At 39.5% G+C, this 288,358-nt stretch overlaps 9 protein-coding genes across 15 annotated transcripts in view; all 9 read left to right on the top strand.

The window, feature by feature from the left end:
- Positions 1–28,374: 28,374 nt before the first annotated feature.
- LOC100693293 (olfactory receptor 52D1-like) lies at positions 28,375–29,304 on the top strand. The gene has a single exon (XM_003456594.3). It carries the CDS (start codon positions 28,375–28,377, stop codon positions 29,302–29,304), a length of 930 nt encoding a protein of 309 aa, XP_003456642.1.
- A 2,777-nt stretch (positions 29,305–32,081) lies between these two features.
- Positions 32,082–48,210, top strand: LOC100693564 (MAGUK p55 subfamily member 4). Of its 3 annotated transcripts, XM_005475352.2 has the most exons (21): positions 32,082–32,167; positions 33,544–33,601; positions 35,821–35,942; positions 36,032–36,109; positions 36,801–36,884; positions 37,012–37,143; positions 40,966–41,047; positions 41,195–41,280; positions 41,582–41,653; positions 41,922–42,118; positions 42,424–42,482; positions 42,821–42,838; positions 43,694–43,735; positions 43,845–43,865; positions 44,462–44,500; positions 44,794–44,961; positions 45,368–45,448; positions 45,720–45,813; positions 45,991–46,099; positions 46,226–46,360; positions 46,511–48,210. In XM_005475352.2, exons 2-21 carry the CDS (start codon positions 33,580–33,582, stop codon positions 46,694–46,696), a joined length of 1,827 nt encoding a protein of 608 aa, XP_005475409.1. In that variant the 5' UTR covers positions 32,082–32,167; positions 33,544–33,579; the 3' UTR covers positions 46,697–48,210. The 3 variants fall into 3 exon arrangements, 2 of the variants coding, with proteins under 2 accessions (XP_005475409.1, XP_005475410.1); XM_005475353.2 differs by lacking the exons at positions 35,821–35,942; positions 36,032–36,109; XR_003216941.1 differs by lacking the exons at positions 41,195–41,280; positions 41,582–41,653; positions 41,922–42,118; ... (9 more) ...; positions 46,226–46,360; positions 46,511–48,210 and adding exons at positions 37,944–38,238; positions 38,685–39,940 and having other exon boundaries at positions 40,966–41,046.
- Positions 48,211–51,018: 2,808 nt separating this feature from the next.
- LOC102078188 (CD209 antigen-like protein A) lies at positions 51,019–56,225 on the top strand. Its single transcript, XM_005475351.3, has 4 exons — positions 51,019–51,117; positions 52,374–52,675; positions 53,755–53,864; positions 55,446–56,225. The coding sequence occupies exons 2-4, from the start codon at positions 52,448–52,450 to the stop codon at positions 55,600–55,602; spliced, it is 495 nt and encodes a 164-aa protein (XP_005475408.1). The 5' UTR covers positions 51,019–51,117; positions 52,374–52,447; the 3' UTR covers positions 55,603–56,225.
- An 8,608-nt stretch (positions 56,226–64,833) lies between these two features.
- On the top strand, positions 64,834–66,730 carry LOC109197693 (C-type lectin domain family 4 member A-like). The gene is made up of 5 exons (XM_025903923.1): positions 64,834–64,926; positions 65,044–65,142; positions 65,637–65,729; positions 66,134–66,276; positions 66,617–66,730. Exons 1-5 carry the CDS (start codon positions 64,857–64,859, stop codon positions 66,728–66,730), a joined length of 519 nt encoding a protein of 172 aa, XP_025759708.1. The 5' UTR covers positions 64,834–64,856.
- A 6,918-nt stretch (positions 66,731–73,648) lies between these two features.
- LOC109197544 (uncharacterized) lies at positions 73,649–74,767 on the top strand. The gene is made up of 2 exons (XM_019352740.2): positions 73,649–74,090; positions 74,396–74,767. Exons 1-2 carry the CDS (start codon positions 73,707–73,709, stop codon positions 74,735–74,737), a joined length of 726 nt encoding a protein of 241 aa, XP_019208285.1. The 5' UTR covers positions 73,649–73,706; the 3' UTR covers positions 74,738–74,767.
- A 12,677-nt stretch (positions 74,768–87,444) lies between these two features.
- vtcn1 (V-set domain containing T cell activation inhibitor 1) lies at positions 87,445–91,721 on the top strand. Its single transcript, XM_013264967.2, has 5 exons — positions 87,445–87,570; positions 88,129–88,193; positions 89,487–89,837; positions 90,085–90,336; positions 90,759–91,721. Exons 1-5 carry the CDS (start codon positions 87,539–87,541, stop codon positions 90,875–90,877), a joined length of 819 nt encoding a protein of 272 aa, XP_013120421.1. The 5' UTR covers positions 87,445–87,538; the 3' UTR covers positions 90,878–91,721.
- Positions 91,722–92,852: 1,131 nt separating this feature from the next.
- On the top strand, positions 92,853–109,632 carry trim45 (tripartite motif containing 45). 2 transcript variants are annotated; one of them, XM_005475350.4, is made up of 8 exons: positions 92,853–93,742; positions 95,731–96,019; positions 96,291–96,436; positions 97,435–97,751; positions 104,464–104,593; positions 105,418–105,505; positions 105,601–105,689; positions 106,691–106,818. In XM_005475350.4, exons 1-7 carry the CDS (start codon positions 93,255–93,257, stop codon positions 105,664–105,666), a joined length of 1,524 nt encoding a protein of 507 aa, XP_005475407.1. In that variant the 5' UTR covers positions 92,853–93,254; the 3' UTR covers positions 105,667–105,689; positions 106,691–106,818. The 2 variants fall into 2 exon arrangements, with proteins under 2 accessions (XP_005475407.1, XP_003456645.1); XM_003456597.5 differs by lacking the exon at positions 105,601–105,689 and adding an exon at positions 107,451–109,632 and having other exon boundaries at positions 92,855–93,742; positions 105,418–105,532; positions 106,691–106,817.
- Positions 109,633–134,237: 24,605 nt separating this feature from the next.
- man1a2 (mannosidase, alpha, class 1A, member 2) lies at positions 134,238–259,102 on the top strand. The gene is given in 15 exon segments (XM_003456598.5): positions 134,238–134,579; positions 136,048–136,560; positions 162,207–162,468; positions 179,600–179,696; positions 193,828–193,946; positions 206,567–206,647; positions 225,247–225,303; positions 225,305–225,342; positions 230,917–231,040; positions 231,260–231,353; positions 241,066–241,181; positions 241,801–242,020; positions 243,381–243,553; positions 251,546–251,661; positions 255,151–259,102. Coding segments are annotated over 14 exon segments (1,947 nt in total). The 5' UTR covers positions 134,238–134,579; positions 136,048–136,246; the 3' UTR covers positions 255,287–259,102.
- A 25,161-nt stretch (positions 259,103–284,263) lies between these two features.
- The window catches only part of tent5c (terminal nucleotidyltransferase 5C), a 6,627-nt gene continuing 2,532 nt past the window's right edge, over positions 284,264–288,358 (top strand). Inside the window, exons 1-3 of one of the 4 annotated variants that reach the window (XM_025903490.1) lie at positions 284,399–284,520; positions 284,615–284,701; positions 285,660–288,358. The exon at positions 285,660–288,358 is cut by the window's right edge and continues 2,532 nt beyond it. In XM_025903490.1, coding sequence (XP_025759275.1) covers positions 284,459–284,520; positions 284,615–284,701; positions 285,660–286,833 — 1,323 coding nt within the window. In that variant the 5' untranslated portion in view covers positions 284,399–284,458 and the 3' untranslated portion in view covers positions 286,834–288,358. Of the gene's footprint in view, positions 284,521–284,614; positions 284,702–285,659 lie in introns of all 4 variants that reach the window. The other 3 variants (XM_005475348.4, XM_005475349.4, XM_025903491.1) reach the window with 3 other exon arrangements.

Here is a 288,358-nt window from a genome sequence, read left to right as displayed (position 1 = left end):
TCATTTGTTAAGGTTTTTAACTAAGGTTTTTAACTCATCTATAAATAACGAGTTATGGAAAGTTCAAAATAATTTTTCATTTAAAAAAAAAAACAACTTTTTAAAGTATTGTAAGCTTCATGTACCTGATGGAGGTGCAATTGGTCATGTGGTCAGCCGTCGACCATCACAAGCCACAACGTGGGTGTGTGTCAGTGACTGTCTATCGTTCCTCTAAAAATACTATCACATTACATGAAGAGATACACCAAATGGATGGATGGACAAATTAAAGGCTTCAAAATGTTCTGATGATAGGATCAACAGAAAAATGTAAATCATTATATACAGCTTATTTAGCTGCATAAATATATATAACTGAGAAAACAGAAGACACTGTGATGAATATCCACATGCTTGTGCTCATGCTTGTAAGCATCAAAGAGAGACTTCTACTAATTGATTCATTTTACTAAATTATTTTTATGTGACTATACAATAGTAAAAAATAATCTATGACAATAAACAAGGGAAAATGTGAAATGCAGGCATATAAGCTGTTTAGAATGTAAACATTAGCAGAAACAGTTTAAGAACTTGTTTGTCTTTGTTTTATGACCATTATGTTGTCATCAATAGAAGAACAGAAATCAACATTTACATAAATGTCATGACATTTCTATAAATTTGATCTCTTTTCTCTATCTTGTATGTAAAATCAGAGATAAGGTACGCCATTATCTAGTTTGCATTACAATTGCAAATGATATGCCATACATTTGATAATGGTGCAGTAATACCAGTGTAAACTTGACACAACAATATCTTGAGATGTTTAGAAATTTCATTCATTTTGAGTCCATATATAATTGGATTTAAAAGAGGATGGAATAAAATTGACTGAAACGTCAATGTCAAACGAAGAGTTTTCGATAGATCAGAATCCAGTCTAACTATAATTATATCAAAGAAAATAAAACAAGAAAAGTTGACTAACACCAGCAAGTGGGGTAAACATGTCTTTAGAGCTTTTCTCCTTGTTTCTCTACAACAATGGTAAGATATTCTGAGAATCCTTATGTATGTAAAAAGTATGAAAAGCATTGGTAGAAGGACAAGATTTATCAACGTGACCACACCATATATAGATATTGTGACTGACGGCACACACTGAAGCTTGTAAATTGAATTGTTACAAAAAATTCCTGTCAGAGTAAAACTACAGAGTTTTACATTAGAATACAGCACACCCAGCACTGAGGTTTCAAAAGCAGGTATAATCCAAGCTAAAATCAGACAGACATATATAGTTATTCTATTCATAATAACTGGATATTGCAGGGGTTTGCATATAGACACATACCTGTCATATGCCATTGCTGCCAACAGTAAAAACTCTGACCCACCTGAGGTGTAATATGAGAATCCTTGAAAAACACAAAGTGGATACGATATAATTTGCTTTTCAGACAAAACATCAGATAAAAGCTTTGGATAGATAGTCATGCTGTAAAGAACAGAGTTGATTAACAAAGCTGCAATAAAAATGTACATTGGCTCGTGAAGGTTTTTGTGAGTCCAGATAAGGCACACTATAGTGGAATTACAGCAGAGAATCAGAATATATAATGTGAATATAACAACAAAATAAAGATACCTGTATTTGTGCAATTCTGCAAACCCACCAAAAGTTACCAATGTTACATTTAATTCAACATCCATTGACAAAAACAAAAACGTTACTGACTATGGAACTATATTACATAAACTGTATTCATGAATAACAAATGAAAAGGCAACTGTTACTGTATTGGAGTAATATATTTTCAGCTCTAAACTAAGAAGGTAAGTGACTGACTATATGGCTTTGTTTTATTAGAAATCTTTCATCCTCTATGGGACTCATTAGGATCTCAATTAACAGGTAAACAACTTCAGGAAAGCTGACCTATAAACATCTGATCTGATGTTTACATCACTGGGCAATTCAGTGTATTTGCCCATGCATTGTTTTTAAATCATTGAACTAGTATAGGCTTACTATACATGCAAAAAAATTAGAGTGAATGAAAAAGGCTAACGAAACATCTTGAAAAGGAAACATTTTCTTTTTCTGTTTTCCATATGTGAATGGACATATCTCTCTGGGTTTCTGGACAGAGATCTCGGATGTTGTATCGGTATCAGATCATTTCCCTGAGTGCCCCAATTAACATAGAAACCAATGTTGCCGTGACCCTCTACATTTTCTCAAGCTCCCCTCTTAGCCTTTGATACGTCTCAAGCTTATCGTGTTCCTTCATGTTCCCGATGTTGTTATCAGCTAATATAGCTACATCTGTCACTACGGTCAACTTCCTCTGCTTGTCCATCACTACAGTGTCTGGTTGTTTTGCTTGGTTGTCTATCTTTATTTGGAAGGCCCACAAGATCTTTGCTTGGTCATTCTCAGCTACCATGGGGGATGTATCCCATTTTGACTTCCAGAACGCACAAATGCTCATGTATACTATGCCGGCCACATGGTTATGGCGTTTTGTGTATGCCCTGCCAGCTAGCATCTTGCACTCTGCTGTTATGTGCTGGATTGTCTCATCTCATCACCAGTCTTGCCTGGTGTCGTAGACCCCAGCCTGTCCCACTCTAGTCTAAACAACAGTGTTACACAAGCATTCAGTAGTCACGTTGCATTCCTTACTCAGAGGTTATTGTCTATTAGCTCGAACACATGTCTTCTCAGCTCCGGCGAGGCTGCGACCTTGCCCTACTTCTCTGGGTGTTTCCCGCTATCTCTAGAGTGAGAATCTCCTGCAAACTTACTTATAAGAGAGTTACACGCTGTAAGAACCTTTATTATTCAGGGCCATGTCCACTTAATACTACACTATATGACTTTATAACACTTTAGTTAATATAAAGCATAGAATTGAGGCACTTCAGGCAACTTCTGAGTTTCTGCTGCCTGAGGTATTCACTAAGCACATGGTCTGTTGGGGCCATTTTCCTGATGTATTCGTGGATGTCTGTTGTCTCATCTTGGACTATGATAATGCATGGTCAGGAGCCTTCTTGTCTTAATGTCACTGGCTTCTATCTCCTCCTTTTGCCAGCCTTTTATGCCGGCAGGGTACCTGATCCCAGGCAGGGCGTAGGTGCTTATAGCCCAGATCTTGTTCTTACCATTCAGTGGACTTCTCAGGATTTGCCTGAACCTCTGCAGGTACTTAGTGGTTGCAGCTTTCCGAGTGGCCTCTTTATAGTTCCCATTGCCTCCCAGGTACTTGTGGCTGTCCTCGATGCTTGCAATGTTGCCTTCTGGTAGTTCGATCCCCTCAGTTCTGACTACCTTCCCTCTCTTCATACTCAGTCCAATCTGACTGAGTACTGACAGGGACTAGAAAGAGAGTGCATATTTCTCTTATGTTGCCTTCCCTCCATTGGCTTCCTGTTAGTTCCCATCGTATCTTCATGACTTTATAGTACTGTCAGGAGTTTTCCTGTAGTGCAACTCAGGTCAGAATAAATCACACTCAGACAGGTTTGCAAGTTAACGTGCACACGGGTGAGAGCTCAACGGAGACTCACACCCTGCAGCAGTTGTCAGCCTTTATTTGTACTCAAGACAAGACAAGACATCATAAAATAGTGGGTTTTGTGAGTATGTTATATCCAAATGTCTATCTCATTATCATCTTCTTCATTCTGTGACAGGGTGATGTAAGCATGAATTGAAGCAGTTACCATTTTTGATACCATGTTCTTCAAACAAGGTATGACACATGAAGTGAAAAGACACAATAACAGTAGTAGAACACCAACAAAAACAAGTCCTTTAATCAGCAGGGACCTCCAAGAGCCGCTTAAAAGCCACGTGAGCCAGTCTTCTGTGTTTGTGACATAGTCTTGTTGTTGTGCATCCCGAAGTTGAGTGTTTTCAGAGCATCAGTCATGTTGGATGAGTGCACATTATCTGGAATGTATGTGCAGCATGTGTTGTTAAAGAGGACACATAGTCCTCCTTTCTCGGCGAGAATCATGTCCAATGCTACCCTGTGTTGCATTACTGCAATGCGCAGAGCGTCAATTTCTTGATCCTGTTCGTGGTTGATTTTACATGAAGCATTCAGAAAAAGTCCAAAACGGTAGTTTAGAGTCTCTATTCTTAAAGCGTGTTTTCCTACCCCCACCCATGGGAAGAGTGCGTGAGCAACCTTTTGTCTTTCAGTCCAAAGTTTAAATTCCTCTGGGACATCGGAAGCCCACATGGAATCATGCTGCTTGAGGTCTGGGGTGCTTCGTCTTTTCCTTATTGTTGACGTGGCGTCCATGGTTATTTTGAAAGTGTGGTCAGATATGAAAATGGGAGCGCACTGACCTGTCCAATTCCTAGGAAGGATAAAATAGGCTCGTTGGCCGCAGAGCCAGGCCATTCCTTGCACCCAATAGGTGCCATTCGAGATGTTGCTGCTCTTCACTGGTCCTCCAGGAGCGTGTGTCTGTACTGCTTTGCAGTTGGTGGTGTTTCCATTGGCGTGGATCCGTTCTCTTGGCGGTAGCATAGGGTGTGGCTCAAATTCCCATTGTTTTCGAGAAAGACTGGGAATGATTTAGCCTTACTCCTGTGCTTCACTTTCAGGTCAACCCAGAACCATTCGTCACATGTGCCATTTCGTAGTCCTATCTGGAGAGGTTCCTCATGGTTGATCACAATTCCCTGGAATTGATACCCAAGGCTGGCGTAACTTGCGGCACACTTTGCCTGAATTATGTCCATTGCCTTCGCGTACAAGGTGGCGTATTGTGTCGTTGGGGGCATATAGGAGCAAACGTAGCAGTCTTTCCTGGGTGTGCTGTCATGTATATATTGATACCATGCGTTGTTCATCCATGGGTGAATGTGGTCTTGTGTCATGTCACGAAGATGTGAGTTGTCATGTGTCCATCTTGTCTGCAGGTGGTGTTGTTCATCTTCTTTCTTTCGGGTGAGTGTTAATAAACTCACCAGGAGTGCAACAGCAGCCACTAGGAGGACGAGCGTCTTCATGATGACCAGACACACCTGTGACTTCTGATGAGTAGACTACCGGCAAGAAGTAGAGGGCGGGGTGTACCCGATCAGCCCTCCCTTCACCAATAGATCACCAGGAGTTAGGGGTGTCGGTGTCTAAACGTTTAGGTTGTCACTCACTTTTTTGCAGTGGCTTTGATGAATCCAGGACGGTCTTTCTGCTATTTTGCAGGCAGTAGGTGTGGTGAGTAGCACCTGATAAGGACCTTCCCACCTTGGTGAGCTCCAATTTTTCCTTTGGAGTACTTTGATCAGGATCCAATCACCTGGTTTCAACCTGCAAGACACTGGAGAGATATCACTCGGCAGTTGGTTGTTTAGAACAATCTCTTTATGTTCAAGTAATTTAGTCATCCATTCGGCTAGTGTAGTTTCTCTTATTGACTTATCTATGGGCTCACTTGTGATTGGTAGTGGAAATGGTCTACCGTGAATGATTTCAAAAGGTGTGAGTTTCTGAGAACTTTGTGTCAGTCTCATCCACATTTTTACCAGGCCTATACACTCAGGCCATGGTCTCCCTGTTTCTTCCATGCATTTTCTCAGTCTCTGTTTTATTGTGCCGTTAGTTCTTTCCACTAGTCCGGCACTTTGTGGGTGGTAAGCACAGTGGTGTTTGATGCTAAATCCTAGTGCTTCAGAGACCTTACTGATTACTTCATTAACAAAATGTGTCCCATTGTCTGATCTTATCAGAGTGGGGATGCCATATGTTGGAATGAAATGGTTGCACAAACATTTTGCTACTGAGATGGCATCTGCTTTTTTTACTGGATAGATTTCTGGCCATTTTGAGAATACGTCTATGATCACTAGAGCGTATTTTGAGCCTTGGCATTCATTTAGCTCAATAAAATCCATGTGGATTGTATGAAAAGGATGAGGTGGTGTGGGAAAGTTACCTCTTCTCGGTCTGAGGTTTCCCTGTGCATTATGTTTTTGGCAAATCATGCATGTTCTGACAAATACTTTTGCTGAAGTTTCGAAATCTTGTAGCTTTAGCTGTTGTATACAGGGTTTGGCTCATTAGTTGTTAGTATAGGTTTGCTCTTCATCTTAACAAAGTCTCATCTAAGATGACAGGTTTACAAGCAGGTCAAGTGTCTCTATGCACTTGATTAGATTTGGTATTTTCTTTATTTTCTTCATCTCATATATCATTGTACTGTACTGAGTTTGAGGAAACCTTAAGCTTGATTTAGACTACTTTTAACAATTATCCACCTCATATCATAACTAAATAAGATGCTTCTTCTCATTTATATTGTATCATTATTAATATTGTTATCAATATTATTATCTCTTAATTATTTCCTCTTATTTCTATATAACATCAATAGTATATTACAATATACTACTATACTACAAATATACAATAGTCTATTTTAATATTTCATATATATTTTATTATGTATCCATCAAGGGCTGGGGGTGATCTGCAGTTTCACCCCCTACCCAAGCTGGAGACACACTTTCCTTGGCTGAACAATGACACAGCCTCAATATACCTTATGCATCTCTCTTTTTTATTTGATATATTTTCGTGTGAATTATCTGGTTTCATGCATTCTATTCATCCTAGGCACGGTCGTCATGCCAACTATGTTTCATTGTTAATACCAGTTTACAGGTTGTTATCCTTCCTATTATTAGTTTGAATACATTAGATAAGCTCTAATTTAATTTAACCTTTTGTTTATTCCATTTCACTCCTCTTTCCATGCTTTAAAATATTACAACTCTTGTGTACGCTTTGTTTTCTTTTTAGCATCCTTTTCAGTATTTATTTCTGCTTGGAGGGTTTCTTTTAATTTAGTCAATGCAGAGGGGCTACATTTTCCCTCCCACGTGGGACATATAGTTTTCTTTGGGCTCCCTCATCTGCATGTACTAATTTGTCCGGCGCTCAACGGAGACTCACACCCTGCAGCAGTTGTCAGCCTTTATTTATACTCAAGCATATTTGTGTAGCATGTTCTTCTCAGAGACGTACAGGAAGAGATAAAATAGAACTGTGCTGCGTGCAGGCTTCCTGTTGAGCTTGCACAGTTAGTCACATAACAGATAGCGTAACTTCTCTATTTGAGCTGAATACTAAAAGAGCAAACACATCTAGAAAATAAAATGTACTTTTAAGCATAAACATAATAAAATCTTTTGACAAGTACCATATCACCCCATTAGAGCACTTCGCTCTCGCACTGCAGGCTTACTTGTTTATAGTAAGCAGGCTTACTTTAAAATACTAGTATTTTAAAGTAGAATGGGAGGCAGAGCCTTCAGTTTTCATGCTCCTCTTCTATGGAACCAGCTTCCAGTTTGGATTTGGGGGACAGACATTATCTCAACTTTTAAGATTAGGCTTAAAGCTTTCCTTTATGCTAAAGCATATAGGTAGGGATGGATCTGGTGTCCCTGATCCCTTGGTTATGCTGCAATAGGTGTAGGCTGCTGGGGGATGATGCATTGAGTATTTCTTCTTGCAAAAAGATTTTTATTAAATGCATTGCTGTTTGTGATTCATATTGCTTGCCGGAAGCTCGTCCTTGGACGGCCTGCTGGGCGGGAGAGCACGCCTGTGTAACATGTCTTGATAAAAAGAGGAACGGAATGTTCCAGCAAGATAGCCACATACTGTTGTATAGTCATTTTTCTGAGAACAGCGAAAATACGCCTCCCTGTTGTGTGGGCACCAGTGACTATAAATGCACGAATAAAGAAGTACACTGCGTGACTCTCTTCTGAGACGCTCACCCATGTACATGTGATTCATTACGCTGTCTCATTGTGTTCTGTTTATATTTGCAGTTTGCCATTTGGGATTTTCCCTTAACACTTCTTCAGTCACTTTTTTCACTCACTGTGTGTTAATCGACCTCTCTGCATTGAATCATTACTTGTTATTAATCTCTGGCTCTCTTCCGCAGCATGGCTTTTGACCTGTCTTTCCTTCTCTCACCCCAACTGGTCGCAACAGATGGCCGCACCTCTCTGAGCCTAGTTTTGCTGGAGGTTGCGTCCTGTTAAATGGATTTTTTCCTTCCCACTGTCGCCAAAGTGCTCACTCACAGCGGGTCATATGATTGTTGGGTTTCTCTCTGCATACTGAGGCAACTGTTGTTGGGATTTGTTTAAATAAAATTGAATTGAAATCAATATGAACTGTTAAAACAAATCCCAGTTTCTGTTCATTCACCCTAGTTATCCAGTTCTTGTTCACCATATGTTTTACACACATATAAATGAACAAAAGATTACTATACATTGTACAATAACCTGTCATTTTATTAAATTTGAACTTTTTGACTGTATTTCTTATGACTCATTCAAACCCCAAATGTGGGCCTGCTATTACATTTTTCTTTTATATAAACCAGTAAATAATCTAATTATGAAATATGCCATAATTTCTGGAATTTAATCAGTTTTCTATCACTCAGATTTACATTAAATCAGAGAATGAACAATACCTGTTGTCTATCAAGGAAGTCACTTGCTTGATACACTCACACCTGACAGTCTGGTTTGCTGTCCTCGTGGAGACATCTCATTGACATAATGCTTTCCCTCGCGACTTACCCTAACCCAGTGATTCGCAAACTGTGGTAAGCGTACCACTGGTGGTACTTGGGCTCCCTTTAGTGGTACCTGGGAAGTCTCCAGATTAAATAATATGCCATGTTCTGGTTGAGGGACTTCTGGAAAAGGGAGGGCCAGAGGAAGAGGCAGGAGAGTATATGGATCTCCAGGCTTGGAACCAAGCATCTGATGTGTTGAATGTCGATTAAAATGACTTTCTTTGAATGAATCTCTCTAACTCTAAAGGGTGAACTTATGTGACATAAGAGGTGAGGGAGAGGCGACAGTGACCAGACGGCTGTTGGCCAGTGCACCTGACTCACAACTGTGACTATATAAGACCTAGCATGCCTCTAACCTGACCATAACCCAATATTAACCCTGACACTGAAAACACATTTTGAGTGTGAAAAATGCCTTTACCCTCATGGGGACCAAAATCCAGGTCCCCACCAGTGTAGTAAATTTCAGATTTTGGTCCCCACAAATATAATAAGAACCTGTACACACACACACACACACACACACACACACACACACACACACACACACACACACACACAAAAGGCCAGCGGAATTTGACTCTTTTTACTAAATCATTTTCATAACAGCGATTGATAATCTGTGATAAATGGAAAAGAAGGAAAAACATGAAATGCAGACATGTTTAGACTTTAAATATTACCAGCATCAGTCTAAAAAGTTAAATATCTTTGCTTTATGACCATTACATATGTCAACAATAACAGAATAGACATGAACACTTACATAAATGCCATAAATAATAGTGCAGTCATTTCAGTGTTATTTAACTAGACATAACAATATCTTGAGATGTTTAGAAATTTCATTCATTTTGAGTCCATATATAATTGGATTTAAAAGAGGATGGAATAAAATTGACTGAAACGTCAATGTCAAACGAAGAGTTTTTGATAAGTCAGTTTCCAGTCTAACTATAATTATATCAAAGAAAATAAAACAAGAAAAGTTAATTAAAACCAGCAAGTGGGGTAAACATGTCTTTACAGCTTTTCTCCTTGTTTCTCTACAACAATGGTAAGATATTCTGAGAATCCTTATGTATGTAAAAAGTATGAAAAGCATTGGTAGAAGGGCAATATTTATCAACATGACCACACCATATATAGATATTGCGACTGACGGCACACACTGAAGCTTGTAAATTGAATTGTTACAAAAAATTCCTGTCAGAGTAAAACTACAGAGTTTTACATTAGAATACAGCACAAATGACACTGCAATCTCAAAAGCAGGTATAAGCCAAGCTAAAATCAGACAGACATATATAGTTATTCTATTCATAATAACTGGATATTGCAGGGGTTTGCATATAGACACATACCTGTCATATGCCATTGCTGCCAACAGTAAAAACTCTGACCCAGCTGAGGTGTAATATAAAAATCCTTGAAAAAGACAAAGTGGATACGATATAATTTGCTTTTCAGACAAAACATCAGATAAAAGCTTTGGATAGATAGTCATGCTGTAAAGAACAGAGTTGATTAACAAAGCTGCAATAAAAATGTACATTGGCTCGTGAAGGTTTTTGTGAGTCCAGATAAGGCACACTATAGTGGAATTACAGCAGAGAATCAGAATATATAACGTGAATATAACAACAAAATAAAGATACCTGTATTTGTGCAATTCTGCAAACCCACCAAAAGTTACCAATGTTACATTTAATTCAACATCCATTGACAAAAACAAAAACGTTACTGACTATGGAACTATATTATATAAACTGTATTCATGAATAACAAATGAAAAGGCAACTGTTACTGTATTGGAGTAATATATTTTCAGCTCTAAACTAAGAAGGTAAGTGACTGACTATATGGCTTTGTTTTATGAGAAATCTTTCATCCTCTATGGGACTCATTAGGATCTCAATTAACAGGTAAACAACTTCAGGAAAGCTGACCTATAAACATCGGATCTGATGTTTACATCACTGGGCAATTCAGTGTATTTGCCCATGCATTGTTTTTAAATCATTGAACTAGTATAGGCTTACTATACATGCAAAAAAATTAGAGTGAATGAAAAAGGCTAACGAAACATCTTGAAAAGGAAACATTTTCTTTTTCTGTTTTCCATATGTGAATGGACATATCTCTCTGGGTTTCTGGACAGAGATCTCGGATGTTGTATCGGTATCAGATCATTTCCCTGAGTGCCCCAATTAACATAGAAACCAATGTTGCTGTGACCCTCTACATTTTCTCAAGGTCCCCTCTTAGCCTTTGATACGTCTCAAGCTTATCATGTTCCTTCATGTTCCCGATGTTGTTATCAGCTAATATAGCTACATCTGTCACTACGGTCAACTTCCTTTGCTTGTCCATCACTACAGTGTCTGGTTGTTTTGCTTGGTTGTCTATCTTTATTTGGAAGGCCCACAAGATCTTAGCTTGGTCATTCTCAACTACCTTGGGGGATGTATCCCATTTTGACCTCGGGACTTCCAGAACGCACAAATGCTCATGTAGACTATGCCGGCCACATGGTTATGGCGTTTTGTGTATGCCCTGCCAGCTAGCATCTTGCACTCTGCTGTTATGTGCTGGATTGTCTCATCTCATCACCAGTCTTGCCTGGTGTCGTAGACCCCAGCCTGTCCCACTCTAGTCTAAACAACAGTGTTACACAAGCATTCAGTAGTCACGTTGCATTCCTTACTCAGAGGTTATTGTCTATTAGCTCGAACACATGTCTTCTCAGCTCCGGCGAGGCTGCGACCTTGCCCTACTTCTCTGGGTGTTTCCCGCTATCTCTAGGGTGAGAATCTCCTGCAAACTTACTTCTAAGAGAGTTACACGCTGTAAGAACCTTTATTATTCAGGGCCATGTCCACTTAATACTACACTATATGACTTTATAACACTTTAGTTAATATAAAGCATAGAATTGAGGCACTTCAGGCAACTTCTGAGTTTCTGCTGCCTGAGGTATTCACTAAGCAGACGGTCTGTTGGGGCCATTTTCCTGATGTATTCGTGGATGTCTGTTGTCTCATCTTGGACTATGATAATGCATGGTCAGGAGCCTTCTTGTCTTAATGTCACTGGCTTCTATCTCCTCCTTTTGCCAGCCTTTTATGCCGGCAGGGTACCTGATCCCAGGCAGGGCGTAGGTGCTTATAGCCCAGATCTTGTTCTTACCATTCAGTGGACTTCTCAGGATTTGCCTGAACCTCTGCAGGTACTTAGTGGCTGCAGCTTTCCGAGTGGCCTCTTTATAGTTCCCATTGCCTCCCAGGTACTTGTGGCTGTCCTCGATGCTTGCAATGTTGCCTTCTGGTAGTTCGATCCCCTCAGTTCTGACTACCTTCCCTCTCTTCGTACTCAGTCCAATCTGACTGAGTACTGACAGGGACTAGAAAGAGAGTGCATATTTCTCTTATGTTGCCTTCCCTCCATTGGCTTCCTGTTAGTTCCCATCGTATCTTCATGACGTTATAGTACCATATCACCCCATTAGAGCACTTCGCTCTCGCACTGCAGGCTTACTTGTTTTTCCTAGAGTATTTTAAAGTAGAATGGGAGGCAGAGCCTTCAGTTTTCATGCTCCTCTTATATGGAACCAGCTTCCAGTTTGGATTTGGGGGACAGACATTATCTCAACTTTTAAGATTAGGCTTAAAGCTTTCCTTTATGCTAAAGCATATAGGTAGGGATGGATCTGGTGTCCCTGATCCCTTGGTTATGCTGCAATAGGTGTAGGCTGCTGGGCGATGATGCATTGAGTATTTCTTCTTCAGTCACTTTTTTCACTCACTGTGTGTTAATCGACCTCTCTGCATTGAATCATTACTTGTTATTAATCTCTGGCTCTCTTCCGCAGCATGGCTTTTGACCTGTCTTTCCTTCTCTCACCCCAACTGGTCGCAACAGATGGCCGCACCTCTCTGAGCCTAGTTTTGCTGGAGGTTGCGTCCTGTTAAATGGATTTTTTCCTTCCCACTGTCGCCAAAGTGCTCACTCACAGCGGGTCATATGATTGTTGGGTTTCTCTCTGCATACTGAGGCAACTGTTGTTGGGATTTGTTTAAATAAAATTGAATTGAAATCAATATGAACTGTTAAAACAAATCCCAGTTTCTGTTCATTCACCCTAGTTATCCAGTTCTTGTTCACCATATGTTTTACACACATATAAATGAACAAAAGATTACTATACATTGTACAATAACCTGTCATTTTATTAAATTTGAACTTTTTGACTGTATTTCTTATGACTCATTCAAACCCCAAATGTGGGCCTGCTATTACATTTTTCTTTTATATAAACCAGTAAATAATCTAATTATGAAATATGCCATAATTTCTGGAATTTAATCAGTTTTCTATCACTCAGATTTACATTAAATCAGAGAATGAACAATACCTGTTGTCTATCAAGGAAGTCACTTGCTTGATACACTCACACCTGACAGTCTGGTTTGCTGTCCTCGTGGAGACATCTCATTGACATAATGCTTTCCCTCGCGACTTACCCTAACCCAGTGATTCGCAAACTGTGGTAAGCGTACCACTGGTGGTACTTGGGCTCCCTCTAGTGGTACCTGGGAAGTCTCCAGATTAAATAATATACCATGTTCTGGTTGAGGGACTTCTGGAAAATGGAGGGCCAGAGGAAGAGGCAGGAGAGTATATGGATCTCCAGGCTTGGAACCAAGCATCTGATGTGTTGAATGTCGATTAAAATGACTTTCTTTGAATGAATCTCTCTAACTCTAAAGGGTGAACTTATGTGACATAAGAGGTGAGGGAGAGGCGACAGTGACCAGACGGCTGTTGGCCAGTGCACCTGACTCACAACTGTGACTATATAAGACCTAGCATGCCTCTAACCTGACCATAACCCAATATTAACCCTGACACTGAAAACACATTTTGAGTGTGAAAAATGCCTTTACCCTCGTGGGACCAAAATCCAGGTCCCCACCAGTGTAGTAAATTTCAGATTTTGGTCCCCACAAATATAATAAGAACCTGTACACGCACACACACACACACACACACACACACACACACACAAACAAAAGGCCAGTGGAATTTGACTCTTTTTACTAAATCATTTTCATAATGATAAATGGAAAAGAAGGAAAAACATGAAATGCAGACATGTTTAGACTTTAAATATTACCAGCATCAGTCTAAAAAGTTAAATATCTTTGCTTTATGACCATTACATATGTCAACAATAACAGAATAGACATGAACACTTACATAAATGCCATGTGTGAGTGTGTGCGTTAATGGGTGGATGACAGGATATGTAAAGCGCTTTGGGGTCCTTAGGGACCAGAAAAGCGCTATATAAATACAGGCCATTTACCATAAATAATAGTGCAGTCATTTCAGTGTTATTTAACTAGACATAACAATATTTTGAGATGTTTAGAAATTTCATTCATTTTGAGTCCATATATAATTGGATTTAAAAGAGGATGGAATAAAATTGACTGAAACGTCAATGTCAAACGAAGAGTTTTCGATAGATCAGAATCCAGTCGAACTATAATTACATCAAAGAAAATAAAACAAGAAAAATTGACTAACACCAGCAAGTGGGGTAAACATGTCTTTAGAGCTTTTCTCCTTGTTTCTCTACAACAATGGTAAGATATTCTGAGAATCCTTATGTATGTAAAAAGTATGAAAAGCATTGGTAGAATGGCAATATTTATAAACATGACCACACCATATATAGATATTGCGACTGACGGCACACACTGAAGCTTGTAAATTGAATTGTTACAAAAAATTCCTGTCAGAGTAAAACTACAGAGTTTTACATTAGAATACAACACACCCAGCACTGAGGTTTCAAAAGCAGGTATAAGCCAAGCTAAAATCAGACAGACATATATAGTTATTCTATTCATAATAACTGGATATTGCAGGGGTTTGCATATAGACACATACCTGTCATATGCCATTGCTGCCAACAGTAAAAACTCTGACCCACCTGAGGTGTAATATAAAAATCCTTGAAAAAGACAAAGTGGATACGATATAATTTGCTTTTCAGACAAAACATCAGATAAAAGCTTTGGATAGATAGTCATGCTGTAAAGAACAGAGTTGATTAACAAAGCTGCAATAAAAATGTACATTGGCTCATGAAGGTTTTTGTGAGTCCAGATAAGGCACACTATAGTGGAATTACAGCAGAGAATCAGAATATATAATGTGAATATAACAACAAAATAAAGATACCTGTATTTGTGCAATTCTGCAAACCCACCAAAAGTTACCAATGTTACATTTAATTCAACATCCATTGACAAAAACAAAAACGTTACTGACTATGGAACTATATTATATAAACTGTATTCATGAAAAACAAATGAAAAGGCAACTGTTACTGTATTGGAGTAATATATTTTCAGCTCTAAACTAAGAAGGTAAGTGACTGACTATATGGCTTTGTTTTATTAGAAATCTTTCATCCTCTATGGGACTCATTAGGTTCTCAATTAACAGGTAAACAACTTCAGGAAATCTGACCTATAAACATCGGATCTGATGTTTACATCACTGGGCAATTCAGTGTATTTGCCCATGCATTGTTTTTAAATCATTGAACTAGTATAGGCTTACTATACATGCCAAAAAAATTAGAGTGAATGAAAAAGGCTAACGAAACATCTTGAAAAGGAAACATTTTCTTTTTCTGTTTTCCATATGTGCATGGACATATCTCTCTGGGTTTCTGGACAGAGATCTCGGATGTTGTATCGGTATCAGATCATTTCCCTGAGTGCCCCAATTAACATAGAAACCAATGTTGCTGTGACCCTCTACATTTTCTCAAGGTCCCCTCTAGAGTTGGATGTCTCGAGACCGGTCTTGGTCTCGAGACCACTTTTACATGGTCTTGGTCTCGTCTTGGTCTCGACGGACTTTTGTCTTGGTCTCGTCTTGGTCTCGACGGACTTTTGTCTTGGTCTTGTCTTGGTCTCGACTGACTTTGGTCTCGGTCTTGGTCTCGGTCTTGCGTTCTCAAATCGACATAGTGTTCGGGAGATTTGGAGTCTGTAAGAACCCTTTTGGGTTATAGCACCACTAGGGGGGGTTGCCCTACTATTGTAGTAGTTGTGGGAGTCTCCTGGTGGGTGTGCTGTTGTTAGCGGCAGCCATTCCATGCTGCTCATGTTCTTTTCTCTGAAAGGAAACCTTACCGTTGTGACCAACTGGCGACGGCGACTACCGATCCCCACACATGTATGTACGGACAGAGTAGAGCCGTGGAGACCTGGCTTGTATGGTCTTATGTTGCTGTCAGTGAATAAAGGTCTGTTATTGGATTTAACTGACTGGCTTCGGGTATTTCAACTAACCTCCACACCACATGCCCGCTGGACCTGCTAGCCGCTCCCGCCTCGCCAGACTGCTGTTACAAGTCAACCATCAGCGGAGCGGGGGGTGGCTTACTGGGCTTAAGCCCGGGTCATTTTTTCAGAAGCATGGGGTCTTTTGGAGTGTAATTTGTTAGTTAGATGCCTGACTGACAACTGTATAAAACAAAAACAACACACGAAGCACAGAGCGCACCGTTGTAAATTCCCCCTAATTTTGGTATGATCCGAGCTCAGGCACTAGGCGACTGAGCACAGCACCCATGTGAGCGAGGGGGGAGAAGATGCTGCCTGCGAGTTTGCTGCAGACAGAGGAGAGCTTAAGTTTGACCAGGTACCAAAACAAATCATTTGTACTGTACAAATAATGTAAATATGACGGTGTATCACAAAAGATTGATATCAAACTGATCACTTGGTTGCGTTACTTGCTCTTCGAGTGAATCAACAAATGGATAAATAAAAAGCCGAACGACAATGCTGATTTTTTAGAAAGTCTTAACTTACATTTCATATTTTCAGTTCTTACCCTCCACGGCTAAATCGGTTTCAATTGTGTACTGATGTACACAACAATGGACATAAGGAGCTTCTTTTAAAGAAAAAACTCAGGTAGATGTTATTTTATATATTATGCTTTGTATGTTGTTCAGTATATCTATGCAAAACAAGAGGAATTTCAATACACAGCAGTATATTCACAGCTGAAACCAGATATTTACATACACTTTAGGGAGAAAACATAAACTTGTTTTTTTTACTGTTAAACATCAATTTAGAGTAAACTTGTTTTGTTTTAGATAAATAAATGTTGAAATATCTTTTGAATTAGTTAAATGTCAGAATAAAAAGAGGGAGCTGTCTATTTTAATCACTTTCATCAAATTTAGGAGTACATATACACTAAGTTTATTGTTAATTAATAAGAAAACTCCAGACGATTCCATTCTGAGCTGAAGAAGCTTCTGATAGGTTAGTAGAGTCCATGTGAGTAAATTGGTGGCACACCTGTGGATGCATATAAGGCAAAGCACAGAGCCTGTTTCTTTGACAAGAGCAGGTGAGACACACATGTTAGTCAAATGGTTGTTTACCAAAACTCATCAGAACATGTATTTAGTGCCTAGTGTAACTTTTTAGATACCATTTGTTACTTTTCAAATTCTATATTTATTAAGTTATGCAGGCTTATGAAGGCTAAATAATTATATAAACTTTTCTGAATCTAAATAGTGTACTTTGGTAGAATTAAAAAATAAGCGTAGTGCAGGTCTATGATGATTTTTAGTGCTAGTATCATGTAGTTTTGATTCTGGTTCTGTCTTGGTTAAGTCCTAAGTAGTCCTGATTTTGAACTGTTGTAGTCCTGTTTTAATTCTGGATCAGTTCTGGGTCTGGTTGAATTGGGGTTTAGTCCCTGTGTCTTGATACAGCCCCAACTTTGTTCTGCCTTGCTGCTTAATTAAAAACTAGTTTAAGGTGTCCTGCATATGTGATATTTATTTTCCTATATGAAGTCATTCTTTATTGAACAAAACTCAAAACAGAGCCTATCTTACAGTCATTTCTAACCTCACTTAATTTCCTTTTGCTGCTCAGCTCTCACACAGTGGCTCAGCTATGCTCCAATCCCTCCATATTGTGGCCAATCACATGCGAGGATATAGGATAATATCATTATGTGAGAAACAGAGAGGGTGAGAGACGCAACAGTCAAGTGGAGCATCCGTCTGTCCTCTCAGTAAGTGAGTGAGACAGTAGACAGCGGTGAGGAGGGCTGTGCGAAAGCAAAAACACATAAATATGCCTGACACCCGTAAACGAAGCAGCATCTGGGTGCAGTTTAAAGACTTTTTTTGTCTCGGTCTTGGTCTTGGTCTTGGTCTCGTCTCGACTCGGTCTCGGTCTTGGTCTCGTCTCAACTTGGTCTTGGTCTTGGTCTTGTCTTGGTCTCAGATTAGGCGGTCTTGACTACAAGTCTACTCCCCTCTTAGCCTTTGATACGTCTCAAGCTTATCATGTTCCTTCATGTTCCCGATGTTGTTATCAGCTAATATAGCTACATCTGTCACTACGGTCAACTTCCTCTGCTTGTCCATCACTACAGTGTCTGGTTGTTTTGCTTGGTTGTCTATCTTTATTTGGAAGGCCCACAAGATCTTAGCTTGGTCATTCTCAACTACCTTGGGGGATGTATCCCATTTTGACCTCGGGACTTCCAGAACGCACAAATGCTCATGTAGACTATGCCGGCCACATGGTTATGGCGTTTTGTGTATGCCCTGCCAGCTAGCATCTTGCACTCTGCTGTTATGTGCTGGATTGTCTCATCTCATCACCAGTCTTGCCTGGTGTCGTAGACCCCAGCCTGTCCCACTCTAGTCTAAACAACAGTGTTACACAAGCATTCAGTAGTCACGTTGCATTCCTTACTCAGAGGTTATTGTCTATTAGCTCGAACACATGTCTTCTCAGCTCCGGCGAGGCTGCGACCTTGCCCTACTTCTCTGGGTGTTTCCCGCTATCTCTAGGGTGAGAATCTCCTGCAAACTTACTTCTAAGAGAGTTACACGCTGTAAGAACCTTTATTATTCAGGGCCATGTCCACTTAATACTACACTATATGACTTTATAACACTTTAGTTAATATAAAGCATAGAATTGAGGCACTTCAGGCAACTTCTGACTTACCCTAACCCAGTGATTCGCAAACTGTGGTAAGCGTACCACTGGTGGTACTTGGGCTCCCTTTAGTGGTACCTGGGAAGTCTCCAGATTAAATAATATACCATGTTCTGGTTGAGGGACTTCTGGAAAATGGAGGGCCAGAGGAAGAGGCAGGAGAGTATATGGATCTCCAGGCTTGGAACCAAGCATCTGATGTGTTGAATGTCGATTAAAATGACTTTCTTTGAATGAATCTCTCTAACTCTAAAGGGTGAACTTATGTGACATAAGAGGTGAGGGAGAGGCGACAGTGACCAGACGGCTGTTGGCCAGTGCACCTGACTCACAACTGTGACTATATAAGACCTAGCATGCCTCTAACCTGACCATAACCCAATATTAACCCTGACACTGAAAACACATTTTGAGTGTGAAAAATGCCTTTACCCTCGTGGGGACCAAAATCCAGGTCCCCACCAGTGTAGTAAATTTCAGATTTTGGTCCCCACAAATATAATAAGAACCTGTACACACACACACACACACACACACACACACACACAACCACACACACACACACACACACACACACACACAAAAGGACAGCGGAATTTGACTCTTTTTACTAAATCATTCTCATAACAGCGATTGATAATCTGTGATAAATGGAAAAGAAGGAAAAACATGAAATGCAGACATGTTTAGACTTTAAATATTACCAGCATCAGTCTAAAAAGTTAAATATCTTTGCTTTATGACCATTACATATGTCAACAATAACAGAATAGACATGAACACTTACATAAATGCCATAAATAATAGTGCAGTCATTTCAGTGTTATTTAACTAGACATAACAATATCTTGAGATGTTTAGAAATTTCATTCATTTTGAGTCCATATATAATTGGATTTAAAAGAGGATGGAATAAAATCAACTCAAAGGTCAATATCAAACGAAGAGTTTTTGATATGTCAGTTTCCAGTCTAACTATAATTATATCAAAGAAAATAAAACAAGAAAAGTTAATTAAAACCAGCAAGTGGGGTAAACATGTCTTTAGAGCTTTTTTTCTCACATCTCTACACCTTTGGTAAGATAGTTTAAGAATCTTTATGTATGTAAAAAGTATGAAAAGCATTGGTAGAAGGGCGATATTTATCAACATGACCACACCATATATAGATATTGCGACTGACGGCACACACTGAAGCTTGTGAACTGAATTGTTACAAAAAATTCCTGTCAGAGTAAAACTACAGAGTTTTACATTAGAATACAACACACCTAACATCAAGGCTTCAAAAGCAGGTATAAGCCAAGCTAAAATCAGACAGACATATATAGTTATTCTATTCATAATAACTGGATATTGCAGGGGTTTGCATATAGACACATACCTGTCATATGCCATTGCTGCCAACAGTAAAAACTCTGAACCAACCGAGGTGTAATATGATAAACCTTGGAAAAGACAAAGTGGATACGATATCATCTGTTTTTGAGACAAAACATCAGATAAGAGCTTTGGATAGATAATCATGCTGTAAAGAACAGAGTTGATTAACAAAGCTGCAATAAAAATGTACATCGGCTCATGAAGGTTTTTGTGCGAGCAAATAAGGCACACTATAGTGGAATTACAGCAGAGTATCAGAATATAAAGTGTAAATATGACAACAAAATAAAGATATCTGTATTTGTGCAATTCTGCAAACCCACCAAGAGTTAACAATGTTACATTTAATTTGACATCCATTGAATGAACAAAATGTTACTTACTATACAACTAGATGACATAAATGGTATTTATTAAAAACAAATGAAAAGACAAGTCTTAATATATTGTAGTAATACTTTTCCAGCACCGAACTAAGAAGTAATTGGCTCTGTGGCTTTGTTTTATCATAAAATCTTCCATTCTCAATGGGACTCATTAGGTTCTTAAAGAACATGTAAACAACTTCACCAAACTTTATCAGTTGACATTTATGTCTGTATGATGTATCATCATACATCATACCTCATACAGAGGTGTGTAGACTTAGCAGTGTAGGTAAAATAATAATAAAGTTATAATAATAAATTATTATTATTATCATCATTATTATTATTATAACTTTCCAAAACCAAAGTGCTTGCTGGCTTCTAGTATATATTCTGAGCCCAGGCCATGAAAGACAGGTAATTAGTAAAAAATCAATTACCTTAAAATCAATTCTAAACATAATGCATTATGTTAAGTTTTTCTTAGTTTTTAGAAGATGTCTGGCTGCTGTATTTTGCACGATCTACAGTCAATTTAATCCTTTCTGAATGATACCTGTTACAAGACCATTACATTACTGTATTTTTCTGACTATAAAGGCGCATTTAAAATCCTCTAATTTTCTCAAAAATCAACAGTGCGCCTTATGTATGAATTCTGGCTGTGCATACTGACCTTAAACCGATTTTATGTGGTACATGGTGCCACGTACCCCGAGAGCACAGTACATAGACTAGAAAAATGAGTTATAGAAAAAGAATATAAATGAATAAATTGGTTTACTTTCGATTAACTGAGCAGTGTTTTGAGGTGTTTAGAAATTCCCTTCATCTTTAGTCCTTCATCTTTAGTCCTTATATCATCTGTTACAAACTGTAACATCATTACAAAAAGTGCAGTTTTTGGAAACTCTGATTCCAGTTTAACTATAACCATATAACTAGTAAGCAAACAAGAGTAGTTAAATAAAACTAGCACATGAGGCAAACAGGTTTGTGCAGCTTTTTGAAGCTACTATATTAACAACTTTAAGAGACTGTTAGAAAGGTGTAGGATTAAACTTACATGGGTGAACATTCTTTTAATCTTTCTTTGCACTTGAAAAAATAATGCAATGTGTATGAAAGATACAATAAACCCAGGGAACCTGTCACGGTTCTGGGTCGGTTCGACCCAGCATTCTGAGTTTATTATGTTTTGGTTTATTCTTGGATGATTGTTTTGTTACCTTTGTGATTTGTTGGTTATTATTTGAATTCTATGTTTTACCTCCCTCGTTAATTACTCCCAGCTGTGTCCCCCACCTGTGTCTAATCTCCCTGTGTTTCTCTGAGTGTATTTAAGTCGTGTCTTCTGTTGTAGTAGTCCCTGGTCTGTCTGTGTTTCTACCATGTTCCATTCTTGTGTTCTCCCTGCTGTCACCATCATATACCGTCGTTTATCCTCCTTCATGTTCAGGTTCGTGTTCTGGTTTGTGTTCAGTAGTTAGTTGTTCCCAGTATAGTTTAGTTCTTTCTCCGTTCGCAATTTGTCCATTTTTATTTTGTGTTTAATAAACCACCTTCACACCTTTACAAGTGCCTGCGTTTGGATCCTCCTTTATTACTTCCACACGGCTCATCTCACTCACCGTGACAGAACCATGCAGTTTTATCAACAATACTTTATAAAATGCTGCCTGTAATCCTGTAGTTTGTCATAAGTTTGTTTTTTATTGCACCTTAAAGTATACTAAGTATACTTAACCTCCTAAGACCCGAACTCTTTCATGGCATGCATTTTTAATTTTTCTTTGCGATATGGGTTGATTAGGACCTGATGAATGTAAAAACAAAAAATTACCAATTTTTTTTTTTTTACCTCATTTTTGTTTCTGAGAAAAATGAGATCCACATATGAGGACATTCGTTTTAAATTTTGATAGAACAGTGGCAGTATAACGTCCTCGTTAGTGGATATCAGGCCCTTGTAGAGAAAAATTAAGTATTTTGGTGTGGGCAACCCAAAATGTGATGTGGACGCCAGGTCCTAGGAGGTTAAAGTACTATGTATACTGCTGGGTGGGGTTAAATAACCCCAATTCTTTGATCTTCGGGCTGAAGGAAGAACAACACTAGGTGTTTAATGCTCAATCAACAATCACTTTAATCAATACAATTCTCTTTATTCCATACAAACACAAACGTCCGGACAGGAGATGTGCACGGGAGGGTGTCCGGCAAAATCTCGAAGTGTCTGACCGTTTCTCACATTCCTATAGCTTCGCCCCCCTCCAAACTAAGCAATGACATTCTTTCTCTCTCAGTGAGCCTAAGTTATGACCTTGGCTTCCTGTTCAATATGTTCTGTTCTCCCTAATCAGAGAAATAAGGCCATGATTATCTGCAAACAGTATTTCTTATAAATCGGCAGTATAATGCATCATAAAACAGTGTAATAACCCATTCCTGTTTTTTCTCAGAATAAACAATCAGTTAAAATCAAACAATCACTCTGCTGGTCCCTGTCTAGTCTAAACAACAGTGTTTCAGTAACTTTCCACTAGAAGATGGTCCCCTGTTACCTACTCTCTCCCAGGCAAGCATGAGCGAGCGTCTACAGCATTCTACCCCCCAAGGACACGTAGTCTAATGCCTTTATTTTCAGGGCCCTGTCCACTTAATACTACACTATATGGTTATATGGCATTTTAGTTAATATAAAGCATAGAACTGAGGGACTTCAAATAATTTAATCCCAACACTTTTAAAAAAATCTATGTCTATGTATACTGCTGGGTGGCCAGAAAGCTATGTTACACATGGCAAAAATGAATAAAAAACTTCAGGCAAACATATGTCAGATCCGTTTGAATTGGTCAGGCCAGGTTTTCTCTGTATGGTGAAACAAAAGGACTTCATTGCTGTAGTTTGGATCTGTATATTGGATCAACTAAAATAATATTCAGGACTGAATACACCATTGTTTGAGAAATTATCATTTAGATTTTTACTTTTTCAAATTATTTACTGACTATATTGTTTTTTCTTGTGGCTTTCAGTTTCAGTAGAAAATAGGGCACGTAAAAAAGCCCATTTTACTGTGAGGCTTAACTGAGATTATATGACATGATAACATTTCCCTTTAACAAATACAGCTTAGGTTATAAATGCTGTGGTGTGTGACATGCCTCTTGCTACGTACATAAATAGATCCACCAATTAATTCACCAAGTACTGTAAATTATAGATAAGATACATATACATGCATTACAGCTATTTTAGTGTGTACGGTGTATAGTGTGTACCAAATACGCGTTTGAAAATTTAAAAAAAATGTTTTAACTCTCTATTGAACTATTTAAGACAGATTAGCAGATCATGAAAAGTAGTAATCAGATTTTACATATTGATCCTATAAAAAAGCAGAGGCTTAACATTTCTAACCCTTTAGTTTATCCATCCATGCATTTGCAATAATGAGGCATGTAATGCAGTAGTATTTGTATAGGAGTTATGTCAGGCATAAAAATATGATGCAACTACTATGTTGCCTCCATGGATTGGACTTATTTGACTAGCACATTTCACAGATGCTAAACTGAATTGAGATCCATTGTCATCCATGTAGAGGCTGATGACTGCTCCAGTCTTGTCAATGATCTCACTGACGGGGTTCAGGCCTATGCAGTACAGTGCTGCATAGGCCTGAAAAAGAACAGCAGTGGGGACAGATCATCTCCTTGATAAATTATCCTTGATAAATTTCAAGGAGTTGAAATTTATCAAGGATAATTTATCGAGGAGATGATAAGGAGATGATAAATTTTGCACTTTATTGCAACTTGTGCAATTGGCTTGAAGTTGACCTTTAGTGCCACATCCCCACTGAATTGATGATGAAGGCTCTTAGATTTCTATGCATTCCAGGATCAATGAGTGGGTCAGTGAGTCAACAGCTTTCATTTTCATTTTCCTCCTTGTTTGACTAAGTCTTACCTGTAGGCCATTCTGTGGATACAGTGATGTTAAGGATCGCTGCCTGTAAAAGCTATTCAAACATATATCCATAACAAAGTAGAATATTACCAAGCTCTCAGAGCTTCCCGATTAATAAACAATACTCTTTTGATGTATTTGTTTTGCAACTACTTTCTTCTCCTTTCCCCGTTTGCCACTGATGAACTGATAAGACTATCAGAGTTATTACTGTACAACTGTGACATTTAGGAAATCAAAATATTCATATTTTCATTCATTCTTTTGTGTGTGTGTGTGTGTGTGTGTGTGTGTGTGTGTGTGTGTGTGTGTGTGTGTGAACGCGCACCCACATATGCCTTGGAAGAATGAGAAAAGTTATTTCAAACTGTATGATGTAATTTACTTCATAATATCAACATGGCCCCTAGGGCAAATTCATGACTTTAACATTTGGCTACACAAAGCTGCCCCCCGGCGATGTAAGCATACTTTAATGAGTCATTAATGACCTATACTGTGCCTTTGCATCTGTCTCATTTGCACTGTGTAAAACAGCAGGCCAGGCCTCAGAGGAGTGGCCTGACTACAGCCAGTCTCTAAACCTCTAATTATGACCCAGTGGCAACAATGAGCTCATGGGATGTTCTCCCATTTACCTCTGTAATTAGAAGGATCAGTGGTATTGATCTAATGTGCTATTTCATAACAACAACTCGGTATACCTTTGGGTTTATATAACAGAGAATTTGTGGTGGTCAACAGGTCATTATGTCTTTTGCCTCTAGAGAACAATTAAAATGCAGCTTGGTATTAACTCTCACAACAACAACAATAAACGTACTGTTTATAATAGTGGTTTTCTGTTTTATAAAACAAGTAATGATGCAAACGCACCAAAAGTTTAAGGAGTCAAGTAAATGTTTCTGGTTTCTGGTGTCAGAAAAGAATAAAACTTTTATTTTAAATATAGACTTTCCACAAGTCTACAGCCAATATTTGTATCAGAATTAATAAATCATTCTTCTTACAGGTTGTGAATAAATTACATTCAGTGTTTCATGTTTTTTATGACTTTCAGTCTCATGAACTTTGCAGTTCCTTTCTAGAGGGCTGGTGCTGGTAGGGTAACCTTGTAGTAAAGATCAGTAAAACTGAAAGATAATATGTTAACTTCAGTAGAAAGTATAAGTGGAGAAGATGGGAGTTTTGTCTCACCATTACAGTAGTCAAAAAAGTCTGAATGAGTCTTGACCACTTCATGTATTCCCCAAGAGACTTTAAAATCTGAGTCAGGATCCAGTATTCCCAGGAAATTGCAGTAGTTTGACTGTAAAAAACACACAGGGTTTATAGTAAAATTTGTATAGTAAAATTCTTATTTTGCAGGACTTCCTTCACACAACAGCCATGTGTTATGGTGAGCTGTGTGACAGGCAGGGGTTGGACCCAAACGCAGGACTCGGAGACCAAAACTTAACAGAAAGCAGCAGCTTTATTGTTGGAAAAACAAACTAAAACAAAAAAGAGTGAACACTAAAGAAACAAACAAAAGATAAACTAGAACTAACAACTGGACTAGAGCTGACATGGCATGAGGGAAGAACACGCAACTAACACAAGAACACACAGCTAGCATGGAGGACACAACAATGAACAGAGCGAGACTGAAGACTAAATACACACACAGGATAACAAGGGGATGGGAGACAGGCGGGAACACAGTTGGGACTAATCAGACCTGGCGACACAGTGAGAAAGCAAAACTAAATACAATGAACACAGGACAAAGGACTATGAAAATAAAACAGGAACCAAGAGACGTGGAATGACTAAATACAAAGAACAGGGGGAAGCGACGGACATGACAGGGAAACAGATCAATCAACACAGAAAAAGAAATTAACATGCATGAGAGAGATGACAGACTACACAAGCAACAGGGACACAGTGGAGGCACAGCACACAACCATGACTAAAACTAAACACAAGGATATGAATAAAACTAGGAAACACCGATACTGGGTGAACGTCCCGGGACCACGACAAATACTAAACAAAACAAGAGCACAACCATAGGAACCAAAGCCAGGGAGATGAACTACATTTTAGAATATTGTTCAAACCATAATCTCAAAAAGAAGAAAACGTAAATGACACCATGGAAGAATTCTAATATAATAAATAATATAAAATATTAATTCCTCCTGTAGGCCCATCAATCTACAGGAGGAATTAACAGATTCTGTTCAGAATTGTTATGGACAGAATTTCTAGGCGTAACCAAATGGTGAAAGGCAATTTGGTTGGTCTCAGAACCTCATCAGAAACCGTCCAGAAAAATGATGGACTGCTTACTCCGGTCAGGACCGAGTTGCTGCCCCAAGTGGAGGAGTTTAAGTATCTCGGGGTCTTGTTCATGAGTGAGGTGAGAAGGGACCGGGAGATCGAAATATGGTTTACTGCTGCGACTGCAGTGATGCGGACACTACCAGTCCATCGTGATAAAGAGAGAGCTGAACATAGAAGCGAAGCGGATATAAACGATGGGAATGAGCTTTCTCTGAAGGGTGGCTGGCCTCTCCCTTAGAGATAGATCCTGGACAAGCCGTAGGAGGTGGCTAGGGAGAGGGAGCTCTGGGCTTCTGTGTTTAGGCTGCTGCCTCTGCAACCCGGCCCTGGATAAGTGGAAGAAAATGGATAGATGGATGGATATTAATTCCAATAAGATAGAAATAAATAAAATGAATAAATAGGTCAAGAGTTGTCTGAGACTGTCTTCACTGAGCCACTGGACTCCTTTGTTCCAGAGCTTACTGAGCCAGTGGATCCAAAGCTCAACTTATTCTATCACTCCTCGATTCAGGCACCTCTCCATTGGTGGCTTAGCTTAGCTTTGAGCCACCCACTTAAAGTGTTATTAAAGTGTTATTACTCAAGCCATCTGGACCCTAAACCAACACCCCCCCCCCCCCCCCCCCCCACACACACACACACACACAGCCGCCATCTCACATCATCTATAATTGACTGAGACTCTCCTCCAGACACTCAATTCCTTTAACTTTAAATATGTTTATAGTGTCCATTCTGTAAAATAGTCAGATGTCTATTCATATTAATGTACAGAATTCACCTGCTTGCTGCTTCTACTGCACATTCACCCAATGTATATACTATATATATATATATATCTATATTTATAATGTTATTCCTCTACCCCCCCCCCCCCCCCCCCCATGTTTTTGCACATGTCGAGGAGCATGTCAGGATACATTTCACTGTGTGTTATACTTGTATAACTATGCATGTGACAAATAAAGAACCTTGAACCTTGAACCTTGAACCTTATGTTCAGACTTTTTCTAATAGTTTTTAATGTTATGCTTATATATCAATGATTAAAGCTCATCTTTGGTCCATTTATACTGCCTCTTGTTGCGTCTTACATTTGGGTCTGTACTTTGATGTACAGTAGTACTAACTACACAGTGAAGGCCAAGTAAAAGGTAGCGAAAGCACACTTACCCCACTAGTTCTCTGTAAAATACTGCATCAAGCCACCAAAAGGGCAATGTTAATATACACACATACAATTACTTTAAATGATAATTTCAATATAAAAAATGACTGCTTAAAAAAAGCCTTTAAATAATTTCTCGTTCCACAGGAAGACTCACCTGCAATTTAATGTATTATTAAAAAGTATCAGAAATCAAAAAATAGATTTTATGTGCTTCTGGGGTAAAAATACAATCTTTGCAAACACGTCTACAAACAAGCATATGATCAGAATCCCCAGTGTGTCAGCTAAGATATTAATATGTGGTGCTGAAAGAGGACATAGTTTCAGGAATGCAGCAGCAGCACAAGACAAATGATCCACTTTAACTTTTTAGGTGGTAGCTCAGAATAGTATTACGTTATGGCAAGTTAAGAAGCTGAGTTTTTAATTCACACAATGGATAATGTTTCTACAGTGAGCATTTTTAATCTGTTAGCATTCAATGATACAGTTAATCACAGAGCTGCTCTCTTTTCTGTCACTCTAGTGTGTTACTTTGCAATTTTATTTCTTAATGTCACAGTCATCTTGATTATTGTCTTAGATGAAAGCTTACATGAACCTATGTATATTTTAGTATGTGTGTGTTGCATCAATGGGCTTTATGGAAGCACAGGTTTCTACCCCAAGTTCCTCATTGACCTCCTTTCATCTTCCCAGGTCATCTCTTATACTGGATGTCTTTGTCAGGCATTTGTAATGTACTCTTTTGTTTGCAGTGACACATCTATTCTCGCAGTCATGGCTTATGACAGGTATTTGGCCATATGCCAGCCACTTCAATACCACTCTGTCATGACGAAGAAGAAGCTTTCCAAACTAGTATGCTACTCTTGGTTAACACCTTTCTGCATTTTCTCCATTAACATTGTGCTGACAGACAGACTGATATTCTGTGGTACAGACATTCAGAGACTCTTCTGTGTTAACTGGCTGATTGTTAAAGTTGCCTGCCCTGGCATGGACACTCTTGTCAATAGTGCCTATGCATATACTACGCTTTCAATATACATATTTCACTGGATTTTTATTGTTTGGACTTACATCTATCTTGTTAAATCATGCGTGCAATCAAAAAAGGACAAGGCAAAGTTTATGCAGACATGTGTGCCCCATTTGATCTCTTTGGTTACTTTTTTTGTAATTGTGATTTCTGATTTGATGCACATGCGATTTGCATCAAATGATGTACCTCAAAGTTTTCTAAACTTTGTTGCCATAGCTGTTCTCTTTATTCCTCCAGTTATGAATCCTTTACTTTATGGATTCAAACTAACAAAGATCCGTAACAGAATTCTTGTTGCACTTCATATCAAAAGATGTTGACTTTTTCTTTTAATCCTTATTAGTTACTTGTGATAAGCAGAAGCTATGGAGGCTTTATTAAAACATATTCTTAAATTGTAAATAGACCACTGTTTAGTGTTACATGACTCTGGTAACAGCCTTAGTAAGTCCATTGTTTATGGCTTAGTTTAAGATTATGACTTGACTTAAATTACATGAAAAAAAAAAGGTTCAGAGTAAGTGTGTGTGATTTGAGAAAACTTATGCAAAAAACAAAGTAATACCCTGCGTGTACCACCCTTTATCATTGACTTATCTTAAGATAGAGGTCACGTTTAATCTTTATGCCATAATGTACCTTACATATCATATTTATTTTCATAATTTGTGAACAATTGCTTTTACATTTAAATTTAATTTTGCAAAAATAGCCCACTTTAACTTTTTTCCTTGTTGTCCTTTGCATACAAAATCAGCAGAGTGATACACGAAAGTGAGAAAATGATAAATACATGTTCATCTTACTTATTATTGTTTGGTCATTTCCATTTCATTGATTAAAGTTAATTACAAAGAGTTTGTACTTCTATTAAACCAGAAGAGCTGAAAATCTTAAGACAGAAACCAAACTGTTAGCAGAATAAACAATTTGGTCTTAGTGTTTAGAAAATGTGTTTATGGGTCTTTTATAGTGCCCTGTGTTTTGATTTTCTTTTCCCTTTTTCATTTATTTTGTCTAATTTTATTGTCTTGAATGTTTCTAGCTAATAATGACTTTTTAAAAAAAACATAAGCAATAAATTTTCAGGAAATAACACAAATTATTTTAAAAAGTTACATTTTTGTCCACTATAAAAATATTGTGGAGATTCACAAGCATTCATGCTGAATGAAAATAATTATAAGGCAATGTGAATAAAACAGAACGCAATGATTTGCACGTCTAATAACCTCATATTTTATTCACAATAAAATATGAGGTTATTGTGTCTTTGTGTTATCACTGCATCTCGCCCTAAGACAGCTGGGATAGCCCCCCTCCATTAACCCTATATTTTTATTGGGGGTGGGTGGGGTGGGGCTATCCCAACGGTCTTAGGGCGAGATGCAGTGCTAACACATAGACACAGACAACCATTCACACTCACACCTAATTTTGAGTTTCCAATTAACCTAACCCCACTAACTGCATGTCTTGGGACTGTGGAAGGAAGCCGGACTACCCGGAGAGGACCCTCATAAACACGGGGAGAACATGCAAACTCCACACAGAAAGACCCCGGCCTGATGTTGGAATTGAAGTCAGGACCTTCTAGCTGTGAGGCAACAGTGCTAACCACATTTCATGAAAAATATTAGCTCATTTTGAATTTGATGGCAGCAACAAGTCTCAAGAAATTTGGGTCAGGGCCATATTTACTACCATGTAGCATTCCCTTTCTATAAACATCTGAAAACAGATTTTTAAAAAGTTACTTGTAACTTCAAAACCATCAAATGCAAGAAAACACAGAAGTAGCCAACTAAACAATGGAGTAAGTTAAGAAGGTTAAATCATCAAACTTTGCACAGAGCAAGCGTAAACAGGCACACATCCACCTAACAGTATGCAAAGCAAAAAGTTCCTCTGGCACTAGAACATGTCGCTCCTTGGACTTAAGTACTCCGGCCTAATTGCTAAATAGAATCAGCTGTAAAGAAGGGCAGCGTCTAAGACTGGAAAGACAGCAAGGCCACACCCACTGGGTCAAAACCACAGAGGCCCTTATATGGCCCTAATAATCTCCCTTTATCCTAGTCATGACACAAAATCTATATTCCTAATTTATCACTTCATTTAATACTTGATCACTTAATGTGGGTATTGTTATGTGAATTTTGCAAAGAACTGTAGCTGGTGAGATATTGAGAAAGAGTTGCTGGAAAAACATGCTACTACTTTTCTATGTTTTCTTGCATCTGTCCTCTCTCTCTTTCTTTGTGTTTTTGTCTCCCACTGATCCTTCAGAAAGCAGAATAATCCTGGAGGAGGTGACCCAGTGACCATTACCCTCCAATAACCCCCAACACACACATACACAAACAGATACAGGCTGGCCTCACCCAGATGTTGCAGTGGGATTTAATGCACCAGAAGTACTGTTATTCTGTGCTGCCACTCTGACTCCGGTTGGCTTGCTGACCTGCTGTTTGTATGTGCCAACAGACAAACAGACCAATGTTCCGCTTATGGGGACATTAAAGATAAAGGATCATTTTGTTGATCTTCACATCGTGACTAACCTGCTGCTTGTCACGGCTATTTGAGGCTTTGGACTCTGTCTTAGGCTTTGATTTGGAATTAAGGGAAGATTAAGATAAAGAGCAGGGTAATGCATTATGCCACAAAGGGTTCTCACAAAGACAGCTATACAAACATGTGTGATTATACGGTGTGTGTGTGTGTGTGTGTGTGTGGGGGGGGGGGGCTTAAAGCAGTGAAGAGTTAAGAAGCTTTGTGATTTGATGACTTACTTAAAGTGAATGAGAGAGTGAGGAGATGAGGATGGCTGAAGAATACAACGAGAAAGCAGGAACTTGAATAAAAGTGGACATGGGAACACTGACAGGGTTAGCGATAAAGACCTCAGGCTGATAACGAAATGTTTTTTAAAAAATTGCAGAAATCAGCAAACAGGGAAGAGAGAAGGGGGAGCAGGAGACAGAAAAGGGAGTGAGAGAGGGAGATTGGTGGTTGGTGGATTAAGTCGGGTCAGAGAGGATTAGTGTCAGTTCAGATTTGGTAGTAAACTCACATTCATGTCGTTGGCGTTGACTGCTTCTGACACACTCGCCCTACTGATTCACTTCAACTGAGAAATCAACAATCACTGCAGCAGAAATTGGACCACAGGAAGGGGATGTAAGTTTACCTTTTTTGACATTTCTGAGTCTTCTGGTGCAATTGATAAAAAAAGAAATCGGACTAAGCATATACAGCCTTCCTAGTTGCTCTATGGGGCTTTACTTACAGTTGTCCTTTGAGCTAAATGCTTATTTGCTCACTGTATTTTTTATGTGCTTTTTTGTGTTTGCTTAGTAGCACAGCATTTGAAATAACAAGAACTTGAATGGATGAGGGATGAAGGAATTACGAACATACAGAATAATTACAAAGAAATACTAATAAATGCTGCCATCTACTATGGGGCCCTCCTGGCGATAATGTAGACAAAAGAAAACACTGCGTGTTTTATATACAGTAGCATAGCAACCAAATTCTCCCTGGTGTATATAGATCTGGATTCAATTAATTTTTTAATGATAATATGTATCTTACATGATTGATAAGAGACACCAACAGAAACAGTCCAAAAGAAGTTCTGTGAAACTGTGTAACGAATTTCACAGAACAGGTTTCATGACTAATGGAAGCTCTTCCCAGACAGTGTAAGTGGAAACGGAAGCTGAGCCAAGATAAGCAGCTGAAGAATAGCCGTAACCTGAAATTAGTCCACATTTAGTAACCTGCTGCTGTAACAGGAAGTTCTAAAGTAGCATAAGCTGCATTTAAAACGTTCACTTCATTCATTGTTTTTTCCCTCTCGGCTGTTCAAAGGAACATGATTTTTAAAAATTACTCTGCAATTTTGATCATTTGTTGTTCATTTAAAAAAAAAAAAAAAATTAACATTAACATTTTATTTGTAATATAACTGTATTTATTAAAAGTAACCCCTAATAATGACCAAAACTACACAATAAAAGTCAACAATAAAAACAATCACAGCATGATTTAAGTTAATTATTTGGACCCCATTTGAGGCAGAATGTGTATTACAACATGGTATAAAGATACACCTATTTTCTACAGCCATAACATTTAATAATAATAGTAAGACTTTGCTATGATCTCTCAAAAGTTATAGGCTCTGAACTTTGAAGTACAATGTCCAGGGAATCAAGGTCTGTTGTTGTTGAACTAAAATCATGGTTATTGGGCATAACTTCCAAACGCTGAAGATTATATCCATACCAAGTAGTAAATACAAAGATCAACTTGATATTCTGCCTAAGGTGAAATGCTTTTGAAATGAAAACGCAAATGTGTCATCTTGTTTTGTCTGTTGTAAAGAAGCAAAATGATAGTCACACACAACATGAATTGTATTCAGTTTAGTTTAATAATGATACGGGTACTAACGAAAGATTGTTAAATGATTTGTTTTATTTTTAATATGTAAAACATGAGGTAGTTACATTAATCTGTTTTTTATTTCTTTCTCCATATCTTTTCAGTGGAATAACCCTTTCATTCTCTTCTGAACAATTACCATGAAACAAGCTATGGAGGATGGTGAGAAGCACGTACACGTATACAGACAAATTCAGTAGACTTAGTCTCTCTCTGTGAGATCAGCAGATCTCTATAATTTATATGTTTTGCTGCTGATGGGATAACTCGAACACAACCACCTAAACTGGAAGAAAGCAAGTGTCAAACTGCACACGACACAAGAAACATTGTTAAACATTTTCAGATTGAATTTGTTTACAATTCTCACTCCAACAGCACCGGTTAATTTCCTAATTGTGTTGAATTCACCTGTCTCAATCATTAATAAGAGATGCTTAATTGAAATTAGGTGCTTACTTGAAAAGACTTATTCTAAAAGAAAGGTCAGGGCTTCTCTGTCATGTTAATCCTGTCTGGTCCTGCCTGCTTTTTACCTTTTATTGACCTCAAACATCTGCTGTGCTATTAAAGGCAACATTCATTCTCCTGTATGTTGGAGTCTGTCAGTCACAGTGTAATTCAGTGGTTCCCAAACTTTTTTTGCCAGGCCCCCCTTTTTCACAAGAAAAATGTTCAGCCACCAACAGCTCTCCAATCAGGAAGAACCTGTAGATTCTTAAAGACAAAAGAAATATCCAACCGGCCAAGACCGTAACAAGCATCTGTACTGGATAGCAGTGTCTCCAGTTTGTTAAAGCAAATATTTGATTTATACTGTTATTTATGAAACATTTGATACACACATTACAATGCGAACCAGGCAGACTGTAGAACAGTTGCAAATGCACTCCAGAAAGCTACCTTGTCTCACACGTTCCAAAACATTATCTAAGGACAGAGTCACAAAAGGTGAAAAGTACATGTACGTTTTTAACCACTTGTCAGACATAACTTGCCTCAATCACTGCCAAAACTCTGTTTTGTTTCCTTTTTATTTTTTTAAATGTTACTATGTACATTATTCAGGTTTGGGTAGTCTGCTTGTGGGTGTCTCTTCCGATGTGAAAAGCTTGGACAGGGCCACTCCCCCAAGCTTACAATTGACTCGTTACAATTGACTACATTTTTTAGTCAGCCTAACAAACAAATTCCAATAATGTTTACTCAAACATGATTATTATGTCCTCAGCAGCGCTATTAAAGTGTAGCACCCAATTTGTATTGATACAGAACTTGAGAAGAAACCAATCCAGAGCTTCAAATGTATGGCTGTACGATGCAGACAATATGGTATCTGCAGTTCTGTTTTAACATGTAAATAATTAAAGTTGTAAGAACTTTTACAAAGGTGTCATTCTGTTCCTCCTATGAAATGGCAGCATCCTAAAAAAAACCCTGCATCATACATAACCTTTCAGCAATTTTATTTCAGAATGTTAAATATTATGCTCACAAGCTGAAGAGAACAAGATATTTTTGGAGTCATTCTCTCAGGACTGTGAATGTTACAGATTGAGCCATCTTCCACCACTGATCAAGGCTTAACTAAAGCCAAAATGATGAATACATATATACAAATGAATATTATTTAGAAAAAAAGAAAAGAAAATACATAATGTACAAATATAGAAATCTGGAAAAAAAAATAGAAATATGTAAATAAATAGTGTTATGTATTTACAGTTTGGGTTACTGCACGTAAAATTGTTATATTGCACAGCAGTGGTTTATAGTGGTTTATAGTGGTTTATAGAGGGAAGTCCTTGGAATGGGTGGAACTGTGTTATCAGTGCATGTGTGAGTTCAGGGTGGTTATGGCTTTTGGGAAGAAACTTTTCTTGAGTCTGTTGGTCTTTGTGCTGATGCACCTGTAGCTCTTCTCTAAGGCAAGCAGGTTGAACAGGTAAAAACCAGGGTGGGAGCTGTCCTTGATGATTCCTCTGCTGAGGCAGTGCAAGGAATAAATGTCCATCACGGAGGGGAGAGGGCAGCCGATGATCTTCTGTGCTGCCTTGACTACTCTTTGAAGCCTCACTGTATCCGCCTTAGTGCAGCTGCTGTACCATACTGTGATGCAGTGTGTCAGCAGGCTCTCAATGGACGAGTGGTAGAAGGTGACTAGCAGGTTGGAGTCCAGTTTGTACTTCCTGAGGACCCTCAGGAAGTGCAACTGCTGCATAGGCATAAGTGCTATATGACTGTGTGTGTAATTTGATGAATTAGTTGCAAGTGCTTTGAGTTCTCAGCTGTGTAGAAAGGTGGTGCATAAATACCAGTCCATTTACCAAGAATTCACATCATTTGTTTTTCTCTTTTTAAAATTACGCACATGTGTTCAGGTGTCAGTGAGGTGCTGTCCAGTGTGGTGAAGGATGTTGACCAAGCTGTTAGCAGGAACATTAATGGTGCTCAGCTTCTGCATGAACTACTGAGCGCACCGTGGCTTTGTGCCCTGCTGAAGGTACATGATTCGAAGGTCCTGCAGTAAAAGACACACACCTACCATCTGTCTGCAAACTAAAAGTCATCATTTGGTGTTTGTGTCTCCAGATTTATGAGTGCCTGTTAAAGTTCCAGAGACTGACACCGAGCCCCGTTTTGCCCTATGCTGCAGGACTCTCACACGAGGTGTGTATATATATATACATATATATATACATACAACACAACAAACAAGCAGCCATGGATGAAATATTTAGATCCCTAACAGTATCAGTCATTAGTGTTCTGTAAAATATCACTTGGAGTGTTAATCCTGCATCTTGCAAAAGGTAACACAATTAAAACTAAGTAAGCCTGATAATGTAATCCATAAAGAAACCAACCACAACATGTCTGCTTTCTGCAAATAATACAAAGCACAACAGGAGACACCCTCTCTACATTTAAATTTAGATTTAAACCTTTTCATTTTGAAAAAGCTTATAGATCATGTGGATCAGGTGACCAGATGACTGTGATAAGTCATTTTAAAGTCATTAAAATTATGTCTTCGATATCCCAAAGAATGTCTTTACTTCTATCTACATTTGCTCTTCTTTTTCTTTTCTCTCTCCCCTTCATCTCCCAATTGGTCACACAGATGGTAGCTCCTCAATGAACCTGGTTCTGCTGGAGATTTCTCCCTGTTAAAATAGAGTTTGCTCTTCCCTTTGTTACTCATAGTCAGCTGTCTAATTGTTGTGTTTTTGCTCTAAAACTTTAAGGTCTTGGAGTATCAACCGGTTCTTCTGATTTGGTTTTGGGGGTCTGGTATTCTGTCTTGCCAGTATAACGTAATTCAACATCTAATTTGGGAATCTTCTTAATTTTTCATTAGGTCATGACTGCAATACTGAAGGCTCAAAATCCTTCAGCTCCTGCTAGAGAGTTATGCAGCCTCCTGAGCTCACCTCATATCCAGGTACATATATATATATATACATATATGTTCACTTTCGAATCCATGTTCATCATGTCACGCCTTTCTGTAACTTATATTTGAAGTTTCTTGTTACCTGTTACTGATTATCCATCTCTCTGTCTATCAGGCTCTCTTGTCATCTCATGACAGTGTTGCACAGTCAGACTATGAGCCTGTCTTACCCCCTCTGCCTGATGAAATACCAGAGGATGAGGAGGCAATGAGGATTGTGTGTCTTGTAAAGAACAACCAGCCTCTGGTAAGACATAAGCATTTTCCTCATAAATGTAAACTTTTGCTCAGAAATACAGTTTGGTTTGCAGTTCTTGTGTTTACATGAAGGACCTTATGTATAGATTTCCTATGAGTTTATATTGCTTTTTAAATTGTAAAAGGAGTTAAAAATCCTGGTACTTTTAGTGCGATTAGTGCATTTACCCATATCAGGAATCCGTAGCAGAGGTGTACATTCGTCTATTCTCTTTTCAATTATAACTACTCAGAATAATTTGACCGAAAGGTCCTTTGAGAGTATGTGAATGAGTTGATGAATGAATCATTCGAGACCAGTGTTTCATCCAACAATAATTTTTTGATGACCTATTACTAGTAGGTTTTTTAAACTGTCAGCTATAGAAACCTATAAATATACATCAATGTGTTTTTGTCCTTTTTTGTCCTTGTTTTTTGTTTTAGATAAGCTAAGGTAGCTTAGCTTTCTATTTACATGCCGTTATTAGTCTCAATATCTATGTCGTCCAAAACTCTCTGAAAGAAAAATGACAAAAAACATTGCTTATAAGCACAATCCAGAGAGTGATTACATTTTCAAACAAACCAAACAAATTAGTAATATATTCCTGGAAGACATGGATGCAGAAATGATCAGTTATTAAACAGAATCTATGACAAATCTGAAGGTAGCCTTGCAGGGTGCCCTCAGATTAGTCATACAGTAGTTAAGTCTTACCTTGCTTAACTATAAATTAGGTTATGTTAACTTCAAAATGTTCTATCAAACCCTAAAAACTCAAAGTTTCTCGTCTTTCATTCATTAAGAGTGGAGAAGAGTGTAGAAGGAGTGTAGGAGAAATTCACAGCCGCTGGAGCAGCCTGCGCCGCTTTACATTGGAGCGCCTCATCCCTGCAAGAAGAGCTCAGTCAGGGGAGGAGCTCAGAGTGCCCGAAAGTGAAGCAAAGCTTCCCCTTGTTAATAAGGACGGCAGGTCCCATCCCTTTCTCCCTCGCTATGAGTCCACAGGAAGTTGCTATTTGTATTCGCCAACTGTAAAACTTGGGAACAAAGGACTCAATCAGTCAGCTCCCTCTGTTTTGAACCCTGCTACCTGCACCGGTAAGAGGATGATGAACAGATGATGACGGTCCATGCAATCACCAATCATCTGACCATTTTCATTTGCTCATTCTTTGTCTGTATCCAAGCCAATGAATATAAAAAACAATGGCAACATATCATAGAAACGCAGGCCATCCATCAGTACCTTCACTGATAATAATCAAGGATTCATTCCTTCTTGTATCTAATCATTCTAGTATTTGCTACTTTCTGGGCAAATATTTTCATATGTCTAGCAATGGCAATGAAAGGCAACAACCACTTCATCTATCTTGGTGTCATTCCTCAGTCCAACCAAGTGTTCATTTCTTCATGAACTTGCCATCATCTGGCAGTCTGTAAGTCTTTTGTGCTTTCCTGCCATTACATTTCTTTTCAGACATAGTTTACTAATGTCTTTCTGTTCTCTTGAACTGCAAATTTATTTGGTGGTTCATTTTCAGAGGAACTCAAACCCAATGGGAAAGATGGTGCTTCAACCAGAGAGAGCAGTGATGACTACTCATACCCACCTCCTCCAGTCCCAGCTTACAGTTTTAGTCTTCCCAACTCTCCTGTGTTGTACAAAAAAAATTCTACAGGAGGAAAGTCAAGAAATATTCCTACACCTGGAAGGACCTCCTCTTGTCCTGGCATGAACCCTCTTAGACCTCGAACTGCTCCTTCTAGTCCTGCAACTAAAAGGAGTACTCGGGAACAAGGGGTCAGCACTCTCTCCAGAAGAGATGGATGTCAAACCACTCAAACCAGACCTCATAACACACACCAGGAAGAGTCTTTAAATCATCCATTAATGTTCCACTACTCTACAGCTCCTCGTCACAGTGGATACCAGAACATATCAAAACGTAAAGAAAATGCGCAGCAGCACCAGTCAAGACACCATAACCAGCCTGCTGAACTCAACAAACAGTGCAATGTGGAAGAGCTTAGGTCCACTGTTCAGATGGTGGCCAGCAGTATTGAACACAATAGTCAGGACGTACGCCAGCTTGGTGAGAGGATGGTGGCAGCATCAGAGATGATCACAGACAGCGTGGAAGAGAACGCCCAGGCACTTAACCTGCTCGCCGAGGTGGTGGACAAGCTTCAGGGGCTAATCGTAACCAAAAAACACCTCGAGTCATCTCCTCCACAGAGAAAGACACAACAATATCCACCCTCACCTCCTCCAAGGGTCTCCTCATTATCTCCAAAGCTGGTCCGCAAATCTCCAACACCATACCCAGGCCCACTCTCACCATCCTCTTCCATCACTTTCTCCTCCTCTTCTTCATCCACAAGTTCTTGTGCAGATGACTTTACAACATCTAAGAGTCCAACACAAATTAATGGTGGATCCAAAAGGATGGTGGCAGCCCCTCAGAGGGCAGGTAGGGGTGGTAATAATGGACAAGTGAAGTTCAACACTGGAACCATTTCAAGAGCTCCTCTGGAGGACCAACAATACTATAACAGCACAGGCTGCTTAAAAACAAAGAAGAAGAAAAAGAAAGAGTAACCAGACTAAAAACAAACTTTTTCATCTCTTTCCTGCATTTGTACTGGAAAAACCGTGACAGTGACAAAAATACCTAATATTTTAGTCTACAAAGAAATATCAGCTACAACAACATATGGACTTTATTTTTTTTAAATTTGAGGACTTTTTCAATTTTTAAAACGATCACTCAAAAGAACAAAAGCAAACAATATAAAGGTACAAAGAAATTTCTTTCTGTCTTCATCTAGTCCAACTATTCTTAGGATCATCAGCTCTGATTTATTATTTTGGGTTCTTGACTATGATGGTCTGAATATACATTCAGCAACAAACAGGAAAATAATAAGTGTTTAGGGTTAAATTTATTTTTAATAATATTTACTATGTACTATTGTACATGTTGAACTGCATTCATCTTGACTTATTATTTGTACATTTATGTGGTATCTATTGCACAGCAATAAAAACCCTGTGTAAACACCTAAGAAGTTTAACATTATTCCATGTATAGAAACATCAACATGAATCTTCGTGAGCACTGTTTTGGCATCTTGTTGAAACTTATGCAATTTGCATTTTTTAAATAATTTAGCATTTTCTTTTCCCCAAAACTATGGTAGCAAATTTGCAGGACTACTAAAGTTACCCTTAATTTCCATACCACCCTATGAGCCCTTAGCCATGCTACCAGTTTGCTTCTAGCAATGGCCTGTAGTGGACATGGTATTGTGTTGATAGTGTTTATGATATTTTGATGTAATGCAAAATGCTGCAACAGCAATGTAATGAGTTAATATCAAATGCCCAAGCATTAAAATATATATTTTTTTAAAAACCCTTTTGTTATCTATTTAAGTTTGATCTCCCACCAGCACTAAACTGTGTGGTTTTGAGTTGAATGTATGTTCAGCTGCTGGGTGTATTATGTTAGTGTGTATATTAATGTTCCTCACAAAATGGCACAAAAATCAAGGCCTTATAAAAAAATTTTTAACTGGTGTGCAAGTAGAGCTTTTACTTAATTTGCTGATTTTTTTATGAGGATCTCATGAAGAGAAAATGTGTGTAAACAAAGTATTTATTATTTACTTTTAAAATTGTGTACTTTTAAAAATGAATTTAGTCAAAATGTTGCATTTACTAATGTTAGAAGACATTTTGCTTTTGCCTTAAGGGCTCTTGTCACTATTTTTGCTTGCTTTTCACTTTGTTGTTAAATTTTGAAAAACTCTATCTGTTAGGGTGCAACTATAAGGAAGGATGAGGCGACGGGAGATATCTATATTGCCCGGGTGATTCATGGAGGATTGGCTGACCGCAGTGGTATACCAGTATTTTAAGTGTGTGTGTGTGTGTGTATGTGTGTGTGTGTGTGCACGTGCGTGTGCATTTTTGTTTATGTCTTTGTGTGAGAGATGTAAACATCAAGCCTAGCAATAATATGTCTTTATGGGTTTTTGTCTATATCAGCACTTCTACATCCTGGAGATCTATTAGTGGAGGTAAATGGAAACCCAGTGGTGGGCCTGGAACCAGAACAGGTCATCCATATACTGGTATGTCATCAGCATCTGCTAAAAATAAGCAGAACATTTTAAAAAGAAAATACTATTATCAATGCTATTGTATAAATTTTAGAAATATTAAAGGCAGTTTTTACCACCTCATTCAAAAGCCATTCAAAGTAAAAAAAAAATAATAAAAAAAAAAAAAGTTAAACACAAGCTTTACAGCTTTATAGTATTAATAAAATGTATAAATGATAGTGTGACAACATGTATGATGAAGGTGTGTACATTTGATTATTATAAATAATTCTCAACATATTTACTTCTTGTGTATGACTTTCCCTGTCAGGCCAATTCCCAGGGCACTATCCTGTTTAAAGTCATTCCAAATCCATCTCAGGCCAGCAACAGCCAGACACTGGTAAGAAACACGCACTTTATCACTTCACCTCCAGTATCACTTTAGTAAAAGTACATTTTGTTGACATTAAACTTACTTATAAGCAGGAAAATCCCTGTACAATTACTGACATGAGTCACTGATTGAGGTCATTTCAGACTGGTGTTTCCAGGCTGGTGTTCCAGGTTTAAAAATATGATTTCCCTCAGTACATCTGTGAATGTTTCACTTTTTGATTAATTTATTTTTTAATCTGCAAAGACACAAAGTTTATCTCTCTTTCTTCCAGGTATGTATGAGGGCAATGGTAGATTACTGCCCTCTGCAGGATTCTTCCATCCCATGTCCAGATGCAGGAATGGCATTCAGCAGAGGAGACCTTCTTCAGGTGGTTGACCAGTCAGATGGACAGTGGTGGCAGGCCAGGAAACTGCCCTGCGCTACATCCTGCGCTGGTCTGATTCCCTCTGCCAGCATGCTGAAGAGGTGAGACGCACTCACATACTGTGAAGGTGTGACGAACTCACAGGCTGCAGCCAGAGGAAGCGGTTAGTTTACAGATCTGACATTATGAGAGTAAGAAAACATTTATTATATCATTCTAAATAACTTTAAAGGGCTACATCACTTTTATTCTGCACATTTAACTGATGGCAAAGTCTTTACACTATTAGGTAAAGTTAGCTTATAATAATGTCAGAAAGAATATATGTTTGCAGTTTGGCTCCATGATTTCAGCTTAAGACTCTAATACATTGGTTGCATTTAACAATTTCTTTCTCTTTCTACAGTAAACAGAGGGAACAATGGTGGTGTCAGCCTTTACAGGTTCATACCTGCATCCGACCACGTGAGGAATCATGATTGTTATTATTAAACGTGTGCTTATTTAATGGTTTATATATTATATGTACAATCATCGCAGAGTTGTTTGTAACCTGGATATTTCTCAGTAAGGCCTAAAGTTTTGCAAACCAATGTGATTACATGAAGCACTTTTAATGTATTTTTTAGTCTTTTAGTCTTAGATTTGAAAGACTACAAAAACAATATGTTGTTTTATGTCAGTGTGTGCATAAAAGGTTCATCCTTTTTCCCACTTGTGTGTAAATCTCTACCTGCTGTGGAAATGTGACATAACATGAGCAGTGCTTTTAACAGCTGTTTATTTTTTCTGTTAACCCTCAGTGACCCTGACTGCTAACGGTGGGTGTGGCATGTGAAACATCATCCATAATAGTCATTTAATGTCGTAGTTTAGTTCATTTTAGTGTTCCGAGTGTGCTTGTTTGTTTGCTTGTTTTGATGACACGTTTTTTAATTATTATTCAGCACTAATTACTGTCATCTGCACTAACCTCTCTGTGTTCATTCCTAACGCAGAGAGGTGTCGCTTTGGCTAATAATAAACCACCAATAACAAAAACAAGAAACTACAGAAGACTTTTTCAAAAACTCATTGAATAAAACTATAATAATTGAGGTCTCTGAGACTATTAACAGAAACAATATTCTATGCTATACAATATCTCCCAAACATCTCTTCAAAAGCATTGTTCATCATATTAGGAAATATCTTGTAGCAAAATGTTACATACCCAGTTAAAGGAGTCAAAACCAGCCACCAATGCATGCATACTTATCCAGAGTCTGTCGCAGCTTTCATAGGATGAAAATCCTATGAGAAACCCATCCACAGGTCACCAATCTACCACAGAGGGAAAGACAACCATTCGCACACATGCTCACACTCACAGCTGATTTTGAGTCACCAATTAAACTACAATGTTAATTTAATCAGGCTGCTTCTGCAGCTGCTTCTTTCATCTTCTCAGAGATCTCAAAGGTAGAAACAAGAGCTTAGATCATGCCAGGCTGCTCCTTTCACAGTAACTGAAGTGTGTTATGTTGTGTTACAGTCTGTCACATGAACACTTTCAAACAAACATAGTCTTTCGTGCCTTTCAGCCATACAGTATGTTGTCTTTGTTGGCATATTTAAACCCAGCTACATGTATGTGGAAATAAGCTTTAACTAACTTTCATGTTAATCTGTTCCAGAGGACAATCCTGCAAATTCTGATGAGAAACATGCAATAACAGGTGAACATAATAAATACATATTCATATATATTTTAAATATTTACTTTTTATATACGAAAGCTATGCATTATTCAACAACCCATTGAAAGTCACAATTTTTTTTTTTCAGATCTGGAGGAAATAAATTTTGGTAGGTAAGTCTGTCCAGTGATTAATGTGTAAAAAGTGCAACCTTTTGATTGTATGACACTCATTGCTGTTCCTTTCTAATTCTTAGTGCTTTTTTCTCATATTTGTGACTACTGAGATTCTCATCAATACTTTAGAGTGACAGAGAACCAAACAACACATGCTTTACACATGAATAAAAAAACTAACCACAAATTATAATAAAAACAATGATGCAGAAAACTGTTGTGCCTCATGTGAACAGTGCTAGTTTATAAAATAAATTATTTAAAACAAACAAAAAATATATATGTATTATATTTATATATATCTGTTGTTTTTGTATATGTTCTTCAGTCATAATTTGATTCAATTATTTTAATGAAAATGTTAAATGGCAACAATTTATATTTTCTATGATGATTCACTGAATTACCAGTGAGGTAGAATCAGGTGCATTTTTAATATGACCATGAAAATTAAGGTCAGGCTTATAAACACAATATAAAAAGTAGTAAATATATGACAAGAAATGCTTACTTTTTTCTGTGCTTAATGAAAAGAAGAAATGTACTGCCTGGTGATAAATTTAGGAGGTTGAATGTTTCTTTCCTTCAGATGAAGCTGAATCAGATGTTACTGATGGAATCTACCTGGGTAAGCCATATATGTTATTCAGATAATTAGGTAGCATTTAAGTAGTCATTAAGTGGACAGCACTGATAATAAAATCTATACTGAAGGATGGATTTAATAAGACAAATTATTATTTAATAATAAATTGCTACAATCTAATGAAATCATATCTATAGAAAATATATATTATCAATAATAAATCCTTTAACTGCTGTCTCTAAACTTTGGTAACTTTCACCTTATAAGGAGAAGTGTGTGTGAAAAGTGTGTCAAGTTTATTCCCTGAAACTAAAAGTGCTCTTTAACCTCACCAGCTGGTTTCCGTCGAAGTTTCCGTGTCTGGAAGAGGACTTCCTACAGGAAGCGGCGACAGTCGTGCACCACCTGCTCCCCCAACACCAATGCTTTGTCCACCCCCTACGAGGAAGTGGTTTTGTACCAGCGCCCTCCTCAGGAGAACCACCGCCTCATCATCCTCGTTGGTGAGACGAATAGCTGCATTATTTACACATGAATGCTTCCATGAGAAATCAGTCAGTGCCTCCCAGCTGACCCTGAAATTATGGGATGTCAGTAAAGTGTTCCAAACAGACCTGCCACCTCACGTCAAAAGACAACTGCAGCACAAAATTGCTGAACAGAATAAAGATTAACAAAATCTGAGATTATCAATTGATCTTGAGACCCTCTGTAATCGAAGCCTCTCTGTATGCTTAGATTTTTCACTGGTTTCTTGAACACTGAATTTCTGGCAGAAGTACAGTAGTCCTTTGAATTATTAGCTGGAGTACTTATCTAATTATAATACATACAATAAATAATGCTTTACTTTATGTAAAGGAGCCTGAAGGAGATTCCTACCAGTCGATTATTTGTTCTTCTGCACAGGTGCTTCAGGAGTTGGAGTAAATGAACTGAGGAAGAGACTCATCAAACTGAATCCTTCGACATTCCAGGGACCTGTGCCTCGTATGTGCCTTTTACTTAACACGTGTGAGGTTTTCCTACAGAAATCAAATGAACCTGTTCTTCTCATTTTAAATGACAATAAAAAGACGGCTCTACATTTAAAGAAAAAAGAAATATATGCTATAGTTTTGTTTGTTTTTAAACATCTGGAATGGTAGTAGTAGTAGTAGTAAAATCATGAAAGTGATTTTACCTGCTTTACGTGATTACACTACTGTTTTCAATGTGACTAATTATTAATACAAACATTCTGATTGGTCTGTTCGTCTAGACACCACTCGCTCAATCAGAGCAGGAGAGCAGAACGATAGAGAGTACCACTTTGTTACCAAAGAACTGTTTGAGTACATGGTCTGCAACCACAGGCAAGATTTTATTCCTTTACTATATATTTTGCTAATGTTCTTGGTGTTGATTGGCATGATTTTTTGTGCTTTTTGCTCTAATTTTTGGGAATTATATACGTTTATTATTTATTTATTTATAATTTTATGCTGTTTTTGTATGTGTGGATGTACGAATGTGTGTGTACATGTGTTCAGGTTTGTGGAATATGGGGAGAGTAAAGGTCAGCTGTATGGAATTAGCACTGATGCCATTGATGAGGTGCTAAAACGAGGGCGGATGTGTATCATTGACGCCGAGCCCCATGTGAGTTTCATTTAACACAGATTCACTTATTTCATGTATTCTGAACAGTCCTTAATTTTTCTGTGAAGCTTTTTGTTTGCATATGATTGAAAAAGGTTTGGTGTTAATATAGTATTTTATTTCCAGAGCATCCAGCTGTTGCGAACAAAGAAATTTAAACCCTATGTGATTTTCATCAAACCACCCAGCCCAGACAGACTCAGGCAAACTCGGAGAGATGCTCGAATCATCACCAATTATGCCATCAACAGAGTTTTCTCAGTAAGAGCATAAAAAATGCTGTGTGTGTGTGTGTGTGTGTGTGCATGTGTGTGTGTGTAAGAAAGAGAGAGAGAGAGAGAGAGAGAGAGAGAGACAAAGCAAAAGAATGAATGTTATTTAAAACTGACAGTAATATTAATGTCGTTTTAGGAGGAAGACTTTGTGGAGCTTGAAGAGACATCAAAGCTGATTGAAGCGAAGTACAAGCAGTTTTTTGACAGCGTCCTGGTGAACGATGACCTACAGGACGCTTGCATAGAGCTCTGTTCCATCATTCAACAGGCACAGGATGAACCACAGTGGATACCTGTAAGCTGGGGCAGAGCAGAGGATTAGCACAGGGGAAGAATAAAATATGAAATGACAATGTGAAAGTGAAATAAGAAGAAACAGGCAGAAATGAATATTTAAAGACACGGTGAAATCCTCAGAGCAGAACATGAGGATAATACATTTATAAGGGATGAACAGATAATCAGTCATGTGATTATGATGTGACACTATCCATGATGTCATATCTTTGCAATTGGAAACAAAACTCGTATTTATATCCAGTGGTTGGTAACCCTAGCAACAGTTTGTTGTTTCATGTTACATGCTGTTGTATGGTGTTGAACACTGCACTTTAATTATATTTCATATAATCACTCCCAGTTTTGCTGCTGTTTTTTTTTTTCAGTGACAGCTGTTCAATGTGTTTACTTTCAGTCTTTCAGTCTTCAGCCTCTCTGTGCTGTAGTGATATCTTATTGGTATGTTGTGGTTTAGAGGCTAAGTAGGCTGCATTTTTAATTTGAAATGTATGTCATATGGAATGTAATTAAGTACACTTACTGTCATATAAAGGTACTTGCACTTTACTTGAGCATTTCCAAATTGGTCACCTTTGTGCTTTTGCTTCACAACATTTCAAAGTTTGTACACCACAACATTCACTTAAAGTCTTTGGTATTTGTGTTAATATTATATTCAGATTTTACATATCAAACAAGTCCGTTAAAAGTTTAAAGTGTTACTAGCAGGAACAGCTACAGCAATTCAATGATATTTAATTCAGCAGTAGTTACATATTCTCGCTATCCTGTAGGCAAATTCAGTAACTTGTTGGCTTTTTGTAATAATAATGGTGACCACCAGTGTTACCGCTCAGCCTCTTGGTAGACACAACTATGGGGTCAATTTCAAAATCCTATGTCGCCTTGTTCTCAAATTATCGCATTCACAAACTTAGGTGTCCATGCTGCCTGCTTGCCCAGCGGCATCACTGAGAATGCCGAAAAGACAAAATTGCCACTTCTTCAGCTCAATAATAAGAAATAAAGAACAATATCTAAGACGACAAAAGGAATACACAATGAGAATATCTTACAAATACATTCATGTGAAGACACGTGACATACATTACACATTACACAGTACCCAGTACGTGCTGGTAGTATCTCCACTAACTCAGCAGTCTGTCATGTTTCACTGACTGGTACAAAAACATCATAGCAGAACAATTACACTCTTATGTGTAACAGTTGCCAAGGAATCTTTTTCATTAAATTCTGATGATTTAAAGGTGAAATGCAGTTAGTATAATGGCATTCATTTGTGATTAGCCTTTTCCTTTTTGAATAAATATAAAACAAGACCTTGAGAGAAATATTTTGCTTGACTGATTTTATTTGTAGCTCTTTGATCAAGAAAATAATTTGCTTTTGCTATGAATGTAGAACGTCTCATTAACACTGTACAAATGTTTCATCACAGTAATTGTATTTTAATGGCATAGCATTTGCATGTATATGATACAATAAAGTAATTAAAACCAAAATGTTACAAATAATAATAATAGTGAAAAAAAATTGTTGTACTGTCATGTAAATTGCACACTGCTGTTACATTAACATCAAACTGGTCCTGTTCCTTCACCTAAAAGTTACCAAAACTTAAAATTAAATCAACAGGGAACTGCTTTTGACCTTTACATTGTGTTCCATTGTGTTAAAACGTCTTTGCAGACAATTAAGATGTTTAATTACCTGACCTTCTTAGAAGCAAAATATAAAGTATTCACTGTACCTGTATGATGGACATGACTGAAACTGGCAGCTTACATTTCTCCTGTGATGTTTTGTATAACGTCCAGCTTTTTCCACTTTGGAAAATTTGCTGCACAAGGGGATAACACATCTTTTTGTCCAGTGTGTTTACTTTTTTCCAGAAGCTTTTATTATTTGCCGTGTTTAAACAACAGAACAACTCAGGTTGTTCTGTTGTTTTAATCCTTTTAGATTTGACTGCCACCTTGACACAGTTGATCATAACATTCTTTTATGGAGACTTGAACACATTGTTGGTCTTAAAGGCACAGTTTTATCATTGTTTAAATATCTATCTATCAGAGAGGTCTTTTTCTGTTACTATTGGGCAATACTCCTCTTCCTCTGCCCCAATTTGTTGTGGTGTGTCTCAGGGGTCTGTTTTGGGTCCAACTCTGTTCTCCTTATACATGCTGACTTTGGGATTTATTTTTAGGTATTACAACATCCCCTTTCACTGTTATGCTGATGACATCCAAATTTACTTCCCCTTGAAACTGGGTGTTTCTGTTCCACTGTATTCTTCGTTTAACTTTCTACATGATGTCAAAGACTGGTTAACACAGAATTTTCTCACCCTAAATGTAAATAAGACTGAAGTTATGGTTTTTGGAAGTCATTCTCCTTTGGATAAGTTAATTGTTACCCTCGGTTCACTTGTTTGTCATCATTCTCACACTGTAAGAAATCTCGGAGTGTTTTTAGATAGCTCTTTTTAAATTACAGAAGCAAGTGTCCACAGTTAAAACCAGTTTTTATCAGTTATGTGAAGCCTCGAAAAGACCTAGAAACACTTGTTCATGCCTTCATCACTTCCAGACTGGACTACTGCAATTCTCTCTATTTTGGTCTTCAACACTCATCGCTTGCGGTTAGTCTAAAATGCTGCTGCAGCAAGTTTAACAGGTGTTAGAATGTATGAACGCATCACTCCAGATTCAGCACATTTACACTGGCTCCCTTTCAAATACTGTATTAATTTTAAGATTCTTTTACTTACTTTTAAAGTTTTAAATAATATGGCACCCAGTTATTTAAGCAAACTCCTCAACATTTATAACCCCAAAAGAGCACTGACATTGTCTAACCAGATGCTCTTAGTATAACCGAGGTCTCGATTGAAGCATAGAGGAGATGTGGCCCAGAATAACCTCAGACCTGTTTTTTAATGTTAATACATTGTCTTCTCATTTATCTGTATTTGTTTCTCATTCATCTGCATTTGTTTCTCTATTGTTTTCTCTTGTTCTTAACTGATTGTGAAGCACTTTGGTCAACTCTGTTGCTTTTAAATATGCTATAAAAATACATTTTGAATTGAATTGAAGTTCATTGGACACAAGGCCAAGTGGAATGTGATTGATTGGTGATTTCAGTGCATCTTTATGAGATTAATGTATATGCAGATTGACTGCTCACTTTCATTATACCTTTATGATCCACACAGTGGGTAATGAGCAGCTTCAAGGGACAAGATCTAGACCTTCTGCTGAGTTTTGAATTTTGTTGTATATCTGTCTTTTCATGTAACATTAGTCATTCAGACTATTCCAGGAGACTTCAGCCTTCAAACTTAAACTGAGTTATAGAAGTGTTATTAGAAGTGACACTTCTGGGTTCAACACATACAGTATGACTTCTGATAAAACTTCTGTAAAAGACAAGAAGGAACTAAGCTAAAAACTTCCTCATTTATGCTTCAAGTAACGTGTACTGCAGAGCTGACTCTCTAAAAGAAAGCTGACTATCTCAGGAGAGATGGAGGAAATCTATGTCAATGTTCAACATGGCAAGTCAGTCAAGAAAAGCTCTTCATCCATTTAGGACTTCTAGTAATGTGATGAATAGGAACTAAGCGGGGTAACCATGTACATAGTTAAAAAAAAATTGTAAGTATTGTGAAACTGGAGTCTCTGGAGCGGTCTCAGCAATATAATATTTCAGAGTGTTCCAGACGGTTAATTATGGCCAAACAACTGTGATCTAAAAATTGGAGCCACAAGTCTTTTCTTTGCTGCTAATTTTTTGCGATGTTGAATTATGGACTTTGGAGGAACTATGAGACCATAGCGGTATTTAGTGGCAGTTATCCCATTTCATCTATTATGATTAGTCTTGGTGATTTATAAAGTGATTTATAGAAATTGGCTTTTGTGACTTAAATAAATATCTTACCTGCATTTAGTCTGAATTGTGTTGTTAAACGGTGAAGGTTAAAATATGTGTATGGCTATTACAGCTTTTATTGCTTCTAAGAGGTTGCTCTAGCCCACAAGCTGACCGTCACTTAGGGTGTTTATTTCTTGGCCTGCTACTTTAGGGAAACAAGGGGAGTGACTGACTGTACTTGACTAACAGAGTTGCTTAATCAGAGTATGTTATCAGAGACAGTGGTATCATTATCTAGGTGTAGGCAGTTAGGATGTCTCCTTTAATTAGTTTCTAGTAATTCTAACTCAGAGCCTTAAGAAGGAGAACCAGTCCAGACTTACTGTACCGCAGTAACTGAGTATATGTTGCATATGTTGCATTATGTGAAAGACATCTCTGACTTTTTTTTCTTGTCAGGTCCAAAGAGCTCTGATGGGAAGTTTCACAAAGCTGTTATTCTTACTTTGGGGCTGCTGAGTGTTTCCCTGTTGGTTGGGCTCATTGGCCTTGGTCTTCACTGTGAGTTTTGTTCACATTTAGCTTTATTCAGTTTTTAATCAATTTTATATTCTGTATTCCGTATTCATACGGGCAGTTTATGCCAAGCCTTCAGTGCTCGTTTAGTTCACTCATCTATGAGAACACAGTCATGTGTTAATTTATCATATAATTATTTATAACTTCATTACATCACTGTATATAATTAGAAAATAATAAGAAAAAATGACTGTTCATGAATACCAAACAAATAAAAATAACAACAGATATTTATTGTTCTTCTCCACTAGCTTCATTGTCATTGTATGAGAGAAAGTAACAAATTATAGGCACTATTAGAATAGCTGTTTTTATTTACAGATACGGAAGACAATGGATTCCAGTGACTCCAAAGTGCCACTGCATTAAACATTGTTTGGCCAAATGTATTTCTAAACAGTGTACATGTAATGTACACATGAACACATGTACACATCAAATAATTTCAGTCGCTGAAAGGACCAAGCTGCAGGCACCCCATTATTCCAATATTAACTGACATCTTCTTTCTTAGGTGGCAACTATGGCGTTATTTTTGTGCATCTATTCCAACTGCACGTAAAAAAAAATTTGCAAGCGCAAATGTTGCATTTTGTGGAGAAAATTATTTTTGAGCGAAGAAAAGTGTAGCTTAAACTAGATTAAAACCAACAGTGGCCTTAAAAAATTATATATTTTAAAATGAAATAATTAAACATACTAACCGAAAATGGATTTGGCTACATTCTGGACGTGTTTCCTGGAATGCAGTAGCTAGCAAGCTGATTGGAGACCCCAACAGCCAATCAGAATTTTCGCATCCAAGTCTGTGATTGGTTGGTTTTGTGGCACACCTATAATGGTGTACAGAGAGTTGAGCGTGCATGGAGCAGAGATGTTGTGAGCACGAGCGTCACACTGAGAACAGCCAGCAACTGAGCAAGAGGGGCTGTTATTGTGTGTGTATATGCATAATAGCAAACACTGAAATACATTTCTTGCACGCAGCAATGAATTTTGTTTGCTCCAATTAAACTTTTCTTCACTCAAAATACTTTTCTCCTCAAAATGCAACATTTGCACTCGCAATTTTTTTAATTTTTTTTTTAACCTGCACTCATAGAATAGAGGCACAATAATAATGCCATAGGTAACATATGTTGTAACAAAGCCTGTCAGTATTGACCAACTCTGTTGTTAGTTTTGTCCTTAACATAATAAACATAAATATGTCATTTTTTAAATGTTTTTATTTCCAGATCACAGTGAAGCTGCACATTTCTCTTTTCTCAAAAACAACCTGACCGAGCATCTCCAGGCCTCTATTAATGCGATGTCATTCATGACCAGAGAGAGAGACCTGCTGAATTCAAGCATCACTGAGCTAAAGAAAGAACTCATTTTAACCAGACAGAGAGAGAAGACTTGTCCAGCAGGATGGAGGATATTTAGTAGTTCTTGTTATTTCCTCTCCAATGACTCTGGTTCATGGACGAGAGCCAGACAGGACTGCAAAGACAAAGGAGCAGATCTAGTTGTCATTGACTGCAACAAGGAGCAGGTACTTCCCTAACAGTTGACTAGACTGCTTAGTTAATGATATGACCATAATCATAATAATGTGTAAGTAAATAAACGCAGTAACTACAGATCGAATTGCGTCCAATGATCTTTAAGAATGACATTCTTAAAGTTGTTTTAGCTGAATGGAAAGCTGTGTGTGGGTTTGTTTGTTTGTTTTTAACTGGAAAGTTTCTGGTGTTTTTAGTGTTTATTGAGTCATACTCAGCATGTATCTTCTTCCATCATGGTGGGGTGAGTTGATGCCAAATAGTAGGATTTTGGAGAGAGAGAAGGAAGTTAGTCAGAACTGAAGAGACTGCACTGCCAGAAGGCTACATCGCAGACACTGAGGACAGCTAGAAGTACCTTGGAATTATACAAATGGCAACCATGAAGAGGCCGCTAGAAAAGCCACAACCAAATACCAGCAGAGTGTCAAGTCCTAAGGTGTCAATTGAATGGCAAGAACAAGATCTGCTGAATCACCACGTACAACCTGCCAGTCATCATATACTTTACTGGGATAACCAGCTCGCCAAAGGAGAAGACAGAAGTCCCTGACATCAAGACAAGAAAGCTCTTTACCATGTATGGAGGGTTTCACCCCACGTCCTGCACCCTGACATTTTATGTGAAGCTGAAGGAAGGAGGATAAGGACTAGTGATTGTCAGAACCATCATCCAGAATGAAACAACAAAAATGGGTATATCAGGAAGATGGCCACAATTAATTTGTGCTTGGCGAATACCTCAGGGATTAGAAACCTGAGAAAAAAAGATGAGCAAGAACATCATGGAAGGACAGTATGTACTACGGGCAGATAGAAGAAGTGGCTGATATCAAAAAATCCTACCAGAAAGACAGCACGGAGGCTCTAATCATGGTAGCACATGAACAAGCCCTGAGCATAAGACTGAAGGCGGGGGTCTATGGTGGTCTAAGTCTCAAGGTCAAAATGGGGTACAATACCCCTAATATAATTTAATGTATAATAGCTTCATTTTCTGTTTAATGATTTTATAATAATGATTCAATTTTTAAAATATCATTTGTATCTTTTTTATCATTAAAAACAGACATTTCTCTCCAAGTTAACAAAGTCAGAAACATGGAGCTGGATTGGTTTGATGGATGGGAGCAATGAGGGAACCTGGACATGGGTTGATGGATCTTCTCTCACTCTAAGGTTACAGGCCCTTCTTTATTTTATTCCTTTTTTTCCCCTTTCTTAAATATAATTTTTTACACGTATTAAATGAGAAAGAAATCAAATTTTAAAAATAATTTGTGTAGAAATTTACTGATGTAAAAAAATATTATAATAAGATTTTTAAGCCCCACCCACATTTTATCGCGCATGTATTCTAAGTATTAACTTTACACTTTGAAACTACCGCTGTACATCAGCTGCCCGCCAAAGATATGGTTCTGAGTTGGTTGCTTTTACAGTTTGCTCATTTAGTTTTTATTTGCTACACTAATCTGTGCATGTGCATAATCACCTACAGATCATAAACATCACAGTTCTGCTTGGCTTCTACTCTGGTCTTCCATCAGTCTCGCATCAAAGAACATGGATTTATCCATGGTGTGCGTTTGCAAATAACCACAAAATTCTGCTGGGCTCTAAAGTGATCCAGGTCCAGCCTTTTATAATGGGACGTTGAAATGCACATGACAACAGAAAGTATAGATAGATTCTCATTGCTCCGTTAACACAGACAATACTTAACTGTTGCCACAAAGTGGCAGTAATTTACATGATAAAGGCAAATAGCATGATCTTCTATCCCTTTATGGGAGAGACTTGATATAATTTAATGGCGCACCATTCAAGCAGGCCAAGAACTGCCTCTGAGTTAAAACATACCAATGAAAAAATGTACCATGGCATACGCCGATGAATCACAACACACAAGCGATTGACAGGAATTCCAAAATATTTATTATATTTATTATAAATATTTATTTAAAAATTTGATCCTGGAATTCTTGACAGTATTTTGACACATACCAGCAATCATACATCGTTAACAGGCCAGTGTTTTTGCCACTCTGCAGAGTGAGGAGCCTCTTAACAGTTCTAGACTAAACCTTAGAATCACTGGCAAAAAGAAATGTAATAATAACTTTAAAAAGTATACACTTGTCGAACTCCAGGCCTCGAGGGCTGGTGTCCTGCCGGTTTTAGATCTCACCCTGGGTCAACACACCTGAATCAAATGATTAGTTCATTACCAGGCCTCTGGAGAGCTTCAAGACATGTTGAGGAGATAATTTAGCCATTTAAATCAGCTGTGATGGATCAAGGACACATCTAAAACCTGCAGGACACCGGCCCTCGAGGCCTGAAGTTCGACACCTCTGCACTAGAACAAAAATGACATTAACCAAACTAAACCACCATACTACACGTGGGCATATTACTACCACTTATGCGACTTAAAACCTTTATTGTATCATACACCATACATACTACTTTGAGGTTAAGTAATGACTTGCGATGTCTCTGTTCATTAAGACTAAATCATTTAGATTTGCTAAACCCATAAAGTGGGGGGGTGGGGGGGCTTACACACAAAAAAACCACCACAAGCGATCCAAAGATTTATTTTGCGCAGTACAAATATCAGTGTTACTGGAGTTATCATTTTTAGGCTCAGTACAGAATAAAATATGAATGTGTACAAAAATGTGAATCATGGAAAGACTTTTTTAATATTAGAGATTAACAGTGTCACCATTGTCTTGTTCTGAAACCTGTTAGGTACTGGGAGGCTGAGCAACCTGATAACGGTGGTGGTGATCCAAAGTGGGGTGAAGAAGACTGTGCACATATTAGAACTGGCAAGGATACAGAAGAAAACTGGAACGACCGCTCATGTGATGCTACTCTGAGGTGGATCTGTGAGAAACTGGCTTAGCACTGAGCTATATGTTTACATGCTTTTGAAAGTCATAGTGCCAGTCCCATCTCATCAAGAATATTTATTAAAAAGGTTTATTAAAAAGGTTAAAAAGGTTTATTTGAAAGGTTCAGAGTAACTCGCCTCTGTCAGTGCGCCCCAGGGTGGCTGTGGCTACAATGTAGCTTGCCATCACCAGTGTGTGAATGTGTGTGTGAATGGGTGGATGACTGGATATGTAAAGCGCTTTGGGGTCCTTAGGAACCAGAAAGCGCTATATAAATACAGGCCATTTACCATTTACCATAACTCCAGAGGTAGAGGTAGAGAGTCACTGTAATTTCAAGAGATAAAATCTTTACTCCAAGTAGAAAAGCCATAGTTCATGAAAAGCTATGACTGTTTAAGGGTCTGAGTTAGTAAAAAAAAAAAAGGTTAAATTCCAAACATAAAAACAGATAGACTGTATATAAAAGATAGTTGCACCATGCAGGTTAAAAATGAAGCCAGGTTGGAAATGTCATATACCTGTCTTTTTGAACTACTGACCAGCAGAGGGCAACCTTGTACCTGTGTAGAACTCTATTTCTCGCTTGATTTAAAACATCAGTAAATATTTTTCTAATGTATGAGGGGCCGTACAAGCCAAAATTCATTCTTTCACTCTCACACACATACATTCTTCTTTCACACACATACATTTTCACTCTCACACACATACATTTTCACTCTCACATACATACATTTTCACTCTCACATACATATATTTTCATTTATGCATTCCTACATTTTGCTCTCATTTACATGCATTCAGTATGCATTTAATCTAACAAATAATATATGTATGTAAGCAGAGAATGCATACATGTCAGAAGAAAATATATGTATGCAAGAGAATAATGTATGTGAATGAAAGAGTATAGTGGAAACGGAAGGAGTTTAATGGAAACGGAAGGCTGGGTGTCTGTACCGCTGTGATTGGCTGAGAAGCACGCGCGGGTCACTTTCAAGTGTCTGACAGCATGGAGGGGGGAGAAGAAACTCGAGTTCTTCAGCAAGCTATCGGGGTGTTAAGAAATATTTTATCGTCTCCTGAAACGGTCACATCGTTGTCCTCGTCACTTGATCGAGATGGGACGGGCTCAACTTTTTTTTTTACGTGCGCTCAGAACAGTGGGACAAAAATAAGGCCATAGGTAACAGGCATCTCCGAAAATGTTAGAGCACTTATGGTATATGTGATGTCTTGATGAATCAAGCAGATATTTGAAGTTTACACAGCACCATTCTCGCATGAAAATATCTTAAAAGTTTATTTTGTGACCTATGGCGTTATTTTTGTGCCACAAAACCAGCCAATCACAGACTTGGATGCAAAAATATCTGATTGGCTGTTCTGGTCTCCAATCGGCTCGAAATGACGAAATCCAATATCCCAGAATCCATTTCGTCCAAAACTCAAACGAGGCAGTGGCAGAGAAGCACAGAGTGGCGGAGTTTGAAATATTACTCTTTCTGGGTTACTGTGGCCTTATTTTTGTCCCACTATTCTGAGCGCACGTAAAAAAAAAGTTGAGCCCGTCCCATCTCAATCAAGTGACGAGGACAACGATGTGACCGTTTCAGGAGACGATAAAATATTTCTTAACACCCCGATAGCTTGCTGAAGAACTCGAGTTTCTTCTCCCCCCTCCATGCTGTCAGACACTTGAAAGTGACCCGCGCGTGCTTCTCAGCCAATCACAGCGGTACAGACACCCAGCCTTCCGTTTCCATTAAACTCCTTCCGTTTCCACTATACTCTTTCATTCACATACATATATTTTCTTCTGACATGTATGCATTCTCTGCTTACATACATATATTATTTGTTAGATTAAATGCATACTGAATGCATGTAAATGAGAGCAAAATGTAGGAATGCATAAATGAAAATGTATGTATGTGAGAGTGAAAATATATGTGTGTGAAAGAAGAATGTATGTGTGTGAGAGTGAAAGAATGAATTTTGGCTTGTACGGCCCCTCATACTAATGACTTTATAGTCTCATTCAGTAGTATTATGACTTTATCATGTTTAGTTTGGAAAGTGCCATTTAAAAAATACCATGCCATATAAATAAAAACATGCTTATGAATGAAACTGTATCAAATGGTATACAAGAATACCATAATAAACCTGCACCCGTCAAGCATACATAAACACAAGCTGTGTTGTTATCCACATGGATTAACCGTATTTACATTAAATTAAAATAAATTGTATGATAATGTGCAAACATTAGATATAATCGAACAATTTTCCATTGCTTTGATTAACAGATGAATGAAAATACATCAACACCTCACATGCACACACAAATTTTTTGATAAATTACAATGTAAAATCCTGGCTCGATGCCGCAGAGGGCTCTACTGAGTGTGAGCTTTGACACCTACATACCTATCAGTCACATCTGGAAATGAAATGACTTCACAGGAAGGTCTTTCACATAATTTAAGCTTGATTTTCATTTTAACTTTTAAAACAGCTTTTAAAGCATGACCGACAGTTTTCTAGTCCATGGTTGGTGAATGAGGAACGACATGGTAGTCCTGTATTACAAAAAAATGGATGTGTTTGTACACACACACACACAAACACAAACACCAAAAGCCACACACACACACACACAAACACCAAAAGCCACACACACACACACACACACAAACACCAAAAGCCACACACAAGCACACCACTGAGCAAGGTAATAAAACCCATATATTAATCTAAGATAAACTGCAGCCTCAGTGTTTTAAAAGAAAATACATGCTAGCCTAGAAGGACCTCTTGTGGCCATGTGAAGTGCAATATTGATATGTCACCTTTGAAATGTGTGACTTCTGTTTTCTATTTTGTTTTGATATAAAGCATATACTACAAAATTAAAGATAATATAATAAGAGTAAATATGCACATTTAGCAGAAAAGGCAGCAGATGTTTTTAGGCTGGATTTAAAAAGGTTTCAGGTTAGTGCTAGAAGAGAGCAAGATGTCAGTATATTTGTTAAGTAATCATGAGGCCCCCATTAACAAAAATAAACAAAAAGTTGTCTTAATTTTTTAGAAAACTATCATAAGACTATTATAAGCTGTTATATTCTCACATTTCTACTAAGTTAAAGTAATCCTATTTTCTATGTTTCCCTGTCATTTTACTGTAAGTATGTTTTGATAGTGTATCTATGTAGGAATACATAGGTACATTGTTCCTAATTCACATTTAGCACATTCGAAGGCTAACTTATTATGTTAGGTTTCCAATCATTGTCATGTCACAGCTGAACACTTGTGCTGATTATAGAAGCAACAGATTTGGCAAGTGTCTGGTTTGTGGCTTTAATTATATTTTCCAAATAACCCTTATCAGATCTTCTAACGTGTCACAGAGTTCTAAGAAAATACAGCAAGGTCTGACTCATAGGTGCCATTTAGTGAAGCTGGTAACTGAGCAAGTGTGAGGCATATATTCGTTAATCTCTGCACTCTACTGTACTTATGTACTCGGTTTTTTAAAGAGAGTAGTACACATACTCGTCAGACTTTGATCCATATTATGTTATGCCCTTTTGTTATGCTATTTAAAGGTGACAGCTTCATAATTAAACAACAAAGAATTTGGTAAGTGATGAAGAACTGATGAATGACCACGTTAAAACAAAAGTAACAGTTTTAACCTGCTATTTCTGTTGTGTCTCTTTTTTTCTGTAACCATGTTGTAGTTCTTTCCCCTTATGTAAAGGGGATGAGTGTGTGCTCTGCTTACTTGAATCTGTAGATACTTAGCCTTGATTGGTGTGCCAATAGCTTGCAAGTGATTGACTCCAGCCTAATGATGACCTTGCTAAGACAGGAGCTTGGCTACATACTGCTTGGGCCCTGTATTATGAAATGAGTTCGCTCAACCGGTGGACTGCAAAAAAAAAAAATGTTCCATAGGTGATGATTGCTGAAAACTTTGTTCTTGACCTGTTGTAATAAAAAGGAAAAAAAGAAAAATCTTGTGTTTGGTGTCCCAGTTATCTTGTCAGTCTAATAAATGTTGTGATAATCAAAAGTTGAGTGAGGTAGACTGTGCATATATCAGCTCTGTCTTTATCCTTAACTCAGGAGCTGTACAGATGATTACATCACTTAATAATGACCATTTAAATTCATATTCATCCGTATTATCCTTGGGCAAATAAGGCAGAAAGTATAATCAGTCCTTAGTCATGCTGTTATCTGTTGAAGTAGTGTAACATTCTGGTCACAGTTAGACATCTTAGTGGAGGGAATGCAAATGTTTGAATGAGGCTGATTGAATACAGTCATTAAATCTAAATGTAACCATTTCGAGCAAAAGTCACAAAAATGACTGTTACGAGTTGATTCATCTGGACCTAGAGGTTTCAGGAGAGTAACATTTTCAATCATCCACTGACTTTTTCAGTCTCAGTTGACTGCAGATTTCCCCAACCTAAAAAACAGTAACGAAGCACCACTGATTAACACTGGGCCATGGGGTCAGTTTCATGATCATTAGTGTGCAAATTGTCATGACCACTGATTAAAGGCTATTGTTTCAAAGATGGCAACACATACGGACATATCCCGCAGCACAGCACTCCTGTGCACTTTTTTGGGTTTTTTTATGCTTTTTATTGTATCTTTCTGCAACACACTGTTCGCTTTCAGTTGTCAGCAAGTGATAGACATTACCCTCAGCCTGAACCCAGACTTTACTTCGGCTTGGACCTGCAGTACCCCACCCAAGATTGTGAGACTGCCAGGCGCTCTGTGGGTTATTGTCAGGAACTACAAGTGGCATAGATGGCAGAGGGAGAGGAAATAAAAGCGAGGTTGCAGAGCTGGCTATCTTGTCTAGCTGCAAAAACAACAACACAAACACCCACATCCATCCATCTTCCTCACCAGTGTGAGATCCCTCGCAAACGAAAGAGAGGAGCTATAATCAGAGATTTACTACAACTGCTGCAATCATGTTTTCTACTGATTGTAACTGAATCCTGGCACCATTTGCAAATCCCCGATGCTTCATAGAGCTAGGCCGGATCCTACACTGCCAGGACTGCAACATAGAGGTAAGGGAAGGGGCAGTGGGCTCTGTGCTTATGTACTGTAGGACTGCTGCCATAGCGCCACACATATAGACAGTCACTCCTCACCGGACTTAGAGGCCATGTCCATTCACTGCAGGCCCTTGTAACTGCTAACGATAGCCTTAGTTGACATTGTTTACATCCCCCCTCATGCTACCATAACCTCAGCTCTCAACCACTTCCAACGCATTGTCAGCAAACAGCAGAGACAGCACCAAGAGCCCAACCATGTTGTTGCTGGGGACTTTATTAAGGCATGTTTGAAATCTGTACTACCCAAATTCCTCCAACATGTTAAGTGTCCTACGAGGGGGGACAGGACATCGGACCATGTGCACAATAACATCAAGCTGGCCTACTAAATGACACCCTCCCCCACCTAGGACAATGTGACCACCTCTTTCTGCTCCCTTCCTACACCCCCCTCAGGAAACAAACCCCTCCAAGAACCCAGTTCATTAAAACATGGCCAGAGGATGCTCTCCTCCAGCTACAGAACTGTTTTAATCTGATCTGATCTGATCGGACTGGTCCACCTTGGAACAGCAGTGCCTGGAGACCTTCACTCAGTCTGCTGTTTTCTACACTAAGTGCTGTGTAGAGAATGTAACAGTAAGCAAATCCATCCAGGTTTTTCCAAAATGGAAGCCTTGGATGATGAGTGAAGTACAGGCTCTGATCAAAACTCATAATTCAGCCTTCAGGCTGAGAGACAGTTCTCTGCACAGTATTGCCTGAGTAAACCTGAAGAGCAGCATCAAACAGGCCACGGAGGCCTACAGAAAGAGGCAACAAGCCCCACCAGGTGTGGAGAGACATACAAGCCTTCACCAACTTCAAAGACCAGAGTTCCCCAACCCCCCACAGCAGCCTCACACATGCCAGCAAGCTTAACAACATCTTTGCTCAGTTTGAGAAGTGATATAAAACTCATCACGGGAAACCCACAACACAAGCAATGCGGCGAGTCTGTCAACCCCAGGAGAACGGTAAAGCCTGTGCAGACCAACTGGCAGGGATCCTCACCAAGCTGTTCAGCCTCTCCCTGACTAATGCCACCATTCCAACCTGTCTGAGGGCCTCCACTGTCATTCCCATCCCCAAAAAGCCTGGAACAGAAAGCTTCAGTGACTACAGACCTAAAGCCCTCACGCCTGTATTCATTAAGTCTTTCGTGCGGATAGTGTCTGGCACATCACATCATACCTCAACGTCTCAACACATACCAGTTTGTTTACAGAGCAAATCAGTCCATGGAAGCTGCCATTACAATCTCCCTTCACAGATCTTTGACCCTTTTGGAAAACAGAAGAGCTACGTGGATTACAGCTCAGCATTCAACGCCATAATCCCAGACATCCTTAGCACCAAGCTGTTAAACTGATTGTCCTGTCACAGAGCCATCACAGGTGACCCTTTGCACCACCTGTATGACCTCCTGCCCGCTGGTACGTGCCAGGTAAGTCAATCAGGTCCCAAACCTCCAGCTTTTCCCACTCAGAAGCATTCAGACTGTTGACAACCATTCTGTATTTGCAAATAGACTGCAGAGTCCTGGCTCGATGAGTTGTGTTGTGTCATCCACTTAACCAGAGGTTGTTTGGTTTCTCTGATGTACTAATCATGGCAATCGTCCTGGCACTTAACTGCATATACTATATTACTGTGTTTGTGGCTGGGGACCCAATCCTTTGGGGTGGACCAGTTTTTGGGGCAGTGTGTTTTGGGGTTTGAAAGTTACATAGAGAAGGTGTTTGGAGAAAGAGCATTTTTCTGTCAGGGTACCTGGGTCATTGGCCCAGTGTTTTTGGTTTTATGGATTATTTGAGTTCTTGTTTATTGATTAGTGTTATTCTCTGTGTGACTTATGTTTGCTAGTTTAGTTTTCTTCGGCTCTTGAGTTTATCTGCATTTCTAGTTTAGGCTGTCTTATTTCTTATTTGGTCCCTTTCATGCCTTTCTCTCATCTGTGTCCTTCCCTCAGCGTCTCCCTGTTTAGTCAATCTTGTCTCCATGTTTATTTGCCAGTCTCTCCCTTGCCCCCTTGCTGTCTGTCCCTCGGTTCCCCGCTCTTGCTCTCTGTCTTATGGATCTGTCTGTCGTGTGTGTTATTGTCTTCCCATGTCAAATTGTGTGTCCTAGTCAACATCTCAGTGTTTGTTCATCATATTTCCTGTTTTACTTTGACAGTCTCCAGTCTTGTGTGCAGCATGTTCAGTTTTGCCCCCTGTTTTATTAGTTAAATTATATTCAGCTGTGTTCCCACCTGTTGTTTGTTCCCTTATTTGCCCTTATGTGTGTATTTATGTCTGCATCGCTCCTGTGTTCCTTGTGATGATCTCCCTCATTCCCTAGCCGTGTGTTCTGCCTGTCAGCTGAAGTCCTAGTTTCTTCCAGTTTTTTTTCATGTACCTTGTAATCCAACAATAAAGCTGCATTTTGAGGTAGTCCTGTCTCTGCAACAGAGCCTTTTTTGTCACTTCTTTCATGTACAAGTTGGCCACAGTGGGTGACACCGGGGAACCCATGGCACACCCATGTTTCTGCCTGTAGTACTGAGCCTTGTATGTCAAATATGTGGATTGAAGACACAGTTCTAAGAGCAAACACACAATCTGTTCCCCATCATCATCACAGGTTGGCACTGGGTTACTTATTCAGTTCAGGCTGTGTGGGAAAATCCCAGTAGCTCAGCTGTTTCTGAAATACTCAGACCAGCCTGCCTGGCACACTTCACAAGTCACCTAAAGTTTTCTTCCCCTTTCTGGTACTTGGTTCAGTAGGTTATTTTGGCCATGTCTGTATACCTGAAAGGCATTTTAGATATTTACATTAATTAGAAATTGAACATGTACCTAACAAATTGGCCGGTGATTGCGTATTGTTCAGCACAACTGAAATGTTATCAAGTATATTTTTTCTATATAGTTTATATATTCAATACAATTTTGTGATACTTCACCATATTGTATTTTCATGCTTTGGCAATATTGCTCTTAGAAACTGAATCTGAATATAGTAAAAAAAGTATTTTATCGTTGTTTGTTACTCATATTGACTCACATGCTACCCTTGTAGCAACAACTGCAATCAAGGGTTTGGATAACTGGCAATAAATCGTTCACAGCACTGTGGGGGAATTTTGTCTCTCTCATCTTTGCAGAATTGTTGTAATTCAGCCACATTGGAGGGTTTTCATTTTTAAGCTCAGCATCTTAATCAGACTCAGGTCAGGACTTTGACTAGGCCTCTGCAAAGTTTTCATTTTGTTTTTCCTCAAGCCAGTCAGAGGTGGATCTGCTGGTGTGTTTTGGATCATTGTCTTGCTGTAGAGCCCAAGTCCACTTCAGCTTGAGGTCACAAACAAATGGCCGGAAATTCTCCTCCAGGTCCTGAGGCAGCAAAACAGCCCCAGAACATCACACTTCCACAACCATATTTTACTGTTAGTATGATGTTATTTTTCTGAAATCCCGTGTTACTTTCACAACAGATGTAATAAATGCAAACTACAGCTTTTGTCTCGTCAGTCCACAGAGTATCTTCCCAAAGGTTTTGCAGGTCATCAACATGTTTTCTGGGGAAACTGAGATGAGCCTTTATGTTTCTTTTTGCTCAGCAGTTGTTTTCATCTTGAAACTCTGCCATGAAGGCCATTTTTGCCCAGTCTCTTTCCTATATTGAATTCATGAACACTGACCTTAACTGAGGCAAGTGAAGTTTGCAGTCTTTTGTAACTTCTTGGATGAGTCATTGCTGCAATCTTGGGGTAATTTTTGGTTGCCTGGCTGACCAATAATCACTTTTCACACAGGTCTATTTAGGTTTGGATTTTTTCCCCTTAATAATGTTTGATGATCTGAAACACAGGAATAGGAAATCAGGAAGAGGACAAATACTTTTTCACATCACTGTACTTAGATGCACTTGTAGGCACAGCATCAGTGGATATATAAATGGCTTCTGTTATGTCATTTTAACATAGTGTGTCTGATAACATTCCTTTAGAAAAAGCAGCTGAAGGACCTTAGCACTTCAGCAACATGCAACTTCCTTTCATGTCACACTTTAGCAGTGAGAAATTGAACCCGTGGTCTAAATAGCACACTCTGCGCCACCGTTCATGAACAATGGAGGAAATCTATATCAATCTTAAGCCTGTCAAAACTATTCAGTCAAGATCTGCTTTAAATGAGAGAGGTAAAAATATTTTTAGTGTAAATACATCTCATTTGTTCTCAGTTATTATAATTGGTTTGTTTGGGTGTGTGTGTGTGTTTGTTTGTTTGTTTGTTTGTCATATTTTTCTCTGCTTAGGTCCAAGGAGCTCACAGAGATTTCCTGCAGGTTTAATTCTCTGCCTGGGCCTACTGAGTTTTTTCTTGCTGGCAGGGCTCATCATTGTCAGCACCCTTTGTGAGTCCGATGCATTTAAGAGCATCATTTTTGTCTATAAACTATTCTAATTCAGATATTGAATAGATTTTAATGAAAATGATTAATAGTTTGATCAAATTTTTAAAACACATGTAGAATACATATAGTCAGAGGTTAAAAATCACAAATGACATGATTGGTTTATATATAATATTTCTTATAAAAAGAATACAAAAGGAATTAGTGCTATCTTTTTATGACCATTTTGACTATAACATAACAAAGACTGATTCTTCAAACACTCATATAGACAAATGTATTGCTTCTGTAGTCATCAAAAATGACTGCAGGTCTGTTGGCATCACTGAAAAAGCCTTTTAACATCCTAAACTGACTAAATGAAGGATGTATTTTGTGATGTATATATTCTACAAATTATTTATTAATTAATTATTCTATTATTATTTGGTGTTAAACTTATCTGCTTTTGAGACCCTGAACTAAATACAACAATTGTCTCTGAAATATTTCAGATTTTTACTCCACACAGTGTTCAGCTGCTAGTCAAAATGTTTCTTCCCTGATCAACAAAGAAGACATGCTGAACGCCAGTCTCACTGAAAGAGGTAAAGTAAGTTAACACTTAAGCTAAGTAGGTGTTAGCGGCCCAATTAAATACTGTTTTGGCATTGCTACATTATTGCCATGCAAAATATCTTTAGAATCCATAGGGGTTTATTTTGTTTGTTTGTTTGTTTGTTTGTTTGTTTGTTGTTGTTTTTCGGGGGGGGCGGGGGGGTATTGAGACATAATACTTTATGGGCAGATGCTTTTTTTCCCCTTTCTTTGGGTTTTTTCCATTTCTCCTCTGTCATGGTCTAGTTGCAAGCAGGTAGGGCTTGTCAATCACAGAGGACACTTTAAAAGGAAGGATGTATAACTTACAGTTAATCTTAAATGTAATGTCCACATGCATCTTATATTCTACAAGGTGATTTGTTTTCACTTAAAAGCTCCTTGTTTCTTCCAGAGAGAACATGCCCTCCAGGATGGATGATGTCCAATCATACCTGTTATTTTTTCTCTTATGGGACTGGTTCCTGGGAAAAGGGCAGACAGGACTGCACAAACAGAGAGGCTGATCTTGCCATAATAAACAGTGTTAATGAACAGGTGCTGTGCTGGAATCTTAATGTTTCATCTAGATCTTTCATCTCACATTTATTACCAAATAGTTTAATGTCTGGAGTTTCTGTACGTGGGTGCCTGTTCTTAAGCCAAAATGTAGCATGTTAGAATGGTGTTTCTGTAGTATAATGTTTTGCTGTGTTTACTATGTTTATTCTATTATATTTGAATGGAATCACACGAGGTATCTCATCAAGAAATTCATTAAAAAACCGTTTTTATATATTACTTCTACAATTTTGAAGAAAATTACAGACAGCTTTGGGGGTGTCATATGATTAAAATTTAAACACATACGTTTTTGCTCCCCTTCTTTATTAAACAGATGCTCCTCTCTGACTTCATTGAGGAAGATACCCACATTTGGATTGGTGTGACTGACAGAGAAGAAGAAGGCAAATGGAAATGGATCGACGGAGCTCAACTGTCTGAAAGGTAAAGCAAAGTTAATTTTTAACTAATCATCAGAATTGGAAAGATCAGAACTTCCAGTATCAATAATAAAGTGTAGTCAAGATAAATACAACTGGTGCAAGTAAACCTAAAATCTATTTAATTAACTCAGAATATACAGTATAGCATTTGAGATAAACTACACGCAACTGCCATTTTTTTTTTAAAGAAGAAAAAAATACCCATGATTGCTAGCAGATGGTGATGTGGTGCTTTTGATCAGACCGCAGGTGTAAAAGATTAATTTTTTTTTTAAAAAGTGCAAGATCCTGCATTCAGAATTAGACCTTAGTAAAAATGCTTTATATTTCCATTGTTTTAGTAAATAAACTGGTTTTGAATTAAATTCGAATTTATGTAACTTCCAAGAGGAAAATGTCTATTTATAAGACCTTTTAAAAAACCCACAAAAACTAAATGGTGTTAAAAATAAAAATAACTAATACCTAGAGGCATTGGTTATTAAAACAGGTAAAAACAAAAAAACATAAAATAGCTACATAAAATCTTTTACGTTACTTTTATAATATCAAGGTTCTGTCTTGAAACTCTCCACCTTTTTGGAAAATTCTAGACATTAACATAAAAAACACCCAAACATCTCATGCTCAAATGATCAATCTTATTTGGGCGCTATGAAAAAAAGAACACATGTAGCTTTTGCAGTTTCTTTCTGCAAACCAAAATGTTTGCAATAAAGCTTTGTTACACACACTTAGGAACAAATTGTGTAAAATATGAAATTCCAAATTTAACAAACTTCCAGTAATAAAGGATAAATTTACAGAGATAACCCAAACTCTCGTGGCAAGCTTTCATTCTATAATGAAACAGGAAAAAAAGAGTGATCTTTTATGCAAACACCACAGGAACTGGCTTGTTGGGTAAAAGGGACTGGCTGAAATAAACCTCTGAAGTAATCTCTATAACAACCGTACCTGTAAAAAAGAAGAAAAAAAGACCCATGAAAAAATGTCTGACAAATGTCTAAGATTTTCTCCGTTTATCTCATAAGACATTTGAGGCAACATCTGTATTCATGTCAATGCTGCACTGACACAGACACTCCCCACAGGAGTGTCACCTGGTGGAACTAGAACTTATGTGAAACCACACTGCTGGTCTTTGCTCTCAAACATGAGTCACAAAAGTATAGCTCTCAATAAGTCTCTCAATCCTCTTTCGGTTGCTGTGGTTTGTGTTAAAATCGTGTGAACATCAGAAATAAAACTATAGTACAACTGAAAATGTCCTTGTTCTTCAACCCAGCATCACGGGAAAACATGTATAGACATGCGTGCAGAAGTTGCATTACCAGCAGGTTGCAATCATATATGTAAAACCAAGAAGTTGGTAGTGAGCATAAAACATATACACTAAAAACTGCTGGGTTAAAAACAACCCAATTTGTAGCCCAGTGCTGGGTCAAATTTGGACCGAGGCAACCCTGGGTTGTTTCAACTTAACAGGGTTGGGTTGTTGGTTTGACCCAGTGCGCTGGGTTAATTATCCTTAAATTGACCAATGTTTAAAGTTGATGTTACCAGAAATTGGGTTGAAACTCATAAGCCATCACAAGGGTTATATTACCATTAACATTTAGGTCAAAATTCTTACTCACTGGATGCCGATTTAGCTCAGTTGGATGACCAAGTGACCATGTGCCATATGCTGAGAGCGGTCAGGTTCGCGTCCGACCTGTGGCCCTTTGCCACATGTCTCCCCCTCTCTCTTTTTCCCTCCACTTTCCTGTCAGTCTTGAGCATATCTGTCTAATAAGGCCAAAAGATTCCGATTCCAACTTATTATAAAATTCAGCACATAAAAAGTAGATTCAAAACAGATCGTCTCAAAACTACTTTTATTGCCATATGATACATAGAATATAGATAGCAAACTTCATAAAAATATAACAATAAAAGTAAAGTGCAAGTAAAAAAAATGGACCAAAAAAAAGTACCGTATTTTTCGGACTATAAGCCACACTTAAAATCCTTCAATTTTTTCAAAAATCAACAGTGCGCCTTATGTATGAATTCTGGTTGCACTTACTGACCTTGAACCAATTTTATGTGCTCAAAACTTAAAAAAAAAAAAAGAGTTTTAGTACGACTTTGGTAAGCTACGAAGCCACACCGCTTGATGGATTGTCGGGGCATTACAGCTGCCAAAGTCAGGAGCCTCGCAGAGTAATCTGGCTTCAAAACTCTGTCCATTTCAGGTCCCAAAGTCAAACAAACACTGCGGGATCACTGAGAGTTAAAAACTGTCTAAATTCTCTCGTATTTATTAAAATGACCAGCGTTGCTGCCTTACCAGGTGTAACAATAAAGTTTAACATCCAGGCATCCATGAAAATAGAATTTATTAAATTTAACAGAGTTAAAAGTTAGCAGGAAGTTAGCTCGCGAGTTTCCACCTAAACATGATATAGCATGTTCTGACTGAGGGATTTCTGAAAAAAATCCAAACGTACAGCTCTGCTGTCACTTCCAACATAAATGAAGACAGGAAACTAAACAGCAGTGACGTTTGTAGGGTTACTGAAGTTTGGCTAGCTGATATATAATGATGTGCTACGTGATCTTTAGCGATACAGCTATGTTAGCATAACATAAACACAGTGAAGCTGGAGGATGAATGCCATCTTTTTTCCACTCAATAAAAGTTAACGTGAGAGTACCCTATGATTAGGGACAAATGCAATCGCATGGTAGGTTGCTATAAACAGACCAAACTTTAGTCAGGAGAACAACTGAGATAATCCATCCACAATACGAGATTAGTCGTTAATATACTGCAACAACATGGGAATAGAGCAGTTGTGAGAGAATTCAACATTAATGAATCAATGATACGGAAGTGGAGGAAGCAAGAAGAATGAGTTGAGTAAAGTTTGACTTATTTGACTGTTTTGTTTATCTTATCTGAATTTTAATTATCTGAATCTTACGACCAAAGTTTTTATCTGATGTAAAATGTATAGAAATCATACATATACCAACAAGACAGTGTACATCACTGTCACAACAGCATCTGTTTTCATTCAAAGGCTTTATGGCTTTACCTATAATACCTGGTGGGCCGGTCTGTAGTGAAAATGCCCTGGTCAATTTTTTGTCCCAGTCCAGCCCTGGGCACGGCATGCAGTGAATTAATCTGAGAAGGTGCATTAAAAAAATAAATGGCCGGGCCAGCGGTGCACATTGCAAATTAGCTCGCGTACACACATTAGTTGTGCCGCTTCTTAATGACGGTATCTTAGCTAACAACCCCAACTACCAGATTCAACTTGTATTTGGCTAAAAATAACTTAGCCTACCAGTGAGAGGGACGTTGCTAGCTGGCAGTTTTTTCAAGCGATGTTGAAATTTCCACATTCCAACACTTCAAAAGCTTCAGGAGCTGTCCGCTCAGCGCAGCATTAGCACCGCGGAAATACACGGATACATCCGTAGACTCGAGACAGAATTACCAATGCGTTTTTGGGACTTTCAGGTGTATGGACCAATGTTTTCTTTTCTAATCAAACCAGAAAGCTTTAATGAGCAGCTAGATTTGTCTCGCATTAATTGCCTGGACACAGAGGACATCGAAATGCAGCTGATTGAACTGAAAAGCTCGACTCTGTGGGGGTCAAAGTTTGCAGAACTACAGACGCAGCTGGAATCTACAGCTGTGCATGTTCATGGAGCTTGCATTTTCACCTGCTGGACATCACTACCTGACAAGTTTAACTGTCTTCAGAACATTGCAGAGGCCTTATTGACAGTATTTGGCTCTACATATCTGTGTGAGCAGATTTTCTCTCACATGAGTGTCCTCAGGTAGCTGTCTGAATGTTGGACACTCGGAGACCTGTGTCTCTGAGTGGGAGACCAGAGATCACATTAACATGTGTGTCTCTGTATTAACAAACATACCATATTGGCCCAGTTTATTTTTCTTATCATTGTTGTGAGGAGACCATAAATAGCATTTGTATTTTCTGTTGTACAGTTCATTTGCCGTTATGGAGTTCTTGTTATGAATAAAAAGTGTCTTTCTTTTGTTTCAAAATAGCTGATAACTATTCGCTGATAGCTGCCAACATTTGCAAACAAATATACTTCTATAAAGTGGTTCTATATAATGTGTAACTGTTAATATAGAGCGTTATTAAATTTATTGCTAATGCAATCATATGGCACACTGACTTCTGAGGAAATTTTAGATGGCACCCCCTACCCTTGGGGTAACGGGGAGATTGCACCATTCAGGTTGCAGTGAGAGTGGCAGTGAGGTTTGCAGTGATACTACACGGGTGAGTAATTGGTGGCACCCTTGGACACTCTGTAGGTTTCCTCCTCAAGTGGCCGGTCTCCACCATTTTTTTTAGTTATTTTACCGAGCTGCTATTTTACTAGGTTAGCACTGTAGCGGCGAGCATGGTCTTTTTAATCATTGTTTGTTAATAAAGTGTTTTAATTAACGGTCTTGCATTGTAAGCCCTGCTACCTTAAGAAGTTCTGATTTTACAGCTCTATGCTTTTTAGTAGTTTTTAATAATAAATAAAATAAATTTTAATAAATTTTGATTTGGAGAAAATTCTGACCCAGATGAAGGCCTGGGCATGAAAGCATGAATAGTGGTCAGAAAAAAGCAAAAAATGTATACTGGGGACAAACCGAACCAATTCTGCTATGCCTGGTGCGTGGGAAACATTATCAATATGCTTTTTGTGACATTTTTGTGTGGTGGTGTGCCATCTGTGGTTTTTTCTTTCTTTTTTTTCTCTCTAATGTGGTTGGGGAAACACTGGTTTACGGAACCTCCTGACTGCCTCAGCAGACAGGGTGGCATTTGAGAATGTGAAAGTGGGTGCTGAAAAAGCTGAGACAAAAGTGGGAAGTAAAATTCATGAATTCATGCTGCAGTCAAAAGTGAAACTTCACTCAACAGTCACATTGGTCATAGCAATTTCTTGGCTGAAGTTACCCAAAATAAAATTATTTGATTGCTGAAAAAAAGGTGTTATAGAAAAGAGAAGTTATATGTCTGTGTCTAGCCATTAAAAATGTACAAGATGTACCATTGTCTGTAAACAATGACTGTACACAATGTATTTTTGACCTGTAATTGATGCACGTGGGGGTGTGATCCTCAGTGCTATAAAACCAGCATCCAGTGTATTTTTGTGAGGAGACTCATGCTGAAATTTCTTCTCCTGTGTTAATAAACTCACCATTTGATTGCACATTTCTGTGGCCTCCGTGGTTTGTTTCACTGCTCTACATTGATCGATTTCGCGACAGAGCGTAGGCCACGGATTATACTAAAACTGATATTTTATGCTGATCTCAGCATTGGTAATATGGAAATCTATTGTAGTATATGTATCTTTTTGTCAGTGTGAAGTCATATAATGGCATCTTCAATGCCCTGTACCAACACAGAACAGAGCAGCTATCTGAATATTACTCCAGCTGAGATCAGTTATCTTGTTAATAATTTTACTTCCTCACTACGCATGACTCTGGATACTGTAGCTCCTGTGAAAAAGAGAACCTCACATCAGAAGTACCTGACTCCCTGGTATAATTCTCAAACACGTAGCTTAAAGCAGATAACTCGTTAGCTGGAAATGGCGTGTCACAAATGTAGAGGATCATCATTTAGCCTGGAGAAATAGTTTGCTGCTTTATAAGAAAGCCCTCCGCAAAGCCAGAACATCTTACTATTCATCACTGATTGAAGAAAATAAGAACAACCCCAGGTTTCTCTTCAGCACTGTAGCCAGGCTGACAAACAGTCAGAGCTCTGTTGAGCCAACCATCCCTTTGACTAGTAATGACTTCATGAACTTCTTCACAAATATATTTTTAACCATTAGAGAAAAAATTACTCATAATCATCTCACAGATGTTACATAATCTACAGCTACTTTCAGTATTATTGATATTCACTTAGTCTTTTTCTCCAGTTGAGTTAACTTCAGTAATTCCTCCAAATTAAATTACTAAACAGTAAAATCTCAGTGCGCAAAGAGAAGTGAGACAGTTGTAATTCATAGTGAGAAAAAATAAAAAAGGAACTACCCAAATTCTGCATGTGATACTGTATACTGTTCATAAACACACTGACATCATATAATTTCACAGTGTGATATATGAAGCAGTTTTTATTTCATTTCCATCAGACTATATTTTTTTCTAAATTACTAGCATATCTAAGAATAACACCAAACACTAAACTAATGGTAATGCTGTCATGCTCTATCCACTGTACAAAATATTAACATGTGCAAGACATGTTTTAAATAATTACATATCATGCATATTGACCTTCACATGATATACCTTCACATACGTTACCTCATGAAAATTAGGTAATTTAATAAATAAATGAGATTTATGCTTATCTTTCTGTGGCTTATTGATTGAGGTTGATACTAAATATTTCCAGGACTTAATATATAATTTGATACTTAATATTAATATTAAAACAGTTATCAAGATTGTAAATCACACATATTTGATCTCTTTTAAAAGCAATTTTCTGTCCAAATTGAAAAAAGAAACAAACAAAAAACTAAACTGAAAATATCAGAATGAGGATGTTCCTCTCTGTGAATCTGTCTGGAAAATCCTAATTAGGGTTTTTGAGAAGTGAAAGTAGAGAGCAAAGCATTTAAAGGCTGGCACACTGACATTAAGATGCAGAATTATGCAGAGGAGGAATCCATCATTTTTTCCTTAAATATTTTTTTATTCACTAGTCACTTAGGAAAAAATGCTGCTAAAATCTTAGAATAGGACAGAGAAGATAAGCAGCCTTACAACAACTTAAACTTTACCTATTAGTCTTCCATCTGATACTCATTTCAGTCAGCATGCCTCTCGGTTTTGATTTTACTCTAAGAATGTTTGAAATACTAAGAAATGCTGTGAGTTTTTTCTTGGTGATAGTCATTTTTTACATCATGCAGTACATTTTTGACATGCATTTCTTATGCTCTTGCATACCAGGACTACATGTAAATGGTGTACTGTACCTGGTCCTCCCACCTTTCATCCTCATGTTTGTTGTCAACATTCTTGAGCCTTTTCAGCTAAGAAAGGTTTTTTATAGCATGCATTGTTTAACTTGTGAGGGCTACACCAGAAGTTTCGGAGGCTGTGTTGCTACGTCAATTTTTAAGTATGTCAGTCTGGCTGCTATATGGATAGCCTCTGTTCTGTTTGATGGAGACTGGTACTTTTGCCTGATGACAAATCTCAACCTGAATCAGACTGGAATCCCATGCAAAGCAAATTTTACCTATGAGGAGCAACGCATTCAACACAAATACATGAAGGATTCAAATGTGAGTAACAATCCATTAATGAACTGGGTTATCTAAATTAAAATAACTATAAAATAAAACTAAAATAAAGTTGTATATTTATTTCTTACACGTTATTATGGCTTAATGGAATAAAAATAAAATCCTTTACCACATAAAGAATTATAAAGATGTATTTAATGTAAATAAATCAACTTTGATAGCCATGCTGCTTATATCCTGGATATACTGGTGATATCAATACTCCAATGGTAAAAGTGATAAAAAGAATTAGAGTTTTTATACGAGTATTTTATGTATAAAAAGGATCTCATTTTTCTTTCTAGGACTATGCCCTTTATGTCATCTTTGGTTTTGTGTTTGTTTGGAGCATCTATGAAATGCGAAGAGCTTTTTGTAGATCAAGACACCAGTGTTGTCCTCCTTACTACAGCGTGGTTTATGAAGATCTTCTGGCAGAGGAAGTCAGCAGCCTTATGAATCAAAAGCTGAAAAACATAGCAGCACAAAAGGCTAAAATAATCTGTAAGCTCTACCTTCAGAATATAAGGAGACATGAACTGATGGAACAAAATGAAGAAGATGTTGACATTTCTGATACTTGGAAGATCATTTCTGCCTCAGATTTCTACTTGATGGAAAATGAAAAATGTGAATCAGCAGTGTAATGGAAGGGATCAAGTTGGACAGGACACATGACAGCGCAAATCAATATTTTTTTTAATTATTTTTTTTGTAATATATCTCCTTTGTTCGGATACCATCTGTTAATTTACAATAACTCTCCAAATGTAGTATATATGGTTGTTTGTCTTTTTATATTTAAGCTGCTTTACCATTTTGTTCTTACTATCTCAGATTAATTGGTCTTTTCATTAACATTATTGTACATTTCTGACAGCAAATATGACAATAAAAATCATTTTATTTTACATTTTATTTATTTTATTTTCTATTTATCTTTTAAAGTTTGATTTTACACTATTTCACACAGTTATTGTACAAAATGCTGTGTTGTGTAGATAAATATTGCTAAACTGAAAGGCCTGACGAAAAAATATGGCACTATGAAAACCATATATGAAATACCAGATTCTTTGTAGTGGAGTTCAAAGGCAAAGAAGCCTTTAACCTTATAAAAACTGCATTTCAGACAACTAAAAAATGTACTAGAACTGGAGGTGCCCTAATAAGGCTGAATATAGACCCAGTGAAATGACCCGAAAAGCAGCAGACAGCTTTGGAAAGTTTATTAACAAAACAAGATGAGAGCTAGAAGGGAAGGGGCCCAAGGAAACACATTGCCCCATGCAAACTCATTGAGTCTATCAATGAGGACACAGGGAGTTAACAAGCTATCAGAGGGAAACGGCCAAAATGTGGTCAGTTTAATGAGTCCTGCATTACTTGAGGGAAAGGTGGACTGAGGCATGGGGGTAAGGTGTGGGCGGCTGGTGGTAATTACAATCTAGCAGGGCACCACTGCAACCTCCAGCTTTTGAATAGAGGGTGCTCAACTGAGGAACAAGAAACAGCAGCAGGAAAGGTATTACCCCAGGAAAGATCCTCCCAGTGGCAGACATAGCAAAGGTAAACAAAGTCCACAGATTTATGACTGCAAAATAGAAAGAAATCCTATTCATATTCCAAGCTAAGGAAGATGTAAAAGTGACCTTTGTCTCACTATCATAACAGCACATTTAACAGCTTTCCTTTCCCTCTTCTACACAAAATCCTCAGATGCTTTGGAGATGTACTAAAATCCAATGTTTTGCTAGGGTTCCAGCCATTTGTCAAGCCAACTAGCACTGTAGTTAAAGATATAATTTTATTAAAATCTTATAATCTTATATATAATCTTATTAATCATTTGATTCTCAAAGAAAGTCCCGATCAGGAAGTTTATCAACTGGTATCACTTTAGTTCATAACAGACAATGTCCACTTCGTTAAGTACACATTGCTAGTAGTGAGTTGGACTGGTTTTCAATCAGAACTGACTTTTGTCATGACATTTGTTGTCATGACAGCATCACACAGTTGCTGCAAATTCAGCAAGCTGCACATCTCTAATCCGAAGGTATTGGACTGAGATCTGGTGACTGTGGAGACCATTTAAGCACGAATAGCCTCTTTTTGTCATCCTCAAGAGAATAGAGTTTTAAGATGTTTTGTGACATGACACATTATCCTGTTGGAAATAGCTATCAGTAGATGTTACACTAGGGTCAGAGCCACACAGGTTGGTGGTAACAAATAATAATTAGAGTTATTTTTGCCTAATTGACATTCTCCTCTGACCTCTGGCACTTAGTATAAAGAAGCAATGGAGAGGAATGTCCACTGGAAAGGATTTTGTGAATTCTGTCTTCCAGCATTCTCCACCTAAACTCATTTGCAAAGATACAACATGTTTGGAGTTAAATCGAAAGAGAGGCAGATGTGAAATGTAAAAGTGACGTCAGAGGCCATATACACTCCAGATCAAAAGTTTAAGACCACTTGAAAAATGGACCAAAATCATATTTTGCATGGTTGGATCTTAACAAGGTTCCAAGTAGAGCTTCAACATGCAACAAAAGAAATGGGAGCGAGACATATTCCAGGTCTCCAAAAAAACAGTTTCAAAACACATGAAAAGCTGAAAGGTGTTTTATGTTGTGTTAACTAAATATTGTGATGTGGAGGTATTGTAAAGACGACACAGTTCAATTCAATTTTATTTATATAGCGCCAAATCACAACAACAGTCGCCTCAAGGCGCTTTATACTGTACAGTAGATCGTACAATAATAGATACAGAGAAAAACCCAACAATCATATGACCCCCTATGAGCAAGCACTTTGGCGACAGTGGGAAGGAAAAACTCCCTTTTAACAGGAAGAAACCTCCAGCAGAACCAGGCTCAGGGAGGGGCAGGGCCATCTGCTGCGACCGGTTGGGGTGAGAGAAGGAAAACAGGATAAAGACATGCTGTGGAAGAGAGACAGAGATTAATAACAGGTATGATTCAATACAGAGAGGTCTATTAACACAGAGGTTCCCAAAGTGTGGGGCCCGCCCCCTAGGGGGGGCGCAGAGCCATTGCAGGGGGGGCACGGTATGAAAAGAAAAAAAAAAAAAGAGTGCTTGGACACTGTGGACAGGTTTTTGACGGGGCTCCCACATAAACGCAAAGCAGGAGATGAAGCATCGCCAAATATGTTTCCAAACCAACTTCCTTCCAAGCCAAAGACAGGAAAATATGGTGAAGCATATCTTCCCTTTGGCTTCACCTGCACAAGTGCCGAGGTAGGTCTCCCCTGCAAAATTAGTTTCCCTGCGTCGGGAGCACCGCTGGGCTCTCCAAATCACGGACAAACAGTAAATGCAGTAAAGTTACAGTGGGATACAAATAATATCAGGCTGATCCTGCCGTAATTTGTTCCCCCTGTTCAAATCACGGACAAACAGTATCCCACAGCTGTTTATGTGTTTAAACCCATTTTGCACAGAGAGGCATTTTTTGAAAAATGTATTGACAGCAATGTTGAATATTATTACACAGGAAAAAAAACAACTACATGTAAAATAATCACACTGTGACGCCTCTGCCTTTCTAAATGGAGGGACAGTAACTGCGTGTGTATGTAAGCGTGTAAAACCTGAAGTCAGATTAACAGTAACAGTATTTTGTCTATCTGCCATTCTGCAATTCATCTCATGTAAACAATAACGTGGCGCACAGCGTGACGTGAAAAGAGGCACATACCTTTGACGTTGCGTGACGAACTTTGTAATCTTCGTCCACACGTAAACGCAAAAAAGGAGTTTTAAATAATCTCCGTTTTCGGTGAATCGCAACGCCGTTTACGTGTTGACGAAAGGCCCAAACGCATAGAAACAGCTGCGTTTTCAAAAAATACCCGTGTAGGTGTGGACGTAGCGTAAAAGAGTTAGTAGTATATTTTATTACTACCTGTAATTTATTGCCGTTTACTTGTATTTGCTTAATTGTTTACTAAATGTTTGAGGTGTGAAATAAACAGCAATGGAGTTTGTAAACAAAATATGGGTGTGTGTTTGGAGGATGTGTTTGTGCAGGGGGTGGTGGTGGGGGGCGCGAACATTTTTCTTGTAAAAAAAGGGGGGCCTGGCAAAAAAAGTTTGGGAACCACTGTAGCTGTGTCCCAAAACGTCGGCTGCATCCTCCAGAGGATCCGGCCTTCGCGGTCTACGTGGGCCGGGTCCTTCGAAGACCAAGAAGGCCGGAAGTGCGAGGCTGTGAAATGGGACGGTCTAGCCTTCAGATTTGCGTCACCGCTGTCTCGGTGGAGTTTAATAAATTCGGCTGTTTGCTCCTTGCTATCTAAAATATAACAGGACACTGGCGTAAATTCTCGACCGTCTCACACTTCGGTTTAATCAGTTTTCTGTTTGACGTTTATTCAGCTGTGTGAAAATCCCGGAGAAACCCACCCGATGGATTAATAAAGTTTTATGTAATCTAATAATCTAATAACTTTGATCTCAGCCAACCCGATTTACTCCAGAACAAATAAAACACTGAAAAAAGCCAAACAATTACATTTTTAAGTTATCCGAGTGACTTGTATATCATGTTTAACCTGACTAGCAAAAGAGCGGGGGTCTGAAAACGATGAAGCCGGGAGTCCGCTGCTCTCGCCGGCTGGAGTGACCATTGAACCCCCCGGCTTGCTATCGAGCAGGTGGGTAACAGACGTCTCCGAAAACGTCGGCGCACTTTTGCAAATATGCGATGTCTTGATAAACCAAGCAGATATTTGTAATTTACACACCTACTTTCTCGCTTGAAAATATGTTAAAAGTTTATTTTGTGACCCAGAAAGATTAATAAGACTAATTTTAAAACTTAGTAGCGGCCGCCATTGTTGGCAGCTGAAATTTGGCTGGGCCGCGCTATGAATTCTGGGATATGGTGGGCCACGAAGGACACACCCGACCCATCCTTCAAATTCGGGGAAATGAAGGACGCATTTGTCGGCCGCATTTGAAGGAGTCGACGAATTGGGACAGCCTTCGTCGCCTGGCTGTGACGTAATCGGCCTTCAAATGCGGCCTCCGGAGGATGCAGCCGACGTTTTGGGACACAGCTATACGTGAGTGAGAAAGGTGACTGGAAAGGAAAAACTCAATGCATCATGGGAATCCCCGGCAGCCTACGTCTATTGCAGCATAACTAAGGGAGGATTCAGGGTCACCTGCTCCAGCCCTAACTATATGCTTTAGCAAAAAGGAAAGTTTGAAGCCTAATCTTGAAAGTAGAGATAGTGTCTGTCTCCTGAATCCAAACTGGAAGCTGGTTCCACAGAAGAGGGGCCTGAAAACTGAAGGCTCTGCCTCCCATTCTACTTTTAAATACTCTAGGAACAACAAGTAGGCCTGCAGAGCGAGAGCGAAGTGCTCTAATAGGGTGATATGGTACTACAAGGTCATTAAGATAAGATGGGGCCTGATTATTTAAGACCTTGTATGTGAGGAGCAGGATTTTGAATTCAATTCTGGATTTAACAGGAAGCCAATGAAGGGAAGCCAAAACAGGAGAAATCTGCTCTCTCTTTCTAGTCCCTGTCAGGACTCTTGCTGCAGCATTTTGAATTAACTGAAGACTTTTCAGGGAGGTTTTAGGACTTCCTGATAATAATGAATTACAGTAGTCCAGCCTGGAAGTAATAAATGCATGAACTAGTTTTTCAGCGTCACTCTGAGACAGGATATTTTTCATTTTAGAGATGTTGCACAAACGGAAGAAAGCAGTCTTACATATTTGTTTAATATGTGCACTGAAGGGCATATCTTGGTCAAAAATGACTCCAAGGTTCTTCACAGTGCTACTGGAGGCCAAGGTAATGCCATCCAGAGTAAGAATCTGCTTAGATACCATATTTCTAAGATTTTCAGGGCCGAGTACAATAACCTCAGTTTTATCTGAATTAAGAAGCAGAAAGTTAGCGGCCATCCAGGTCTTTATGTCTTTAAGACATTCCTGCAGTTTAACTAATTGGTGTGTGTTACCTGGCTTCATGGATAGATAGAGCTGCGTGTCATCTGCATAGCAGTGAAAATGTATACTATGTCTTCTAATGATGCTGCCTAAGGGAAGCATGTATAATGTAAACAGAATTGGTCCTAGCACTGAACCCTGTGGAACACCATAATAGACCTTAATGTGTGAAGAGGACTCTCCATTTACATGTACAAACTGGACTCTATTAGATAGATATGATACAAACCACTGCAGCACAGTACCTGTAATACCTACAGCATGTTCTAATCGCTCTAATAGGATATTATGATCAACAGTATCGAACGCTGCACTGAGGTCTAGCAGGACAAGCACAGAGATGAGTCCACTGTCAGAGGCCATAAGAAGATCATTTGTAACCTTCACTAAAGCTGTTTCTGTGCTGTGCTGAGCTCTGAAACCTGACTGAAACTCTTCAAATAAACCATTCCTCTGCAGATGATCTGTTAGCTGTTTGACAACTACTCTTTCAAGGATGTTTGATATGAAAGGAAGGTTGGAGATTGGCCTATAATTAGCTAAGACAGTTGGGTCTAGAGATGGCTTTTTAAGTAAAGGTTTAACTACAGCCACCTTGAAGGCCTGTGGTACATAGCCGATTATTAGAGATAGGTTGATCATATTTAAGATCGAAGAATTAATTAATGGCAGGACTTCTTTGAGCAGTTTTGTAGGAATGGGGTCTAAAAGACAAGTTGATGGTTTGGAGGAAGTAATTATTGAAGTTAACTCAATTGAAGAAAAAGACTCTAAGTGAATATCAATAGTAAAAAAAAAATATATATAAAAATATATATATTTGTGAAGAAGTTCATGAAGTCATTACTAGTTAACGTTAAAGGGATGGTTGGCTCAACAGAGCTCTGACTGTTTGTCAGCCTGGCTACAGTGCTGAAGAGAAACCTGGGGTTGTTCTTATTTTCTTCAATAAGTGATGAATAGTAAGATGTTCTGGCTTTGCGGAGGGCTTTCTTATAAAGCAGCAAACTATTTCTCCAGGCTAAATGATGATCCTCTAAATTTGTGACACACCATTTCCTCTCCAGCTTACGAGTTATCTGCTTTAAGCTACGTGTTTGAGAATTATACCAGGGAGTCAGGTACTTCTGATGTGAGGTTCTCTTTTTCACAGGAGCTACAGTATCCAGAGTCATGCGTAGTGAGGAAGTAAAATTATTAACAAGATAACTGATCTCAGCTGGAGTAATATTCAGATAGCTGCTCTGCTCTATGTTGGTACAGGGCATTGAAGATGCTAACTTAGTTCCAACGTTAGTTATCCTTAAACTTAGTTACAGCACTTTCAGAAAAACAACTTCTGTGATGAAATCTATTCTTCACTGCAGCATACTTATACTATAAAGCCATTTTCTATATTATGCTCCCCTCCCAAAAAACAGAATATGTAATTGGTTCCATTTGCTTGTCTGTGAGTTTGTCACTACAGTTTTCAAGATAGCATTTTTATATTTTGTGTGATGATAGATACCAGTAACAGCTCAAACTGATTTAATTTTGGTGAACATCGGGTTAAGGTCTAGGTCACACCAAATGTGAAAATATGTAAAAACTTTGCATTACCCCAAATTTTATATGGAATTTATTCAATTCACAACAACTTACTAGGCATTGGGGGGCATGAATACCTAGGCTGGCTAAGCATTTGACCTTTAGCCCCCAATGTCAAAGTTGACCTTAAAAAATAATTTCAAGAAAACAAAGAGTAATATATGGTACGAGGGCATGGAGAGAGGTGTACAACGCACTTTTCATTTTGTCAGTGTCATGTTCCACAACCTCACAAACATGACAAAATTTTACAAACTAACACACTCTCTCATTTTTTTTTTTAAACACAGCTTATAGAGGCCAAAGTTGTTTTTTGGGGGTTTTTTTTTTTACCAATTTTCTTCCAATCATATGGGTAAAGATAATAAATTACACCATTTTAGTATGTAATGCTTCATGGTAAGAGGTAAAAGGTCAGGGTCCCAAGAAAAAAAAACAACTTTTGTTTCCATTGGATCGTCTCCAAATTTTAAAGCAATATATTAGTCACTGGAGGACATAAGTACTTTCTTTGTTTGAGCTCTAAAACATTCTTTCCTATATTAATTGAAACGTCATTATAAGACTTCACACTGACAAAAAGATACATATACTACAATAGATTTCCATATTACCAATGCTGAGATCAGCATAAAATATCAGTTTTAGTATAATCCGTGGCCTACGCTCTGAGTGCTCTTGTTGCAACTGTGTTTAACTATTTTGTATTTTATTTTCTGTTTATAATCACCTATAACAACAGTTTTTGTGGCATTTAATAAAAACTTTTCAGCAATCAAATTTTTTTTTTTTGGTAACTTCATCCAAAAGAAATTGCTATGACCAACGTGACTATTGAGTGAAGTTTTACGTTTGACTGCAGCATGAATTCATGAATTTTACTTCCCACATTTGTCTCAGCTTTTTCAGCTGAGACAAATGCCACCCTGTCTGCTGAGGCAGTCAGGTGGTTCCCTAAACCAGGTTTTCCCAACCTTTTGGAGCTATGGCACATATTTCACACGGCACACCACCAAACCTACGGAGCGATCGTGGCTGAGTTGGGAGTTCGCCTTGTAATCGGAAGGTTGCCGGTTCGAGCCCCGGCTTGGACAGTCTCGGTTGTTGTGTCCTTGGGCAAGACACTTCACCCGTTGCCTACTGGTGGTGGTCAGAGGGCCAGTGGCGCCAGTGTCCGGCAGCCTCGCCTCTGTCAGTGCGCCCCAGGGTGGCTGTGGCTACATGTAGCTTGCCATCACCAGTGTGTGAATGGGTTGGATGACAGGTTGTGTAAAGCGCTTTGGGGTCCTTAGGGACTAGAAAGCACTATACAAATACAGGCCATTTACTATTTTACCATAATTTTTCTGCGCACCAGGCATAGCAGAATTGGTTCGGTTTTTCTCCGGTATACCTTTTTTGTTTTTTTCCTGACCACTACTCATGCTATGGCCTTCATCTGGGTCAGAATTTTCTCCAGAACCCAGATTGACTACTTTTTCTTTTTAAATATTTATCTATTGCTATTACACACTGGGCAGTGAATACTGTTGGCTCTTTATACTTTATTTTGCAGTAGGAAATTCCTGTATCCCATCATTGATCATAAATTAAAATTCTGGTTTATTAGGGTAAGTGATGGGTGGATGTGATGGAAGTTTGTCTGAAGAATTCTAAACCAAAATGGTGAAAGGAGTAACATTCACCACTCTACAGCAGGAAAAAACAGTTCTTCCAGGGTTCTGCTTGATGGAAAACAGCAAAAATTATGTACTTTGTTTTATTTTCTGGCTTCACAGTTGTAAATTCTAAATTTCACAATCAAGATTTTCTGTTTTCTAGATGCTCACATCTTTTGGGAAATCAAATACAAACTGAAAAAAAAAATATCGCTTGTTTCATAATATCATGTCATATGACATACATGTGATTAGGTTCAGGTTGTATTCACACATTTAAGGTTGGCAGACTTTTTTAGTGGTCAAAAGGAATTGGTAGCTTCTTCAATTTTCCCACACAAGTGTTGCTTGGCAAATTTCTTTCAAAATGCTGAGCTAAAGCTAAACAATTGTCACTGTCCAATCTAATGGCATAAAACAGCAGGAATAAGACTGAAGTATCAGAAAATCACCAAGAACATCATCAGCGTCTTCTTTTTTTTTTCTTTTTTTTTTACTTTTTCTTTCTTTTTAAATTTTATTTTACAATGTTTGGTCATTTGCATGGATAATCAAGTGTTACATACAGGGGTGTTAAAATGTTTTTGCCCCTTTCCTGATTTCCTATTTTTTGTGTTTGTCACACTTAAATTTTACATTTTTCAGTTCATCAAATCATATTAGACAAGGATAACACAATACAAATGCAGTTTCTAAATTAAGGTGTTTATTATTAGGTTAAAAACAAAATCTAAACCTACATGGCCTTGTGTGAAAAAGTGATTGCCCCTAAACCTAAAAACAAGTTGGAGCACCCTCAGCTGCAACAACTGCCATCAAGCATTTGCGATAACTGGTAATGAGTCTTTTACAGCACCTTGGAGTAATTTTGGCTCACTGATCTTTACAGAAATTTATTTGGAGGGCTTTCGAGCATTAATCACCTTTTTAAGGTCGTGCCATAGAATCTCAGTCGGTTTCAGGTCAGGACACAGACTAGGCCATTCCAAAGTTGTCTTTTTGTTTTTCTTAAGGTGGACTTTCTGGTGTGTTTTGGATCATTGTCCTGCTGCACAACCCAAGTATGCTTCAACTTGAGGTCACGAATATTCTCATGTACGTTTGGTTTGGGTGCTATTCTGTTGCTTTTTATATACATTATGTATTTATTGTAACAAAATAACCAGCAGCAGCCAGTACTGTGTAGCAAAAAATATATTGTATGTCATAACTGTGGTAAAAATGCTTCTCCTAATGTAATCCTTTCACTTTGTAAAAGCTTAACTAACATCACTAAATTAGCCTCTTTCTCTTGTAAATCAGTCACATGAACTTTTATTTTGAAAAAATAAAAGTGCTAGATGATGACATGTCAACCAAAATGAAGAAACCCCTTAAAAGTATGTATTTGTCACGGACCTGGGTATGAGGGACCCAGGGTCCTTGAGCAGTGTGGACTCAATTATTATTATGTGTTTTTGCTGCACTGTGCTGCTATGTCCACGTTTGTATGTATAGGCAGGCATGTGCGTGTGTGTGCGGTGGTATTCTGACAGGTGGGTGTGGCCCTCCTCGGGGGCCTGGCCACTGAAGACCATGCCACCCACCTGCTGCTGATGAAGCTCATCGGGGGAGCTATTTAAGAGCATGAGGAAGCTCCCACTGGTGTGTGGTTGTTGAGTTAGACTCCATCTTAGTGTTTCTAGTGTTGTTAAGTATATGCCTGCTGGACAGTTTTGTGCAGCAGTTTGGAGAAAAGGTAGATGTAGAGTAAAGAGAGAGAATGGTTCTTGGACAAAATCATTTTCTACATGTTCAACCACGGGTTTTGAATATTTGGTGTGGTCATTCAACTTTGAAAATATTTAGGTGTCTCCACTGGTAACCAAATCTGCAAAAATGCACAGGAAAGAAGGTCAGACACCATCTAGGGAGAAACAGAATGACAAATGGAAGAACACAAGTGTGTGTTTCTCATGTTTGCTGTTTTCCCCCTTCCTCTTCACCCTCTACACCACAGACTCTGGCCACTGCACAGAGACCTGCCATCTTCAGAGGTTTTCTGGTGACTCAAAATTATTTAGCAATTGCAATATTGTAATGAATACATGGGAAAAACTAATCAAAATCTATAACACGTGTTTTATGCAGTTTTAAGTTATCAGAACATTAAGACAATGCGTGTATTTAGGTTTGTAAAACGTCTTCTATATTAACAGATAAATATATAACTCACTAAATAAAATGTGCACATGAAATGCAAATACGAACTACACATTTTTATAGATGAAAAAGCTATAACAAATGATAGTTTAAACTAAGGGAGGATTCAGGGTCACTTAATCCAGCTTTAATTCTATGCTTTAGCAAAAAGGAACGCTTTAATCCTAATGTTAAACCTACAGAGAGTGTCTGTCTCCTGAATTTGACCTGAACCTTTTTCCACAAGAAAGGAGCCTGGAAGCTGAAGGTTGTGCCTCCCATTTTACTTTTAGAAACTCTAGAAACCACAGGTAAGCTGACAGTCTGAGAGCAAAATTCTTGGAATGATACATTACTGTGTGGTCTTTAAGGTATGATGGGTCCTGGTTATTTAAGACCTTGCATGTAAACCCAGTTCTGGAATGAAGAGAGAGCCAATGAAGAGAAGGGAGAATTATGCTCTTTGTTTCTAGTCCCCGTCAGTACTTACGCTGCAGCAGTCTTGATCAACTGAATGCTTTTCAAAGAACTTTTAGATAATGATGAATTACAGTAGTCCAGCCTAATAAATACACCAAGTAACACCGTGCATAACAATACAATAATATCTGGAAAGCAGATAGAAAAATTCACAATGGAGCACTATCAGTCATGGATTGGCCTCCCAAGGGCCTCCAAACAAGAGGTTTGTCTATCTTTCCAGAATCATGGAGGACTAGTCCTGAAGACAAGAATGCTAAGGTAAGACAGTTGAGGCTTTGTTGAAGAATAAAGGTGGACATGCTAACTGTTAGCTTTCAAGCTTGTTAGAACTGAAGAAATAAATAAAGAGAATTGCATTAAGGGTTTTTGGGTTGCGTTCTATATTTTCATTTATGTTTGTGTAATTTAATCATTTTGAGCATTCATTTTTATAGCAAAATAACATTAAGCGTCTTACATAATGTGCACCTTTCTAACACTAATCTTTAACAAAGATTGTCAACAAAGCAGGGTTTGGTTGCAGTTATCTACTGTGAAATGCTTGCACCAAGAATATGTGTTTTTGCTGCAAAGCAAAAACTGAGTGCTTCATTTTGTTTTATGGCTTAACAGTTTAAAAACTCTACATTTCACAGTTGCATGCTCACATCTTTTGAAAAACTAAAATAAAAACTGAAAAAGAAAATATTTATTTTTTCATAAGATCATATGATATGACATACATGTGCTTAAGTTTCAGTTTGATGTACACATTTGAGGTTGGCAGAATTTTCCAGTGGTCAAGAGGACTCGGGAGTCTCTTCCTTTGTCACACAAGTGTTGCATGCCACATTTCTTTCGATCTGAGCTGAGCTAAAGCTACTGTAGTTCAATCCAAGCAGATATTAGTATGAATAAGGCTAATCGTCTGTTTTGAAATACCGAAAAAATCACCAGTGATTATCATCATCTCTTTTTTCTGTTGTTATTTTAGTGAACAATGTTTGGTCCTTTCCATAAATAAACAAGTGTTACGTATGTTCTCTTTCTCCTCGACAGATCAAATTTAGCCCACCTTGAGTAAATTGCCAAGCCCAGGGTGCTACTCTTTTTCCTTGTATGCATATTATGCATTTACTGTAATAAAATGTTAACCAGCAGCAGCCGGTACTGCATGCTATACATATATACATGAAAAACAAATTGTATGTCATAAAATGCTTTTCTGAATGTAATCCCTTCACTTTGTAAAAGCTTAACTAACATCACAAAAATAATCTCTTTCTCTTGTAAATCAGTCACATGAACTTTTATTTTGATAAGATAAACAAGCTCAATGATGACCTGTCAACCAAAATGAAGAACACACCTTAAAAGTAATATTTACTTATGGTGTTGTATTGTATTTTCTAAGTGCTCTGAGAGAGGCTGAGCAGACAGTTCTGTGCAGGCTGCTGACAGACAGCAGCAGAAATATATTACTTGGATAAAAAGTGGATAAAGAATAAATAATTGCCTTTTTTGTTCGTCTCAAGAGATTTCATCAGGAGCCATGGCCACCCTCGGACAAATCATCTTCTACAGGTGCGACCGTGATGTTTGAATATTTGTTGTTGTCATTCAACTTTGAAAATATTTAGGTGTCTCCAGTGGTAACCGGGTATGTTTGCTTTTACTGAACCAGTAGAGAAAGAAAACACTTTTGATGTTATTTGACAACTGTAGTTGCTGATTACTTTTAAAGGTTCAGATTATAATAAAACAACATGTTATTAAAGATTAAACGTATGCTTCACAACTAGTTTGATATGTGATCCCTTACAGAATAAAAGTTGCTGACACTCTGTCAGAGATATTTCTCCTTTAAATATCTGTAAGGACAAAATATTAAAATTTTTGAACCACAAAGAAAACATTTACAGAAGAACTGAAAACAATCTCCAGCTTCCAGCTTTCTTAGTACGATGTTTTTTTTGTCCTGATCATCACGATCATCACCCGAAAGACACAATGCCATGCCCCAACCATACAGTTATAGAAACAGTAATAGAAGCTATTTAAAGAACTGCTATGAAACTAATCTTCAAAAACTAATATTATGTGTTTCATTACAATTGCACTTGTGTTTTTCTTTTTGTGCAGCATGCTCGTCATCATCGTCATACTTAGCTTCTTCATCATCCTCTTCTTCTCCCTGGCCTTCTCCAGTAAGACCCACAGATCTGTTTGGATCATCTTGTCATTAGTGATGGCTCTGTGAGGCCTGGGGTGATACATGGGTGTGCTCACCACGTGCTGTGTTTGTCTTAACTAAAATACAGTTAGTCCATGTGGACAGCAACACGGCACGGCATCCAGTGTTTAACTGTGAATATTCATTTGTATCGGCATGTGTGATGATCTGTAAATATTTGTAAGTGAGGCTGACTTTCCACTTGAGATACATAACGTTGGTAGCCAAGTAACACATATACTCTATATTCATGTTTCATTTCCTTGAGAAAATGTTTATGTGTGTTTAGGTATGCTTGACTGGTGCAGGTTTAACATGGTATTAAGTGAATACTGACTTTAAATATCATTTGATAGTTTCATTCATAAACATGGTGCGCCTGAGTTTTTACTGTGGAATCCTGTCCTATATGAACCTGTGAAATTGGTATTTTGGCCATCACCTTGTTGATGTCTTGAAAGTGGGCGTGGCTATATTTTAGAAGAACGTGTGAAGCTGATAGCTAGCTAGCATTCAAGCTAGATTAATTGGCATGTTAGTTTTATTAAGTTACAAATCTATTAAATATGCGCAATGTTGTTACCTGAAAAAAGGACTTGTTTTTTTTAGTTTAACTGATTGCCAAAAAAGATCTGATTGTGAACCAAAGGACACGCCATGCTCATACAGTAGTGAGTCATCAGTCACAGAGTAGAAAACATACCGCACTTTGAGTGAGTTATTTTTATAAATGGCACCATAATTTCCAAGCTAAACACGATAAAGTCATAAAACCACTGACTGAAACCATAAAGGCATTAGGAAAATATTTACTGAGGTTATAAATCAAGTGAGTAGATTTCTTTTCTAGACAGCTACAATGGTTGCCCTCTGCTGGTCAGTAGAAAGAAGACAGGTATAGGACATTTCCACCCTGGCTTTGTTTTTTAGACCTGTATGCTAGAACCATCTTTTATATACAGTCTATCTATCTGTATCTTTAGAATTTAATCACTTTTACTAACTCAGACCCCTAAATAGTCATAGCTTTGCCTGAACTATCTCTTGAAATCACAGTCTCTCCCTCTCTCAGAATATGTGAATGAGAAAAATGTGAACCTGTCTTTAAAATCATCCTGCTAAAAGTTTTATAACTGCCAAAAGCAAACAACACTTTCACTAAATATCATTTAAATCGGTTGTTAAGTTGTCAACAAATTGGAACTAGAATACTGCAATTCAAATGTGCTAGTCTATAATATGTGTATAAAATGTCCACATCCCACAGAGCCCCAGTCCAATGTGATAAGCAGCAGTACAAAGCCTGTCGCCAACCTTGGTGAGGATCAGCTGCTCAGCTGCTATCTTAACACACAAACTTCCCAAGACAAAGTGACAGTGACCTGGAAGAAGACGGACCTGACCGGCCTGGTTTACTTTTATCAGAACGGAGCTCCGGATCTGACGAATCAGGCGTCACAGTTCAGTGGGAGAACTCAGCTCTTCCCTGAGGCTGTAGTCACAGGCAATGTGTCTCTGCTGCTGAGGAATGTGAGACGCAGCGATGAGGGGAAGTACACATGCAGCATCAGCTCCTCTAAAGGTGGAGGAGAGGTCAGCATTCAACTCAGAACAGCAGGTAGGATGACCCACTCTTCAAGATTAATTGTGTGTTTATCTAATCATTCTTTATTGGCATTAATTAACAGTATAGCAGTATTTAATGGATGGTTTGCAACACATTGGAATAAGATGGTATAAGGGTATTCCTAGTTTTTATAATGTTGGGAATTTTAACCAACGTGCTGTTCTGAGTAATGTGAGTACTGAGTGAAGCTTCACTCTTGATTGCAATATTAATTCACAATTTTTTGTTCCCTCATTAGCTTTTTCAGCGCCCACTTTCACCTTCTCAAATGGCACCCTGTCTGCCGAGGCAGTCAGGTGGTTCCCAAAACCAAGCATTTCATGGTTAAACCAAACTGAGAACATCCTGAATGGAAGCTCCACTTTCACAGGAAACTCTGAGGGGATATTCAGCATCTTCAGCACACTGCTGTCGGTCCAAGTCAGTGACACCTACAGCGTCAGGATCGAAAACAGCTTGGTGATGGCTCTTTCTGAGGCAACTATATCAGGTAGTCTATATACTTTTACATGGACCTGATACCAAACACTTACAAAGATTCTGCTAACCCAACAAAATGATTATGATTCAACATCTTAATGTTTCTAAAAACCTTTCTAAAGTCTTAACAGCTCACACTCTTTACATAAAGTTGGGATAAAGACATGAGTGTTACAAGCTGGGCTAAAACAAATAAGATATTAAGCTGAATTAAAGAAACTGTAAGATTTAAAATAAAGGCCTAAAATTCATCCTTTGGCCTTTGGCCCGTATCTTTTATTTATGGAAGTGTAACACTAAGTCAGAGGAATATTTCTTCAATTTTAATCAAATCTACCAGAAAATAAAAGCAAATATATGTATTAATATATATATAGCTAGACAAATAATATTATAGGTTAAAAAAACTCATTATTTTTCATATGTTTTCAGGCTCGGATGTTTCATGGAGGACTTATTTCACCTTCAGTGCTGCTTCATTCCGTCCAGTTGGATCACTTTATGTCATTATTATGACCAGTTTCCTCTGGATCTATTATGTGACCTTGTGACACACTAATGTACACAAAAACACACAATACATATAGAAATACTGTTAATTACTTCCCCTGGCTGCATATGTGTGTGCATGTGTTGCATTTAACCTCAGGATATGTCCAAAGTAAAGACTGACATTCACAAAAGCGGTCCTCTTTGAAGATTGTGTAGCTTTACTTTAATGTAATTTATTACTGCATGTGTTGCAGTTGTGTAATGCCATTTAACTCTGTGTTGGATGTTTTTAATAATTTATCTATTAACTTTTAATATTATTTTTTACATCCTCTAATGCATTTACTGTGTGTGAACTGAGGGTTCCATTCAAATTATGCCAGTAAAATTCAGCTATCTTGACTTTGAAATTTTACTTTAATGCAGACATGTAACATAATGAAATACAGAAATATAGAAACAAAACAAGTAAAACATTGACATTTTAGCACATTTTCTGTGACAGTTTTACTGTCTAATTGTAGAAGCACTCACTTTATTTATTCAGAAAGCTCTACCTCTGGAGTTACCTTACACCTTTCATTTAAATCTAAAAACTACAGACAGTGTCCAGTAACCATGGCAGAACTGGTTTCAGGTACTCTGAACCTTTCAAATAAACCTTAAACACCTCAGTCTACAGAAATCTGTAGATTCCTCCTGGATTTTGTGAGGGTGATGTTTGCAGCTGTTTATTCATACTCACTTTATTCCATTGTTCTATTTCCATCATCTGATAATGTTTTTATAAATGCTTATTGTTCTAATTCCTCTCAACAAATATATTTTCACCCCAATGAGACTCTCTGATTAATGACGGAATTTTAAAAAAATTAATAATTAAAGTTTTATTTTTGAAAAATGCTTTTTGTGACTCAAGGGTGATAGTGTTGCTTTAAAATTTTATTTTTTAACTTAAAACCTTTGTAAGTAAATCCTGGGGAATTGATGATTATGTCCTCCTGTCTGCAGTGACACTAAGTTTGCCTGATTAGAAGTCTGCATTTGGGTCCTTTCCACATCCACAGCACAAAAGGTTTATCCCTGGTGGTAGGTGTCAGTTTAATTTCTCTGGTCTGCAGAGGTCCTCCATCAAACGTGTTTTCTGCATCAATTCATGATGAAAAACCTTTTACATAAAGGAAAACACAAAGCTAAAAAATCAACCAATAGTTCAACATAATGCAGTGAGCCACATCCTGTATTGCTTTTCAAGTATTTGGTATTATCAGCTTTTTTCTTTTAGTATTATCTTATTATTATAGTATCATCTATGCATCTGTCTGGTGTCCGGCTGGTTTTGTGCCTTTTGTTACCTGCTTATGTCTTATGTACCTGCTCTTCTCCCTTTTCCTCCTTTGCGATAAATGTGGTTTCTTCTTCTTCTTTTCTAAGTAATTATGCTTCTTTAATGTTTTTCTTCAGGGGAAGTGAAACAGTTGTTAGAAATGCTGGAGCGATGCTGTAAACACAGCCCGCTCTTTTTGTGTTGATGCCATTGTCCCAAAAGGTGATTTCGTATGTTTCACAGATTATAGGACAACGGGTCATTTACAACTGTTTAAACCAGCGGTCCCCAAACTTTTTGCGCCACGGACCGGTTTAATGTCCGACAATATTTCCACGGACCGGCCATTAAAGTGTCGCGGATAAATACAACAACAAAAAAAAAATGATACAACCAAGACAAAAACTGTGGTATATAGTAAATAATAAACGCGAATTCACAGTGTAATTGTGTAACTGTTTTAGCAGCGTCCTCCTGAAATGCGCCAACAACATTAAGAGTAACATTCTCCTCTCCGCCCCTTAGTGCTCTCTGGTCGCTATGGTAACGCGTAAATATTTCTTTCCAAATAAGACACAACTACAACACGGGAAAAGACCCGGGGAAACCGAGGTAACGATAAAAACCCTGAAAACCATAAATTTCACACCCGAGCATCAACTCTCGCGGCCCGGTACCAAACGACTCGCGGACCGGTACCGGTCCGTGGCCCGGGGGACCGCTAAATGCAGGCATTGAGTGGATATATCTTCCACCGTCCTGCCGGTAGATGGGGCAGTCAGAGTCCCACACTGTGCTGAAGACTTCTGTAAAGTTTTGGACCACCCCGGATAGCCCGGGAGAGGTTTCCTATTGGTCTGCCAATGAGAGGTGTCATATGTCCCATGGAGCAGTAAACTTCTCATAATCAAAAGTGGGGCTTTCGAGTGGCGTTTTAATTAATCAATGGGGTGGACGAAGATACTTTCTTGCCGCAGTGCAGAAAACATGTGGTTTATTATGCAGAAAGGGCATTATACACAAGTTTCCCTTCAGCTCTGACAAGTTTTTCGAACTCGCTGGGTTTTTTTTCCCTTTATTCTTGCTCCAGAAGTCACCCAAACGGGACAATGTCGCAGTCTGAGCAGAAAGAAACGTCGGAGCAGGGAGCACAGAGCTCTGGACGCGAGCAGAGCGACGTGTTGGTAAATCCCAGAGCGGTATGTAAGGTGTGTAAGCGCCTGTACCGGGACCCTAAAATCCTGCCGTGTCTGCACACGTTCTGCTCTGACTGCATCGCTCAGCTGGAGCCGTTTGCGGTGTCTTCACGTATCCACCGGAATGTTCCGGAGGGCGGTAAGCGGGATGAAGCGCCGGAGGCAGACCGACCCGCCGTCACTATCACGGTGCTCTGCCCTGACTGTGACTCAGAGGTAAACCTCCCTCCGTCCGGGCCCGTCGGGCTGAGCACCGACCACTTAGCGCTGGACGAAGTATTCGCGGAGACCCTGGAGACGGACGGCCCGCTGGGATGCGACCTGTGCGGAGAAGGAGGTGCTGGGAGTCGCTGCGAGGTGTGCTCCGTCAACCTGTGCGAGTTCTGCTGCCAAGCGCATAGGTACAGTTAGCTCCGAGGCTAGTTTTTAATTCTGTGCTGCTATTATGCCTTAGCTCAGTTTTCTTTATCCCTTTGTACATCCCTCATACTGTTTTGTTTTTTTGTTTGTTTGTTCTTTGCTGTCTAATGTATTAAATTAGGTTTTTACCGTGTTTAAAAATTGTAATCTATTATTTCTGCTGCTTGATATTCTTTTTGCATTTGGTTTGAATCTGTTCCACAGACTGTAAATGGAAGATGGCTATTGCAACAACGTCATCCATTCCTTTGAGATCTCCTTTTAAAAATGTCAGGCTGTGCATCTTAAGCTACGGTGGCCCTGAGAGGTCAAAAAGCACACTGCTGTTTGGTGACAAAAATTTCCAAATTAAGCAGCATGTTTAAGACCTGGGCCCTCTCTCAATTCGTTCTCGGCGAGTCCGGACTTGCCGAGAACGCAAGCACGGACTCGCGATTTGTACAATTGGGACACCAGCGTACTTGACGATGTCACAGCTCCGGAGTTTTTACTGGCGTCCCCTCTTAATTTAACTGTGATTAATATGTTATGAAGCTTAACTTAAATCTCAGCCAAACCGATTTACCCAGGAACAAATAAAACACTGAAATAAACCAAACATTAACATTTAGAAGTGATCTAAGTGACTTATATATCATGTTTAACGTCAGTAGCAAAATCTCTATTAATAAAAATCGTGTACATGTATGCCTTAATAAAAACAAACAGGTGAGATGTTAGAAGGCTTTTATTTTTATTTTAGTGGACACTCAAAAATTACAATAGACAGCTGCTGGGGTTTGGATAAGAACTGAACAAATATTTAAAATATAATCTCATCATTTTGAAGCAGCCTTCAGAATCTCCACGTATTAACATGCTGTTTTTGTTCCCGGTGAAAATGTTTCTTCCTGAATTGAAATATATCTCAGCCAAACCGATTTACTCAGGAACAAATAAAATGCTGAAATAAACCAAACATTAACATTTCGAAGTTATTTAAGAGACTTATACATCATGTTTAACCTGAGTAGCGAAAGACCGCAAGGGGGTTGAAAACAATGTGCCGGGAGTCCACTGTTCTCACCAGCTCTTGTGATCCTCAACCTCCCGCTCTGCTATGGAGCTGGTGGGTAACAGACATCTCAGAAAACGTCGGATCACGTTTGGAAATATTTGATATCTTGATAAATCAAGCAGATATTTGAAGCTTACACAGCTACATTCTCGCTTGAAAATAACTTAAAAGTTTATTTTGTGACCCAGAAAGAGTAATATTTAAAAGTTTTTAGCTGCGCTCCTCCGCCATTGCCGTGTTTGTGTTTTGGACAAAATGCATTCTGGGATATTTAGCTTTACCAAGTACACACAAGTCACCACTGATGCATGCTCGATAAAACAGGCAGAGCGAGAACACATCCGGGTATTTTTCGCATTCTCGGCTTGATGTGTACTTTGATTAGGAACAGTACTTGGTCTCCGACTGATGACGTATCACGAGTTAACAAGAACGCAAGTAGACATATTGAGACAGGCCCCTGGAGTTAATGGCTGAGACCATAAACTTTGTATATATTAGGAACTGATGATGGTTTTCTCAGATACTTTTATTCAACTGGATATTTTGTTTATTTGTTTGTTTGTCTTTTGTGTTTGTCCTAACAGTGGCACAATGCTAATGGTTAGGCGTGACTTATTAAAGGCTGTTTTGTGCTACTCTAGTGCTACTACAGTCAATTACAGTGGAAATTTGAGGGTTGTTTTTTTAAATATATGAAGAGGCTTTGAAGAGACTGAGGTTTAAATTGTATTTTACTCTGTTCTTCTTCATCACTAACTGATCTTGTTTACGTATGTCTTCAAGTTGGATTCTGAGCCATTCTCTGCACTAACACACTAACACTGTCTGCACAGACAGTAGCAGACATCCTGGGAAATCCAGATCTGTGTTCTGACTCAAAGATGTGCTCATATGTCTGTGTGTCCTCAGACGGCAGAAGCGAACAGCATCTCACTCCATTCAGGCTCTGGAGGAGCTGAAGGCTTGTGGTCGTCTGGTCCGACCCGTCCTCTGCACCTTGCATCCAGGACAGGAGCTCCGGCTTTTCTGTCAGCCCTGCGACCTGCCCGTCTGCCTGGAGTGTGCCGCCACGCTGCACCGCGACCACCGCTGCTGCCCCACACGCGATGTCATCGATCGCCATGGGGACCGCATCAGAGAGCTGGTTAACGTGCACCTTCGGCCCCGACTCGAGCGACTGGAGGAGTCACTGCAGAAGGTGAAGACTGCCATTTTATTGGGAAGATATTCAGACTTTTGAGCCAGTGTCCCAATACCTTCTGTCGTTACCTGCGCTTCATGTTTACAACAAGTTGCATGAAATTTGGGTAGCTCACAGTTAAACAAAGGGCACCCCTGCTGTCGTCTCAGAGGAGAAAAAAAGCCACATACTCGTTCTGAAAACCTGTTCTGGCACAGTTTGTCAAGCTTATTATTTTAAATGCCCAGTATCTGCTTTTATACTATAATATGCCTTTCCACTGGCACAGGTGGAAGCATCTCAGGAGACTTTGCAGGCACGAGTTGAGGCCACAGCCAACGAGGTGAGGGCATTTGCACGAGGTTACGCCAGCGCAGTGGAGGCCCACTGCCTGTCTCTGCTGCAGCGTCTGGAGGAGCTCCGAGTCCAACGGAGGTATGAAAACATGCATACTGACCAGCTTAAAATCACAGGAAAAGAACTTACCGGGGATTTGACGATTCTCTAGATCATGGGTTTACCACATTAGATTAGATTATGAATAAAACATGAAATTTTGATGTTTTTCCAATGGCATTATTTACCTCATAGTTTTTGGAAAATACAGTTCTCATCAGAATACTGTGCTTTAACCACCGTAGCGCCACATGGCTAGTTGAGAAAGCAAAATGCATAGATGGCTAATTAGCATATCATTACCTTTCCAAAGCTATTTCTCAAGAGGAGACAGGAGCTTATTGCCACAGCAGGACACAGTGCTGTTCATGAATCAATTTCCTTGCACTGCCTGAAGATGAATGAACCACCCCAGGACTGAATAGTTTACCGAGTAGTTACTGATTATGATATAGAGTCGCCAAAGTTGTGGTTAAGATTAACAGGTTATTACAGTTTTGTTTTGTTTTGTTTTTAAAATTACAACATCATCAGCGTTTAGATTATAAAGTCAGACCCAGAAAATAAAACCCTGGAAATCTTCTGCTAAGTGTTCGTGGATCCATTTCAGCACATTTTTGTGCCAGTATATATAAAAAGTCAATAAGCTGAGCGGCTGCAGTTTCACTGGCAGTGTGTTTGCTATCGATGCTGTTGTCTTATTGTCTAATGTCCAAATGCTCTTTTTAGCTGATTCTAAGTGGATGTTGTCTTCACTGGACTTAAAAGTGTTTCTCATTTTTTGAAGTTGTTGACTTACTGCCACCCCAGCGCGTTTGAAATCTCCTGAAACAGAGCTTATTCTGTGTGTTATGTTTTAATCACGCAAAAATGAACCAGAATTAAACAAGCATACGCAATCCATTCATTTCTTGAATATTGTAATACAGTAATTATTCACTGCCATACCACAGATACCAAAACCCACCGAGGGTCTACAAAGAATATAGTGAGGAAATGCTTTCAACTTCTGCTTGTCCAACTTCTCTGTTCATCAGGAACCACCTCCACCTGCAGGGGGTGCAGCTTCAGCAGGCTCTGCTGGACATTCGAGGTGGTGTGGAGTTCACAGAGCGGCTCCTGAGTTGCGGGTCTGACGCTGAGATCCTCAGTGCCAAAGGAGTGACCTTGAGAAGACTCACCAGCCTGACAGAGAGGGGTTATGACCCCCACCCAGCAACCATTGCCCCTGACGATGGCAGCAGTATATCCTTCATGCCCAGGGAACCTGCAGGGGAGGTGGAGGGCTACCCTGTGGTCGGGGTAATCAACTCTAAGACGGTGGATGTCAGCAGGTGCAGCATTGAAGGGGAAGGTAAAAGACAGTTTCAACCATGTGTACAGAAGGTTACTCAATCCACACTTAGTACAATAACACTCTTAAATAACTTATGGCAAACTATTTTCAGGATCATGTGTACATATTGGGTTTTTTTTAAGTGTTTTTACCGGCGATAAAACCAATTGTTGGTCTGTGCTATGGACAAGTTTGAAACATTTTCTCCTCCACAAATTTAAGCAGGTATCACTTTAGCCCCTCCTAATTTGATAAATTCTGCACTGAGCTTTGAAGTCTCCGATATCACTGAAATGCGCTCATTTCTTCACTTTTTTCGACACTCTGTGTACCCGGCCTGTACCACTACCACTTGGTGTGTTCAGAACATCTGCCCCGCTTTGTTATTTCACATAATGGTATGATCCCTGTCTGTCTGCATATTATTGGCCGCATGATGCCCCATCAAAATGAAGTATGACCCCTGCCTCAGTAGGGCTAAATATTCGGCTCCCACATACAGACGGGCCATTAATATACATATGAGTCAGAATCTTGCAGGCCGGATGTAATTGTATCATGGGCCGGATGTTTGACACCCCTGCCCTAAAGCATATCAGCAACTTTCAAGACTCAAAGATGCAGCATACACAAAGTGCCAGAAAAGTGCAGTTCCTCAAATCGCCACTTGAGGCTGGCTCCAAAAATGAGTCACTTTCCATAGACCTCCATGTTAAATTGCCCTATCTTTAGAGCAGAAGTAAACATGTTGACAGCCTTTTTTGGTCTCTGTGGCAAATTTTTATACTTCATGACAATTACGCAGGTGAATTTTTATGTAAGTCACCCATTTTAATTGTGTTAAATCTAAAATTTGTGCCTTATTAGGCTGCTTTGAGTCATAGTTGGGTGACATTTCGTGTCATTCCAGATTCAGTTTTTTTTTAAAGACAGTAAATATGTTTAAAGCATGTTTTAGGTGGACAGATCTGGCATAATGTCTCAGTAAATTACAAACACCATGCTAACCAGACTGTCTCCTGGCCTGCCCTCTTATCCAAATACATTCATACCAAGTTTAAAGAAACAGACAAAATGTCAAACTGAAGGTTTTAAAACGTTCAGTTTGACATACCAGTCATCACAGTGACTGTGTCCATCTTTTATATACAGTCTTTGCCTAAAATGCCTGATTGCATCATCATTATGACCACTGTTTTTTTTTGTAAGTCTATTATGTACAGGTCTTGGGTCATCCTACATTTAGATTTTGCTAGGAAAATAGGAAATGAGTACAGGGATTTATTGAAACATACAAATACCCCTGAAAATACAGCATGTGAGGCAAAAATAGAGTTTGTACAATTCTCATAAGCTTGAAATTCAGTAATGTTGAGGTTCGGGTTCTGGGGAGCCCCATCCATAACTGATAGTGATGCTTTGTATGTTTTTCTATGTAGGTATGCTTTTACAACATTTGCACTGTTTGTGATCATTGCTAAACAATGACGCCCTTCCCAATCAGACGTTTTCCCGATTGTACTGCATGGGGGATCAGAAATCTGATGATACTTTTCTGTGTTCATAATTCCATTCATTTTTCACAAGTTTCCAAAAACCACTGGCTGAAATGCAGTCATGAACGTTTAAAGTCTAAATAGATGCTGGTTAATTCACTGAGTAATATTTTAAAAGAGTGTCTAACAGTGACAAAAGCAATTTCATTTAATCTCAGAACTCTTGTTTTTCTAGCCACATCAGTTTGTTTAGAGGGCGAAGGTTAGTGTGAGGCAGAGACGACAGTACCGACCCATGAAGCACATAAAGACTGTTGTTTTGTCTCTGGGGGCTTTGGCTTGAAGGCAGAAATTCCTTCAGGAGTGAAGGAATGTTTAGGTGACTGAAGAGGCCTGCAGGCAGTGCACAAACATAACAGGGACACATGCAGTGTTGGAGGAACGGGGATCAGCAAGAGTACAGGACAGCTTTTGAGCGACAGAATATTTACGACTTTCCTTTTGTGCTAAAATGTTTTATAACAGAGGAGAAACATGCACACGGGGAAGGTTTGCCTGCTTTTCCTTTTGTTTAAATGATTGCTTCTACTGCTGTCCTTAGTAAGTTAACAGTTAAATCAGAAAACTAATGTGAGGAGTTAGACAGAAATACGCCCCAACGTTCTCTTTGTGACAGTCTGTGTGATCTAAATCACCTCGTTTGTTATTGTAGAAATAATCATTCGCACATCACTTGATTATGCAAACTGCAGCCCTTATTCATTACTCAAAAAAGCATCCAGGTACTGCCACAGTTCCCATCCTTCCACCACACACATGCAGACGCAGCAAGCAGGAGATTTGTAGCAGCGTTTCTCTCTCTGTCCCAGAGCTCGGATTAAAGCAGTGTTTACTTGTGATAAATGGGAAACCAAAGCAAATTTGGACTTCTTTGTTGAATCTCGTTGGTATCCAAGAGCTGTGCTAATGTTTGCCAAAGAGTCAGTCTGCCATGTGATGTCAGGCAGGCCGTTTGTGTGGGGGCTTGCTTGAGTCCATATTAAAGTCATGTGCACTGCATTAGATTTAGAGCCGTACACAGCTCTCTGGGCCCTGCAGTGACCTCTTCATTTATCCAGCTTTACTTTGGGCTGACTTCAGTTGCTAAGGCTTCTACTTTTTTTCTCCAGATTGAGGATCACTGCATCAGATAAACCAGCTTTTTCCAGCTTTAAGTTGTTTATTGACTGCAAATTGACTGCAATCACTTTAACACAGTGTGACAGTCTCAATTTAGGGGTTCAGATTTCAGTCTTGAGTATAGGAAAGTGGACATCACGGAGGCTTACCAAAGATTATCCCCTCTTTGTGTAAAAAGAAGGTTTGAAGTGTTGAAATGGACCGCAAGACTGAGCAGCACAGGTGAATTGTGGGTGAGGAGAGCTGTGTCTTTAGCGGTGACAGCTGCTAGTACTCAGCAAGAAGACGAACAGAGATTCACAGATAATGAAACCGTATGTTCAATCAATTTACTGTCAAGACGCACTTAACTTACCCCTCTGTCCGCTCAGCGCCAATGCTACTTTGTATGTGCTGAAAGGTTAAAAACAACCCTCTCAGCACTCCCTATTTATTTTATATGCATTATAATTTGTAATATTGGTGCACATCAGACAAATTATATGTTGATAATGATAAAAATCTGTAATAGGCCAGCTCATATTAGCTTAGCATATGTAACTTAGGCTCCACTGAAATGCAGTGTTTAGGTTAAAATGGGAAGATGTTATTTTTTTTAAAAAATAACTGTAAAAATCGGACGTAAAGACATTTAAATATATTGCATGTGGATATTTTCATGCAGATAAAAACTCTGGCACCCAAGAAGAGGTTTTCGCCTTTCACCAAGGAATCAGTTCAAAGTCATTTTGCAGTGAGAAACATTGTTGACAAGTGGAAAACATTCAAGACAGTTCCCAGTTTTCCCAGGATGTTCGTGCATTGCTTGGAGAAATTGGGGAAAAAAAACCTGAGCGCTACATCTCAGGCCTCAGCTAACGTGTCAGATTTCATAAAAGTACAATTAGAAAAAGACGAAACAAGTATGACTTTATTGGAAGGTTTGCAAAGTTTCATCAGAAAAGACCACAACTTCTGGAACTTTGAACAGACAGACAGATGCTTGACAGACGAGCACAATGGTGGAGGGGTGATGGTCTGAGCTTCCTTGACCTTGCAGTCAGTCAGAAGCTAATGAATCATGCAGTGTTCTTACTTTTTGCATAGAGTCTTATGAAAACTGTATATTCCCTGTATATGCAGACCAGTCATGCTCCCATTGTGTATTCAGCCCCAAAGGCCCAGTTTGAGCCAGGAAAAACCCTGACAGTGTGTATTCATGAATTCTCTTTCTCATTTTCGTTAGTTAAAACAATTTAAAAGGTGTCCATTGAAGTCTTTAAGTAATTGGGTTTTCCTGACCAACATAATAACACAAATGTTTAAAATGTGGAAAAGCAGCACATCATTATATGAGAAATGGAGTCTGCTGAATGCCTGTCCAATTTGCTTAAAGCGTCTCAAATGAAAAATCTTGTTAATAAATTTACTTTTGGTCGTCAACTTCAGCCCCGCTGCTGCACACGCTGGGCGTACGGGCCCAAGTGCCAGAGGGGGCACGTAAACACGCGTGTGATCATCCAAATGATGAATAATTCCAGTTTGAGATTAGGCATAATTGCAAAAGTCATCTGTACACAATACAATACGTACACAATTGTCTGAAACATGAAAAGTAATCATGAGATCACGCACACACAACCCTGTCATGTTAGTCAGACTCACCTTGGGTCCACCTCGAGCAGCTTTCTACGAGTAAAATTAGAAGAAGATAAATGTTGTGTCAGAGCATCAAGTTCAGAGAGCACACGTGTCTTGTTGCTATGGCTCATATATAGCAGAAATTTAAAATCAGTGCCTTTCAACTTCAGCAGGAGTCCCGTAACACAATAGAGCTGCACCGTTATTAACGACAGTTCATCCCCTTAACCAGTACTCCCATTCATCATCACTGAAGGAGCCGCTGGAGTTAGTTTCATTAGCATCCAAACAGCTCTCCCTGCAGCTGCTGGAAAACACTGAATAATAACAAATGAAAACACAGCGTGGGATCATTTGTTATCAAACTGCTAATGGACTCTGACGAGCAGACGCAAAGCGGCATTAATCATTGGAGTGAACACAGGTGATGCGCGCTGTAACACGACAGAAACAGCTGATGAATATCTTGAATGAGACAGCGGAACAAGTTAATGAAATGCTAAATAATGACGCAGAGGTGTTTGAGTAACTCGACAAAGTCCGGCTGCACCTGAATCCCCCTCCATGTGCAGTTCGCTCATCTGGACACTGACCTGCGTAAGCGCTCAGCAGAGGGCTGTATTGAGATTGTGATCAGAGACGTAGCCCATTAGCGTGCATCTGTGTGACTGAAACCTGTAGAGGCACAAGACAAATGTCCAAGTGTCTCAATGTCGCAGTGTGTCTGAATGATAAAGTGCCTCGTTTATTCTTTGTAGGTTTTTCTGTCCTTCTTTGTACTGTTACCAACTTTTCTCTACCTTGAAACATCTTTTCTGGGTGTTTGTGTGTCTGTGTGTTTTTGCCATTTGTGAAATCTCTGCATATGAAGAGGTTGTGTCCATGTATTTGAACTTTACATATCATAAATAAACCGATAAACACCATGCCTCCAAACTCCCAGGTTAAAATGCTCCAACGTGCCAGCATGAAAAAGCATGTTTACAGACTGATAGGTTGTTTAAACCATCATAGAAATTGTATGGTTGGCATTCATTTGGATACCGGGATAGTTTGGGCCGTTGACAGGTGTGCTGACACAAGCGCTGTAGCTCGAATATTGCCTCCTAGGCTTCATGCTACAGTCACACTAGGGAAAACAGTAGTTGGAGACTAAAGCACAGCTAAATTTATTGCTTTGCACTTCAAAGCAACCATTTCAAAGGCAGCTCACTATCAGCTGCCGTCTTCAAAGCAGCACTGGTGCATCAAGACAGCAATAAAATGGCAAGAAGACAGAGTCAGTCTACTCTCTGTCAGGTTTTGATTGAATGGGGTCTATTTGTCAATTACATGCAATCAACTGTGATAAATCTACAAAAATCACAAATCTTTGCCACCTGTTGCAAACCTGTTCCTGTGATAAACAGAAATTTGCATTAAACAGAATTCACATTAACTTAGATTTAGAGTCCACTCAGAAGCTCATAGATTTGAAGTGTGAAATTTAAAAGCTCCTTGACAAATAGTGACGTAATTGCTTCAGGACAGCATTTCAGTGGCAAAATGATAAATGTGACTATGGTGCTCGGCGTCGTTGCTTTTATACAGGACTGAAACCAGAATCGAACCAGTTGAGTCCGCTAGTGTAAAGAGATGCAGACAAGTTGTGCTGATCAGCCCAGACTGACTGTGATTGATCACAGAGTGGTGTCAGTCTACATTCGCCTTTCTACATTCGACAGCAGTTATTGCAGAGCTTTGTTGCCTCCCATCAGGCAACCAGCTTGTGATCACAAGTCATCTGCTTTATCAACTTGCAGTTGGTCACTGAATTTAAAAAAGCAATTAAATGACATCACCATTAACCACCAACCTTTCCTAGTCACAACCAGACTGCCGTTGTGTTTTTATTCTAGTGCGACTGAGCCAGCAGTGAGCCCCTAAACCTGACCTCTGCACTGTGCTTGTAGTGATTCTTAGTAGAAATCTATAAAAATATGGCCGCTGTGACGTACAGCCTTAGCTGATAACTTAGCGCACCATTCCTTCCTCTAAATACAATAACTTTTAGGTGTAAAAATATAGAAATAGTCCAGCGGTAACAACAGTGAACAGGCTTCAGAATGCTGAGTCCAAAACCAGTGTGTTATGTTACAGTGGTAATCTTTTATATACAGTTTATGGAAGACCCCTACATCAACTTATGACTGCGTACTTTTGTCCTGGTGCTCTCTTCGCTAATGGGCTACATCTCTGAGCTGTAATTAAGGTAAATGATGATGACACAGGCAACTTTGTGGCAGTTTGGGACGGACATGCTTTTTCAGCAACATCAGGACTCAGCCTTGTGTTGAACCGTGGTACACTTTTAGTCAAGCAGTTTTTTTGTTGTTTTTTTTTGTTACTCAGCGCAGTCTTCGGGATTCTAACCTTTAACCCCGTGTTGGTCACAGGCCTGCAGGAAGGCACGGAGGGCCAGCTGGGCCACTTCACCCTGGTGTGCCGAGACTCAGCTGGAGAACAGTTGGCGCGAGGTGGAGAGCACGTCCTCGTGAGCGTCGTTCACACAGAGAAGAAGAACTGGTGAGTGGGGGGGGACAGCGTGTGGCGTGCCTGGTCAGCATTTTAACTCTCCTGAGCATTTCTGACTCAGCAAATCATACAGAAAACACATTTAATTTTAAAAAAGAAGGTTTTTGAAACTTAACTGCTGAATTGTCCGGGAGCAAGGAGCTGATTTTAAAAAAAAACAAAAAACTGATCATGTGACCGAGGTGCTGTGAGGTTTTAAAACTCTCAGTACGGAGATGCAGCTGCCAGCAGCACACAGCAGCTTCAGTGTCCAGACTGTTGAAGATTTTTTTCTTTTTTTTTGGCCATGTGACACCCCCAGCTGCTCAGAACAGGTCAACAGAGTACTCTAGGCCTGTGTGCTGTGCTATTTTTGTCACTTGGGTTGAAAGAGGCGCACTCTTATTGACCTCCGTAACATCACATGAATCATTTTTATTCACATTCGCAATCAAACAGTGTGTAACTTTAAAAACAAGGGCAGCAATATCAGGAAGGCTAGTATCTGTTTAGTATCTGCCAGCACAGCCGCCTGCACGCATGAAGGTCTTTGAGTTATTACCTAAAGTCAGCACGTGTGTGTGATCACCGGTGTTTTGGATGTCTGAAATAAGTTAACCTTCAGACTGAGAGGCTGATATACATTAGAGTATGACTCAAATCTCGGGCAGGTCATCCATGCTCTCAGAATGAGCAGATTCAGAATCCAGCACTGATGTTTTGAACAGGAAAACAGATGCATCAGGTGGAAGAACAGGTTACAAATATGTGCTATCAGTTGCAGTTGTAAAGTGATATTTTATATTATTAATAAAATGTTTTTTCTTTTCCATCAGTAAAGTGGAGACGGCTGTGACTGACAACAGTGACGGGTCCTACAGTGTGTCATACACACCACAAGAGCCAGGAGCCTACTCTGTGTGGGTTTGTGTCAAAGCCCAACATGTCAAGGTATTTTAAACTAAAGTGTCGAGACTATAAGTTTGAATTTGGTTTGTTTCTCTTACGTTCCGTCTAAGGGGCCGGGACACAAAACTTACCCAAGACTCAAGCAGCCACAGTTTTCTTCACAGTTTCAGAATTAAGGCCATCTTCACTTGACACACAGGTACACACTTTCACTTCCTGGGCTTTGCCTACAAGTTTACACTATAACAAAAGAGGCTAAAACTGCTTTAGCCAACTTAGCGGTTGCTGTGCACTTGAAAACATTGAAATGACAATCAACTTCAGTTTCATGAAATGGCGTGATCGGTTTTAGATATTTAGAGATGTCCAAACCTGGCAGGTCTATCTCCAACTCAAAAGCTCTGATGCAGAGATGCAGGCCATCACCTCCTTTATATAAAGGGATTACCCAAAGATCTTCATTAGATATACCTGACACAGGTTCCACACTGACACCAGCAGCAAGGATGCCAGCAATCTCCACGACCTTCGAATCCACCCCTGGTTCGGCCTCGTGGACAACCCTTATTCCGCTGCCTCAGTCTGCCTTGCAGCTTCCTTCTGTGAAGGTCGGACGCCTTTGTCCACCAACTCTGCACACAGAGGGGCCTTCAGCTCTGCTTTACAAGCACTATAGAGCATTTGAATGTCACAAAAATTAGCCACAGTAAGTAAATCTGCCCCCAGAATATCTAAAGAAAACAAAACACACACACACAGAATAACCGCAAACCAAGAAAAACAGAGGACATGCCTCCGTTTCGTCTAGGAAACCATGACCGGGACAAGGCGACGTCCTAAGGCTGGAGTCAGTCACCTATACGCCACACCAGTCGCAGAAAAGCACCTGCAGAGTCTAATTAGTTTCCTCCTTATATAATATTTACATGTCGAAACAAAAATATAACCGCCGTCGAAACAGTTTGAAAACAGTAGCTGCGTTTCACAGCTGAGATATGAATTGTTGAAATAATAAGCTGACTGCTAGACGGAGCCGTGGCCTTGCTAGCAGTGCACAGCTCGTCACTTCAGGGCTCTCTACATCCTCCTGACAAATCAAGTTATTATGCACAACGTTGTCCTTAAGCAAGAAGAATCCCTGTAACAGCTCTTGTGCCAGCCGACACTGGTTGACTGCCTCTGTGCCGTCTGTCTCTGCAGGGTTCTCCATTTGTTCTGAATGTGAAGAGGAAGTTCAGGCGTCACAGAGGGACGTTTCACTGCTGCTCCTTCTGCTCCAGCGGAGGAGCCAAAGAGGCTCGCTGTGGCTGCCCAGGAACCATGCCAGGTACACAGGAGATGACTTTCATATGTCCTGTCTGAAGGAGCGGGTTTACTTTGGGGTACACTGTACTGTTGACTAGAACGCACAGAAGAACAAGATGAAGTTGAGATTTTCACAGGATCTCGGCACTATCATCTGTGCACTTTGTTTTTAAGCTAAACCAGCTTTTCTTACACTCTCCGTGTTCGGTTTTATTTCAGGTTATTTGATTCATAAAAGTGGCAGATGTTTGAAAGATAGTTCCTTAGCATCACACGTCTTTTGTATCTAATTTGAGTTAAACAGGGACTTAAAGTGTTTCCCGTCATTATGGAAAACATTGTTTCTCTCTGCATTTACTTACACTCTGAAAGATGTTCAAAGCCACTGTGGTAAATGTAGGTAAACGTAGATCTATTACAGACTGATAAACTGGAAAAACAAATTTTCATATGGGCTGGCGATAATTAAGGTACAGATGTAATCATTCTATCCACACCTGCTGTAATTCAGCTGCAAAGTCTCTGTCTAAAGGAGCTTGTAAGCAACGAATGAGGAAAAATGTTGGCTGAGCTTAAATCAGTCTTTTGTATTTTGTCTCTCATCATTTCTTCTGCCATCGAATGTCTGTCTTCCTACATGTCCGTCTGACTGCAGGAGGATTTAAAGGCTGCGGTCATGGTCATAAAGGACATCCCGGGAAGCCTCATTGGTCTTGCTGTGGCAGCACCACGGAGCAGTCGGAGTGTTTGCCCCAGAGTGTGCTGGCTGCCGTTTCCCCTCGCAGCCACCTGCGAACTGTGGAGCTCTGAGGCGACGCAGAGCCGAGACCTGTCAGGACGATGCGGTTTCATAAAAAGATGGCAGAAACCGAAAGGTTAGAGCTGCGGGGAAGTAACCTTGAGGTCGTCGGCGTAAACCTTGGAACAACTTGAAAAGGTCAGACAAGGGAAGTGAAAGTAACCGAGTGAGGCAGGACATCAGAGTCACTGCATGTCGGGCTTAATGTGATGCAGTATCCAGCCAGCTGTTAGAGACTAACAAGGGAGACAGACACCAAAGAGGGACCGTATAGTCCTCATTGTAAAAGTGCCTTTATGTGTCAGCTAATCATGCTTATGACAAGCCGGAGGAGAAAGGAGGAAGAAGAAGCACCGATCACAGCAGCACAGAAATGTGTTTAAAGCCTCGCTGAAAGGAAGCGGCGCAACAGCTGACAGTTTACAAGTTTTTAACCTTTTAAGCAGCTCAGAAGTTTTAAGGTGCAAAAAAAACCAGCCAGAATCAACAGATTGTGGAATATTTTAATGTCTTTTTATATCAAACAGTCAGAGGAAGTAATCCTAAATATAGTTTCTTAAATATAGCCATGGTACACCACCACTCCCTACATGGCACCTTGGCCTGTGTAGAAAAAATGACTGTAATGCTATTTTTACAAAACATAAAATTTTGATGGATTTTTCTTTATTGTTCCTTTGTTCTTTCAGTTCTGAAATAATGTAACTATTATTGTAACTGTTATGAGGTATGAGGTAGTGGAACAACTGTCTATGTGTCAAGAAATGCTTTTATGCATCTCCTTACAGTGCTGTTACAAATATGGACACTTATGTTAATTAATGAGATCAATGTTTGAACGACTGATCTTGTGAGCCAAAGCTCAAGCTTCAGGTTTTTTTTTATTACTCTTGTTTCTGCATGATGTCAGTGAGAGCAGATGCTCCTATGGATGTGGCTCTGGCTGCGAGCACAGCAGCCCCACCCACCTGCTTTTCAAACCTGCTGTTTACGAGGGGTAGCCAATAAGAAGAAACGCTAGCGTGAAGGGCGAGGGAAAGGAGCTAAAACAGCTCATTTCAGACAGGGATCAATTTTGAATAACGGGAATATTTGTCATATAAATATTGAGTAATTACTTGAGTTCTGCTTCAGGTAGTTTTATAACAATAACTACTGTGTCTTCATTAGTAACAACTTATACATAATTGTGCCTTTTACTTGAATATTTGTATGTAATAGTCACAAAACAAGTAATTACACATAGCGTTACTAATAATTCATAACTATCTCCTACAAATTTACATATTACAGCCTACTCAATAATAAAACATTATGTGTAGCTACAAGGAAATCTTTATATATATAATGTAGTGCCAAGTACTGCAAAAATATGTTTGCTCAACAACATTTGATTGATTAATTTGTGAGCTAATCCATAAGGTCAGGAAAGGCTGTTGCATGGAAACCATCCAAAGTGTAAATTCATTCGCTGTTCCAAATGCAAACATCTGTCCTGTCCTGTGTGCATGTGAACAATTTTACATCCAATGGCTGTTAGTGCTACCGGAACAACGAAGAAACTCATTAAAATGTTCACACAAAAGGTTTTTTTCCTTGAGTGTCTTTAGGAATTCAACTCCTGCAAGCTTCACGCCTTTATCTGGAAAACACTGTGACCATGAAGGTGCAGACAGCCACTGCTTAGAATACAGACTTGTTTTTCTTCTAAGCCTTATAATGAGCCACTTTTTCTGTATTCAGAATGCAACATGCATGTTCCAGTTGAGTGGAAGGAACATGATGATTTTTACGTAGCATTGGCTCAATATGAAGTTGTAAAAATGAAATTTACAACTATTTTTTCTACTTGTGGGCCAAAATCTGCAGAGTGACAGAGAAGCTGTCACACACTGAGATCTGGAAGTGTTTCCATCAGACACTGACTTACACATTCATCTGGATGTATTAGCAGGTAACTTGTCCTGTTGCTGTATTATTATTACTATTTATTTTTTTTACTTGTTTACATCTAATAAAGAGTTTGTCACTTCTCAAATCCTGCTTCATTCATTTTTTGAAAATTACATATAGAATCATTCAGGAATGAATATGTTGTTTTGCAGATAATCCATCTGCATTATTTAATTTAGAGGGCTACTGCTTCTTAGGTCACTTTTTTGTGTTGTGGTCAGTGCAGCAGATTGTAAAGGCAAAGGCTGATAACAGGGGTGGGTGGCAGTGGATGGCAATGATTCAGCAACAACCTTCTGGTCTGGACAGAATGCATGAGAGCTCCAAGCAGCAATGGGCTGTTTTTGGCAAAAATGTGGTGCTTTTGGGATTGTGTGGTCTGGTTGTGCCCTAAAGTGGTCCATGTGGTAAACGGTTCATATGGACCTGGTGCAACAGATGAATATACGCCACGTCAAAGAGTGTCTATATTTAATTTATTAAAGGTAGACAGTTTATCATAAAACATATGTGGCCACTTTTAGAAAAGCTGTGGCTCAGTAAGATTTGAGTAAGTGGCCCTAGTCTAACACAGCAAAGGTAGCCCACTACTGTGCACTGGTTAATTAGGTTGTGAGTCTAATGTGGCCCACATTTGACAAAGTATGGCCCAAATATTGCTGTAAAGGATTGTGGCACTTTCCAGATGAAAACTGTCTAAAATGTGGCCTGAAAACATAATACTTGGTAATCAGTGTGAACCTTAATGTTCATAGTGAGGGCCTGGTCTGCCCCACCTTTCTTCATTATTAACATCTAATCTTTGTAAGTCATTGCAGAAAACATTAAGCTAAGTTTATGCCAAATTCTTTGTCTTAATCTGTTAGCTGGTGTCCTGTTTACGTATAGGGGTATGGTAAGGATCACATCCACCTCCTTTTTTTAATCCAATTTTTTGTCTTATTCTTTTTTTAAGGGTATTTCCTTTTTTTGGAATAAAATAAAGCTACAGATTATAATTCCAAAGGTACTGGAGGTTGATTAGCTTATGATCCCCTGAGGTTGGATTTATGTTTCCCCTTGGTCTCAAACTCGAGCTGTTCTCATTCAAGGTGAATGTGTTAACCACTACACTGTGGAATATGATTTATTCCTATAAGAATAGAGATAAAGCTTAGTTTGCACAAAGCCTCTTAGAAACTTTAACCTTGCCCTCACTGACTTTGTAAATACTTCATAGAAATACCTCTTCCCACCACTAGGTCGCAGCAGAGAGTTATTTTTTTCCTCTGGTCTTCCAGAACTAATTCTCCTGTCCCTCTGCGTCTGACATCAAGTTTTCCACACTTTATTCCTACAAATCATTCATAATCAGCATTTTCACAAGCCGTCTTTACCGCAGCCCTGCAGAGCTGATGAATACTGCATTATCGTTGGAAAATGTCTAAAGCGCTTTTAGACTGACTCTCTCACTATGAAAGTTTGATGAATGGGGATCTGTTCCACTAAAGGCCACTTCACAGGAAGTTACATCAGCGATGTCAGCAGTGACACTGCTTAATTAAACACAGTGATCAGTCGGTTAACAGCAACTTGGAAACGAACGATCCCCTGATGTTCATCCTAACGCTCAGGAAGAGAGGTCATGGCCGGAAATTGGAGGACACTGCAGGTAAGGGCACACACACACACACACACACACACACTAGATGAGGGCAGCTTTGGGTTAAGGATGATAAAGTGCTTCAAAACCTGTCGTCATTATTGATTCCTCTCCTTCTCAGCCTCTGTACTTTCAGTGGACCCAATCTAAAAGAACTTGAGCGTACTCACACCAAATTAGAACAATGACAGTAAAAGGCAGGATACTCACCAGTCCTCTGAAGCACATTGAGAAGGACTTGTGCCAGACCTCATAAACCTCCTTCACCCATCATTGAGCTGTCAAGTAATGTACCTTGTAATTGAGAGACTCAGTGACCACGGTACAATATTGTCTCACAGCTGAGAGACATCTTTTCTCATATTTAATCTCTTACCTTTTGTGCCTTTTATGTTCTCACGCTTTGCCAGTTAATCTAACCCTGAGAGATAGAGAGACTCAGAGTTCAGAACCTGAATCAGGTTTTCAGCATCCAAGTCATTGAAAAGGAGTGATTGCAATTTTAAAGAACAGAATAAGTTAACATATTATGTATTTTACATAACATCAGATGCCAATATGTAGGATTTTTGTGGCCATATGCTACATATCATTTCATGGTATCACTGAAATCATTTTACATGATAAACGATGATACAATGAGCTTGATAATTCAGAAGGGGCTCAGAGTACAACAACTCCTCCTCCATATTGAAAGGAGCCAGCTGAGGTGGTTAGGAGTGATTAGGATGCCTTCAAGATGTGGTGTTCATTATGCTTTACCAGGAGAGAGCCCCGGGACAGACACAGGACACGCTGGAGTTTCTTGGTTTGCTTGGAAACACTTTGGTATTCCCCCAGATGAGTTGGAGGAGGTGGTTGGGCATCCTACTGCTGCTCCCACCACCTGAACTTGAATAAGAAACAGGAAATTTTCCATGACTGTTAAAATAAAGATTCAATTATTTGTAATATAATTGCAACAGAGGCGTGGTCCCTGGCTCAGCTGCAGGGGAGGGGTAGTGCAGTGAGCCCAAGGTATGTTGTTCATGTGGTTTTTTTAGAGACCACATGAACAACATACCAGTCCCTGATATATAGCGAAGCCGGAGCCCAGAGAGGAGTGTGTGCTGGAGATCAGCTGGAAAGCTGGTGGACTGGGTGCCGAACCATACAAACGACACATGTGTGATATTTCAATAAACACTCCTCAAACATGAACAACATACCAGTGTGTCGGGTCAATCTTTACAGTAATAAACTTGTATTTCCCTGAGTCAAAGAGAAACATGCAGAAAATCTGACCTCCAGCTGGTCGAGGGATATAGTCACTCTTCTTATTACAAAGAAACAATTTGCATCTGTCCTGTTCAAGTACAGGACATGCAATTTGTTGTATCACCCAACCTCTAAGCTTCAGATCATGGACTGATGCTCTAACATTTTGGTTTGCAGTTCTCATCTAAACATTGCACGTGCATGTTTGCCAAAAAAAAAAAAAAAGCCTTCTCTCTCATCGATTACCCCACAAATGTAGGCCTAGCTAAAGATTGAAAGTATCTCCTCAACCTCCCTGGACAGGACATTGAGTTTCTGTGCAAATGCAAATAATGCAATAAAGAAATAGGTCAGATATACTTGGGATCAGTTTATTATGTTCCTTTTGCAGATTGCCGTATGGTGTCAACTGTTTATTTACCTTTGTAGCTGAATCCTTTGTAAAAGTTTTTTTTTAGAGACCAGAATTGGTGTCAGTGGTGCAGTCATCCTCTCATTTCACAATCTGGGAAAATTACACAGTGTTTGAAGACAAGAAGAAAAAGAGAGAAACTCGGGTTCAGGATAGAAATGCTCATAACCTCCCACAGCATCAAGTCACCTTAAATCCAGTGTTGTGACAGCACCTGACATCCTCTCTTAGAGACACTTTATCTGTGGGCTGCATGAGAGCAGCACTAGCTTCCATCATTGTCAGAACATGCACACACTCATGCACACACTGTATACTGAAGGTCACCTGAAACAAAGTCTGGGAGCACTTTTTTTAAGAATACATACTGTTGGAGGATCCTTGTGTGTCAAGATGTGAATAATACATCTTGTTATGTTAAAGCGAGTGTGGTGTCAATAATTCAGTGGCAACACCGAATCTTATCTCAAGAGTAAGTTACGACGGAAGAAAAGTCCTCCAGTCTGAACAACCTCAAAGCACAGATGTATTCCTTCTGCATTTATTGAACCTGCGAGCTACGGTTTCGCTCTCTTTTTAAATTTCAGAAAAATGCACACACTTTACTTCAGTTTGCATGTGTGAGTGTATGTTTGCAAGCACACCAGTGTGTAATCCATTGAGACTGCAGGTCTTTCAAGTTGAACACTGTGTAACCTGATTATAGACAAGGAGGTTAGGCCACAGTCATGACAGTAATATACTTACAGGGTTCTAAATGGAGCCTAACCGGCTCCCAGTGAAAAGAAGTGGAGTTGGTAAAAGCCATTAAAGCCTGTTTTCTACTGAGCCACTGAAGGCTAAGTTCACAAACACAGTGCTGATGGAGCAATATGAGAACCATATGGCTTTCAAATTGACAGCAATTGTCATATAAAGAGGTTGCAGCAACATGAGATCAGACAAAGTGTTATGTGACCGGCAACAGGGACACTGTAAAGAGCCCGGCTTTTGTTACTCTAACATGTACTTGAATGCTGAGTGAGAAAATATTTAAGAAAACGCTGGCCTAACCCAAGATAATTTTTAATAGTAGAGTAAAATAACTTGAGTAGATAAGACATGATCATTTAATTTATTAAAGGGAAAAGTTATCCAATCCTATCTGGCCCTGTGTGAAAAATTATATGCCCAACCCTAAACTTAATAACTTGTTGTGTAACCTTGGCAGCAAGAAGTGGAGTCAAGTTTTTGCAATAGCTGGCAATGAGTCTTTCACATCACTGTGAAATATGATGTAGGCCGACTCTTCTTTGCAGAATAATTTTATTTCTTACACACTGGAGGGTTTTTGAATGGCTTGATAATTAAGGTCATGTCAAATCATCTCAATCAGATCTCTAAGTACTGACTTTGACCAGGCCGGTCCAAAACCATAATTTTCTTTTTCTTTTTCGACCCATTCAGAAGTGGACTTAATGGTGTGATCATTGTCCTGCTGCATAACCCAAGTGGGTTTGAACTTCAGTGCACAAACTAGCTGGATATTTTTATTCAGGATTTTCTGGTAGAGAGCAGAATTCATGGTTCCTTATTTATGGCAAGTCATTCAGTTCCTGAAGCAGTAAAGCAGAGCCAGACCATTACACTACTATCACCAAGTTTTACTGTTGGTATGATGTTAGTTTTATGCCAGATGTAGCTCGACTTAAACATTCCAAAAATAAAACTTTTCCCCAGTCCACAGAATATTTTCCCTAAAGTCTTGGGGATTATCAGGTTGTGCTTCTGGCAAATGTGAGGGGAGCCTTTGTGTTCTTTTTGGTCAGAGGTGGTTTTTGCCTTAGAAATTTTCCATTTTTGCCCAGTCTTTTTATACCTAAAGAGTCAATACTGGTTTGTGGGGGGGGGGGGTTCCAGTAAACTTCAGTGTTGAGGTTTCCATCTTCCTCAGTGTGCACAGCACAGTCCAGGAACTGTAGCCTATTTTACTTGGTATCCTCCTTGAAATTTACCAGAAACCCACACATACAGAGACCAGTACCTACTCCTTGACTCCCACTGCCCTCTGGAACACAAACTTGGGATGATCAGGACTCTACAACACCAGACAGAGAATGTTCCCTTTAAGAAAAAATGGAAAGTAAAGGAACACACAAGTAAAGCAATCTCTTTAACATGTGCTTATCCCAACTGGGCCTTCGTCAAATCACTAAAGGTGCACTGGAAAGAAGGTCAGACAGCACCCAGGGAGAAACAGAATGACAAAGGGAACAACACTGCCATCCCTTACGTAGCAGGTTTATCAAAGAAACTCAGGTGAATGATATCCCAGTTCAACCACACCCTCAAAAAATAAGTGGTTCATCCCAAGAACAAAATTTTCAAACACAAGCTAAGCAGCATAGTGTATGCTGTGCAGTGCAGTGAGGAATGCTCATACCTTTACACTGGAGAAACCAAACTCCACTCCACTCCATAAACACTCCAACAACGTCCAACTTCAACAAACATGCTGTACATCTGCACCTAAAGGACAAAGTTCACTGATTTAAGGATGCCAATATTCACATTTTGGAGCAAAAACACAGGTGGTTTAATAAAAGGGAAGTATAAAAGAGCCCAATCCATGTCCACTGTGAATGACCATCAATGAACAGAGGTGGTGGCTTAACTATACAAACTATTAGCCACCTACAGTGCAGTCTTGAGGTCCCTTCCCAAGTGCTTCAACCTCCCCTCTCAAACCTTTCCCTCAACCACCACCAGCCACCTTGAATCCCTGGTGATGCTAACGACCCATGCCTTTTATCACACCTTGTCCAAAGCCCCGCTAGGGTTTAAATATCTGGGCCTCTCTACTATTTGTTTTTGGAACTGAACGAGCCTCTTGGGTGTAATCTGAAACATCTTTGCAAAGCTAAAGTAGTTTTATTTTTTCAGCTTCTAGAGACTGCCACAACCTGGATGACTGAGAACCTACACAGTCACTCTGATACACTCATTTCTGATCCTGCTTATCCTGATCATCCCTACTGTTTACTGTCTGTATTGAAGCAAGCCAATCCTAAATAAGTAAAATGATTTCTTGGTCATGGTTGTAAATTCTGATCAACTAGTCCATTTGACATTTGAATGCTGTAATACGTGTATGAAGAAAATCTGTATGCTAAAGATGGATAACCAGTGAAAATCATTTTACATCTCTTTTGGACTTTGCATCTTACAAAACTCACTAATTGACTTTAACTGCAAAAGCAAACTTTAAGAGCACCTATCAAGACCATGTAGCTCCAAGGTGCTGTGCAAGGACACATGAAAATGCTGTATCATAAACTCCAGTAAAATGATCGTTCAGAAATGTCAAAAACTAGAAACCGAAATGAAAAAGTTACAGAAAAAAAGCAAAAGAGTAAAAAGGTACTCCAGTAAGTATAGATAGGTTTTAAAAAGCTTTTTCCCACCTCTGTGGCACTGACCTAGTTTCAGCTGTTGGAAATAAAACAGTCACCATCCACCTTTCTCTTGAGCCTCGGCTGTGAAACTATTAACAGCATTTGGTTGCCTGACCACAGCAGCCTTGGTGAAGAACATGAGGTGAAAAGATCAGAAATATATATAGGAGATAAAACACGAAGGCTCTGAACAGTAACAAAAAGAATCCTCAGCACAACTATAAAATAAAGTGTCTCCAGTGTTGCAAAGCAACAAAAGGCTACGACACACAAACCAGTGCTACTGCAGCTGCGTGGATGGCTCTTAGCTTGGAGCTACAAATAGTGGCAGATCTAGAAAATTATAGGTGGGGGGGCAAAGGAAGGGCAAGAGATCTAGGTAGGGTGGCACACACACCTCTTCAGTGAAGTATGTGTAAATAGAGTCAACAAAATATCCACAAAAACACAAAACTATTTATTGTATCATTGTCTCTTCTAAGAAAACACAGAAAAATTTTAGGTATGAATGAGACAAAAAAACGTTCCCCAAAATAAATACAGAAATACAGAGAAAGAGCTTAAATTACTGCACAGGACTGATTTCAGCCATCACGTTTAGGCTTAAGGTGACGATTGATGTGCTGGGCAGCATAACGTCTCACAAAGACAATAAAATCTATTGCTTTTGCACGCTGCTTTTTTAATGCTAAAGATAGTTGGATTGCTCAGACGATCATCTCGCCATGGTTAAGCGGAGGTGATTTATTACAAGCTTTAAAGTACAAAAACAGCAAGCAATTAGTTTCTACAAGTATTTTAAGGACATAAAAGATGGGGGGTAGGTACGGGGGCAAGGCTCTACAGCAGGGGGGCAGTTGTCCCCCCGCCCCTCTGTAGATCCACCCCTGGTACAAGCTGAAAAACAGTGTACATCTTCTTACAGGAAAAGAAGCTTTCCACTCTACAGTTTTATGTAAATGAATTAAAATTTACAGCTGGCAAGAATATTGTAATCTTATAGGGTTAATTGAACTGAATACAAGACAAACTTGCTGGCTTAAAAACTCCAGAAAGTGCAAGTAAACACAAAAGGTACTCAGTCTAATGAAATCAAACGTAATTTGTCATTCTAACTTTGCTGGCCTGTAAAGCCGTATGTCACTGACAAGACAGCAACCTTATCTCAAATAAGGTCCCCTGTTTTAAAGATACTGAGAGGTGATATTATAGAAGAGGATGTGTGTCCAAATGGATACGTATTGTTTTCCAATAGAACTCCGGAGCAACAGAAATGATTGATCACGCCCACTCGGAATAGTAGAAAAGGATTTAGAGTCAAAGATAAACAACCGAACGGAATGAGATTAATAGGACTGAAAATCGAAACCCATAGTGATGTGTTTTGGTGTGTTGGGGAGCAGATGTATATTAATTTGGATTCATCAATACACTGCAGATAAATAGAAAATAGGTTTGAATAAAACAGGAAAAAGAGGATTTTGGCATTGCTAAATCTAAGAAGGATAAATAGGCTTTCCATACCAGTGTGACAAAACAGTGTCATGGATTATTGTTTGCTTCTTTAGGAATAATTTAAAAAGAGATTAAGGGACAAAATACTTCAACATGCAAAAAAATCAAAAATCAAATGAACAAAATTGCCCTCGCTGAACTGGTGACGTCATACAGTCTGCTACTTAATATACAGTATGTGAACTCTGTTGTCGGCCAGACTGAAGCCTGTTTGGCAGCAGTGAATATGAGGATACAGTCCTGTCACTGTTTCTGAGCTCCCTGAATTCTGCCATTCCTGCTTTTCACATACAAAATACATTGAATATTTTCTACGCTGCATCTCCATCTTCTGGTTTTCATTCTCACCTCCACACTCACCTGAGTTTCTGTGCAAGTATTGTAAAACATGGCTGCTATCAACAGCAAAATGAAAACCTCCTTCAAATATTCAAATAATAATGTCTGTTATGAAGTTTTGGTGAAGATTAAGTATTATAGTACTGATTTTAAGCACGACACACAAGCGTGTTAAAGTGAGCGTAAAACTTCCTGCTAAACTGTTGACAGTGTTTTCCATCTTTATGCATCAATCTGCTGTGCTCTGAGGTTACAATTAAAAAGATTAACTACTTAAAGCAATCCACATGCTCTATCGGTTTTTAATTAGCCTACATCTTGCTAATTGTCTGATATGCATCACTGCATAGGTCCCTGATGAAACACGCTGTATTACGTGATACATATGGAATCAAGACAGAATGATTTACGCTCATCAAAATAGCATTTACCGATAGAGTGCAAAAATGTGTAAATGACTCAACATATTAGCATTCACACATGTTAATTATGAACAAACACTTGGTCATTTTCATGAATTACCATATATTTTATATGGATGAACTCAAATGATGGTCTGTGTAGCATCAGATGTCATCTGTGGGCCAGATTGGACTGAGCAATGCTGAAGACTTATTGGCTAGTGACTCACATGAGTCACTCACATGAAAGGAATACCCTGCTTTATCTCCCTTTTCCACTCTAATGAGCCCTGTCACTGTTTGTTTAAACTGGTGCTTAAGAGTATGCTGGACTCGCTGCAGTCTTCTCCTGAATGATAGGTTTAGCCAGTCAGAAACAAGCCCTCCATATTATTGCTGCTGGAGGAGTCAAAGAAGAAATCATTGAGCTGTTTTATTTTCCACTTTTCTCCAAAGTTTTCTCCCTAAAGTCTCACTTTTTCAACGTATTACAATATCGCCTTCTTTTTACGGATCATGTACGGATATGTGATGGAAATGGCCTGCATGACAGGTTATTCAAAAAAAATTACATTTTTATTTGCTTTTGATTTTTTATATTGTGTGTTTCTTGTACCAGGGAAGATGGTTCACTTCTTACCAGGGTACACTGCCATCGTAACCGTTGTGAAATCATCAGTTATGAAATCACTGCTCAGTGACAAATCAGAGCTCCTGAAAATAGCCTCGCCATCCCTGGACTGCTTGGAATGCATTTTGTTGATTCCACTACCGCTTTAACCACTTGAATCTACTCTTCCCAACCATCGGTTCAATGTCAAGCTTTGTATCATACGCACATCGAGCCCTGCATTATGCCAGCTGTCAATACTCATCAAATGACTCCAACGCCAGACACCTTCGACATCCCCACGCCATCTACCCTTTAGTTCGGGATCTGTTCTCCTGCTCTATTTTTACACTCCATTACAATGCTTTTGACAACCTGGCGCACTCGAGGTCCAAGTCCATGTTTTTTCTTCGGATTCCTACACTGCTCAGAGTTTAACTCTTCGACAATCAAATTCAGAATAAATCTTCATCTCTGCAACAGGAACCTTCACTCAGTCTCCAAATGCCTTACCTTCTCTTTAAAATGAAGTAAAACCAACCAATCAAGCAGCCCCCCTTTTGTTATTTTATTTTAAACTATCCTCATCCCTAAGCCCCTATGAATTATTAGCCCATTACCTCAATCTTACAAAATCCCAGCACCCCTCATCTTCAGACCCTCTGCTTATCACAAAGTCCGGCTATCTTGCTACCAGGTCCTCACAGGTCCTTCAAATTCCCTCATTGTCAAGGTCATGGGCCGCTGGTCATTGCAAGCCTACCAGTTATATATAACAGTCTTCAAAACCTTTATAACGCTCAATCATCACTGCTTCTACAGGATGCCTTCCTTTGGGATCTCCATGGTCCAGCAGACAATGCCAGCTAAGGCTTTCCCTTAATCCACAACCTCAATTCATGCTTTTTCCACCTGCCAATGTGGTCCCAGTGAGTGAAAACCTTTTAAAACTTGATTTTGGGGTAAAGTCAGCAAATTTTTAAACATTTTTAAAGAAAGATTTGCATACAATTCTGAACATAAAAGCTATGACCACTATGTACAGAGAAGTTGCTTTTAAAGGGAGTGTAACATTTTTGTTTGGAGAATTATCCCACTTTTATTTGGTAGATATTTAAGTATCCATACAGCACTACACAAAGAAGATGTGCTCTACAGAGTCACGTGGACAGAGCTCTGTCTATGCCAAACTCCCTCCAGTGTCTCAGCATCATTTCTGTTAGCAGTGTGGGAAGGCACTGCGTTGCACCATTAACTGGAATGTCAAATATCATATGTGAAGTGGAGTCTCTTCTCAGCAATATATGCAGCTGTCACCACTGGAGCATGGGATTAGCACTTCAGACACACAATTCCTCTACAGACATGCACGCACATGCCACTGTCCACCAGAGCCAGTGGTTGTTGCTGACCTTGCCTGAGCACTGACAGGCAGGTTCTGTGGTGCGGCACATTATTCACAGGGGTGAAACTGTCATAATTCACCCTTTCAGCTTGTCAAGCGAGGAGCTGAAGGGCAGGAAGCTTTGGTGCATATTTACAAGCTGGAATACAACATCTCATGCTTTGCCAAGACCTCCTGTAAACATTTGTGTCCCCTTTGTGTTGTTTTGCTACTTATTCCGCCTCCTTTCCACAAAGGGGATAGAATGAGCATTTCGCCTTTGCAGCATTGTTCTTTGTGGGTGTGAAATGTGTGATAAATCCTCCCCAGTCCAGCAATCCATCCCCATGACAATGATAATCAAAGATGCATTGAAGCAAAGGACACCATACCTTCTCTACACACCCTCCATCTCTGGAACTTGGCAGTGATTTGGAAACTATCAGCCTTTTTGTGTCTGCTCAGCTCTTTTTTTTTTGTGAGCGTGTCTTTGTGCTCTCACACCAGCCCTGGCATCAAATTTAACCAGGAAAAAAGGGTGACTCATAGGGATGCCTCTCTCCTACGGGAGGCCTTCGTAGCGATTACAGCACTGCACACCACACCATTGCCACTAATTCACTCACTGAGGGGTGTCCTGTAAATCAGAGTTGCCCCTGTTGTTGCTGCTGTGGGGAGTGAGGCCACTGGTGGCAGCTCAAGGACCAGCTGACGGACTCGGCTGCTTGCTGTCTCCACACTCAGCAAAACACTGTGACTGTCTTTACGGCTGGACTCTATACGTGGATAGATTGCCTGTCACAGAGGATCTCACTGTGGCATGTAAGCTGGTGCTGCCAAAGCTCAGACTAACTGCCCGCTAAGCTCTAATGCAGCAGGGAGTGGCCTCAGGGTGACACATAAGAAATACAGTCCTTCTTTTCAAACAAAGCCTTGGTGAAGACAATGGCTGTGGAGTATTTGAAGTGTGTGTCTACTGATGAGATCGATACTGCATTGTAAATCAGAAGTATTATTATATTATCTTAACACCTAAAAGTTCAATTTACTCAAGTTTAAAAGGACAAATTGTTCTGCCATCACAAGCAAATCTGAGGAAATCAGATAGGTCTGTACCTGGATTCAAGGTATCATCTTTCTGCTAATCAATAACCTGTGTTTACATATAATAAGACACCTGAGCAAGGACACCTAAAAAAAAAGCCATGGCAAGCCATACTAGGGTGAACAATTTCATTTCAAAACAAAATTCAGTCAGGACCACATATTGATCAAAAGATCAATATTTCCATCTGCGGACATTCACTGGCATGGCTCTGGCACATCTCTATCCTTTCACAACAATGCATGGAATCATATGGAGGAAAGAACAGAGCTCCACATCCGTTGTGTCCTTACATGGACAGCTTCGAGCGATGGGGAGATCAGCAGCGAGACCCGAGCACAGAATGGAGCGGGCATTAGCAAGAAAAGAAAGAAACTGATAAAGTCCAAAAAGGCACAGGAAGGAGATGCTGGGGTGGATGTGGGTTACAAAGATGCTTGCAGATGCACAACAATTGTTTTTAGGCCCAAGCAACCTAAAGAGCATGCCCGATATGAGATAGCGAGCTGGTTGTATAATATTGCCAGAAGTATTTGCTCATCTGCCTTTACACACATATGAACTTGAGTGATATATATGGAACAGCAATATCACATTCAACTCTTCTGGTCAGGCTTTCCACAAAGTTTAGGAGTGTGTTTATGGGAATTTTGGGACCATTCTTCCAGCGTATTTGTGAGGACAGACAGAGAAATCTGATTCAAGCACGTCTCAACTGCTCTAGAGTCCAGTGGCAGCATGTTTTACATCCAACACCTTGCATTGCGCTTGGTGTTTTAAGGCTTGGATGCATCTGCTCAGCCATGGAAACCCATTCCATGAAGCTCTCTATGCACTGTTCTTGAGCTAATCTGAAGGCCACATAAAGTTTGGAGGTCTGTAGCAATAGACTCTGTTCAATATGCATCTCAGAATCCACCCTGCTCTGTGATTTTATGTGGTCTGCCACTTCTGAGTCACCGCTGCTTCCATTCACTTCCACTTTGTTATAAAAGCACTAACAGTGGAATATTTAGTTGTGAGGAAATTTCATAACTGGACTTGTTGCACAGCTTGCATCCTGTCACGGTACCACGCTGGAATTCACTGATCTCCTGGGAGCGACTCATTCTTTCACAAATGTTCGTAGAAGCAGCCTGCATGCAACATCAGAATTCAAAGATTTAGACAGTTGAGTAAATGCTTTTGCCAATATGGTGTATAAAAAGGATATGAGCTGATGTGGGTTGGATGTCATCTGCTCATTTGCAGCTGAGCTGACTCTGAGGCCTGGTTGAACTAATGCCACGCTCAGTTTCTGTCAAGTTCACAGGGAAGCAAAAGGAAAAGTAAGGGGATTTTTATCCGTGAGTGTGTGCACAAGATTAATGCCTTCTTTGAGATATTTTGGTCTGAATGAAGCGGTAGTCTTACTGAAACACAAAAATCTCTTTCTAGAAACAATGCCTCAGGCACTGTAGATAATCCACAGACCTCACTGTGAACTGTTTTCACTCTAGACGTAGTTGTACAAAAGAAACAGTCCCCTTGAAATCTTTACAGAGATGATCACACTCGTGCTACAGTACTGCACAGCCACTGTTCAAGCTCAGCAGACCTACTTATTGCTTTCCATCATCCAATTCTGGGTAATATGCACTTATGTTGAAATGGTGGGTTGTATATTTATGTGGTCACCTTGTACTTTACTCTTGTTCCACCAGAGCGAGAGACCAGAGTTTGGTGACCCAATGCATGCCACACTAGAACAAATCATGGTCACCTTTAGCCGGTGGCTCGTCTTGTGAGAGTTTGCAGTTCAGCCAGGTTTATGGCCCTCGCCCAAGTCACACCACAGGAAAGCCAGCTATTGAGCAGCAGGAGAAGTGTCATCGCTGAGGTTCCCTAACAAATTACACCCTTCACTTGTGGAGAAAGCTCAGCGAGCTCTTGGCGGGGAGCATGCTCTTGGCCGGGGTGAGGGGAAAACTGCTCCGAGAGTGCAAGAAACGCTCCTGAAAGCAAAGTGACACCTGTCTCATATTCAGTGGTGTCTCTCCTTTGAAAAAGAAGACAGATCACTCATTGTTGGTGGCCAAAATAGGAAAGACGTTCCGAACACACCGGAGGGACTAATATGGATAAACTGTGTCGTTCCAGGCAACACAGACATTGCTGCATTTTTATTCAGATTGTTCAGTTTTGTGCACTGGCCATATGTAAATATACACACTGAAAAAAAGGCCATGTTGGATTTACTTGATTCAATAGTGGACATCGGTTGCACACAAATGTTTTGCTTTGGCAGAAACTTAAACAATTGAGTTCAATCAACACAACTTTTTCATATTCAATAAACCTGTGCATTTTGTGTTCATAAAACGCGATTGAAACATGTTTAGATGAAGTAAGTTGAGCTCTTGGAATATTTTAATCCTTCACAATTTTGTCATTTTATTTCAACACTATTCAATAACTTTTACCCCAATACTACTTGGTCACTTAAATACTACATGTTCTCCTCATATTATGTAATGTTCAACAAAGTCTAGATCCTGGTTACCATAAAAATCGAATGGATGTACAACAACTACCATCCTCCTATCTTTATCCTGGTTGCAGGGGGGCTGGGAAATAACCCTGAAGTGATAGGTTACAAGGCAGGGTACACCCTGGACAACTCATAAGTCTATCACAAACAACCATTTGCACTTACATTGACAGGTAATTTAGAATCACCAATTAACCTAACTCTAACAACTGCATGACTTTTAACTGTGGGAAGAAACCAGAATACCCAGAGAGAAACCAGTGCAAACTAGCCAGACTGTGGATTTGAACCCAGGATCTTCTTACTGTGAAGCAACAGCACTAACCACCATGCCACCAAACCAGACTTAACAAAAGTAGGAAAGCTATGATTTCAAGGCTTGATGCAGAATTTTTTTGTACGTTTTTGTCCTTGACAGGTTAAACCACAATAAATAGCAATAGCATACACGTGGTGTGTGTGTAATTGTCTGCCTCTTATAACTCCAGTGATTTTCCTGCAGTTTGACATCTCGTGCGATCTTGTGAATTTCATGAGTTCAGCAACTAACCACTCTGACTAGACTGTATCATGTCATCTCAACAAGAACAAATTAAGTTGTTGAATTTCATACAGATCCTTCATGATTTAATTACGTTTATAGAAACATGATATTATTGTGTTTAAATTACAAGTTAGACTTTTTTAATGTAACAACCACCCAATTTGCTCGATTTGACTGAGATGGATGCCTTCCTGAAACCACGATCCAAAAGCGTACGGGACTGAAAATTATTGACTTACTTCACTCGAACATGATATGAACAATTTAATCTAGCCTCTCTGCATATCATGTAGTTTCTACACTATATAGTTACACTTAACTTTAAAGCATGAGGCACTTATGTTAAATACACGCAAGATGTTTACGTAAATCCAAGAGTTGGCCAATCCCTTTTTTTCAGTGCAGTTTCAGGAAGGGCAGTGAATAGAGCTGCTGCTGCATCTTTCTTTTTCTTCTTTTTATTGCATATTTATGCCAAGAAACTGTATGGTTCAAATTTCTGTCACTACTGATGTTGGATACAGTTTATGCATGTGTTCCCCTAAATGTAATTTCCTTAATCACTGTCTTCAAAGGAAGCGGATGTATGCAGAGACCACAGAAGGCCAGTGATATCCAGTTATTTTGGGGTTGTTGAGTCCTGTACTGCCTGACAGGATAAAATAACCATTAAAAACAACAATTTGTGACGTAAGGTGTCAAACTAATCTCAACTTGGTGGCATCCTTTCATTGGAGTCTCTCTGACGTCTTCAAACAGGTTTTATGTTTTAAACCCCCTGAGCTAAAATGACCCACACTGAAAAAAAGAACATGTCGGATTTACTTAATTCGATAGTGGACATGAGTTGCACACAAATATTCAATAAACCTGTGCATTTTGTGTTGATAAAACATAATTGAAACATGTTTAGATGAAGTAAATTGAGCTCTTGGAATATTTTAATCCTTCACAATTTTCTCACTTTATTCCAAGACTATTCAATAACTTTTACCACAATACTACTCGGTCACTTAAATACTTCATGTTGTCTTCATGTTACATAATGTTCAACAAAATCTACAGTCTGGTTAACATAAAAACAACTTCCACACCATCCATCATCTTATCTTTATCAGGGTTGCAGGGGCCTATCCCAGAGGTGATAGGGTAAGAGCGGACACCATGGACAGGTCACCAGTCTATCACAGGGACAAACAACCATTTGCACTCACATGTATGGGCAATTTAGAATCACCAATTAATCTAGCCTCAATAACTGCATAACTTTTAACTGTGGGAAGAAACCAGAGTACCCAGAGAGAATCCACTGCGGATTTGAACCCAGGACCTCCGTGCTGTGAGGTAACAGTCCTGCCACCACTGTGGCACCAAGCTGTCAGTACTTACATCACAAAAGTAGAAAAGCTATATTACAAAGCTTGATGCAGAATTTTCTTTACGTTTTTGTCCTTGACAGGTTAAACCACAATAAACAGCAATAGCATTCATGTGGTGTGTGCACGGTTCTCTGCCTCTTATAGCTCCAGTGATTTTCCTGTGGTTTGGAACAGGGGCGGATCAAGAAGGGTGCCATGGGGCCACCCTAAAATGATCTCTTACCACCCCAAGTGCACTTTTTGCATATGACAGTGTTGTTTATTAAAATAAGATAGGATTAACATTTTGAGCCTAATTACAGTTAACAGTGAATATAAATTCTTAAAATGAATATATTGCATAGTGTTACCCCCCTCCACCATTAACAAATGGTTCAGCCCATAGCGCACAACGGCTTTATTTTTGTTTCCAGTAGCAACCGATGCCTATGATTGTGCCAGAGCACATTTTGAACAACACCGTGGGAATTTCAGATTTCACACAGGTGGTTGGTCTCTGGAAACGGAATGAAGGTGAGTGTTATTAACCCTCTGGGGTCCACAGACATGCTGCACCTCCAAACCACATGACTGATTTAAGCTGACATAGCAACAAGGTGCAGCCACGCTGAGTCTTTCAGCCTGTGTTGAAAATTCGGTCTTCAAAGTACACCAGTTTTTAAATTTTACAGGCCACTAAATCCAGTTATGATAATATATCCATCTATATAGATAGATAGATAGATATAGATAGATATTCTAAATACTATTGTCATGGGTTTTTGTTTTGTTTTGTTGTTTTGTTTTGTTTTTTAAAAAAAAGCATTTTCAAAGGACAGCGTGAAAACAGTAAAGAAAAAAAAAGCCACCTCTTTCCTATTGGTTGAGAAATGTACCATGTCAAAAGTCAACACATGGGATTTGGTTGTTTAGGAAGAGGGGAAAGTTTTGGGAGTGACGGTAGAGGAGTGAGAGAGAGAGAGAGTTTTAAGATGTGGGAGATTTGTGACGTTTAGCGTGTGTAGTTAGTCTGTTGTGTAGTCGTTGTTTTGTGTGTCAGTGAGGGTACTAATGAATGTCACAAAGGCAGATGTAAACATGTAAATACTGTCTCTAGGTAGAAAAGAGGAGTGATGCACCTCCTGCAGGGTTTATCCCTGTGGTGTTCTCCTCTGTCTTGTGGCGGACAAACAATTGTTTTTTACTGGCACAAATAATTTGTGGGGCATCTTATTGCGACACCTGATTGTTCTCTCATTTTAGTCATAGTAATATTTTTAAACGGTTGTACAAAATGTAAAAAACGCCAGGTGTATTAGCTGCATTTTTTTTAGATAACTAGTTGTATATGTTTACAAAATGCGTGCATAAGTTTTCAAAATGTACAATTTATATTTGCATTTCAAGTTATAAAACTAATTTACTCAATATGTCTGTGATTTTTACAGTTAAAAAATACTACTAGGATTTTATGTTTTTGTGTGATTTCAGGTCAGTTGTGTTAATACAGTATGTCAATGAAAAAAAACATCTAAATTCAGACACGTGAGGTTGAGCTGAAAAGAATGACGACAACAAGCAAGGCAGGAAAAAATATAAAATAAAACAATTTGAAGGTGAAATACAAATGTAAAATCAAAAGGAGTCAAAAATGTCCAGCGACCTCAGTGGGTTAACCCAACAAATCATGAATAATTAGGTTTAAATTTTTGTTCATGACAGTGCAGATTTCTGACATTTTTTGTAAATTTAAGCATGTAACAATTAGATTTTTTTCTAACAAAGAAAGTGTGAAATGTAAGTTGTGTTTGTAAAGCAACCACCCCATGTTGTATAGCTTTCTAGGTTTTTATACTTTTTGGGCTACATACTTATTTATTATACAGGCTTAGCCCACTATGCAAGATAGCCCACATAAAATCAAAATCCGCATGTTTTATGTAACTAACTTGTTTAATTATGTGGGCTACAGAAAATAATTAAGTTATGGATATGAAAAACATGTTTACTTACTCCATTTGAATCATTTTAACCATAGGTAACCACCTGCATATGTGTTTGGGGGGAAAAAGAAGCTTTGATTTCCTTGCTACCCTCATGCTACCCTAAGAAAATTTCTCTAGATCTGCACCTGGTTTGGAATCTCATGTGAGCTTGTGAATTTCATGAGTCCAAGTATCTAACCACTCTTACTAGATTGTATCATGTCATCTCAGTAAGAACAAATTAAGTTGTTGAATTATCCTACATGATTTAATGATGTTCACCATAGAAACAAGAAATTATTTTGTCCAAATTACAAGTTAGACTTTTGTAAATGCAACAACTATCCAATTTCCTTTTTTGGTGCAGATGACACCACAATAGTGTGATCCTTCACAGCAACAGAAGACAAAAGAAGACGAAACTGACCTCCACATGTAAACACTTGTAGCAGTGATGATGATCAGAGCCTGATATTGCTCAGTCACCAGGATCACCAGAATCACAGCCAGCAGACCCCAATCGGGCCCACTGGAAGGCTTGGAAAATGTGAAGGTAGAGATGAATTTTGAAGTTTTAATTGTACTTTCACATGTTATATATTTTTTCCTGTTGATAAAGACCTCCCCCATGATTGAAACATGTTTAGATGAAGTAATAGATAAACATTTAAATGACAAAATGTTCCTGTTTTCCACTATCCTTTTTTATAAATACAGGATAGTCTGGGCAATGAGCTACCAAACCTTTTCTGCCTTTGTAATATATAAAAACTGAGATGTAGTGTTGGAATTTCCCTTCTTTTTCTTATATTAAGACATCTCGGGGATTAAATGTGTTGTTAAACATCTTTAAACTGACAGAAAAGGAGAGTTTCACTGGTCTGGTCCAGGTAAGATCAAAGTGGGCTGTATGTAGCCCATGATGTAAAATGAGTTTGATATCCCTGTCCTATTTGCACTGATATATTTTTTTTAAAGGATATATTGCAGCAAAAAAAAAGAAAGGAAAAAAAACTATGAGTGTTTTTAATGTTGGGTCTTTCTTTCTCAGCCTCTTTTTTCCTCTATGTAAATTTCTGTTGAGAAACAATGGTCTCAGATAATGTTTCTCCCTTGCCGAAGCAAACATTGGCTATACGTTCCCTTGCTTAACTGCTTTACAAATATAGTCTGCGCTTGTCTTAAATAAATGTTCGTATTAAGGTCTCTTTCCATTATGTTCAGCATAATGAAGTTGTTCATCTTTGGAGCTCTGGGGATTGAGGATGGCACCAGAGGACATCCTGCGCCCTGTTGTTTCATAAAAATCTCTTTAAGAGGCCAGCACTGAGAAACGCTTATTAGTCTAATGAGAGTTAGAAATACCTCTCTATTTTATTCTGTCCCATTTCACTCAAGCGGTCTGCAATTCACAGAATAACCATAGAAAGAAAATGTTGCAGTATTTTCATGGTTGCTCCTAAATGTGAGCCTTATTTGTGAGATATGACACAGCCTCCGCTCCCCACACACCCCGCCTTCATCTGTGGCCTTCCAGGATAAATGGTTAAGACTATGAATTCTTTGTCTCTCTATATTTGCTCAACTGTGTGTCCCATACAATATTTAAAACATAATAAGATTTCCCAAGTAGGGGTCTGCATTAGGACTCAGGATGAATGATAGTGCCTTTCTTTTGGAAACTCTCTGAACAAGACATGCTCTTCTCATGAAACGGGCCATTCCCATTTTTCCATTTAATTTCCAGTTGATTAACGTCAGCAACATGACTTGTTGTGCACAGCGTAATTGTGAGGAATCCAGGCAGGCATTATGTCGTGAATAACACGCTTTAATATTTAGATAACTTAAGAAAACCAAACTATGTGTCAGCATGGTGCTGTGATAGTTCATCATCTAGCCATTGTTTTTAAATATGACGTGCTTAAACAATGTATTGTTGCTAAATACTTTATAGTGATACAGAATTTTCACAGCCACTTTAAATTAGTGTAGAGTAACTAAGTCTACATTATACTCTCGGCTTAAGTGCTGAGGTTTTACTTGCTACCTTACTTGATTTCTTCCACCTTGACCAACATTATTATAAAATACTTGAGCCATAATTCTCCAGGGTTTCTGAATGTCTTTCAAAGTTTTTCTTTGGACATTGGCTGCATTTGAACTAACTCCAGTCCCTGGACCTGTATCTGTATCATTTTAAGAGGAGGTCTTTTTTTTTTTTTGTTAAGACACTCAACAAAACAGTGACCTATGAATTATTCAAACATAAAAAGATGCCTAACACAAGACATAAAGCAACGTGTCTACACATAGCAGACAACTTAGCAGAAAACACTATGCTAATTTTATGTTTAGGCCCTCTGTTGCTCTCACAAAATATAGAATTTGTTCCCATTTCTGTAGTTAAATCTACAAAAAATGCCAAAGACAACAGTTTTACAGGCATAAAGTAGCATTTTTTGTATTTTTGTACCAACAAGGTGATTCCTAAAGAGTATTAGCTAAAAACTTGGCATATCTTGATATGGTGTGTAGTTTGACTTTTAAAAAATTTGAGGACACCAGACAGGTTGTGGACAAAAGAAATATCAGGCCTTGCAAACTATATACAAATTGGATATACTTGTATATAGGTGAACTATAGTTCACTAATAAAGTGAACTTAGTGAAGTTGGGTGCAGCAGGTGGTGGTGTTGCAGGTCCTGCTTGTAAATGCTCTCAATAAAAACTAAGAGATAAAAGAATGACTGATGGCAGAGTAATTGTGGAGGATGAACTACTTAATTTCCTTGTGATAAAAATTAAAACTTCAAGTCGGGATGAAATTGTGTTCTTGGCTATGAACACATTTGACTCTGAGGGTACTAAAGCCTTCAAAAACGTTTTGTTTGGGCTCTGTCCTGCTACTTCACGGTGGTGCATTGGATATAAAGACTGCCAACAATATTAAACCCTGCCTTAAGGTGCTGAATGTATGTGGGGAGAATATCCCTAGATTTGTGTCTTATCACCTGGATGATCTGCCACCTGTTACGTACTCCGGTTTGGATGTTGTTTACTATGGTGAATGGACCAGCTGTGTACCGAGGTGGGTGCGTTGAAACATGTAGTCAAGGTGGATGTTTGAGAGCAAGTTGAGGCTGGCGCTGTGGAAGTCAACCCAAGTGTGACTGCTCTTAAGTGTCGGTCTGACTTCCTCTTCACGTGTTTCCCACAATGGATCAAAATTGTGAAGAAGGGCAGGCCTCACCTGAAGCTGGAGAAGGTTGTTTCAAGTTTATGTTGCGAACACTGGATGCAACAAGAGGCCTGGAATTGTATCTATCATTGGCACTGGAGCTATGAGTATCATAAAAAGCTGTAAAAACTAAACTAGTAAGTGTGTTCGCGACTAAATTTGCCCCAGATGTAGATGCAGAAACACTTTATCTGTATCTTAAAGAGAAACTTAACAGAGATGCCACCTCTCAGAAAATTGAGCTCTTTCAAGGTTACCGCTGAATCTAATGAATCAAAAATTAATGCTGTGATAAAGCCAGTTAGACTGGATGTAGAATGGTGTATACAATATAAACAGAATAAATAAAAAAATAAATAGATTTGTTATCCTTACATACTTTATACTCCCTGTTGAACTCCTGAAAATTAGGAGGAATATCTTAGTAGGGTGGCTCGTATTAATGCATTTATTTAAGATAAATGTACTTATAATATACTGTATATGTTGTGGGTGACTTTAATGCTGATCTTTCACACAGCAATTCTCGGTCTTTCGTGAACATAATAATCTTATTCGGTCAAGCACAGAGTTACCGCTCAAAGACAGCTACATATATATAAGTGAAGCTTTGCAAACTACATCATGGGTGGATCATTCCAGATGTTGGGCAGCTTTAGGAAACATGACTATGATGTATGGGGTAGCTGTGTCAGATAATATGCCTTTTACTTTTAACTGTAAATGTGTAGCAATTGCCAGCAACAATTGGAAATATTCATATAACTAATAATGCTACCAGTGTAAAATGGTCAGAATTTAGTGAAGATGACTTCTTGGGCTATTATAATAATACAGATAAATATTTAAACATCTATTTGCCTAAAGAAGTGATTTTGTGCAAAGGTGTCAAATGTAAGAATCTTGAGCATAAACATAAACTTTGTTCCATGTATGATATAGTGACTGCTCTGTATGAAAGTGGTAACCATTTGATGTACAATGTAATAGAAACCTAATATCAGGCCTGGTTGGGAAGAACATGTAGCTACGTATCCGGATACCCAGGATACCCATGTAGTTTATAAACTTTGGGGCTTCAAACCTAAGAAAGGCCCAGAGTTGAATGGAAAAGGCTTGCAAATGCCACATATAAGTATGCTCTTTGTTTTACATCTAAAAATGAGCAAGTTATGAGGGCAGATTCGATGGCCGGGAAAATGCAGAGTAATAATGTCACAGATTTTTGGAAAGTGGTAAAAATTCTTAATAATTGTTAAATAACTCTGCTGTGCACAGTTGAAGGTGTTAGTTTTTCAAGTTTTTTACTCCATCAGCTTTTCCTGGTATACTTGGGGTAGTTTTTTGATAATACGAACTTGTGCTCAAGTAAGCTGACACTACTTAAAATGCTTTCCCTCACTTTAACACACATTGGGAGACTTTTATTGCATTATTAGGATAACATAACCTGTTATGTTGAACTCATGTTAACTCATTAATTCATTTTGCTTTTCTCTGTGAGGTCTACTCCACGTGCACACACACAGCCAGAGCAAGGAAAGGAGAAACTAGCATTACTGTAAATGATATTAGTGTTCAGCAAAGACTCTCACACAGCTGAAATGAAACTAAAGCAAAGAAGGTGAATAAGTGTGAATACCTTCTTTCTCTCATTTTGATTTCATTTATGTTGGTCCTGTTGTCAGGTGTTATTTTACTACGACATACCAGTTCAGTACCTTTATATCCTATAGCTTGAGAGATATATCAGCCAGCCAATATTATTGAGCAATATTTTCTATTTTCCACAAGACGTGTTGGTAAATAATTTTCATCTGTTGGCCAATTTTAAAGTGAAAAGTAAAGAAGAGACGGGAACAGAACTGGGTGTAATATGTTCCAAAGTAATTTGTTACTTTTTAATGTTACATTTTTCAGTAATGCCGGAATGCAGTGTGTCAGTGTACTAAATTCAGTAATTACATTACACTTACAATTCTCTTAATAATTGCATTACAGAGTTTCTTCAGTTAATTGCATAATGGAGAGATAAAAGGAAAAAAACATTTTTTTGTTCATACGTAGAAACCAAAAGAAATATCTTATGTCTTTCCTCACTGTGGAACTGTAACCTCAGGGTTATGTTGTTAATTGGTAATTATGTGACACTGCAATTCAGGTCATTGTATGGAATAATTCGAAAGTAATGATGAATAGTAATTAAGTAACACACTTCGATTTTTTTAAAAAAAACGGTAATGAATAATGTGTAATGCATAATTTTTTTGCATCTCCCAACACTGGCAGAAACACCCCTCAACCGTGCTACAAGTCATGACATTGCATAGTTTGTCCATCAGAGGGCACATACTGCACAAATACAACAACCAGACCATTAATGAGTAATTGATGATGCAATGATACAAAAAAGGTTGCATTGGTAAGGACTTGTAAATAACTACACATAACGAATGCTACGGAAATCTGTTTATTTTGTGTGCCTAAAAGAAAAAAAAAGGTTAATATATTGGATCTTTAAATCATATTGGCACCAATATCAGTCTTAAAAATCCTATATAAGCTGGGCTCTAAATATATTATTATATATACTTATTTGTTGTATTTTATTTGCTTAACTCAAGAAAGCAGTGTTTAAATCAACCTTGATTTTGCCTTAATACATAAGTAAATGATTCCCGGTCTCTTCCCAAGAGTGACGAATACAGCATATTTATCTAACACTGCAATAGGATCGACACATCAGTGCTGGAAAAGGGTGCATCCCCAATTCAAGTAACATATAACAAACAAATGCTAACAAATAATTGAGGTGAAGGATTGGACCATAATTTGCACAAATGTAGTATTATGCACGCTGCAGCTGTATTCCAGTTTTACAGGTGAATCATAGGAAGAAGAATCTCGCCCTCGAGCAGGCTGGGGGTGTGCCATTGTTGATGTACCTTGTTGTACATACAGAACAGTAATTCTGCCCAGCGAAATTGTCAGACGGTCCCTAACTCGGGTAGGCAGAGTAGTTGATGCTGAATCGCCGAGCAGCAGCAGCTCGCACTCAGTCCGTCGCTGCAGTCCAACAGAGCGACCAGTTATCAACATCCTCTCCGCGGAGCTGTAACGCTATGTGGGTCTGAGCTGACGGTCAGCGGTTCAGCCACGGCACGACACCACGGTGTTTCATTTGTGGACATGAGGACACCTGCTACAGCGACTCCTTTCAAAACGTGGACCGGGAATCCCGACAGGCATCGATTTTCGACGAGCATATGAGAAAGGTGGTGATGCAGCAGAGTGGCTTCCACACAAGAGACCGCCTCTGTCAGTTCGCAGCCAGTCAGCCAGCTAGCTAGTGCTAGCCTTGTAGCCAAATAGCTAGCACCTGGGCAGGCTGAGGGTTTTAAAGCTCTGTCTTTACCACCTCCGGGATAGCTCAAATGTCAACGGGCCGAAACGCGTATGTCGGGCTATTTTTATTTATTGTGTGGGTTTCCCCCTGAGCGTTGACAGGAACTTTATTTTCCTCTTTTCTTTCCATTGCTAGCCAGTATTAGCCGAGTAAGTTAGCGCATTTGCTTGTTAGCTAGCGTTTTGTATTGGCTAATCACCTCACACAGGCTGGCACTGTCACAGAATGAACTTGGTATTCTGCGTGGAGACGCAGCTCCATACCAACATGATGGAAAAGTACAGGAAAAACAGGGCTCTGTTAACACTGTCTAGCTCCAACCCCGCAGGCTTTAGTACGAATAGCAATGTTTGTCTTTAAAGGGGTACTTGCTTCATTTACATCCATCCTTTACATTCGCACTTGGAGCAGCTGCTGAGCCGAATCAGACATTTGCCCCACGTCTTCTTTCCACATCTGCCGGCACGAGGGAATAAAACCTTTATCTTTTCCAGTATAGCGCACGGGTGTTTAATAGGTGGATGATATTCAGATGTAATACAGCACAGAAAACAGGCATGCAATGTACTTAGCAAGCGCGGCTTACTCCCTTTTTTTGGCCAGGGTTTGGAACACAACTGTGCATTGTGGGTTACTTTTGTGCTTTTTATCATGATACATGTGTGGTAGCAAGAAATACACCACTGCAATAAGAGAAAACTGTAGAAAGAAAGCTGTGTTCACTCTGCAGTGGCACTAAAGCCAGTATGCATAAAGGACAGTTGATCAAACAGATACTGCACAAACTCTTGATACCTTAAGCCTCTTGGAAAATCTATCATTTTTCTCATGGCCAAAGGATTAAGTCTTTTGTGTGAGTGTTTGTGGAAAGAGAAAGAGAGTGAGAGAAATCCTGAGGTATTTATTTTCCAGATGACATGTTGTTAAAATCACCATAGCAAGCCAAGAGGATTGTTTATTACTCTAATATATCAGCTCTTGCTTGATATATGACATGCCATTTTCTTGAGCTGTCACTTTGCTTTTGATTGTAATTCAGAGCTGTTTGGCTCAGTAGAAGCCTGTCAGGGAGAGTGCATGGTGAGAGGATACTAGTGGTTACAAAAGACATGCTGCCAAGGTGGAGAAATGACAACTGAAGGAAAGACTATAAAGGACATCAACTCTTCTATCCTGACAGTGCATAGAGAGCATTGACTATCTAAAAAAATGGTAAAAAATGAAGAAAGGAAAAGGCAAGGTTTTTCTACAATGGTGTTTAGTCTGTTAAATACACTCTCATTTGATTTTTTGGGGGGGTTTTTTCTAACTGAATGCCTCTGTGTACTTTTTTTCAGAACCATCATGGCCATGTTCCTGCTGACAAGTCACCCCGTTACTGAGGGATCTCTGCCTTTTTTGGTTTCTGGACCTACCAAAGCGGGGATGAGATAATAAAGTCAACCAGCCGGTGCATGCCGCTACAGCAACACCCGTGGCACCTGTGAAACCCACCTTACCCCATCCCTAGTAAAGTTCATTTCAAACGGTCAAAAGATGACGACGCCGGCTCTACTACCGCTGTCGGGCCGCAGGATACCCACTCTGTCGCCGGGTGCCTCCTCTTTCCCGCACCATAGGGCCACGTTGAGGCTCTCCGAGAAGTTCATCCTCCTCCTCATCCTCAGTGCCTTCATCACCTTATGCTTCGGGGCCTTCTTTTTCCTCCCAGACAATTCCAAGCACAAGCGCTTTGACCTGGGCTTGGAGGATGTGCTTATCCCTCATATTGACACACCCAAAGAGGGCAAGCACGCCTCAGGACAGGTGATCATACATGGACAGGGAGGACACGATGAGCACAGACACAGGTAAGGACCCACAGAAGTGTAGAAAAGAAAGAGCTAGCGTGTCTTAATTTAAAAAAAAAAAAAAAAAAAAAAATTCTGTATGTATTTGACAGTAAGTATTAGTATTAGTACTTACATATTAGTAAGTACTTAGTTTATCTTTTGTTCTTTACATAGCTTATGTCATTCAACCAGGTGTCTTGACACGTTTTTTTTCAAACAATTTGTGACGCCTGTGGGTGTGTGTTACTGTTTGCCAAGTGATACACGTCAGCACAAATGCTCCTTTCGTTTTGTTCCTTATTCCTTTGCACAGCTGAGTGTGCTCTGTGCTCTCTCACCCTTTGTTTCTCCACTAGGTCTAATGGTTTTAGTTCTTTAACAGCAGGCATTTTATCACCTTGGCCTGAGTTTTGCTGTTTTGTCCCGCAGGCAGACATTGTTGAACTTGATGATCTAGAACACACAGGCTGTTTGAAAAGCCTTAGTAACTGCTTAAACAGGCTTGGAAATTAGTGTCAGCAGTGAGCTACATACTGGTCACTTTGGGCTTCAGTGTTGACATTTATCATTTGTTCTGTCCAGCTATCGTTCTGAGGCGCTTTCTCCCTCCTAAATCAGGGTCAGTGTTTGGCATCTCTAATAGTATTGTGCTTTTTGGAATGCAGTGCTCTGCACAAGGTTCATGTGCACCTATCAAATGATATCTCAACTGACTCGGGAACACTGACATAGAAAAATTTCCTTTTTTAAAATCAGTATTTAAATGATAGAAAAGAAACTAAACCTTGTATTTACATAATTTGTACTGCTGTGTTCATTTCAGAGCAGTGTGAGTGCCTCTGCTGCATTCATTTCTAGTCACGCCAGGTTCTCTCATAATTTCTCTCTGTCACCAGGCTGCAATCTGTGGCTTTCAGTGTGTACGTGTACATATGAGGTGGGAAGGGTGGAGTAGAACACGTAGTGCAGCACCAGAAGTGAAGATGGAGTTAGTCAGGTTAATGACAAGTGGTTTTCCAAGTGTTTCCCAACAAGTGTTGATCCAACTAAGATGGAAAGACACCAACATCTATTTAGCAATCACAAAATCAGACCAGTCTGAGGAATTGACTTCAAAATCCAGTTAACAGCCAGTAGATAGTGACAGTTTCACAGTGCTGTGCTGTGTTCAAAAGCTGAAAACACAACAGAACCCATGAAATAAATCCTCAAGTCTCGTTTTCCTGTTAACTAACATAATCTTAAGTAGAATGTGCTCTGCAGGTGTATCCACTAAAAAGATCGGCTACACATTTGTTGCACAAACGTTGCTGTGCATTCAGTGTAGCCAAAAAACTAATAGTAGTTATTTTCCTTCTACTGGAGTAGTTTTTCGCTGGCATAACTCATTCATGTATGAATCATGTAGCACATGCATATTATTTTGAAGCCACAAAATATTTATGACATGCATGAGTTCCAAAGGGCAGGTGAGAAGAACAGTTTCATAGAAAAGGTCATCTGCACGCCGGTAACGGACGTCATTAGTTTATCTGAAATCTTGGCAGGGTGTTACAAGCAGTTTCTCCCACAGTTTCAACGTTGCATTTTGCCTCCTTATTCCCTGTGGTGCCTGTTCATATTTTCATTCTGAAAGCCTTTTAAGCTTTGGGATGCTGCCTGCTTGAAATAATGTAATTGCTGTTGTCCAACGACTCAGACAAACAGAACAGGCAGTGCTGAGCTCAAGTGGTGCTGCGTATTATCAAGTTTTTTTGTTTGTTTTTTTTTAAATGTAAAGGTGGGAAGCTTGGAGTTATTCTTGCTTCGCCACAGGTGGCAGTCTTGTTTTGCTTCAAATACTTCTACTCTACTCGTCACGGAGTTCTTCTTGACTCTACTCCTATGTTTCATTTCTGGGCACTTTTTGTGTTGTGAAGTGTTTACTTACGTAAACACTTCACAACACAAAAGGGTCCTCAGGATGTTCCTGGCGACTAATTTACTAGTCATTTGAACGAGAGAGGGACAAAATCAGACTAGTTAACTAGTGTAAAAGGCAGAAGACGCCGGGCACAATCTAACAGACAAGGATAAACACTGACCTTAGAATAACTGTGTATGAATTTAGGAGCCATTTGAGACCATTAACAGATTCCTCAACATTCAAATCTTGTTATGAATACTTGTGAAATGTGTAGTACTTTGTGCCGTGTATAGCGTTGGGGCCACACAGTGTCAGATTAGTTTGATAAATGTTTGCTAGCAGCAGTAGCCCCTTTTCTGGCAGGCTAGCATCCACACGTCTGTGCATAATGTGGTTACAAATTACTTGGATCACTTCGGTGTGGTTATATGCCAGTTTGCTCTCACACAGCCAACATACAAAAGTTCATTTTCTTCATCAATGTACTGCAGAGCTGTGGTCTTTCACGCAGCTGTCATCTGCTTACTTTCAATCTGTTTCATTTCAAATTCCCTCACAGAGAGCGAGGGGGTCTGAGGCATTTGTCAGGGCTGCGGCGCTAGTTGGTCTCAGGTGGCGTTATAACATCTTTGAACCTGCAGGTAACTTAGTAAAACAACAATAATAGATTTAACCGACTAGTATTTCTGGTGCTTACTAGCAAGAGTAGCAATGTTTAAATGTCTTGTTGACCGTGCACATGCCTAGTGTGAACGCAGTTAATCTTGTGATCCGTGTCACTGTAAAGCTGGAACATGGGAGTTTTACATATAATTAAACATGTGTTACATTTAGGCCTTTCCTGTAGTAGTTTGGATAGTTCAGATCTCATCACCTTGGAGTATGTTATATATATCAGTATGTTTCAGTATGTTTTAGTAAATCAGACTTTGAAATCTGATGTCTGCTTCAACACTTCCTCACTGGTGTGTCGGTCTGGATGAATTTTAAATCAGCTGCGAGCGATTGGTTTTCCAGAGCTACAGAGGAACGTGACGTAGCATCAGACACACACAGCAGTATACTAACTGAGGTTATCGTCATGGGGGATAAACTTAGACCGCTTCTGAGAAAGTCAGATAGAAAAAGAAACTTGACATTCGCAGGAAGAATTATAGCCTCCAAAAAATGGGTTGATATGCATTACAAGGGCTTGGCAACATTGCTTTAAACTTCCACGCTGCAGGCTTGAAATAAATCCCATTCAACGTACTCTTCATGTTTTGTGCAAGCTGTTTAAGTGAGATTCCAATAGGTTCAGTGTGCAGTCACAGATGGCAGAAGGCATTTCTTCTTCTTAATGAACTGAATACTTTTTTAAAATATATTTCTTTATTTTTTTATAGCCTTTTTCAGCTTTGTATTCAGATTCATGGATTTTTAATTGCTTAGTGAGCAACTCCTTGGAATTAATAACATGTCTGTGAGAGGGGGGAAAAAAGCTACACAGTTATGAGCATCTTCACTGCCGTCCATTTTCAAGGATATACCAAGGACAGAAAAAATATAAATACGTAGCTTCACATTTGATGGAAATTAAGAGGAGTATATGAAATGTGATTAAAAAGCAGCCACTGAGATGTCACTGTGTTTTACAGAGGAAGAGTAATCCTAACCTTTGAGATGTCTGGAAATTAGTTTTATGCAAATTCAAAGTCAGGAATATGTGCTCCATGTATTTTAACCTTACACAAGCATTCATGTGAGGTGTTTTTTTCCTCTCCACCCCTTCTTATAACAGCTTATTGAAATCTGTTCAGTTTGCTTGTTGGTATAGCTGCCTCAGCTGTTCTTAAAGTGGTTATTGTGTGCTCCAGAGGACTCGGGGTTCAAACAGCCTCAGGAAAATGAGGTGTGCTAGCATTTAAAGAGACCCGCAGGAACCCAAACACGCTCATAATAATTTCACCTTTGCTTTATTCGGCTGCAGAAACCCCCACAGAACCAGTTCTTTGTTCACGAGCTCAACCTGTTAATAGTCCTGTAAAGCTTATGAGGGAGAAAAGGTTATTAATCTATGCCAGTATCCAGCCATTGAACTTTTGGACAAGTGAAATGTAATGGGGAACAGGTATGTGTAGCCTTGCTCACACCGTGCCGGACTGAACATCTTTTTGAGTTTTGAGTGTTAATTTTTGTAAACAACCAGGAGGAGTTGTGCTGCTTCCAGGGTTTCCCTTGGTTTCTGTGTGCTTATTCAAAAACAAGTTAACTTTTAGTTTACTTGATGTTTTTTTCTGTTTGGTAGTTACATAGCATGAGCAGTAGGTGGGTTTGCAGGTTAAATTGGTTTAACTGGATCTCTGTGCGACTGATGAACTCTGGCATGACTGAGATTATTTCAGACATATAAGAAAAACTTGTTGAGCTTTTAACAATTTGAAAATGTAAACAGCCCATAATAAAATAATCCAGGCTTTGCTGTTTGAATGCTCGGATATAAAGCTCAGTTGAGCTCAACATACTGTGAGGCCAGTAATGATCCTGCCTTGGGTTTGTTCTGTTCTGGCTCAAACAACATAGGACTAGCCAGGTGCAGCACTGTAATCTGTAAAAGGGGCAAGAGGGCATGTTGGCAGAAGCAGTGACATTTTATCAGCTACAGTAGAAATGTAGAAGTCAGAGAAAAATGATCCTTATTCTAACCTTTTATGATGGCATATACAAACACCCTGGTTGGTATTTAGTGTTGACTGGATGGATAGTGGTTTTAGGTATTATAAGACAAATTTAAAATGTGTTTAGACTTTAAAAAGGTGGTTGAATAACAAAGCAGACTGCAAATGTTACAGAAGGCATGGAGAATCTGTGATGACATTTTAGATTAAACAATTTATAATGAAAAATAATGATCAGTTTGCACCTTATTGTTTTGTTGTTGTTGTTTCATAATATTAATAATAATAGTAATACTTATTAATATTAATTATTATTATCCAAAGCCCAATCCAAAGTTAAACAGTTTCTTCCATTCTGACTGAAACAACAGATTTATTCATTTAGATTTGGGACGAGTAATAATATGATTGTGTTGTCCTGGTTTGGACATGAACATTCATACTGGATACTTTCCAGGGTGTCCAGTGGGGTTTGACAGAAATGCCATCTGCCACCAATTTTAACCTCTATTTGGCTGTGGTCTTCTCCTTTTTAGTGACTCTACAGTTAACATTTATGAGGAAAAATGTTTATAATGTGTATCTATATTTTCTTAGAGCAACACATTTTCTTTCACCAGGACAAAAAGGCATCATTTTTATATTATAATGAAGATTTGAATCCTTCCTGGTCCATCCAGGCCTCCTGTAGTTTGGGAATTGCCGAAGTCAATACAGCAATATCCTGTCCTCTGAATGATTATTTGCTTTTATGGTCCAGTAAATATCAGATCATCTATCAGTAGCTCCTTCTGTGGTTCAGTGAACCTGCCTCGGCATCCACATGCATTTTGGCACCTTCCTGTCTTTTTCCATAAAGTGTTATATAAAAACTAATAAAAAGGGCTTGTGTCTGGAGGTATTAGGTGCACCATCTGTGTGGACTATTTCCATCTCCCTCTCCTGCAGTGGAAGATGTGTCATTTCTTTACTAATCTCACATCATGAGTGTCATATCCCCATGTCACCAAACACTAACAAACAGTTGCAAAAAAAAGTTTCAGTACACTTTGGAATTATTGGGTTTTAAGATTTGATTCCTCTTAAATTGTGATGTAATCTTCACCTTCAAGTCTCAAATATAGACAGATGCAGTCAGACTGAATTCATAACACAACAAAAGGGCACACTTCAAAACACTGGTAAAATTATGTGACCTTGTTATGTGAATTTAGTAACTCACAGAATCTTCTGCAACAGTGAGAACACTCCTTACAAAACTTGCAAAACTTTATTATTAATAATACTGATTGAACAGCATTTCATTTGGGTTAATTGGTTTATCCAAAACTTGAATTTTTGTCTTTTGTCCAACCATACCATTATTGTTGTCATTTTGTGCTTTGGATCATTGTACATTGCACCAAACCTCTCCAGTTTACCAAAATTAGGACTGCTGCTTTGACATTCTGCTTTAAAATGTCTTCATACAGTCATGACCTGTTCATTTCTTTTTCTCAATGATTTTAAAATGTACTGGCCATGAGATGGCAAATCACCCACAAACCGTGATGCTCCCTTCACCATGCTTTGATCAAATTCAGTCCAGAAAAGGCTGTAGCTTGTTTAATTTAGTTTATCTGAAAAGATAGGTTTAATAAATAATTTTTATCTCATAATCTGTAAATAATAAGGCTAAATGATGCTAAGAGGTGGGATACCCATATTAACAAAAGGTATTGCGATTACGTTTTTTGCTATAGTTGGCAGCCCTATTGGCCAGGATAGAAAAACAAAACAAAAACAAAACAAAAATTATTTACAAAATGCAGAAGAGTCTTTGTAAATGTGAGATGTATTGCCTTAAATCTTTAATATAAAGTATTTTTTTTTCCATAGAGGACAGACAACCAGTGGTTACAGCGGCTGTAGAGATTCCTGCAGGTGTTTGGCTCTTCTTCACCTCATTTAAGAGGTCAAATTGTTCTCTTCCTGTGATCTTTGCAGGACTCCGACCCCTGAGGAGAGCAGTGTGCCTGCTGATTTTCCTTTGTTTCCACAGTTTGTCTTATTATGGCTTTATAAACTCCTCATTGGTCAACTGTCGTTCATTCCCTGTCAGCTTCATCCTCTTTTATTTTTTTTTAAATGTTTTTGTTTTGGACTACAATTTACATTGTTCCTTTTTTTCAGTTGACCTGAAGCTAGTGAATAAGCCCTTAAGGACATCAGGAAAGAGTTTATTAAAGTCACAGAGCAAAGGGAGCTGGTGGTCATTTTCCCATAAACTTCTATACTGGAAGTCTCTTTTGCAGCCAGCAGAAGTAAAATGTAAGGAATTTTCTCATTAGATTCTGGAGCTGGAAGCATTGTCTATTCTTGTGCACTGTCTGAAGTGATCAGGCTTTGTCAATAACCAAACCAAACAGGAGTACATGCCTTCAACCTCAGAATCCCCACTTGTATCACTGAAGTTAACTTTCAGTGAAGCTGTACTTTCTGGAGTCTGGATTGTTTATTGATTTGAGTAAATACATTTATTATACAACTTCTTGGGTATCATTAGCCTAGTATAATTATTAGTATATTATAGGTACATAGACCTTCTCTTGTAAGTGAAGCTAAAAGCAAAGTTCAAAATGTTTTGTATTAGATGACTAAGTTTATTAAATTGTCTTTCAGTTTGGTGGTGAATGTTTTATTTAATATGTCATTACTTTTACAGTTAAAGTTGATGTGAAACCTTTGTTATGGACACTTCCTGATGTTCTATTAGTGTTATGCATCAGTTTCTGTTTCAATTCTTCAAATGAAATAGTCCAACAATACAAATACAACACAAGTAGTTTAATTGTGAACAGTGTGATGAGACAAGTGAGCTTATGGTTCAGGCACACCTGTAAGTAGCAGAAAATCTACAGGTACAACCTTTTTCTACTGCATCCCTCCCATAATGGATTTTAGTCATGTGACCACTAGTACCTTGGTTTTGCTGCTTATTTTGTTGCCAGTTATTGTTAGCATTGCAGGGCCGTAGCTTTGCTTTTGCACTATGATAGGGCCATAAATCAGCATAGCAGTGCAGCAGATCATATTTAAGGCCTGAGCCAACATGGGAGCACCTTTATTTATCATATTTAGTGTGATATCATTCCTGTGTCTTCATGCTTCATTTCCCTGTCAGCTGCAATGTAAATCTAGGTAGTTTTATTTATTTATTTTTCTTTTGTGTGTGTATGTGTGCACGTGTTTATGCCTGGTGATAATCAAGGCGTACTTGTTTGTATTTGCAGGCCCACCTATCACATACTTGAGCACATACACTGTTAAAACTAGGGGCTGCAGTTTTGCAGAAGCTCGTGAAACCATCCGTACTGTTGGATATAGTGGATTTAACAGGGGTGAAGCTATTTAATAGTGGCTTCTGTTGTTCAGAGCTAAAAGGAAAGCAAAGTACCTTGCCAAGACAAAATGGGTTTTTTACGCATCAGCAAACAATGTAGAACAGTTTTAAAAGTTAGATCTAAAGCAAGTCGATGGGGCTTCAAGTTTTGAAGCTAAAAATGGACCTATAACGGCCTTAAGCCCTTAACATCAGCGTAATTTTCCAGTATTTTGATTGCTTTAAGAAGTCCAACAACCGTAGCTGAACGATAGTCAGAAATTCAGCTGCAAACGGCCCTGCTTGTTTTGCAAATAGATGAAAGAATTGTGTTATTGTGTTGGCCTATCAGTTATGTTAGAAACTGTTATATATGGTTCGAGCAACTGCAAATTCTGTCTAAAATTATAGTTGTAAAAATGTTTCTCAGATACTATGTAAGCTGATAATAGCCACTTAATCATTAGAAATTACCTGATAGTCACAACCCCAGCCTTAAGGGGTCACAGGCTAGTGTACTCCTAGTGCTATCTCAAGTCCAGATAATTGGAAGGTTTCTGTCAGGAAGTGCATGCAGCATAAAATCTGTGCCACGTTAAACATGTTGATCCATCTGCTTTTTGCCACCCCTGTGGAAATAAGAGAGCAACCAAAAGCAAATTTTTCCAATATCTTCATTAGCTGTCTGTTAAGTTATCATAAAGGTAGTGTGTATGGATTATACTCAGTTGTTGGCCTCATGGTGTTTTTTTTGTCTTTTTTCCCCATGTGTTGGTATTAAGCTTTAACCCGAGTATTATTTAGTATACTCTAAACCAGTATATTAGGGCGTGAGTACCCTCTTGCCACTGGCTAGCACATTTTTCAACAAGGGTTTGGCAAGACTGTTTTTCTTGTGGGGCGATCGTGGCTCAAGAGTTGGCAGTTCGTCTTGTAATTGGAAGGTTGCCTGATCGAGCCCCGGCTCGGGCAGTCTCGGTCGTTGTGTCCTTGGGCAAGACACTTCACCCGTTGCCTACTGGTGGTGGCGCCCGGTGGCGCCAGTGTCCGGCAGCCTCGCCTCTGGCAGTGTGCCCCAGGGCAGCTGTGGCTACAATGTAGCTTGCCATCACCAGTGTGTGAATGTGTGTGTGAATGTAGTGTAAAGCGCTTTGGGGTCCTTAGGGACTAAGTAAAGCGCTATACAAATACAGGCCATTTACCATTTACCATTTGTTTTCTCAGTCTAAGTGTGGTTGTGGTGTGTACAGCCTTTTTTTAAAAGTAATGATCACTGCAGTAGCAGCTGCCTTGCAGCCAGTATATTTGATTTCCAGTAACTCCAACTAGGGCTGTTCGATATAACGATATATATCGGATGACGATATAAAAACGTCTATCGTTTCATTTTACACTATTGTTGGTTTCGTGGTGTCGCAAAATAAACTGTTTACGGCAATATTTTTTCATTATTTTGATGGTCACTGTAGTGGCTATATTAATTTCCTAAAGTTCTCTCTTTCTCTTATATTTAATATAACCACACTACAGACGGACAAGCGCTTGTTTTTATGCGTTGTCGTTAGCAACAACGACGGTAAAACCACCTCATGTCCCCTTGTTTATTTTCCACATAAACCTTTCACAATAAAGCTCAAGATCCTGTTGAGACTTTTCAAAATAAACTGAATCATGTGAAAGATGCAGAGTATTTACGGATGAGAAGCAAAAAAGAGCCGTCAGGTGCTAAAAAATAAACCTTAGACTCAAACATTAGAACAGGCTTTTCCCCGCAGCACGCTGTGTAATAAATACTCACAAAGAAAACGGCAGCCGTTACAACCTATGTCTAAAAATGTATCGTTTCATGCATCAGTTAAAACACTCGACTCCAGGTACACGACGCCCAGCTGGAAACACTTCACGCAAGTCGAGCTGCCCGACATTCACAGAATTTACAGAAAATGTTACATTTTTGTGATTTATATCGTTATCGGACGATAGATGTCTTAATGTCGGGATATGAGATTTTGGTCATATCGCACAGCCCTAACTCCAACATGCTCTCAAATTCCAGCTTGCTAGATTCAACATTTTTGAATGCATTGAAAATGTTTAATTTTCCTTATATAAAAAAAACTGTTGGTGCATATAAGATGAAATTAAAAATTAAAGTTACAATTAAATAACTGAATGTCTGAATTGTTTTACAGTATCAAATGCGCCTTCCAGAAAGTCAAGAAAATACTTTAAACCCATACACCCTTCTGCTTACAGGTTCTTGTTACTATTCCCCTTTAATGTCTTCACCCTGTTGCTTTCAGAATAGATTTTAAAACATGCAGAATACCCTATCAAATGTAAGTCCATCCTTGAGATCCATGTTGATGATAGATTTCATCTGCTAGTTGTATTAAGAAGTTACTAGACTGCAGAAATACAATGGACTTCCATCAAGCATGACACTGTTGCTTTGGAAAAGGAAAACAGTCAGACCTGCTTAGTGTAAATTACATTTTCTGTCTTGGTGGTTTTTTTGTTTTGTTTTTTCTTTCCATTTTTCATATCATCATAATGATATTTTGTTTGTGGACCACAGCTGCAGCCCTTCAAATTGACTGAAGAGCAAAGTCTGTGCGTTTGAAACAGAGATTTCAGGCCTTGTTTCTATATTGTTTGTTAAACCAGTTTTTCCATATAAACTTTTTTGCAATACATGCCAAAAACATGGCGTGTGCTTTCTTTGTGTAGTATCCCTTAAGTTAACAGGAGGAGCAAGTCAGTGAATATATGCAGTTACTCACTGGCATAGGTTGAGTATTAAGAAATATCAAATAAATGCTTAGTCATATTAAAATGATTCCATCACTCGTCACTCAATTGCAGTAACAAATGAGATGATTTTGCACTGTATTATTTTATTTTATCTGGTGTTCAAAATGACTGAATCCAGACAACTTTGAACCTTTTATGTATTTTGTAATATTTAATAGTAATTTCTGAATGGAAACAACAAGGCATTTTTCTTGCTAAAGTGAGCTGTCGTTTTATATTTTGATTTAAGCCTCATATTGGCATGAGTAAGTCATACAAGGTGCATTTTCAAAAAAAGTGGCTTTTAATAAATCAAAGCAGAGGAATTTATCAGGCAGAGTTTAAGAGAAGTAAGAAGTGTGTTTTAAGTCAGTGCTGAATAATGTCTCTTAGCTAACGGTAGACTGTTATACACCCCGCATCGATGTTTATATGATTATTCTGTAATAACATCACGGCATTAGCCTTTACGCGTGTGTGTGCGTGTGTCTCTTCTCTGAATCACACACCAGGTAAGATTGATTTATAGTCTGACTGATACAGTCTAGTTGACTCACAAATGACAATTCTCTCTTCACCACCTCTGTAGTGGCATTTTCAGCATTTCTTTAAGTGATACAGATAGTGTATGGGCTAGATTTTTTTTTTTTTCTTCTATTTTTTTCTCGACCAGTTTCTACATTTCTTGGTGGCTCTCATGTAGCTGATGCTGCACAAAGTCAACATGTTAACATCAACATTTGACCACTAACAGGCAGTTCAACTGTTGATGGCTCTGTTCTAGATTTTTCCTGGAATAACTCCCAGACTGAATCTGGGAAATCACTGGAAATTAGCAGCAAGCCATCATCTTTGATAAGTGTGTGCATTCAGTGTAACTGCATGGCTCCCCATGTTAAGAACCGGGCTGCGTTACAAAGGGTGGATTAAGTGTCCTCTGTGTGTAATCACAGTGGGGCAGTGGTTAGTAGAGATGGGAATTGATAAGAATTTATTTGGATTCGAATATCGATATCACTTATCAATTCAATTTGGTATCGATTCTCGCTGGCTCCGCTTTGAGAGTCATCGCTGAGCAGCGTATCAAAGACATTACATACTTCTAATTGATTGCATGATGTGTGGTGAAATGTTTGTGAGTGTTGGAGGTATTTCCAAATATTTCTTCGATGTTATCAGTGTTAATTGCTCAAAATAATTCAAGAGCTGCATTACTTCTTGGGTCAGTTCCCCATCAATGGATATCAATTCAAGTTTGTTCTTAAATGACATTATTTGTGTGTCTTTTAATGATGTATTATAATGATGCACAAGTCTTCCCACCCCTCCCTTTAAAAAAAAAAACAAAAAAAACATCAATAAAAGGTTTTATAGTGGCAGTCAGACATCATGTTATATTCCAGTGCTTGAAAGCCATCCCAAAGGTACAGCTTCTATAAAAACATGTCTTTGACTTTGATCAGCAAGATCTTTAATGCAGTATTTATCACTGGGCAAGTATCACTGGTTCCAATAGCATCTTAATAATGCAGACACACTTTTCATTCCCCAACTTCTTAGCTGCACTGACGTGTTTGTGGCCAGTGGACCTACATTTATGTCCTAACAGGGGAACTCTGCTACAGGTGCCGTCTTTCTTTTTGAATTAAAGGAGAGTAAGCAGTGATGAGTCAGATCGCTTCTAGGTTATCTGTTGCTGTGACATGAAAAGTTCTGCCTTCCTCCAGTATATGTGGTACAAAAGCCTAAAATTTCCAGGCATCTGGGCAAAAGCTGGAGTGGCCATTTTAATGTTGTGGAAATTATGTTGTAGTGATATAACTTAAACCTGTGTAGATTAAATTGTAATCTGACATATAGACTTAACATGGTTGGGCCTCATGAGTACAAGAATGGCCTATCAAGTACATTTGTGGACTTATTTTAGCCTTTAAAAAAGAGAGAGAAGGAGAAGAGCGGCATCTGTTAATTTAATTATGAATGTTTCTTGTCACCTTTATTATGAAAGTTCAGTCAGTGCTGAATAACCAGCCCTGCCCTTCTCATGTTAATTTTCCTGCCAGTTAATTTTCCTTTTGGCCAAGTTGCTGTTGTAGCTGTCCATTCAGCTGCTTTCTCGGTTTCTCTTCACACTCTCACATATTCCCCCATTTTGGACTTAAACTGCTGACGGTAGTCCTCATTCCTCTCTGGAGATCTGTTGGGAGGAGCAGGATGGCCAGTCTTAAGGAGCGCCCACATAGGAAGAGAATAGCAGCAGTGTAACGATACGATGCCACAGAGTGTCAGTGAAATTTAGTTACCTGTAGTGATGACGCAAGCGATAACGGAGTGGGTGGGTGCTGACGTAACTTTGAGGCTTTTTAATAATTCACTAAAGAAATGCTCCTGTTGTGAACACACACTAGTATACTTCCTTTTCCCAAACACAGATGGAATCCAAGACGTTGGGAAAGCTATAGTTAGTAGCTATTTGAGGTTGGTGTTTGTTTCTGGTTGTCAGTCTGTTGTGAATACCCCCCCCCCCCAATAATATTGTGTACCCACAAGATAAAGTCTTCATTGCTTACTGTATATTATGAGTCTAGACAGACCATAATATAAACTACAACTTGACTAATGGGCAGGAGTATGCAACTGCAGGGAAGCATTTCTAGTTTACCCCTAATCTATACAGAAGTCATCGTTTTTGCACTGTCATTTCCCGAGACTCATCAATCATGCATGCATACCTTCCTGAAAAGAAATTAGGAGTTTAGTAATTTATTATTTATTTTTCCTCCTGTAACATATCTCTGTTAATTAAAAAATGAAATTAATTGCTGTTTTTTTTAGTACAAAAAACAGCTTGAGTTTTTCTTTATTAAAGAGTATGTTAAAAGTGTTGGTTTTCACTGCTGTGACGCAACAAACTGTAATGTGAACTCCTGACTTATAATTTCACCGTGTGTGTGAAAGAGATGTAGAAATGTCTTCTTGCAGTATCATTTACTCTTTGAAGCCACTCTGTGATCACTCAGAGGCAATGCAACCGAGGGAGACCTTTTCAGATTTCTGAAAGTAATTGCGGATGTTGAAAGGCGTAACGGGACAAAGCAAGCTGTAATGAATCACTGCTCTGAGTAAAATTACTTTTCAGGATGAGCTACCTCTACTATAAATACCAACCTGCATGGATAGCAGCTTGGTATTTGTCTAAAGTGACGACTTTTACACATTGTTATTGATGTGTAGCATGAATAATATAATTTAAGAACAAACTTGAATTGATATCCACTGATGGGGAACAGACCCAAGAAGTAATGCAGCTCTTGAGATTCATTGGTGTGCTGGTTTCTGTAGTTGCATGGTAACTTGTAAGTGAATGGAGGAAGTACTGTGGAATGAAAGGGGGACAAAATGTTAAAGTAGTGCTGAAAATAGGTAATTAAAATAAGAAAAAGTTAGATGAAGTGTTGTCTTTGTTGCCAAGGAATGCCAGTGGGGTGTGCCTAACTCTGTCTCACATTTATTGTCACTTTGGAGTGTGGCAGTGGTGACGAGCCCTCTTGAAAGACAAAAGAAAGACACTTGCTTGAATTGATTTTCATGAGTGCAGCACAGCAGGTTAGTGAAGAGAGAGAGGGGGGGACCAAAAATACGAAAGTACGTAAAGTGGGAGAATGAGGCCTTGTAGTCCTTGTAGTTGTGGCCATGTTTACTACAAAGCTTCACACCAAGTCCCATTCCTGCCAAACACTGGAGTGGCAGCCCTGTTCCACAATCCCTGTCAGTTTCAGCAATGCGATCAAAGTGGGATCACTTGATGCCAAATTAAGATTTGGCACTCAGGTTTTCAGAGGCTTGAATTTCAAAAAGGCCTTTCTGAATTAAAATGTGATTTCAGGCCCTTTTTGTTTTTTTCCAAAACCTGCAAAACTCAGCTCGCTGTATCAAAGCCGTACCAGCTTGATAATAATGTGCTGTGCCCTGTAACAGAGCTCCCGGATTTATGATCTGCCTCGGGATGGGGAATGTAATCTCTGCTCTAAAGGTGATTTCTGAGTCAGTGCAGATTTGCTGGAATACCTTGATGTTGTCCTAAATTTGGAAAGAATCAGGAGCAATAAGGGAGCTTGGACCCCTCCTTTTTTTTTTTTTTTTTTAATTTCTATTTATTTATTTTTTTTAACTAGCACAGCATCTTATAAGGGTTTGAAGTTGCATGGAAATTAGAAACATCCTTTTGTTTGTGCAGAGTGTATTTTTGCAGCACGAAGAAGACCAAGGGAAAAAATGGAGGCTCCATAGCAGACCAATAACAAAATAAATTTAACTCCCATTTTCTCTTACTGTAATGCTACTTTCAGATTGTCCTGATTTCATTTTATTATCATCTCTACCTTTTAGTGCACTGTAAACAGGATGACAGTAATGCAACACCATTTATCTGTTATAGTTGACAAAATTGCTGTTGTGCATTAGTGTTTACAGGACAAAAAGAGTCCATATTTTGAAAGGCTTGGTGATTGAACTTTGTATCACTTGCATCATCACACTTTTTCACACCAAAGAACTCTGTCTCACAGGCTCATGCAACCATTTGTAGTGTTTGCTTCGCGTGCAGCTGAGATGGAGACGGGCACCTGTGTTTCATATAGCGATATGAGTCAGACAGACATGATGCAGGTCATCATAGGTAGAGCTAGAGTGCTCAGGTGCTCACCTGATGAAGTTACTATCAAGAATACATCATAACTGCGCAGACATTTATGAAGGAGTTATGCAGAAATAAGATGACGAGAGAAAGGAGAACAAGGACATGCATTCAGGCAGATAAACTGCTATAGGACAAACGTAACTGAACACTAATTGATACAACACTTGACACGGGGGAGGAAAATGAGAAAGGAGGATGATGGAAAAAAAGGCTAGGATAGTCGAAGATGGCTGATATGAGTAAGAGCAAGAGCAGCAGAAAGAGAATATGAATATATTTAAGGAAATAAAGGCTGTGTGCGTGTGTGTGTGTGCTCACATGTTTGCAGCTGAGGGATTGTAGCTATTGTTATATGGTTGTTAGGGCAGAGAGAGAATTTGAAGAGTAAGAGAGGGAGAGGATGCTATTACAAACCCACAGTTAAGCTTAGGATAGCAGTTACATATACAGCCTCCATTTGAGCCAAGTGGGTCATGGGAAAAACCAGGACAAGTAAAGTGTGTATGTATGTTTATGTTGAAGGGAAAACTGGGGAGAAACAAAAATTGCGCTGCCGTACCACAAGCTCCCAACAGCTGTCTCTCAGGTAGAAGTATTATTTGAAGCTCACAGGCACTGTTCCCATGAGGACTCTGGTGTAGTAATACTTGAAAAGAAGTGTGTACTCTCTACTCTTGTGTCCAAGATGGACAAATGCTTCACTGGAGAAATGAAGAGATTCTTGACTTGAATTGCCCACACAAAGTGTTAACTTTGATCTAAGCCCACTGTTACTGTTTGTCCTGTGTAGGATGTGTTCAGTGGCAGTGATTCTGTCAAGCCTTTCCCTTGGATGGAGTAAAGCTTAGAAAACTACTTGCAGATTTATAAAAATGCAGGGTTAAGGAAGCTGAAGTAACTATTTGAAATTCCTTCGGTGCTGACTTCTCTTAATGCTGCTAATTGGATGCACTTTTCTATTCAGGGTGCATATCATGTGAAATGACTGCATATTATAAGATATGTGTTCTGAGTCAGTGTGTCGCTTTAAGACTTTTAAGAAGTTTCTGTCTGTGCACACAGTAGACTGATGCAAATGAGTGACTACCTTAGCTACTATTGTGGAATCTCTGATCTCTAGCAGCCAGCAGTTGATTTAGATTTTCGTTGGTTTGTCAGGTAGCTAACACCTATGTGACAGGAAGGGGGGCTTGTTGGGTTGAATTATTCAACAGAGACCTTGGCTCTGGTGTCTTTGTGGTCCTCTGGGAGCACATTAGTGCATGTATCTCAGTAAGGCCAACATTTTGACAGGACTGTATTAACTGTAGATGCATGAAAATACTTTTGGTAAACCAGGTTAACTTTTTGCAAAAAGGCCAGGAAGAATGGTCACTTATTGACTTTGTAAAGACTATTTCAGAAGTATTTCTTTTATGCTTATAATGATGGGTGACAAATTGAAAGGAAAAAACTGAACCATTGGTTTGGGTCAGCTTGACCCTTTAGAGGCATGTAGGTCCCTACAAATCAAAATAAGGTTGTTCTGAGTGATTACTTTTTATGATTTGAAACATTTCTATCCTGATGGGTGTGGTCTATTCCAGAACGACAGTATAGGGCTTTGGACTTCTGGACAATCGAGACCGAATGCGCCCGGGCGCCAAGAGACGGTACTTGGAAAAAATAGCATGTATTGATAATGTGGACCCGTATGAAATACGGCAGTGGAGTAGAAACCCTGAAGACCTACAGCCATTGTCCTACCCTGATACCTTCTCGTACCTTGTCTGTGGAGTCAGCGCATACATGGCGAATCATTTTTGGAATTCTAAATCCCTGGAGGCGCACATCTAATTCACAAACGATTGGGTACAAGATTTGGCCGTTTTTAAGCCTCCACGTTGTGAGTACGTTGACCATATGACCAAGATACAGCCAGAGGTTGCACATAACATTGACTTCTCAGCAGCTGCCCCAAAAATTGCTCTAAATGAAAACATAAACACACCGTCTGCAGAGAAAGGCAAAAGGAGCCGTCCGCAAAAAAGACAAATTCCACTTGCTACTCTGGAGGAGTTGTCACCGATAAGCTACTCCATAAACAGAACATAGTTCTGCTGCACCACACATTAGGATGTTTGTTCTAATTTTCTATGACCTCAGCGCATTGAAAATAAAACTAAAAGCCTATAAAGAGCACGGCGCTAACGCGTTAACGAGCTAACTGCTCTAATGCGTTAACTCGCTAATGGAGATTTGCCGCGTTAATGCGGTTATGGCGTTAACGTCATTTTGACGAGATTAGCGCTGACTGCACTTGTTTAAATAGCTTAAACTCTCCACCATTTGGTTTCAGAACTTAAGAATGAGATACTGAGGATTAAAGGTGAAACATCTTTAAAAAAATAAAGATGTCTAGTGGCCTCCTTTCCCAGGCTCCTTAGGCTACCATGACCTGGATGACTGAGAACCTACACAAACACCTTGCCTAAAAGAGATCAGGCAAGGTTTTACAACAAGGAATAACAGTGATCGTACCAAATGTTGAATTTCAAGAATGTTAGAATTCTAAAAACTCAGATTTGCACAATACTGTACAGTCTCATTTAATTTCATTCATTTGATTATCTGATTAACACAGGTAAAATATGTCAGGTTTCCATAGACCAGTCAGGGAGCCCTAAGTGGAATCATGTATTAGTAGTGCAGTTGTGCACACTCAATGCTTTTCTTTGGTTTTTCTCTAGCAATACAGAACTAGGCTTTCCAGGCAGTTGAACTTTATTTGATATCTAATGCAGTGCAATATTTTTATCAGTGATGTGTGTGGCACTAAGCTGGAGCCTTCAGTTTCTGCACAGTAATTACTGAAGAGTTATCTGTGCTGCAGTCTCACATGAAAGGGATGAACTGTAGGATGAACACGAGCTGACAATAGAGCAGGTCACGCTCGGGTCTTAATGTGAAAGAGGTCAAACTGCCTTCTCATAGACAGTTTGACCTCCTTCACAATGTCACTTTCTGGCTCCAGTGACAGAGATTCATTTAATGGTGTTAAATGAATCTCTGTCACTGCAGCCAGCTAAGAGGATTTCAGTCTTGCTTGTAGCGTTCTTGTTTTTCAGCAAGTGGCACACATACTGTTTGCATATTTTGCAGCTGCTGCTTTTTTTGAGGGGGGGGGTTAATTACTTGAATACATATGATTTAACTAATTAACATTATCAATATACACTGCTAGGTGTGAGAGGGAAAGGTGTCTGGGACTGTAAAGTCTAGTGTTGTGTGTGCGTGTGCTTTGCATTTTACAAAGGTGGCATAACTTCAGATGATAAAATGATTGTTTTCTGGCTTTCCTAACCAGGAAAAGAGATTTCATTATAATTATTGTTATTGTTTTATTGCCCAGCCATATCAATACATAATCTATTGCTCTGATAAGGTAAAATCTGACTTGATTATAATCCCCTGTATGTTAACTCTTAGTTGTTATTTGTTATTTTAAAAGCATTCTTCATATTTATTTCTCCCCCTGCAGCTGCACAGGCACTGTGCAGTCACTAATAGCCCAGCAGTCTTAGTCCCATGAATAAATGAGTCAATTAAGTAATTAAGTGTTGACTTGCTGTCTGTGGGGTGTGTGGGTGTGTGTGTGTGTGTGTGTGTGTGTGTTACTATGGAAACATGGCTTGTAGCCTGTACTGCTTTCCCCAGAACCTTGTCTTTCCTCAGTTTAAAAAAACAAAAACAAAAAAAAACTTGTCCTAGATACCCCACCAGGCAGTTGGACAACTGCTGCTTCTCTTCAGTTGCCATGGAAAAGGATGCGGAGCAGCAGATTTCATGAAGCCACTGAAGATTAACTTTCAGTGACAGCAAGGAAGGTTGATGATATATGGGAGTGATTAGGCTGACATGAGCGCAACAGCTGATCAGGGAGGTGGGGCCTGCCTTCATTCATTCATATTTTAAGGCATCGGGGTGAGAAACATGAGCAGATAAGTAAAACTATAGGCGAGGCACAGCACGGTCACTTGGGTACACAGTATCTTCAGTCTGTGCTTGTCTTTCTCAAGGTAATTGAGGTTATTGAGTCAGGCAGTTGTTGATTTGATCTTAATTGCATGTTTGACATTATATGAGACTCAAAGGGATTCACCAGTGATGCTAGAGTGAGTCTTGATAATGGCTCAGGAAGAGGAAAGAGTGGCGTGAGATGAAATTTGGAGGAGGAGGAGGGGCATGCACAGGGAGGGAGAAGAGTTCGCAGGAGGCTTATGTCTGTGTTGGAGCAATTCAGCAGAAGTGGTGGTGTGCACTGGTCTGTAATTTTTGGTGTTTGTGCCTCAGGGACAGCATTCTGACTGTCTGTGTTTGCAAACGCATGGAGCAGAATCTTACTCCAACAGAGGTGGTGCCAGTTTAAACAGAGACATATAGGAGGGAGATGTCTCATCAAAGAATACTAAATAAAAATGTATGGGTAATGGCAAAGATGATGGTTGTCCTGCCTCAGGTTCACATTGAGCCCTTGGCCTCTGATGCATGTGTACATCTGAGGTTCACAACAGATTCTTCTGTGAGGTAATTTCTTACCTACTAGTTATAGTGAAGAAGTAGGTAGGTGTGCTTAATTTTTTCTGGGCTTACTGTGTCGATAACATGAGTTAGCATCTAGTGCTCTGGTTGGAGTCGGAGACTGATTATGCTGCACTGAAATCATAATGTTATGCAATTTCACATATGCGTAGTTGTGTAACTGTTAATGAACAGATTTATTTTTGTCTTAAACTTTTGGACAAATACATTTTAGCTGTCTTACGTACTTGTAGCAGGATTTTCCTCCCTCACAATGCTTGCAGTTGGTACGTTTGAGAAGTCCCAAAATGACTCCTTACTAGGGCTGCACGATTTTGCATAAAATGAGAATCACGATTTTTTTGCCTAGAATTGAGATCACGATTCTCTCACGATTTTCTTTTCCAATATAAATATTTATTGCACTTATTAACTGCACATCAACTTCGTAACAGTTGAAACTGAACATAAAAACAATAAATAAAAATAAAAACAATAAATGCCTCACATTTTGTGGTTGCCGCAAAATGTTGTACTGCTTGAAATTCTGTCTCCACCGTTGCTCGACACTGCGTGTATAGAGCAGGTAGTGCAACAATAGAAAAATAGTTGCAGGACGGCACTGTGTAGCGTTTGTCTAGGGTGTTGATCATTTTCCTAAATCCCTCGTTTTGCACAGTGTTGATATATCTTTGGTCAGGTGATAAGTAATAGCCTCCGTAATTTCTTTGAGCCTGCGGGAGTTCGACGTGTATAGGGAAGCGCTGTATAAGGTTCCCGTTATTGATGTTTGGGTGGTTGACCGGCACAAATTTTCTCCTGTTACTTTCTCGTCATCCCTGACGTGTTCTCCGTTGTTTTTTCCCTGCCAATTTGAGCATCACACGGCACAGCTTCTGTATCACGTGGTATAAGGCCCCGCCCTTGTCATTTGTTGAGCAGGAAGAGTGAGCGCTTGTTTTCATGCACATTACGTCCTGGATCAAAATGCGGTACAATCGTCGTTGTCTTTTTTTTTTTTTTTTAAATCGTTGTCATTTGGAAATGAGATCGCACATAAGTATGAATCGAGATCGCGATTTTCTAACGATTAATCGTGCAGCCCTACTCCTTACCCTAAAAACTTTTCTTTGACTTTGATGGAAAACGTCATGAGATCAAGGAAAAAGAAAATTGATGAGGACTTAGGAAATGACAAATCTGATTCACAGAGAATCCAACTGTACTTACAGAAAACTCCTTAACGCCATGCTGGATGTCTGGCTTGTTGAAACTACAATGTGCAACTTACTTTACCCTAGCTTTATTTGACCTTGTTTTATGCAGAACAGAACAAGTTGTTTAAAAAAATAACATCTCATTGCAAAAGTTGGAATTTTAAAGGAGGAGGAACATATTAGGTCTGTCCTCATTTTGAGTGTTTAGAGCTGAGATCTACATAATTCTGCTCCTCGATGATACTGGTGATGAAATAGGGCTGAGCTGAACTCTTTTCTCAGCAATATGTATGGACTGAATGAGTTTTCACCTGTTTCTGGTATCAGATCTGTTATGAACCAAATTGAAATGCCTCTCAAACCTCAGTAAGGACCACACAGTCTGCGGCAATTTCTTTATTATAGCAGCATGATGTTCATAGTTAGCCTGTGTGTTTAATGGGTTTACAGTAGTAGTAGTTTAGTAGTAGTAGATGTGTAATTTATTGCATGAAGTGGAAAATGCAAGTGCAAGTAGCATTTGCATGTCCTCAACTAGTTTGTTATGTTGATCGTTTTCATGCATGTTCGGATAGTGCTTTGCTGTGACTTGAGGGATGGCCTTATCTTGACTCCTTTCATAAAGGATGGCACACTATATCTTCAGCTAAAGAACGCAATAAAGGAGCCACTGAAGCACTTTTCCTTATTATTTGGAGAATTTCTGGCCACTTGATACAAAAACTTCATTCCTGAAAAGTGAAAACCCACATAAAAAATGCTTGAATATTTTACTACAATCCTGAGATAGGCAAACCTTTCTTTGTATGCAGGAAAAACCTTGTACTGTTGACTATACTGTCATCCATTTGGCTGTACGTGCACTCAAAATCCAAATCCAAGAGTGCAGGCTCTGTAACACTGAGACCTAATCAAAGAGCCCAAAATAGAGGAAGCAGATGTGCACGCATACACCCACACAAATCACAGATAATATAGTGACACACAGGCAGGATTATAGTCTGTACAATACATACATGAAATCCCTACAAAGCAAATGCAGGATGTTTGAAACATTGCTAACAATGTGTGCATTCACCTGCATTCACAGTAAATACCATGCTGTTTTTTTTTTTTTAATGTGTTTTCTATCAATTAAAGTCAAGACACGCTGAGTTGCAATAATGAATATTTATGAGTTGTTTCCAGGGCGATGTTGCATAACTTGGAGCTGTTTATTTTGGTCTCTGCTGGCCACACATCCAGCATCATGACAGACTTAGAAAATGGATGCACACTGTGCCGTTTGAAGGATAATTAGTATAAAACATTTTATTTTCTGTCACAGTCTCTTATCTCGCTGCTTTCCTTCACACTTTGTTTGCTCGTTATTGTTCTACATATCTTTTGCACCTTTTTTCCCTCCTACCCACACAGTGGGATATACTGAACTGGCCAGGGTTTAACCAGTCTGTTGCTAAGTTCAGCTTGGGAAAGGTTGCACTTCCAGTCGAACATAAACAGGTTAGTGTAACGGGAAACATGGGCTGTGATCAAACACAGCCTCTATCCAGCCTTGTCTTATAGCCCTATTCTTTTTCCCATGTAATTTTTCGCCTGCATATTTCCTTAACTGTTTGTCCAATTAAACTCACCTGTCACAGAGGGAGGGGAGACTCCCTGGACAGGTCAGCAGTCCATCACAGGGTTAATACATTTGTTCTTTTTTTCTTAGCTCTTTACTGCCTTTATTCCATGTCCATCTGATCTGTCAGCTTTGCCTCTTTGTCCATAGATGTATGCAATCTGACTCATGCGTGCAGTGAGGCATGCAACTCGTATGCGCGCATAGGTTCATCCATATTTGACACTTTGGAGTAGCAATTTATTTGCACCTGGTAGCAGAGTGAAAAATTTGTTTAACATCTGGTTTAACAACCTGTGTATGCACTGCTCTTGTTCATGTTTGTGCTGTTTTGGTCCTTTAGCTTAGCCCCAGAAACAGGGACGACAGGGGGATCCCTTTGTAGTGGAGTGAAACCTAACGTTGAAAACAATTAAAACTGTCAGCCATTGTCTGCACTTCTCATTAGGCATGGCATTCTGCACAGGAGGAGGAAAGAAGGCTGCTGGTGCTAGCATTGCTGACATTTGCCTCCTTAGCAGACTAATGTGACGTGTGTGTGTGTGTGTGTGTGTGTGTGTGTGTGTGTGTGTGTGTGTGAGTGATTAATGCTTAGAAATAACCTAAGCACATCCATGAAGCAACCGCACCACTTCTCAGTAGTTTTTTCTTTTCTTTTTTTTCTATTCTTTTTAAATCTTTGGTATGGATGTAAAACAAGGAGCATAAGTCTGGCTTCATGCAGTATGGCGCCTCTCATACAGGAGCAACACCTAAACATTCTCTTTCCTTATAGTGCTCTTATGGGTCTGGACAGGCTTCCTCTCTTTGTGAAGTTAGCTCACGTTATATCGTCACCTTTTATCAACGAGGTGTACAATAAAGACATCCGCTCTAATGCAGGCTGTCTCACACCTCACTCTGCTTCCCATTTCTTTCTCTTCCTGTTTAGCAGTAATTTTAGTCTCGGGCTGAGAATGGATGTACACGCCTGCATGTAAACGTGCAAGAAAAACACCTGAACAGAAGGAAAATACCCAAGTCATGACTGGAAATTGATAACGAATAAGAAACAACACGGGCTGAAAACTGGACGCTGAAACATTACAAGTTAATAAATAAGTAAATTAACGAGCACACGCAGGTCTACAAACAACAAAGCCACATATAGAACATTTAGGTTTTTGTTTTTCTGTTGTTCGTGACCTATTTGTATTCATGGCCTAACTGCTGATATAGAAAACACTAAAAAGCATTCTACAAACACGGGAAAATGTTTTGGCATAATTTGTGCTAAACGCTGTTCACCAGACTTTAAAGTAAAGTAACGTTGTTATTGTAGAATAGCTGCAGCACTTTACAGGATTATTGATTTTATTTGAAATCAAACTAATACATAGTGTAGTGTTGAAGGCTCAAGTTTTTCATTTTTTAATATGCACACACGCACACACGCACACACGCACACACACCCAGTGAGTTGTTTTTCTCATCTTCTTAGAGATGTTGAACTGTTACTCTGGGGAGACTTGCAGCTGAGTCCACATGGAGCTCAGCAGGTTATCGGTTCCTCCCACATTTCCTGTGTTTGTCACACTGAAGGTCATTAATAAACAGTCGCACGTGTTTGCAGTCAGATGAAGTGCAAGCAAGTTGTTTGAAGATTCCTCATTTATTGTGTTTTTTTTGTTTTGTTTTGTTTTTTTAAAGCATTTAGGCCACTGACAACTAAAGCAGTGCATCAAGGTTAATGAAAATTTAGAGTCAAGTGTCAAGGCAATGAGTCTGTAGTGTGTGTCCTGTGTGCGGATATATTCTTTTTTTAGTTTTGATTTCAAGATGGGTCATATCTCTTTCATATTTGATAACCAGCTTGTAATTTGGTAAAACAAAAATCAAATAATGTAGCATATAAAGGGAACAAAAAGCTGGTTTTAAGCTAGAATTTACTATAATGAAATTTGTAATTTCAAATGTAAGAAATATACATTTTTATACATAAATGTAATGGTGGTTATTTACTTCCAGTATCTCCAGCTGAACCGATCATTCATTTTGTGTCTTGATTTGTCAGCAACTCAAAGAGCTAACCTCTGCTGCGTATCAGCTGACATGTGGCTGAAATTATATTTGTGTAAACCCGATGAGGGCAGGGAGAGATTCAAAGAGAGTCTTTCAGTTTTTCCTTACTTCAGTGACCACAGAAGAACAGCAGAGTGTCATCGGCCTCCTGTCACCTTTGCTTCAGCTCCCCGCTATGTTTGTTTTTCATTACTGAAGCACATCCTCGCGGGGTAGAGCCTTGTCAACACCCCTAGGGCTTGTACCGTCATGTGGAACCACAGATGATGTTTGTCATTCTGCCATTGCTGGTCTCCTTATTTTGTTCCTCCACACCTGTCCCATTTCCTGGAGCTGATGTAACTGCAGATTAATGGGGTTGGGGTTAGGTTTCTCCTGGGAAACTGATGTTTGTTTGTGCTTTCATTATCATCTGGATAAAATGGTTTCCTGCAGATGTTTGTTGCAGTGATCCTCAACCTGCTGACCTTAAGAAATCAAATAGTTTATTAAATATCAATGTAAAAAAATGTAAACATAAATATTTTAGTTTTATTTTCCAAAAATAGTGAAATATCAACTTCCTAGAGGGTCAGAGTTTGTTTGTAATGCCCATCTTTAATTAATTTCAAGCACAAGTCCCTCTGCACACCTTTCTTTCCCAAATGTTTTTTTTTGTGTGTGTTAGCTATGGTTACAGTAACCCTTCTAATTCACCATGGGGATGAGCAACCGACTTGTGAGGTCTAATGGGAATCAAAGCAGAGCATAAAGAATTAAAGCTTATCTTTTTCCTTCCTCCTGTAGGGAAGAGGAGGAGAGCCTGCGGGATAAGATCCGTGCAGACCACGAGCGAGCACTGCAGGAGGCAAAGGAGAAGCTGCGAAAGTCACGTGAGGAGCTCAAGGCCGAGATTCAGACGGAGAAGAACAAAGTGATGGAGGACCTGAAAAAGAAGGACGTAGGGCCCAAACCGTTGCCGCCGGTACCCATGCCTAAGGTGGTGGGCGTGAGTGACGGCGAGCCCCCAGAACCCGACGTCAAAGAGAAACGAGACAAGATAAGAGAGGTAACGTGATCGGTCTTTTCTTTCTTTTCTTGATTTGATTTGATTTTAAATAAGAACTCAATCTCTGTTTCTCAACCCCCCCACTGAGAGCAAAAACAAAAATGGCCCTCCAACGCAGGAAAAAAAAAATGTAAAGTGCACATCAGTGATCTAGAAATTCAGATGAAAACGATTTCAAGCCCTTTTGCTTTGATATGGTTATGTTAATGCAGCAAGAAGAAAGAACTCGTTTTCATATTCATAGCTTATTAGACTCAGCTGTTACATACAGTTAGTGTTTGTTTTCAGTTCTTTGACAGCAGCGCTGCAAAACATTTGCACTTTTAATCACATATTTCCATTTTAAGCAAATGCATCTTGTCTTAGTTTTTGCTAGAGATTTTATTTGCAGGAAATGGAGATTTGTTGGTGTGTTGAGAAACGCAGGTGCCATTGTATGCGTTTTCCAGCATGGGACCTACAGTATAATACCACTTACGATATTATGTCTCCTTTCACTGTGGCAGCTTTGGTTAACATAGTTAAATCAATGCCATTAAATCCCATGAAGCCCAGTCTTGCAGTAAAGTACAGGATTGGTGTGTGGTGTATGTGCGGCCTAGTGAGTCCTCCTCTGTACTGTATATTTGAATACTTTTTCTGTTGCCTGTCTGCCTGAGCGCCAGCTTTTATTGAAAGCAACAGCGAGCCAGACGGACAGTGCATGTGCAGAATGCAGATGGTGCTATCTGGTCCCGCTCTCTATGCCAGGCCCAGCATATCTCCCTCTCCGTGCTCCTCTTCCTTTCTCGCCCCCTGCAAGTTCTCCTGCATAATTGCCTCATATCGTCTCCCATGAAACAGCACTTGGAGTCAGAACACTCGTGGCGTATGGGAGCAGGGCCCATTCACTCCAAACCCGCCTTTGTCTCTAAAGGCCCCTTTTTGTTCCTTTCATAATTACCATTCAGAGAGAATGCCGAACACTCCCAAATGAGCAAGAAAGTAGCAGCTGTATGGGCTACGGCACAGTACACTCCCCTTTTCCTGATTGCCTTGTGATTCCAAGGAGAAAGTCTAATCACACTCTGCAAAACAATTGTGACTGTGGAGCTGGAGCTTTTTCTTTTTTCCTCTTTTAAATCCCGGCTAGAGGCAGCCATTTGGCCTGCATTTTGCTGCCATGAAGTCAAGTCCAAAGAGATGTTTCAGCTTCCATCTTCTTGTCATTGTTCATGTTGTATGTAGACAGTCAGCAGGCTGTTACCACCCAGATTACATGGCGTTATTTCAACCGCCTGACTTTTTTTCTGACAGTGTTTCTCCTGCATCAGTTTCGAAGTTATTTTGATTTGCTTCAAATTGACATCTGCGCTCAGTCCGTGGCTCCGAAGGATCACTGATTGCAAATTATTGTTTCCGGTTGTATAATCAGTTTGGATTGTTTGCTGGGTAAGAAGTTGTCTGTTGGTCTCAAAACTCAAGCAACCACTTGTAAGAAAATAAAAGTTTCTTGTTTTGTGGTTTAAATATATATTTGTTGAAAACCAGCCAACACAAAATAGAACTTTGACATAAAACACTCGTCAATAAAAGCAACATACAATGTTTTTTCCTACTGTTTCAGTGTTTACACATTTAAACGACTTGGAAACACTACAGGACACTGATAAAAGCATTAAAGAATGAGACAAAAGTTATAACTTAATAGTGTTTTACCTATTCACCGGTTATCTGTCCACTTATAAAAGTAAACTAAATCATTTGCTGTATTCAAATGTACTTGAAGGTTTCAGTGCTCTCCCTCTGCTCTATATCGACAGGCGACAGCTTTCCTAGATGGAAAATGCTCATTTTCAGTTTTTTGGTTTTTTTGGCTCTCCATAGCTGTTGCCACACTTATAATTCATGAGCAGGCGCTGTATTATGGATTTGTGTTCTGTTAATTGCTGGTCTTGACAAAAATGTGAAGATTTAAAACAGGCTAAAGCTGAAGGTATTAATATTATTTGGTGCTTCATTGAACAGGAATACCAGATTATTAAAATCAAATCTAATAGACGAGAATGGGTACTTTTTTTAAAAATGCAAATAAAGCATCTTTTTAATTTCCATAAGCACTGCAATTTGGAAATAACATGGTGTTTACTGGTTAACGCTAAAGACTACAATTTTGAGCTTTTGCAGTCCAGCTCAGGGTTTGGCAGTCACAGAAATCGGTCCGATCCAACGTCGTGATTTTTCTGCTTTTTTGACCAGTCATGCTGCTCAGGCTCTTTGTTGCTGCAGAAATAGAAAAGAACTTGCTTTTATGACTTCCAAATGCGTATTTCATTGACACCACCCCCCCATCTCCCTACCCCAACATCCAGTAGCTCAGAGCTCTGTGCTCTTTAGCTATTCAGCTAATTATGTGACCCAGACATCAGCGGCCATTAAACCTGTGTCTGGAGATGGAAAGAAAAAAGAAGTGAATGAATTTGACTGTTGACTGTTGCCGTCTATTCCTGTCACATCATGAGGTATTGTTGGCCCAGAGCTGTTGAAATAAGGTGGCTGGAGTTAATAGACTGTGGTTCAAAGGCATTATTCACTTAAAGGAGTACTAAAATTTGTACATTAATAATATTAAAAAACACTACTGCCTCTAGACAGTTTATAGAATAGGATGTCATGAACACTTTAAAGCAAAAGGGTGAAAAACACGATTTGCTTCTTAATCTATAGTACTGTAGCTCCTAGAGATGAGAGACGGGCACAGATGTGAGTTCCAGTTGTTAAGTGATATTAACATGTTGTCACAGTGTCTATGTGCTGAGATGTTACTGTTAAAGAGTTGCTAACACAATGCTCAACATACAAAGGCTTACAGTATCTTACATTTAGGCCTGTAAGTATTTGGACAGTGGATTTGATATCAAAAAATTAAAATGTGATTGAAGCGCAGACTTCCAGGCTTGAAGTCCAGTCCAAAGCGTTTAGCAATTCTGCCCATTTTAATACAGGTTCTATTTTCAGAAGCTCTAATCTAAGTGGACAATAGATTAAACATGAAAATGTTCAGTCAACAATGCAGTATTTTTGGATCATCAGCAGACAATGTACTGTCTGAGGGGCGTAGAAGCGACTGGCGACTTGGCTCAACAGTCGGTCAAATGTGACTGCAGAGCAAAAGCAAACGATTACAGATTTGTGGCTGATATTGGAGGTAGCACCTGTGTGTGTGTTTCCCTACAGAGCTATGGACTGTGGCTGTAAAGCCCAGATAAATCAATGACCAAAGCAGCCCTCTTTAAGTGCTGTCTAAAAGGTGCAGCTATCCAGGTGCATCGGCCCATAAAGACACAGAAAAGGTTTCCGATGGAGACGTGAAAAATCTGCAATTGAACCCATGAGTGTCCTCTCCTCCATCTCTTGTGTCAAATCTCCGTCTTTCTCACAGGTGTCCTCCCCCAGTCGTGTTTTCAAAGCCTTAATAGTGTTTGGCAGATGGCCTCATATGTTGTCTGCACACTGGGTCTATACTGCAAGTGTGTGTGTTTGTAGCACAGTTGCCTCCGGGGTAGGGCACAGCTTAGCTTTCATCATTCTGTTTCACACTCTCTGGCTCTCCAAGTCTTCCCCTCCTCTTGCTCTTAGCCCTCATTCTCTCTTTCTATTTTGATCTTATCATTCTTTTCAATTATTTTTGTTTCCACCTCAGCCTCTTTCTTACTATTAAATCCTTCCCCTTAACACTCAGCTCCTTTATTCAGCATTATTTAAAAGTCTCCTCGAAGGATTCTCCCTCACTGGTAGCTACAAGTCTTAATAAAATCATAAGGATTTCCATATTGATTTGCTGAACAACGGGCACTTCTCATCTTCAGACAACACTGTGTATTATTTGTGTCTAACAGAACAAGTAGGCTAGAGGGAAAGACAGAATCTACACAATATAAACAGGCTTTGTGTTATCTGTGTTTTACTTCCTTTAGACCATGTATTGTGGCTGAGCTACAAGCAGTTTTTTTTGTTGTTTTTTTTTTCTGTTGAGGCAATCATGTTTGGTTGTGTAAGGCTTAATGCTTTCTTGTAACCAGCCTTTTGCAGCAAGAAGTTAAGTGGTGACATTTGACAATCCATCCCTCCAGGAGAAGGCAATATCCACACGATATGTGCGAGCAAATAATAAGGGCAGAAGAAAGGTTTTGAAAAACAGAACACTAATCCAGAGGGGAGAGTGTTGATCATTAAAGCCATTTGTCTTCTATAAATGAAACATAGTAAAACATAAAATCTAAATTCCCCAGTCGCAGAATCATCTCCTGTCAGGACAATGGAAGCAAGCGTCTGGAAAGCTGAGCTCATTAGCAAGAAACATAATTTATATTATAATTCACAGCATAGATTATTTCAACAGCACAATGTTAGCACTGGAGGTAACCATCTTGGAATAAAACACGAGTGCTCCCAGGCTGGAATAATTAGAGCTTTTTCCCTGCTTCGTTATCTGGATGTTACTGCAATGAACCGTATTGGCAGTAAGCACAAGTCTTAGAGGTCCAGGGCCATAGCTGGAGGCAACTCTAAACACACAGGTGGACATGCCTTTGAGAAATAGAAATGGAGGAAAGGTTCTGCCTATTTTGATTTTTTTTTTTTTTTTTAAGGCCAAAGGTTCTGTCAAACTAACCCAGGGACATAGACATTTTGCATCTTTTCCTCTTTTGTTCCTGTGTGTCTTCCTTTCGGTGAATATTGTGCGTACTGCCTTGATTGTCATGTGCCTTTTCCTGATTTGCACCTGTAAGTAACATTACTGTGCTGTTGCTGCTGTCATTTGTTTAGGTTTTGTACAGAAATCATTCATTCATTTCATCTTTTTGGCTTACCTATTTCTGATGTTTTATCCTGGAAAAAAGGATATTCCTCACCAATGGGACCCTCTCCTAGTTTGAGGATCAGAGATCTGATGAGACAGCAGTATTTTGTCACAGCTTTTGTCAGATGTGTTGAGGTCCAGTCACTCATATCACAGTGCAACAATACAAGTAAAGGTTTAGTTTAAATATTAATACTGGCTGAACTGCTTTTCCGCTCCATTAGTAAGGAGAATACTTTGTTTGCTCACAGTCTACAGTAATGTTCTTACATACTAATAAATACTAACCACAATAGGAGAGCTGTAATGGCGTATCAGTGTTAGATTACCCAGAAAGCATTTGAATATCATTACAAGTCACCATTGAAGTTTGGAAAAAGACGACTCTCTTTAATAGAGGTAGAAATCAGAGTAACTCGATGATGATCACTACACAGTGATTTTGTCATACTCAGTACATTGCAGAATGGTCATCTATCATACATTAGAGTGTCTATAAATTGGAATTGATTTATCTATTACATTTAAAACCCTTCATGACTTGGCTCCAGGTTGCCTATAGGAATTGCTATGTTGTCATGCCCAGATCATCAAGTTACAAACCCCTGACCACAAACCTTTGTTGGGTCCTAGCCAACCTTTGTTTTTCATAGTTAGGCTTTTCTTTCTTCAGTAATTAATCATATCATACAGGTATGTGTACATACTGTGCATGTACACAGAATAGTTTAGAGTACTGTACCTTACTGAAAAAATGAAGAGTAACCATGACGATCCCTGACCTTGTTTTCTTCCTTCCAGCTCCACTTGTCAGTATTGCTTTGCTCTAACTCGTACTTGTTCACTGTCCTGCTACCAGATGAGTGTGAAAAGAATAATTTAAAGTAGTAAGATAAAGCTCGGAGAGTTTTTCTTAAGACAGGGTACTTTTGAGATTTGTTCACATATAGAAAAGGAAAAAAAATCTACTGCTGTATCACATCTATGTTGCTACTTCATAACTAAAGTTTCCACTCACCAGTAATAGTCGTTTATCGCAAAGCAGTTGTAGCCTTAACCAACAGATTGAACTATCAGAACATTCAGATTCTGCTGAACGTTGCCTCAACAATTTTAAAGTTATTGGCCATGTTGTCATGTGCCCTGTTATCCTGAACTGGTTGAATGAAAAATTAAGTGTGTGTTTTCTCCTCTGTCATTTGTTAATCTCACTTGTACTTGTTTCCGGTAAGTTCTGGGAAATTGTTTGTTCCCTCCTACCCCCTCCACTTGCCTATTGGATGGAGACCCAACAGTGGGTCCCAGTGCATTGCCTGAGCTCCTCGGACAGGAACCTGATAACTGTTTCCACCTTACGCTTAAAATCTAAACACAACCAGGCTTTTGCAGTGTGGGCTACTCGGTTTTGGAGGTATGTTATTTACCTTACACAGAGTTTTTTTCTGTCTTTCTTTTGGGTTCCTAATCTGCTATAAACAGTTTTGCTGAAGAAGGTTAAATGGAAGTGTAGGAGTAGCCAATGCTGGTAGTATATGTTCCGCGTTGCTGATTCATTAGCTGATACCTCTGGAAATATCTGATGGTAGAGCATGTCTGTCAGCCAAAACTAAGAGCTTAACTGCACTTTGCTGGAGAGCTGGTGTTGAATACCTTTTATCGGGTGAAAGGCAGAGAGCATCCTGATTGTTTTAAGTACAGGACAGGCATAATGAGCCTCACCAATTAGACCTCAGGTGATGGAGAGAGAGAGACATTGAAAGTGGCAGAGGACAGGCTCGACTTACAATGGTCATCTGTCCCTTTGGGCTGCTGCCACAGTACAACTGCTCTATCTCTAGTATTTTTTCCTATCATTTAAACAATAGAAAAGTCTAAATGACAGCAGTTTAATCTTTTCATCTCTTCCCTTCCAGTAAAACCACAGGGCTGACAGTGAAATCTGTTTTTCGCTGTCAGTCATGTGATTCCCCCCCCTCCTTATCTTGTCTGTTTACAAAATATCTGCCTGCCTTTATGTATGTGTGTAACTCGGTTTGATCACTTGTCTTTGTGTGGATATCTTGTGCTTTTACGGATGAGCATCATACATCAAACTGGATTTTTCCCCCCCTAAGAGTGAGCAAGAATGGCAAAAAAACTTTTTTGTACTTTCAGGAAACTGTCTGACATTTCAGAACTGGCTCAATTGACGAACGAGAGGGGTAGAAAGCTGCAATTGGACTGTACTTTCTGTCTCAAAGTGCTTTCTCATGGGGGAATTGTGTGGTTCTCCTCTATGTAAAAGATTGAATTAGGTTGTGATTCTTCAGTCCTTCTCCAAGCTTAGCAATCAGAGAAACATGAATGGAAAAATCAGAGTGTTTTCCTTCAAGCTCCGGTGTCAGCTGTAATCAAGCGTGCACCTGAATCCAGGGCAAACTACCACATCTATGTTGCTACTTCATAATTAAAGTTTCCACTCACCAGTAATTGTCTTTTATCGCAAAGCAATTGTAGCCTTATCTTGGCTTTGTTCACAATAATATTGACTTCATACTCTCTTGAGGATAGAAATAGCACTACAAGGGTGCTAGTACACATCAAACCTATAACGTAAATTTACAGCAAGTGACATTTTATGGATTTTCCCCCCCAAGAAGTATTAGATCTTTCATACTGCTCAAGCGAAGGAAAGTATTTTTTTCCAAAACAACCTTTCTGCAGTGGATGCTTTATTTGATATATATTTTATATAAACGTTGCACAAAAAGTAAGAAAATTTGTGTTTGGATAACTTCTGTGTTACTTCTGTAACAATGCTTCGTCTCCTTAATTGGTGCCACATTTGTAAGAAAAATGCATTTGTGGGGTAATTAACAGATTATTCTGTCATTGACTCTTGTTTTGATTTTCTACATCCCAGGTGCTGACTATTAGGTGCCTGATTAGCGCCTGATTAGCAGCACCTGTGAGCATGAACCCTGCAACGTTTGACTGATCTTAATATGGCCCATAGGGCAACTTCAGCCTGGAGATTTTGCAAAACCAAGACACGCAGCATTATTTGGAGTGAGAGCTAGTATCATCTACAAATTGAAAGCCAAGTTCCATATAACGAAGGATGTACAAGAAGTTGACAAAAAAACAGTTTCCTCACTCTGTCTGCACTTAAGAAGTGTAGGTAGTCGTCTACAGAACTACTATCAAGGTTTGCAGGATGATATGGCTGATGGCTCTCTACCCAGTCAATCCAGAACAGACTGCACACAGCCAATCCCCAGTCTCATCGGGCTACCAGGAGGCCTGGCATGACTTCCTGTTCACCGTCAGACCCAATTGCGCTTGTGTCAGCAACATGTGCGCTGGAATCTGAACATGTGGAGGAACATTATGTTCAGTGATTTGTCCAAATTCTGCCTACAGCAGTTTGCTTGTAAGAGTGGCTTAAACACAAGTGTGGAGACGACACAGAGAACGCCATGCTGTTTGCTGCACCATTAGGGTAACGGCTTGGTGGAGGCAGCATGATGGTGTGGGGCAGCATCTCAGTCATGGGAAAAATGAGGCCTGTCATCATTGGAGACAATCTCAATGCTGAGAGAGATCAGAATGAGATTCTACAAAGAGTGGCAGTCCCATATCTCCACAGTCTGGGGCCAAACTCTGTCCTTCAAGATGAAAACGCTTGCTTACACACAACAGGGTTTATCGGAGACTACCTCCAGAATTTTGGAGTGGAGAGAATGGAATGGACTGCCTGCAGTCCTGACCTCAACTCCGTTGAACTCTTGTGGGATCAGCCTGGGCGTTCTGTTTGTGCCAGAGTTACCAGAACAATCACACTGGCAGACTTGTGACAAATGCCAGGCTGTTGTGGCTGTGGAGGATTCTGGTTATCAAATAAATAAACTGTTAAATTGCCAGTTGTTTTTTCAATCTTGAATCATTCAGTCCAGTAAATGGCACCAAACAAGCCAATAGCAGAATAAGCTGTTTGGCATCGAAAGAGAAGATTTGGCAAGTTTTTCTTGGGCACAACTCGCATACTCAACTCTGCTGCTCAACCCACAAATGCAAATGTGACACCATTTAAGGGGAAATGACAGGCTTTCCAGCCCTACAACATTTATTGCCAAGAAGCATTGTTAGAGCAAAGAAATAGTCAATAAAACACACATTTCCTTACTGTTTTTCCTTTCCTTAGTTTAGTAGTTGCACTTATCACAGCAGCTACAAATCACTCAGTAGACAGTTAAAATACAGATTGAAAGCCATTATCCAAGTCATTGTTACAATACACTATGCAGATCATTATGCATTCAAGGGCCTCGCTGCATTGGGTGTGCAGACATCTGCTTACATGGACAAAGCTCCAGAGTGCAAGTGATTACCTGAACTTTCATATTTATTCAGCAGTTCTGCTCTTTAAGAACACTTTGTAAGCACTGCATTTAAATGTGGACAGGATGATGATTCAACATTTCCAGTGCAAAGTGCATTATTGCCCATAAAACTAAACCAAAACAGAGCCCACTTTAAAAGACTTTCAGCCACCTGCTCCCAAAACCATCAAGAGAAATGAATCACCAGGTTTCGTGTCGCAAGGAAATGAAATTCTAAGTCAATACAAAAACACAAAGCAGAGATATTAAAATGTTGTGAACTGGTATTGAATCATGAGCAACAACTCCATGACTGACCTCTTCTGTGTGATGTACATTCAATTTGATTAGTCTTGTTCTTGCTAAAGACACGCTTACATAAACAGTATGTTTTTTCACTGTATTTTCATACATTTCTTCAGAGACTGAAGGCTACAGCTCGATTTCATGTATCCACCTGGAAAACACTTTATGTCAGCAGTATGTAGTAAATATTTTGGATGTGAAAATGAGCTGCATGTTCAAATAGTGGAAAATGTTTGCCTCCAAGTTTATCATACATGGTCACAGTGTCAAATTCACTCACAGTTCTTTTCCAGGTTTGATGTGGTGAAGCTTAGGCTTGTTTAGCTTGTGTACTTGGTTGATTTAAAAAAATGCAAAAATGGTTAGATAATGTAAAAAGTCCTGATTTATTTGTCCAATATTTACTCTATTCTACACTTAATACTTATGGTGAGTCATCCTCTCCCCTTTAAAATATCTCACTGGAAAATATAATCTTCTTGGTTCTCACCTGTAATCATAGTCATTTCTTCTAGTTCAGCTTTGATAAAAATTATCAGTATAAAATCCATAAACATCGCAGCTTCTTTATGACTTGAAAATGTTAATATGATGCGTTACCTTTGAAACTGTGAGTTATTTCATATGTTTAGTTATTCATAGGCCATTACTCATTGGTAGTTCCATATGCAAGTGTTAGTCACAACATTAAAACTAGCTGCCTAATAATTTGTACTTTGTTATTATGTCTTTAAACTACAACTCGTGGACAAAGAACTTCTGTGGTTAACCTGGGGTGCCAGGCCTCTGGACTTTTCTAGTGTATTTTTTGGATGTTTGCTTAGATCGAGATGTTTGGAGTTTGGCAAGATCAGCACCTTGAGCTGTTCAGGAAAAGCTTTTGGATTGTTGCTCGTTGTCCTGTTGAGGAAGGCTGCTGCTGTGAGAGGGTGCCATTGTCTTCCCCGTGGACCTGGAAGCCTTACTCTCACTGATAGTCATTTAATTCACTATAATAGAGATAAGGCAAGAGTTTACTAATCTCTACTTGTTGATAAATGCCTTTAATAACTTGCAATCACCACTTGGATTAAAATATGGCTTCTGAGACATGCTCATTGTCTCCTGGAAACATGGCCCCTGTTGATTTTTGTCCAGAGATTGATAGGATTGTCGTCATGATGGGGGAAATTGTTTGATTTGGATGGAGGTTCCATACATAACACAGAGGTAACCATATTATGAGCCACCATCTCTTGAACTCTTGGCTTCAGAGCTGTTTGAAAATAGCCTATCTTGACTTTTTTACTGCCTCAATTTCATGGGGAATTTATTGCCACCCTCTGCTTAAGTGCCACGAATGTATTTACTGCAAGAGGCAATTCAGATGTCACACTCTTACCACCCTAATGCGTCTTCTGAAAGGACTTCCGTTAAGCCAGATAGGAGGCCTCCATGGGGTGAGTTGGAAGGAGATGAGAAAGATGAGGGCAGGCAGATGGGTGCTTTAAATCAGTCAGACTGACTCTGGAGGTCACTCTAAGCAGCACATAACTCTCCAGCTCCCCAAACCACCAAAAGCTTGTCATTGTATCCTGTTTCTGTGTGAGCTGAGATGATTTTTTTTTTTTTTTTTTTTTTTATTATTTTTTTTAACATACATTATTTTTCCCCCAAATAATTGCAAAAGTAATGGCCTTGGTTGCAGCTGCTGGCTTGAAAGAGATTTATGAATATTCCATTGCCCTGTGGTTGTCCATGACTGTACATTGTAATTGTGTTTGTGTGTATGAGACTGCGGCACGTGAGCCATAAAGGGTGTCTGAATGATGGCTGTTGGTACTTTGGGTAAGAAATGGCCACAGGCACATTGTGCTTCTTGTGTAGGGCAGGCACAAACAGCCTACCAGGTTGCCATTGTGAAGGTCATATCTTTTAACACATTGTGTAGCCCCATGAAGATGGAGCCAAACCTGCCTTTCTGACTAAGACGGCTAATTTTCTGATTTGGGGATTTGGATTCTGTGAATAAAGAACATTTAAGAAGACATCGTGTCTTTGGGATAAATTTACAATTTTATGTCTATATATACAATACAGATTGAAATATGTGAACAGTCAGCAGCCAGTCTTAATAATGCCTATTTATCATGAGATCAGGGTTTTATTTTGCATTCTTGACTCTGGAGAAGAATTAAATGCATTACATATTGAGAGATTCCTACAAAGCTGCAGTAATTAATTACATACACTACCAGTCAAAAGTTTGGACACACCTTGTCATTTAATGGTTTTTCTTTATTTTCATGACTATTTACATTGTAGATTCTCACTGAAGGCATCACAACTATGAATGAACACATACAGAATTATGTAGTAAACAAAAAAGTGGGAAATTACTCCAAACATGTTTTATATTTTAGATTCTTCACCCTTTGCTTTGATCACTGCTTTGCACACTCTTGGCATATATGAGGTCGTCCCTGAAATAGTTTTCAACACTCTTGAAGGAGTTCCCAGAGATGCTGAGCACTTGTTGGCCCTTTTGCCTTCACTCTGCGGTCCATCTCATCCCAAACCATCTCGACTGGGTTTAGGTCAGGTGCAGAAATCCATCACTCTCCTTCTTGGTCAAATAGCCCTTTCATAGCCTGGAGGTGTGTTTGGTGTCATTGTCATGTTGAAAAATAAATGATGGTCCAACTAAACACAAACTGGATGGGATGGCATGTCGCTGCAGGATGCTGCTGTAGCCATGCTGTGGCAGTGTGCCTTCAATTTGTATAAATCCTCAACAGTGTCACTAGCAAAGCACCCCCACACCATCACACGTCCTCCTCCATGCTTCACGGTGGGAACCATGCGTGTAGAGACTATCCGTTCACCTTTTCTGCGTCCCACAAAGGCGGCTGGAACCAAAGATCTCAAATTTGGACTCATCAGACCAAAGCACAGATTTCCATCAGGTTTTCATCAGATGTCCATTCCTTATGTTTCTTGGTCCAAACAAATCTCTTCTGCTTGTTGCTTTTCCTTAGTAGTGGTTTATTAGCAGCTATTTGAACATTAAGGCCTGATTCACACACTCTCCTCTGAACAGTTTATCTAGTTCCTAAAGTAATGATGGACTGTCGTTTCTCTTTACTTAGCTGATTGGTTCTTGCCATAATATGAAATCTAACATTTGTCAAAAAGGGCTGTCAACCTAACTTCTGCACAACACAGCTGATGTTCCCAAACCCATTAAGAAGGCACGAAATAAGCTCTGACAAGGCACACCTGTGAAGTGAAACCATTTCAGGTGGCTACATCATGAAGGTCACTGAGAGAAGGCCAAGGGTTTGCAGCGTAGTCAACAAAGCCAAGGGTGGCGACTTTCAGGAATCTAAAATATAAGACATATTGATTAATGTTTTCTTTGCTACATAATCGCATATATCTTTCTTCTTATATTTGATGTCTTCAGTATGTATCTACAATGTAGAAAGTAGTAAAAATAAAGAAAAACCATTAAATTAGAAGGTTTTGACTGGTAGTGTATCTCACAGTGGAACATTTTCTCACCATTTGCTTTAACCTTTTAAATCCTTTTACGCTTCGGACTGCTTTTTACATTTTTTTTGTCCTCAACCAAAATGGAAAGACAAATCTTTTTTGTGGGCTGGCCAAATAAATTCCTCAAATGAGAAATACCACTGCCTTTTCCATCGAACCCTGCACCGTGTGTGAGACTTCACTTTTTACTTTCGAGCTCATCAGTTGATAGGGTGTGGGAGGGAAAGAGAGGTTTTTAATCTCTCTCTGGCTCTGACCTTAATAACACAGGGCCACTCCTGGGCTGCCAGTTCATTCCAAAGTGAGCTGGAGTGTATAATGTTGCATGATTAATACTTTTGCAGTTGCAGTATAGAAACTGGGAAGCATGAAAATAAGCAAAACACTGTAGAGGGCGATAATAAAAACCTTCAGTCACAGGCTTCCCGATCCTTAGGCATAGAACACAACAAGACACGATTTTAATAAGTTGGTCTTCAGACACTGAAACCATGTGTGAATGTGTGTTTCCACATGCAGTTGAAATGGGGACAAGCTGCCTTACTGAGATGAGTGTGCTGATTGATGATGATCCAGTTTATGACTAATGACTTTTTAATTTTTTTAAAAAATGGCCTGGATTTGGAAAAATAAGGAGAAATTGTCAGTAGATTGTTTCTAAAAATTCTCTATACTACAAGTGAGCGCTTCGATCACTGGCTAATGTAGTCATTCAGATATAATAAGTGCAAAACAAAAGATGCCTATTCATATTCCTTGACAGTGCTACTGTCTTCCTATATTGGTATTCTGGATTGACGTGCCATATCTTGATACATGTCAAGGGATGCTGATATACCAAATATCAGTATTTTAATAAATACATTTAAATAGTTGAATGAATACTATGAACAAGAGGGCTCATCCCATGCACAGCCATCCTGAGATGATGTTAGTTGAGCAGACTTGCATGAAATCTGCTCGACTCAAAGAGCATCCAAGACTGGGCACACTTAGCTTTCAGCAAGTTATCAGTTAATTGCTGCATTATCAGAAACAGATTGCACATAATTGCCAACTTGACCTCATTAGTTGCAGACTGTGCCAAACATTTATGGCAGGTTTTGGTTGCAGTATTGGTGTACTTTATAATGCCATTTTGTAGCAAAAACAATAACCAAGTAAGATAACATTATCTGTTTATTTTATTGGATAAAATAAATATTGACAGTCTAACTTTGAGGACATAATTTACATGTTAAGCTGATAAATTGCAATGTACCGGTATGTTGTTGCAATACTCAGCATATCGCAAAAATCGCAATAATAATTGATCGTGAGACATTTTCTGATGAGCTGTTTTCGAGTGACAAACGCAAAACATTTTCCTCCTCGTTTCTAAACTCTGCTGCGCTCTCATTCCACTCTTGGAAAAAGAGATTTTTAATCTGTGAGATGTTTACTTGGACAGATAACGTATATAAATAAATAAAACACTTGTGTCCTACCCCTTGCATCATCTTGCAGGTTTCAGTTTTCTGCCTTCAGCAGAAAAAAGAAAAAACAATGCAACAACAAACACATCAGGCTGTTATACCTGGATAAATGCTATATTTTTCTGCATTTTCTGAAGTAGTTTGTTCTTCAGACCTGGCAGAACAAAAAAGCAGTAGGATGTTTACCAAGTCATGACAAGTACTAATGAGGCAGGATCTGGGAGACTTGCAGATAGTAAGATTCAGCCTAGACTCCAAATGAGAAAGCTACAAATTTATACTTTTTATAGGGGGAAAAATCCTCTTATCTTGTAAGTAATGGTTTAAGCAAAACGCCGTTGTCCAATAAAAAAAACTTATGAAAACATTAGCTTGTCCATTCGTTACAGCTCAAATTGAGGAGTTGGAGGGGGGAAAAAGCAAAATAGCATAGAAATGGGTTTTTAAAACTAAAAGTATATTCAAGATAATAATGAGTATTAGCAGCTGCCACAGAAAAGATGTTGAATCATGTGAAAAAACAGCGTTGTGTTTCTACTGGGTTCTACTGGGCCTGAGTTGAACAGGCTCCCTTTATCCTACACCACAAGCTGTTGGATGTCTCCACACTCCCAGATGTAGTAATTCACAGTGCGTACTAACTGAAAAGAGAAGTAATCACCAGCAGCACTGACTAGAGGTAAAGACGTGTGTCACAGCACATTTTGTGGAGGAATCTTTGGTGCAGTGTGGGTGTGAACACAGTGTATTTACCCAAACATACCCTTTGTTGCACAGTTTATCACGGTGTCAGATGCTTTGTGTTCAGTTTGGCTTAAACACTGAACTTTTTCATGTTTTCTGGTATGAAATTGGTATTTGTGATACTTGTAAGTTCTTAAAAAAGTGTCCGTGAACAGATTAATTCCAGCAACACTTGAAGTGTGGAAAGAACATGGATAATTTAACAGAATTTCCTACTCCCTACTCTGAACTACATAGTACAACATAAAGCCAAATAATAATAATAATGATGTCTTTGGTGCTAATAGCCACCTTCTAGCATCTTGCAGTGCCCTTTCATAGGGATATTGATGAATACAGGTCACAGGAGTGTTCATTTTGGCTGCTAATTCCTCTCTGCAGCAAATTACTGGGGAGCTTTACTTCTGATTGTAGAGTGCATCAGCCACTGGGTCAGTGCAAGCCAATCCACCCCCTTCCCCCCAATCCTTTGCATGTATCTCCCAAGATACTGTGATGGCAAGCGGTAGCTGTCAGAATCAATCACTGAATTTTGTAGCCTAATGTCCAATTAGTATTCCAAGGTCCTTTAAATAAGCAGTTTGTCAACATTGTCAAGCTCCCCGCACTGCAGCGCTTGTCCTTGGCATATGGGCCAATCAGAATTTGATGAAGCGTCCAATCAACACATATCAGAGGGAGTCAGCCAACGTTTAAGTGTCCATGTCCTGGTGCGTATTAATTTGATTTATAATCCTCGGTGCGTGAACGGAGTGCGTCATGGAAAGCCACGAAGCCAAGAACACAATGAAACTCCTGGCCCTTGTCTTTATTAGCTTGGCTGCATGCCTGCTCCAAGGAGAGAGAAAGTTGGAAGAGGATTTGGATGCTCATCTGCACATGGTGGCATAAAGAGGCAGGCTGTTGGACAGAGAGGGAAACTGGCGTAGCTTGGTGGCCGTAAAATGACAGGTCTATGTTTTATGGGCCAGGGATGCACTTTGTCATTTTTGTAAATTTTGTAGCTTGTAGTTGGGGAAACCCAAGCTTTGAGTTAGTATTGGGAAGAGCTCTACATCTTAGTCACTTTGTCAAAACCGAGATTGTCATTAACCAGAATAAGGTAACAGTCATGTAGACAGACTGCAACAGAGGGGAAGAAATCAGCAGATATCCATAAAAATGAGACGGTGATATACAATACACGGTCACATGGACAGGAAAAGTGCCTTTTTTCTTTTTTCTTTTAGGTTGTTGATGCCACAATGTAAGAGTTGCGAAGGGGGGGGGGGGATGTTTTGAAATGGATAGAGAGCAGCACTGCTTCAGTAAAAGCTGGCACTCTTTCCTCCCTTGGCTGTGTCATCTTCTCTGTTTGCCCTGGAGCGCCTCTTCACAGCATCAGCCTCCATGTCAGGGCTCATCTCCCAATCTCTTGCTCTTTTTATCCTCCTTCCCCTCCCTGAGTCTCCTCTTTTCCAGCCTCTTTTCAAAGCTCATATGAAAAGTAGAGTCTTATTCTGCTCTGTCCAGTAGACCGATGTCTGTATGATTGGCTGAAAGGAAGTAATGCAATATAATGATATATAGAGAGAAGACGAGGCTTTGCCATTGGGCCTGTGTGTAGAAAAACATTATTGTTTTGCATTGAATTGATTGGTGGATTTCACGTTCCTATGACAACTAACCCAGGCTACAACAGCTGCTGTAAATAAACAATGTAATTCTCAAATGCAAATTATATTAGTGCAACTTGAAATCATACCACCATGATGACTGTATGATTGTGTCCCTTTTGTTTTTTTGTGACAGTGATGTCACACATGTCAGAGGACTTTGCTTCTTCTAACATACTGTTGTTTTTTTTTTGTTTTTGTTTTTTTTTTAAGATGATGAAACATGCCTGGGACAGCTACAGACAGTACGGCTGGGGTCACAACGAGCTGAAGCCCATCGCCAAGAAAGGACATTCCACAAATATCTTTGGTAAGCCAGATACTGCCGCCTTTACCCATCGGCAGTTTGCTCACACAGTCATAAGTCGCACTTGGATGCATGCGTGATGTGCACACACACACCATCTTCCTAACACTCAGACAAACACACACAGCTCGTTCTCTTGTGGACAAGGTCATGCGATAGTGCCTCCAGCAGGATGCATATCACATTAGGGGAAAAAAATATTTGCAAACATGAGCATAAGATCGCTGAGGCTGCAACAAGAGGATGCACGTGACGAACAGGAGAAATCTAAATGTATTTGAGATACTGCAGATATTTAACAAGTCGTTATTTAGTGCATAAATCTGCACTTTGTTAGTGAGCAATAAACTCAAATAATCTCACTGTTGGGCTAACACTCTAATGTGTCAGCCTTATCACAGTAAAGTTGTAGTGTTAGGTTTAAAATTAGACGGTGTAGCTGATAATGCTTGGTGAGAAATTCTTTTTTGTACAAGGAGAGACATTTGCGGTTTGTTTATTGGTATGCACCTCTTTATCTGCCATCTATGATGATCACAATGATCCAGCAACTTCAGCTGCACTCGTTGTAGTTGAACATTTCTCACATTTTCAAAACATTAACAACATTACCTGCTGTTCAAGAAATTCTGCTCAAATTAAATATGTTTTACAGATTCATATAAAATGTTAAAATGACTGAATTATGGCTTAAACTATCTATCTCTATATATCTATATGTTTGGAAGTCTGTGAAGTCTTTCTTTTTTGGTCTCTGCCAGCACTTGTACAAAAATATCTGGCTCCTCAGCAGTTAATGCTCCACTCTCTGCCTGTCTGCTGCTTGCTGTGTAGTCTGGAGTGTACTGAGGCTTTTTAGAACTTCTTGACTGAGAAGGGCCGCTCACTAAGAGCTGCGACAATTAACCAAAACACTAAAGTTGCAGGCTAGACAGGCTATGCAGGGGGCTGAAACTCACTGTAAAGCTCCTTCGGGCAGATGGGAGCTGATAAATTTTGGCTGTGAATAATCTGCAAGTTCATAACTATGCAAACTTTAAGTGCTCGTATTATGCTCAGTTGGAGATTTATCATTTTATTTTGGGGTCTGTTTGGATGCTTGTTCAGAAAATGTTTTTTTTTTTTTTTACTCCTGTTGTCTGTTGCAATGGCTCTTCATATCCTCTACCAGAAATGCTCAGTTTTAGCTTCTGTCTCTTAAAAACCTCCTCCCTAAAAGCACAGATTGCTTTGATTGGCCTGGCTAATTTGACCTGTTGGTTATACACTGTAAATCTATTAGTGCGAGTGCAGCCCAGCTAACTGAGTCCTCAGTTCCCCGAGAGCTCAGAGAGCACAAAGGTTCTTGAGTTCATTCTTGTAACAAATACAATATTTATACTGACTTAGCTCGTGGCTGAGGCATTTTAAAAAACAGAAGCTGCTGAAATGAAGAAATAATAACAGTTTTAAATAACCAGTGCACAGTTAAGATGGAATTTTTGTCAGCAAGGTTGTCCAAATTTGTGATATAGAAAATGTTACTGGTATCTTTATGAACCAAAAGTTCTGAAAATAGTTCTCTTAATTGATAAATGGGCAAAATAATTGCGCTAGCAAAGCTGTTTTTCATACGTGCTCATATTTGATGTTGCTGTACGGCATTTGTACATTTGTGAATCCTTTGGAGCTATGAAGATCTCTCATTTTAATATGTATAAAAATGGTCAGATCCTTATGTGAGTCAGTTTTAACTTGTAACAACAACAGTTTGGTGCTCAAGGTGGAGGCTGGAAAAGTAGTGTATTTGTGTACTATGGGTGCCCCTGAGCTTTTTTGATACAGTGTGTAATTCAGTCTTCTCTTCAGTGCTGAAGGCCACCCAAGCTCAGAGTCAGCAAATCAAACCCAAGCCTCTACCATGCTTTAGAAATGAAATATGTTTCTGTTGCAGCCAGAATGTTAGAAATATATGTGTAGCATTTTCAGGCTTCTTGCATTTCTACAGTTTTGCTATGGCCACTTCAAACTGCCTGTGTGCTATTAGTTTTTTCAGATAGAGCATGTCCACAGTTATCTTAGGTGGCCACATTCTGCCAGTAATCAATGGAGAAATCCAGGTTATTCCAAAGGGTTCCCAAGCTTTTTCTTGTACCTCCTTGTGTTGTTAGTCAGTTGCATGTCTTTGTCTGTGGTCTATGGCTTTCAGAGTCGATGAAGTAGGCACACAGCTACCCAGAGCTATACAGCCCTCTGTCACAGCTTTGTAAAGAAGAGGCAATTAGCACATAACCTGCTAAATAATAGCTGGATGGAATGACTGTGTAGGCTGCAGCCTTTGCCTTGGTGTCGTCTCATTTCTCCTGTTTGATTCATTTGAATTATGAAAGTAAATGGTGAAAAGATGAGGAGAGCTATGGTTAATATTGATAGATGTGTTAGTAATAATCACTGCCAATAGTCATACGCAAAATCTCATTTAGGTCGTTGGATACTGTGAGCTTATACCTGTGAAAATGTGGCTTTATGCTTGTTTATCTGTTTGAGTTGCCAGCTTGACTTGTGTGTTGGTGCTAATGTTGCTGGATGTGTGCGTTTATGTGCGTGTGTGTGGTGTGAGGGCGCATGCTTATGAGGCGTTTGTGTCAAATTGGAACGTTCCGTCTGGCAAATTGGCCGGAGGCGCCTCTGTTATTTTATGAGCTGCTGCTAAATGGTAGATAGATGCTGTTTGTGTGTGTGCGCACTTCCATTTGTTAGTATTCATGTGTGTCTGACTGTTCATCTGCAGCATGTCCTTTTGTGTTTTATCATTGTGTCTGTCTGGGTGGTTTTCCCCTGCCGCCTTGTAATAGCTGACTCTGGATAGATGCAGGTTATTATTCACTGGGTGGCCAATAAAATACAAGCAAGACACAAGGCAAAATCAAGCATTGCGCTCCTCACAAAACACACTTCCATTATTGATGAGGCGTATCCTGTCTTCTTACAGGCGGTATTGATTGTGTTTTGGTGTGGTTTGAAAAGAGTGCAGAATGCAAAAAGAAAAAGCAGTATTTGAGAGATGCAGTGGACCTCCTGCTGTGTTAGCTGTTACTAACATTGACTGCTTTTAACACGGGGGACTCAGACATCCAAAAAGTCTGGCTGACTGGATGAAAATAGTGTGAGTTATGGATTTAAACCACGTTCATATTTTGCTAGACCCTGATGCACTGCACGTTGGGATAAAAAGTACCCCTTTGCATTTCTTTAAACTTGAATTCTGAACCTGACTTTCTGACTGGAGGGCAATGTGGAAAGATTTCTCATCTCCGACCAAGCGAGCGCAGCGTCGTCTTGTGTCAGGCTAGAAATGAGAAGCCTTCTGTTCCCGACAAAAGCATTACATACACAACAGTTTGTATACAGCTTGCTTCTATTTAACATGCCCTCCATGCAGCTGTTAAAAAAGAAAATGCGTAAAGCTCTTTGTGCTCACTGCATGCCTTCCAGCTCAGCCTTAATCTGTCCTGAGAGAAGAGGGCTGGCCAGAATGGTAACAAGTGGACCAGGGCTCCCATTGTGCCTTAGATAACCTTGTCTCCTCTGCCTCGCGCTGATGCTGATGTGTTTATTTTTCCACCCTATTCTGTTGAGATGAGCTGAGTTGATTTTTGAGTTCAGATCCAAACACAGTTCAAGCCACTATAACTCATGACCTTTCTGTAAGACAAAAGTAGCAAATACACTGGATTTTTTTTAGTCTACTACTACTATATGCCTGTGCTTAATACTAGTAAAACAGAACAAAACTGAATTAGAAATTTAAAATATATATATGCTAATATTAATGTTTTCTGTGAAATTTTTAACATTTTTTTTAAAATCACTGTTTCTATTTTCTTCTGCCCAACTGCTTTGTGTGGCAGACTATACAGGTGATACTGCCCCCATAGCTTCCTCTAGTGTATTGCAGTTACAAACATGCATTTGCATGGTATTAGTATACGACACATTGACAGTGTAAATGTCGATTATTTGTTGTAGTCGACGTCATCGATGATGCCAACGAATTGTTGTAGCCCTACTTGCAGTAGAAGTTTAGGAGTGTTGTTTCTTAGGGTTGCTACTTTCTGTAGATTTAATTTGTGGCTTTTTGAAGTAATTTCAGCGGCTTTAGTTGCGTCTTGCGACACGCAAGGGAGTTCAGTGGTGAGCCTGAGGCCTGCCATCCATACTCTGTCCTAGTGGCTGTTATTGCTTTATTGGTTTTGCAGTCCAGCGATTTTCATCTAAACCTGCAAGTGGAGATTTGCTCACATCTCATCCCCATGGCTTTTTCCCAGCGGCAGTTTGACACGCTCACAGTAAATGATATTACAGACAGCCTCAGGCATGTTGTTGCTAGAGGCCTGTTAGGTTGGAGGCGATGGGGATGATGCAAAGCGGGGATGATTCTTGGACACCTGGCTCCACTGTCAGCTCAGTACTGGAGAGAGCTGCCTCATTATTCATGGCATGCTTTTTCCATTACAAGATTACTTTGGTTGTTTGCCCACAGAGATGATCTGTCACTTTAAACTCAGTTTTCAACAACACACTCTCTGTTGTAAGCTCAAAAGCATTTGGTACCGTTTCTACTTTTTCCTGTGTCTCTTTGTTTTGCTGCTTTTCTTATTGGCATTAAAGCTCGTAAATTACTCCATTCAACTAAAGCAAAAAAATAAATTATTACAGGATTTTCAGTATATGAGTCATTTTGGGGGGGTTAGAAGAAGTCTACGTCTGATTATCTACAGGCCCTCTGTGTACCAGTAGGTTCTCTTTGGCTTCAGTCACTTTCAGAATCCTGTAAAAATACCAGATCAAACCCTACTTTGATTTCAAGCTTTACTAATCAGTAGACTCAGCTGTGTAATCTTCTGTAGAGCTACTGGATTTTCATTCCTTCTCACAATATCTCTGCAGGGTTTGTGTGGATGATGTAATGACCATGAAGTTCACTTTCACTCAGTGTCATATTACTTTACTTGACCCTGTTGCTTACATGTCTTTATGTGATGGCTTCATGATCAGTAAGCAAAAGAACATATTTATATGCAGATAATAAATAAGGAATATCTAGTGCCATAAACTGAGTTCTTGTACCAAAGTGTGGCCTGACTGTTTGGCTATGAGGTCAGTTCCTTGATCATTAATATGCAAATTGTCATGACCATTGAACAACCACTGATCAAAGCACGTTGATCATTAATCAAAGATCATTGATCAGCGGCCATGAGTACTGTTCATAATGTTGGGGAAACCTGCGGTCAGCTGAGACTGAAGAAGTCACTTTGGATGAGTGATGTAACGTTTCTCCCACTGAAAAGCTACGTCCAGATGAACTGAATACACCTTTTGGGGTATTCATGATATGTTAGAGTATTTTTGCATGTCCATAAAGTCTCTGTGGGTTAGGAGCTGTATACAAACAAAAGCAATGCGATGCATATTGCTCTGCTCTGGGTGTATTGTCAGCATTGATTGCAAGATATTGAATAACCCACAGAGCCTACTTCTAGTACTTCCTTAGTTATCTTTTTATGGATGCAGCATGCTGTCAGCTGTAAGCTATTATCCAAAACTCCTCACTGTTGTTGCCTTTTTCATGAAGGTTGATTCCAGAAATCTTATGACACTATTATCATAGTCTTAGTTTGGTGCTCGTAGTTCATTGACAAATAAGTGTAAAACAGTGTCAGCTAAACTGTTACTGTTCATAGGTGAGTTGCCGAACTTAGATCTGTTGTGCATACATAAATACCTTCCTAACATTTCAGATGACGGGGTGTCATTATCACTCACCTTCTACATTTTATTTGCAGACACTTCTCTCTTGTACAGGTTCTAATGAGACAAAATATCAGTTTTACCTCCAAACAACCACAGTTTAACTAGGTTACTGAAAATTTGTTCACGGTCATGTGTGCTTCAAGTGGGAAAATTTTACTTGACAGTAACGAGAGTTTATAACACAAGCTTTTTAAAGAAAAACATTTATTCTGTTTGTTTGTAAAAGGAAACTTCTATTCATCTCATATTTTGGAAATAATGGGAAACTAATATTTTGTTGGTTAATACTTAGAAACTGAAGTGATTTCCCATGTTGGATAAGAAGCCACGCTGTTTAACTGAAGGCATTTCTCTTCCAAAGCTTGCACATTGTACACTCAGATGTGTTGATGACTGAGACAGTAAGAAAGAGTGGAGTGGGGTGAAAGGTTTGCCTGATGATTGCTTCCTAATGATGTCCCAAAGAGTCGAGACTGCTTTCTGCAGCAGAGTAGGAAGCAGAGGAAGAGAAGGAAGCAGAGATCAGGGATTGTGGAGGGGAAGACGGAGAGAAATCCAGCTGATGCTTCATTAAGCCCTATGCCTCTTAGTTACTGTTGCCATGCTTGTCTGCACATTTCGAGTTCACAGTGGTAACAGTGGCAGATTTGCTCACTGAAATTCTTGGTGTTTCTGGAATCACGGGTTCATGATGTCAGGCTGTAGTTACAGCAGTAACCATCACTATTCCACAGAGTCACCTGCCAAATGGACTTGATTTGCCGAGTTGGAAGTAAGTTATTAGTAAGTTATTGGATATATTGTAATCTGATAGCAGTGAAACAAAACCATGAAATGCTTACATTAGTGGTTAAAGTTATTATAAATGCAAAGTACAGTTGTTTTTTTATGCCTTCTAAAAATGTATTATTAGTAATTGTAACCTCTGGACACCACTTCAGATCTGATCTGTACCTGCTAGAATTAATTGGTACTTGTATTTATGACTGAGCTTGTTACATAATTCCTACCCTGACAGGCTTTGGAACAATTACAATGTGAATAGAGAGTGAAGAGTAAGACCTGAATTCTGCTCCCAAACAAGGCTTCAAATCTTCTTCAGAACATTGACGTGGGCCTCCCTTTCAGATTAAACTTTCAGCAGGGCTGCCAGTGCCAAATTGGACAGCAGGAAACAGAAGGATTTGCCTGCTGCTGAGTCCAGCAGGAATGTGCATAAGCCTCTCAAACAGAGAAGAAAAAGGGGAAGGCTCTTAAACAAAACATTACCTTGTAGGTTTGTATCCACAGGCTTTGGCATTTTTATTGTCTGCCATCTATGTGAGCAGATGATGATCAAGGTTGTATAACTGCTGCTGAATAATTGGTTTGGGCACATTGGAACCAGTCAGGTTGTTACTTTTTGTCAAAGGGGTCTGATTCAGTACAGTTCGGGGAGGTATGGTGGCAGTGCAAAGCTGTGAAAAAGTTGTACTTGGCGGCCCAGTTGTTTTGATGTGAATTTGTTTCAGATAAATTGGTTGTATAGTTCTGTCTCTCAGCAAATCTCATGTGCATACCATTTAGATTTTGTAGGAGTTGCTGACCTTTTATTTAACTAAAATACTTCAGGAAAGGTCACACTCCTCTTTCCTCTCCATTGCCCACACTTACACATCTTGGCCAACGTTCTGTTTTCATACAGATGACTTTCCTCAGCTTTGTCGTTTCTTTTGTTTTTGTCTGTCAGTGACAAAGACCCACATTTGACATTATGCTTTGTGTTTTAAACAAAGGGGACTTTGACTTATGAAACAATTGAGCATTTGAAAGGCTAGATTGCAGTAACTTTGTACAAGAAAGGCAGCGATAATTGCCCTAGTAACCCGCTTAACGCCCATATATTCTCTTTTTACAGATGGATCATTTAGATGACCTTTTTAGTCATTAAGATTTAATAACATGGAGTGATGAAAAATACGCTTTTTAGATGTTTTTCTGGTTCCACTGTCCTTGTGGGAGATTATTACCTCTTGACAAGATTTTTCTTTAAAAACTTGATTGCAGTGCTAAGGAACATTATTCACATCTCACATCTTACTTTATTACCTTTTTAAATTATTTTTCACAAAGATTAGCACAGTCACCAAAAGAGCATAGACACCTATCTAAACTTTGTACAACTTGTCTGTTGGACATGGAAAATGTAGTGCAGATCAAATTTGCTGAATCTGTTTTCTTCTTTCTTCTGAGTCTAATATTCAGTTCTGAGTAGTGTTCTTTTAGACAGACCTGTGGTGTTCTGTCCATGACAGGCCAGACCAAATTACAGAAAATAATACCAACAGTTTTATTACAACTTTGCATTCAAAGTAGGCTCTTGGGTGAAAAACTAACAGCCACAGTAGCCATGTGGGGATATATATGTGATATAGGGATTCACAGTAACCCTATAATCCTAGCTCCACCCGTAGTGCAGGCATTTGGTTACACATATTGTCATATAATCACATAATGTTGGCCTATCTAATTCGATTGTGACATCATTAACTGAGCTGAAATCCTTTGACCATTCAGCTCTTCATTTGCAAACACAAGCGACACTGTTATCAAAGTTATTTGTTTCATTTTCTTTGCACACGGGGCAAGGGGATGCCAGCAAATACCTTTACACTAAGACCAGTGCCGACTGAGGCTCTTTGGCACCGAGCCTGGAAACGGGCATCCGGACTGAGGTTTAGCCAGGGAGCTCATGTAGAGCTGAAAAGCCCAGTCTGACCAGTAACACTCTGAGGCAGAAAACAGAACACAGCAGATGTTTAATTCTGCTGCCAAATAAGTTGGTAACCACTTACTCATTGCCAGCCAGGCTGGTCTGAATTGGCCTGGGGAGTTTGATTTGGCTTCATTAATTGCCACTGGGCATATTACAGGACAGGCTGCAGGCCCACAGAGGACCTGGGTCCATAGAAGAGGAGAAACGGTCCAGAACTGTGCAGGATGCTTTAACTGCACTTGCTAAATTTTAAACTGAGTGATATGTTGGAACAAAGGTTCGCTTTAAAGCAAAAGGCATCATGGTAATCTTGACTTTGCTGATGCCAGCTCATTTTATTTCACGTCTCCCAAAATTGCACCACATATATGTTAGGAATTTATTTTTCTGCTGGTGACAGCTGCAGTGTTTTGTGAAGAAACAATGCCATTTATGATCGAGTTAGATGGTAAATTAAATCCCCGTAACACTAACTGAACTCGACTACTTTGTTAAAGTCGAACTGGAGTATTTCCAGGTATCCTGAACACTCCAGAGAAAATACTGTTTCAGCAGGGTTGTCATGATACTTTACTTTCAAATTCAGTACTGATACCCAGGAAAATACTTGATATTCAATAACATTTTTGATACCACGGGAAAGATTTTGGCCCCATCCTGCAACAAAAGGCATTTGCTGTAAATGTAAAATTGTTAATTTTACATAACTTTTTACAATAATTTCCAAATTATAAGTTAGATTTAAAACACTGGTATTTAGGATAAAGTTTAGAGGATTTATTCGTTTTACAAAGTTAAAGTTTCAGATTTTTTTCTACATCTGCCTGGAACCTCTCACTGTTCACGCTGATCCACCTCATTCTGCAGCTCTTCACATCTTCAGCTCTGCTCTTCAGTCCTGAAACCTGCATAATCCTGCTGCTCTGCTCTGAATTTTACTCTTTATTTGCTCGGATTAGTTCTCCACACTCTAGACTCTCTATTCAGTTCACCTGTAGTTCCCCCTGTGCTCTGTTTGCACAGCCTGCAACCTGCCTCGTTCTACATGTGGCTGCAATCAGCACTTCCACGGCTTAATATTTCATGACCTGAACTTCTCTAGCTGCAACTTTAATTAAAATAGATGGCTGATGTGTCCATCTATCTTAATGAGTTCCTGGAATAACAAGCACCTATAACACGTGTTATTTAATTTCAGCAGTGTAGAACGTACAGATTCATGACATCGCTAGACAGCTTTGCTGTTTGTTGTAGTAGTAGGAGCAGCTCTTCCTCAGAGTTTGCATTTAGAATTTTAAAACTTTTCCCAAAATTTAAATGTACCAGGCTGCGTCAGCTTGTTCTGTTTGGATCAGTTCTTCTCTACTGAAGGGAGGAAGGGTCTCATAATTTCCAAGAACCAGACCTTTATTTACTTTCTTGTAGGTCAGTAAACACAGCATCATACAGAGATTTGTTAAAGGGAACGGCTCTTCTGGTAACACATACACCTCAGATTTCAGCTTCATCACACGTCCTCAAACACACTGCAACTTAAATCTGGGATGTCGGACTTCGACTTTCAGAGGGCAACCCTGGATGTAAGGGTGAAATAGTCTCTACAGGAGTAAGAAGAGTAGACTTGCAACTAGACCTGCATGTCTACAGAGTTGTGTAGAGGTCATGATAAGAAACACAAGGCACGACACGGACACTTGAAACACAAATGCTTTGCATGTACGTCCACACATCACCTCTACACTTTCTTCCGTTTTCATTCAATTCAGAGCCAAACCAACCGAATTTATGCATCACACGCACAAACACACACACCTGAGCTCTCAATCATCTCCCACTCTCCCTGAGCCGACAGTTTACAAGACAGGGAGAATGGAGACTGAATAATGGCATCACGTTTTCCTGCCTCGTGTGAATTCATACCTCTGAAACCTGTCGTCTAATGAAACCGGCACGGAGCCTGGGACGGAGAGTGTGAGTGTTCGAGAGAGGGAGAGACAGAGATAATGGAGGGGGAGGGGGAGAGAGGTGTGTGTGAAATTGTGATAGATGGAGAGAGCATGTTGAAGAGTGGGGGGTGGAGTTCAGTTGAAGTAGCGAGAAGCTGTGTGGTGTATCAAAGGGAAGGAAAGGGAGAGTACGTGAATCTATGTTAAAAGAGCAGGAGAGCTGATGAGAGTGTGTGTTGGTTTGCAGCTGACGAGGTCTGTGTGCACGAGGCAGTGGCAATAATTCCCCGAATAAATAAACCTCATCCCGGCCAATTTGTCTCTGATAAGCAGCGCCTGGCAACCCTAAAATCAACTCCTGGAAGCACCAGTTCAACTTCATGCGATGCCTTTGGTGTTGTTCATATCAAGGCTGCAGAGCACTCAGGCTGTGAAAACCCATGGCAACAGAACGTGACAGAGATGATACAGGAAGATGCATGGTGACCGTTCGTAGGTAAAGATGTTGTTGAGTCAAATTAACAAAAATTGCATTTTTCAGTGAGATATATATGTAAAAAAGCGTGAATGGCGTGTCTGCGAATCTGGGTTCTGAATGGAGCGATCAAGGAAAGATTAGGGAGAACGCAGTGAGACAGTGATGAATGAGAGCAAGCAGATGGTTCGGTATACGAGGGAGGGGCAGATGAAAAGATGGAGGCTGAGCTGGAGAGAGAAACTTTCCAGGTGTGATCACAAGGTTATTTCCAAAGATGAGAGCGAGCAGAATTTCTCAAGGTTAGAGAAACACGCCCAGAAGAGTCCGGGGGATACGCATAAGTAATCTGCACATTTAAATTCTCTTTTGCTTTGAATTTGGAGCTGGGATTAGACGTTGGAGGGTGTTTCATTTGATGAGGTTGTTCCTAGATTGGATCGGCCAAAGGAAAGCCCCGCTTTCATTGGTTTTCATGTTGGCAAACGCGGACAAGGTGAAAAACCCAGAGAACACCTTCACTACTTGAGAATTTGGATTTTTTAAAAATATAGAAAGAAAAAATCCATCAACTAAAAGCTTCTGCTTACATACAGAAGGGCAGTTTGTCCCCAATCAGTTAATCCAGTCCTTTTTGTTTTTATATGTTACCCATTCACAGCAACAGTCACCTCAAGGTGCTTTATATTGTAAGGTAAAGACTCTACAGTATTTCCAGTTCTTTAAAGTATCACTTGCAGGTTTTTTCATGAACATAAGGATTGAATAATCACTTGCAGAGGATTTTAAGGGCTATTTTATTTCTATTTGGATCAATACCCAAATTGTTGTCTTTAAATCCAAGACCTTTTAACACAACATACGTTGTCTGGGATGTCTAGGTTGCGTTCAAGATGTTTGATAAACACCAAAACTCCTTTTGGTATTAAAATCCTCTTTTCTGGACAATAGATAAGAGGTTTGATACTACCCTTTTGTTGTTTTGTTGTTCATATATGGACCTGTTGAAGAAAACGGGTCCATATATGAAATGTTAGTGTCACATTTCATTTGCTTTATAACACAACAGTGTTAATGATTGACAGAGCAGAGGTGTCATTGTTGTGAACACATAGGAAGCACTGCATTTAGGAGCTATTGCACAAAACCTTTAGAGGAGTATTCTGAGATGGTATCTCTGACAGGCCTCTGTCTTTGCGTCAGCAGTGTCACATTGCTATGGGAGCCTCAAGCGTACCTGTAGGTGATGGAAGTGACAGAAGGGAGGGAGATGGGGGTTGTGTGGTGCAGCAGAGGGGCTCTGCTCTACCAACGGTTGCGCCAATCTGTCAAGATCCGGCAGGCAGCCAGGGCATCTTGCTATCAGCTCCGCCCGCCTGACTGCAGTGTATTTTTAGAGTGATTTAGAGGTTCCTGTCTATGATGATAATAACACTGCAGCTCCTGCATGAAGCCAGACACTCTCCTTTTGAATGGATTCATAGATAAGCAGGGATGGCGAGCAGACTCAGGAATTCTAGCTGTTCACGCAGTTTCTGATATGAAATGAGGACGGATTTAAAGGGCAGTGCCACTGACTTTTACCTCTGAAATACGGTGGTAATGTATGCACACTGAACTAAAGCAAACTGGAAGGCAATAGTAGAAAGGGTGTAAATGATCTGATGAAATAGTCATTTTAATGATATTTCCATGAATATCCTATAACTCCTTTTTCCCCTTTAATTTCTAAGGAGGGTTTTGATTTACATAAAGCTGAACCTTACTGGCATAAAGTCAGTTTTAATAACTTATAATAAGCAGTTCCCTGTTCCTGTAATGTCTTGTGATTACTAGTCGTCTCCTCAGAATGGAAAAAGCAATGAAATGTGGCAATGTGTTTGAATTAGTCCTACTGTGACACACATTAGCAAAGGAAAAAACATTTTAAAATGTCACTGATTGAACAGACAAACACACAGAGCTGCTCCTGGCTGCAAATTGATGATTTTTTTTTTTTATCCCAGAGGGTTGCTACCATTCAACTTGGCTGAATGCTTTTGCCCATTGGTTGGCTACTCTTGGTCTTTTGTTTTTTTTTTTTTAACTGTGTCTACTTTTTGCTGATTTCAATGATCTGAGTTCTGGTTAGCTTTAAAAGATCCATCTTGAACTGCATGAGAGGGATTTTTATTAGGTTTGTTGTTCAGAATGTTTATGTGGTGGTGTGTGAATGTCACAAGCTATTGTCATGTTAGCTTGTAGCTGTGAATGCGCATGCGACTATTTATTTGAAGTATTATAAACATTTTAACTGTAACTGCTGTCTGGGTTGATGTAATTGTGTCCAATGATTTGATTTAAAGCTGTACATGGCAAGCCTGTTCTGTATTCACAGTAAATTGAGCAAAAATGTAAGCATACTTTAATTAATAAATTAATTATATTAAAGTTAAACACACTCATTTACAATATAATTACCTGTAAGAGAGTAGAGTGTGTAATTGTAGCTATATTTGACAAATTTCAGTTAATGCCACACACTCAGTTTTTGTAAAAGCCGCCAGACACACACAAATTGTTAGTAGTTTGGAAAGAGGAAAGCTACAAGGTTTGGTGCTAATAAAGACAAACCCATTAAGCGAGCCTGAAGAACAATGGTAATGCCAAATGAGACGGTGGCTAATCAGAGAGAAAATTATCTTGACCGTGTGATCAGTGAATGTCCTGTCAAAGACATACACAGGCTTACACTCCAAAAACACAATATAATCAGTAAAGCAAGTTTAAAGTGGATGGGATGAACTGTTGTCAACAGAGGCAAAGAACAGAAACATACATGCAGGCTTCTTGGACTGAGTAGTGCGATATGTGACGTGCTTATCCTCAGGTAAGGGTAAATCATCGTTGTTAGAGGCATAACACTGCACAGACTACATCGTTGTAGAAAATGGATCCAACTGTTATCGGCACTGATTTTTCACTTTCTCTTAATAAGTTCAGTGCATGTCTCCAAAAAAGCAATGCACTGTGTACAGTTTGCAGCTTTTTCCATGCATGCGTCTTTGGGACAGCCTCTGATGGATGTGAAACAAATGTCACTGTTATTTGCATAAATAAATATTCATATGAGCAATAACTGGAGAGAAGAATTTCAATTGTTTGATCTTGTGTGTTGTACAGGTAGTTCTCAACTGGGGGCAACCATCGTGGATGCAGTAGATACTCTGTACATCATGGGTCTGCACGAGGAGTTCAAGGATGGCCAGGAGTGGATTGAACAGAATCTGGACTTCAGTGTGGTGCGTACCCACCTTCCCTCTCTACACATAAAATACCCAAGAACACTTGGGTATAATTAAGCCTTCCATTAATATCTTAATGATGATCTCCAGCTTGTCCACATAACGCTCTTAAGAATGCGCTGCTGTCATAAGAGATGACTTGCACTTAAATAAATGTCACCGGAGTGCTCATTGAGCCACACTTTAGGATTGAAGAGTTTGTAGTTTGTTACCTGAAGAGGAAAAATAGAAGAACGACTTGAAGAGGCCAAAATAGTAATATGCCTAATCTGCCCAATCATTTTGATAGAGCCTTGACTGATTAATGAGCTGATCTGATGCATGCTTTCTTGACATTATTTTTCATCAGCCCATCAGCACTATTAGACCATAAATAATATGCAAACATTACTCAAAATCCCTGTGAATGTTGGCAGTGGATTGTCACCAATTAACTCATCTAGATTGTATCACTCCCATGTTGCTGTTGGAAACTATTAGACTAGAGAATATTTTCAGTATTTATCCTGATATCGAACATTATAGTAATAATGATTTCAAACATTGCTTCATTCAGGCTGTGTTTTGCAGTCACAATCGTGACTTTGTCCTCTCTATCCATTTTCTTCTCCCTTCCTCTCACAGCCTTTTCCGTTAAGTGTTTCTCATTTCCATGTCTTGTCCATCAGTTCAGCAGCTCCCCTCATTTATTTCCTCTGCTTCAGTCCTCCTCTCCCATCACCAGCTTTTCTTTCCTTCCTTTCAGATGTCAATCACCTCCTTGCTTTAATGTTTTTCTACTGTGCTGCTTGCTAGGGCTGCAGCTGTCGATTATTTTAGTAATTAAGTAATCTATCGATAATTCCATCCATTAATCGAGTAATCGGTTAAGGAATGCTTTTATCTTATTAATGAAGACACAGGTTTTTCAAAATGAACTAAATGGTAAATGGCCTGTATTTGTATAGCGCTTTACACAACCAGTCATCCACCCATTCACACACTGGTGATGGCAAGCTACATTGTAGCCACTGACAGAGGCGAGGCTGCCGGACACTGGCACCACCGGGCCCTCTGACCACCACCAGTAGGCAACGGGTGAAGTGTCTTGCCCAAGGACACAACGACCGAGACTGTCCAAGCTAGGGCTCGAACCGGCAACCTACCTACTAACCAACTACTCGTTGGTTTCCATTTTTAGAAATTGCAATTTTTTAGTGGAAACAGCTGTCAAAAAACCCCAAAAAGAAAACAAGTTAACCCTTCAAAATGGCACATAAATACAATCAAATTACATTTTTTACAGAAAATATTTTCTTAAATGCAAAAATACATAAAGAATCTCAAGTACAGCCAAAGTCAAAATAAAATAAGATATACATGGAATCTAAAGTATATAAATTGACCTTCAATGGCGATCACAGGAACAGTGCTGCTGTTTAGGACACTGTTTTCTTTCACTCAGTCTCAGTGATGGCGCCGCCGCCGCCGCTTTGCTCTTCATGGTGTGTAAACAGACTCCGGCTCCACGTTAAACTTTGACACCATCATCATCATCTCTGCTGTTGTGTTATCAGTGTGTGTGTCCTTAATGTCAAAGTTTTATTGTCACGCTGCTCCTAAATACGTTTATATTGCAGGTCTGTTTTTAGTTGCAAAGCTGCCTCGCCTTCCCATGGTGACAGCGGCACACTACGGAGCCATGTGTTAAAGGAAGCATCGAAGCAAAGAATTTGTGTTGAGAATTATTTTGTAATTGAATTATTCAAACTACGCGATGAATTGTTGCAGCCCTACTGCTCGCATATTCCTATATACTCCATTATTAGCATTTTCTACTCTTAAGTGTGCTTCATACAACTCGCCTCATTCACCCATTTACACACACTGATATAGGTAGGAAAAGCATAGAAAAAAATACTTAAGTGTTTACTATCTAACATTCGTACATAACCCCCGAAGTTGGAAAACAGTTTAGGAGTTAGTATCTTGCCGAAGATATTTGGCATGCAGCCTGAAGCAGGAATTGACCAACCTTCCGATTAGTAGATGAGCCGCTCCACCTCCTGAGCCAAAGCAGGTCACTCATTCCCCATCTTTCACTACTCACTCGCTCCTCGGTGCATTCTCAGCCTTTAAAAGTGTCTCTGTATTTCTAAATAATGTGACTCTACATTTAGTCTTGGTTCTTCTAATCAGTTTTCCCTAAATTCAATTCAGTTATTCTGTCCACATTCATTCACTCCTCCTCTCTTTTTATTCCTGTCTTTATACCGGCACCAAACTCTGGTGCCCAAGCTTGTTAGTACCCCTACTGAGCCAATCACAGGACACCTAGCAGGTAGGTAGAGGGGATCTAACAGCCTGACACTTGGAGGGCTAATTAACCTCGGGATCACTGTGGTTCTGCAGAGAAAAGAGGAATGGAGAGAGTGAGAGGAGAAAGGCTTAGATTGCATGGAGGACATGGGTGAAATTGGGTTAGGAGAAACGCAACTCAGAGAGAGAAACCGAAACTGGTGAAGATCAGTCACAGTTTAGTTGAATGGAAGGAGGAAGATTAGAGGGGAGAACAAAATGGCTGCAATATGGGTAAAATAGATGGGCAAGGGAAGGAGGAAAAAATAAAGGTTAAGAAAAGAAAAGATGGGGAGAAAAGACAATTATACATAAAGATATAATAGTGGCTCTGTAGTAGTAAAAACAAATCCGTTTGGGGTTGCATCAGAGCCGTACAAAACAAACTGTTTCAAGCTCTTTGGATAGTAGTTGGATAGAGGTTGGGTTGAGAGTCACTTGGCCTCACCTCTGCTAAATTAAATGACTGAACTGGGCCTGTTCACTGTGCTGTTGTTGCCTTTTGGACCATATTTAATGGAACTACGTGGTACAAGTTATTAACAGTCTATGAGGGAAACTCGTTTATATAAAGCTTTTTCAAGAGGATTTAGAGACATTCATCAGCAGTCGACATGGCAGGTACGTGATAGAAGTATGAATGATTAAATATGGGCATCATGTCTATATGATTAGGCAGAAATACAGGAATAAGAAGGGTGGATATTTATGAAGTGAAAAGGATAGAGGAAAAGAGAGAGAGATAGGATGGAAGATTTCATAGTTTTTAACCCTGAGAAAACAGTAAGAGGATACAGAAAGAGATGAAAATTGGCACAGTCATCTTACAATTGTCCCATTTGGTTTCATTAAATAAAAGTAGCAGTGTCTTCTCCAGCACAGTGATATCCAAAATACCCACTGGAGCAGCTAATGTAATAAAAGTTCCCTTAGCAGCATGAGTATGAGATTTGTGCCTTATGAAAAGATGGAGAATTATGAAATGTAAAACAAATGCAATGACAGTGACATGGAGATAAGAGCGTGAGGAAACAAAATTGCGAATATGCTTGTGTTAAGTAATAAAAATCAGGCAGGAGAGGAGAGCCCTCTGGTTACTTAGGAGGGTGAGGAGAGTGGAGATTAGAGGGAGGGGAAGAAGAGAGAGGATGAGATTTGAAGCTGCTGTTAACAAGTGAGAGGAGGAGGGAGGCGTGTCGCTGTGTTTTCATTAATAGCCTTATACCTGTGTGCATTAGGCAAGGGATTCAGGCATAAGCTTCCAGCTATACTATAACATTCAGGAAAGGTTTAGCTAGCTTAGGCTAAACCTTAGAAATATGGTCATGGCATTACTCTGGCTTTTGCACGGGCCTTTTACAAAACAGGTAATAGCCCAGCTTGGAGTGAGCCATATTTTTCTTCAAGCCTGCAGTGGCCTGGCAGTATAATTGGCAGCAAAAGTGTTATTAAACTTGGCCCTTGTGAATATCAAAGATTTGTTCAACCTAAAGAGTGCAGCTGTACCCAGCCTCCCCAGTCAGAGCACTGAGGCTGGAACCAGGCCATAGTCTGCATTTCCATTTGGGAGATTAAATACATCACTCTTAGTCGAGTTTAATCACTTTCTGGTGCATATAGGAGTGCAAGTTGCCCAATATTATATTGAGCTTAGCTGCTTCTGTGTGTGCACCATCATTATTGGAGGAACTTGAGCCTTCAGAGTGAAACTGTTTTTGTATTTCAGGGTCAACTTTGAATTAAGCCTAAATTAAGGTTGAGCTAAGCATGCAAATGAGATGGAGTATAATGAAAGTAGTACCGTATTATATTGATGCTGTTGTGGTGACATGAAAATACATATAAATGGTCCTGTACGGTGGATACGGTGCTGTTAAACTAGCAGGTTTTGTGATGTTAAAAAATGAGAGCACAATAAATCATTTTAAAGTTTTTCCTACTTTTAATGATAACCTGCATTTTTCAAGTAAAAACACAAACACATCTGTTGGGCAAAAAGTAAAAACAAAAAAGTACTGTAAGCTACTTGTAGACGTGTGCACGTCCTTAAACCAATATTTAATTGAGGCACCTTTTGGTTTAATCACAGCATTCAGTCTTCTTGGATAGGTGTGTGTGTGTACACAGTATTTATTGGCTTGGCAATATTTGGCCACTCTTCCTCGCAGAAGCACTCCAAATCTGTCAGATAGAGAGGGCATCTCTTGTGCACAGTCCTGTGCAGGTCAGTCCACAGATTTCTCTATTGGATTTAGGTCTGATCCTGATTTGGATGTGTACTCGGCGCCATTGTCCTGTTGGACGATATAAGTCCTCTTCATCTGCAGCATTCTGGCACTTTTGCTATTTGATTGGTATTTGACTGGTATAATCTCATCCACTTAAGGAGGGGATTATATGGGACTAAAGCCCCAGTTCCAGCTGAAGAAGAGCATCCTGAAAGTGTAAGAATGCCACCACCATGCTTGATTGTGGGTATGGTGTTTTTTGGTTATGCAACAAAAAAAGTGTTGTTTTTGCACAAAAGTACCTTTTGCAATTGTGGCCAAAAAGTTCAGTCTCACACATTTTCCTTCATGTTTTTGGGAGAATTTATGCTCATGTTTGTTTGTTTTGGGGGTTTGGGGTTTGTTTGTTTTTTCTTTTGCAAATTATACTTGGGTTTGGATGCTTTTCTTTGCAAGAAAGGCTTCCGTCTTGCAATCCTACCCCATAGTCCAGAGAAATTGAAAATACATATTGAGATTGTTGTTAGATAGTACACAACTGGTACGTTCCAGAAATTCCTGCAGCTCCTTTAGTGTTACTCTAGTCCTCTGGTAGGCTCCCTAGCTAGTTTTCACCTTGTCTTTTCATCAGCTTTTGGGGGACGTCGAGTTCTTTGCGGTGTCACTTTTTGATGACTGTCTTCACTGTGTTCCTGGTATATTCAGTGCTGTGGAAACTTTGGTACCCTTCTTCTGACTGATACCTTTCAACAGTGAGATCTCTTTGATGCTTTGTAAGCTGTCTGTGAACCACAGCTTTTGATGCAGCAGGCAACTAAGTAAATGTCAGGAAGGTCCTGCTAGGACCGCTGAACTTTATTTGGGGTTAATCAGAGTCTCTTTAATTGATAGCAGGTACCCAAGAAGACAGAACGCTGTCTGCCGCTTCAACAACGTATTAGTTTAAAGGTGTGCCAACTTATGCAAAAAGCTGATTGTTTAAAAAAAATCATCTAACAGATTTGTTTGTTGAAATAATTGAATTGTTTTGAAATCATTGTCAGTCAGTTATTGTGGTCTCATTTTTTTTAACCTCACTAAAACCTGGTATTTAAAGAGGTATGTGTACACCCTTTATAGCCACTGTACTAAGAATAGTTGCTATTCATCATTCCATAGCATTCATTAAGGTAGTTCATGCAACTCCAAATTCATCCAAAGATATGTTGTCTTCCATTTTTTCTTAGTTTAGTTTGATATGCAGGGGAGAAGAGTTCAGTGCATCATGCAACAATACACAGGAACATGAGCCTGTGGCATCAAAACTAGTGGATGGTTCAGTTCTAACTGTAATCTTTAGTCTTTTAGAAATATGTAGAGTGTAATTTACCATTTTGTTTCTAAAGTTGAATGACCTTTGATCTTTGTACCATGTTGCCCCGTTCCTAGAACCCAGTTAGTTTAGGGAGCAATAAAGTCATTGGCCTAAGCAATGAAAATAAGATCCAAGTTATCAAAAACTCCGGCTGAATTGTGCTGTAAGCTGTTTTGGACTGCGTACCATACATGAGAAAATAACAAGTATTTTTGAAATATGTGATTGCGGAGTCGTGATATTATTTCCCTTGTCTTCATCTTACATAAACATAGTAAATTGGTCTTTTTTTTGTGTGTGTGTGTGTGTGTGTGTGTGTGTGTGTGTGTGTGTTTTTAAGCTTTTTATTGCTTAAAAGTAACTGTGTGGTTCTTGTGTGCTTTTAGCAAATTTATGCACATTTTTATTGCATATGTTACACCTGCACTCATCTACCTCTCAATTCAGCCACCCACTTGCCACCAACACATCCTCCAGCTCCAGCTTTACCACTAATGAATGATTAAATAGCTGCCATGTCAGTTTGAGCCAAGCAGTGAGTCATTGTTGGACTCTCTAGTGTCCTGGTTAGACCCCTGCATTGCAGCTTGCCCTCAGATGATGGATGTGTCGGCGTGCGGACTGCATCCATGCTAGGCCCAAACACCCAGCAAACTAATAGACTTTGGGGTTATTAATGCATTAGTTAACAATCAAAATGAGGATTTGATCTGATCCCATGCAGCAAGGAGATAGAAATACTGATTAATTCTAGCTGTTGTGTTTGAGCCCAGTCTGATTTCCTGGATTCATTTATGCAGAGTTCTTTATTCAGATTTTTTTCCTAGCAGTTTTATATGATGTTTCTGGCAATAAGAAATGCAGAGTGATGTTTCACAGTCTTTGACAAGGTAGAAAAGGCCACTCTGCTGTTAAAATCTTTATACCATTGCTGAGCTTTTGTGGTCCTGCTCACTTTAAGCTGTCATGTTTGGCATGATTAGACACATCTTCTCCCATCAGTTTTCCTTCTTCTAGAAGCCTTTTTACTGAAGGTGAAAGCAGTGACTTACTGTGTTGGCTGCTCTCGTGTCATTTCCAATGACAGACGTTAATATTTTAGCTGAATCGTCTGGATGACATGTTTTATCAAATTTGAAGGTCTGTCATCAGATTTGTTGGAATACTTCAGTGAAATCACATACTGTGAATGAAACAAACAAACAAACAAAAAGATGCATTCTCACCAGCTGTTGAGATTCCAGGTTTTAATATGGATATTTTTTTGTAAATTGATTTTTTTTTTTTTTTTAAATACATTGTAAAATTTTATTGTTGAGCTTTTAAAACATAATGTTTTCAAATATGTTGTTTCATCCAAGAATCTTACACCAGGGATGTTTTAACATCATATAAAGCTCTGGGAATAAACAGCAATTAGGTTTGGGAGAGATGTTAAAATCGACAGTCTACAAATATACATTCATGGAGGTGTGAAACATTAACCTGTCTCTCTTACCTTTTATTGTTAATATAATGATTAAAATCCAGCTAAAACAGAACCTTTCAGAATCAGCTTTATTGACATGTGTGAACTGGGCTCCAGCTATTTCTTTGCTTTCAGTGTACAGAACAGAGTAGACAGCAGACAATACTGAGAACGTGACACCAACACGTGTAGCATATTTATGGTGCATTTACAGAGTTGAAGCCACTGTTGATTATAAAGGGTTTAATAATTCCCATATTGACACATGTGGGCACACATGCCTATACGCTTTAATGTACAGTTAGGCCCATAAATATTTGGACAGAGACAACTTTTTTTCTAATTTTGATTCCATACATTACCACAATGAATTTTAAATGAAATAACTTCAATGCGGTTGAAGTGCAGGCTTTGAGTAGGTTGAAAAAGATTGCATAAAAATGTGATGAACTAAAGCATTTTACTACAATCCCTTTAATTCAGGGGCTCAAATGTAATTGGACAAATTCAGTAACTAAAAATAAAATCTTCATTTCTAATACTCGGTTGAAAACCTTTTGCTGGCAATGGGTTTAGTCTTCAACAAGCGAAATGCATGCTATATTATGTATCTGTATTATGAAACACTGCCCAATCAGTTTGACTGCATTTAGCTGGATTTGAGCTGACAGTACGTCTCTGACCACCTCAGATTTCATTCGACTCCTTCTGTCCTGTGTCACATCATCAATAAATACTAGCGTCCCAGTGCCACTGGCAGCCATGCACGCCCAAGCCCATCACACTGCTTCCACTGTGTTTTATAGATGATGTGGTACGCTTTGGATCATGAGCTGTTCTGCACCTTTTCCATAGGTTGATCTAGGTTTTATCTTTCCAAAGAATGTTTTCTCCAGGACTTTGCTGGCTTTTTGAGATTTTTATTTATTTTTTTGATTAGAAAGTCCAATCTAACCTTTCTATTCTTGAGGCTTATCAGTGGCTTGCACCTTGCAGTGAATCCTCTGTATTTACTTTCATGCAGTCTTTTGTTTATGGTAGACTTGGATATTGATACACCTACCTCCTGGAGAGTGTTGTTCACTTGCTTGGCTGTTGTTGAGGGGTTTCTCATCACCATGGAAATGATTCTGCGATCATCCACTTCTGTTGTCTTCTGTGGACGTCCAGGTCTTTTTGTGTTCTTGGTACATCCTGAGTTCTTTCTCAGGAGGTACCAGTTTCTCAGATGGTTTTTTTTTTCTGTTTTCACAGCTTAAGGATGGCTTGTTTCACCTGCATGGAGAGCTAATTTGACTGCATGTTGTCTGTCCACAGCAAAATAAAACCAAGTCAAATAAACTCTAGCCATTTATCTGCTTGATTGATAATGACTAGGGCTCGGTATTGTCACTGATTTCTAGAATCGATTCGTTTCCGATTCACAAGGTCCCGAATCGATTCGATTCAATTCGATTCGATTCGATTTGAATCTGGGAAATTTTGACAGTCAGAAATATTATAATTCAGATCAGTACATTTACATATTTTTGTATCTATAAAAAGGAAGCTGACACCCGCAAGACTTTATCAAAGGTGTAAGTGTCACAGCAGATGCCTTTGTGTCAAAGTAGCTGAAGATAAAACACAGAAAAACATGAAGGTGGTTTTCCTGGCCTGGAATTTTATAAAAATATTCTGCAGTACATCAAAAACAAAAGAAAACCATTAATCAGCATATGAACGTTACCTCTGACGTTACAGTGGTTTTATTATAGACACGGCTAAGCGTTTTGCATTTTGCATAATTTTAAAAAGTTTAAATTTGTTCAGTATTGAACGGCAGAAATTAGGTTTTCTTTTCGGAAGAATGTAAAAAGGGAAAAAAAACAGCGGCGACAGCGCTGTAAACAACGGTAGACTTGTGTGTAACAAGCAAGCGAATAATGCAGAAAACAGATTTTTAGACGGGAAACTGTTCTTGAAGTACAGAGAGAGAGAGAGAGAGAGAGAGCTGTGCATGAAGTGTGATTTTTATCATGGTGGAAGCAAAACAGTAAAGTCAGAGTGATTTGATGACGATGTTTATGTGAAGCGTAGTTTGGATCTTCTTTTGCTGCTGGTTCGGCCAATATTGTTTGGAGAGAGATCAAACTAACAGCTTTAGAATCAGCGCAAAAAGGGCGTGAACACAAAGCGCGGACCTGCCGACAGATCAGAATCAGCGAGCTGTCGGCTTTCAGCCCCGACCGTGTCCGTGCAGTTGTTGTGCCAAAAAGTGATTGTCTGCCAGAAAGTGATTGCCGTCCGCGGGAGCGCACGCAGCCGCTTAAAGCGGCAGCGCCCGTCGGGTGAGAAAGGCGACATCTCACTGATTCTGATCCGCGGGTCCGCGCTGTGTGTTTACGTCCTTGTGCAGAATCCGTGTACCTGCTCTCATTTACTGTCTTAGCTGTTTGGTGGTGGTTGAAATTTTGTGAGGTTTCACCTGAGATTCTGGCATTTCGGGCAAAATAAATTTATATTAAAAAATCGATTCAGGATTTTAATGAATCGATTTCACGTTATCCAAGCCAGAATCGATTTTAATCGATGAATCGATTATTAAAACCCACCCCTAATAATGACGTAACAAAAGAATTGCCAACACCTGCTCATGAAATAGCCTTTGAGTCAATTGTACAATTACTTTAGGTAAGAACAAGGGGGGGCACGTGGAGCTGTCACAAATAGCAAATCTGTCACTGCCTTCTCTACATTTCTTTAAAGCATAGAGCTGGTTAAAATATATTTGTTTATCAAGAATATTCAAGACTTATTTAAAACAAACCCTCATTATCAATAACAGAAAATGGCACAAAAAATAAATGCTGACAGATCTGTTTATACTGATACATGCTGGATATAAATAGAAAAATGTTAGAAACAGTGGGGGGGGGTGAGTGTTGTTAAGAGCGTTAAAATAGAAGATCATATAATGAAGTGACCCTGGTGTCCTGTTTAGTAGCTCCATGACAAAATAAATTATTTCAGTCCAACTGTATATTCCTGTGTCACTCTCATGCCTCACTGCACAACCTGTGTAACTCCCACTTCCCCGTCTGTGCCCACCTCAGGCTTTTTTGTTTTGTTTTGTTTTGTTTTTGTTTTTGTTTAAATCAGGGTCATTTTATTCCTGCTTTTCATTGGGGTCAGTGCTCCTAAACTGCAGCTGTAAATGGCTAACAAGTAAAGGCTGACTGATGCTGTAGACGGATGCCAGCCCAGTCGCCACCTTTCATCAGGTTTAACACAAACCCGTAGCTCGTCTTGCTTTTCAGTGTGGTCTGTGGAGTGCTGATTGTGTGCCGGTAAAAATGAAAACCTTTTTAGTTGGGCTTAGTCTGAAAACTTTGGATGCAGAGAGAAAATATGTGCAAGTTGAAAATAGGTTTATGCAGGCAGTATTCAACACTTTTCCCTTCCAGCACTAATCCACACATGGGATCTCAGGCAGGAAGCAACTCTGGTACTTTAACACACATTCAAACAGCTTGCAAAACAAAAATTAACTCAACATCGAGTTTACAGCTGCTAAATTCTCTCTCTCTCTTTTTTTTTTGCTTATACTCGAGTGAAAGACTCAACAATGATAGGGCTTCACTATTTCAGGAGCAAATCAGACCTGTTATATCTGAGAGGCCAAAATCCACCCTGCTGCGAACAGCCCGTAGATCAAGAGATACTATAGAGATTGTGGGGTTTACCTTCAAAAGATGCTCAGATTTTCAGACATGAACCACAGTATTGTACAGCAAGATGTAACACTGTATGCCTCTGTAGATAAGAAAAGCATTCTTTAGGGAAATGTGCCTGTGGGGGAAGGCATGCCAAGAAGGCTCACTGTTCCCTGTATAGCTCTATTGAAAAGACTTCCCAGCAGTAGCATTATCTGACAGGTTATGACAGCTCTTTGCACTGAAGGAAATGCAAGAAGCCGAGAGAGGCTCTTGAATGAATTAAGTGGATTAGATGAAGCTAGGCTGACATCAGGGCCGGGTTTGCGCTAATGTGAGTACCGGTGCTGACCAGTGGAGTGGAGTGTTCAGGGCTGAGCATCACAACCAGTCTTTGAATGTTCTCTTGTTCACATGTGCTCCTGACTCCAGGTTAGAGTTACCTCATCAGGTTACAGAAGAGAGCGCTGTAAACTGTGAGTACTGTAATCAGTAAGGCTCAATCACAGATATTTTATGTATTTATTTGAACCATGCTGTGGCTGAGCTTAACATGTTATAGCCACACAATGTTCCTGCACTCCTCCGCTTCTTTCTCCTATTCATTTACTGTAAACAGAGGTCATTCAGCCTGCACTTTAAAAAATGTGTAGGCAGAGTTCTCTCATCTTTGGTATGTTTTCATTTCTAATGTGAAAATATCAGCGCAAGGTCATGTTGTAAATTGCAAGGAGCTCTCAGCATTTGAATGTACGGGACCAAAAGGTGTTCCAGGTGAATAACATTTCTGCATCACAGTCGCCGTGTCATCAACCATGTTGTCAGTCACAGTATTCCAATTTCCCAAGAATACGAGGAATGCTGTGGTTTGAAGGAAGCTGCAAGGCCAGCAGTAAAAGCGTTGCACAGAGTGAAATCAGTCAAGTGTGTACATGAAAGTCTTAATTAGGTTTTCCTTTGGAGGCACATTAATTGGGATGAGCAGCCAACTAATTTAAATTGGCAAACAATAACCATGGTAACAACTTTAGACCCAAATAATGTGCGAAATCACCTTAACCACTTTGTGTACTCGTGGAGGCTTTAGTTCAGTGTTTAATCCTCAAGACGTCTTTTCTCTCCTGTCGCTCTCACACGTTCCACTTCATATCTGCTTGCAGGTTACTGACTTGTTGCTCAGTGCTAATGATTCAAAGATTTTTGTTTTACTTGGACAGCTTTTTCAAATTTTACTGTCTAATCTGTCTGAAAGTATCTTTCCATTTTGCATCTTTTGCTGCATGACATGCAAATCAGCAATAACATTAAGAAGCCATTGATCATAGTGTTTTGTTATACAGCACCACTGGGCTTCACCAAAGCCAGAAATTAATACTGTTCACAGTTATGTATCCAGTGTCACCAGAGAATAGAGCCAATAGGGGAGTGCTGTTTTCTCTGTTCTGTTTAGATCTTGGGTATTAGTGATTACTCTGTGCCATTTCCTGTAGCAAGCTGCTTTATTTAATGATTTTTATGCTGCCTTATTTTTCCAGAATGCTGAGGTGTCAGTGTTTGAGGTCAACATTCGGTTCATAGGAGGATTGCTGGCTGCCTACTACCTCTCTGGACAGGAAGTAAGTACTTACTTGCTTGTGTGTGTTGTATATGAGAGTGTAAGAATTTTTTAATGTTATTTTTTTCTACATTGGACAGAAAATTGATGAAAAATAGATGTTAGTTCAAATCACCTGGGCTATAATCCTCAAAAATGATCTTCATGTCTCCTTGTTTCATATTTTCTCTCCTCTCCTAATAAAGCCAACAGGCAAATTTAGCTTCTTGGTTTAAGGAGCTGGTGAACATTAAATCCAACCATCCAGCTTTCTTTTTCTGTTCTTTTCCACCTCTTCTCTGTCCATCCAATCCGCTCCAACTTTCATGCCCAGCCGAGCAGTGCTCCCTCTATAATAGGAGCAAATACATCAAACTCGCTCAGCACAACCTCCACCACTACTGTGCTCCCAAGAATTTTTTTTTTTTTTTTTTGGTGGGGGGGGGGGTTACTGCCGGCCAACGGATCTCGAAAGAAATCAGTCCTTTTCTTAGCCTTTTCACTTCACCACAAATACAACTCTGACACAGTCGCTAACTTTCAATATTGTCTCCTATAAATCCTGATTTCCCTTCCTTTGCTCTTTGTTTCTCAAACCACAGCTGTCAGAAATGCCTGCAAGTACACCCTGAAGATACAGAAATCAAGCGGTGTTTTGTGCGAGTAGACAGCCAGTGAAGTTCTCAAAATAAACCACGATAGGCTGAGTAGGCATTTTGAATTGATTATAGGGCCACACCTTTAGATGAAGGCTGCTGTGGTTCATCTAAAGGTGAAGATTGTTTTTGTAAAGACAATGCTATTGTCTTGTCCTGTCGCTAATATTGTTCTCTTCGTACCTTTCATGTATATCAAGACGTAGTCTGGAAAAAAAATCCGGTCTTTTAAGTGACATTTTTGAAAAATATGATCAGTTTGGTAGCAGACACCCCATTCACATTAATTTGATGCTAGTGGTCAAGACATTTGTGGCATTTTCTTGCCCTTTATGCTGTGCTCATTCTGGGAAACCATCAGCTAGTCTGCTGTCCTAATGTCTAAAGAGCACATTTTTGCAGTGAAGCCATCTGGTCAAAGAATATGTGTGGGGTGAGCCAGTCATTTAACTGCTAAGACGAAAGCTCAATCAGATGATAGCCAGTGGTTTTAAAATGCATTTCAATAACTGCAGTTACTCTGTTGCTCTTGATAAAGACCTTGTACCTGCTATAGATTGCATATAAATGATAGATCAGAGGCAGGGTTGCTAATTTGTCAGGTAGTTAAATGTGTTTTTAAACTGTATGGCTCTAATAAACCTAATCATTAACTGTACCATGTAGCAGAGACATCAAAACTATTGTTTGTACCAGGCTGTTAGTGAACTTTTTAATCCTGCAAAGTTGGGCTTTTGTATTATGGTAGACTGTGTACATTGAGTCACTTTTAGAGCCGGACTCAAGTAGCAATTTAAAAAGTGATGGCTGTTCCACATTGGCCTCATTTCAGACCTGGAGGCTTTCACTTGGTTGCTTGCATGTCGCCAAAGCTTCCTTACATAGGTTCAATAGATCAAGATAATATCACAGAGGTACGGCGGCAGTTTCACTGGTCTGGCCCACTTAAGTTTAAAGTGGGCTGTATGTGACATCCCTGCTGTAAGGGGAAGTTGTGGCTGAATTAAAAAGAGGGTAAATATGTACGTGAGTGTCTCAAAGTTCAAGTTTTGTATTTCTTTTTTAGTGGATAGAGTAGAAAGCATAAGCATAAACTAACCATTTATTTAGGATTACATTTTGGTTAACAGCTGAGGAGAAATCCAAAAAACTGGTTTGAAAATTGGAATCAAAGACCGTTAAACACTCTAAAAGTAACACATTTGTTTTGTTGGGTAATTAAAGCCATGAAGAGAACAGATTAGTCATTTGCAATGTTTCAGAAGCAGATTTTAAAAAAACAAAACAATCTTGTTCTGCCCACTCACTGAAAAATGCCCAACAAACTTTACTCAGACACACTGAGTGTCCAGAGGTTGTGGGTTGGATTTATGGAACCGATAAACATTGTGATAATTTACTGCGAATAACAACAGAAGCCCAAGTGGCTCACAAGCAAAACTTAATGCCACTCTTGTTCCCCACACTGCACTTCACCTCCTATTCCCTTGCTCAATTTCACTTCCCCCACCCAAATCAAACTCAGTCATTCATCAGAGCCCACTGGAGTGATAATAGAAGCAGTGGGAGGTGGAAAAAGAGGGAGATCGAGCATAGGAGGGCTTAGAGGAGAGACAGTGATGGAGGGAACAGAGGAGAGGGTGGAGAAACCTGTGCGATGGGACAGTGAAGATGAGTGGAGGGTGTTTGGAGGTGATTGTTACAGATAAAGAGATGTGAGTGGGGAGTGAGGATGATGGATGGCACTGGGTGGGGGGAGCAAGTCTGATTCATTCTTCACTCTCACTGAACATGTCCTTGAGCAAGGCATTTAACCCTCCTACTGTTCAGGCAGCAGTAGAATAACTACAGATTGTTATAAAAAGTGGTAACAGATGATTGAAAAAAACAACAGCTTAGGATTGGTGATGAACTGGGCGTTAAAGGTCTATCCCATGTTGGATGTTAGTAGATCCTTGTAGTGAAGCTGTATGTGCGTGGGACAGTCACAGATAGTGATGGATTGATTTAGAGTTAATGCAAGAAAACACATGGCTCCAAACAAATGCACAGAAACACTAATGCTCTGGTTTTGTATACATTTTGCTTGTTCTGATCTGAGCCCACATGTATAGTTAAATAAGCATAATTATAGCCCAAAGGTACTTATCTAACAGAGGTAGTTTACAGAGCTCACTGCCTCTATAATGGCTCTTTAACTATACAAAACTGAGTTATTTTCACTTAAAAAAAATATGTTTTTTGTTTTAATTTCAACTTCAGTGTGTACGCAAACATGGACACAAGTACCTCAGCTATTATTTTTTTTTCCCTTTTTGATTATATTAAGAATTTTTTTTTTTTTTTACATACTGTATATTCCTGCACAGAATACAGCTTTATAACATATATATTTACTGTTATAGAGAGTTAATTCTATTTTTTTTTTTAATCTGTCTTTACACACTTTCATCTCGCTCATTGCAAATTTCAGACTTTAATATTACCACAGCTTCCAACACAGAATTTGAATACTCAAACTCTGTTTTCATATACAATACAATTCTTACTGGACGTTAAACCAGTGTTTGTTGTTCAGTTCCACACACTGTTTATAAATGTGGCTATAGCCACTGGGACATCATCTGGTTTGCGTCTTGTTTTTGAAGCCTTGAGCGTCTGCTGTTGCCATCTTAGCTTTTTTGAAACCATGGTTTGGGGTGGCAGTGAGGATTATTATCACTGTGGACACCGGTGGGGACTGTAATTTATAAAAAAAACATTGAGTATGGCTGTAATAGCGATTAAGATCATGAGCGCTTTGGCTTTTTTGAGGACATAGATCAGGGCATCTGAGGAGTCTTTTTTTCCTGTTGACTTCTATACATTCAGACATCGTTTTGAAAGCACAGCAGTCCCCCCGGCCATTAAAAAACAGATTTAAAGCATGTTCACACTGGCTTTATTTTCAGACCAGTAAGGTATGAAGACTCGTAGCTTCGGGTTGAGTCTGCCTTGCATCACAGAACGGCAAGACTGGGCCATACAGGAAACGAGAGGGTAATGATATTAGAAACGCATGCTGCTGCTTGGGACAGCTGGCGAGAAAGTAAGACATTGCTGAGCTGAATTTGGCATTGTCACGTTGCAGAAGCTTCCTGTCACATTGAGAGCCTTGAAGTTTCCTCAGAAGCCACCATGCTGGCTCTTTTTTCTTTGGTTAACCTCCATGTGCAAATTTCTAATCTCTAAATTTCCAACAGCTCTAGTAGAGAAAGCCAAAACAATACAAGCAATTTACAAAACAGACCCACTGATGTAGATGAGGAAAACACAGCGTTTACTATATGTGGAAGAGGACCAAGGGCAGCCTGGTCAGATAAGGTTTCCTAGTTATTGGTTGTATTTGTCAGTCTCCAACAGTGCAGTCCCAAAAGATATAAACACAGACAAGGAAACGAGAAAGACAAAAGGAGAATCTGAGAAAACACTCAGGAAGATTGAATAAAGGACAGAAAGCAAAACCAAAGTGATAAAAGCCAGCCAGGGAGAAACAGATAAAGACAGAAATGAAGGTGCAGCAGACAAATGTAGAAGAACAAAGAGCAGGAGGGTTGGAGATCAACATTCAGAAGGTGTTTGCCTGAGAGAGTGGAAACGGTGCAGCAGTGATGGATTGTGTTTACTCCTCGCCTGTCCCCAGCTTTATTCTTTTACACTCTCCTTCTTTCTACTCCTTTTCTCTTATGTCCTTCAACCTTCTCCTCTCCTGTCTTTAGTCACTCTTTGTCTCCTACTCTACTCAACGCCTGTCTGCACTAGTCTCCAAAGTCTTTCTCTTCTCTCGTTTGTCTGTTCTTCTAAAGGAATTTGATATAAATTATATTTTGTGTACTCTTTAGTTTAGAATTGGCTGCAATTAGAGCCATTTTCCATTAGTACCTGTTCAGGTTGGCTCGGTGTGGCCCGACACTCATTTTAGGGTTTTCTATTAGGTCATAGTACCTGGCACCAGGTACTTTTTTTTAGTACCTACTCAACAGGATTTCCAAGCAATCCCAATGTCCCCGAGTCTGACTAAAAGCCACAAACCAAGCAGCAGGTCTAAAATTGCCTCAACTGCCACCTTTGTTTTAGTGTTCATGTCGCGTACAAATGATGTCAGTTTGGCTACATTGCTATAATGAGTTACACACATTCAGCGGTACTCAATTGTAATGGAAAATGAGCCATACTGCCTCACGTTGTGTCGAGCAGGTCCAAGTAGGTACTAATAGAAAAAGGGCGAGGCAACCTTGCTTGGGACTGTTGTGAACTTGCTGTCAGCATCCCTTGGTGACCATGGTATCTAAGGATGTTCCTGAGACTGGACACTGCCCCATCCTTATGTATCCAGCGATACCCCGGCCCAGTGTAAAATCGATTGAATCAGCTGTTTTCACATAGACTCCTTTTATAAATGGATACAAATTTGAAATATTTTAAGCTCAAGAAAGAGGAGAAAAACACATTTTGGTATTTTTGGTGGGTTTTACCCTTCAGCCGTAAAAGGCTCATGGGGTGTAGTCATCACCCTACCAGGCAGGCAGTTTGGACACCCAAGTTTGTGAATGCAATAACTCGAGAACATAGGATTAAAATTGCTACCATAGGTGTTACCACTAAAATATCTTGGACAAATTTGAATCACAGTGAACTTTAACTCGACCTCAAGGTCAAGGTGTCTCTACTAAGAGGCTGAAGGGCCGCATTGGCAGCCGCCAGTATTTTTCAATACTATGGTTGAAGGAATCGTTTGAGGCCTTTATTTGGTGGGAATAGATAAATTACTTAAATAATCTATGGCTGCAGCCCTGCTGACAGGTGGAGGACGGCTTCCTCCTCTGCTGTGTGAAGTTGCTAATAAATCTGCAAAGGCATCAGTTACTTTCACTGGCAGGTAGTATGAAAATAAAATGCTCCAACACAAGAACAAAGATATGGCTTTATTCAAACAAAGTACTTTGTTCTGGAGTTATTTTTATGTATGAAATATTTATTTTTTTAGGTTTTTCTCAATCTTGCCTAGTGCACTGGTAGTTTTACTGTACTTAAGAAAACAAACCACTGAAACATAGTATCTATACTCACACTAAAATGACAATTGCCTGGCATTATACCTGCCAAAAAACACCGTTCTCTGGTTGTTACAGTGGATATGTAAGGCTTTAAAGACTGTGTATGGCGTAACAGAGTGCTGGTGCCAGCCTCTGCTGTCAGTTAAATAAACTGTATAGTGTATGTGTTACAGTGGTGTTGAAACAGGTCAGTGGTTTCCTCTGCATTTATGCAAAGTTGTTTCCCATTGCTCCTGTAGTGAGTGTTGCAACAATTTTTTGCACGTGATTTAGCAAGGGGAACTTAAAAGGCCAGTTCACCTTAAAATCAAATGTGTGTTTTCCCCTTTGGCCTGTAGTGATGTTTATTCATCTGGATTTTCTTTGTGAGGGTGTAAATATACAGCCTGCAGGCCCAGTCCAACAAAGAGTCCAGTGTGACCCACTGGATGGTGAAGTGTGAGAAGTCATTCATAGTTCAATAACATGTACTCCTCGTCCTGTCTCTAAGTGTAGTTCAGGGAAGGTTAAAATTATTAAATATGATCATCTGATCATTTTTACAAACACCCAAAGTAAAGGTAAAAATCTTTATTTAAACTGGGTATTCTCTGAATAGTTGCAAGTTGCTCGTGGTTGCTAACAGACTCTAGGTGAAATTGATTGCTAAGCCCCAGTCATGTAGGTCTAGAGACCAGTCAGTGACCCCACTGGTCAGGCATTGTTAGGGAGTAAGTGGTTGCTGGAGGTTGCTGGGTGAAATGGGTCACAAAGATGTATCCAGTGGTGCAGTGAGAAAAATCCTTGCAGTTACGTGCTCTCTAGTAGATTTCTGTGGTTGCCAGTCGTTGTTTGAAAACACTTGCAGACTACTCGCTAAGTGGTGGATGATATAGCCTCAAAACTACATTACGCTATTTTGACTAAGTAATTTCTGATGCTCCACTGTTGCTCAGTGCATTCCCATGTTTATTTTCTGGGGTTGCACATAATCAGCTGCTAGCATCTCCTTCATAGCCTGGTGTGTTTTGTTTTGTTTCCAACAAGTTTGTTGTTTCCACTTTATGCAGGAAGCATTTTCCTGCATCAAAAACCTTTAAAGTAGAAGTTGCTACTGTAGTCTGCAGTAATGCACAACTTTCCCTTTGAAGGTGACCATTGTCTATTTCCTGTCGTAACCGGTCGCTAACTGTTCTCTATGCGATTGAGGCCTTAGCTAGCATCTTTTAGTTTGTGGGTGTAACTTAAGTGTGGTAGTAGAAAAAATAGTTTTTAGAAAATTATTCATTTATTTATTTATTTGACTAAATCGCTCATGATGTCTGAAGACAGATATTTTTAGCTAAATGGCAAGCGTCTTTCAATTCTGTTATAAGTTACGAGAAGGCAGACATTTTTACAGCTGGTATCTCCTAGACGGGGCAATTTTTCCCAGCTGCTCCCTTATTCATCAGGGTTTGCCACAGTGTGTAGCTTCATATATATTTGATATGGCAAATTTTTAGGTTGGATGCCCTTCCTGATGAATGCCCAAAGGGATTTATGCCTCCTCCCGGGATCGAACCAGAGATCCTTTGCTTGTCAGGCAAGATTAGATCAAAGATTTTATCAATGAAAGTGATATCTGTCATGGAGACTCCAATGCTCTTTATAACTGTACAAGTTCTATCATGTCTTTGAGTTTCTTTAGGACTTTGAGAATATAGTCCTCATAAAATCATGAAATAGTCGAGTTGTAGTTCTAGATTGCTTCTTTATGTTTCTGATCATTTAGCAGGTTGAAGCACCAAAGCAGGGTAAGGACTTAGAAGTTAACTGCTTTTACTTGTGCCTTGAATAGGATATAATATCCTTATTGTCGTAAAACACAATTAAATGCAGTACTTTACTGTGTTTAAAATGATGTAAATAATTTGCCCATGGGTCCTTGTAAACCCTTCTCCCCTTTTTCCTTGTTCACTTAATAACTTATTTCATTAACCTTTTTTCTGTCCTCTTAAAGAAAACTATTTCCCTCTTACTTACTCTCTATTGTCCCTTTGAAGCTGGGTAGCGAGAGTTTCAGTTAAATGAGCATATGTTACAGAAACCAACATGAAGTCATATAGAAGAAAAATGGGAATTAACAGGAAAGAGGTAAAGGTAAAGATTAGATGTTATTGAAAAGTGGAGGTGATATAGGTATAAAGGAATGTAGTGGGAGAGGGTGGAGGGAAAGGTCCAATGACAGGGATGATTTGAGCAAGGAACACCAGATTGCACAGAGAAGGGAGAAGGTCAGGGGGGAGCAAGCAAAGCACTGTAATGTAGGATAACGAGATGAGAGCATCCAAAAGAAAAGCCGAAGACTCTGTGCTCTGCAGGCATAAACGGCCATAGCCACCCTGTGGATAAGCGAATGGGTGGAGGGAGGGGAAAGAGATAAAGAGATGGAGAATGACAGCAGTGGAACATCAAATGAAGCTGAGGGTGGTGGAGACAGAAGAGGGGCTGAGATAATGATGGTAAGGGCAGAAAAAGCAGGGGAGAGAAGAAGAAAATAGAGGAAGGGAAGAAGTTTAGGAAAGGAGAGATGGTTGTTTTGGGGCAAAGAATAAATCTAACACAGGCAAGAAGAAGGCAGAAGGCAGATGAGATGGAATGGAGAGAAATCACAAATGAAGAACAAATGCTAGAATGGAGGCAGACAGAAGATGGCAAGAAAAACAACAGGCAAAAGAAGTGTGGAGGGGACAGAAACTTAAAAATGGATAGGAGACAAGTAACAAATGTGCCTTCATACTGTTTATTTTGTATCTGCAACCAAGACGCATTAGTTTAAACCTCATAATATGTCATCCCTGCAAGATTCCTCCTTCATCCTGTTTTTTCACCTTTCTCCATCATTGCCCCAGTCTTCACCTCTTTCCTGCTCACTCTCTGTTTGCACACTGATGTAGAGCTAAGCTGCTTCTTGTCCAGGCTCTGCAGACTCCAGTATTCATAGGCTGCCTGTTTGACCTCATTTAACCCATCAAACAAATTGGGGGCATCTCTCTCTCCGTGAATGGCTGCTGTTACTGTGCTGCCCAGCAGGAGGGGAGTTGGTAATACAGGGGGTCAACTGGAGAGGGAGGGTTTGTTCGACTTTGTAGGAATGAGCTGCCCTGATCTTAGTACTTGGCACTGAGATGTACAAATGCAGCAAACTTGAAATCAGGTGAGTCTAAGATTAAAAGTTCCACAAAAAAACACTCATTAACAACAATCTCCTTTCATTAATGTTGAATATTAGGGGCTGCAGATGATGTGGTAAATGTAGAAAAAGAGCTTATTAAGACAGCCTTATTTAATATAATGAGGATGTTGTGGTTTTGTCAATAGTACTTTAGTTATCCTTGCTGTTAAGAGGCAAGGTATGGTACAACACCATGCTAACCTTGTATAGTACAGTAGGTCCATCAAAATCTAAATTTCAGATTTAGTTAAAACCAACTACACAATTACAAGTTCAGTGTGTTTTTGCAATTGCTGTTAGGAGGAGTCACTTTTGCATCTTGCAGCTGTTGATGAGTGCTGTTACTTTGTCTGGTTTTTAAAGTGAGGGGAATATTGCTTTTAATTGTGATTTTGAGTTTTAGTAGAAGACACCAACTTGACTGCAAACTACTCATCAAGTGGTCTTGAGACCGTGAAGTGCAATGCAAATCAGAAACAGAGAATTTTCACCTAAACGTAAAAGCTTCACTTTTTGAAATGTGTTGGTTGCAGCTGCAAGGATGTGTCTTCCACTTGCCCAAATTTCATTATATCTCACAGAGTAAAGTAGTGATCCCCATTTTCCATGCAAACTACTGGCAACCACTGCAATTTGTTTGTGACCAAGGCAATTACAATAGGATTTTTAGTGCTGCACACTCTTTGCAGGTGATTTCACCGAGCGTCAGCATCTTTTTACATCCAGAGGAGTCGCCCTCTGCTGGTCATTACAAAGAAAGCCAAGTTTGAGGCACTTCTGCACCAGCTTTACTTTTCAAACCAAGGAGCTGTAGCCATCTTTCATTTACAGACTATGATCTATGACTATGATCAGGAAGAAGAGCTCACCCTCAATGAATGCCACACACTTGTCATTATTATTGGACAGCACATGTATGGACATTATTGAGGCTCATAATGCATTATGCACAAAATCAGATGGAATACACATTTATATGAAAAGAAACAGTAAAACACTGGAAAAGGTTAATTTAAAAAATGATTGCAATATATATCCACTGGATTCAAATTAAGTAGCATCAATATTGACGTTCGGTACCATAAGATAGCAGTGCATATCGAGGCCACCCCAGCTGTTTGTAGCAGCAGTTGTCTAGCTTCCCCCAAGAATCCTTTTCTCCGTTGCAGATATTGCTGTGATGACATGCTCAGTAACTGGCTGCTGTTGTGCCAGCAGGCAGGCACGCACACTTTCAGAGGAGGGGAAGGGAAACCAAGATGGTGTAACAAACAGCAGAGAAATTTAAATTTGAATACAGCTTTACGCATTTCTCTCTGCAAACAAAACTTGCAAATTGGTGAGGGGGAAAAAAGCGCAACCTCAAACAGAGGAGGGGAGCTGGAAGGAGAACGAGGTTGGCCCAAATGAGATTAAGCCAGAGAGCTGCGGAGACACGAGAGAAATGGGTGCAAAGAGGGGTAGAGGACAGAAAAAGAGTGAGAGATTTTGGTAGCAGAGATGACAAGCAGAAAGATGTGGGGAAATGGACCATGCTGTGAAGACAGGAAAAGAAAGAGGATAGAGGCTAAAAGAATTAAGTTAATGAGGGAAAGAAGAGAAGGATGTAGAGTGGGAAATGGGGGGGAAAGATATGTCTGTATGAATTAATAGTGAAGACTTGCAGGTGTACAGTTCATATGAAAGTTGTGCCTCAGTTTTATGAGAAGCTTATCTGAAATTTTGCTTTATTTAAGCATCACGTAACCATAACATCCAGTTACAGCTATTTGTGGCTGTCTGACATTTTGATTTTCACTCAGTGTTTTCCTGTATAGGAAAAACAAGTCAGCTTTGTTCTATTTTTAGCTGTCCTCCAGGAAAATATGGCAACATTTGACAAAGAATTGCCTTTGGAGCTAAATACTAAATACAGTGGAGACTATTTAAACGTGTCAGGTGGGACGACACACTAGAACAAGACCCGCTGAAGGCAGAGGAACTCATCAGTCATAGCTTCTTTTTAAAGGCATTAGCGCAGCATTTCAGTTAATGCTCAATGGAAAATGTGTCACATTTGACGGCAGTCTGTTTGATTCACTCCGATGGCAACAAATGAAGTTGTCACGGAGCCAGTTTGATGATGGCCTTTGAGTTTTTCTCCGCAGCAGCTCATCTTTGTGCCTCCTGCCTTTGATCCTGGCCCATTGGGTGCAAAACAATATAAGCAAATGGATCAAGTGATGGCAAAGTGGCAAGACAAAGTATGGAAATGACACTGTAACCATATACACACACAATCCTGTCTCTCCTGCTGGCCCCCGGGCCCCTTCTTACCAAGCAGGCACATTCAGCACATTTCACAGTCTACCCCTTAATCCCTTTAGGAGGCTCCATTACATGTCAACTGTGGCCCACTGCTTACACCAGAGACCGTGTGCATCTTCTTACATATAGCGAGTGTGTGTCTGTATGTATCGCAGAATGAGAAATGTTGATCTTATTAAGTCATTTAGGCAAGCACTTAATTGGACAGTAGCTCTTTTCACAGAGTGACCTCTGGGGAATGAGTTGGTGCTTAATATAATTAATCATACCGGTACCTACTGAATGATACAAATTAGAGTTTTATTTTACTTTGTTATAATAGCATTAGTATTGTAAGTGATGTGTAGTTAGTTCTTTTACAGAAGGACCTAAATGAAGAGTTAATCTTCACAGGGCAGTTTGATCACTTTTTGTAGTGGAATTTCCCATACATCACATTTAAGTGGGCGAGTATCATTGGTTCATATTTATGGGGAACATATAGGAAAGAGGAATGCAGAGAGACCCTGCTGCGATGTAGGGCAGTTATTTCAGAGACAATGATCATGTACCAGCTGCTACAACATTGTATGGAGTGGAACATTTGGCTTTTTTCACTTAGCCTTATTGATATCGCCAGGAGGAGGACTGGGTCAAAGCCTGTTCTCCTGTGCTTTTCAGGCAGTGCAGGGGGGATTTTCTTCAGCAGGAGAATTGTTTGTGCAAGACTAGCTTCCCTGCCATCAGGAGCTTTTATTGCACTCATAGTAATGTGACAGATTGTCTACTTCAAAATGCTTGGACTCAAGGTTAAGGTCCTACCTTATCAGATTAAAGATGTTTATGTTGAAAGAGCAAAGATTGTTCCACCAGCACAGATGTCTAACTTAGCTTTTTCCTTTGCAGTGGATAAAAAGTCTAGCAGGAATACTGCGCAAATATTAGCATTGTTTTATTATTCTCAAGGGATGGGCTACTGTCATCAGTCTGAACTGCTTAACCACTTTATGGTCGGTGAATATAGCCTATGCCAGTGGTTATAGGGCGAGGGGCAGGGTTAGAGGTGGAGAGGTCGCCACATCCACACTTATGGCCAGCTCAGTCACCAATTAACCGAACAAGCATGTCTCCAGGCTGTGTGAGGTAACCAGCTCCTATGGGGAGTACATGTAAATTCTGCACAGAAAGGTCTTGGCCAAGTGAGAGGTTCCAGTTTTTTGTAATGGCTTAACTGTTGGTTCTAGATGTTATTCTGCCACCTGTCGATGACAGCTGCATTTTTTTAATTGCAAATATAAAAGTTAAAGCTATACGTTGTGTATTTGTTCATGGTTTTTGTGTATATGTTTTATATTTTTTCCTTTTTGTACTTGTGCACACTGTGCTTCTGTATCATACACTGATATCTCCTATCAGAGTGCTTTGCAGTGATGCTAGTGTCTTCCAGCTGCCTGCAGCTTACAACTGATATCCCCATGTGTAATAACTGGATCACTGGCAGAGTTCAGGACGTGTTTGAGTGGTGGAAGCAGCTTTCCAAGTCCCTGGGATGTAACATAGATGCCCCATTTGGCAGATAGTTTCATTCAAAGGGGCATACAGGACCATTGCACACATGCTTAGCACAGCTGGTCCCAGTAAGAATGAAACCTCTTGTCCCAGCAGCATTAATGTCTATCACGAGGACCACAAAACCAGCTGGTGTCCCCCTATAAACCTCCAGCCTTTCCTGCCATACTGTGAACCTGCTCTCTGTGAATTTGACCCACTGAAACAAACATTCAACATCCTCAGGCCACGACTAACCCAGCAAGTATTTTGAAGGATCCCCAGGATTTATTACCTAACTATGTAATGGCATCACTGTCTCCACATTGTCCCATATCTTTGCTGTACAACAATGCCTTGTTACTTAGCAACTAACATACAGCAAAGGCTCATAGTGATATATCAGTGATAAGTTCAAATTAGCGTAGTGCCATTCCAGCTTTTTATTCAGGTACAAAATATATGTGCCAGACCTAAATTCACTGCCTGACCTTGGCGCTTTTTTCCCTATAGATTGTGTGTTTCACATCTGCGTGTGTGTGCGTGCGTGCGTGTGTGTTCACTGGGTGAGTACATCCTTCAGTGATCGATTTTCCAGGCGTTCTGTAATGCATTTTAAAAGGCCGGACCCTAAAGCTGTCAGCCCTGGAGGGAGAATGACAGAAACAAGTTGGGAAACACCAGACAACACACTGTCTGGGTTCATCCTCCCCAAGGATTTTACCTCACAGCTCTCAATATCCTAATCTTGTCTCCTTGCTACAGTAAATATGATGTCAACAGAATAGATGCACATAGGCCTTCTGAGGAACTCCGCTGCAGTGAGGACGCAGGGTTCTCTTTTTGATTTGTTGACGATGTAACAGTGGTACATTTCACAATTAAGTAATCATTTGGAGAATAGGACAGAATGTCAAAGTCGAGGTTGAATAACTTTCAGTAGACATGAAGAATACAAAATGAGGACGCGCTCTTGGAGCTACTTAATGGCAAATCTCTCAGCAACCTGTTCGAGGGCAGTTTTAATGTTGAGGCTTTTTGTTCTGTTGTTCTGTTGAAGAGGACCTGTTGTTATGCTCTCTATTTTCTGCACTGCGCAAAGGTCTTGAGACACATCTCATTGGTTTTTTGTATTTTGCTAGGAAAATGGCAACTGTGTGAATAAATGAAACATGCAAGCAAAAATGGAAATACAGTATATAAGGCAGAAGCAAGTTTGGAAGTCATGCAGTATTTAGTATGATCATTTTTGCTAGCTCTGGGAGAACCTAAGGTTAAAAATATGAAGCTGGGAAAGAGCAATATGGGCCCCATTTATGTAGTCTGTTGGTACAACAGCAACTTTTCGTATACTGTAAGTCATAAATAGATAATCAAGCTACACTTGTCATACTTTTCTACAAATTTAGTACCAAAAATGTCCGCATGACTTTCACTAAATAATGCAGTCGTACATTGACAAAGTTTCATTCAAATCAGGCTTAATTGGCTCAAAACAATTAAAATGGCTGAAACATCACATGTATTAAGTGTAGCAATGCTTCAGTCAGGCAAATGTACAGATATTTATTAAGCAGAAACACTACATCTGTCTCTGATTCTCTTTGGTGCTGTCTTTTAGAAAAGTAAACCTATCTGGTTTCTGGCTGCTTTTCCTTAACGACTTTTTTTCCTGTAGCTCTGCGTGTAAATGGAGGCAGTGGAGGGAAATGATTATCATAAAGAGTCCAATTTTATCTGTGAACGCGGCTGACTGTTTCCCCGGTGGGTCGTTTGGCTCCTGTTCCTGCTTGATGGCATCAGCAGCAAGATTGCCAATAAAAGTTTGTCAAGGGCCTCGGTGCACCCAGCCGACAGGCCACGGATAGATGGAAAGGTTTATGACGGCTGAGTACATGCACAGTGCAACTTTCACAACCTGACAAAAAAAGTCAGTCAGGTGCAGAAGGTAAAGGCAAATCTCTCCATAGGAATTGCTAATATAGGCATGCCATTATCACTGCGTGAAGAAACAGCTTTTCAGCTCCACATACGCCCACAGTTCTATAAGTGATTCCCAGCATTTACCGGCTGTTTACACACCATGCATGGTGAAACAACACTGCCATCATTTTCTGCTAGTGTCATAGGTTTCCTAAAGTGTACAGTCTACCTGCTTGAAATTACAGTTTTATGTGGGGGTTTAAAAATAAACCAGTATATCTCTAAAATATGAATGTGTGTAGAAGAGGCATAGAATAGCAAAGTTGCTTTATTGTTGTGGAAGGTAAAATTCACATTTACAGAGTGCAGCGTCTCTGAAGAAAGCTTTCAAACACACAGAACAAACATGGTTCAGTTGTACAGTTTCTCACTCCCCTGTAAGTACTTAAGTTGCTACTTGTACTGTGAGACAATCTTAAATCTACATACATTTATAAGTGTTGCTCAGCTGGGTCTCAGTTTATTTTGTCAGCCATCCTCCTTTACTTTGTAGTGTGTGTGTTTGGTTTGAGATAATTCAGTCTGTTTGATAAAAATCCCACTAGTACTGGTTGGACAGCATCTGTCCTCAGATGAGATGTGATAGTCTTGTCCTGGGTGTGGTCTCGTCTATACCAGCCTACTTTTTCATCATTCTTTTTCTCTCTGCCTCTTTCATCCCTTCTCAGCCTTCTGAGTAAATTTTCTTCATTCCCTTTCATGCAGTTCATATCTTGTTCATATGCAGGCCTATTTTGCATCGGCTTGACGGCGTCATTCCCGCTCTCCCTCCCCTTGTCTCTGTCTATTTGTTTCATGTTTAACTCCACAGTTTGACCTCCAAGTCTTCTGTACAGTGTCCCCCTGGCTGCTTAAGTATTCTGCAAACACCAGCATGTGTTATTGCTCCCTCTTACTTTGTGAGACAGCAGGAATTTTCCATAGATCTGGTCTCTCTATAAAACTGTTCAGCCCTGACAGATTGTGTTGATGAATCAGCCTCCGTCTGCCCTGTGTTGAACCACTTCTCTCTGTGGCACTGCTGTCTACTAGTTATATAAAGCCCTCTTTGGGCATTTGTCCCACAACTGTCCTCCATGAGTGAAATACACATTGCAAAACTGGAAATTGAAATTTTTTACAGGCCTGGCATTCTTGAACCATTTTCTTTTTATTGGCAGCATGTTTGCCATTCACACTTTACTAAAGTGCTGCAGTGAGATCAGATTTGAGTCAGTCCATATCAGCTCACCCAGACCTCCCAGTTCATGTCATGGATTCTGTCAATTATTGTGGAAACTTCTGTTAAGTTCATGGGATTTCTTTGTCTCGGTGCAAATACTCCATGAACTTTATTGATTTATTAATTAATTTATTGACTCTGTGATAATATTTTTTCCACGTCCTATAAGCACACATGTTCAATAATAATGTTTTTATAATTAACTGTTTTAACTGCACGATTTAAGATACTGGCTTACTGTGCTCAGATCAGCCAATAAATGCGTACCAATTAAATTTGAATGAACCCATAGGTGGAAGCTCTACACCTGGAAGACAAGAGAAGCAGCACAGCAGCAGTGCCACTTATCGTGGCATGTAACAATGAATGATAGTTTTCGTACATGCCTGTAATCATGCAGATGCTATTAGCCGCCCTCCACAATGCACAATGTGTGGTTAAAAAAAAAGAACAACAGTTCATTTTTGTTATACAGCATTTTTTAATGTAGCTTACCATAATTAGTGGTCATACATCAGCTGAAAATATAATATTGTGTTAAGTCCTAACATTTGCTGTATCTTTTCAATTCGGACCATAAGCTCTACAATATTGTCCAGTTTGTTTGTTTTCTTCTATATAAATGTAACCTGTGTCTCCTGATCCCTTCAAATATGCAGCCAAGATTTCGGCCATAGACAGTATAAGACATGGATGTAGGTAGCATGATCACTCACTGGTTTCTCAAGGCTCCGTTTGAAGCCTGGAGATGAGCGTTTCCGCAGTCGCCATCTTGGTTGGAAAAAGCAGACATGATCGGTGTCGCCTCCAGAATTATTTCTTAGGGGTTCCCATATTGGGGGGGGGGGGGCACTAAAATATTGGGGTGGCTCACTAAAAACAGAATTTCCAGTTTTGTTATGCAGTTGTCAGATATAGGTTTCTTAAAAAATATGGAAAAGACAGAGACAGAAAGGAATTATAAGCCTAGTTAATTTCCTGCTATTAAAGTTGATATCACTGAAAATGGGTCCATATGAAAACCAAATAAGATTTTGAAGCAGTAATAAATAACGAGTTCATGTTTCAACTCATTGTAGGGTGTCTTCTTCTCTTGTGTTAATGTTTATTAGAGTTATTACCAACCACTGGGGGTTGGTAATAACTCTATCGGCATGTGGTGGTTTTCAGATAGAATATAGGTTTTTAGGCACTTGTGCATTGGCTTAATTTTTTCAACCCAGAAGCTACATCCATGTTTTATGTTGCCTTACAAAAATGGCTGTTGGAAATTTTTTAAAAAGTAGCTTAAAAATCAGTCAGGACACGAGATTGAACTTGCAAACCCGTGCACACCAAAACATGTCTGTCTTCCTAGTGTCAGTTAAATGTGAACATACAACATGATGTAAAACTATTGCAAGGCAGATTAAATTTATTATGACTCTTATAATAAAATATATAAAGAGGCTACTTTTGGTTGCTCCCTGCCACAGGAGGTCGCCTCAGTGGGTTGCACCGCATGTTTGATGTAGCAGAGTTTTACACAGAATACCCTTACTGACCCAACCCCAAAGAGGATTTGTAATTATACTACTTTAATTGCATAAAAGAGAAAATTAGAGTAAAAAATAAATCACTTTCACTCATTACTTTGAATGAGTTGAGTTACTTTGCCAGTCATTCGCTGGCATTCCTGCAACACTCCACCCCTTTCCCCCCACCCGCTCACCACAACCACCCACCCATTCTGCAGGTGTGCTTCAGATGACCATATTAAGAATATCCAGTCTCACTGACATCAAACAGACATGACTTTACTGCTGTCTGCAGAGTTACTTCCATATATTCTGACCTCATTAAGTGAACCCAGTATTGAAGATGAGACTCAACTGCTGCAACAGTATGTGCGACAGAAACAAAAGCAAAATAAAGCCCCTGTGCAATTCAGAATGGAAACAAAAGCCGTCTTCTTTCTTTTCTATTCAAATATGATGTAAAATGTGTAGCAACTGACCGCGAATGAAAGTAAACGTCTGCTGCTGGAAAAAGGTCTTTTCAGTAGATGTTGTCGTCTCAGTCGCTGCTGAGCAGAATCACAACATCCACAGTGGCATTTTCAGCTTTCAGCATTTGCTTGTATTCAGTTCAGCGGCAGAATAACCTTAGTTTCCTTTTATCTCTTTGATTGGCAAGCTGAGAAAAGAACAAGCGCTGCAGCGAGGGCTTCTGGGCCTTCATCTGTCAAACTAGCAGCAGAACTTGTGTAATCTCCAAACGAACACATGTCCATTTCTCTGCATCAGTCTGTAGAAATTAGACGCCAGTCATGATAATAGAAATCTAGACTGTGTCCTATGCCCTGCAAGGTTTTCTCCCTAGACATATCGGTATTTCTCTCAAACTGCAGCACAGTTTGAAGGGAGGTTTTGCATATATTAAGATTTCTGTATTCTCCAAAATCTGCTCAGCTCTGTGGCCGTCATTTAGCAATCATGTATCCAACTTACTTGTCTTTACCATCATTCTGCATTTGTTTGGTTGTTGGCAGTTGTTTTATGCTTGTGTTTGTCAGGTTTTTGAGTCAAACATTTAGCCGGGGAAATGAATGGAGTGTATATGATTAAAGTGAACCCTTTCTCTCACACTCTCTAGGTGTTCAAACTGAAGGCAGTCCAGCTAGCAGAGAAGCTGCTTCCTGCCTTCAACACCCCCCACTGGTATCCCCTGGGCCATGGTCAACCTTAAGAGGTTAGTGACTCTACCACTAAAACCATCCCATCATCTCTTAGCTTCTCTTAAATGCTGAAATGAGTATTAAATAAATTCCACTTTTCTTTTTGAGACTACACTGCCTTCTTGCATGTCAACAACTATTTGGAGATTTAACAGATTTCACCAGAATACTAATTAAGAGTTTACAGATATCAGTTTGCTTTACTTAACAACTACAGTTGTGTTTGGAAGTTTACATCCACTCGTCATGGGCATTTTGGCCTTTTAATAATGGATTGCATTTATATATTTATATAGTGCTTTTCGAGACCCTCAAAGCGCTTTTACAATTCCACTATTCATTCACTCTCACATTCACACACTGGTGGAGGCAAGCTACAGTTGTAGCCACAGCTGCCCTGGGACAGACTGACAGAAGCGAGGCTGCTATATCGCGCCGTCGGCCCCTCTGGCCATCACCAGTAGGCAGTAGGTGAAGTGTCTTGCTCAAGGACACAACGACCGAGACTGTCCGAGCCGGGGCTCGAACCAGCAACCTTCTGATTACAAGACGAACTGCCAACTCTTGAGCCACGATCGCCATCACTTTTACTGATTACTTTGAAGGGTTTGTTTTCTAGGGCAGAATGATTGTGCAACATACATCTCTAATGACTTTAAAAAACAAGAATAAAACGCATACGTTTGAATTTGTTTTGGATTATCTCTAATTAACACAGTCATACATACACCCTCACTAATATGGTTGGTGTCTTGGCACTGACCCGTCATTTAAGCGTAGTCCAACCATTTTCAATATGGTTGATTTTAATCTACTGTTTTATTGATATTCTCTTTGTAAGGTGACCTTGGGTTTTAGAACGGTGCCCTCAAATAAAATGTATTTTCATCATTATGATTATTATTATTATTATTATTATTATTAATTTAAACAAACCCTATAAAGAAGAAGAATTGTTGAATATCCAGCTAGAGTTATGTCAGAAGCGTGTTGATCGCTACCAAAAGGGAATTTAACCAAATGCTCATGGGAGTTTATGTATACCATTGACCCTGTATGAACTGGAGACGATCCAAAACAAATTCAAACTTATGCACTCAGTTCTTGTTTTTTAATGTCAGTGAACATGTATTCTCTACAATCCTTCCACTCTGGAAAAGGACCCATTCGAAGAAAAAAAAAAAATTAAAAAGACATGTTAAAAAAATAAAATAATTAAACAGTTATTTCATTTAGTAGCATTATTTTAGGAAGCACACTTTCCTCTAAAATGATTGCTTGAGGCTCTAGTCTGAGCTCAGAAGGAAGGAAACTGTCCAGCTCTTCCAAGTCAGGGCTGTAGCTGCTGAAAGTATATTTCTCATTGCTGTGTTCAACTCCCCCAACTGCTGTTTTCCTTTAGTCTGGACGCATGGCACACATTAATTACTTGTTTAAATCTGGCAGGTGAAAGAATGGCAATTAGTCCATACAGTATGTCATAATGTGACAGGTTGTCTACTAACACCTTTATCAGTGAGTTATTGTATCGACCGTACTGATGTAAATAGAATTGGATTGGAAGGAGAGTCACTTTGTCATATTTAGCAACTACTCTTTTAATTGGCCAACTAAAATATAATTCAAGTCCTGGCTACATGGTTTTGCAATCTACGTACACTACCAGTCAAAAAGCACACCTTCTCATTTAATACTTTTTCTTTATTTTTAATACTTTCTACATTGTAGATACATACTGAAGACATCACATGTAAGAAGAAAGATATATGCAGTTATGTAGTAAAGGAAAAATTGATAAATAACTCTCAATATGCCTTACATTTTAGATTCCTGAAAGTAGCCACCCTTTGCTTTGTTGACAGCGCTGCAAACCCTTGGCCTTCTCTCAGTGAGCTTTATGATGTAGCCACCTGAAATGGTTTCGGGGTTCATTTGGAGAATTTCTTGCCTTCTTAATGGGTTTGGGACCATGAAATGTGTTGTGCAGAAGTCAGGTTGGTACACAGGTGACAGCCCTCTTTGACAAATTTTAGATGTCATATTATGGCATGAACCAATCAGCTAAGTAAAGAGAAACGACAGTCTATCATTAATTTAAGAACTGCAGGTCAGTCAGTCTGGAAAATTGCTAAAACTGTGTGTCCCCAAGTACAATTGCAAAAACCATCAAGCACTACGATGAAACTGGCTCACATGAGGACGACCAAGAGTCACCTCTGCTGCTGAGGGATAAATCCATCCGAGTCACCAGCCTCAGAAAACGCAAGTTCCCAGCACCTCAGGTTAGAGCCCAGATGTGCGAATCAGGCCTTTATGGTCAAATAGGTGCTAATAAACCACTACTAAGGAAAGGCAACAAGCAGAAGAGATTTGTTTGGACCAAGAAAAACAAAGGAAAGTGCATTAGACCAGTGGAAGACCTGTGCTTTGGTCTGATGAGTCCAAATTTGAGATCTTTGATTCCACCTGCCGTGTCATTGAGTGATGCAGAAAAGGTGAACGGATGGTCTCTACATCCATGGTTCCCACCGTGAAGCATGAAGGAGGAGCTGTGATGGTGTGGGGGTGCTTTGCTGGTGACACTGTTGGAGATTTATTCAAAATTGAAGGCATCTTGAACCAGCATGGCAACCACAGCATCCTGCAGCGACTTGCCATCCCATCCGGTTTGCGTTTAGTTGAACCATGATCAGTGACATCAAACACACCTCCAGGCTGTGTAAGGGCAATTTGACCAAGAAGGAGTGTAATGGATTTCTGCGCCAAATGTCCTGACCTCCACAGTCACCTGAGCCAGTCGAGATGGTTTGGGATGAGATGGACCGCAGAGTGAAGGCAAAAGGGCCACAATTGCTCAGCAACTCTGGGAACTCCTTCAAGACTGTTGAAAAGGTGACAACCTCATGAATGCCAAGAGTGTGCAAAGCAGTAATCAAAGCAAAGGGTGGCTATTTTGAGAATCTAAAATATAAAACATGTTTGGAGTTTTTTTTTCACACTCTGCTGTTTACAACATAATTCTGTATGTGTTCATTCATAGTTGTGATGCCTTCAGTGAGAATCTACAATGTAAAATAGTCATGAAAATAAAGAAAAACCATTAAATGACAAGGTGTGTCCAAACTTTTGACTGGTAATGTATACTCTGTCTTATAATATGCTTGCAGAGCCTGTGTTTACTCTGCATTTACATTTCTGAAACTGCACCCATCAACAATTGTGCAAGAGAACAAGCACACACACACACACACGCTTGCTTTTTAGCAGTCAAGACTACCCCAAAATGTACACAAAGAATGATGCACTGTATTTTTACATTTCTCTTAGCATGCCTTAATTATGCTAATTTTTTTGGACTCTGGGATACTGGGATCATTTATCCAGTATCTTAAACACTAGACTTTTAAGTCTCCCTGCCTCTCAGTTTAGGTCAGCTTTGCTGTGATTTATACTTCCTTGCAGACAGAAGGTTGGACCAGCAGGGAGATGGTGCTGACAGCCAGAGCTGTGTCTACGTTAACCGTATTAGCAATATCCCCTGTCAGTGACATCATACAGATGTAAGAGTAGAAAAAATACCATCTGAAACTGAGTATTTAGTGCAGTGTTTTATCTTACCAACATACACATTTTTAAGGTGCTGTTGAATCCACTGAAAGAGTTAATAAAAGGTAGAAACACATTCACAGTTTTGCTGCTTGGACCTCACAAGTAAAATCATTGCTTTTAATGTATTTAAATGTTGGCTTTGACTTTTCTTTTAGGTCTTCCACACTTTTCATCATTCATGGTTTTACAGTAATAACCATGTTATTATCAATCTACACCTTCAGTCAGCCTAAAAGAATTGGTTTGAATCTCACAAAGGGGGTGTGTGTGTGTGTGTGTGTGTGTGTGTGTGTGTGTGTGTGTGTGTGTACGCAGATCACACACACACACACACACACACACACACACACACACACACACACACACACGTCACAGCCTATTAATGTTGCATCCTGTCATGTAAAACTGAAGCATTCCCATGCACCTCCTGCGTCACATGTCTGAGAATAGATGATGTTTTACTAGTTGCAACTCTCACTCCAGAGCATATCAACAGCCTGAAGCTCTGCCATGTTTCCTTGTATTTAAAATTTAAAACTTTCTACTAAAAATGTTGACTTCTTTTGCATCCCTGTTAAATTTTTTTATTAGGTTCCTGTTATACTTGATGCAGGTCCTTAAAAAAAGTCTGAAATACACGTGCATTTAAAAAAAGTATAAAACTTTCTTAAATTTAGTTTGCATGGTTTCTGATTTTAGTAAAAGTGCAACATGACTGGTTAAAACTTCAGTTTAACAGTGACAAAAGTAATGTAACCTTGTAGCTTTTAAATAGGTTGCAACATTGTCACATAATTAAATTGAAAATGTGTTTTTTCTGGGATGTTGTATCTTTAAACCAGGGGTCCCCAATCTCAGTCCACGAGGGCCGGTGTCCCTGCAGGTTTTAGATGTGTCCTTGATCCATAACAGCTGATTTAAATGGATAAATTACCTTCTCAACATGTCTCGAAGTTCTCCAGAGGCCTGGTAATGAGCTAATCATGTGATTCAGGTGTGTTGACCCAGGGTGAGATCTAAAACCTGCAGGGACACCGGCCCTCGTGGACTGAGATTGGGGACCCCTGCTTTAAACCCTTCTTTACTTCAATGTAACCGCATCAGTAATTTCCATGAACCATGTGCTCTTCCTGTCATATGGAGCGCAGCTAGCGAGAGCTCCAAGGATAAGTGGAGTCATTTGAGTCATTTGTTTATTCCAGCTGCTGGTATTATGCATGCCTTCACAGTCTGGTTGTGCTTGACTGTGTTTTTGCCTCAAGTAGTGAAATAAGTTTGTTGTTTTCACCTTTAGCAGAAACTGTTTTCTTACGTATTCTGTCGGAGGTAGTTTAAGTAGCTTCCTTTTTAAATACTAAATCCTTAACAGAGGCTGAAATGTGGCTCTTGCTCTCAGATGTTCCTGGGAGTTTCATCTTGTTGTGCTCAGCGTGGAATTAAAATGTGGCATTTATCTGTGATATCACAACATGATACTTTTATATCATGTTTAATTTAATCTGGTGTTACCATAGATGATATGATGTGGTGCAGTCCTGGTCACCTGTGACATGAGAGATGTGTTTGTCTTTTTTTCGCATTGTTAAAGGCAACAGTAGGGAAATGGTTAGCATATGTCTTGGTTATACAAATTCCTTGATAGATCCAAGGGAAGAAACATTAGAGGAAACCATGATGATGATATGCATGAAGGCCTGGCTAGCCTTGTTGGGCTCTGATAATGTGAATAAGGCAGATATCTGAAAATCATTGCCCTAAAAACTGACACGTAAATCCTTATTCAAACTTCAAACCAGGCAAACTGTCCATCCATCATTGGTTTAAGTTGAAACCCAATTAGCCTACACAGAAATATTACAGTGAGCCAATAAAAATCTTTACCACTTATTTAACTTCCCTTATGTTCTGATATTTTTCTGTCTTTTGCCACCATTGCAAAGTCTCATCTCTTTGTTCTTGTTTGTTCTCGTGTTCTTCAGTGGGGTCGGCCGTAACTGGGGTTGGGCGTCAGCAGGCAGTAGCATCCTGGCTGAGTTTGGGACCCTCCACATGGAGTTTGTTCACCTCACCTACCTGACAGGAAACCCAGCCTACTATCAGAAGGTAATAGTGTGAATGTACATTATATGACCTGGCGTGCTGATTTGTTATTTAACTGCAGATAACGGTCTAGAAAATGCCAACAGTTGTTCTACAAAAAAAATGTAGCTTGTATCTTAAATAAGAGAAAATGCATTCAAAATAGAAATGCTGAAATATTTAGATAAAAAGGAGAACATTTCCTGTTTGGGTTAAAACGTATCCGTCTGGTGTTCCTCTCAGGTGATGCACATCCGAAAGCTACTAGCCAAAATGGACCGACCCAACGGGCTCTACCCAAACTACCTGAACCCCCGGACGGGCCGCTGGGGCCAGCGTAAGTATTTGTATTTGTATTGACATAATCGCGTACCTTCAGGGCTCGCATCAAAACATTAGTTGTTAGATAAGATAAGATAAGATACCTTTATTAGTCCCACGAATGGGAAATTTCATGTTCATGATCCATTCACAGGTAATTTATGACTTTACCCAATTTAACATTTTTGACATTTGACTTTTTCATGATTAGACATTAGCTTAAATCCTGGATTTGCTGAACTGTTCATACATTTCAGTGTTCCATTTAGAGGGGTGAAATGACTTTTCCAGTGTTGTAATGAAGCATTTCTTTTAAGCATTAAATATGATTTAATGCTCGAGTTCTTGCATTGCTGCAGTTGGGAAGTGTCAATGTTCTTGTGAGCTTGAAATGATCATGGAATCAGGAGAGCAATGAAGAGAATGAGAACAGATTAACACTAAGTGAAGGAGAGATGAAAAGTATAATGGATCTTGTTTAATGAGAACAAATTGAATGGAGTAGAAGAAAATGGAAGACGGGGAACGCAGTATTCCCAGTATATCGATTACACTCGGCAGTCAGCCAGCGGAAATGAAGAAGTCTTGAAGTAAGGTTAGGCATGCAGTGGCAAACTGTTCTTTGTCTGAAACCAGTCATTTCTTTAATTATATCTCTGCTGAAAAAATGATCTGCAGAGACAGCAAGCATTAGTCAGGGGCACATAAAGTTTTGAATTATACATTGTAAAGCACAAATAATAATAGAAAGAATGATTGCTGTCGTATTGAGGCAATGCAAATGATAACTCAAATGTGGGTTTGGACACAAAGTGAGTCACTGGACCGTTTTCTGTTGCTTTTTTTCTTTATAGTAGCAAGCAGTAAGGAGAAGTGTTTTTTAGCTGGACAGAAGGCCAACAGAGTGTTGTATTAAATGAAACTTTTGTCTTGTTATAATCAGTAACTCTGCAGATTGTAAATGTACTGCTGGTTAACGCACACACGTACTCGTTTTCATATCTTAGTGAGGACATCTCATTGACGTAACGCTTTCCCTAACCATCAAAAATGAATGCCTAATCCTCAGCCTAAGCCTAACTATAACCTAACTGTAACCCTGACACTAAAACAACATTTGGTCCCCACAAGTATAGTAGCTTGCCAATTTTCTGCCCTCACAAAGATGTCTAAACATATACACACTCACACACACACACACACACACACACACACACACACACACACAGCCCTGAATGTATGCACCTTGACCCCTAACAGTACTTAAGAGTATTTCAGTTTATCATCGAAGCTTTCATAAAGGACTACTAAATATTTCTTTTTGTTTATTTATCTGTCTTTCGCAAGACTTTAGAACCTGAGAGTGCATTTTACAGAGACTTTGATGCTAGTTGACCGATATGTAGTTATATAGTGGGCTGGTGTTTGTTATCTAGAAATTCCAACAGTATATTAAAACATTGTGGTTTTTAAAATATTCCCTTTTGGTGTGCACACTTTTTTTATGGAGCGCCGTAGTTTTTGCATGAAGATCAGATATGACAATCTGCTCTGGGTTTGCTCTTTAGTTCAGTGAGAGGAAATGAAAAGATGAAATCTGTTTCAAATTGAATATATAGTGTTTGGGGTTTTTTGTCCTAGCTATAGTTGCCATGGTAAGAGAGTGCCATATTCAGCCTGTTCAGTTTTACAGCACCCAAAGTAAGATGGAGAAACTGAGGAAAAGAGAAACCGATGAGGTGATGGTGCCACTCTTAAGTCTCCATTTTATTTGTTTTACTTGACAAAACAAATGAAGAGCACTCAGGGACAGATAGATAAATGGAGAGGCTCATTAATGGATGGGTAGGTGGCTTGGCAGTCAGACTGATGCACTTGTAAGTGCACAGACTATGAGCCAAAAGCAGGGAGAAATAAATGGCTTGAAGATGGAGGGTGGGCAGATTGATTGATGGATGAATGAATGCATTAACAGATGGATAGTCAACTGGCAAGCTGGATGACTAGGCAGGTGATGATGGATGTTTTATGTTTGCTTCTGTGCATGCATGAGTCAGGAAATGAGCCTTTCTTTACCTTCCTGCGAAGTAAAATGTTTAAAACAACAACTTTTTCTGCACATGTGTATTTCTGTGCCTTCAGTGTAGATCAGTGTGCATTTATGAGCAGAGTTTGTTTCCTGCTCACACTTGCATGCTGCTCCTTGTGAGTCTTCGTTGTGATTTTATGGGCAGGCCACATTAATTTGCTGCTGTTTGACCTTGTTGCCTTAGCAGTGTTATTGATTATAGGGAGTTATGTGAGAGCAGTGTAATTAATATGAAACTTCAGGTAGATGAAAGTAGTTCTGAACAGCAACATCCATGAATGGTGATTTTTTTTTTTGTTGCAAAGTAATAATAATAACAATAATAATAATAACAACAACAACAACAATAAAAAATGATGATGATGATGATGATGCATTTTATTTATAGGCCCCAAGGTCACCTTACAATAGTACAAACAGCATTAACAATACAATATAATAAAATATAGCAAAATAAAATTTAAAAAAATTTATGAATGATTTCACTGTATTTTGACTTCAGCCATCATTTTCCATGAAGCTATAAAATGTTGCTGTCCAGTCTTCTACAGCAGGGGCTTTAAACCTTTTGGGACCGAGGAGCACTTGCAGGAAAGAAAACTTTCTAACGACCTCCTCGTAATCCTAACAGGGATTTGGCTGGCTGCGGCTTAGTGTCACTTCACAATGTAACTGAAATATTTTCATGTCTCACCTGATATCTAGCTGGCTAATAAGCCAAACTATGTAACAGCAGGCTCAGTGAACCGTGAGGGAAGTGAGCAAAGTCGTTATAACATGACATAATGTGTTACCATCATACCAGGGTTTCTATTGGCCCAGACAATATGTAGGAGAGACTGATAGACAAACTAAGCATGTTTTATTGGTCTAAGCAGTTTTCTAATTGTATCGATGCTAATCTAATTTCCCCTCGTGGGACAATTAAGTATTGAATTAATTAAATGCACTTTAAACTGCACAGTTCAGTTTTATGATTTATAGCATATTATTTGCGAGGCTTGGCTATGGGTCAGAGATTGATAAACACTAACCGTAGATAAATAAGTGCTTATCAACAGTGGAATATTTGTGGGTACCTGTAAGGAAAAGCAGAGCCATCAGTATTAGCTCAATCATCCAAAAACAGCCTCTCTCACACACAAGCTCTTAAACATAATTGATCCTTAATGATCACTATTACAATAAAATTACTGTCACTTTCAAACTTTGGAAGCAACCACTTATTGTTTATTAAATGTGTATTTACTGATAGGTACACCAAAGGCGAATTTTGCCTCTAGTTAAGTTAAACTGATTATTATCCTGTCTTCTGTTTTGGAGCGAGTGTGTAACTCTTTTCTTTACAGCAGTGGGGTTTTTTTTAAACCTATTGAATTATGTTTAAGGTTAAATTAAAGTAAATTGGCTTATCGTTAAATATGGTTGTTCTTTGTGTAATTTAGAACACCTGTAAGATAAACAGAACATGGAGACAGAAATTGTCAAATAGAGACGAGATACATTTGTTTAAATTCATTACGAGAATGAGCTTTTCAGAACAGAGAGGCAGTGAGGCTGTCTCTCTCTTTAGTACCGTGTGCCGCTATCAGCAAACAAACCTAACAGAGACCATGAGTTAAAATCTGTGCAGCTGCAGGGTTTTCTTACCGTACTATCTTCTGTGACAAGTAGACAACCACTATTTGGAGGCTCTGTTATCTTCCTAAAAAGCTTAATTGGTTTGTACTTATTTCAGGGTGAAACTAACTGTAACAGACAGGATGAAAAACACCTTTCTTTTCTGTGATGGGGGTTTATTTGCAATAACTCTGTGTTTGAATTATGAACACTGCCGATGTTGGTATTGGATGAGACCGTTTGAAGATTGGAAGCGTGTGTTGACAGCATGTGCAGTGTTGCCCCGTGTATGTTAATGTGTAGGTGTGTAGACAGTAGTTAAGCCAGACTAATGAGGAATGAGTCTGAGCTCCCCTTTCTTAATGAGATCCAGCTGTGACTGACAGTGTTATTGCCACACACTGTTCTGTCTTAGCGTAACACAGTGCTGCCTATCTACACACAGCACCCACTCCCTCTTTGGAACCTCGCAGTGACTCTGCTTTGCTCCTGTGTATACAGTCCTTGTCTTTCATCTCTAGATTTTCATGTATCAGAGTTAAATATAGCTCAAACAGAACGTCATTGGGAGAATAGTGTTTTACATAGGTTCAGTTATCTACAGGCTGTACACACTGCTACAGGTAAAAGTTGGCAAATTTATTATTCATTCCTTACTTTTTTTTTCTCCCAACGGAAGGAGTGTAGGCAAGAAACAACCTGAAGATTAAGAGAACTGCCTACACTTGTAAAGAATATTTGCCAACAGTATCGGTGTCTTTCTGCAGCTTGATAAAAGTTTTAAAACTTTTTATTATTTATTTTGGCTGGCATTTTGCCAGACTACTCTTTATTCAGAGCTCTCTTTAAATTGGTTTTTAAAAAGTTATTATTTATGCAGTGTACAGCAGCTTGGATAAAGCAGCTATGTTGACTGCTTCTGCACTTGTTGCCAGTTTTCTTGCAACTTTTCTGGCTCGTGTACAAGAAAATAATGTTCCCATTCTCATTGATGTCATCTTGAATTGACATCGAGTCACTGAAAGAAGCCTATTTATGTTTTGTCATTTTTTTCCCTTTCTCCTCCTTTCAATAAGACTGAATGTATTGTTGATGAGTGAAAACATTTTAGTCTTGGCACAAATGGTTGTTCATTGAATATTTTAGGAAAATCGCCACCTCGATTTTGACTCCTATATTCTTTATTTGATCACAGTAGTCTAGTCTATGATCAGGTTACCTTTTGTAAGAGTAGTTACATTGTGTCACCTTAATGTTTCTGTTACGTGAAAACATATTACACACAATATAATGCTGGAAAACCTGTTTGGGATCATCCATTTGTGTGGCTCCAGCTCCATTGTTTCTGATGCTGTCACTACTGCTTAAAGAACTTGGAGCAGAGTGTATATCATAGCCAAGTAAACTGTGGTGCAGAGTCCAACAGTGTTCTAATGGAACGTTGCTGACTAGTTTGTGAAGTTCATTTCTTTGAAGTCCATAATCGATTCAATTCAATTCAATTTTATTTATATAGCGCCAAATCACAACAAAAGTCGCCTCAAGGCGCTTTATATTGTACAGTAGATCGTACAATAATAGATACAGAGAAAAACCCAACAATCATATGACCCCCTATGAGCAAGCACTTTGGCGACAGTGGGAAGGAAAAACTCCCTTTTAACAGGAAGAAACCTCCAGCAGAACCAGGCTCAGGGAGGGGCGGGGCCATCTGCGGCGACCGGTTGGGGTGAGAGAAGGAAGACAGGGTAAAGACATGCTGTGGAAGAGAGACAGAGATTAGTAACAGATATGATTCAATGCAGAGAGGTCTATTAACACACAGTGAGTGAGAAAGGTGACTGGAAAGGAAAAAAACTATGCATCATGGGAATCCCCGGCAGCCTACGTCTATTGCAGCATAACTAAGGGAGGATTCAGGGTCACCTGGTCCAGCCCTAACTATATGCTTTACCAAAAAGGAAAGTTTGAAGCCTAATCTTAAAAGTAGAGATAGTGTTTGTCTCCCGAATCCAAACTGGAAGCTGGTTCCACAGAAGAGGGGCCTGAAAACTGAAGGCTCTGCCTCCCATTCTACTTTTAAATACTCTAGGAACAACAAGTAAGCCTGCAGAGCGAGAGCGAAGTGCTCTAATAGGGTGATATGGTACTACAAGGTCATTAAGATAAGATGGGGCCTGATTATTTAAGACCTTGTATGTGAGGAGCAGGATTTTGAATTCATTTCTGGATTTAACAGGAAGCCAATGAAGGGAAGCCAATACAGGAGAAATCTGCTCTCTCTTTCTATAATGTGGCCACAATTTATCCATCATTTTCAGTATAACTCGACCATATTCTATATACAGTTTATGTACAATTACAAAGAATTCCAGGGTGTACTGTGGTGTAATTTAAATCTGGCTCACAATTATAGACACAACCTGACAAAACAAATCGATATACTTTATTTCACCTTCTTAAAAACACAGAGGAGTCTCTCACAGTGCCGAATGGGGGGTGTGCCTCTGTGCTGCTTTGCAGGAGTAGGACATGGATTGGGTCAAAAACTTAGATTTTGAAATGAACAAGTTAGACTCGCTGGATTTAATAAAACTGAGATGCTGCAGCAAGACCCAAAGAACATCAGTAAAGATGTTATTAAAATAATGATTAATTGAAAAAAAAAAAAAAAAAATTCAGGATACAAAATCTTAAACCACCAAAAGTTTACAGTTGAAGTTGACAGTGAGGCGAGGAGGAGAGCCCTGAGTGGTCTCTCGCTTCTGGTGTGAAGCGCAGTGCAACTCGCTCCGGTGGGAAGTTTGACTCGGGAGGTAAATCTGTTAAACTGTAACACAGGTGTCCTAAGGTGAGCTAAGGAGGACAGAACCCTCTGGGGAGGAGAAGGGTAAACACTTGCTTGGTCTTGATTTTAGACTGTGAGAGGTTTCTGCCTGTTAAAAGGGAGTTTTTCCTTCCCACTCTCGCCAAGTGCTTGCTCAAAGAGGGGGCTATTTGATTGTTGGGGTTTTCTGTATTATTGTAGGGTCTACCTTACAATATAAACCACCTTGAGGGGACTGTTATGATTTGGCGCTCTATAATTAAAAAAATAAATAAATTAATTGAATTAAATTGAAATGGTAAAGAAGGCTTTAAAGGACGCTAAATTAAAGAGTGCACTAACAGCCTGGATGATAAGGGAGCACTCTGTGTTCAGTAAAGTCATGAAAAGTACAACAGTTTACAGACAACAGTGTGTAATTGTGAAATAAATATTGATCAGTCACTTTGTATGAGAAATTAGTACAGAAATCCTGGTGATCCGAAAGAGTTCCCACTTTTCATTGTAGCTGTATATGCAAAGACAGTTGTTTGATATATTGTTATTGCAGCTTTTAAAAAAAATCTCTGCTGGTTCGGGTCCTTCACATAAAATCATTATACTGTCTCTTTTGATAAGATGCAAAGATGTTGTGTTATCCCAGCAGCCTGTGTCCTTGACCTCTGCATTGAAACAGAACGTGTGTGAAGCTTTATGAAGGCGTCTTTTTACACATGCGTCTTTGTCTGTGTGTTTGAAGCTGCCACCTCAGCAGACCCTGCCTTTGATTGGCAGGTGCTCTCTGCATGACCCAGATGCTTTGATTGACAGAAAATAACGGAGATAGGAGCTTGGGGGGTATATGTGGGCGGATGCTAAGTTAAAGGTGTGAGAGGTGACAGTAAAACAGAGTATGAGTAAAGAGTTGTAATAAAACTACCAAAACAGAAAAAGACTGATAGAGCTTGGCATGTTTTAATTTGTACAACCCTTTTTCCAAGTAATTTAATTTCATATTAAATGTTATTTTTGTTTTTTTTCACTTGAAAGTAGATAAGTAGACGGTAAATTATTTGATACCATACCTCAGGGTCAAGGTCAGAGGTCAAGTTATCTGAAAATGGAAAGTTATGGATTAACTTGCTTAATCTCTGCTGCTTGAATCAGCAGATTTTTGTGTTTGTAGCATGTCAAATATGTGTTGCCAACAATGAAGTTCGAAATGTATCTGCTGAAGAAACTATGCAACATCAACACTAACAACACAGTGTTTCTTTCATGTCTTTCTTACTTTTTTACATTTTTATTTTTGGCTGTTTTAAATTCCAAAATCTGCAATCTGCAAAGAGTTGATATCAAACGATATATCAGTCGGGTTCTAATAACAGCAGATGAAAAGGTTTGGCTCATCATTCACCAAACTTCCGAACAGCTCAGCTCTTTATTTAGAATCTTAAAAACAAAAAAATGTAAGAAAAACAATGGTTGATCCTGGGACAGTGAGACACATGTTTTCATGAAGATATCACATTTCAGTTGTCTCAAACACACAAACAGTGAGTTAAATGGATTGAACTTGGCACACACGGTATCTTTCTGGGTGGTAGTGCTCATTTTTTTGTTTTTTCTCAGACAACATATCCCTCCAAATGTCAAATAGTCACAATATTAAAAAAGAGCAAAACGTCATAATTAGACAATAATTATTTAGTGATTAATAACTAACAATGAAATAGCAGTTAACAGAGATATACGGAAGTCCTATATATGCAGAATCTGGCAGTTTTCATCATTTGTCCACATAGTTTGTTAAAGCTATCAGTAGTTTAGGATTCATCAATAACCACATTTTTTAAAAAGTGGGTCTTTGCATTAAAAGAACAGAGAGGACTTGTGCCAACCATCTCAAATGCCCCTTTTCTAAGCAAAATACCACGATACATTGATCGTTTACTTTATCTGAGGTTCATTTTCCTAAAGGTCAGACATGCTGTTTGTTATGCCCCCAAACATGAACGCTAGAACATAAAGTGGACTTGCTTGTAATGTGAGTCCACTTTGTTTCCCCTGGCTCTAGTCTCCATTTTGCACCTTGTCATGTACGTTAGAGTGCCCAGACTCTTTGGGGGATCAGAGTAGTTGTCATCTAACCCTCCAAATGGTCCTCCACGCTCTGACTACCTCACTGTGCTCATTTTTAAGTAGTTTCATAGACACAGGCTCTCAGCTGTTTGCTGTCATTTTTGTGTAAATACTGACTCAAGCACACACATGTGAAATGCAGACAAAAACTCATCCGTCAGCGCACACTGGCCTCGGTAATGTCTTCAAGGTTGTTTGTGAGATTTGCGCACTCTTTGGGACTAAAGATGAATAATTCATTGCTTAGATTGCTTTTTCATCTTCCTTGTTCCCTGTCTTTTGTGCATCCCTCCATTTACCTGCGGGCATGTTAATCACATAAAGAAAAGAATCTCCTTGATGATGAGACAAAAAGCATCTGCTCAAATATCAGCTATGATTACACAGAGCTGAAGACAGCTATAGAGGATGAGGAATATTCTAGTTTTTCCCCGAGTGAAGCCAGAGCTGAATAAACATTTCATCTGTGCAAAAGTGGTTGAGGCACCAATTCATTTGCAGTGTTATCATTCACAAAACCAAATGTAGAAAAGGTCAGCAATATATGGGATAATTTACAGTCATTCAAGCCCTGTGGTTTTTTTAGTAATATTTTGTGGGTCAGTAAAATTGCCTCTGAAACTGACCAAAGTGCCATCAGAGTGGGCCCTGAGTGCTCTCAGACAGTTATTTTCTTATTGTGATCCTAGACTGCCAAATTCTGGCATCCTATTTTCATTTTGTGGTGTCCTGGAAATTAGGGCAGGCATGAAAGCTGTGTAAACTTTGACGAGGACGATGGGGGACACTGAAATGTGAGCGCACACATCAGGGAGAGGGTAAACAAAATGGGAAAAGAGAGGAAGCACACTGCAGATATATTGTGGATGTAGAGAAGAAAAATGCCCAAGGTTTTGATTTTTAAAAAAAAATGCTTTTGATGCCATATGCTACACTCTGCCAAGGACTTTGAGGCAAAGTCAAAAAATAAATAATTCACTTTGGCTTTCTCATTTATTTGGCTCTTGCTGGTTTTCCTCTTTCACTCACGCGGTGACACTTGAAGCTTTCTTTGTGTCTCTCTCTCTGCAGATCACACGTCCGTTGGAGGACTCGGGGACAGTTTTTATGAGTACCTGCTGAAGGCTTGGCTCATGTCAGACAAGACTGACACAGAGGCTCGCAAGACCTACGATGATGCCATTGAGGTACAGCGCAGTGACTTACACTGCAAAGTTAAAATACAGATTGTTTTCTTTTATGAAGAATCTTATACTGCATGCAGATGAGTCAGAGCTGTAACTGGAAATGTCAGCAGTTATTCTTTTTTAATAACCACAGAGTCCTCGCTGACCAGCTTCAGTATCCACCTTTGCAAAGGGAAGATATTGCTTTGTTTTCAAGTAAACTAGGAGTGGATTTAGTCGAAAGCAGATGTTAATGAAGCTGTCTTCTCATCATTAAGAGCATCAGAGACTGAGCAGAGCAGATGCTGCAGAGCAAAGGGTGAAGGATGTGGCTGGATTTCAAATGTGACCGTCACTGCTATGTTTAGTTTTCTTCTGTTTGACCCTCCTCACCCTCAAGCAGTTGCCCTCAATGTCAATGCCCCATTCAAACAGTGTAACCTTTTTCTGTCCACATACCAGTATTAATATTGTCATTCCTGTTTCCCACCTTATCTCCTTAAATACACTCACAGGCATGTTGTTACTGAAAACAAACTGCTATATTCTACTTTTCTGAGTCTTTATCTTCTCTGAAATGTTGACACTTCCCATTAGAGCCTTTGCTGTTTCCACAATTGCACGCTCTCTCTTCCTGTAGGCCATCGAGCGCCACCTCATACGCAAATCCAATGGTGGCCTGACATTCATTGGCGAGTGGAAGAATGGACACTTGGAGAGGAAGATGGGCCACCTGGCCTGCTTCGCCGGAGGCATGTTTGCACTGGGTGCCGATGGCTCACCTGACGACAAGGCCGGACACTATTTGCAGCTAGGAGCTGAGATTGCGCACACCTGCCACGAATCCTATGACAGGACAGGTGAGGAAGCAGTGGAGTGCTGCATACACAAGCACTATATACACAAGCATACAGGCTAGAGAAAAGTGATCACTGTGACTGTTAAAGGGTCTGTTTTATTCTAAGCCACTTTCTAACATCCTAAACATTTGCATGTTTGTGTGGATCAGATGCTGACAGGTAGTGTTTAATAGTCTTAACTATATACGTTAGGAAAATGTTGAAAGAGTATCGTTATCCTCTACAGTAGATGTCAGAGGACACAGTCAGTTTCCCTCTTAGCACAGCCTGGTAGTGCTAACATCACTCTCACTTGTCTCAAAGCTCCAGTTCTCCTGTAAACTCGGGCTAGCTGCATTAGCATTCAGGTCACCCACTGGAGGCAGGACTATAGCTCGGAAACTCATCCACTCCTGCTAGCACATTGACAATTTCCATTTGACATGATCCTAACGTTATTTATGGTTTAAGCAACTAATTTGCAAATTGTTTAAAATATTTTAAATAGATACTGTATTTTAAGGTCCAGTTACTCCAATATTTTATATACACTGATACATTTTACACATAAAAAATAAATCTTATCACCAGGCCCTGAGATTGTGTCCAGTTTGCCCATGCAGTAAATCCATCTATAAAATCCTCCCAGTGACTCAACCAACAATTAATTCTGCTTGTCCTAATTGGAAACTATGCAGTTAGTAAAGTATCTGTTTTTCAGCTCTTTTTTATTATTAATGCTTTATTTATTGTCATTTCCTGCAAGCATAAATATATACTATTTACTTGACAGAGAGGAGAGGATGGGTTACCATGGCAACAAATGAAGATGGAGAAAGAGACAAAGAATAGAAAGGGAGAGAGTCAGAATTTGATAGCTGTGGTCAGGCTGTCTAAAGCTGGCCTGTTTCTTTATAAGCATCGATTAATGGGAGCTATTAAATGTGTGCGTCAACACATATGTATGCATGTCAGTGTGTTTAATCCTTTCAGGGACAGTCCTGTCACTGTTTTGTCAGCCTCTGTAATTTTCCACTCAGGCTCTTAATGCCTATCACACTTAATTGGCAGAAAGCAGTGGTTGTAAAAAGATGAAAAGCCTGTAAAATCAGTGGGGTGGGATGCTTTTTATTGCTTACACACACAGGCACTATTTCATATTAAGACAAGCATGGAGCAAAAGATAATCTTTATCTCCTCTCTGTTCTTTTCAACCATTAATTATTTTATCACTCTTTTCCTTCCTGATTCATTCAACTATTTTCTGGCTTTTTCTTCTTGTTCCTTTCGCCTCTTTACCTCTTCCAATGTTACCTTTACTCCCTTCTCTTCTACCTCCTGGCCTCTCCTTTACATTTCACCTTTCTTTCTCTTTCTTAAGTGCTGAAGCTCGGCCCAGAGGCCTTCAAGTTCGACAGCGGCCTCGAGGCGGTGGCTGTTCGGCAGAATGAGAAGTACTACATCCTGCGGCCGGAGGTCATCGAGACCTACTGGTACATGTGGAGGTTCACCCATGACCCCAAGTACCGACAGTGGGGCTGGGAAGCAGCACAGGTAAAGAGATTAGACTTTGTATACATCTTAGTCTTGATTATCATTTTGATTAGATTTTAATACCTGCAGGCAGTTTTTAAAGACTTACTGGAGAGGATGTGGAACGAAATGTTTTTGCATTTTTAAATTGAGTCTTATCCTTGAAACAGGAAATAAAGTGAAAACGTGGAGTCCACATAGACACACAAACGTGCAAACAATTAGAAACGCTGTCCCTCTGGATTCACGCACGTGTTATTAATTTGGGAAGAATCCTTTGTAGTGCATAGCGTGGTTCCTAATAAAAGACAACAGAAGACAAAATGAAACCCATTTTTTCTGTATCTGTTAGACTACACCAAAGATTTATGCAGCTTTCTTTACCCGTTCTCATCTCAGGGGGACTAAATATTTTTGTGTTGTCAGCGTTTATTTTGCTCATGTCTCTGATAAGCACAAGGTGTCCTTTGGCACTGGTGCCTCGCAGCACTGTTCACAGCTCTGTTGGATGCAGACAATTAACGGCCAACTTTTGAAAATTGCTTTCAAAGTTGGACAAGTGGAGGTTGAGTAACAGGTTCCCCAGCCAGAGGACAGCTTGTCTCGTTAACTGTCTTATTTGGAGCTGGAGCTGCTTTTTTTCTTTTTTTTCCTTCTTTCTTCTTGTTTTGCATTTGCTCATTCATTACTGTCACCTTCTTTTTCAAGTTTAGTTCTCACTAATTTGGTGTCCTGGTCAGTAAGATTAGACTCTATTCTAGGCTTACTGATGACTCAAAGCTCTTTAATGTTGCATTCAGCGCTTTATACTATACAAGCACTTTATCTGTCTCACGTCTCTGGCCAATTTAGAATCACCACTTAACTGATCATGGACTGTGGAAAGTTAAGCGGTGCTAACAACTGCACCACTGTGCCATTTATCTTTACAGGAGCATTTTGGGTCATTTATATAGCATCAGTCTAATCAAAACGTATTTCCATGTCACTTTATTGACCTGCCATTGTCAACCCTGTTTGTTGTGGAGACGGTGGTTACTGAACAGGCCAATCACAATAGTTGCTGCGTCGGCGCGATATGTAGTTACAGTTCTAGGGAGGTTACGTTGTAGGGTTTCAGATGGCTTGCGGTTGTGACGTAGCTATGGTGTAGATTTTCCACTGAAGCAAAAATCCTTAGTCAGGATGAGTGTTGTTACACACAGTGCCATACTTAATACTTTGCTAGCAACCGTAAATTCTGGTGAAACAAACTTGGTAAAAATAACTGGAAGTTACCAGAGAAGAGTCTTGTTTTGCCTTTCCTGGTGGGCTCACCAATAGTGACGTCATGTGAAAGCTAATTGATGGAGACTTTGAAAATAAAAATGGAAAAGAAAAGGAGTAAGTGTGTCAGTATAAAAGCTTTTAATGATATAAGTTTACTTGTGATAGAATGCTGCATGATGATCATTTCCTAGCTTAGAACTGATTGTACTTTTCATTGTGTTGGACTGATTGTTCTTTATAAAACGTGTTCTGATATTTGTATCTGAACCTTCCCACAGCGATAGTAAGAAGTCAAACAAGCAGTTCTGACCTCGCACACACACACACACACACACACACACACACACACACACACACACATATGCTCACGTCACTGAACAAATGTATTCATTTTTCTTGTGTATAAATAAAGGCAAGTGCAAGAGCAGAGCGCGCACTTCACAGGGCCCCCACTCTGATGTGAGCGTTCTGTGTGTGTCTTCACTCTTAGACTCTCAGCTGAAGAAGTGTCATTTAGAATAAATCTCTTAACAAAGTGGGAAGATGTAAGTTTACCAACAGAAGAACTGTGAGTCTCAGTGGTTAAGGCAGGTGACTACAAATACTCATGAAGCAAACGGTACTATTTATCAAAGATGTTTCAAAGTTAGTTTTTAGTTAGGTTTGTTGAATTTTTTAACGTTATTAACCAGATCTTTAAGCTCCATTTTTCTCCAACTGTCTAGCTGTTCATTATGAACTAACAATACTCCCATTGAAGGGTTTTTTTCTCCATTTTTCTTTCTTTGCTTAAATATTCTTTGCTTTGCGTCCATTAGAAGGTAAATAGCATATTGAAACAGTAAACAGAGCTTGTTTTTTGCAGTAGAAACCATATTTAATATCGACTTTTGAGTCAGAAGGTCAGACTGTGCTTTATTAGTAGTAGTAATTTGCCTCTCGTCTAAAAGCATGTCACCGACGGAATAAATGCGTCTTTTCAAACCATTTTCACCATGCCTGTGCTTTTAGCAGAGCATCATCAGCAACCTATGGTAGCTTTAAATATATGAAATGAAAGCAGTGCAGGTCTCACCAAACTTCAAAGAGCACAATGAAGGGATTTAAATTGACATCTCGCAGGTTTCTTTGATTGTCTCCTCAAGTTGATGCATAATGTAGAGTGTGGTACGAGGATGTGAGGTCCTGGCCTTACAGTAAACACCCTGTACAAATGTCTCCATAATAACCACTAATGGTTGGTTTGTGCTCATGTAGCTGGACAGAAATGTCTTGTTGCATTTCAGTTTGATTCCATATGTGGAGAAAAATGTAGTGGTGGGATGTTTTGATGTGTTATTAGATCTTCTTGCTTTGGTGCTTCAATATGGAAATGGGAGAGGAATGAAAGTGTCTCTATACATTTCACCCCTCTGTTCCACTTTTCTGACAGAGGATTAAAGAGTTCACCCGCTATACGGGACTCGGTGTGTCTTCTATGTATAAATCTCAATTGGCCTGCTTGTCATCATCAGCTACTGCTTTTTTCCCTCTTGACTTTACTCTTTTGTCCTGCCAATCTTCTTGTCACCTTTTCTTTGTTTTTCTGAGTGGGAGGAAGTGTGTTCGAGCTCATGTTCCAGACAAATCTATTAGCAGGTGTGTTTATGAAGTGTGATTGTATTCGGTGTGACTGACACTAAAGAGAGCTGGTGCTGAAAGGCTCATCTTTGCCTCTCTTTTAATAATGCATATACACCCTGCAATGCTAATAAATATGACAGCTTATTTACGTCGTACTGCCCTTGATCAAGAAGTTTTATTGATTCAGAAATCCTGAAGTTTCAGTTAAGTTTTTGGTAACAGGTAAATAAACAGTTTAAACATTGTGTTTTGTTAATTAGACTAATTGTTTTGATTCTGTCTTGTGGTTATGTCATATTTCAGATGAAAGGTGGGAAACTACAAACAAGCATGTAACAGCTTTCAGATATTGTGTAGCTTAAAAAGTAGTTGAGCTGGAGTGTTCCTTGCCAATGGCAAGCTGGCGTTAGGTCTGGAAATTGTGAAGGCCAAAACATCATCATCCTCATCAAACCGTGACCCTCTCAAACTCTGTGGATAAGACCATTGTTGTCCTGGAAGAGACCACTCCCACAAAATGGAAATGTGTCATCTTAAGATAAAAGTGATCACTCTGTACAAACTTGTGTTGATTTGCTCTGACCCTTCCACTAAGGGGGTAAGTGAGTGCCAGACATTAAGTGAGAAACAGAACAGCTGGGGGAACAATAATATGGTTTGTCTGAGAAGTGCACAGACCTAACAAAACCTTTAGACAAAAACCAGTTATTTCCAAGGACAAACTATCCTAACTCAAGATGAGCTGTGCAAAATGTGCAGTGCAGTGGAGAATGCTTGAGCCTTTATGTAAGAAAGGCCACACAACCACTCCAAAAACACGTGGCCCAGTGTAGTAAAGCCAGGAACAAGTCAGCTGTACATCTACACTTAAAAGAGAAAGGACATGAAGATGCACTTGTGCACATTTTAAACCATGAAGACCGATGGTTTGACAGAGAGGTAAAGGAGACATCTTCGTCCAGTGTAAACAACCATCAGTGAACAGTGTTGTGGTGGCCTATGACACCAATTAGCAGCCACTATTGCCCAGTCTTGAGATCCCTTCTGAAGCAATTGAACCTCCCTTTACACTTTGACCCATGTGACCTTACTGACTGACATGATGACAGCATATGTCATTGACTCTCAGTGGTGACAACCCCACTTGGGATTAAAGACCTGGGATTGCCCATCAGCTGTCAGGACAGAAGAAGAGCTGAAACATCTTTTTGAATCTGAAAAAGAAGAAGAATCAAGTACTTAAGATTACCGTGACCTGGATGATTGAGAACCTGCACAGATAAGTGGACGTGCCCTACAGCAAAAGAGAGCTGCCATCTCCTTTCTTTGTGTAGTGGTCAAGGTTTCACATTTTCTCTGTATGTGGAACAAAATACTTCTGCTTTGACAGATTTAAGCTTAATCATGAGTGGTGATGTTTAGAAAGTGTTTTTAAATTATGTGGGCAGAAGAAAGAGGTTGACTTTCTGCATGAAGTTTTTATGCTATAAATTGCTCATTTTATACAGTGTTGCGTTTTATACATTGTTTTGGTTATCATATCTTTTGCCCTTAGAGGCATCAGAAGTGTAATGCACTCTAAATATTATACACAGGCATTAACTTAGGCAACCAGCGCACATAGTGAGACAGTCCTCAGAGTTTCTTTTCTGTTTGCGTACTGAAACTCTCCCACTCTGTGTCAGCCCCATTTGCTCAACCATACTTATGTGTTATTTCATGCTGCATATTAATTGAGTATGTTAAATATGCATCTTCATAATAAACCTGAATCAATGCTTGTTAACAAAATACTGGAGCTTTCAGCATTACTTTCCACTCTCACTTTTCCTGTGTAAAAGCACCGCATACTTAACACCTGTCTGGAGTTTTTCTGTAGGGTGGTTTAAGAGCCTTCTTTTATATCTAGTTTCTTTTTCATTTCATGCTGTCTTTTTGAGTTTCCGTTTCTTAGGCTACGTCCACACTAGCCTGGATAGATTTGAAAACTGTGTTTTCGTCTGAAAACGCTCCGCGTCCACACTGTCGCTTTCAGACGTTTTCACATAGTTGTGCGTCCACATGGAAACGGCCAAAAACGCTTACGTTCCAGCACTGCGCATGCGTGAAACGCAAGAAGATTCGACCTCATTCCTGTCTGCTATTTATTTACTTTCCTGCTCTTTGAAACGTCGCGGCAAAATGTCGAGGAAAAGCACAGTTTTTTAAATGGACTAACCATGAGGTGGAGTTGTTGCTGCGAGTAACACAAAAGTACAAAGTTGCAATAGTGAGTGAGAATGAAAGAATTTGAAGAAAAGCTATCTGGAGCATGTACTGATATTAATCTTTAATAGGGCTGTCAAAATTGAGAGCAAACAAAGCAACTGCTGTATAATGCCCTCCGCTATCTTAGTTTAATCGGTCTCATGACTGCATCACATGACTAAAATGTGTCATCGTTTTCAAAAAGTCTCCGTTTTCGTTGTCCACACTGCGACGCAAAAGCACCGTTTTCAAATGTATGTGTTTTCGAGAGCGTTTTCAAAATGCTGCATTTTCCTTGACCGAAAACATGTGGACGGGAGGCCAAAACGGAGAGAAAACGACGCGTTTTCAAACGAAAACACACTAGTGTGGACGTAGCCTTAATATTTACACGTTGCCTGTATTTAACCATGTCTATATCTTATTGCTTTTCTCACCTGTTTCTTTCTGACGTAACACCTCAGGCTTTCTCCTTCCTCATTCACCTTACTCTGTTCTTGTATTGCTCTCTTAACCCCAGCACCCACTCTTCACAAACACCTGTGTTCTTCTCTGCTTGTTGCCTTAAAGTTCAGCTCCTCCTTTCCTCTTGCTCTCAGTCTCTCTCTCACACTCACACACACACACACACACACACACACACACACACACACGTACCCCAGCTGCATCCATCTGGTACACCAAACCTGGCTCTGTTTGTCACGCTTCCTCTATTCACAGCAGCTATTAACATTGGCTGGCTTTTACCTGTGTATGTGTGTGTTTGTGTGTGTGTGCGTGCGTGTGCATGCAGAGGTGAAGCCCAGCTGTTGTTATGTGCAGTGTGTCCTCACTTGGCTGTGGCAGGAACACTGCTCCGCCTTGCACTCCATTCCCTACAGGTAGACTTTTTATCGGATAATTTATATAGCACAGATGGTGCTGAGGTGCGTGGGTGGGTGGATGTGTGTATGTGCGGGGGTGTGTGTGTGCGCGCGCATGTGTCTTTTATGTTTCTGGGTGCAGATACCCCTACCATTGTGTAAAATATGAAAGATCTGAAATTTCCAGACTGTTGAGTGTCACCTCAAGTGTTCATGTGACTTGTGTTTAAATGTGTCTTTTAAGTGCCTGGACCTAATCTATGATACACTCTGGTTGTTATTATCGTGTTCGTGTGCCGCACTGGCTGTTGCGGGGCACTGCAGTGCAGATCAGGAAGGGCAAACGTTTGCCGGGCGCAGCAGCCCGTGAAAATCTGGAATTATGGTTCAAACTGACAGTGAAACGGTCACTCGAGGACAGGATAGAGAAACGTGTGTGTAGGTGTGTGTAGGTGAGGGTGAGAGAGGGAGACAGGGGCAAACTGAAAGACAAGGACAGATATCACACTTTGAATTCCATGCACTCTCTGTGTCAATAAGGCATGAGCAGAAGCACCAATTTTCAGTGTCACAAATCAGTAGAGCGCACAGGTAAGAATGGACTGTGTGTATCGCCAGGTGGATGATTGCTGCATTTCTAATGAGCTACTTCTGGTTTGTGTGTGCAGGCAGGGAAAGCACCTGCTCGCAAATGAGCCACAACTGTTTGTAGTAGGGAATCATCCAGTTAAGCTGTCTGGAAAAGCATTGTGATATGTGGAATATGTGTTAGCCGCTGTTGTTTTGCATCAATAGATGTGAATATTGAGAAGCAGGATTACAAAAGTGTGCTCTGTTTTCTAATCTGGACCCTTTGTTCGATAGAAGGAATGAAAAGGAATTGACTTGCTGAGCGTGCTTGCTGAATCCACAAAAACAGGACTCATTAACGGGCCTGTGCTCAAGAGATTGATTTATAAATGCATAACTTGTGTAAGTTGAGCGTGATTAGAATGGAAATCAGAATCTAGCGACAGCTTAAACTCAGAGCGTTGAGTGACTCGGCTGTCTGTGTGAGTCGCAGTGCACAATGCTCAGATATCAGATCATTTAATGGACCCGGTTCTCCTGCTGCTGTCGGCCCGGCTGCGCTCCGTGTTTGTTGTTTTGCGCTTGTTGAAACACTGACACATCACATCTTTCACGGTTGAAGAATCGGCGATAAACCCTCGAAAGTGAGCAAACGGGGGATTTACATCACAATCCCAACCACCTACGACTGTGTTGTCATTTTGTCCTGAAAGAACCGCGTGTCTCGAAAGGAATCATGCACAGGCAAAAATGAGAACAAAGACATTTTTACCCCCCAAAAAACAAAAAAAATATCTGGTTGCAACAGTAAATCTGCCTTCAGTAGAAATGTGCAGATGAAGGTGAAAAGAGCCTGATTAGAAGATTGTAAATACCCCTGTGGGATGGCCACGGGCTTTACTTCACCTTAAGAAAGCGTTTACTTTGTCATTGCACTCCAGCTCCCACGGGTGGAGGATAACAGGAACCAAATGAGTGTGTACCTTCATTATGAAACTGCTTTGTAAAAACAAAACACAAAAGTTGAATGAAGTATAAAAAACAGAAAGGCAGCAGTTGTGGTAATCTGGTTTTTCCTCACATTTTGTGCAGCCGCCGCTTCCTGTATGTCACCGCAGGACACTCTCTAATCTGTCACACGCAAAGAAATTAATTACACCATGCTTTTTATAAGCTTATTAAAATTGTACTCCCCTCCCCCCACCTTTCCTCCACTCTAATGCTTTCTCCTCATTTTGCTTTTCTGTCATGTAAACCTTCCCTCTACCATTTTCTTATTTCTGTCCACTTTTTCCTCTTTGTTCTGCCTTCATTTGTTTTCTGTCTTCTCAACTTCCTTGTTTCTGCTCTACACTTCATCCTACAACTTGCCTTCCATCTTTTTCTCTTCTATTCCCCCTTCTACCGCTCATCCTCCCCCCTGTCTCCCCGTCTTCTCCAGGCCATTGATAAGTACTGCAGGGTGAGTGGAGGTTTCTCAGGAGTGAAGGACGTCTACTCATCTAATCCAACCTATGACGACGTGCAGCAGAGCTTCTTCCTGGCCGAGACACTCAAGTAAGTTTGTCTTAATGGATAGATCAATTGGCAGAAACTATGAATAGTCAATATGCTTTTTAATTAATGATTCTTATGATTAATTCAGTGTGGGTGGATGGGTACTGACTGAGGGGGTTCACCAGAGAAAAGTAATTGCAGTTATTTTAAACTATCTGTTAAACAGAAGTGGAAGAAGATAAAAGCAGTCAGTTTCTAACCTGATGTTTGTTTATTTATTTATTTATTAAAGAGTTTGTCCTAACAGAGCACTCGTACATATTTGTAGATTAAGTATTTGGTCATTGTAGAAACATGTATGGTAAGTTTGAGGCAAAACTCAAAGTGTTCATTCTCAGTTGCATCAACAGTCTCAATCACATTGAGTGAAGCTCCTGCAAAGTTTGCAGCATTTGTGCTGCATTTGTGCTCTTGTGTTTGTGTTGCCTCAGAAATAGTTTGGTGCAGTGAAGAACCACCAAACTGAATGCGAAAGGGGCTGAATGCAACCAGCAGATTTGCCCAACTGTTACTGCTGAATTTATTTGCTCAGAACAAAAATGGTTGATTTTGTTCTTGTTAGCATTAGAAAATTATCAAGTCACTACAGAGTCTGTATGGGTCATACTAGGTTGTCAAAAATAGTTTTAGCTACCGCGATATCTTAGTCCAAGAGGCATGGAACATTTTTGCGGTCTCCATCTTGACGCTTTAAAACCAAATGTGAGAAAGAGAGGTCAATTATTCATTATTGACTGTGTGACCACGTGCTCATTGGCTACTGGGTCGTCAATAACAATTTGCTGGCCAATGAGCATACCCTTAATAATGCTTCTTACTGATACTTTTAGTGCAGCTGAAAAGTATTTGCATCACTTGTTCCACATTTGTCATGTAGCGTCCTTATTCCAAAATGGATTCAACTCATTTTTCACCTCAAACTTCTACAGAATATCCCATAATGACACAGTGAAAAAGTTTGCTTGAAATTCTTGCAAACCTTTGTCCAATGTTTTATTGAACCACCTTTGGCAGCAATTACAGCCTGAAGTCGTTTTGAGTATGATACACAAAGACAGGCTGTAATAAGCTTGACACACCTATTTTTTGGCCAGTTTTTTTTTTTGTTGTTGTTTTGGGTTTTTTTGGTCTATTTTTTGGGGGCGGGCCTATTTTGTCCCAGTCTTCTTTGCAGAACCCATCAAGCTCCATCAAATTGGATGGGGAGCATCAGCACAGCACAGCCATTTTTAGATTTCCCCCAAGAAGTTCAAGTCTGGGTTCTGGCTGGGCCACTCTGGGATATTTACAGAGGGCTCCTGATGCCACTCCTTTGTGATCTTGTCTGTGTGCTTACGGTCATTGTCCTGTTGGAAGATGAACCTTTGCCCCAGTCAGAGCGCTCTAGGGCAGGTTATCATCAAGGATGTGTTTGCATTCATCTTTCCCTCCACTTCGAATAATCTCTCAGTTCCTGCTGCTGAAAACCATCCCAGAATGATGCTGCCACCACCATGCTTCATTGTAGGGATGGTATTGGCCAGGTGATGAGCAGTGATGAGAGTTTGATCTTTGTTTGGTCAAACCAGACAATTTTGTTTCTCGTGGTCTGACTCTTTCAGGTGACTTTTGGCAAACTACAGGCGGGCTGTCATGTGCCTTTTACTGAGGAGAGGCTTCTGTCTGGCCACTCTACCATGCAGGACTGATTGGTGTAGTCCTCAGAAATGACTGTGCTCGTGGAAGGTTCTCCTTGCTTCACAGAAAAATGCTGGAGCTTTGGTCAGTTCCCTGATGGCTCAGATTAGCCAGGCAGCCAGCTCTAGGCTTCTTCCGTTTACAGATGATGCAGGCTGCTGTGCTCACTGGGACCTTCAATGCTGTTTTCTGCACCCTACCTCAGATCTGTACCTCAATACAATCCTGTCTCAGAGGTCTACAGACAATTCTTTGGACCTCATGGCTTTGTGCTCTGATATGCACCTTTAGTTATTGGACCTTATACAGACATGTGTGTGCTTTCCCAAAATCACGTCCACTCAACAGAATTTACCACAGGTGGACTCGGGTCAAGTTGTAGAAACACCCGATACACCTGAGCTCAATTTTGAGTTTTGTTGCCAATTCTGTGAATACTCATGTACATGTTATATAATTGTTTTTTATTTTTAATACATTTAAAAGATATTCAAGCAAACTTTTTTCATCTTGTCAATAATGGGGATTTGTGTAGGATTTTGAGGTGAAAAATGAATTTTGGAGTGAGGCTGTAACATGAGAAAATGGTGCAACAAGTGAAGTGCTGTGCTCGTACATATGGAATCAGTCACCAGGTTATTGTTGTGATTTCTTTTCTCTGGGGACAATGAACAGGTATCAAGATATTTTTACAGCCATACAAATAAATAAAGTCAGCTAACGTGAAGGGAAGCTGCCATGGCTCTGTGGTACATCGTGGTCACTGATGGATGAAGGGAGAAGAGGCTCTGACTGAAGGCTCTTACACAGTGGGAGAACTGAATACTGATGTAGCTGTCTGGTTCCCTCTGCTGGCGGCTCTTTGAATGCCATCTTCTCCTGACAATGTTCAGTATTTATAACCTGATGTAATTCAGTTGTGACTGTCACTCAGACAGCCTGACAGGCCAAAGAAAATCATAAAACAAAGCAAGCTCAGTTTTACTGCCGGTCCTGTCAGCTCTCGTGTTTACACGAAGCTATTTATCAGCTCTTCATTTGCAAGTGTAACGGGTTTAAAATTAACACCCACAAAGCATCAGATGCCAATAAGATCTGTCTTTGGTATAGAAGTCGTTAAAGGTCGCACGCCACACTGTCTGCTAACTCTCTGAGAGGATGACATTTGAATGGCTCAGTGTTATGCAGACTTTGGTGTCTGTCTCTTCTCAATCTTTGTCTCTGCTGGCTTCAAGTGTCAGCTAAGGCTGCTGATTGGCTGCCAGTCACGCTGATCGTCACACATATCCAGCGTCCGAGTTTATGTTAAGAACTTAGGAGCTAAAAAGTGAACAAGCAAGTTGAAATCTTTTTAAAAAATTGGGTGTTAATTTAATTAATCTTAGATGTTAATGAAATTAAGAGCTTCTCAGTCACGGTGTAAACTGTGTTTGGGACCGAGTTTCCGGCCTCCTGCAGTAAACTCTTTATACTGCATATAGAGTTGTTCTGTCTATTCATTCAGTTTTCTCTCGCAACATGTGGAGCAGTTTGTGCTGTTCGGGTGTGATAATAATAATAACTGTTTTGGTTTTGTGGCTGTTTTTTGTCAGCCTGACCAATGACAACAGATGTGAATCAACAGCTGTAAAAACACTAAATTAAACAGAGGTTTAGGATTTAAATTGTTGGTTTAGGCTGACACTTCCCACTTTGATATGAAGAAACTGTTGACATTATATTCACCTAACTCATGCAATTCTTTCTTCTTCCTCACCCCGTTACCCACCACCCCTCACACATCCTTCCCCTTACCCACATCACCTCTCTCAGGTATCTGTACCTGCTGTTCTCCAGCGATGACCTGTTGCCCTTGGAGAACTGGGTTTTCAACACGGAGGCTCACCCACTGCCAGTCCTCCACCTGGGAAACATCACCCTGCCCGGCAGCGAGCCTGCTCAGCGGTAAACGGGCTGGCTCTTTTTTTTTGTCCACCACGGCACCAGGGGGCGTGTGCCTGTTTGCCTGCCTACCCAGAAAAACCCACCCACGAACACCAGACAAACTTACAATTCAGACTCTCAACTGATTTCTAACTGAGACCATCAACCGGGGGGTGGGGAGAGACCACTACAGAGCAGAGAGGACCTGTTACTTTACTCGCTCTACTTCTATGTTTTACTCTTTGACTCTGTCGATCCATCTTCTCTGCTCGAATCTTAAGGATGGTGGGTGTGCTGCTCAGCCTCATGTTTGGCTTGAATCGACTCTTTTTACTGAAGGACAGAGCTCCAAACCAGAGGCGTGATTAGCCTTTTTTTGTTATCACTTTTAGTCTTTATTTGAAGAAACTCCAATGCAGACTCAAGCTGACACACTGACAGTCCATTTGGGATTTTATGAAGGATTACAAAAACACTTTGACACTTAAACTGATGAAAGTGTCATGTTTTGTTTTGTTTCCAAGCAGACAGACTTCAGGACTTTACAGGGTCTGTTAACACAACTTTTGTTTTTCTTTCTTTTCCTTTTGGACAAAATCAATATTGGGGACACAGGGTTGAATCACAGCCCTCAGCTTCTCCCACCCAAATCCACTTCCTGTTTAACCTCCATCAGATGAACTTCAACCTGGAACTGCTTGCAGATGGGCACATCATCAAAGCGAGGGCAGTTTGTGGCAGTGGTCACCGCCTCCTCTGATCCTCAGTTTTCAGAAAAAATGGCCATCATAAGTGGAAGAGTAATTAGACAGGGACTACAGCAGGCCTCCCCTTTTCTCACCACTCCACATGTGTCCTGATCCTCTTCTATTTAGAGACACAGCCACAGCTTTCCCCTCCTAAAAAAACCATTCTGCTGCTATAGGATTCGATGCTGCTTTTTTTTTCACATTTTCCCCCATCATCTCGCAGCTTCTGTAAACCTTTGTCTCATCTTATTTTCCAGCTTTTCATCAATCAGGCACATTATGTTCAGGCCCTGACATTTTGTGATGGGGTCACCATGCTTTATGTATAAGAATGTTTGTTTGGTGGTTAATATGAAACCTGGTGAAAATCATTTATTTGTGCATTTTTATGGGAAGACTATGAAGAAGAGGTTGGTAGAGGTGTGGCACTGAGAAGGGTGAATAAATTTACCTTATGGTCTCCCTGCTGGCATCCTATATCTACACCCACCCCACCTCATAAGTTGGATGCATCATTTGTCACCTGAATTTTTGCTTCAGTTTCATACTTAAGGCACATGTTCTGGTCGGACTCTTAAAAACATACATTTTTAAGGAATCAAACATGTTCCACTTGAGTTATTACACTACATACACAATAAGCTATTCAGTTAATATTAGATCATAATACTTTCTGTATGTAGCTGCAATTGTGTTACTTTATCAGAGTCAAACTTGTAAGTGCTGCCTGAGGTCAGGGACAAGCCTGAAGTTCCAGTAAAGGGATGTGTTTTATTCCAGATGCACATCTTTTGCCCAGATTTTAGAGCCATTGTTCTCTGTGAGGGTTTGAAAGTCGCAGCATTCGGCTCGTTCCGTACTCTGACTCGCGTCAAGATCTTGACCTTGTTTATGGAAGTTTGTGCAGCTCCGTTAGCAGAACAGCAGTGCCTCCAGTTATCACTCTTAACACAGCTCCCTGTGGTACAGCTAATGCAGCGTGATGGATTTACTGCTCGGGTTGCTCAGATAATGTAATGCAGTCTGCAAAATAATAAAAAATAAATAAAATGGTATGTTGGCAAAAAAAAGACTGATACAGTTCTCCCATGTGAATCTGACTAAAGGGTTTAAATGTTTGATGTGATCTGCTACTTTTAAAGGCTGTTCTCTGACTCATTAAAAAGTCCCAAAGGGCAGCAGACATGTGAGTAAGCTTGTCTCATATCATAGCAATGTTAGTGCAAGCGATTATCCGACACACAAGAACCAGATACCGCTCCTGCTTTGGTTCATTTGCGGAGCGTCTTAAAGACAACAGCAGTATTAAACATCACAGATTTGGTTAGATGCTTTAAAGCAGGGATGTCAAACTCATTTTACATCGTGGGCCACAGGCAGCCCACTGTGATCTTAAGTGGGCTGGACTCAGTGTAAAAATGTTTACCTGCACATTTAATCCCAGAGATATCTTAATATAAGAGAGGAAGTTCAGTCACGACAGTTTGTCATTGATCTACATGGTAAAAAATGCTGCTGTAGTCAATGAAGGAAACCTGTGAGCACAACTCTTTGAACTTAAATTGTAAGAAATTAATGACACACAAAATTCTTTTACTGTAGACTCAAGTGAAAAAAACATTCTGTCATTTAATTGTTTATCTATTACTTAATTACTTTGGTGTTGTATGAATGGCCATGAAGGAATGTCAGCAGGAAAAGGTGTGAAACTTGTGGAAATATAGTTAAAAGTCCAAACTGTATGTCTGCCATTTTCCAAAGCAGTGCAGCAGGCCAGATTGGAGTCTTTGGTGGTGTGATTCTGGTCCCTGGGCCTTATGTTTAACTCCCCTGCTCTAAGTCTTTACATGAACATCAGATATAACATACCAACAAACCAAACCAAGCACCGTACAGAAACAGGAAACGCTTCAGCTAAAGAGCCCACGTTATTTTTTGTTAGCCATGAGCTCTTCAATAAGCGTCTGAACTCAATAGATTGTGTGGCATAAACCTCACACGTGTTAAAGTGACAGTTTTAGTTAAGCAACAAAAAGTGTAACCGCAAAAAGCTGAAAACCCCCCAAAACACTGACTCTGATTTAGATTGTTTTCCAGCCTCATTGCCGTGACCGCTCATGCTTTTGCATTTATGCTTTTGTCTTGTGTTTTGTAATAGGTCAGTAGGTTTTGTAATTGCGCACACATTATGGAGACTCTTACAGAAATCACCCTGAACTGCTGGGACACAAAGATAACAGCACAAAAAGAGCCACATTTATTAAATGCTGTGACAGCTTTGCGTATTCCTCCCTGTCCTCCTCTCGCCAAAATGTAAGAAACAAACATTTCCTTTTATGAAAGTAGAATTTGCAGACTGTAGATCTGCTGATCGTCTGTCAGTAAAGCCATACTGTGTGATGCGGGACTGCTAACCAACAGCTCCTGCTGCTTTTACAGCACAAACACAGACAGATGTCGGCTGAAGGAGTCGATTAGCATCACTAACTCCAACACTGGGAGTGGAAGCAGGCAACGGGGATTACATTAATGTGATGTCAGACAGTCATAGCCGATCTTCTTCGTAACGCTGCTCATGTTTGATCAATCTAGAAAATTGTATTTGTTTGTTTGTTTTTGGAAAAAATGTAACACAAAAGTAAAAATGTTGGTAACTTTTTATCTGGCTTATTTGATTTATGCGGCAAAATTTCAGCCATGGTGTTTTTTTTCCCCTATAAAATTTCAGAGAGGCCTCTCAGAGCATTCCTGTGGTGTTGATCAGGTCGTAGTCAGACTGTTTCCTCCTTCCTTTTATTTCCTCCGTGTTATTTTCCTTCATTCAACAATCATGCCCATTAAGAGTCCGTAGTTACAGCGCAGTCTCTGACATCACACTGACATCATCACCACCTACATGTCACGAGGAGGAAGCCCGAGTTGAAACCTGTGCGGCCATCGAGTCGCTGGGAGCGGCGCTGATTTTGAAAACTGAGTGTTCTGTATTTGTATTTTTACTGAACTAAAAAAACAAAAAAACAAAATGAATGAAACTATCTGTAAATATGTTTAAAACTGAGACACAGATTCAATAAAGATGTTATGAAAAGTGATCGGAAACCAGGCGCACATTTATTCTTTTGCTTTAACTCGATCATGTTATGATACTTTAAGCAGCAGTTTCTTTTAGAAAGTAAAAAACCATCACAGACATGTTTCACTTTGGTTAAACATAAAGTCTCTTTGTTGACCTCAGAGTTTTGTTAGTCACCCAAGAAATGTTGCTGCTGGGGTGGAAGTTTAAATCCTAAGTTCACATTCTTTGGGCAGTCACGTTGATCTTCTGAGTTGTCCATAAAGTTGAATTTGTTCATTATTTAATAAGGAATACTCTGCTTCTTCAAAGACTCACTGGGCTAATAGAATGAGAAGCTGCTGCACACTATATTAAATACATCTGATTGAATGGATTTCAGTGAATTTTAGTGTCTAGAGCCAAGAACCAGTCACTGAGGGCCAGCTGCTCGACTACAACTATGGAACTTGTAAAGCTGCTAAGATGCTGAAGCATCAGTGTCATTAACATGAACTAATCTACAGTAAATGTGAGTGTGTTTAAAGTGAAGAGTCACTGTGGCAGCGTCCAAGCTGTCCCCTCATACACAGTGAGGGAAATAATTATTTGATCCTCTGCTGAATTTGTAGGTTTGCTCACTGTTTAATGGAGACAGAATATCAACCAGAAATAATGCAGAAAAAACTTAAATGAACATGTGAAATGACCATCTGTTGTCCTCAGCCTGGAGCTCGTGCCTCATGGTAAGTGATTGATAGTACTCTATGGGAGCCAGAATCCTGCCTGGGTTAGGATCAAATACTTATTTCACTCAGTGACATGCAAATCAAATTATATGTGATGTGTTCTTTCTAGATTTTTGTCTAACATTCACGTTCAGAGAAACTTGGGGATATTTGGAAGCAGACTGGAGCATCCACGGATCGAACCACCAACCGTCTGATTAGCAGATGCTCTGTTTTACCCCCGAATAGCAGCCGCCTGTGGCAGAGGGCAATGTTTTTAACCTGTTGTCAACTAATACACTTCACTTTGAATATAGAGATGTAGAAGTGTTTACATCATAGTCATTGGTTTGAGAGAAAGAAGCAAGCAGGTTACATTGTTCACTTATCCAAGTAATAATGAGCCTTCATCATCCCCACAGCCATGTGATCTCTGACTTTTCTTCTAGTGACGATGTGAAGCTCATGTTTGTGGTTTGACTAAAATATCTCAACAACTTCTGCACTGATGCTTTAAAACTACACCTAAAATGCTTTTCTTTTTATATACATGTAGTGCTTAGCACATTTATTAGATCTCCCCTAACGCTCAACTCGTCACAGGCCAAGGGTGTCCAACTCCAGGCCTCAAGAGCCGGTGTCCTGCAGGTGTCCTTGATCCAACACAGCTGTTCTAAATGGCAAACTGACCTCAACATGTCTCGAAGTTCTCCAGAGGTAATGAACTAATCATCTGATTCAGGTGTGTTGACCCAGGGTGAGATCTAAAACCTGCAGGACACCGGCCGTTGAGGCCTGGAGTTGGACACCCCTGAGGTTAATGAGCTCAGTCACTGGTTTCAGGTCATATTAAAGAGAAAACTATATGATGAATGATGAAGAGTCAGCAAGGATTATCCAGGATATGCCTACTGACTAAGGACTTGTCACTCGTCATCAGTAGGCGGTGTGTTTGGGTTAACACTCAGATCTGACCTTTTCTCTTCAAATCCAGAACAAAAACGCTCAGCTCAGGACTTTAAAACCTTTGATTTTATTAACCAAACATCACAGTCGCTGTCTCCATCTTTCATACTGTCTATATTTCAGACATAGTATTAACTAATGGGACACATCAAGGCCCAGTATAAAGCAAAATATACATATAGGTTCAGCTTTGGAAGGGTCATTTCTGTTCCTCTCACATTGGTGATCCCTGAACTATTCCTCTGACACCATCATCAGATCAAAATGTGAATGTAATCAATAGAAAGTCACCAGAAACCTGCAGACCGATGAGACTGTAGTCTCAGCTGCACTTGTTTAGCACGACCTCACGGTGACAAGTACAAACCTGTCCTGTCAGCATAGTGGCACCAACTTTTAGCTCAGATCACCACCTTGCCAAACACACTCTCATACAGCCACTCCTCTTTCTCATCTTCTTTTTTATAATAAGCTCACAATGAAATGTTCAAAAACTGAAAATCAAATCGGTTGTGAAATGAGAAAATGAAATGTTTTACATGAAAAGTCAGATTCAATCATCTCAAAACTCAAGAGGAAAAGCAGAAAGTGAAAGCTTTAACTGGAAGTGGAGAGCAACGCTGTGTTATTTCCTCTTTTCCTTTTCCAATTACCTTTTAGGAATCATATGAAGCAGGCAGTAGTAGTGCATGCCTGACTGGTTGTTACCTGAGTCTGAGGACAAAGAGAAATCAGACCTTTAGTCCTGACTTCCCTGTTGCATTGTTGCATTTCTAAATGACCAGCCACAATAGCAACAACACTCACTTCATCTTGCAAAACTATGAATCTGCTTTTGTAAGTCAAAAAAGGAAGTTGGTACATACAGCACACAGTTGTTACTAACAGAGGATTACAATAAAACCCTGTGCCACACTGCTGAGACAGAAGATCCCTGCACTGCAGACCAAACATCAAAGTGGACTTATTAGCTTTCAACATCCCAGAGCTTGTGTGCATGCTGAACGTGCACAGCAACTCAGACGTGCTTTTTTTGGTTTTTGGTTTCTGTGGCCAACGTCGAGTATGCTTCATCACAGTTACACATCAGATAAACCACTCCCTGTTGATTGACTGTTACTCTGAATTTCCTTGGTACATTGATTCTGTTGCATATTGGCACAAGCCTGCATTCATCCACGTTTGTCCTGGAAAGTTAAATTGTTTATATATTCACACGAAACCAGCGGTTGGGAGTCTAAATGGTTGAGTGGGAATTTCTTCCCTTGTTAAAACAAAGCCAAATACCATAAAGAAGTCAAGTATAATTTCTTTATTCCAACGTGCATAACTTGGAGAAGAGTTTTGTTTGGGTTTTGAAACATCCTCTGTTTTGCTTGTGCAGAAAACTAAATCTTTCTATTGATTTATTGACGGCGTGACATAACAAGCTGCCAAAAGTTTCAGCTGTTTGGAGCTTTTGACAGAAAATTGAACACATCCAATTAGACATAAATGAAAGTTCAAAGCAAAAGAGGGTGAGTGGACAATATTACAGGTTGTGCTTTCCTTAACATTGAATCTGCAGAACTGATCCAGCTCTTATGGCTGCCACTCAGATTCCCCGGTTGGGAGCCTTCCTGAGGAGGTAAAACTGACTATTTGATTGCAACCTTGGGTGGAAATGATATTTTGTGAGTGTTTTCTGAGCTCAAGATAACACGGAGTACAATGCTTCACATTACGTTTGGCTGTTCTTACATGTGGAACAATGACAGCACATACAAACTGTGCAGTCAGATGTGAAAGAGGAGCGCAAACAGTGCACCGGAAAGAAATATTTGAGTGGTTTTTGTCATATTTCAGGCCTTCTCATAGAACAAAATGACTGGGCGTCCATCATCAATTGAGGGAGGCCTCTTCTTTTGCAGCTTCCTAGAGCTAAAACCCAGAACCCATTCTAATGATTGTCAACCGGCATCTTTACTGATACATGCTCAGACGTGAGAGTTACAGGGGATGCCATCAAATGTCGCCTTAGATACGTTTATTCTTACTGTGCCAAGAAATTGCACAAGTGTCTTTTCTGCCATTAAATCTTGCAACACTCTTAGATTGTTCCTTCTGTTAGGCAAAAATCTAAGTCATATCCAAACCCGTGTTATGACACATTTTTAAGGCAGAGGAGCTGGATCTGTTCTAGAAAATTAGTTTGGATTAAAGACAAGTTAACAAGCGTTTTTGAATTCAGGGGGTAGACTGAATGTGTTCTGATTGCAGAACCAACTTTTAATCCCCATGACTCTTTCTGTCCTCCTGATTTTTAAGATAAGGTAATTGCAGAGGTCACCTGGTGGGATACAGCCTCATTGTATTGTCCACATGTAGCAATCAGTCAGAGCCAATCTGTGCAACTCCTCTACATCTCTTGGCAATAGGAGACTTGACTCAAATGGTTGCCAACTGGTTGTATTTGGCTTATATTCCTGTACAACTGCAAGACGGCCACCTGCCTATGTCAGTTAAAGTACTCTCCTGATGCAGCTATGTCAGTATTTGTTGAAGAACTTCTGTTTCAGATCTACAAGGTTCTGGCTGGATTTTCTGTGTATGTAGACAACAAAAGATTTATAATCTTTGCGGATGTATCACAAACAGACTGTTATTGTTACTCAACGATCCGACTCAAGCACAGTTATGTTGCTCGTGCCATTGTCCCCAACGACTGACTTCTCCAATCTGACAACCAACAACCACTTGCCAACCAGTTGGGGAATACAGATTTTTCCCTAATGACTGACAGTTAGCAGTGTATCACTAACCAGTCTGCACTCCTGTGGGACTGAAGCATAATGAGATGAAGGAGAGTTCATAAAGACTCTGGAAAAGAGCACTCCTGTCCTCAGATAATTGCTGTTGTTGATGTGAGTCTGCCACACCTAAACTACAGTTTCCTCATTGGACTACAAAAAGTGCATCTTAAATTCTTTACCCAATGAGTTCTTACTATACTGTTTCATATAGCTTGTATAAATTTTAACCACCAAGGGGAAAAAATGACTTTAGTACCAGTGTTGCATTTTATTAAAACAAAGGGCTCACAGTCTCAACAATGAAATGAATCCTTAACAAATGTTGCTCACCCTGCTGTCCACTCCTGTGTTTTCCCACTGAAGACATAATCCACTTTCAGCATCTCTGACATCTAAGAATTAATGATTATCCTAAAAGCTGGAACACCCAAAATGAGGAAATAACCACTGCAAACCAAGTTACACACCCTTCACTTAACTTTGATCATTGATGAATCATATAGAGCTCAACCCACATTTACAAATGTCGCATTTCATGGCAGATTAGTTTAAAACATGTAAATGGGCTGGTTCTTGTATAGCACTTTTTTAGTCTACCCAAGTGCTTTATACAACATGCCTCATTCACCAGTTTCTTTTGAACATCCACAGTCCAATAGCATGCAGACTGGAGCAGCCAGGCATCGAACCATCAGTGTTCCAGTTAACAGCTAACCTGAGCTACAGCCACCTCAAGCTTTCAGCCTCTGATATTCACAGGCTGTCTCCTAGCCAAATACTAACCAGGCCTGACCCTGCTTAGCTTCTGAGAGCACACAAGATTGGACAATCTACCAACTTACAATGTACAATTTAACCACATTTAAATAGTTCTTTGTACGCCCTGGTATGGCTGTAAACTCTGTAGACATATAAGGATATTTAGATGTTATCAAGTTATGGCATAAGATGCAACAGAAACAAGGACTGACAATGACATTAGAGCTTTTGTTTGTTTTCGTAAGCAAGCAGATTATAGGTGACTTCAAGTTTTGTTGAAGCACCTTTCTGTAGCAGAGAATCCACTGAGCTCTTATCATGGCTGCAACTCAAAAACCTCAGTTAGGAGCCTTCCTGGGGAGGTAAAACTGACTATTTGACTGCAACCTTGGGTGGAAATGATGCATTGTGGGTGTTTTTCTGAGCTCAAGGATACACAGAGTGCACAATGCATCACATTACTCGTGCCTGTTGTTACATGTGCAACAGCACATACAAACCGTGCAGTCAGATGTGAAAGAGGAGCGCAAACAGTGCATAGTAAACAGTTTGTTCGCATGCATTAGCTGACAGCTGCTTTTGACTGTGAGAACTTCAGATGTCCTTACTGTGCCAAGATATTTCACAAATAAGTGTCTTTTTTCTGCCATGAAGTTTCGCAACACTTCCCTGTAACTCCTTTTGTTGTTGTTGTTGTTAAGCTAAATGTGCTTCCTTTTTATGAGCCCAAATCATGCCAAAACCATGGAACCACCAGAGCAGTTTCTAGCTTTGGCAGCTGGCATGTGAATCAACATTGATGTCTGAACTTGTCAAAACCTGACTCGACAATATTTTCAACACCTGTTGCACGTCTGCAGGTGTGTGGTAACAACCTTATGATCCACGCTTTGCTGTTCTTCGACCGTATGGCTGTATGTGTGGGTGTTCAGTGATTAACAGATAACGATTGATGGGACTGACAGTTTCTTTTTAAGTGACGTTCAAATATTTTTAACTTAGAAAATCCCAAAGCTTGTCCACAAGCTGTGTGCATGGAAATCAGTAATCTCAGCACATTTACAGATCTTTGATGAAGAATCCCTAAACATCGTATTGATCATTAATTAGGTTATTTTGCATCAGGTCAGTAACATGACTGGATGTTGGAGTCTGTGTCTACAAATTGTGCACACATTTTTGGTTTCTGAATAAAAAATGTAAAAAGACTTTGAATCTCTCGTCTACACAGCATATAATATCAAAGGATTTTGAATCTGGAGAAAACTGCAAAAAAGGACACCGCTGAAAATCTTTAGACTGTGGGGAACTCCAAGACCTCAAGGGCCGGTGTCCTGCAGGTGTCCTTGATCCAACACAGCTGATCTAAATGGCTAAATTACCTCCTCAACATGTCTTTAAGTTCTCCACAGGCCTGGTGATGAAGTAATCATTTGATTCAGGTGTGCTGACCCATGGGTCAGCACACCTGAATCAAATGATTACTTCCCCTGTTTTAGACCCTGAAATCAGACATGATTGTGTTGTGGAAAATGGTGCATGGGCTCTTCCACAAATCAGTTTGCGGTGCCACCCACAAATGCAGGTCTATCATAGAAAGAGGTCATATGTGACTTCATCTTAAGGGACCTCAGCTCATTTAAAATGGACTGAAGAACAGTAGAAAACTGTTCTGTGGTCAGATAAATCAAAATTTGAAAGTCATTTTTAAAAACATGGATGCAACATCCTCTGAACTAAAGAAGAGAGGAACCATCCAGCTTGTTATCAGCACTCAGTTCAAAAGCCTGCAACTCTGATGATACGGGGGTGCATCAGTATTGGGAGCATGCACATCTGGAAAGGAGCATCAGTGCTGTCAGATACATAGAGCTTTCATACATGCTCCCATCCAGATGACTTTGGGCCATTTTTCTTTTTGCATATTTCAACAACAACGTGCATAACTGCATCTATAACAGTAGCATGACGTTGTAGTAGAAAAGTCCGGGTACTGAACTCACCTGCAGTCCACAGTTTTCACCCAATGAAATCATTTATTTGGCACATCATGAAATGAGGACTTTGACAAGGAGACGCAAGACTGTTGAGCAATCCTTGGGACAGCGTTCCTCTCCCTGAGGTCCAGCAGCGGGTCTCCTCAGATCCCAGACTTTTATGGCCTGAGTGAAGCTGATACTACACAGTGGCAAACATGGCCCTGATCTGTTGCTGCCATTACTTTTTAATGCCGTGGTTCACAAAAACTGAGAAACTTTCCATTTTTTCATATAAATTTAAGACAAGAATCAGATCACTGTAGCAGCACATTGAAATAAATTCACCAGCAGGAAACAGGCACTGTATGTATGACAAACAATGCAAGCAGAGTGCAGTGAGTACTGTGTTAACTGGATGTGACACGTGCAATAAAACAACACGGGCAAGTCAAGATAGTGATGTAAACAAGCATGTAGTTAAGTGTTGCCGGTGGCATTTTGCTGTAATGGAAAATGAACAAACATGACTCATCGCTGCTATTTGCACAGTTTAAATTTCCCGTAGCGCCTCAGCTGGCAGCGCCACAACATTCAAGTGCTTTGCAAAAGAATTGTTTTGCATTCTCGCATTTATCTTTATGATACAGCTGTAAATTATGCGAACAATAACAGAAGAAAGGTTTTTTTAAACACGGGTTATGTGGACTGACTTGCTTTTGGAATCAGCACTCTTGAGAAACAACAGTTGTCAGTTCGCTTTTAGCCCTGAGCTCGGTGCCTAATTCGATGATGATTCTAATGCTCTTCAAACCACATCTTTACTGATGTATGTGAAAGTGTCAGAACCTGTCATCAGGGGTACAGAGGAGGCCATCTAATGTCTTTGTGGCAGAAGAAGTTGATGCTTAAATGTAAAAAAGCTTTCTTTAGCCCTTTTATCATCTAGCTAGCATTTACTACTTTTTGTTTAGCTAGCTCGTGTTGGATTTTGACTTTGCTTTGGATGATAGTTCTGTTGTGGCTCTTCTTCAGTGTCCCTCTGTTGACTGACAGTCTGCTGTAGTAGATTTTTAGCGTTCAGTATCAGTGGCTGCCACGCTCTCTTAAAGGTGAGCTGTTCTTTGTTTTAGCGCTTTTTGTTTTTCCAAAAATGGCTGTAGCTTCTAGTTTCGCTTTATGAAAACATTGCGCTGTCTTAGATTTCGCTCTGAAGTTTGTTTGTGTAGGAACTACACCGGGGCACACCACCATGTCAGCGCAGCACTCGCTTTGCTTTTCTGCCCGTGTGAGCATGAATCAACTTAGAAGAAAAAACCAAAAAGACTAAACTGGCAGCAAGTGAGACAATGTGTCATTCATATGTGGGAGGAGTGGTTGGTGAAAATGGGCCTCTGTCACTTTCATCCCATTAAAAACCAATAATCCATCAGTCTTTGTCATTTACAGCACTGATGATCCAAACAAATGTGCTTTTTCTTTTTTTCAGATGACTCGATGAAAACAATGATGAGTGTAAAAGGACTAAAACAAAGATATGATTTATATAAACATGCATGAGCACAGTTATCAGAGGATGATCTTTAATTTTTTTTTAATGTCACATGTTCCAACTGTTTTCTACTGAATGAGATGAGTAAGGTATAAAAGTCATTTTGTGATTTTGTAGTACACTCAGGAATGAATGTGGTGCCTCAGAAAGTCACCCATTCTAATTAGGATTCAGTGAAATTGTTTATAATAATTTTAAGGTGGAAACCATTTGATGAAGTGATTAGGCTGTTGATTTTATGGGGTTATTGCAGTGTGGCACATTTCAGTTCTGCCCTACCGCATTCACTGTAGCATTGAAGTAGTGAAACACACCCAGATACTAATAATACCTACGCCCTGCTCCAGACAGGGCAGGCTGGAGGTAATTCAGTCAACTGTGAGCGAGCTGACGCCGAGTGTCCATGAGTAATGAAAGACATCATCAGCGGAGCTCTGACACAAATATTGACCACAGAAATGAGTAAACTGAGAGCAGATCCTCTGTTTTAATCCACATATGAATGAGGATTAAAATAGAAGAATGTGGACAGTGACGTTTATCTTGAAAAACAGGAGGGGAAGAAGAGTCATGTAAATCAGTGACATGGTCACATCTCCTTAAAAGAAAAAACTGGATTTTTAGCTTTAGGGACAAAAATATGAATCAGAATCAGTGTTTACTCAGTGAGAGCCTGGAAGACTGATTTACAGGTTTGGGTCCAAACTTTAAATGTCTAGAGGTCCGTCACACCGTTCTCAACAATGTTGCTCAACAGCCTTCAACATGTGAACACAATGCTCCAGAATGCAATCAGCCTGCAGCCTGATTTCAGAAACTCTCTGCAACTCACATTTTAAAACGTCAGCGATTCATTTTTAGTGTGTCTAAAGCTACATACAGATTAGTACTACCATAAAAAGGGATGTAGTAAATGTTTTAGTGCAGGTGGGGGGACTGAACCTACATTATCCAGGGATCACTGTCTCTGTCAAAAGTTAAACGTGGCTTCAGTGTTTGTAAAAACATGAGCTTTCACAGCAACTGCATGAATGAGGAAGTAAAACAGAGTTTTAGCTTCAGGTGCAGCAGGAGATGAGGAGTCACAGAGAACCGAAAGTTTCCTTCATCAGCGTGTCAGTGATCTCAGTTTTCACTAAACCAGGCTGGATTCCCCGGCCTTCAGTCTCTCCTGGCATTAAATCAGACAAGATAAAGTTCAGGTATAACTCGAAATGAGGAACTTATCAAACTATAACAAATTATAACTATAATAAATTGTCATCAGCGTGTTAAGTGCCAAAGAAGAAGCTGTGAAGCCTGCGCATGAAGTGATAAATAGTGATCAAATTCTCTAAAAATAACCAACAATATCATTTGTTTTGGAAAGGTTCAAACGTGTGAGCAGTGTCATCAGCCAGCAAAGCACAACATAGGAGAGCAGTGTTGTTGACCAGCTCAGACATCATGCAGTTTCTAAATGCCTCTGCTCATTCTGGCAGTACGTCATCATAGAGACGTCTTCATGTCGCCAATTATCCACACAGCCATCATCACACCACACAGTTCTACAGACACACAATACTTGTCCAACTGTCCTTGTGCAAAAAATAAAACAAAATCAAATATAGTAGTTTTTCTCGTTTACAAATTAGAGGAGCAAAAATGCTGAAATCCTTTCATTTCACATTAAATGGAGATTTTCCTTCTGCTGTGTCTTCTTAGGAACACTTACTCTTCCAGCCTTTGCAAATCATTGGATTCCATTTTTGTTTACATTTCATACATCTTATTGTTGAAACTGGGATTGTAATTCATAAATCTATGCCTTTATTTGGTCCCATTTTTTACTGTTTGCAGGAACATGCAAATGTCGGCTGTGTTCTTCTTATAAAACACTCAGATTTATTGTGGCACTCTGTGGTTAAACGACTTGTTTTGAATCATAAGACAGGTCAAGAATTGTTTTCAGTAATTTCCTGCTGATGATGATTCTCTGGCTCTTCAGCCGTTAAGGAAACACTCAGCAACCACAAGTTCCTCTGATCAACTGTCTGACGTCTACTAAGCAGGAGGAGGCTATAAAAAGATTTCAGAGGGCAGCAATCACAGCTTGCAGTTTCTACTGACTGAGATGTCATTAAGGAATGGCAGCTAAAGGGAGAAGGCCAAAAAACTGCAGGTCTGCAGTGCAGGGAAGCAAAGCAAACACCCCTTATGACTGCACTGGAGCTGCTTCAAGAGCATGGAGTGTTTTCACTGAACTAATGCGGTCTATGTGAAAAAGTAATGACGAGTAAAATCATTCCTCACACAGATAGTGGTGTCTAAGCTGCAGTCATTCTGAGAACAAGAGCAAAGAAAAGAAGTCATCGAAATCAAAATCTAAAAGTATGTCTAAAGACAAAATTAGCAGCTTTGATGAAAACACCTCCCCAACTCTACTTTGGGTGGGTGGTAGCCAGTGGCACTGAAAACATTAAATATAATAAAAAATATATTAGTAAAATCCAGGAACAAACTTTAGCGTACTGTCAGTCAAGGGAGGAGAACTGAAAAGAGTCAAAACAAAGATACAAATAAAACCCTCGAAATCAATACAATGACTCAAACGCAGTGTTAATGTTGTTTGTAACGAAAACAAGACAATAACTAAATAAAGGTTCGTGGATGACGACAAAAACAATGATGAAATGGACTGAGACTTTCATCCAGGATAAAAAAGAGATGAAAATGTTCTAGAAGACGAGATCCAGTCAGAGTGAATTATGTGCCCGGTTTGCTGTCAAATGTCTTCAAGTAAAAACTAAAATAAGCAATACCCTGTTATTGTAGGGTCTACCTTACAATATAAAGTGATTTGAGGCGACTGATGTTGTCACCTCAAATCACTAATAATAATAGTAATAATAAAAAACATGCTAAATGCTAGATTCACAAACAATGCTTGTCCATCTATTCCATCTTTTATATACAGACTTTGTGTAGTAATACTTCAGATTGTGTGTGTGTGTGTGTGTGTGTGTGTGTAGATACTGTTCAGAGTGTAGTTTCTTGTTATGCTGAGGATAAGATATCTGCAGCACTCTGACATGAAGCTTATGTTATGCTAGTACAACACGTACTGTAGTGTCACAATGTGACATTTCACACTTACAGCATCAGCCACAGTATTCAGTCACCCACAACATGTAGTCATGCCGTCATAGGAAATTTACCACCATGAGTTATATTTCCTGTAACTTTTTTCTTTTCTTTTCTTTTCTTTTCTTTTCTTTTCTTTTCTTTTCTTTTCTTTTCTTTTCACATAAACAAGACTAATTTGGGTCAATACCTTTCTAATCTGCGGGTTTATGTACAGACATGTCTGTAATTTATGTTGGACCTGCAGCAGCTTACAGTGAATGTCTTTAGTTTGTTCCAGCAGGGAGATAATACGGATGACAGAAGGGGAGACGTTGATCATAATCCTGGATGAACTGATTGTAAAAAGAAAACAAAAGGAAGTCAGTGTCTGTGTGATGCTGAGTCAGGAGCACCTGTAAGAAGTCTGAATCAAATTGGCAACAAAAATAGGTCATGATCTCATTACTGGCAGGAAGATATTCTTCCAAAACAAGGCACCGACAGGACCTTTTGTATTTTCATTGATTAAAAATGTCATATGTTATTCATATGATGGACTTTAGTGTTTGGCTTCGTTTGGTTTGAAGTTCTTTGTTGCCTCTTATTGCCTTTTTGGACTGTAATCCTCTTTTGTGTTTTTGTGGTTTAAGCAGAATTCTGTCCAGTGATGTAATAATTTGGGCCTTGTACTACAGCCATTTAAAAAAGAAAGTTTTCTAAGGATTCAGTGCTGTGAAAAATGAAGCATTTCAGTCAGACTGAGATCTGGACTTTGACTGGGACATTGCAGCACTTGGATTCTTTTCTTTTTGAGTCATTCAGTTGTAGATTTCCTGTTGTGCTTGGAATCATTGTTCTGTTGCATGAACTGATTTCAGTCAAGTTTTAGCTATCAGACAGGTGGCCTCACATTGGAATATTTTGGTATACAAATGAGTTAATGGTAAACTCAGTGACTTTAAGGTGATCGGGTCCTATGACCTCAGTCCTCCACCACCTTATGGCTCTGTTGGGATGACGTTTTTGGACATTGTTTCTAGACTGTATTGCCAAATTCTTCTAGACAGAGCAGGCTTCCTCCTGATAACCCTTCCAAATAAGCCATATTAGTTCAGTCTTATTCTGTTTGCACTGTCATGAGCTTTTAACATGCTAACTGAGGCTAATCTGACCTGAAGGCTGGAACATATTGGAAAGATAGCGGCATTGTGTTAACACACAATGCTCCACACCAGCCAACAGCCCAAACTTCTGCTTTTAGAGATGTGCTCATACTGCTCGCAATTAATTGATTAAGTGCAGTTAATTAGCAGCACCTAGCTGCTACTTACCCTCTTAATTCCTGTAGGTGAGTAATGGAGCTCTTAGTTTACTTAGTATACTTAGTTCTCAGTTTGGTTACTTTGTTTACTTAGTCATGTGAAAACTTTCTGTTTATGTAGTTTGATGATACTCAGCTGTCCATTTAGTGTATTTGCTTTAGCACTTGGTTATTTTTAGTCCCATATTTTCCAGGTACATGGTCAATAAACCTGCTTTTCCCGTAAAGAGTGTTGTACAGCCTCCATAAATTTTAAACAGCATATAACAGATGGACACAGCCACTGTAATATCACCCACTGCTTTTGGGCTCTGCGTTTTGCACTCATCAAATCTAAAGTAGAAACTTCTTGGATGGTCACTACACAAACAGTCATATTAATGCCATAAAATGCTCAAAAAGGACCAAACAACAGAAGCATGGCCAGGGTGTCGAGTGGCTTGAGTAAGCATTGCTGAGATCTACCAGACGGCTAGCGGCTGATGCTGCCTGTATCAGTAAAAACAACCCAATCCAATGTGATGAATTCATGAAATATTTACAAAGCCCAATACTGTTTTTTAAGCTGGGAACAGATCTCTGCCTCTGTCATCCAGACAGACTATTGTTCTAAGTGCTGGTAACACTGCATTGAGACCATTAAAAGTTCTCCTGCCTTTCTTTTTGTCGTGTCCTCTTTGCCAATTTCATCCCGAGCCAGTCTCTCTGCTGTTGTTTCAATATACAAATGTTCTCTTAGATAGATGGGCTTTGGCCTCAGGAAAGTGATGTTACAACTCTGAAGAGATTTCTTTGTCCTATAAAACGGACCAAAACAACTAAACTGCCCAAGATGTTTCTTAGCCGGCTCTAACATATTCCACTTAACAGTCAATTTCTTTTGTCCTTAGACGCCAAGGATCATTCAGATGTCTTTCCACAGCTGTATCACTCCTAAAATATGTTTTATTATTCTCTCTTGCATGCAATAAATATCTGGAAGTGACTTTTTGGGGTAAAATAAATCAATTTCATGGCGATTAGGAAGAAAGAAAGACTGTTTCTTTTCATCTGCAGAAAGACATCTGAGTGCAGAAAACATTCATGGAGAACATGTTGGCTTTAAGATGAACACTGATCCTGTAATAATGGACACATAGGGAGGGCAGAGGAAGTCCAGTGCGTTTATGGCCAGACTGAGTCATTCAGAAAAGGTTAGCGCATGTTTACGTCAGTGGACATCGTGGAACCTTTAATGGCACTCTCGTGTGACAGCTTGTTTGCTTGCACGGGTGCAATATGTGCACAAAGGTACATGCAAATGAACTGTGTTGTGTCTCTGTGTGTTTAATGTGTTAATGGCCAATGCTGCTTAACCACCCAAGGACTGGACACACTGAGTCACCTCTCAGATGGCACAGCACCTAAGACTCATGGGTAGGTGGATACACATATAAGTGACTTAGGTAGTCTAGTCAGAGAAAGTGCAGACCTCTGTCCCTTCAGAGATGTTCTATTCAAGCTGCCTATGTATGCAGCTCCATTCATGCTGCATATTTTCATATTCAGGAGGCAGATGGCTTGGCATAAACAGCTGAAATAACAGGAGCGATGCTCAGATGTTTTGTTCTGTCAGCACAGGGCTTTGCATTTACAACAGAAACACAGCAGCGAACACAAACTGCTTGGTGAGGAACGTCCAGAGGAGGGCTGTTTTTGCAGTGCTCGAGATATTTAGAAAAGCAAGCAAGTTCTGAGAATCCAGAGAGAGCGCACAAAGAGTTAGTTAATTTGTGTTTATAGCTCAAGTTTATACTCCATTGCTGTTGTTTGATGTAGCTCGTCTTAGGAGGGCATAGGAAATAAGAAATAATCTATCACAAATAAATACCAAATGACTTTGACATTGGTTGAAATCCTGTTGTTTAAATTATTTAAACTGCAGCTCGAACTCTGTAATCATATCTTATGAAACTTGGCTGCTCTGTAATAATACAGTGGAGGAAATAATTATTTGATCCTATGCTCATGTTTTGTGGCAGTTTTGTTTTAATAGAGAGTTTTGATGTAAATAGACAGAATATCAACCAAATATCCAGAAAAAACACCAAAGTGAGGAATTGACTTGTATTTCATGGAGTGAAGTACGTGTTTGATTCCCAAGCCAAACATAACTTAGTACTTGGTGGGAAAATCCTTGTTGGCAATCACAGCAGGAGGATATATTTGTAGTTGGTCACCAGCCTTGTGGACATTATAGTCCACTGCTCTTTACACAAACTCTCTAAATCCTTTAGGTTTCTTGACTGACGCTTGGCAGCTCGAAGCTTCGGCTCCCTCCACAGAATTTCTATAGGACTGAAGTCTGGAGACTAACTAAACCACTCCATGACCTTCTCCATGTGCTTCTTCTTTAGGCACTCCTATGTTGCCTCGATGATATGTTGTGGGTCATTGTCATACTGGAAGACCCATCTATGAGCCATCGTCAGTGTTCTGGCTGAGGGAAGGAAGTTCTCGTCCAAGGTTTTATGGTACATGACCCTGTCCATCGGCCACTCGAACAAGCCAAAGCATAATGTTTCCACCTCCATGCTTGACAGGCGTGGTGTTCTTTGGGTCATATTCCGCATTTCCTTTTTTGGAAAGGTCAAGTTGATGCAAGAGAGCTGTTGATGCAAGTTGATGCAAGTTGATGCAAAAGAGCTCGACTGTGGTTGCATCTGACTGCAGCACTTTCTCCCGAGGCTTCTCTGAATCATTTAGATGTTCAGTGGCGAACAGGCCTGTACATGTGCCTTCTTAAGCAGGGGGACCTTGTGGGCGCTCCAAGATTTCAGCCAATTACAGTGTAATGTAATACCAGTGGTGTTCTTGGTGACTGTGCTCCCACTTGTGGTCTGATCCACCAAGTACCTCATGATCATCCTCACCTGGTGAGGCAAGATCTTGCATGGAGCTCCAGACCGACATTTAGTTGATGTTCTGTCTCTACTATTCCCACCTGTTGTATACTAGGTGCAGTGAAGCTCAGGATTCAACCACAAGGAACTGGGAGCTAACAAAACAAAGTCTGCTATTAAGTTCTAGAAGAACCATATCTGACATCCTTTGTTTTCAGTTCACTTTACCAAGTAAAGGAGTTAGAAATGTGTTACTTTACATTCATTATTTGAGTAAATGTTATTAAATTAACTCATAATATATAGTTCTTTTTACAGTACTCCTCTGAGAAGGACAGCACTGCTTTTCCCCAACTGTAATTGATCGCTGTTGTTCTGAGAAATTACCTGGGTCCCAACACACAGCTCATTCGGCCCCCTTTTAGACCACTGAATGTGCCATGTGGCCCATTTGTAGCTTAGAGATTAAAGTAACTCAATCTTCTAGATCTAACCTCGCACAATAATAGCAGTACTACCTGTGCCCTCCTAAAACGAATGTAAACGATATGTTGGTGGACGTGTAAACCAGACGTGCCGAGAACATGAAACACAATGTACTCGGAACATTAACGCGTTTGTTTAATTGAAGCAGATGTTTCTGCCTGGTCTTTAAAACCCCGGTGACCCCGTGTTAAATTTCAGCTGCACTAATCAATATTGGACATTAACAATGTATCAAGTGACTGCTTGTCATGAAAGCTCTTTAAATGTCCCTTTTTTTCAGCATTGCTGGGCAATAACATTCAACATTTTACATAACCTGTTATGAAACAACTTATTGCTATCATGTTTGTTTTTCTATAAGTCCATAGAGTCTCACTTGTATGTTTAGAGCCTGTCGAATTGCTTAAATCTTTTATAGTAGCATAAAATTTATCACTGCAGTGAAACCAGTTTGTGTGCACTTTGAATCTTCAAGCTGTTAAAGCGAACAACACTGATCAGATCACATGACCACTGGATTCCAGGCAAGGTGAGAGATGACGCGTAAGAGTTATTACAGGAAATCCAGCCTTGGTGCTGTCTTTCACTGCGACCTGGTAATAACACAGAGCGCAGTCTATTTCCTGCATAGCTGTGTCTTTGTGTTACAGAGTATTTGAGGAGTGGTTCTTCAGAGACACATAATGAGTAGCTCAACACGCTGTCATTTCTGTGTTGGTACTTTCCTGTCAGCAGCGGCTAACCACCTAGCTCATCTTCAGTCTTAGTGCCTAGTTATCTTTGTGTCGTCTGTATCCAGACTCCCACTGTCTGTCATTATAGATCCTCAAATTAAACAAAAACATTTCTGGAGTAAACCTCCGGGTGGTTTTCATCTTAAGTAGGTTGTCTGATGAGGATTTGTGTTGTCTGCTTCCACCCCAGTATGGCTAAGGTTAATGGACTTTTAAAGGACTCGGCAACATCTCTTCTAGGTCAGGATAATAACGAGCCTCATCGTGAACTACTTTGTTGTGAGAAAGCCTCAGTGAAACCTGTCGGCACCATCTTCTGTGGACTATAATTGTGATTTTTATCTTTTGAATGAAAGGACTCTCTGCTCTTAAGATGTTCATTTCCACGCTTTAAGCATTACCGTTTTGTGGAAGAGATTCAGGCATTTATAAAGCCCAGTCTACCTGCATGACCCCATACAACCACCTGCCAGTCAGCCCTGTACTGTGTAGTATAGTTGGCTGCTGAAAGTTTGCACAAGCCTTCATTAAAAACCAATTTTTGTATTAAATAAAAAGTAATTTTGTAGATGACAGCGACTGTGACTTTCCATTTACCAGATTCTTGTGCATCCTTCAAATCTAACCGGATGCATATCATGCATATGTGCATGGTCATTATACTCCGCTACAGTGGAAAATAATAATAATCCAACCTTTTGGGTCTTTGGCCTTTACAGTAAATTTACAGTAATAATTTCTACACAAGGTCTGACATTTTTTGATATTTTTAAAACAGTTTTTATTTCCTAAAATGGAAGTGTATGTGCCATCAGTACTGCTCTGATTGTTACACTGCTGAACATGTGGATTTTATTACTCGCAGAATAAGTTTCTATACAGTTTACAAACTGCTCACAAACTGTTACAGTTTTGGGAAGAGTCGCTACAGTATCCTTTTGACAGCTGTGGAAGAGCTGTGCAGTGCGTGCGTGTGTGTGTGTGTGTGTGTGTGTGTGTGTGTGTGTGAGAGAGAGAGAGAGACTGGCCTTCACAGAGACCTGAGATCATTTACAAGCTTCTCCTGTGTAGTTCTTACTTGATCAGTCTCACCCCATAAGACAAGATCTTCCATGGTCATTTTATATTTCTCCCATTTCTGAATGATCGCACCTTCTCACCAAGCTTCTCGCTGATGATCTTGTATCTCATTCCAGTCTTGTGCAGGTCTACAGTATTGTCCCTGATATCCTTTGGCAGCCCTTGAGTCTTCCACATGGTGGTGTTGACGCTGGAATGTAAGAACCTGGTTTGGGACAAGCGTGCTTTATACGATATTTATGAGATAAAGAGTATCTGTAACTGATTAACTGTTAGATTACAATCAATCAATCAATCAATCAATCAATTAGTGTGTCACATGGGCACACAGCCAATCTGTGGGAGCCATAATTCTGGCTGGTTTGTAGGGGACTTTACTCAATGACATATCAATCAATTTATAACTTTTATGTAATGTGTTTTTGTTGTTGTTTTTTTTAATCTTTGGTTGATATTCTGTCTCCATAAATATGAAATTACCACAAGACCTAGAGACTGTTCATTTACAGTATATGTAAATGTATATGTGGCAGTTTAATCCTGTCCAATTTCTCTGAAAGTGAGTGTGTTGATGAGACCATGACCTTATCTTGTGACAGAACTGGAAAAAATGCCTACAGCCAGCTCATGCAGGCTTGAGGAAAGCTGAGACCAGTCACGTTCAAGCTTTCATAGCAAAAATCTAATCTTCACAATTTTAGAGGTGTATTTCTTTAGGTGTGACACCAGCAGAGGCTACTTTTTATTTAGGTAAACTTTTCTGTGCTCTCCAGAATTTAAATCATTATTTACAAAAATGCTTATCTATAAAAGCTAGTTTCTACAATCTAAGAAGCATAGACTGTACACAAAAGATGGCACAACAAGTATGGTGCAGTAAGGACTCTGAAGGGTTCTTCACACTTGTGTGAATGTAAGAGAGAATCAATCACATGGTAACATTAGCTAAGCACTGTGCTAGTAATTAATATATTCATACCATCTATTTATAGTTATAAAAAACTGCAGTTAAAATAAAGATTATCTGATGTTCAGAGTCTTCAGCTTAAGGAAGAGTGTGGTTGGTTGCACCCAGTCACACAACATTTGGTTTTCTTTCCTCATAGCTGAGAAAACACATTAAGTAGCTGCAAGCCAGGTATTATATCAGTGTACTGACCAGACAAGTAGGCAAACAGGTCTACAAAGACATGCAAATAGTACATTACAGACATTCTAGCAGCGTTTGTGTGTGAAAGAACAACTCTGTCGGGTGCGTTTCTGTGCCTTTTGTAACTCTGTAGAGCCTTCACATGGATAAACAACTTGTATAATAGACCAAAGGAAAGGAAAAATGATAGGGGCCCTTTATAGTCACTTGGTGTGTGTTTTCTTTTTAGTACAGTCCTCTGAGAGAACGCCAGAAAGTCCGTTTTTATTGAAGTGCACAAGTTCACTTACATCCATTAACATTCTTCCCTCAATAGATGAACAAACGTTTTGTTACAATACCATGAGTGATCACCTGAAACAAACACTGGCAGTAGCTGCGCGATGAGCAGCTCTGTATGCGTTCAAGCTATCGGCTCACTCATGTCAGCTAAGCTTTAAAGGTCAAAGTTCTGAACACACCCAGACTACTCACCAGCCGCCTGAGGCCTTGTGGTTTCATCAGGGACAGACAATTCTGCATGACGTCAGGACCAAAACTGTAGGCAGACACACAGTGTAGCAGATCTTTGACTGACACATAGATAACTGACATATACTATATATGCAAATCATTTGATAAGGAGTCCTTTATTGTTTTATTTGTTTTTACTATTTTCAAAGATGAGAAAGAAACTGAAAATATAGTCTTATAACTATTTCTAAACCATACCAAAACAGTGTAAAGGTGCTTCAGTTACCAATAAGGCATATGATCAAATGTTATCTTACTGATTAACTGAAAAAATTTCCAGGATCCGATTAATTTGAGTCTAATAATTTGTTGATGAGCAGAATGGAGTAAAAAAAACCACACAAATGGTAGCACTTTATATGACTTCCCCCGGTGTACTTCCCCCTGAAATTAAATGGAATTTCAGTGTATTTTATTTGAATTTATAACTTAATTATATTTATTTACACATACTTAGAGGTAGGTACCCTAGAGTAAGGGGAATACATCAGGTTTTACAGGAAAAAAGAAATAGTTATACTGTCAGTAAGTTTAAATGCTTAGTAATAAATCGTGATTTGTTAGGCAAGAAAATAATCCACTCCAAAATTGGACCTGTGCCCCAAAAAGTACAGCATATTTACACAAGATATGGAAATATTGTTTGTTTTTCTGGAAAATTATCAGGAAATTACACATTAATTAAAATTACCTATGTCGTATTTAACATTGCATAGAGTCTAATTTTTGTCTCCTTTCCAGCACAATACACAGAAATCAGGCACTATTTGCGATTACTTTCCCACTACTTAAAACTACTTACAATGTAATTATTTCTTCTTTCCTGTAACATACAACTTCTTGTGCCCTACTTAATATTACTTTTACAGTACTTGAAATTGCTTATGTAATAAATTGTATCTTCCAGTTAAATACCCAAAGTCGTTAAATATTTAGAATTACTCACTTTCACACTACTTAAAATTACATACAGGTTTTTTTTTCATGTAAAAACCCAAATTGTTACCTCCCTATTGTACTGTAACTACCTGTAAGTATGTGTAGGTAAATACATTGTAACTTTAAATAAAATAGAGTGAAATTCAATTTAACCCTTTCATGCATGAATTATGACAACCTCAATCAGGAATTTTTTCTTAATTATTCACTTCATTTTCTTTAAACATGCATTATTCAAAGAGTTATTTACAAGTCCACTTAGGTGGACAACATACATTTTGACTTATGAATTTGGTATGGAGTGACACATCAGTGTCCATTGTAGTGGTTTATGTGCAAGTATACCATCAACACTGACACAAATACAAGAAAACAGGCTTTGAATAGCTGTCCACAGAAGTGACCACTATGCGTGAAAGGTTTAATTACAGGAGAAATACACCCTTAGTTGCAAGCGGTATTATAAAGTGTTACCAACACAGTATTGAGTTATTTATTCTTTCATTTATTATTGTATTAAACATATTCTTATTACTCTTTTTTTCAAGTAGTGTGACTGTTTGTTTGTCTCTATACACCAGGTTCAACAGTGCTTCCAAATGTTTTGTATGCTTGTGCTTACATAACAATAAGGGTCGTCTTATCTTATCTTATCTTATCTTAACTTATATTATCACATCTTATCTTATCTTATCCTGTCTTATCCTATCTTATCTTATCTTATCTTATCTTATCTTATAAAGTTAAATTCAAACCCAAGTGATTCTGAGACATTATCTTGTGTTCTTGAAAATTCATAGGGTTGTTTTTTAAACATTTTCTTTTTTACAAACACTGATAACCAACATTATAGCTGCAGCCTGTCAGTTTTACTGCCCAATTGCCCCAAAACAAGTTCCTTTTTCATCTATGTGATCTTTGTGATCATCACATAAAATGGGAAAGTAACCCCCCCATCCTTATCAGCTTACAGTCTTCCCTTTGTTCGCTTAAATGAAACATCATTTAAAAAAAACTGTATTAAAGTGAAATCTGAAAATGACATCAAAGTTTCTGTCATCACAAGTTAGAATTAAGAAAAAAGTCTTAAATGAGAAGCTAAGGCAGGCAGGAGGAGGGAATCCCCTTGCTGATCGGCTAGTTTCCTATCAGTGTTCCTGATGCTGACTCACTGACGCTGGTGTACAGCCTGGCTCCCTTAGGGGCTCCACGCTACCCACAATCCACAACCACGCAGCTGACACAGCTTAAGCTTCACACTGCTGATCGGTGGTTTCATCTCACCTCCCGGTCTTATCATCGTGGACGACACAGAGGAAAGGAAATGGTTCTTACTCGTGAAACCGAATCTTAAGTCACCTATTCCCTGACTCATTCACTGATGTGTTTGTGTGTAAGGGTGAGCAATGTGGAAGGGGATTCATTTTTGACACGAGGAAAATAAATCTCACATCAGTTTAGAACTTTTTTTATATAATGATGTTGAATGGGGATGTAATTAGTTTTGTATACTGCACTTTTCACTTTGTTCAGTTTGCAATTTTCTCCCTTTTTTGTCATGGATTTTGCTGCGATTCCTTAATAAATTGCTTTATTTTTTGTCTTTAAGTCTGTTCATTTTTATGTGTTCTCATTCAGGATACAGTTGTCTTTTCAGTCCTCTCACAGCGTCAGGGGGATTCTGCAGTTTATTTCTAAAGAATCATTAACAATAATTCATCTTTGAGAGTGAGCGAAAAGCTTTCTTGTGAATACTTAGCATGAAATTCTTGTGAGGTTTCTTCCACAGAAATCTATGAGGTAGGTTCAGCAGCTGGCGAAAATATCTACCAGACACTACATAGTCCGAAGAACTGTGTCGTGCCAGTGTGTTTCAGTGGATAGTACTTTGTCTATATAAAACAGGCTTGTCTTCAGGGGGTTAGTGGTTTGATTGCTGTCTTTTAAATGGTGGCTGTGTGTGTCTCCCAGGCAGTGGGTTATGTGGAGGCGTGTGCGTGACAGCCAACTTCGTATCTCATATTTCGAACTTTGAATGCTTACAGAACAGCTTTTTGGAAGTGTATGTAACTGTGTGGGAGGGGATTCATTTTTGAAATCCCACATCAGTTTAGAAGTTTTATTTATAATGATGTTGAATGGGGATGTCATTAGTTTTGTATACTGTACTTTTCACTTTGTTCGGTTTGCAATTTTTTCACTTTTTTTTGTTATTGATTTTGCTGCAAATCCTTAATAAATTCAGACTCAATCAGAATCAGAACACTTTAATAGTCCCTAAGGAAATTATGTAATTGTTTCATTTTGTTCTTTAAGTCTGTTCATTATTATGTGTTCTCATTCAGAATACACTGGTCTTTTCAATCCTGTCACAGCATCAGGGGGATTCTGCAGGTTCTTTCTAAAGAATCATTAACAATAATTCATCTTTGAGAGAGAGAGAAAACCTTTCTTGGGGATACTTAGCATGCAGATGTGGTGATTATCAATGTAGGTGTGATCTAAAGAGGATTTTTAAGTTTGTGTTCGGGTGAAATTCTAGTGAGGTTTCTTCCATAGAAATCTATGAGGTAGGTTCAGCAGCTGGGGAAAGTATCGGCCAGCATTGCTTCCTGTATAACTTCCTGTATTGCTGTTAACAGTTAGTAGAAGGCCAAGTATTTTGGCCACTTATCTATTAAACAACACACTTTTCTTCAAGACATACAGAAGATTAACTGTACTCAGCCACTGCAACTGACCACTGGTTACTGTTTGACAGATTTAGACATATATTTGTTCTGGTGTAAGATGATCAGACTAAGCCCATGAAATTTGTGAATTGATTGGTCACTAGTAATTGCAGAAGAGGATTTGAACTAGACTGATGGAAAAATCATTGATCAGTATGCTTTTTTTGTTTTATTTTGTTTTTTTGTTTTTTAAATCTTTCTGAATATGTTGTTAGTCAGAGGCAGCTTTTAGTTCATGAGGATCACCAATCTAAATCCAAGGCAGGACCCTTCTGTGACCCTCCCTGTGCTTGTGCGGGTTTATAGGAGCTCCAGTTTACTCCACTATCATGAACCATGGCAAGCTAATGCTAACTGATTCAGCTCAGGACAGTCTTGCAGAAGAGATTCCTAATATTAAGAGTCTGGTTTCCTGGTGAAAGATTATTAAGAAAAAAAAATCAAATACCCTCTAATTCAGAACAAGATTAAGAGTTTTCGTTTAAGCATTTTTACAGAGATTTAAGGACTTTGAGACTGCTTTTGTTTGACCTCTGAGTTGTATTCTATTACTCAGATACAGGGGTATTTCCAGGATTATTAATTTATGAATTTATTGATTTAAGTGGAGAAGAAGAATAAGGCTGGGGGTGTCCACAGGAACTTGGAATATCTAATGAGGAATAAATAGATTGTGAAAAACACTAGGCACAATTTTCTGGTTTCAGTGGAGCCCTATGTCATCATAGAGGTGGTGTTACATGAAAAGTGACACTAAGAAGTCCTTAAAGATAGTTTTGTTTAAATGACTATTTAGTGAAATTGGTGAAATTAGTATTTAGGCCTTTTATTTAAGTAATAGAACAAGTGTTTTAAGCTCAAACGATACTTACAGCTGAAGGAGATTTTAATTAGTTACAAACTGATAGGTAGTTTTATAATATTAACAATAAAAAATAATAAGTCACTGGAGGTTTAAAGATTATGGACTACAAAGTGCAATAATTGCACATAAAATAGAGTGGAGTGGAAGTACAAAGGTGTAAAAATAAAGTATAAGTACATTTACCCTGTACTTCAGCGACTACATATCCATATTCTAGCTCATTCAATGGCTTTGAGAATAGCTGCATTCTTAGTACTTTTATCAAATGTCAGTGGTGATAATTACTTTTTTTTTTTTAAACAAACGGTTAAGTACTAGCAATGCAATATTATACGCAGGACAAATATTTTGGGTCAGATTTACTGTGAAAACACACATACACATAAATGGTAATAATTAACAGCAGCTATCTCTGATACATAGATGGTAGTTTTAGCTTCCCTGTTTTAAATAAATATGTATCCATATATATGAATCTTTTTTTCTGAAGTAACACAAATTATGAGTGGAATTTATTATGACAGTCGAAATATCAGCAAATATCAGCAAAGTGAAATGAAATGAAATTATGAAATCTTTGCCTACCAACAGTTAAATGCTACTCTTAAACTAGACGCTCCTGGTTACTTGGCAACGCATAAACCTCATTGGCCAATCAGATACTTAGCTAGGCGCATTGGTACAATCTGACGCGGCCATTCTAAGATTATGTGATCTGCAGACGATGAAAACTAAGTTTTTTGGTAAATATTTAAAGTTAGTATTTTATTTTAACTATCCTCGCTGTATTGCTCACATTGTACTTTCTAAGTGTAAATGGCAAACTACATAGTCCGAGGAACTGTGTCGTGCCACGGCGGTGCATGTGTTTCGGAAAGGTAGTACTTCGGCTATATAACAGGCGTGTCTTCAGTGGCTTTGGTGGTTCAAACGCTGTCTTTTAAACGGCGACTGTGTCTCTCTCTCGGGCAGTGGATTATGTGGAGGCGTGTGCGTGACAGCCAACTTTACATCTCACATTTCGGGCTTTGAATGCTTACAGAACAGCCTTTTGGAAGTGTATGTATCTTTTAACACCCTCTTCAGTTTCTTACGCAAATCTGTGTTTTATTTTCGTAGTTGGGGAAAATAGTGCGTTTGATAAGTATGAATTGCTAAATTTAAAGTTTGCCGTGCTGTAGCCACGGTTCAAAAACGTGTCGCCGGTTGCGCTATTTTAACGTGAGACGTAGATACCTAAAAGTGTGTTGCTTGAGGATATTCCAACTTTGCATAACCGCTGAATTTACAAAGGGTTTTATGACCATATGGCTCGACACTAAGTTAACCGTAATACTATCTTGCTAGTGTAGTGATAAAGCATTCTTATCGTCAGTTTCAGAGCAGAGTTTGGTACGCGTTTTAAATGCTGTTAGCACTGAGCCTTATTTGCTGTACATAGAGTAAAAGTTGGTTTTGACCTCCGCACGGCTAAATTGACAAGTCAGCTGGAATAAATAACTGTTGTTTAAAATTTTGCCCAACGTGTGTCGCGGCGACTTTTGTCGCTCCACGTAGTGGTGAATAACTAGTAGTAGTACCGGTTGTTTATTCGGGAGACCCCCGGCTTTACTGGACTTGAAGCTAGCTCGGTGTTTGTCTCTCAGCGGTTCTGGAATAAAAGGCAGGCTTGCGCAGTGAGCTGTTCTAGAAACCTCACGGGCTCTGTCCTTTTACTGTGTGTCGCGTGCAGGTTGTCTCATGCTCGCGCTCTCCTGTGCTCGTGCTGAACGCTCCTGTTGCTGCTCCTGTTTCACGGCAAGAAAATGGTTCTTAATTACATTTAACTGCGTCCCCCCCCCCCCTTTTTAGACACACATTACTACAGCTAGACCAAATTTGGTAAAATTAAGAAACAGTAATTTTGTTTCTTTTAAAGAATATTGGCTAATATTGTCACATGGTAGACTTTATTTGGTATGTGTCACACTTGAGGGCTGTCACTAACATTTTTGTTTTTTCTGTCCTGCCTCCTTAGTCAATCTAAACTTTTTGAGAAGATGGATAACAAGGAGGTATCAAACAGTTGTCCCTTCAGCGACTTGACTTGGGAGCAGGTGAGCCGGCTCAATGAAGTTCTGACTGAGGTCGTGCCCATTCATGGACGGGGGCACTTTCCTACTTTGGAGGTGCAGCTGAATGATATTGTGGCTCGGGTGCGCTCCCGCCTTGAGCTCAGCGGCATTAAGGTGAAGGACGTACGGCTTAATGGCTCCACAGCCAGCCATGTGCTGGTGCAAGATATTGGCTGGAGCTACAAGGACCTGGACGTTATCTTCAGGGTGGACTTGCCACACGAGGCTGAGTTCAAGCTCATCAAGGATGTTGTGCTTGGTACCCTGCTGGACTTCCTGCCTGAGGGTGTGAACAAAGAGAAAATTACACCAATGACCCTCAAAGAGGCCTACGTGCAGAAGCTTGTCAAGGTGAACACAGAGCAGGACCGCTGGAGCCTCATCTCCCTCTCCAACAATAATGGCCGTAATGTGGAGCTGAAGTTTGTGGACTCAATACGTCGGCAGTTTGAGTTCAGTGTCGACTCTTTTCAGATTGTGCTGGACTCCATGCTCTCCTTCTATGAGGTGGAGCAGGCGCCCATGTCAGAGGCCTTTCACCCCACTGTTAGTGGGGAAAGCATGTATGGAGACTTCAACACTGCGCTGAGCCACCTGCGAAACAAGCTCATTGCCACCAAGCGGCCTGAGGAGATCCGAGGCGGTGGCCTGCTGAAGTACTGCAACCTGTTGGTGAGGGACTTCCAGCCCGCCAGCGAGGAGGAATTCAAGGGCCTGGAGCGATATATGTGCTCACGCTTCTTCATTGACTTTCCTGACATAGGAGAGCAGCAGCGTAAGGTGGAATCCTACCTCCAGAGCCACTTTGTTGGCGAGGAGAAGAGCAAGTACGACTACCTCACGATTCTCCGGCGAGTGGTTAACGAGAGCACGGTGTGCCTCATGGGTCACGAGCGGCGGCAGACCCTCCACCTCATCTCGCTGATGGCCCTCCAAGTCCTGGCGGAGCAGAACGCGATCCCCGACGCGTCCTGCGTCACCTGCTATTACCAGCCAGCGCCTTACGTCCGAGACCACAACTTCAGCAACTACTATGTGGCCAACCAGAACATTCCAACATGGCTGCCGTGTAACTGACGAGACAAACAACTTGGGATGAGCAAGATGGCGTCGCTACTGCTGCTGCATTTGAGAAGAGAAGGAATGAATTTAAAAAAAAAAAAAAAAAAAAAAAAAACATTAAAAAAAAATGTTGGGCAATAAATAATTTGTTCCTCTCAAGGCACAATTATATTTAAGTGGACAAGCGTTTTGCTTTTGTTTTCTCATTCCTTTACGACAGAGGTGTCTAGGTCATTGAATCGAAAGTGATATTTTTAAGTGTTTCGAATTTTTTTTTTTTTTTTTTTTTTTTTCTCTCCTCATGTTTGGTTGTTTCACTGTTTATCAATCCCATTCTTAATGGAGTTGCATTTTGTGCCTTAACCTCCAAGTTTACCCCATCAGTAATTTAAGTATGGGCTGTGATTTGGAGAAGGGAAAGAGGAGCTAATGCCGTAGCCTTACATTTGGTTTTCATCTTGATTTAAAAAAAAGAAAAAGGTTAGGAAAAAAAAGTTGGAAAAAATGCATAAAATATTGAAAAATAGTATTATTGTATTATTGGGGAAAGAGTAATAATAGCTGACTGCCAAAAAAGGGGAAAAAAAAAAAAAAAGCTCATCACCGGTGTTAAAGTTTACTGTGGAGGGAGAAAAGGTGGTACACTAATATCCTGTCAGAAATCAGTGGGAAGCGAGGAGTCGATTTGTTTTAATTCATTTTGACATGTAAATATTTCTGAGACATTTGTGCCAGCGGTGCCTGTGATTTGTAAATGATGCAAACGAGGAAAAAAAAAATGTATATTTTTTTTTTTTTATCTTTCCACTGTGAATTTCAACATAGGATTGGATTGGCTCCCCTCCCTCCCCCCCTTTACCTTGTTTCCTCAGCCTTGTACCTTTCAGTCGAGACTGGCTTCGAGTGGAACTCTCAGACAGTGTAGGCCTCAAATACGTGACCTCACTGCTTTCCCTGTTGTTTTTTTTTTTTTTTTTTTAAGTCTGAAAGCCTTGCCATTGACCTCCACATGCCATGGCCCCTGGGTTATTGTGGGAGGCAAATGGACAGGACTGAGCCTGGTAGGGGGTTTAGAGAATGTGCTTGGCTGGGAGTCCCAGAGTGACAGGCTAGTTGTCTCTTCCCTTAAAAGGAGCAGCACATGGAGGGGCCCGAAGGGTTGTCCCTCACAGCTACTGCATGCTCGACAGCAGCCCTGAAATGGGAGCCACCTCTGACGCAGCTCGGTGCCTCTCCAATTACTCTTCGTCTATAATTATCATCTTTCTCTTTTTTTGTGCTGGGGTTAGCTACCATTGAAGCAGGGAGCTGGAGCTTGGTTGTGTGATCTGCAGCAGCCCTGCCACCTTACATATGTGGCAGCTGAATCACTTCCTGTCCTCCTCATCTGTCGCCTGATGGGACACGGAGCGTTTTGAACCCCTTTTGTGGTCATGGGGAGGGCAGACCACATGCCTGCTAGTGGGATACCATTCCCCCTTTCAGACCTGGAATTCCATCAATGTGGAAGCTACGCCCAAAACTGCAGCAGAGATGAAGT

Source organism: Oreochromis niloticus, linkage group LG16 (assembly GCF_001858045.2).
Source record: "Oreochromis niloticus isolate F11D_XX linkage group LG16, O_niloticus_UMD_NMBU, whole genome shotgun sequence".
NCBI classification, from domain to species: domain Eukaryota; kingdom Metazoa; phylum Chordata; class Actinopteri; order Cichliformes; family Cichlidae; genus Oreochromis; species Oreochromis niloticus.
Note: the sequence above shows the minus strand (reverse complement) of the source record. Positions and strands in the feature narration are given on the sequence as shown.

Coding starts and splice junctions, on each gene's coding strand:
- LOC100693293 (XM_003456594.3), top strand. CDS start 28,375: ATGGATAATGTTTCTACAGTGAGCATTTTTAATCTGTTAGCATTCAAT.
- LOC100693564 (XM_005475352.2), top strand. CDS start 33,580: ATGAAACAAGCTATGGAGGATG. Junction 36,885..37,011: donor TGAGCTCACCTCATATCCAG/GTACATATATAT, acceptor TCTGTCTATCAG/GCTCTCTTGTCATCTCATGA. Junction 41,281..41,581: donor AACAGGTCATCCATATACTG/GTATGTCATCAG, acceptor TTTCCCTGTCAG/GCCAATTCCCAGGGCACTAT.
- LOC102078188 (XM_005475351.3), top strand. CDS start 52,448: ATGTCATTCATGACCAGAGAGAGAGACCTGCTGAATTCAAGCATCACT. Junction 52,676..53,754: donor TTGACTGCAACAAGGAGCAG/GTACTTCCCTAA, acceptor CATTAAAAACAG/ACATTTCTCTCCAAGTTAAC. Junction 53,865..55,445: donor GGATCTTCTCTCACTCTAAG/GTTACAGGCCCT, acceptor GAAACCTGTTAG/GTACTGGGAGGCTGAGCAAC.
- LOC109197693 (XM_025903923.1), top strand. CDS start 64,857: ATGGAGGAAATCTATATCAATCTTAAGCCTGTCAAAACTATTCAGTCA. Junction 65,730..66,133: donor CGCCAGTCTCACTGAAAGAG/GTAAAGTAAGTT, acceptor TGTTTCTTCCAG/AGAGAACATGCCCTCCAGGA. Junction 66,277..66,616: donor TAAACAGTGTTAATGAACAG/GTGCTGTGCTGG, acceptor TTTATTAAACAG/ATGCTCCTCTCTGACTTCAT.
- LOC109197544 (XM_019352740.2), top strand. CDS start 73,707: ATGCAGTACATTTTTGACATGCATTTCTTATGCTCTTGCATACCAGGA. Junction 74,091..74,395: donor AATACATGAAGGATTCAAAT/GTGAGTAACAAT, acceptor TTTTCTTTCTAG/GACTATGCCCTTTATGTCAT.
- vtcn1 (XM_013264967.2), top strand. CDS start 87,539: ATGGCCACCCTCGGACAAATCATCTTCTACAG. Junction 88,194..89,486: donor CTTCTCCCTGGCCTTCTCCA/GTAAGACCCACA, acceptor CACATCCCACAG/AGCCCCAGTCCAATGTGATA. Junction 90,337..90,758: donor TTCTGAGGCAACTATATCAG/GTAGTCTATATA, acceptor ATATGTTTTCAG/GCTCGGATGTTTCATGGAGG.
- trim45 (XM_003456597.5), top strand. CDS start 93,255: ATGTCGCAGTCTGAGCAGAAAGAAACGTCGGAGCAGGGAGCACAGAGC. Junction 105,533..106,690: donor TCAAAGCCCAACATGTCAAG/GTATTTTAAACT, acceptor CTGTCTCTGCAG/GGTTCTCCATTTGTTCTGAA. Junction 106,818..107,450: donor CTGCCCAGGAACCATGCCAG/GTACACAGGAGA, acceptor GTCTGACTGCAG/GAGGATTTAAAGGCTGCGGT.